At 34.7% G+C, this 288,358-nt stretch overlaps 18 protein-coding genes and 1 long non-coding RNA gene across 22 annotated transcripts; 6 read left to right on the top strand and 13 right to left on the bottom strand.

Annotated features, from left to right (window-relative positions):
* Positions 1–355: 355 nt before the first annotated feature.
* LOC125074347 lies at positions 356–1,525 on the bottom strand. Its single transcript, XM_047685648.1, has 2 exons — positions 1,440–1,525; positions 356–798 (listed from the first exon to the last, which is right to left on the bottom strand). Exons 1-2 carry the CDS (start codon positions 1,482–1,484, stop codon positions 418–420), a joined length of 426 nt encoding a protein of 141 aa, XP_047541604.1. The 5' UTR covers positions 1,485–1,525; the 3' UTR covers positions 356–417.
* Positions 1,526–3,030: 1,505 nt separating this feature from the next.
* LOC125074318 lies at positions 3,031–3,836 on the bottom strand. Its single transcript, XM_047685614.1, has 2 exons — positions 3,761–3,836; positions 3,031–3,691 (listed from the first exon to the last, which is right to left on the bottom strand). Exon 2 carries the CDS (start codon positions 3,681–3,683, stop codon positions 3,081–3,083), a length of 603 nt encoding a protein of 200 aa, XP_047541570.1. The 5' UTR covers positions 3,684–3,691; positions 3,761–3,836; the 3' UTR covers positions 3,031–3,080.
* Positions 3,837–5,333: 1,497 nt separating this feature from the next.
* On the bottom strand, positions 5,334–6,537 carry LOC125074346. The gene is made up of 2 exons (XR_007120101.1): positions 6,484–6,537; positions 5,334–5,693 (listed from the first exon to the last, which is right to left on the bottom strand). It is a non-coding gene; the product is annotated as an uncharacterized LOC125074346 (long non-coding RNA).
* A 449-nt stretch (positions 6,538–6,986) lies between these two features.
* Positions 6,987–10,446, bottom strand: LOC125074212 (protein FAM136A-like). The gene is made up of 4 exons (XM_047685475.1): positions 10,226–10,446; positions 9,542–9,661; positions 8,804–8,902; positions 6,987–8,535 (listed from the first exon to the last, which is right to left on the bottom strand). The coding sequence occupies exons 1-4, from the start codon at positions 10,310–10,312 to the stop codon at positions 8,398–8,400; spliced, it is 444 nt and encodes a 147-aa protein (XP_047541431.1). The 5' UTR covers positions 10,313–10,446; the 3' UTR covers positions 6,987–8,397.
* Positions 10,447–12,153: 1,707 nt separating this feature from the next.
* LOC125074409 lies at positions 12,154–14,399 on the top strand. The gene is made up of 2 exons (XM_047685737.1): positions 12,154–12,309; positions 13,817–14,399. Exons 1-2 carry the CDS (start codon positions 12,208–12,210, stop codon positions 14,345–14,347), a joined length of 633 nt encoding a protein of 210 aa, XP_047541693.1. The 5' UTR covers positions 12,154–12,207; the 3' UTR covers positions 14,348–14,399.
* A 466-nt stretch (positions 14,400–14,865) lies between these two features.
* LOC125074408 lies at positions 14,866–17,976 on the bottom strand. Its single transcript, XM_047685736.1, has 2 exons — positions 17,922–17,976; positions 14,866–16,267 (listed from the first exon to the last, which is right to left on the bottom strand). The coding sequence occupies exons 1-2, from the start codon at positions 17,967–17,969 to the stop codon at positions 14,915–14,917; spliced, it is 1,401 nt and encodes a 466-aa protein (XP_047541692.1). The 5' UTR covers positions 17,970–17,976; the 3' UTR covers positions 14,866–14,914.
* A 2,235-nt stretch (positions 17,977–20,211) lies between these two features.
* LOC125074345 lies at positions 20,212–21,283 on the bottom strand. The gene is made up of 2 exons (XM_047685647.1): positions 21,174–21,283; positions 20,212–21,019 (listed from the first exon to the last, which is right to left on the bottom strand). The coding sequence occupies exons 1-2, from the start codon at positions 21,222–21,224 to the stop codon at positions 20,306–20,308; spliced, it is 765 nt and encodes a 254-aa protein (XP_047541603.1). The 5' UTR covers positions 21,225–21,283; the 3' UTR covers positions 20,212–20,305.
* Positions 21,284–25,303: 4,020 nt separating this feature from the next.
* On the bottom strand, positions 25,304–26,422 carry LOC125074343. Its single transcript, XM_047685643.1, has 2 exons — positions 26,283–26,422; positions 25,304–25,697 (listed from the first exon to the last, which is right to left on the bottom strand). The coding sequence occupies exons 1-2, from the start codon at positions 26,331–26,333 to the stop codon at positions 25,362–25,364; spliced, it is 387 nt and encodes a 128-aa protein (XP_047541599.1). The 5' UTR covers positions 26,334–26,422; the 3' UTR covers positions 25,304–25,361.
* Positions 26,423–31,843: 5,421 nt separating this feature from the next.
* Positions 31,844–34,924, top strand: LOC125074303. The gene is made up of 2 exons (XM_047685596.1): positions 31,844–32,347; positions 33,053–34,924. The coding sequence occupies exons 1-2, from the start codon at positions 32,306–32,308 to the stop codon at positions 34,787–34,789; spliced, it is 1,779 nt and encodes a 592-aa protein (XP_047541552.1). The 5' UTR covers positions 31,844–32,305; the 3' UTR covers positions 34,790–34,924.
* Positions 34,925–36,227: 1,303 nt separating this feature from the next.
* On the bottom strand, positions 36,228–40,345 carry LOC125074257 (probable serine/threonine-protein kinase DDB_G0288147). The gene is made up of 2 exons (XM_047685540.1): positions 40,143–40,345; positions 36,228–38,727 (listed from the first exon to the last, which is right to left on the bottom strand). Exons 1-2 carry the CDS (start codon positions 40,179–40,181, stop codon positions 36,316–36,318), a joined length of 2,451 nt encoding a protein of 816 aa, XP_047541496.1. The 5' UTR covers positions 40,182–40,345; the 3' UTR covers positions 36,228–36,315.
* Positions 40,346–43,392: 3,047 nt separating this feature from the next.
* LOC125074358 lies at positions 43,393–44,927 on the bottom strand. Its single transcript, XM_047685663.1, has 2 exons — positions 44,820–44,927; positions 43,393–43,908 (listed from the first exon to the last, which is right to left on the bottom strand). Exons 1-2 carry the CDS (start codon positions 44,859–44,861, stop codon positions 43,456–43,458), a joined length of 495 nt encoding a protein of 164 aa, XP_047541619.1. The 5' UTR covers positions 44,862–44,927; the 3' UTR covers positions 43,393–43,455.
* A 1,197-nt stretch (positions 44,928–46,124) lies between these two features.
* LOC125074348 lies at positions 46,125–47,333 on the top strand. Its single transcript, XM_047685649.1, has 2 exons — positions 46,125–46,250; positions 46,817–47,333. Exons 1-2 carry the CDS (start codon positions 46,197–46,199, stop codon positions 47,243–47,245), a joined length of 483 nt encoding a protein of 160 aa, XP_047541605.1. The 5' UTR covers positions 46,125–46,196; the 3' UTR covers positions 47,246–47,333.
* Positions 47,334–53,874: 6,541 nt separating this feature from the next.
* LOC125074197 (ITG-like peptide) lies at positions 53,875–78,932 on the top strand. Its single transcript, XM_047685447.1, has 6 exons — positions 53,875–53,900; positions 57,001–57,148; positions 61,501–61,633; positions 72,471–72,578; positions 75,933–76,069; positions 77,586–78,932. The coding sequence occupies exons 2-6, from the start codon at positions 57,008–57,010 to the stop codon at positions 77,703–77,705; spliced, it is 639 nt and encodes a 212-aa protein (XP_047541403.1). The 5' UTR covers positions 53,875–53,900; positions 57,001–57,007; the 3' UTR covers positions 77,706–78,932.
* Positions 78,933–108,168: 29,236 nt separating this feature from the next.
* On the top strand, positions 108,169–175,343 carry LOC125074353. The gene is made up of 10 exons (XM_047685656.1): positions 108,169–108,270; positions 117,019–117,114; positions 160,498–160,593; positions 165,909–166,015; positions 169,317–169,465; positions 169,727–169,807; positions 170,642–170,791; positions 172,016–172,163; positions 172,758–172,896; positions 173,761–175,343. Exons 2-10 carry the CDS (start codon positions 117,021–117,023, stop codon positions 173,964–173,966), a joined length of 1,170 nt encoding a protein of 389 aa, XP_047541612.1. The 5' UTR covers positions 108,169–108,270; positions 117,019–117,020; the 3' UTR covers positions 173,967–175,343.
* A 1,697-nt stretch (positions 175,344–177,040) lies between these two features.
* LOC125074214 lies at positions 177,041–219,082 on the bottom strand. 3 transcript variants are annotated; one of them, XM_047685477.1, is made up of 15 exons: positions 218,880–219,082; positions 195,329–195,441; positions 193,758–193,911; positions 187,378–187,565; positions 187,042–187,113; positions 186,458–186,543; positions 186,125–186,225; positions 185,535–185,679; positions 183,200–183,305; positions 182,643–182,724; positions 182,436–182,532; positions 181,895–182,317; positions 181,304–181,762; positions 180,813–180,888; positions 177,041–180,702 (listed from the first exon to the last, which is right to left on the bottom strand). In XM_047685477.1, exons 2-15 carry the CDS (start codon positions 195,425–195,427, stop codon positions 179,548–179,550), a joined length of 3,243 nt encoding a protein of 1,080 aa, XP_047541433.1. In that variant the 5' UTR covers positions 195,428–195,441; positions 218,880–219,082; the 3' UTR covers positions 177,041–179,547. The 3 variants fall into 3 exon arrangements, with proteins under 3 accessions (XP_047541433.1, XP_047541435.1, XP_047541434.1); XM_047685479.1 differs by having other exon boundaries at positions 187,051–187,113; XM_047685478.1 differs by having other exon boundaries at positions 195,329–195,438.
* Positions 219,083–221,470: 2,388 nt separating this feature from the next.
* LOC125074215 (probable NADH dehydrogenase [ubiquinone] 1 alpha subcomplex subunit 12) lies at positions 221,471–224,214 on the bottom strand. Its single transcript, XM_047685480.1, has 4 exons — positions 224,055–224,214; positions 222,974–223,115; positions 222,666–222,722; positions 221,471–221,777 (listed from the first exon to the last, which is right to left on the bottom strand). The coding sequence occupies exons 1-4, from the start codon at positions 224,159–224,161 to the stop codon at positions 221,640–221,642; spliced, it is 444 nt and encodes a 147-aa protein (XP_047541436.1). The 5' UTR covers positions 224,162–224,214; the 3' UTR covers positions 221,471–221,639.
* A 349-nt stretch (positions 224,215–224,563) lies between these two features.
* On the bottom strand, positions 224,564–226,947 carry LOC125074269 (G patch domain-containing protein 4). The gene is made up of 4 exons (XM_047685557.1): positions 226,797–226,947; positions 226,534–226,685; positions 226,014–226,288; positions 224,564–225,144 (listed from the first exon to the last, which is right to left on the bottom strand). The coding sequence occupies exons 1-4, from the start codon at positions 226,840–226,842 to the stop codon at positions 224,628–224,630; spliced, it is 990 nt and encodes a 329-aa protein (XP_047541513.1). The 5' UTR covers positions 226,843–226,947; the 3' UTR covers positions 224,564–224,627.
* A 2,843-nt stretch (positions 226,948–229,790) lies between these two features.
* On the bottom strand, positions 229,791–232,545 carry LOC125074180 (putative gamma-glutamylcyclotransferase CG2811). 2 transcript variants are annotated; one of them, XM_047685425.1, is made up of 5 exons: positions 232,239–232,545; positions 231,968–232,163; positions 231,052–231,157; positions 230,462–230,593; positions 229,791–229,998 (listed from the first exon to the last, which is right to left on the bottom strand). In XM_047685425.1, exons 1-5 carry the CDS (start codon positions 232,302–232,304, stop codon positions 229,938–229,940), a joined length of 561 nt encoding a protein of 186 aa, XP_047541381.1. In that variant the 5' UTR covers positions 232,305–232,545; the 3' UTR covers positions 229,791–229,937. The 2 variants fall into 2 exon arrangements, with proteins under 2 accessions (XP_047541381.1, XP_047541382.1); XM_047685426.1 differs by having other exon boundaries at positions 230,395–230,593; positions 232,239–232,537.
* Positions 232,546–235,132: 2,587 nt separating this feature from the next.
* On the top strand, positions 235,133–285,237 carry LOC125074179 (pyruvate dehydrogenase (acetyl-transferring) kinase, mitochondrial). The gene is made up of 9 exons (XM_047685424.1): positions 235,133–235,401; positions 274,829–274,886; positions 277,760–277,909; positions 279,281–279,465; positions 280,572–280,766; positions 281,501–281,667; positions 282,520–282,634; positions 283,107–283,216; positions 283,416–285,237. Exons 1-9 carry the CDS (start codon positions 235,299–235,301, stop codon positions 283,566–283,568), a joined length of 1,236 nt encoding a protein of 411 aa, XP_047541380.1. The 5' UTR covers positions 235,133–235,298; the 3' UTR covers positions 283,569–285,237.
* The last annotated feature ends 3,121 nt before the right edge of the window (positions 285,238–288,358 follow it).

Here is a 288,358-nt window from a genome sequence, read left to right as displayed (position 1 = left end):
AACGAGATGAATTGTAAACAAAAATAAGTCCATATATAAAAATTCAAGCTCACATTTTTCGGTTACGATACGTATTGCAACATATAGGCCACGTTGGCCGCTACTGGGGCGAATATTGCATTGGCCCCGTGGTACTTTCTGTAAGTGTAACGTGCATGATCAAGTTCATGATGATCTGTCCAGTAGTTAAGACGGAAAGCAAAACAGATAAACCCCCTTTCGAATTTCATATTAGTTATGATAGCAAACTACTTTCATTTAAGGGATCTCTTTCCAGGTCTGTGAGTTCTCTATTTCAAGCCGATGGTTTTTTATATATATATTGTCTGCTTAAAAGTGACAAATAAAAAAGTCATTGATGTAATAAAATATTTATATTAGTATTAAATTAACGTTATAAATTAACAATAAATTAGATTAAATAAATGGGGGCGGTATCGACAGTCTGTCCAAAAAGTGATTCCTACAATCGCAGCCCGGCAGAGTGGACGAAAGAGCTAGACGTGCAACTCGCGATGCTATCGGCGGGCCCCCGGGCATGTCCGTGCCCGGCATAGCTGTTGTTTTGCCATACACATCTAAAATTGGATCTAAACAACCCAAAGGTGACTTTAAAATATCATCAAAGCACAGATCTGGACACGTTGGCAATTCGGTTATAAATGGTATGACTGGCAGAATAGTATTTGGTACAGCGGCTTCCGCTTTCTTTGGTATAGATGGTTCTGTCGCAGCAAGCGCGTCGGTGTTTGGGTAGACATGTCGCCCACTAGATGGCGCCACTCTTTGTGATTGAACCTGAAAAAGAAATCAAGTATAATTTGTGTTCGATGTGTTTTATTAAAAATATTCTTTTAAAATTATTCCGTTGTTTAATATTGTTATAAATTAGAATTCACATTAAATTGTACATGTTATTGTTTCCATTACGTTTTGTTGCTTATTTTAATTACGCCAATCCGGGTTAATGCGGGTTGGTGGACACCTGGTAGATTTTTTTCCAACTTAGAAGCGCTTGTCTGGGCTTAAGATAGCGGTTTTTGCTTAGAATTCACACATTCTATTCGCTGGAATCTCACAACACTTGTGCTTAATTTGTTTCTTTATTTCATCCCGTGCTTGAGGACAAAAGAAGGCCGTGAGTAGAGCCGTGTCACATACTTTTCCACGTCTTTCACTGAATGACATTGTATTGGCGTGTCGTGTGAGTTTAAGGTGACTAACGCCTAAGATCATATCATATTGCCCAAATATGGACGCAAACATAAAGTGAACCCTCTTACTCTCATATTCCAGTAGGATGACAATTCAACATGATGGAAAAAAATTCAGGTCCATCATCTTTACGTGCTTTCTGAGTCTGAGAAGAATCCAATATTTTCAACGTAACCACTCGACCAAAGCTATAATTAATAATGAGTAGATAGAGATATACTTACACTTATAATTGTTAAAGTTAAGATAAATATACAACTTAACATCATAATATTATTTCGTGGATGGCGCACGTGGCCGGCGGCACCGTCCTTATGTACTGGGTGGTTATCTATTGCAGGCGAAGTTCCGATGTATTTACATAACAAGGTTACTTCATGATTGACATGACATTAAACTATTGTTGTGATATATTTGTCAATAACGTGTCAAGTTCATGTCATACTGACACATTGTGTTAATGTTTAGGGCTCCGTAGGTTATGTACAACATTATTTAATACAATAAGCAATGTCTTGCTTTGAGTAATATTTGTAAGGACTATTTTTTTTTATAAAATGCATACATTTACAAAGGCACTTAGGCCACCGCAGGTAAGTCGGGGTAAATTATGGATTCTCGTTCATTAAAACATGTAAGGAACCCAATTTCAACTAAACTATCAGAATTTGACATTAAATAATAATTTTGTAATATCAAAGTATATTATCTATTGATGTTTGAAATATCGATTTGATTATTTTCTAAAAAGTAACGAAATATTGAACTGGAAGTCTTTAGTTAACAAACTGTTTGAATAAAGTAATTTTGAAATTTCTAATTATTGTAAAAATTACAAAATGGAAATTGGAATGGGAACGAGAACATCATAAAAGAGAAAGTGCAACCAGTGCTTTAACTAATCGTCGTGAACATATAAACAAACACACACGTGGATGAGTGTAGGTAGTTTATTCCAATCCAAAGTTATTTGGTAAGAAATAGCGAGGTATCGAATTCGGTCCAAATAAAACAAATATAATATATCGAGTTGGCACAGATAAACCTTAATAGACAAAATACCACAATGGCGGACGGTGCGCTAACGTCAACAATTCAATTACTGTTTCTGATTGAAGTGCAAAATTGTGTGACAAAAATGTGCCTACATTGCAGTTAACGATTCATTAGAGTAATTTAGATTAATTGTCTCGCTGGTTTAGTGGCTTGTTAATAACCCTGTAGATCTCGAGGTATGGAGTTCAATTCTCATTAGCATACGAGATTTAGTAAGTTTTACTCATGAGACCCCAGTAATTGCCCCAAAGTTGGGGCCGTAAAAATAGTAAGTAAAAAGAGTCTGGAAGTTCGAAGCGTGTACAGGTTCCCGAGCCTTGGGAAGTATGTCAAACGTTGGTCCTTGGTCCTTGGCCGTGCAGTCAGAGGAGGAGTATAAGAGTGACGGAATATAGAGTGCACCTGTGCTTGCGCTCACACTCGTACACTAAAATATATCCTGCGTAGGTGACTGGTCTCCCTTGAGATCGGCCATCGAGGTCAAAATTGGGCAAGATAACATCATATTATCATCATCAACACTCCCAAATTACAGAAATCTTATAAAAACATAGACTAGTTTCTACCGTATCTGATATTTCTTGATTCGTATTAGAACGTCACTCCCATTTCCCAAGGGAGCTCAAAAATATAGTAGATCAATTCCTGAACACACAATTATTCACTGCAGTATCTCCTGCGCAGCTGCAGCTGGTCTCCGTTGTGATCGAAATCGTTCATTAATAAATACACAACTATAATAAAAATAAAACAAAATTATCATAAATAATAATTTATTAAATAACCAATAAATAACTAGCGTCTAATTTTTATAACGTCGGTGGTGGAATGGGTATTTTTCGCAAGAAATGAGATCTGACCTGGCTCGGTATGACTGGTGGGAGCAGATTGGATGTAGGTGGTGCCCAGGCTGAAACTGGTGATGCCGATGGAAGGAAAGGGCTAACTAATGGCGCTGATGCGGAACACGAACAACCGCAACCAGGTTTATTCTGAACTGGTGATGAAACAGGATACGGAATTGGTGCTGTAAAGATCTCTGGAGTAGGTTGAGAGTAAATTGGCATTGGAGGCATTGGCAAACCAACCATGTTATCTAAAGCATTAATAAATTCTGTCCGTATCGGGTATGTTCCTCCCATTTGGCACGGACATTTCGGTTCCACGAGCCTCATGTTAGGCATGCTTATTTCACGCGACATTGCTCGGTACGGCATTGCGGCCGCGACGTCCTGCTGCCATTGGGTTGGCATACGAGACATTGGCATTGCGTTCTCGCGAATTTGCGGTCCGAGTATATTCTGTAAAGCGGCTGCAACTGCGTTCTGGTTGGCCATTCGCTTGTGACATCTTGTAAACACAGTTTGCGTGGAGATTAAAACCAAAGCTACAGATATGTGTAGAAAATTCATTTTGGATCCTGAAATAAATTAAAAGCAATATATTATATGTTCTTTGTATAAATAATGAGAATGTATTAGTTTCCCACCTTAAAGACTCAGATCAAATGTAATTAGCACTTTCACAAGAAACATAAGCTTTTATAAAATAAAGTATCGCAATACGTTTTATAAAAAAATCTGATCTCAGATAAAAATTAAGATAATGAATCATTTCATCAATTTTATCTGTAACTGATCGTTATCAGTGTGTTAGCGTTTAATGATTTTGAAACCGAAATTTATGTTCTCATTCGAGTTCCTTCGTGTTTTTGTTAATAAAATTGGCGAATCGTGGTCTCGCATATTTTTATTTGAAATCATTTAGTGCTATTATTGAACCTAGCGCAATTATTCCTATTTTTGGCTGTTTATTTTAAGTTCGCTGGAGATTTTTTATGGCCTCTCTTACTATTTCAGTGGTTCGATAACTTTTCTTCATTGTTCGTATTAAAATTCTTTAGATATATAAAGGACGAGAAGATGTTTCATTTAAATCAAGCACAGAATAACTAATGAGAAAATAAAAAGTAAAATTTATATAAAACTTAAAACAGACGATTGTAATTTCAGTAGTTCGGGATGGCAAAATAAAATTATGTTGTACCATGATGTTTCAATCTCTCTCTATATTTTTACAATGCCACAATCATCCAATTGTTCTCCTTATGACAGCTCAATCACTTTTAAAATAAGAAATAGTGTTATATGCCAGTATTAAATGTTATAAAATAATATCAACTAAAGTTGTACAAATTATTGATCAATTAATTACAATAATAATTGTAATAATATATAATAATAATAATAATGTGACATTATTAATGATATTATTAATTATGATATCCTATGACGTAGCACCGTATTGGAGGCTAGGGCTAGTCTCGTAACACAATAAAAATAATTGATTAAAAAGTAAAACAAAGCACTTGATATTTCAAAAATACAAAAATCTCCCCGTCGACTTTAGACAGCTGTCTATCTCTTATCATTGACACTGCGGTATAGATTTTCACAATAAAGGAATGAGTATTGGTTTGGTAACCTATTGTCATAATATCATGTTCATTAAAAATCATTCAAATTCAAACGAAATTTCTGATAGAATAGTGTATAGCATGATGGAATTTCAAATCTAAATGTTTCCAAAACAATTTCATTGTTTTAATGACAAATATTTATGTAACACCTGTATTTATTTATTACTCTATAAGATTTTAAATTAACATAGTTATTTAAGTATTTAAAAAGGGATATTTACCATGATTTTTATTTTATTTGGTGTAAAAATAAAAAAAACGTATAAATAGCCCGTTTTAAATACTTGTAGTAATTAAAACTACCTACTCTAATATAAAATAATTGAGATGACGAAATAATAATATATTTTTTAATGATCTTTAATTTAACCACGACGATGTATGTATGTTTGTGTTATATTGTATTGTGTGTTGTGATATAACTTAATATCAACTTAGAAGACGAGTAAGTCATTGCAGCGGTTCCGACATATGACAAGTTGCTTGTATAAAGGATGGATTATTTGTTAGATGGGTGGTTATAAAATATAAATAAATACTTCTACGTATTACTACTATAACTTAATATAAATAACAACAATAGTAAAATTCAAAACGACATTTATTCCAATAAAATTCACAAAAACGGTGGCGGTATAGGTATTTTTTTTAAATACTTCGGACATGGGCAATCTAGAAGTCCACATCCACAAGGCATTGGGCAACCACAGGGTGCATAAAGATCTAGGAAACCAACCGGCAAGTCCAGTACCCCACATCCACACGCGTCTACATTCGGATAGACACCACGGCCACAGCACTCCAGCGCTGGGCTCAATGCCACGTTCACACAAGGCTTATATTCAGTCGTTACGTGTCTGACGTCACAGGGGGAGCACCCACACCCAGGCTGAATCGCCACTGCATAGCCATGTACAGGGGATTGGATCCTGATTACATTAATCTGAAATTATATTCAATACAATAAAATGTCAGCAATAAAACTTACGAGGTCCTGCCATTTATTAGGTAAATTTTTCATTTTCAAATTTTTCAAAAAAAATATTAAAGAAACTTGATCATTCTGTACGTTTTCAAAGTAAAACATTTGCAAATTGAGTGAAAATGGTCTTTCACAAAACGATATGTTTTTAGAATATGATTGCCATCTGAAGGCTTTTTGTTTTTTGGGAAACCTTTGGTTTGCCAAAGGACTTATGATATATGCCACCACTTCTAGGGAACCGTAAGTTATAGGAAAGGTAAAGAACGAAGAAAGAAAGAACGATATGGAACGGGATGGGATATGAGCTACTTATTGTATAATTCTAAACCAACATTTTGAGCCGCGAATATATTATTTTTTTAATTAAGGGCGACGGGATGGCAAATATATCTCCCGATGGACCTTCGCCTATGGACATTGGTGCTGCAAGAAAATTATTCAGCCTTTGTTCTTATTTTTTTTTTTTTTAAATATATTAACCGGGTAGAAGTCCTCTATCAAAACTTATCAACTAAGCAGGTGATAAGTCACTACTATACTATGTCGGGAAAAATATTCTCATCTTAAAGAGAGAGGGGAGTTTATTCAACCGCGCTGCTTCAATGACGATTGGCCACACAAGAGGCTGAATTTCATGCAACTCTTACAGATTTACTCCTCTCGGTGTTTCGAGCACGAGAAGAACAATTATAAACACAAAATATAATAAATGTAATATAATTTATTTATTTTAAAAGTCTTCACTTACAAATCCAAAAAGTAGAACCAGCGACGAGGACCTCATGGTGACACACTTTCTAACCGGTCACCGTCGAACTATTTCTTTATATATATGTCAGTTGGTAATTTTGAAATTAGTTTCATACATATTTGCCCAATTCAACGTTAATAGTATAATATTGTAGATAAGACACCTTTGTGAAATTGTGTCACCTGTTTTGAACTTTCGTTGGCAGTTGCAATCAAATCGGTAACTAGAAAACGTATGTGTGTTACGTCACTAATAAGCGTGGTGGTAAGCCTTTGTTCGGTTCTGGGTAGTTACCACTTATACATCACAATACTTAGAAATATTGTGTTCCGGTTTGAGGGTTCCTAGTTCCCAATGTTGTTGGCACATTGACATAAGGAATGGTTAAGGATAAGGGCGTATAAAATACATGATCAACGGGAAAAATAAATTAATCGAGGACAAAGTTACGGGGAACAGCTAATGTAAAGGATTTTACAATAAAATAAGTTTGATAATGTTAAACCATTTTATTCAGAACAAACTAAACACTACGATTACGCTGTACAAACTAGAATATTCCAACAAGATTCTTATAAAATTTGTTAAAAGACTATACATAAGAAAGATAGTATAACAATAATGACTACAAGTTAATCCGTTTTGTTTAAGTATGTGAAGTGATTAAATATTACATTTACTGAGTTCATCGACACGGTCGTGTAAAGTTCGTTGGTGCGGATATCCGTGTCTCAGTAGGTTCATCTGTTGGAACGTTGAAGAACAAGCGAATAACTTTATATTACAAGTATTTTAAGTCATCATCCATTGTAAAAGCATATTAAAATATGTAAATACACTTATTTGACTCACACTCCAAGCGAGTTGTATTGTAAAGGCCTTAGAGCTATTTTAAAATATGGCATATTATTTATAGAGGTATATTGTATAATTATTTGTGACATTTTAGGGTTGCCAGATGTCCGGACAAAACTAGCTTTTTCGGGCAAATTTGATGGTATTCGGACTCCCGCTTTTTCCATTTGACCAGACACTAAAAAAGTACAAGTGGTAGAATTTCATTTAAAGCGTTTGACCACATTTGACATTTAGTCTTACAGTTCAATTTCAAAGGAAAAATGTAATTTTTTATATACTGGTCAAATTAAAGAAACTTCGTTTTACGTAAGAAAAACACCTCTTTTTTCCGATTAGCTATACGCATTTTTTTATGTAGTGTACTGTGTTATGATTGGACATAATATAAGACGTCATTTGATCAGTAACAATTGATTGACAGATTACAAAAATATACGCATTTTTGTAATCCGTCACATGTTTGTAACACGATTACATGTTTTTGTAAGCAAGATAAAATCGCGGAAAGAGCACACTACGCAAATTAAAAAATACAGTGTGATTTTTATTATAACTCTATTACTGCTATCAAGAGCAGATTCTACAATATTAGAATGGTTTTGGTTGAAACACGATCTTCTGATATAATTATTTCCCTTTTGTACTAGATCAGTAGTATGGTACTTATATTATGTTTAAATTAAATGATATACTTTATTGAAAATAATATAATTCACAAGTTCATAAAACTATCATGTTAAAATTATTTCTTTTTTAAAAGTCCTTTGGATATAAGCCTATATATTCAATTTTGAAATTTATAAAATAAGTAAATGCTTGAAGAGATTTTATTTGAACCGGCAACCACGATTCAAGATACATACAATCAACTTGGCTTTATAAATGCTAATAAATAAATACAAACGGAAATGAAAATATTAAACAATATTGTAAATATTAGAGTAACCATTTTGTTGATTTTTTTTTGTTACATAATTTATGAAACAATAGTACATTGTTGATATATTTTCTTATGGTAATATTCTATGAAATAATGTTCATTCAAATTGTCATTCATTCATTGCTCACTGGAGGTGGTTTGCCACTTGCTAGTACCTTCTTCATCGACTTCATCATCCCAGGAATCAAACCTATGTGCTTGTCCACGCATTTCACTGCACATTTCTCGAATTCTATCGTGCATTTGTCGATCTATAAATAAATAAGCAATTTAAAACACAAGCTTATTTTGGGCGGCTATTTTGAATAAATTACTATATAATATAATATTTAAAATATACTATTCAATTGTTGCCAGAACTAAAATCGTGTGTAAATTTGTCCAAAAATCTAATCTAAAAAATCCTTAATATCAACTACAATTTCATCATTTTCATAGTTTTATAAACACAATATCTTATGTCTTATCGTCTCATTTCAGCAACATGTTTATATATAAGTAGCTAGGAAGTCAACTCACAGTTTCCTGGCTGGGATCGGGGCCCAGTCTATCTCTTACTGAGTCGTTACAGTCCATGACACAGCGCTGGAGTCTATTTTGAAGGTGGTTGATTTCTTTCTACAACAAAAATCAATTAATTTAATTAATTTCATTGTTTAAGCTGAGTTTCCCTAGACAGGGATGGTAAATTAAACTCAAATCATTCAATTGGAGTGATACAGTATACTTTAATTATGATAATACAAATTTACAGCAGATTTTTAGCTAAATGAAAACCTTAATTCTGAGCTTGATTATATATCTTGCTTGAGAAATATCATGAGAGTATAAGCAGAAAAACATATGTGTGTTATGACTGGAGAAGAAATGATAAGATATGATATTTTTTCTGATTAGTTTTCCTTCTTTTCTTTAGTAACTAATACATACTACATATAACAATTCCTTATCATATTAAATGTCAATCTACCACCAGTTTAGAAGGTATATTCTAATAACAAAAAACTGGAAAACAATTCAGTCGTTACTCCACATTTTAATAAATTATGATTTATATATCCTGCATGAAAATCAATAAATTTTAACTCAATACTATTTTCCAGTAGTGTGTAATCTTGCAATGAACTATTTGACTTATAAATTAATTAGTATCCTTTATTATATAATAATTTTCACATAACACAATTTCCTTCTTTAATTTGGAACTGATAAGACAGTGATTTTTATCTAATACAGTTGCTATGTAAAAATGCTTACCTGTACATAGTTATTAGCTTGGTTAAGAGGTGTGGTACAGTTCTCTATGCAGCCATGCACTCTCTCTAAGGACGACTGCTGATCATCACAGCACCTCGATGCACATCTGTGCATGTCACCCTGGAAGAAATATATTTATTTATTAACTTTTAAATCAAGCTCATACTTTGTGCATTTTATTTAAATGTTCTATAAACAATCTATACTGAGATTAAATAATACATTTTGTATGTAAAAATAAATGTTTTATTAATAAAGTATTGTTTGTTATTTAGGTTATTACTGAACATTGCAATAATTAGTTATGATTATAGATATTGTAGGCAAAATATAGGGACAAAATATAAATGACGAAATTTTAATAAGAATGTGTTCAGATTCTATTTTCTAGTTTACTCTCATTATTCTTAGACTATCTATCCTTTAAGTTTATAAAAAAAACTGCTTGATTATTATATATAAGAATTACCTAAGCCTAAAAATTAAGTTGTAATAATTGAATAAATGCATTTTTAGTTAAAATTTATTTTTAGTAATATTCTTTTATTCTATGGACATGATATAGGCATGTGATCATGCATCGAAAGAATAATGTTCATTTTTATGTATAAATGAGACTCTAATTTTTATTTAAACTATTTTGTTGCATAAGTCTCACATGATAAGGCATAACCTTAAACTTACTTGCATTTTTCTTAAATAACTTCTGTCTAACTCATTGACGAGATTTGTCATCTCCTGCTCAAGTCTGTACTTCTGTGCTTCAACCATTTTGTTAATATTAATATTTCGTGTATTTAAAAAATATTGTTTTGCATAAAATTTCAGTCGGCGATTTGATAACCTCAGTTTAATTTGACAACTGTATCACAATCCGTGTGTGACACTGACAAGTGTAATATAGTTGCCAGTAGTATATAAATTAATTTACACACCAAAAAATTAGTTAGTTTTAATTTTGTTTTCTTTTATTTTAATCAAAGCTTGCCGATTTATCAAGCATCACATTCCTTAGGTTTTTTTTTCCAATGTTCGGTAAATGTAAAAAAAAATATATTAACAATTAAATATATATCCAGTGTAAACTCCATGTAACGTCACTAGATTTAACGACAAACTCCCTAAAGCATCGAAATCACTCGACTTTGGATGGTTCAGCTCGTCTTCCATACAATGATACACTCTATATAGCGTTCGACCCACTTTTAATATCGACATATTTAATAATAAAAAAATCTTTTTTAGTCGCCAAAATTAGTCGAAATTGCGCAGATGTGTACGTTCTTTTGGCGCTTTATTATCCTAGCCCGTAATAAGCTGTCGGCATCATACATAAGGAACTTTCTAAGAAATCCTTAGAAAGTTCGCAGGGTCAGGGCTAATCTTCTCTGTATCGTTCCAATTTTAGTATAATAGTACTGCCGAAGCGAGTACATACCTACTTGTATGCCTAATATAGACCCTTCATAACTTAAAACCTCTATAACTTAATATATTTTGTGTTTCTGACTTTAACTTATCGAGGTTCTACAGTGTATAAATATTTTTTGTTATTATATATATAATAAAGTATTTTGTCAAATTGGAATGTTTTATACATTACGTGTCAACTGATTTCATGATAAAAATTGAATAGTTGCTTGATAACAATTTTAAAAGAGTATAGTTTCCTGTTTCGCACTTTGCTGAGCACTCTACCACTCTAACGCGGCTTCCTATTGGCGTAAATATATTTATATCTGTAATTTGTTTATTATTTTATTATACCTGGGTGCTTAGTCATCAGGTTGACTATGTCACCCATTACTGTCTTTACCATTAGGCATATGGGGCATGTGTCTAGGGCCCCTCCACACGTTTGTACTCACGTTGACTGCTATGTATATTTTCGAAAGTGATATATTTATGAGAAATAACTACCATACTCATCAAAAAAGGCTATCAACGATAGTCGATCTTAAAAATAGAAAGGCGTGCTCTTCATTAAAGAAATAGATATACTATAAAATAGCCATAAGATTGTACAACCAATCAGATTCCTACGAAAATACAAAAATGACCGCACCGTTTATTTGAAACTATACTTAAGGCTTGGCTCAAAGCAAATTATTTGTACGTGGTAGTAAATAACTACCAAAAGGGCCCCAAATTCATGGGTGCCCAAGGGCCCCAGCATAGCTTGATACGGCTCTGATGTCACCCCCGTGCAAGCAAAACACAATATCAAACCAACTTAACATCTAATTAACTGAATATTACTTCATTAATATAATAATACCTATATTCATCAATATTCTGTTCTCCTCTTTTTATATAATGTATTATTAAAAACGAACAGGTAAACTTATAATATATTCACACATTTCAAATAATAGCTAAGCTTCTTTTGATGATGGTTCCGCAAGAGAAGCCGCGATAAGTAAAAATATATCAAACACACTGACATGTGCAATTATCTATCACGTTAGGCTATGAGGACTAGTCGTTGAGGCATTTCTTAGCAAGCATCTGTTCCCGTACCATCGAAACTACAATCTTTTCTCGTTATTTCTGCATTGAACATTGCTTGCTCAACGTATTATAACGCTAATTGAAATGTTATCAACGCGTGATTTAGATACGACACGAACTGCAGATAATACAAGAATAAATATATAAGAAATTAAATGATTTCAATAAAACCTTCTTCGTCGAGTGCATTCACATCTATAACGACCGAAATGGAGAAATTGTTTATATTTTTCTGTTTTGCAACATTTCAAATTCCAGTAAGTTAATTTCTATTATCTTTAAATTTATTATAATAAAGTTTAAATTACAGTAAACCTTTTTGATACTCGGAGTTATAATATCACACAATCATTTTTTGAAATTTCAAATATAAATATATAAATAATGAACAAAAACTAACAACAAACATTTTTTTTTTCTGATAATGTAATTCTAATGTTTCAATTGAATTGAGATGTATACGTTCGATCGGTTGCGTAACCATTAAAAAAAAAAAAGAATTTAATGTGCAGCAATGTGGATAAATTTGGTACCCGAAGCCTTAACCTTCGTAATTTACACTTAATCCTAAACAAATAAGATTCGGACGTAAAAGAGTCGGTCTACGGAGCACGAAAAACTTTAATAAATTTATAAATAGCATGAAAATTATACCTTAACCTTTAAATATTGGAGCAAGAGATAATAATAATAAAGGTTGTAAAGAAAAATCGCGGTTTCAGTGTTAGCTACCTTATAAATATTTAATCTGTAGAATTTCTACGTTTTTTTAGATGTTTAAAATTATACTATGGCATAATTAATAAGCCGCCTGCGTAGCACCAGTTCTGCTCAAATTTTCAGCGATATATCGTCGGTGCTGCCAATTCGAATTAAGTTTCTATTCTCTGTCCCATTCACTGTATAAATATTTATCGTTGTATCCGGTACAGATACTAAAATCTACCTTAATGCTCTGGTGTCATCTAAAATATTTTCAATCAAGATACTTCTTCAGAAAATATATATTTCACGTACCACTCAAGGGCTCAAACACCCCAAGAGGACACGTCCTGCTAATTGGTAAACACGACCAAAGATAATTACAACTCTCGTCGACTAATTGCGCAAATTGCCAACAGTGACCTCTTAATATCCGGTGATCCATTTTGCGTAACTTTTATTTTATATTACATGCCTACAGAGTCACTGGCATTTATTAAGCCGACCTGTGCTAACCTCTAAGTAAACCTATTTTAAGATATATTTTAAGCTATTTCCAATATATTAACAAACGAGGACACATTATTTTGTAAAGCCTAAGAGAAAAAAATGACTACACCGATATCCATGAAACATGTAGTCTATTTATTTTTATGAAACATGAATTGCAAATTAATAAATAACATACAGAGAGTTCGGTGACTGCCTGTCAGGTGACCTCCAATAACCTCGGTGCGTACGAATTAGCTGACAATATTATTACCGAGAAATTTTCATATTCTGACGTTCATAATTTACCGACTTACTTCTCGTCGCCTCGTTAAAAACAATATCAGGTTGTGTCTAACGTTGCTCGAGACTGTCAATCATTTTTATATATAAAATATCCTATAAAACAAACCTTTATTAATTTTTAAAAAAGACCAAGATTGTTTCATTTTACTGTATTCGTCCATAATACGTCCTCAGTTATTCTCCTCTCCATTTCTTAAGCAATACGAATATATTTTCGTGGGTCTATGCATTATTTATTTCATTAATGTTTTTTTTTTTTTATTTCAGGATGTCATTTCGCAATGTCTGAACCGCCAACCCCAAAACATCGTATTCAACAGGCAAATGCCAGAAACAATAATCGAAGCACCGCTCAATAACCCTTTATCGTATCAACAAACTCTGATAGAAAATCCTAATATGCCAATATTACCCCAACTCGTATCACCAGCTCCCACCACAATAATTACAGATTGTACGCCATCCGTGTGCCAGAACTTGGTAAATACGCTGCAACTGATGATAGTGAGTAATTTGCTCAAAAATACGAAAGGTGGTTCAGAATTAGCGGCTCAACTGGCATCACCGATTATTGGAGAAGCGCTTTCATCGCCGGCGTTTTCGTGCGGTTGCCCTGAAAGATATTTTCCCAATACTGTTCCTAATATCATTTCGCCTGGTATAAATTTTCCTAATTTATATCCAGGTCTCATAAATTCTAACCTAATACCTGGAACTTCTGTACTTTCAGGCCCAGGTGTTGCTAATGTCAACAATAACGCTTTAATTGGAAATATTCTCGGTATGTTAGGTAATTGATCGTTTTAATATTTAAGTTATTATTATTTAATAAATTATTGAGTATTTTGTATCTTTTTTCCTTTTGTAAATTACCTCGGCCCAAAATTTAAAAGTTTTTATTAACAATCAGTATGGACCTCTCACAGCTCTTATAAATAATATGTAGCCGCTTTGTTATAGTAGTCTTTATATTATTTTAAGTTAAGTTAATCACTTAACTGAACACAGCTCGAGGTGATTAAAGCTGAATTCTTTGTTGACAGAGATTTAATTATTTCGCAAGCTAACTGTGCGTAAGTTAATGTGGATGGAGATGAAGAAAATATGATTATCGTGTATAACTAAAACTAAAATATAACAAAAGACGGAACTGCTGTCAATTATTTTTAGTAATAGCAATTGCATGATATAATCATAAGAAAGTGGTTATTGATATACGTAGGTACATTCCTGAGATATGTCTAAGAAATTAATGTACATATATCAAACATTTGATGTATTTTTTTTGTAGTTGATACTAAATAAAACAATGTGGATTAAATAAAAACAGTTTATTACATAAATGTCTAACAATAATAACAATACTTAATAATAGAAACTTTTTGGGAAGCCGTTGCACCCACAACCACAAGGCTCGAACGGTAACGCTTCCACGTTGAAACTGACACATGGCACAGTTGTCGGCATGTAACCGAAATTACATGTCAATTGAGCTGGAATAGCGGGGGGGATTAGTACCTCAGCAGCTACAGGCGCATATGGCCCAGTTGGGGCAATAATTTCCTTTACGTTACCAAAGTAATTGGGACAATAGGGATTAGCCGTGATAACCTCTGGTATATAACCCGAATTGAAAGGACCAACAGAAGAAATAAATTCTGAGATACCACCAAAGAACGGTGAAAATTGAGATGGAGTAACTACTTCGGTTACTCCACCGAAGCAGCCGGGGTTGAATGAATTGAACGGCGAAATTACTTCTGTAACACCTCCATAATAATTAGGTATGTATGACGTGGGAGTGAGTACTTCAGTTACTCCACTAAAACAGCCTGGTGTGAAGGGCGAGACTATCTCCGTCAGACCTCCATAGAAGTTCGGTGTGCATGGATTTGAATTTATTATTTCAGTCACACCTCCAATACATCCAGGATTAAAGGAGGACACTGGTGTGATGACTTCAGTGAAACGATCACAATAATTATTCGTGAACGGATTTTGTGTAAAAACTTCAGCAACGCCACTATAAAAGTTAGAGCCACATGTCGGTGTAACGACTTCTGTAAAACCACCAAACACATTATTTAACGGGAATTGTTGTACACACGGTGTTGTTGAAATGACTTCAGGTACTCCCCCGTATATATTAGGATTCAGTGTTGCTATATTATTGAAGCCTATATTAGGAGTAATAATTTCTGTGACCCCACAGGGCGTTGTTGCGATTGTCTCAGTGTATCCGTTATAGCAATTTGGAATGAAAGTTTCAGTGACGCCGTAAGTATTCGAGCAGAAAGTTTCAGGGAAGCCACAGAACAGATTAGGTGTTATAGTTTCTGTAATACCTCCATAGCAGGTGGGCGTTATGGTTTCGATTAAAGGAACGCAAGGAGGTATAACTTCGATAGGTGTAGGGCAGGGCGCAACGACATCAACTACGGGAGAACATAATGGGCCAAATCTTTCAAGAATCGGTGCGAATGTGCTCAGTAATGCATTCGGAGCAATCTTCGATAGTCTAGACTCGATGAGGTCGCTCACTATCAATAGCTGTAACGCATTCGCTAAAGCGTTTGACACGGAGTTATCGACTACAGTCGTAGCGACCACTGGTGACGTAATGACTTGCGGTGCAGTTAAATAAGGTCCATTGGTAAGTAGCTGTGGACTTGTCACGACGGTTGTTGGTCCACAGCCCCCACAGTATTGTGAATTAACCTGAAATTATAAAAAGAGATACAATACAATTGAGAATATTTTGTTATTTTCCCCATGGCTACCACCAAATAGCAACCAGGTTAGATTGAACAGTATAGAATTGATGCGCTGTATCTCTATATGTCTAATGACTATTAATCACAGAGCGGGTAGTATAATATGTTATAATTTTTATATTGATCGTAGAAAATATGTAAAAGTCTATATGGGATCTAATTTATCCAAACACCTATTTTAATATACAAGATTATAAAATTCATAGTATCTTATTATTTAGTTTCAATTTAATTTTCTACCATTTAGCGTCCAGTAAAGTTTTAATTTGCTTTGTAAATTTCATGAAATGGTCCAGAGAGCACTTTGAACTTTTCTTCTATTAAAGCTGTGCCCCGGGAATACGCTTTTTATTCAGATAAATGTCTCTTGCAGTTCTCGGAATGAAATGTACATTTTTAAACTTGCTCCCGGAGCTATAATCTCGATTTAAAGTAACATTCATGATAAATACGAACAAACGTAGAAAAATATTTAGAATATGAATCATTTTTTTTCTGAACAACGGACAAGTCCCGTCAATTCGAAAATTTGCTAACTACTTAAATCTAAATAATTTTCGTACAATATTTTATTTCGTACGCATTCCACTTTTAGACGTTTATTTTAAAAAATTATCTATCTATCATTTTCAGTGTCCGCTTTTTCGAAATGCTACAACTGATTACAATTTAACAAAAAGAACCAAAGTAATAAAAATCTTGATGCATTTTACTCTGAATGTCAAGAACCTTAGGCTCCAGGTACATAAGAGTACTTTCCGCCATTTATGTAATTAGAGTAATGAGCCCTCGTGATTTTACCCTCGGTTACTAACGGCCAACGGCGTTCGCTGCTTAACAAACCACGAGACTACATCCGCCAGCTTCCTCACAAGCCATTAACGATTCATTGAGAAATAATATTTAATTCTAACAAAAAACGTCAATGCCATGGAAATAAATTGTAAATAAAATTTGAGTCCAAAAATATTTAATCCCCTTTTTCCCCCTGGGGATGGTATTTTTCCTTCAAATTCAAATGGCCAAATGGAAAGTAAATCTTCTTCAACAAAAAAAACAATTTCTTAAATGAATTAATACATGACGGAAAATGAATTGAGAACCTTCATCTTTTAAAGTTAAAACACTTAACAATTTCATAATGGGTCGACCTTGGATTTGAGCCCCCGAATTTTCATTCATAAGTTTCATTCCAGTTTGTTATTACATACTTTGCTATATTCGACTCTACATAAACGGTTCTACATTACTGAGCATAAACGCTGTCGATATAAATGATTCTTCTACTTAAGATCTTAATAATTTCGTGCAGGTCTACGACAGACCCGATCAAAACCTATCCACAATTATACATTGTTAAAAAATAATGATTTTAGTTGATATTATGTATCCGCTTAATTCAATCGAGATATTTCGACATTAAATCCATGAATTTCATGGATTTAATGTCGAATCAACAAACAAATGGCTGTCCATGTACTGGTTCAGAAAGAGTGTTCAAAATAATAATTTCGCGCATGGCAGAATTTTATTAGATTAAATTATTTACCCGCGCGCAGCCGGGTTTTCGTCTAGTATATAAATAAATACCAACATACCTGACAAAATGTCACGAGGCAGGTGAAAACTAAGATTATGTATTCCATTGTAGTTTTAAAAGTGATACAAATGACACAGTGATACCGTTTATAAAGCTTAAAGTGCGCAACGCCTCGGTACTGGTATTGCATAAACAGACGAATGTGAAATTCGGTTAATATGAAATAAGTTTATTGTTACATTATTTCCACAAATGTTAAAGATTACATTAGTGATATGTTTACTTGGCGGCAGGGCTTTGTGCAAGCCCGTCGAGGATGGGTGTCTATGGGATCGCTGTGTTCCGATTTGAATGACGAGTGCGTGTATCTACCATAGACGGCGCATTGACGTTGTAAGGAATTATTATTATTTCTTACAGTTTCAATTCTGATCAACTGACTGATTATAATTCTCATACCAGTGGTGGTAACCTTTGGACAGAATATTAACTCCTCACAGCCGGAGCAGAGGAAATATTAGCTAATATAAACTTTTATTAACTCTTATATTCGGTAGGTAATAAAATCTACTGTTAATGGACTTCAAACCCCGGGTAGTGAAAATACAAAGTTAAAACAGCATCGATAGCTCTCCGTAAGCAACACTATTGATTACGGCAATACTATCGATATTATCGATAGTGTCGCTAGCTCTGTAAGCAATACTATTGGTAGCAGCGATACTATTGATACTATCGATAGTATCGATAGTTTTGGACTATCGATAGTTTAGGTTAAACGTAATAGTTTTTGCAATACTATCGATAGTATTGCTCATGGGGAGCTATTGATGTTATCGATACTGTCGATAGTATTGACACGTGGCAATACTATCGATAGAATATCCATACTATCGCTAACACCTTAACTATCGTTAGCCTATCGATAGTGGACTATCGATATGCAACATTAAGTTAAAAATTTAAAGTCAAACTGTCAAGATTTTTTCCGTAGAAGCCCGAAGTTTGGAAGCTGTCTGTCTGTATTATATGTTGATACACCCGCGGATTTGCACGTAACATCCCGCGTCTGAAAATCTCGAGTCGGCCGCCTCACTGAACGTGAGAAAATTGAAATTGCAGCTGCACTTACATATATTTGAGCGGTGTGATATCACAGTCGGCTTCACATCATGAGAATAGCTGTGACCGAAATCGGTTAGGAAAATTTATAAAATAAATAGGCGTCTGAAGAGCCGAGATGGTCCAGTGGTTAGAACGCGTGCATCTTAACCGATGATTTCGGGTTCAAACCCAGGCAGGCACCACTGAATTGACATGAGCTTAATTTGTGTTTATAATTCATCTCGTGCTGGGCGGTGAAGGAAAACATCGTAGGGAAACCTGCATGCGTCTAATTTCAACGAAATTCTGCCACATGTGTATCCACCAGCCCGCATTGGAGCAGCGTGGTGGAATATGCTCCAAACCTTCTCCTCAAAGGGACAGCAGGCCTTTAGCCCAGCAGTCAGAAATTTACAGGCTGCTAATGCTGAATGATTACGTAGACAATAATAGTTGCCCGTTAAGCTTACACCCACGACACATATTAGAGATACAATCAAAACGTCACCCGTACAATCCCTTGCTCGACAACGTAAGCTCGCAGACGGACGGCACGTGGTACTCACAGCGGTTTAGAACGCTGTTTTCTCTCTTTCTATCACAATCATTTTATCATTTGAAAGAAGAAGACGAAGAATCGCTTAATGAAATGAAATCGCTCTTTATACGACAATTATACATTTTGATATTTACTCAACATTGGCGATTAAATTTACATAACTTATATTATAAATACGGAAATGAATTTGTTTGTTTGTTACGCTTTAAACCAGTAATCATGTTTTTCTTTGTATAAATACTTTGTCGAGATTACAGAAAAGGGCAAGAACCACCCCCCCCCCCCCCCCCCCAGCGAAGCCGTGGGCGGAATTGTGTGTTACACATTATTTTCTCATTAGTAACGTTAATCATCTGATTTTTGCCAAAGTAAATTAATGTCAGTTTCTTGTACAGAAGATAATTGTAAATCTTGTACGTTTTGTGTCCATTTCTACCATTATTATGGTACATTTATTTTCTACCTTTAATTAAGGTATATACCTTACCACGTAAAAACAAGTAGGAACAGGGAGTTAAATAATCTGTTAATAGAGGCTTGTTCTCGTCTTCAGAAAAATATATTATATTAAGGAATCAGTAATCTTACGCAACATACGAAAATGAGTTTGGACGGAGAAATGAAATTCTGCTTTATTAAAATACGTTTTCAGTACTAAATATAAAATATAAAATAAAATACTTGATAAATTAAACAACAATACTTTAATTAACATTTGAATAACAACATTAAATGCGTTTCAATAAATATTTAAATTATCGACTAGATAACACACAACTTCAAAAGAAATCCATGGAGAATAAGTCTCTATTCAAATCTGCCGCCAATATTGCGGCGTACGGACTTTGGAAATCTTTTTTAGACAAATAGGATGAGGTGATGGCGTCCGACAGCGGAACGCTGTTTGCGATGGCATCGTAAGGTGACATCAGGTTGATACCGGATCTAGAAAACGGTGAAGCTGAGTGCGATCCTAACGAACCTATTCCTATTATTCCCTTAGACATCACATCGTTGCCAAAATTTGAAGAACCTAAAAACTTGGAGTTCGGCATTTGAAATGGTACTTCATGATCTTGGACGTTTAGTTTATTTAAAGGTAGTGCCATTTCCAGCATCGTTTCCGCTAAAGGTATAGCCAGGTGATTCGGTTCAGGGGGCGGGTTGTTTATAATATTGTTAACAATTAAAAGCTGCAAAGCGATAGCTAAATTATTAAGCACGTGAGAGTCCAAGTTTCCCGAACATTTGTTTGGTAATTCTAAATTATTTGGTGCTGGAATAGTCTTGATACTTGTCACGTCTGGTGTTCTCGGTGCATTGACGACTTGCAGTAAAACTGGTTCAGATTTCTTGTACACAGGATGAGCGTAGTTTGGTGGATAGTTTTGGTGGTACGCACGTTCTGTTACGTAAGGCTTTTGCGATATTTGCGGTGATTCTCTTGTGATGTAAGGACTCAGAGAATATGGCAAACCATATGACGCCATAACCTAAAAAAAACCGTTAATGCAATTTGTAAATTGAGCATGAACACAAACATTAATTTGAAAAAAGAACCATTTGGAAATTATTTCAGCAACAGATTATAATATTTCCTAAATTATAAACAAATATAAGATTACTCAATGAAATATGAATCAATACCTTAATAATTAGGAATTGCGTTAGAACAACTTGAAATAGTTGTGTAGTCATATCACTTATTGTCTATGAGAATAATATTAAAATGCTATGATTTGTTAGTACATTAGCTCATATAGATTTTCATTTATCTGAATATCTTATCGAGCACGTCTTGAGATCGTTATATCGGCGTTTGAACGATTCGCGTTATCTCTATCGATATTAAATATTGTTTTATAATAAATTATGCGTAAGCGATTTCGTAACGCACAGACTAAGTATAACGTCATACTCCCAAAAGAAACGTAACTATATTTAATTACTAGCTTTGCCTTCCCTCCTCATAATATGTATAGTAAGAAGTTGTTCTCAATCATTCTTATACTTAAATATCATTTAAAATCCTTCTGCTAGAATTACTTTAACTTCAATAACATTGTACTTTCATGCAAGTTACCATCCCCTGTTTTAACCCAAAGTGGGGGTTGATTTCTAAAGATACATTATTAGTACTCGTAAACACCATCTATAGAGAATACATTTTAAATTTCAAGTCTCTCACTTCAAAAATAGAGGAATTTAATACAAACTTCCAAACCCCGTTTTACCCCCTTAGGAGTGGAGTTTCGTAAAATCCGCTCTCAGTCTACAACGTATAAAGAATCTACCTGCCAATTGCAAATTTCAAGTTTGCAGGTTTTATAGTTTCTGAGATTTAGTGTTTAATCAGTGAGTGGTATTTAGACTATAAATTGTAAGGTTCGATTATTTATTGGACGAGGGTGAGTCGAGCTTGCTCTGGTGGAACGTTTGACGGCAGCGCCGCTAGATGGTGGCAGGTGGATATTGCTAAGGCAACGAATAACAGCCGGCAATGGCGGTGTATGTCACGCGAACGGATCGCCTACGTGTATAATTGGAATCCCAGTTAATTATTCGATTTAACAATTGAAAATTATTGTACGAACGCGTGTCATTATAATTTGACGATACCAACTTTTATTTCCGGAATTAATTACAACATTCCCGCGCCCTCGTGACGACTGAAATAAATCCTATATTAAGTGGCAAAGATGATAACGGCGCTCCTTCCAAAAGAGTGCCTTCATATGTATATAGATTACACAAATGAGAAAGTATAATATTAATAAACATTATGTAATAAACAAGTTGAATAATATTATCAATATAACAACGTGTTTCAATTAAGTAGAGGACTAAATGCTGAATTTGTTGCCCTTTGTCCTCAGCAGTGTCTACATTTCGAACCGGTGACAGCTTACCATTAAATTTAATTGTGTAAAATGATTATTTATGCCTTCTGAGATCCTATTTGAATAAGGAATATTCTGATTTCGTTATATATTTGCTAATTAACATTGAAATATTGAATTAATTCCGTGGGCCGGGGTGTTCCTTTGGTAGTCAAATAGTCAGAACATTTATAACACCAATGCCCCACCAGTCTTGGGAGCTAAGTTGTTGCGTTGCTTTTGCCTGAAGTTACACTGGCTCACTCTACCTTCAACAATACTATCTATTGCTGTTTGACTTTATTAATAAATGGATTAGGATTCAAGCAAAACTTGTCTATAGATATGTCAAACTCCAAGGAATACCCCCTCAATTAGCAATAAAAGAAATCTGCTTTTTTATTGCTAATTGAGATGTTTCCGTTGAGAGCTACTGTGTCCGAAATCGGTCAGTAGGACATCGTTACATAACGTGTATCCAGAGCAATGAAATACAACCCAAACGATACAAAAGACTTCCAGTATCCACGCGAACAAAGCAAAAATAGTAGTTGAAAATATAAATAAAACTCGCAAAACATTTGTACAACACGCTCGCAACGTCGCGACACGTTGGACCCAATATCAGAAGTAATGAAGGTTTCAGGTTGTACAGTTTTGTAAATGCGAGTCGTGTCAAAATATAAAATGAGTACCATTTGGAACGGAACAACTGATTGGTTCCATTAAAGCAACCTATTGGGTGTCTGCAGTTGATATCGACGTTATTTTGCAAAAAATGTAATTTATTACCCGATTATACAGGGTTAATGTCTCGTAGGGGACAATGTATACAATTTTACAGGAGGGTTCCATTCAAAATGTTGTATTAATTAAAAATATTATATTGTATAATTGTAATTATAAAAGAAGCGTGGAGACTATGCTTGTGGAGTATGTTGTCTGAATTTAAAGCGAGTGAAACTGCGAAACACAGCCATTACCAAGACGTTCTCGAAAATGCATCGAAACTTCTGGTATAAGATTTATGAATATTGGTTTAGCAGATTTTTTAGCTTAACATTACAAAATAAATATTGAATGATCCTATTTATTGTATTAAGGGTGTTTGGTTTGACAGGACTTCACCTCAAATAAAAAAGAATATTACTTTTATATAATAATGCAATTTTTTTGTGATAGAGGTAGGCTGACGCGCAAATAAGCCACTTGATGGTGATAAAACTCGAAGCGTCATTGAATATTGATAGACATAGATCCTGGTTTAATATAAGCAGTCATAGGTCAGAATTCTAGAGCCATACGTCCGGTATCGTGGATGAAGGCACCGCACGTCCCGTATGAAAGCAATTTCATTTTGAAGTGGTATCGTCTCGAGCTCGTCAGCTACAGGGAGAAATGTAAAACGTGGAGCGTCCAATCCGGAATGATATTCGAGGGTCAATGGAAGCGACGTGACGCGAATCATCAACGATATCATATTCATATTGTTCTACGTGTACTTTGTTTACTTTCTGCCTCGATGGTCTAGTGCTCTATTTAGCTACAGATCCGGTGTGAGGTTCAAAACCCAATCCTAATAGATTTTTCAGGAAAATTATGATGTGTAGTGCCCATGTAGTGTAAGAGTAGTGTAGAATTTAAGGGAATATAATATCATAGAATTAAATTGAACTCACACGACTAACAAAACTATTCCTGAGTTTTAACCCACAATCTTTCAATAGGATTGAGGAGTATAAGCAAAATTTTTATAGTATATATATATAGTACCAGCAAAGGGGCCACCTGACGGTAAGTGGTCACCGCTGCCCACACTGCACATACAATGGCGCGGTAAGAAACATTAATCATTCCTCACATCGCCAATGCGCCATAAAACTTAAGAACTAAGAGGCTATGCCCCTTGTGCCTGTAGTTGCACTGGCTCAAATCGGAACACACCGATACTGCTGGGTACTTCTGTTTGGCGGTAGAATATCTGATTAGTGGATGGTACCTACCCAGACGGGTTCGCACAAAGCTCAACCACCAAGAAAAGCAAAACAAGTCCTCATTCATAAGTCCTCTTGGCTCATTTAGTTAGATTTTGCTTAAAAAGATATAATTTTACTAAGTATGTATCTAAATAAACGTGACAAAGGTAAGATACTAGGAAAACAAACGGCTTGCTTGAAACTGCTATCATCGGCGTTTTCACAATTGTATTGACATGTACAGACGAACGCAGGCATCAGCGTAATCCATTGTGTAACTCGAACAGCTGATCGAGGCAGGTATTTGGAGCCGATAGCTGAGCTTATAATCTCTGGTTCAATCTAGCTTATGCTGCTTTTAGTCCAAGCCTTAGTTATTGTAGTCAAACGTGAAAAAACAATCACTGGTTTGATAACGATAATACCCTTGGGTCCTTGAATAATAATCTCATATATTTTTTGTTTAATAAGCAACCCTTTGCCCTAAGGCAAGGTGGCTTGGGATCTCAGATATGTTTTTAACCATTATTATAATATCTAGGTTGAAATAAATTGGTTACCGACTTAATAGGTATCAAATAAATGAATAGTTGGTACATAAGAATCTTGGAGATTGTTTTATTGTTTCATACTTTTACGTAAAAAATGTAATGAATATAAAAACTTAAATTTCAAAGTATAGTTTTTATAATGTCATTTAAGTTAACGTTACCGACCATTCAAAATGTAGATTCTACCGAAAAGAACCGGCAAGAACCTCAGTAATTTGTCTCTTTCGACACTTATAGATACTTAAAGACAATTCTACCTAACTTGCATGGAATCAACGAAAGCTAACTCCTCACTATAAATGTATTCTGGCAAAGCTAGAAATTCAATTAGCCAAACTCTCGTCATTAAAAAAAAATATTAAACAAAATACTCTTTATATCAAAATAAATTTATTAACAATAATAAAATAAATATACAATATTAATTAATCAATAAATGTAATTATAAGTGGGCAGCCCCACGAAATCTAAGGGGTAGTTGTCGCAGGGGCCCGGCAGCGTGCTGCTCAGGAGATTACTTACTACCAAAAGCTGCAAGGCATTAGCTAAGCTGTTGGCTACACTGCTGTCTTGGATCACAGTGGGGGCGTATCCAAAGCCCTCCTGTATAATAGGTCCTGGCATAAGAGGCCCAGGATAGAGGGGACCGGGCACAGTCGGTAGGAGGGGTAACCCTTGCTCACGCAGTAATAGCTGGTTCGGGAGGAGACCTTCGACTACAGTTTGTCCACAACCGACTCGATTCACGCATTGACTTAAAGCAATCTGAAATAAAATTGTTTAAGTGAAAGTTAAGAAACAGGCCGTTAAATAAGACTTTGCCATTTCAATGATGTAAAGCGAGGCGAGGTAAATCTATTTAATTACATCATTGTATTTTATTTAAATTAATACAATGAACCTTATTTGAATCGTCAATATTTGAACTCTACTCTTTGTACGCTTTATGCTTCAAACGAAACGAAATAGCAAGAATCTCGCTCAGTTACTGTTTTAATATCAATCAGATTTACAATAAAGTTAGTAATCACAATTGTAACTGTTGATGAGTCCTGCGTTGGAATCCGAGCTTAAATACAAGAATATTTAACCAAAAAGTATTAATGCAATATTAATAATATATAATGATTAATTGTACTTGAATTAATATTTTATTTGTAATGTAGAAACAGTTTAAATAACGACATACACATACTCTTTGTCACGTAGGTATTAAAAAATAACATTACAACTATTTACATGATACCTACAATTCAATAGTTTATACTAATGATATAAATTAATTGAAATAGTTTTATTATATTTAAATATAATTTAATATTTGTAATTTCGTTTAAGACTTGTTTATACCTGCATCACAATCGACGAGATGCCGAGCAGTAAAAGGAGACGAGCGGCCATTTTGTTAAAGACGTGAGCGTTATTACAAATGTCGGAACTTAATGATCGATAAAATGAAATAGAATTATTTATATCTAATTATTATCAGCTATTTTCGCAATGTTTATTTTTTAATTTAAAAAAAAAAAACATTTAGAAATTATAATATCACGTTTTGTTATAATCTATATCGATATACTATTATGAAATATGTTAAATGATAAAAAATGTAATAATTTTGAAATATGTACTGAAAATATATTAAATAATAAATTATTATTATAGATAACTTATTTTAAGATAATCATACTAGTGTTTAATTTTAAACTAATTAATAAAATATTATTTACAGGAAGTCATGAGCTGACGCGTATACCGGGTTATTGGTATTTCGACGTATTCCCGTTAGGAGGTGATAGGGGTGATTATTTGCGATAATTTTAACCCCCATATGCATGATGCTAAAGTAAATCATTTTTGAGTTATAACGTTTTTTAGATTTTTTCAAAATAAGTCAAAAATGCAACTTACGCCGTCTCGCATGTATCATCCGCGGAATATCCCAAAATAAGAATAAATAAAGCGCATCAAATATGATGCGGAATAATTTGAGTTCTAAATTTTATTTTAAACTTGTATTTTAGTTTTATTTACATTGGGTATTGTTTTTAATCAATGTTGTGTGAATTTTAAAGGCATTTTTGTGGAAATATTATATTATATTTTTCCGTCTCGTATTTTTAAATTTGGACCGATAATTATTGTTTTAATATTGACAAATAACCAGTGTTTATTCGTTTTTATAAATCAGAAGAAAAAAATGGATTTTAATTGATACTTTTTTTTAAATACATTTTGAAGTTGCAACTCAAAAATGGTTCACTTTTGCATGATGCATATGGGGGTTAAAATTATCACAAATAATCACCCCTATCACCTCCTAACGGGAATACGTCGAATTACCAATAACCCTGCATATGAAGGGATGAATGTTACTTTATAATTTTATATGTATATTTCATACGAATACATAATGTATTGTTATATATTGACTTGGCGCCGCTTACTCATCATACCACAAAACAGCAAAACTCAGTATTGTTGTGATCCAGTATGATGGGTCAGTTAGCCAGTGTAACTACAACAACAAGGACAATAAAATACAAGGGACATAAAATCTTAGTTCCCAAGGTGTGTATTGGAAATGTTAGGGATGGTCTGATATTTCTTATTGTGTCAATGTCTACGTGCGGTTTGACTACAAGCCATTAAGTGACCCATTTATAAGCCTGCCACCCATATTTCGTTAAAATATATTTATATCGAACAGTAGAATACTCCTTAGTCTTATAAGTGTGTTGTATATCACTACTTAGTACAAAACAAACTCACTTCCAGCAGTCTGTCGGTGCCTGTGTACGCTTAGATCTATAAAACTAGGATTTTAATGCGCATTTTAAGTAATCCAGCATTAATCCTGAACCAATTGGGTACCCTAAATACATTGTGAATTTAATATAAATCAATATGGTCCTTACAGGATGTAATTTAAACAAATATTTTCGATGATATTACAGATTTAAAATGCAACGACATAGTTTTTATTGTCTAAAGACAAAAAAATGTGAACATTGTATATAAAGACATTCTGTAGTATCAGCAACGCACCCGTCCGAAGCCGTGGCGGGTCGATAGTTTAATTATAATGAACATAACTAATATTGTCTATTCTAGTGGCCAGTTATTCGCCATGTTCATTACTTAAAAATTAAGAAAAACATTTTATTATTTACACTAAAATTCGTTAATAGAGACCAAACTAGAAGATTGTTGGCAAATAGAAAATAAAAAGCTACTGAACTGTTTGTTTGAAAGGTACTGATATGGGTTTTATTAGTAATTAATATTAATAAACATTTATTTATGCCCGACCGGTCTATTCAATTCCAAGCGCTGCCATGCGCTCTCGCGTGGGTGTCTAAATAATCATTATTACCGCTTATGTAAGCTCCGAGCCAACAGCAGAGGCGTCGGAGGAGACGATACGTATTTAATCCTAATCCTGAGTAAGAAGAAGCAAAATCCTAAAGATAGTGACTCAATAGTCAAGTTAAAATTTGTCATAAGAAGTCTTAAATTAATAAATACTTATACCATTTGACAACGATTGTGATATCGACTAAAAAAGGCCCTTAAGGATTAGACTATACGATTGTAGATTTGTAATTCTACATGGCTCAGTATTTGACGTGGTAGGTGGTCACTTGTAAAACCTATGACAAATCAAATCAAAATATTATTTATTCAAGTGGGCTCATAAAAGCTTTGGAACGTTACAGTATTGACTTAAATGTGAAGCTTCCACCGGTTCGAAAAGTAGATTGTAAAGAGAAGAACCGACAAAAAACTCAGTAGTTACTGTTTGCCATCATCATTTACTTTACAATCAATATACTACATAGTATATATTTACAATGAATATTTATATACATTGACTAGATATTTTACTTTTTATAATAATATCAAAGCAACGAATTATTTAGTACACGCGCCACGCACATACGAGGGATTAGAGTTCGCCGGTGGAGATCGGACATGACGGCTTTAGAGAGGGTCAGGCGTAAAGCCAACTTGGCTTTACCCAAGGCGCGCTAATTATACAAGTTTCACATCAAAGCCAGTATTTTTCAAGGTAACAAATACCTAAACCATATATACCTTACCTCAGCCAAAATGGCCCAGTGGTTAGAACGCGTGCATCTTAACCGATGATTTCGGGTTCAAATCCAGGCAAGCACCACTGAATTTTCATGTGCTTAATTTGTGTTTATAATTCATCTCGTTCTCGGCGGTGCAGGAAAACATCATGAGGAAACCTACATGTGACTAATTTCAACGAAATTCTGCCACATGTGTATTCCACCAACCCGCATTGGAGCAGCGTGGTGGAATATGCTCCAAACTGTCTCCTCAAAAGGAGAGAAAGCCTTAACCCAGAAGTGGGAAATTTACAGGCTTCTAATAATATACCTAACTTATATAAAACAATTTTGGCCATCTTATGGTCACCAATAGACATTTGCTCCTGTGGGCTCAACGATGATATCGCCCTTTTTCATGTAGTAATACTGACTCACTCACCATTCAAACCGGAAGAAAACAAAACAAAAAATTACTGTTTGACGGTTGAATACAGGAGTTGGTGGTACCTACTCAGACGGGCTTACAGAAAGCCCAAAGTGTCGCCTTAACCCGGAGGATGTAGGACTGGAAGTTGGTTGTCCAGCTCAATCTCCCGTCCGGCTCTATCACCACTTCTCTTATCCATGCTCATAGGACTGCAGAAGCACCGAAGAAGAGTATTTCCCAGTCTTTATATGTCCAACTGTGTAATTTATAGGAACTTGGTTAGAAAATATTTCACACCTTCACTTACAAGAAAAATTTTGCCATCGGTATTGGTAGGAGTACGTTTGACAGTTTTCTTTTGCCTTTAATTCCTTTCCAGTGAATATAGCTGCTGTGGTCCACTTTAGAGCGACTCTTTGGCAATAGTCATTGACAGCCTTTACCTTAAGGGGTATCTTTTTCTCTAGGCAATGTTTTGAAGTCATTTGTGTTTTATTCGTATTTTATGTCTGTGACGTAATTAGGTCATTAACACCCGACACTTCGTGGCCATTGCACCGCATTAGGCTGGCTGTCTGCCGCAGCTCGTGTTTCGCTGACTGGTGCAAACTGACCCGCGCTGCCTCGGCGCCTGTTTACGTTGCCCGATAACGACATACTTACTAAAGCAGCGTTTGTATTGTATTAGTAACATAATTTTTATGTCTAATTCTGCAGATTTAGGTTCCGAAGTCTAAGCCTTATTTTTAACGATTAGTATGACTTTTTCTCATCGACATGATATCTTTGATATTGGTCTTACCTTCATGAGTAAAGATCATAAGTCACCAGTAGTTCGTACAAATAGAAAAATTATAGGACACCCCTGTTTCTACGCGTAATATGGAACTCGGACAACGAATGCGTCATCGAAAGTTATTCTTTTGTTGTAAAAATGTGGCCAAACTATTATCTCTTAACACAATAAAACAAAGCCTTTAGTATCCGTCCATTTGTCGGCAAAAATCTTCTAAACTAAATGTTTCAGTTTTCGTCATTATTTAATTATATATATAATACATTTATCATTACATTGAAATATAATTTATAATTTAATATTTTACACCAAAATTGTTAAAATACAATAGAGGTATAAACATGTATATAACGAAGGATATGTGCAAAAAGCGCTACTTTTGGTAAAAACACTTTCTTAAAATGTTAGGTCTAAAAAAGTTTCTATTTCTGCGTAAAAATAAACATTAAAAAAAAGAAAAACAAATAAACAACCGATCTCAAATTTTACAAAATATTTTTCCATATCGGTTTAGAAATGACATAATAACATGAAAAATACAACTGAGTCGATTACCTCCTCCATTCTTCAAGTTATTTAATAAAAAATATACGTGAGAGAGAAAAAGAGCAATCTGAGTCCATTCTTCTATAAAATTTCTACAAATAAGACCGCCGACGTAAATTCATAAAATAATAAACATTAACAAAATTAAAAATGTAATAAAATATTCTTTAGGACGAAGATTTATATAAATAGATCAATGACTTTACATTATTTTTAAACTTTCTCTAGAAATAATAATTGCCTTTTCAATGTTGTAGTAGGGCAAAGAATTAAAATGTAAAAAAAAACTTCAATTACTAGAAGCCCTATTACGAAATGAGTTTGAGTCATACTGTTGATATCACAATATTTGCGTGCCTCGTCACTGTTGATAAGTTTCGTTTCCGCAAAGTCAGTTCATCCTTTGGGCAAAGCGTTCGCGTCTATAACAATATTCCGCATCAACTTTCCGAAATAATAAATGTTAATCTCATTTTAAATATTATAACTTAAATACTTATAAATAAGGCATCACTCAATCAAATTTAATTTAAATCATAGAGGCGCGTCGATAAAAAAATGGTAGTTATTTAAACATATTTAAGCCAGTAAAACGATGATTTAAAGTGCTCATAAGAGCCACCTTAAATACAGAATGTTATGATCTTGAAAAATGTCACATTTATTTTATTAAAAGCGAAGTGCAGTGAGCCGAGATGGCCCAGTGGCTAGAACGCGTGCATCTTAACCGATGATTTCGGGTTCAAACCCAGGCAGGCACCACTGAATTTTCATGTGCTTAATTTGTGTTTATAATTCATCTCGTACTTGGCGGTGAAGGAAAACATTGTTAGGAAACCTGCATGTGTCTAATTTCAACGAAATTCTGCCACATGTGTATTCCGCCAACCCGCATTGGAGCAGCGTGGTGGAATATGCTCCAAACCTTCTCCTCAAAGGGAGAGGAGGCCTTTATCCCAGCAGTGGGACATTTACGGGCTGCTAATGAAGTGCAGTGCAAATATAATAAATTATGAGTGATTTTACCATAAATATTCCCTATGCAGTATGTATAGCCGAACGTTGATTTATGTATTTAGATCTCGTCCAAATTCAACGCAGGTATATGTTAACGGTCAAGATTACTGTAAAATATTTTTTAGCATTTTTTTCCATTTAAACTATTAACAGACATTTCGCTTTTTTAAGGTTTTAATTAGAATAAATAGTAAGATATAGTAAGCCTGTACAAGCCCACTACTGAGCTAAGGCCTCCTTCCCCTCTCGAAGAGGTTATTGAGCGAGTTGAATTTTAGATACAATCAAAGCACGTGAAAATTCAGTGTTACCTGGAACTGACCGCGCAAACTAGCATTTCTCGTTTACTAGTCCACCTCAGCTTTGTTACAATATATTTATGTAATGTTAACCCGATTACATTTTCATTTGGTAACATTACCCAGTAACGATTTAACAAACGATAGCTCCAGTTCATAATAATCGTTTCAAGTAAATTGTGTCATTTACGCGAGAACTTTCCGATATGTTGTTAGTGGTCGTTTGCTGTTGGCTGTTAATGTGTCAGGTGAATATTGAATACTTTAAATTGTTTTAAACTGAGACCACCAAGTGAAAACAATACGTAATCTTGAAGATTCTCTTAAATCTTGATCAACAGAACTAAAATTTTCAGTTCAATCTCCTCTGAAAGTAAAAATTCAAGGTCGAATTTGAATGCAACGTTTATTACGCATTTTTATAACTTTTTAAGTGTCAATAGTGCAATGGTTTTCGAACCGCCTAGTTATGTAATAAGTATCGATCCTGACCCCTTGGGCTACTGTCATCCCCACTCCTAACACAAGTGATAAGCTTAAAAGGAGGGGTAAATAGGAATATTGGTAATTCCTTTATTAATTTGGGGCATTGCTATTGTTATTTAAAAAAAAGTGCTGAAAAGTGTTGTTAGTGTTTATATTCCGTGGCAAAGATATGATAATGTACATATGAGGTACATTTGAGGTGTATCGTGTATGAAACATTTTCTACGCCAAATAGTTTTACAGCTATTTTGTATGAGCTGAATCCTTAATGAACTTATGACATTAGAAAATATATGAGGAGATTATGTGTAATTATTTGGTTTGATTTGTTATGTGTAAATATATTTTAATATAAATATTTGCAAATCTGTTGATCAGGATAACATATGGATTAAACCAGAGATTATTTTTGTAATCTTTTTTTTTTTATTTGAAGAGTGATATTCAAATACTTAATTTATTTTCAGACCTCATCCGTTCGACCAGATGGAATAACTTTACCCATAACATCTATAGTTTACAAATCGTCGCCGATAGATAAGAAGCCGTTATCTGTATCTTTTACACCAAACGTGTGTAATGAAACGCCAACGAAATACACGTCGGGTTCCAGACCGATTGAATCCGTCAATATACCTACGAAATTACCACAAGAATCTTGTATTGTACAAGAGCCTCAACCTCCGTTTAATACGGTGTCAATATCGACACCTCTGAATCCTGCAATTGATAAACCTTTACAAATACAATCATTTACCGCAAATGCTTTAACACCTAAAACATTAGCGTTTCCTCAAATAGACTTATCATATTTGGAAAGCAGTCATGTTGTTAATAATAAAATGAATGATTGTACACGTGAACCGGTTCCGCCTGTAGTGCAGTACAGTCCTAGTTACGTAATAACTAGTACAGATAACAGTAACAATAAAATAAAAATCCCTTTAGTACCTGTAATGCTCGATAATTTACCAAGCAATATCCATAAAGTAAAAATCGCTGATTCGAAACCAATATTCATCGATTGCAGTAAACCATCCAAAAGTTACCAAATACCTACAAATCTCGCTTCGGTTAATCCTTATGTAATACAAAACGTAGCCAATCCTGTACCGAAATATGAAGTAGTCCAAAATTCGATAGCAGATTGTCGTTTGAATCTAGCAAGAGAAGATTATATGATCTCTCAAGCTTCTGCTGTTTTCGTAGAAAATCCAGTAACATTTTTTAATCCTAATAATAATGTTATGCAACAACAACTTATAAATAAAGCAACAACAGAACCAAAGTCTGCTAACTATATTGAAATATCGGCCTCCTCTGGTAAAGTAGAATATCCTATCAGAAATGTTATATTCAGTTACGGTTCAAATGGTTGCAATCAATTTCAAACAGCAAGCGCTCAGAAAACTCAGCCCTGTTCAATCATTCCACCAAAAGTTACACCAGTAGACAATAAAATAGAATTGACTCAAATTGTCAATGCCATTCCGCCGCAAATCAACAACCATTCACCTGAGAATATGTATTGTTACTGTAATAAAATTAATATAATTCCAAAACCTGAATCTGTATGTTACTGTACGGGATTACCGATATCATCTTCAACATCATGTTTAATTAATCCAGCTTACACCCGAGATAACGAATTACCCACACTTCCTGTGTCTCAGCTACCTAACATCAATACAATCAACAAACCGTCACTACGATGTTCTACTTTACCATGTTCTATACCAACAAGCGCAAGTGGTTATGACGCCACATCAGATACATTTACTTCACAATTGAGTTGCTCGTTGAATAGCATTATTTCTTTATTAACAGCGGGTTTAATATCGACAGTATTTGGAAACACTACTCCTGAACTAATACCAGATATTGTACCAACAGAAATAACATATGAGACTATTAATTTACAGGAACCTGTAATAGATATTCCAACTACTTTTATGAATACAGACACATTAGTATCAAATCCTTCATATTCTTCATGTCCTCCTTCTCTTATAGATATTCCTGTGATTTTGCCAAAGCCTGAAATAGATTTAACTTTGAAAGATTTTGACTCACACGAGTGCTTAAGAACACCTTCGGCTGTATGTACACAAGAAGCTCCAAAATGCAAGCCGTATTTAGCATCTATTACGATAAATATAATGCCAAGTTTAGATACAACGAATGATATTATAATTGTGATTTAAATTTTTGACATGTTTGTTGTTATTGTTGTGGTCGTATGGAATACATTTTATCATCAAAACTTACTACTGTTTCCTGTTGTTATCTAGTTTTACGTAATCTGTTATTTCATTTTATAATAAAGATATTAATTGTAATGGGTGTTTTATTTTCTGTATCAATACTTAACAGGTTTCAATATTTTTTCGTATTATATAATATTACCTAACATGAAACCGTTATATAATATTTGTAAGATCCTTTTATCTAGCACTGAAGTATTATTAAAGTCAAAGAAATAATTTTAAAATAGCCTTTACTGCATACCTAATAAAATTTGCATACATATAGAAATGTTTTGTATGCTTATTATTGCAGTTTATACAAGGGGAAAAGCAATGTAGCCCCGGTACACTACTAGATAAATATCATCTAACTTCTAACAGGAAGTGGCGTACAGCTGTGTAGAATGGAAACTTTGCATTTTCGAAGCCTGTTTCAATTTTTCAGCATTGATAAATACCTATTGATTACTGGAACAGTGTAACTATTTACTTTCTTACCAGTTCCCGTTAGAATCTACATTACAAACCGGTGGTAAGTTTTCATTTAGTGATGTTTCTTTATGTTATTAAAATCCACGTGAAATAAAGTATATTTTAAATAACATAAGCACAATTTTTCGTCTCAAAAATGTACAATAAATAAAAATACTATATGCAGTGTTAAAAAATGCCGAGCCAAGGTTGGCAAACTTCTGACATCGTAAGGAATGGCTCTTACTTTCACGTACCGCTATCGTTGTCTATGGGCAGATTATTTATGCCGTAGTAACAGAACTTACTAAAGCTTTTAGCTGGGAAGATATATTTATATTTTCCCACTTTGTATACTCGTACATGTAGACGGGCTGGCTTGACAAATATATATTATCATTTCAACTTACCATAAAGTCAGATTTCCGGAAAAAGGTTTTATATTCATATATTTAAATTCGTATTGAGAGTTAAATTGGTTAAAAAAAAATACGTCATGATATTTACAGCCTTGTTATCTGGTTTTAAGAGTTGTTCCTAAAATAAACACTTAATAATATGTGGATTATAATTAAATAGATCAGAGATCAATTCCGGATGCCATAATTAAAAATAAATTAGAAGTATTAAATTATTTTTTATCAACCTGTCATTATTTCGATTTCTTGTGTTATCTTGAAATCTGAACTCTCAATGTGCCTAATTTGAGTTTTTCATACAAGGAAACCTGTGGTAGTCATAAACAATTCTGTTTATGACTACCATGTGTTATTTACTACTATGTGGTAAATTATATTAAATATAATCTTCTTAAGAGGATAACAAGATGCATTACCCCATATGCGGGAGATTATCGGACCTTATTATATCATGTTCCAGTTGATTTAATTAATGTTATCACAAAAAATAATGAATACTATTCAAAAAAATTAAAACATTTTTTTATATCAATCGTATATTCGATTTCATCAAGAGACTTCAAGAAATAGTTTTGAGTTGGGTTCATTTGGTGACTAATAATAATCGTCTGGATAACCTAAAGACCTCGCTATTACGACAGTTGTGTCTCCATCTCTTGAAAATAGAATTTTCTCATCGTCATCGATGTTCGTTGGTGCTAAATCGAATAATGCCGTTTCTTTTGTATTCGGTGGAGCGCCGTATTTCACAACCTTCGAATGCGCAAAAACAGTTTCAACTTGATTATCGTGATCATCATCTCTAAACACATCATTCTTGCGTCCATTTTTATTGTGTTCGTATTGTATTCTAGGATCATCTCGATCCTTGTTTACCATTTCAGTTTTAAAATCTGGAAATTCAAGCGGAGGGGGAATACGAAATTTAACTTCTGAAGAAGTCTCTTTATCTTTTGAAGTATCTTTGTGCTGTTGGGTAAACTTTTTGTCTTTAGTATTTTTGATTTTCTGTTTATTATTATGCGCATCGTCGGATTTCCTCATTTTTTTTCCTTTGACGTGTTCATATTTTCGTTTTTCTCGACTAATTTCTGCTTTATTGTCCGAAGCATAATAGTAACGGTCGTGGAAATTATTTGATTCATAATCCTCTTTACTTAAGTATATATTATCTGATGTGAAATCAGGATAATATTCGTCAAATACGTCATTGTCATCGAAAAATGGAATGTCTTCATCACCAATCATTGGAGGATACAAATTTTCGTCTGGGCCTAACACAGGAGCGACATACAAGGTGTCTGCTGAATCATCATTTATGTAAATATTTGAGGGTTTAATAATTTCTGAGGGATGCTTAATTATTTCTGGTAGAGGCTCGATTATTTCTGCTGGAGGCTCATTTACTTCTAGCGGAAGTTCAATTAATTCTGGTGGAGGTTCAATTAATTCTGGTGAGAGCTCAATTATTCTCGGTTTATTATTCTCAATAGGTTCAATAACTCTTATCTCTTTCTCGAAATCTTTTTTTTTAGAATCTTTTACAGTCTTATCTTCATTCCTTTCTACATTTTGCGATGTCTCTTCCGAAATGATTGCTTCATTTATCGGTTCAATTTCTATGAATTGTGGTGTTAATTCTACTACTTTTTCACAATCATCAGATGTTAATTCTTCAACTTGATTTTGATTCGTACATTGCTTTTCATCTTTAGTACTATTATTTGTTTTTTGTTTCTTTTTTCCTTTCTTGCGTTTTTTGTTCGATTCGTTAGATCTTGAGTTAGATTGAGGTGGTATTTGATACAAGTAATTAAAATTGTAAGGGAAATTACCCATTGGATTAAAGTAATTTGTGTTTAATTGTGGCATAGACATTATACTGTTCAAGTAAGAAGCTATATTTGCAGGACAGTCTCTCTGCACGTTCTGCTGATTATTATTGTGATAATTATGATGATGATTATTATTATTGCATTTACGATCATAACAGTTATTACGAGTCCTGCGACTTTCTAGGTCGGCACACTCTTCGTTGATATCAAAGCATACATCGACATCTGCAGTTTTCTTAGTGATTTCGTTTGGGCTAATATTTAAATTAACATCGTCCTGTAGATCTTCTTTTGGTTGAGAATCCATAGATTTTTCCTGAGTAGGTTTAACTTTTTTTTTCTTTTCACTCTTTTTGTTTACTTTATTCGAACTGTCATCACTTTTCCTTCTTTTGGTTTTACTTTCTCTATTTTCTTCTATTTCTTTATCGTTTTTATTTTCTAAAGCTTTTACTTTTGAATGCTGAGTCCTTTGTTTATCTGGCACAACATCATCATCTATGACCTTAGGAGATTCGAGTTCCTCACCCTTATTTTTATTCTTTTTGGAAGATTTTCTTTTATTTTTATTAATTTTACTTCCTTTTCTTTTAGCCTTCTTTTTCGGCACATCATTACTTTGTTTATCACTCGTTGGTTTGTCATTATTGTCGTTATCAATATATGCATGTTTTTCAAAACTATGTTCATTTCTTTTGTTCTTCTTGTGATTCTCTTTTTCTGTATAGTCATTATTTTTTATGTCGTCATCTACTAAACCTTTTTTCTGGTACGGATAAAATACATTTTCATTATGAATACTTTGATTGAGCTTAAAATACTCCGGTGGCACTATTATGTAATTATTAACGACATTAGGCGCAGCTCCGGCTGGATTAGGCACGTATCTTGCAATTTCAATACCATTTTGATCGTAAACACGCGTGTTGACATCAGCAAATGCGTTTACTGTAGGACTTGGCTGGACTTTGTAATACAATCGGCTTATTTGTTCATCGTGTAAATAAGGGATTGTTTGGATTGTAGGTGTTATTTGATTTTGTACCATGAGCTGTTGCTGGTAAGGTTTATAATTCGTTGGTGTTATTAGTGGTCCGTCGAGTTGCCCGTAGTTTTGTACATACTTGACTTGAGGACACGACTGTAGTCCTTGCAGTGGATTAGTTGCCACCTGAAAGTTAACATATATTAAATCATTGAGTTGTTTTACAAATTTTTCTTAGTTTAAAAATTATAAGAAACGAGTTGACAGACTGATAAATCCAAGAAGTTTTGAACAACATCTTGATCAGATTTGAGACGCATCGGTTGCTTGCATAGTTCAGCTATAATTATTGATTGAATTTAAAAAATGATTTTTATTTAAATTGATCGACTTAAGTGGAATCTCTTCAACGTATTAGATAATTTATGATATAATGATATTGATGAAAGTACAGTCAACCAAACAACTGCAATATTATTAAAGCAAAAACTTAAAGCATTCGAACATAGCTTATTAATTATTATTAACATTACATATTAATAAATATAAAAAAAACACCAATGTTACTGAAAATCCAGTAAAATGTCAATGTAACTCAAATTGGACTCGTGATGTATAAAATTATACCGGTCACCTTCGTGTAATGTTATATACAATAAACCAAAGACAGATACAAGTAACTCCATCTCAGAATATACTAGCAACAAGTGTGTGCGCGAAGACAAATTCTCTCTCCTAATCCAATGGGTCGACTAATCCGACGAGACTGAACAACCAACATCCGAAAAAGTAAAAATGACTTAACTTGTGTTAATAATTTATCTTGTATTCAAGATGAAACCTATATATGTATATACATGTTTTAGTAATAAACTCATCAATGTTAAAAAAGCCATTGCCTAACTGTGAAACGCGTTCGTAACGATACCTTACATTTTAACAAAAACAAAAAACCTTTACATATAAATTAATTTAAGAATTGTCAAAATAACAAAAATATAGTAAACTTAACTCAATAATTGTACTAATTAATTTATTTCGTTAAAAATATGACGTTATTATAATTCCAATATGTGATCCCGCGTGATTCAAAACCTGTCCGACGTACGTCAGTTTGAGGAAAGTATTACATCACATATTTTAAGTAAAAATTCAAATTAAATTGATATCTCAATAAATAGCTTGCAACACTATGTTTGTGTAATGTGATTATTTCCTAGACTTAATATTTACTGTATTTACGAAACGTTCAAATGACATAAACGGTTAAATGGAAAACTATAATAAAAAAAAATACAAAAGTTCCACATCTGGGCTAATTCTCCCCCTCCACTTAAGAAAAGCTACGAAGAAAGGAAAAGGTACATAGGACGATATTCACCCGAGACATTTCAATTACGAGATGGATTAAAAACACAAATTAGACACCTGAAAATTGGTGTGGGCAGTGGTACTGCCCGTAAATCACAGCCTAACAAGCAACAGGAACAGACCGTATCATTTCCCAATGTACCAATTTATACGGGCGGTCGTGACCGCAGATATTCCGTTCAGCCGTTTGCTTTCCTATACTAAATTTATAAAAAAAGTGAATCACTCACCAACGTTAAGCACTTCAGGATACATATCAGTTTATACATCATTAATCATCGCTTGATACTTAACCCTCGAAGTAACAAAGATGAAACCACATCAAAATCTCTCAGACTAATACGTGACGGAGATTGCATCTGTCGTCTTATAAGCGGGAGATAACGGTCTCTTTACTATCTGTGATTTGTTATTTTGATAACGATTAAACACGAATGGGTATTCATTGTATAATTAATTAAAAGAACCAATACAAGAACTAAAACCAGCACATGATAAATTACAATGATCGCAATTCGTCTCAACTAAAAGTGAATTTGAAGCAAAACGAGGGTTCAGGTTAAAGGAGGGTTGAGTTCGAGGGTTCAGATGAAGCGAGCTGCGTTTTCATGTGCGTATGATAACGTCATCAGTTCTATGACATTAATTCGTGAACTCACATTCAAGCAGCTTGGTGGAATAAGTTCTAAGCCTTATCTTCACATGGAGAGGGGAAAATTTAAAGATTTTACGCTGAGATGATGCCATAAAAACACAATTTCACGATTACCAAGATACATTTTGGAATAACATAGATGATGAAGTTCTGTCCGATTTCGCCAGCAGCTGCCCGCTGACGCACTTGTGCGGGAAATTATTATGCAAATACAGGGGCACCCCCTCAGTGTAATCTAATCAGACAGTCATCTGACGTGATACCCCTGTCATGTCAGGCGCAGCACGGTAGCGGTAGCTTTTCAGAATCCTTTTCTGTTACTCAAAATGTAAATGTTAAAATGGACTGGTAAAATCAATCCACACCATCTCTGTGTCCGGAAATCGAAAAAAGCGCGATCCTAAGGAATTTACTGCCTCACGCAGCCGCTGTGGAATCAGCTGCCGTTTGCGGTTTTCCGAACCGATATTACTTAGGAATGTTTAAAAATGGCTCACTCCTTCCTTAAAGGAAACGCACCTGCAAGCCCCCGGTGTTGCAGAGCGTGAGCATCATGCCCATTACTCCATTACACAAAAGAAAAGTTCTTACTGGATCGATCTGGTGTTTGAACATAGAACCCCTGGATCTACGGCTTTATGAGCTGCTTTTTGAAGACACAGTGAAATATTTGGAAAGAAGAAGATGTGTTTTTGTGTGGATCTACGTGTCTGTGTGTGTAAATATTTTTCTGCAAATCAATCGTTTGATATAAATACAAATCTTTTTTATTTAATCGCTTCAAAAATAACGGATTAATTGATAATGTTGTCTTAGATTTTCGCGATTATTACACATTGAAATAAAACTAGTTTTTAACGGATTTAATCGCGTATATTAATTATTTTAACATCCCGACGTTTCGAGCACTTTGCTGTGTTCGTGGTCACGGGCAGACGGATTAATTGATTTTTATGATATACCTTATTATATACCATACTTATTTTAACTTTAGAAACTTAATCGAATACTTCAATTTCCATACAAAACGAACTACGCATTTAAAGTTGAGATTGAGATTTAAAGTTATTTCAAAATACCTCTGTCAATTTCGGTTTTTCTTTTTTTTAATAGAATTTTTTTTCCGCTTTACATCGACATCGTATTTATCTAATGTAACTTCGACATTTTCCAAACAATCGATTTTTAATCCCTATAATATTTTGTACATTCAAAAAATTTTAAATGACGTGAATTATAAAAATACAATTAATATATATAAGACAACAGTAATTCAATAGTTTTTCATTATATCTGCAGCCAAACTACAAATTTACTAATAATAATAAACCACATAATGAAATTAAAAAAAAAAATTTACTACAAAAACAAAATATATTCTCGAATGTTATATATGTAAGGAAAATTATTCATGATTTTGTGAGACAGTGTGACACTCATAGCAAAAGGAAATTACTCGACTGCATAGAGTCAGTAACTCTTTTATGAGGCTACATTATACGGTTCTACAACTGGAAAGCGTTCAAATTGCCTCTGTTGCCGAATTTAAAATAATTGTTAAGGAACGCTTGTACGCGAAAGGTTATTATACAATTAGTGAGTTCATGGTTGATAATAACCTTGGGAATAAAACGATCGCCTCCTGGCTATGTGATATTGAATATATGTGAACATACATAGATTCGACAAAAAAAAAAAACAAAAGCCTGCTGAGTTTCTTTCGCCAGTACTCCTCAGGTATAGTATCAGGGGTATTTTCTTTCCAAATCGTTGGTAGTGTTTAATTTGAGAATCAATAAGTAAATGTAAAGCATCTATATTGGATAAAGGCATTAGCATTAGCATTAGCAGCCCGTAAATGTCCCACTGCTGGGATAAAGGCCTCCTCTCCCTTTGAGGAGAAGGTTTGGAGCATATTTCAACACGCTGCTCCAATGCGGGTTGGCGGAAAATTTCGTTGAAATTAGACACATGCAGGTTTCCTCACGATGTTTTCCTTCACCGCCGAGCACGAGATGAATTATAAACACAAATTAAGCACATGAAATTTCAGTGGTGCCTGCCTGGGTTTGAACCCGAAATCATCGATTAAGATGCACGCGTTCTAGCCACTGGGCCATCTCGGCGCATCTTGGATAAAGCAATTAGTTTTTATTTCAAAACGGTTAATTTATAGAATCACAAATGTTGCTAAGTATTAATACTTATAATTCCTTACTTTTTATCACTCAAATTTTTTTTTATTAAGATACCATTTTTTATAACGTAAAAAAAATTTAAGCGCAGACAGCTTAAAAAAATAGTTAAATATATACTTGCAGAGCTAATTTATCGGTCGGCCTTTTTAATATACTATATAATCTACGTTGTATTCATTTAAAACTTGTACAAGAAAAAAAAATAGAGTAGATACTTATTTTGTTTCGTTTATGAGGTACTAAGTGCTTTAAGCAAGAAGCTTTTAGTTGAAACTAGCTTTAATGACGCCATGCACTGTGTAAAAGTTTTATTGGTGAAATTACGTCACAGCTTTAGAAATAAATAGATGTATATATATTATAAAAAGGTCGACGATTGGATAAATGGACAACGGAATGGTAAGTGGTTACCACATTTTTGGAAATTTTTATTATTTCTTACAGCGCCAATGCGATGCCAATCCCGAGGAGTAAGATGTTATGTCGTTTATGCCAGTAGTATCAATGGCACTGCAACTATTCAAGTATTCAGGTAGAAGCTGTGATGAGTGGATGCTACCCGCCCAGACAAAAAGCAAAAAGCCTTACCACCAAGTAATCGACTACACGATAAATAATAAACACAAATAAATATATCAACAATATATTAATTACAACAAAATTAAATACATTACATTAACAACTACACAATTACAACAATAACTTTTCTAACTCAACAACGACGTTCGTTATCAGCTTGATTAAACCCGACAACAGACCGGTTCCGTCCGATAATCCTGTCAGCAGACCTAACACGAGGTTTAGGACCTGCGACACGAGACCCAGCAGCAGGCCCGGAGCCGCCAGGACATTCGACCTGAACAGCGATATTAAAACGCTTATGTACAGAAATAGGACCGAAGCCAGATCTGTCAACGTTGCGTAAAGCAACGGCAGTGTACACCCAAAGTACGGCAAGAGAGCCGGCGTTAAGTTCTGGACGATGTTCGACAAATTATTCAAATTGTTGATTAAATTAATCAAGAACGGTATCAAGAGGCACGCCAGCTGATTGGCGACCGGTAGAACGTTTGATATTTCGTCGAATGCGAGCCGCAGAGCTGATACCGAATAAGCTGGGATCATCGCTTGGCTGCTTTTTACCTGCAAAAGAAACATCCAGTCAGAACAAACCTTATTAATATTTTAGATTATCACTAACATTGAAAATTTTGGTACTGGTTTAAATTTCAACAGATCCGCTGAGTAGCATATGACGCAGTGATATATAAAAGGACATAGACAACTCATAAAACATAAATAGGGACGTATTATAAGCAGGATATTGATACGGCGCGTTGAAGTCGCAAGCGGTTCGAAGTTGTCTGTGAGCGGAAAAGCGAGTATTGGTCTTCAACTGGTGGAAATTATGTAGTTTTAACCCGGCGCGCCCATAGCATGACACAGTTAGTAGCTAGTACAACAAGCAGTATCTTCACTTAGTATGAGATCTTCTGAGTATACAAATTGGTTCATAATAATATCCTTCTTATTGCTCGGTGAGAGCCGAGATGGCCCAGTGGTTAGAACGCGCGCATCTTAATCGATGATTTCGGGTTCAAACCCAGGCAGGCATGCATGTGTCTAATTTCAACGAAATTCTGCCACATGTGTATTCTACCAACCCGGATTGAAGCAGCATGGTGGAGTATGCTGCAAACCTTCTCCTCAAAGGGAGAGGAGGCTTTAGCCCAGCAGTGGGAAATTTACAGGCTGCTAATGATCGCTCGGTAATGGCGGCGGTTATTGTAGAATAGACAATGCACAGGGCTTGTTGTAGTCACAAGTGTGTGCGAACACAGATGAACTCTCATAATCCGTTATCAACGGAAACAGTTCAACCGCAAGAACAATAGTTGTACGTGCGTTCCGAGGCCTGGGAGCGTTAAAACTGTCATCTGCCAAGCTTTGCTCGCTTCGCTTCGTTTGACGACGACCTGTTCGGACCCAATGAGCTCGTGAACTGCTTTACAAGCGAAACACTGGACGTAGTTAACAATAAAATGAATACTAACCAAGCATAATAATGCCAGCGACACTAGAATATGTACACGCATTTTATATAATATACGATATATTATAAAACTAAAGTACACCGGTATTTATCTGTGACTAAATCGATTTGTCTAAAAATTATCACATAAGTTTTATATAAGCGACTTTTATCATAGTTATTATGTAATTAATTTGTACATAATAATTTTTAAATTGAATTTATCTTTAGTATTATGTCATTGGTTAAAAAGAAACGATAATAGGACAAACGAATCGTTGTCGGTAACGCTATTTGTAATCGGAGGAAACAGAGCAGTCGTGAACTTTGAACAATTTCAAATATATTTTTCTTACATTATTTCTAAGTAAAGTATTAATGATGCCTGCCGATCTGTGTCTTCCGTTTGGGAGAGGATAGGAACTTATTCCCTCACACTGTTCCAATGCGGATTGGTATACACACATGGGAAATTTATCTTTCAAATAAAATTTCTCACGACGTCTTCCTTCACCACCGCGAGATGAATTATAAAACACTAATTAAGCATCTGGAAGTTTAGAGGTTCTGTCTTGGTTTCGACATCAGATTCAGATCATAAAATAGACAGTTTTTCCTCCAAAAAATCAGAACTAGTTCGGATATAGAAGGTTTTCTTCAAATTAAAAGGACCCAATGCGGTGTATTCCCACAAAAAAAAAATCTAATACGACTTTCATTGTGATCAGTCAATAGTAGAAGTATATTTATTGCAAAATTCAATTAATATATACGAGTATATGTTTTATCAGAGTTTATCCTGTCAACCAACAACATAGCTTCATAGAATAATTTAGTGTAAAAATATGTTTAGAAAGATTTGGCGGAAATTTGTATTTTTTTAAAAACAGGTTGAGTAAATAGGTCGCCGGATGCCATGAGAATCGAGTCATTAAAATCACGCTACCAATAATTGTCGTTTTTCGATAAGTTTTATCTTTTATTTTTATGAAATAGGCGTGATTACCACCGGCCATAGACATAGCACCCGAAGAAATATCGACCATACTTCGCGAACTAAGACGTTATGTTCCTGATGCCGCGCACTTTTCAAATGCTGTCTGGCGCTAGTATGCGATTAGTGGTACCTATCCCGACGATAAAGTCCTACCATCAAGTCACGTAACAATAAATATAAATCCAATAAATAAACATCAAAAGACCATTGAACACCACTTAAAGAATGGTACGATTCGATGTTGACATACTCGTAATGAGGTAACTGTAGTTCACGATAAGATATCGAACATATAATTATATCGCAATATATACATATATAACGTTCTTACCGATTCACATATTATATAGTCGATAGGTTTGGAGACGTTTTTGTCGGTAAATATATATTTTATATATTAAAATGACGAAGAAATACACTATTGCGCTATTCATTGTTGCTGTTTGCTCTCTAACGGTGAGTTTGGTAGGAGAAATCACGTCACACATTAGAAATAATTAATAACTAAAGTAAGCACTCTCGTGAGAAAATTTAAAGTGAAATAATAGCCTGAATCCCACTGGTGGGCAAAGGTTTCCTCACGACATATTCCTTCCGTCCAGCACGAGATGAATTCTAATCAGGGATTAAACACATTTAAATTAATTTGTGCTGTTTGGATTTCAACTCGCATACTTCGGTTAAGATTCACGCGTTCCAGCCACTGTGCCATATCGCTCACAAAATGAAATTTAGCTTTTCGTTGTTCGAATTAGCATTTGATTACAAACTTGTTCTAATATGAAATAATAGTTTTCGCAATGATATAATGGTCCATGGGGGCTTGTTCAGAAGCCAACATTGGTTTCCTACTTGCAGTTCAAAACGTTACGAGTAACTGATAGTAGTTTCATATTAAGAGCATGAAGTTGATAATATTTTACTATATATAAGAAAAACAATTCGTATTTTTCAAATACTAACTTGTCTTTAGAAGTTTAAAGGTTTTAAATATGATCAACACAACACTGTTATAATTTCAGAGATCAGTATCAGCGACGAACGTGCAGCTACCGGCAGTGTACCCTCTCGTGAACATACTTCTACCCCTTCTAAATAACGTGTACAATCTACTTCTATCTCTTCTATCAATCTTCGATTCCCTACCACCAGCTATAAGCTGCCTCATTCCGGTAGACCTATCAGCTTTAGAGACATCGTTACTCAAGCTGTACTCTCAAGCACTGGCTATCGTGAACTTCTTGAGGTCTTTGCCTGAATATGCTATCGGAGCGAACCCAAAAAGTCCATCAGCTGGTGTCGCCAGTATGCAAGGGCTCCTCACGAGCCTGGTCGCAGCTATCACGGACCTCACAGACGATGTCCTCATTGGTATTGGCGGTGGCCTTCTTCCAGGTCTTCTTCAGCTCGTGGTCTGCGTGGTCCAGGCCTTGCTTAACTTGTTACTTTAATCCAATTCAAATTGGTAATGAGACGTGTTATTTATAGTTATACTCAAATAGTTAAACTAAACTATTTAATAAATTATTGTTAAATGTTTTTTATTTTTTTTATTTTAATGCAATCTTGTCGAAAGTTTTCTTTGTTTCAAACACTACAAGTTAAATTTGCGTAACCTAGTTATGAGGTCAAGCTGGTCTCGTTCAATTACAATCAAACTAATATTTATTCATTTATTATATCTCGGGTTGTGATCTAATGCCATTTCCCCATTCCCAACATGGCGAATAGCAAAATTGTGTTAAATTTCGTAACGTTTTTTTAATAATTTTCTCACTACTGAAAAAACCCTCCACGCATTTAAATTAAATTTCCGTAAAATCCGTTCTTAGCGGATGCTAAGAACGGATTTTACGGAAATTTAAGATAAAGATAAGATTACGGATTAAGCTAAGATTTTACGGAACTCGGGTGGTATCACGGGGGTAAAACGGGGGTTGGAAGTCAGTGTTTTATAAATTTCACGTGGGTAAAGCCACAGGTTTAGCTATTTTATATAAATACTAGTTGTCGCCCATGTCCTTTCCTGCAGTTCAAGTTAGCTTCATACCAATTTTTGTTAAATTCGGTTCATTGTTGTTCATCGTACATTGGCAGTGAAAAAGCGACAGACAGACAGAGTTACTTTCACATGTATAGGTCTATTCAGTAAGTAACTCCTTCATTGGATTTTAAAGAAGTCGTCACAATTATTAACATAACTCCACCACTGTGGGTTTATTGAAAGTACATACATATTTATATTGTGTTACATGACTTCAAGTCTACAAAAATCTTATAACGATCCTAGTATAAAAAATATCCGATTGAAACATTACCTAACTCAATTTAAGTTACAGGCAAAGGTCGCCGGCACAAGATGAAAATAAAAACGTAATAATAACTTCCAAACAACGTTATAGCCATTCACTGGAACAGTATTTTATCGATAGCGCGATAGACCGTGAACCAAAATGGCGGCTGAATGAGTGACGTCAATGGGGGTGGGGTAGTGTCCATTCATCGCTAGGAACGCCATCATAACGTACTTAATAGGAAATCCTTATGAAATATTATTATTTTTTATAACATTTGTTGGTTGAGCAAATGAGCAGACTGATGGTTAGCGGTCACCACTGCTATTAGACATTGACGCAAGATGTTTTAACCATTCCTTAAAACGTCAATGCGCCAACAACACCCTTGTGCCTGAAACTACTGGCACCACCACCTCATTATATATTCCAGTGCCAAGCAGGATTACTTAGTATGGTTGTGTTCCAATTTCAAATGTGAGTAACTACACAAACGGACTAGAAAAAAGTCCTACTGGAAGTAGGACTTTAAGAACTAAGACTGTAAGTAAAGAACTATTTATTGGGGGACTATAAACTATAAAAAATTTAGTTCTCGAAAGAAGTTTAATTCCAAACCGATGATCACTTTAAATTAACATAAATTTTGTAAAATAATTCGTAAGTGCTTGAAAGAGTCTTCTTGAATAAAGTAAGTATATTTTAATTCTATAATCAAATTGATCTTCTAAACTTTTATTTTGTTATATAAACAGTCTGTAATATAGCATGCATATTTAAAGCACATGGCAGCTAAACATTTAAATTAAAAACAAATCGTTAGTTTTTATCTAAAATGTCCACATTAGTCGACCGAATAATGTAAATATTTCTAAACGAGCCATGTGTGACGCAATTAACATAATATTTCAGCGTCATCATTTACGATTTCATTTGTAAATTGACAAATAGTTATTCGTTTAAATTGACGTTTAGTCATTCGTCAATTTTGACGTCGTCTCCGGTTATTCTCGCGTATTCCTTCGGAATTAGTGGTAGTTGCATTTAAGGTTTCGTCTTCTTTTTTAAGAACCAACTTAATTATATAACTCTGCTTATGTCGGAATAATAATGACATTTATGTCGAGCATAACATGCACATGGTGATTTAAAATACTATGTCGTTTAATAGTCGAGATGGCCCAGTGGTTAGAACGAGTGCATCTTAACCGATGAGTGCGGGTTCAAACCCAAGCAAGCACCACTGAATTTTCATTTGCTTAATTTGTGTTTATAATTCATCTCATGCTTGGTGGTGAAGGAAAGAATCGTGAGGAAACCTGCATGTGTCTAATTTCACCGAAATTCTGCTACATGTGTACCCACCAACCCACATTGGAGCAGCGTGGTGGAATATGCCCAAACTTTCTATTTCTAGGCTTTGAATATGAGAAGACATAACACGATAAGCTGCATATTATGATGTCATTTTCACTGATTTCATTCATCGTGGTCTTTCTCAAGTAGCAGTCTGGGATGTATATCGATGTATAGACACTCAGTAGACCCGCTACTGGGTGTGTCTATACACAAACACATTCTCTATTCCCTCAATCGAAACGAATCAAAACCAGGACTAAGGGCTTTGCCGAGACACGGGAGTGTCGAGAATTTAGGACCTCTTTTAGGCTCTGAGTACGTTAAAACAAGCCACTAGATCAACAGGCAGTCAAACAACAAAAAGGAATGAAACAGTTACTGAGCAAATGTCAACTGGTTAATAAATTAATACGGAATCATACTCAACACAAGATTATATAGATGATAAAAAGCGTGGAGTCAGTACTCATACTTGTTGATTTTCAAGCAGGCTGTATAAAATTAACTCTATTTGATTGACAAAAATTTGTTTTTAACACATTGGAAAAGTTTAACTACTGAGTTTCTTGACGGTTCTTCCCGGTTCTACATTCCGAACTGGTGGTAGATTTACGTTTACTATAATCTTGTGCAAATGTGAGTGGGAAAGACATTCAATTCAAAATATTTTGCTTGAAAATTGAGACACGTTTTGTAAGATTAAACGATTACGCTGAAACAGCAGAACGGCGTCACGTATATAGCTCATTCAGAAATCATAACTCTGGAGTTGATCTTAGATTACAAAACAATGAGCAGGTGGATCGCGCGGAACATTAACTTGAAGCATTACAAGCGAATATACGCCGTACGTTCCGTTTTATTAAAACGTCAAAACTGACAACACACTTATGTAACTAACAATTGGTGTATTAAAAAAGACGATCCGTTTCCCACTAAAGTTAACATAAAAGTTACAGAAGGGCTACTTAAGGGTTACTTCGAAAGACTGCTCATTTACAATACATCAATTATTTTAAAATAAGTTCAAATACGTTGCGGTAGGGCATTGTGCAGGCCGTCTTGGTAGGTATGCTTATAACACATACTAATCATAATATCTAATACCAAACAAACAGCAATATTTAATATTATTTACTAAATTAAACTGAAGGCACAAGGGACTCGTGTATCCTTACTGTCCAAGGTTGACGCATTGATGATGTGGAGAATTAATATTTCTTACAGTACCAATGTATGTGGGTACCGGTGACTGGTGAGGTGATATTAACATAAAAAAACTCCTTAAGTGGAGTGGAGATCCACATCATGAGCGGTTATTTTTACAATAATACAGACTCATGGTCACCCCACAGACACTAACTTACCTATAACACATCTCGTATATTAAATAACTTATTGACATATTGTGTCAGTATTAGAAACGAACCATGTGGACTTAAAGCGTCAAAGCCTGAACTATTCGAGCAGGTTTTACAAGCGATTTGATACGCCATTTTACAAAATTAGTTTTTCACTTGGTGGTAAAGCCTTGTAAGCCTGTCAGGGTATCACACACTCATCACATGTTCTGCCGACAAACAGCTGTTGTATTCCGGTTTAAAGGGATTAACTACAGGTACAAGTGACAGAACATCTTAGTTCTCAAGGTTAGTCACCGATTGGTGATGTTAGGGATGATTGATACTTCCCACAGTACCAATATGAGCGGCGGTAACTAGTAACCATCCGGTTGCCATGAGCCATAAAGTTCATTAAGCTATTTTTAATAAAAAGGGGATAAAGCTACCACCAGTTCCGAAGTTATATACAATTAAACTTATATCCTGTACAAAAATTAACCAATAATACTTTTTAACTTGAGCTTTTAGTTTATCGATAAATGTGACACAATGCCATTTGAAACAAAGCTTAAGCTGCAGCCCAGTAGCCAGATCACGTCTTTGATTGAATGATCCAAAGATTGCGGATTCAAACCCAAACAAACAATTAATATTTATCTCGTGCAGTAAAAGATAAAATTGCGAGGAAACCTCCACATATAAAAATCTAAATATATAAAACTTATATCTATGATAATCTGTATATAAGGATAAATGTTAAACTTTTACCACTTTCTCAGTAGAGTCTAAGTTTAAAATGGATGACCTTATATTCAATTTAATCTTACAATAATAACAAGAAAATTGTCAATTTTTGCAGCTACGATCTCCAATATCCTTGTAGGTAGGGTTTCGTGCAAGCCCGTCTGGGTAGGTACCAACCACTCATCAGATATTCTACCGCCAAATAACAGTACTTTGTATTGTTGTGTTCCGGTGAGTAGGGTGAATGCGCCAGTATAATCACAGGCACAAGGGACATAACATCTTAGTTCCCAAAGTTGGTGGCGCATAGGTGATGTAAGGGATTTCTTACAGCACCTTTGTCTATGGGCGGTGGTGGTCGCTTACCATCAGGTGGCCCATATGCTCGTCCGCCAACGAATGCCATAAAAAAATATATATATTCTTAGTCAATAGCACGTAGATACACCAAAGATAGCAAGTTCGAATGTAAACTAACAACACTGGCTTTGAATATGCTAATTGTTGTTTACGATTCATCTCGTGCTCGACGGTAAAGGGTAATCTCGTGAGAAAGCCTACATATGGTGGCCGACATTATGCCACACTTCTGGAGTGGAGAAGCGTGGTGGGAATAAATTTACCAAATCTGTCTTGTGAAACATTTGCGTGTTTTATTTATTTATTATTTTTTATTAATCAATTAATAAACAACATTAATAATAACATATTTCAATAATAAAACAATAATTTAACGCATAATTTATATTACAACTAGACTCGTTTATTTCAACATTAACTAATTATATTTTATTTATACGGGAATTAAATTCAACTCACGGAAATTCTTTTAGAGGTGTTTATTTTACGGGGAAGCTTAAGGCGAGTCCACAAAGCACTATTATTGAACGCGATTACAAAATAAAATCAATAAATTTAGACACACGTGAAACACCTCCATTTACATATACATATAATATACCTGCCTAAAAAAACTGCCTCGTTGGTCTAGTGGCTAGATATGAGGCTGCAAATCAGAGTTCAAATCCCAGGCCGGCATAAAAAGTTTTTCTATATAATTTCTCAGTAACAGCCAGAAGTCTGGAAGTTTGAAGTGTGTACACTTCCATGCCTTTGGTCCTGAACTCTTTCCGCTCGTATCGGGTTTGCCATCCGAGTGAGGGAATAGAAAGTGGACCTGTATTTTCACACACACATGTACATTATAATACGTCCTGCGTAGCTGGTTGGACTCCCGTGGCCATCATCACGTCATACCGATCTGTGTTAATGCCCAACATTATTATCATCGTCCGCTCGGGTCTGTCCTCTTTTAGTTATACCCAAAATACTCAAAACTCCGTCCGATTTATTTTCCAACCACTACGCACCACTTTTCGTACATCATCACTCCACTTAGCCTGGGTATGCCCTGTCTCGCGTTTACCAGAAAATTTGTACTTAAATGCTATCTGCCCCGTTAGTTATTGATTTAGCAGATGTAACTCGACCATTGCGAATTCAGTGTGATATTATGCTTAGTATATATTTTGACCTTTGAAAGAAAATAACATAAAGACAAAAATATTGAAAAGTTATCTATATCTTACTTACGACCTTTATAATCAATCAATAAGCGTTGAAGCGAAGGACGTGGGATGAAAATTAACAGCTTACGAAGGATGTGTCTGATATGTCTCTTTTTTTATGTCAGAGGTGGCAAACGAGCAGGAGGCTCACTTGATGGAAAGTGACTACCACAGCCCATGGACATCTGCATCACCGGGGGGCTTGCAGGTGCGTTGCCGGCCTTTCAGGAAAGAGTACGCTCTTTTCTTGAAGGTTCCCAAGTCGTACCAGTTCGGAAAAACCGCCGGCGAAAGCTGGTTCCACAGAGTGGTTGTGCGAGGCAGAAAATGAAAAATGAAATGTCTTCTTACACAACGCGACCATATATCCCGTTTAGAGCGAGACCGTGAGTGTCCCGCTACCTTCATAAGGCTCTAAAGCACCTATAACAATAAAACTCTATGAGAAAAATAAAGTTCATCCCTACTCGTTCACTCTAACATATCCTGTATCAGAGCAAGAATTCTGCTGAATTAAGTCACTTATCTTGCGTCCAAGTATGTTTACATTCCTAGCTGATTGTAGCTTTATGAATATTTTCGATTTTCATTATATATCACCCTATGACGTATATACGATAAAGATATATAGTGAATATAACCACGATTGTCGTCGAACGTCATCCACCCACATCAACAGCGAAGTCGCATTTTGAACTTTGCCATTATAGCTAGACCCTTACTACCCATGCGCACTGAGCACCCTGGTATAGATCCCCAGTTAAAAGCTGGAGGCCGAGGCGAGCAGACGTCGAACAGGTGAGAAGGCAAATTACATTTCAAAAGATAAAATCAAACACTGTCACTATCGGGATGGAGGGAAGTATGTTTTGTTACGTCGCGTGTAAAATTATTTTCGCGTCCGCAATTTCGTTTTATTTAGGTATTGCGATGTGACGTCACAGTGTTATTTAAAGTATTGTTTCACATTATGAAAACACAATTTCTTTGATTTGAATACGAAACTGATTTTAATTTACATATTTACCGCCCAAGTCTTTTACTCAAAGTAACTTAAAAGTAATTTATACTTTGTAAGTTTGTAACAATTACGACTGAGTTTCTTGCTGGTTGTTTTCAGAAGAATTTACATTTCGAGCCGGTAACTTTACATTTAACAATTCTGTAAAATGAGGATTTAAAAAGTGCTTTAAAGCCTTCTTAAATAGAGTATATTTGGAGTTGATTTCGTACGTCGTAACTTTGATATGGATTTTACAAATTTTACTGTTAAAAAGTATTTTAAAGTTCGTTAATACCACATTGCAGGACTAAAGTCTCCTCTCTTTTGAGGAGAAGGTTTGAAGCTCACCCCACCACGATGCCCTCCATTGTGGACACTAGATATCACTGTTCCAACTCACACATTGTTTACTATAATCATTTTACACATAAACGACAGCAGAGTAGACCCATGATTAAAAATTATATCTATAAGTCGATTATAGAAAACGAAGTTGGCATATTTGCTGCCTTTATTTATATGGTCACTGTGTTATTGAATTATTGTATATAAAACATTTTCGATCATGAAATACAGTATGACGTCACTCGAAATAGAAGATCGATTATATGTTTCAATGGGTCGTCTATGTAGGTATTTGTGAAAAGGTTTTATTTGATATTATATTTACGACTTTCTTCTTATGATGGTAGAATTACGTTTATTACAGGGAGGTTACATTTGAAATATATTACGAATGTGTTTTCAAATAGTTACTTGATTAAACTTTTGAGAAATGTCATTTCTTAAATTTTGAATGACTTTGAAATAGCTTTAGGAAGTCTTACGTCGTTATTATTCCATTTGAGACGAACAACCGACATTCTTTTGTAGCTTTTGTTGATTTCCCAAAGAAACGTTTTTTGTTATTTTATTTTCTTAAAAACACAAATAAAATTATATTCAATAAAAACGAATCGAAACTGAAAAGGTTTCTAAAAGGTTCGAAACGTTTAGATAATGATCGAAGTTAAACGGAAAATTTTCTTTTTGCCTGATTATGTAACGCGCGTTACATATCTAAACGTCAAACCATATAGGAATTCTAAGATTTTTGGCCAATAAATATTTAGAGCACAAATTTAAACGCGACGGCTATATACATAAAGTTGAAAATGAATGCAACACTACTTAAATATTTATGTAATAATTTACGAAAAATCTGGCAATTAGTTGTCAACACTGGAGAGCCAATAAATTAAACATAAACATGGTATTATGAATGGATTAGGAATTTTTGATTGTACAAATAACAAAAATAATTTGCAACAACTTGCACTTGGTTGTGGGGCTTTGTGCAAGTCTGTTAGGTGCCACTCGCTCATCGTATACTCTACCGCCAAACAGCCGTACTCAGTATTGTTGTGTTCGGTTTGAAGTCTGAATGGGTCAGTGCGTGTGACTAAAGAACGCGAGGGAGACAACATACTCGTTCGATAAGTTAGAGACGCATTTGCAATGCAAGGGATGGTTAAAATGTCTAACGTCGCTATTATCTATGAGCAAGGGTGACCACTTGCCACTATTTGCCAATATTGTAAAGAATATCATCGATATATTTGCACAATTATGACTAATATTGAAGATTCAATAATGTATAAACGTTGTTTTTATAGTTATTTTATTTGAATTAAGGAACTACTAATATTCATATTTACCCCCCCCCCCCCCTTTTAAGCTTCTCACTTGTGACAGTAGTGGGGACGTCAATAGCCCTAAGTGTCAGGATCGATCCTTTGACTTTTTACATCGCTAGGCGGCCTGTAAACCGATTGCGCTATTGACGGTTACCACTTTTATATTAGCACTTAAATGTGTTTGTTTTCATTATAACATCGATGAGGACAAATATTCACATTTATCGTCCTTCGTTTATTATTTTGTGAATCCTAATGATAATAAATACGAAAATAAGTTTTGTTGTCTGTTACGTTCACGTCCTAACGACTGAGCAAATCATCACGAAATTGTGCATGTACCTCAGAGACAGTAGAGTACATGGGTTCTCTAACACCTCCCCCCATTACGACGAAGCTGCGAGCAGGAACTAGTATTCAATTACTTTGAAACATTTGGACAATTTACTGACGCAATCCGCATGTAGATAACGTATAATAATTGTGACTTAATTACGTAAAATATTCGAGCGACACTCCAGCGGGAAGTCGTAAAAGGTATTAGTTTCAATGCGAAGTTCCCAGATATTATTACAGGGTATTTTTCTGAAAGTTTGCAATTAATTTAATTTACAAATTAGTTTTATGCAACAGTTGTTTAATTTTAATTGTATTTGTGAAGTTGTTATATTCACTTGGCGGTAGGGCTTTGTGCAAGCACGTCTGGGTACCAACCACTCATCAGATATTCTATAACCAAACAGCAGTACCCGGTATTTTTATGTTCCGGTTTGAAGGGTGAGTGAGTCAGTGTAACTACAGGCACAGGAACATAACACTTTCCCACGGTTGGTGGCGCATTGACGTTGTAAGAAATATTTCTTACAACGCCATTGTCTATGGGCGATGGTGACCACTTACCATCAGGTGGCCCATGTGCTCGTCCGCCAACCTATACCATGAAAACAAATATCGCACATTCCTTTTGGCAAATCTTCATCATCAATGTTAATATCGTTACTCGTTCGCGACATGATTGCTAAATAATTTTTCAAATTACAAGGAACTCCTCATAAAAGGAAGACAACAAAGGGTCGCGCGCAGCGCTCTATTATCTGACGAATTCGATTATCTGCCCTGAGAAACGGTTTTAGGATAACCACGGGTTAAATATATTTTATTACATTATGAAACGATCCGTCTGTGGTGTGTCGTCTAATGAAGAATTATTTGGTTTTAGATTCAAAATGGCTGCTATCGCGTTTCTCCTGATCGCCTGTCTGAGCTCCGCTCACGCCTGGGGCGGACTGTTCAACCGGTTCAGCTCCGACATGCTGGCCAACCTCGGCTACGGGCGGTCACCATACCGTCATTACCCTTATGGACAGGTACGTTATTTATAATAATACCCGACCGAATTTAAGCCATGGGAACCAGATACAAGGAAGCACAGGAAATATGATGACGATATCCTCATGACCAATTACAGACATGACGGTTATTCTCAAGGGAGACTAGATCATGTTATCACGGGTGGACTCTATTTTCTCACTTTCGTAATCCAATGGGACAGCAGATATGAGGTTGAGGTATAGGAGCGACGTATTACGTGCTTCCTGATCCTCAGGAGTGTACACTTCCCCCTTCGAGACTACTGAAATTTTTTGAAAAAGAAACAAATTGTTTTAACGGTCTGATTTGAAGTTTGAACTCCGGATCTTTGGATCTGTGGCCTTTTAGAGATACTATAAAGGTAAGTAGTAAGTAAGTTATTCTCATCAATTAATGGCAATTATCAACAACGTAAATTATTATCTCGAGCATTTATCTGAAGAAATCGAAGCACTCTTTGGTGAGACTGGATACAGCAATGTTAAATTACCATAGTTAAATAATGGTTTAATAGTTACGTGATAGCGGTTTACAGAGAACCTTAGGAGCTAAGTCCACTGCGCTGATCCAATGCGAAATGATAAACACGCGTCTGCCAAATTTTCATTCAACACACGCAGGTGCGTTATAAACAGAAACACATATTAAACGCATTACAATGTGTAAGGTTTGTACCCGCAATCCTCAGCTGACGATGAGATTCACGTCCTCTAACCGCAGGTCACATAGCTCCCTCAGTTAGTACTTACTTAGTAATTATCGAGGACGTTTCTCCGAGTTGAAGACTTGGAGAGCCTAAACTTTTCAGTTTAATTTACGTAAAGGGATTTAGTCAATTGAATAAAGTAACTTGGCAATTTTGCAGACGGATGAAGAGATGCTTCATTTCAACTTCAACACTTAATGCCTATAACTATAAATAGAAATGTTCAGGGATTCAGACTTGAGACGCTGTACTGCACTCTCGAAATTTCTTTAGCATCGTTTTATTTCAAATGATATTACTGTAGTTGGATTCTATTTTAAGTATTTGAAAGCATCATTCAGTTTGGAGTTTATATAGTTAGTTTTATCGAGTTACTGTCTAAACTCATTTAAGGTAGGCAAATGGGCAATCAGGTCGAAAGTGCTCTCTTTTTACGACCTACGCTGAAACTAGAAAATAAACTACTTCCGACTTCAATAGTAACTACGGATGTCTTAATTGTTTTGTAATTACATCGACTTCATCAATCCTAAATAGAGTGAGATGGTGATATGGTTGACCATACCTATGTAAGCAATTTCGGCCAGTCACTACCAGTTGGACCATTAGGTATACCAGTATATTCCTCCGTCAAATTATTGTAAAAAAAATAAATGTTTTTTTCCACGACCTCGATTTGAATCCAATCTACAGACTTTTCAGCCACTGAACCAACGAGGATTATATTGCAGAGCCATAATCAAAACCATATCTAAAATAGCAAGGTCAGCTGAAATAGACGCTCCATCTCGCGTTTATCAAAGGTCGTTTCACATCGACCTAATGGAGCATGCGTGACCTTTGCGTCGGGATGCTCACTGAATCGTTGAAAGGTTGGTCAATTGGAAGATATAGGGAATACTGTTTGGACATTATTATCAGTAAACATTCTAGTTTAATATACGAGGCCTATTTACCCGTGCATCTACCAATTTCATAAAAAAAAACTTGTCGAAAAAAGTAAATTTTTGGTATCGCGATTTCAAGGATTCGAACATAGCAAGTATAACGACGGACATGCATTATTATTTCAGTAAAAATATCCTCCAAATTAAATGAATTTGTTTTGAATTATTAATATTCACAATTGAATCCCTTCAATTCACCCATTTTACAAATTAATAAACGTCGGCTTGACAATCTACACGGTCATCTAAAATATGTGTGCTCGTGACTCGGCGAGGTTCGCGGAGTGGAAGGTTCAACCGCAACACCTTCAAGCCATCATACAGATTTATTAAAAGTTATTTGAAAAAAATATCTTATTTTAAGGATTATTCGTAATTCGACGTATTCCCGTTAGGAGGTGATAGTGGTGACTATTTGCGCTAAATTTGACCCTCATCACATGTTGCAAATCATGCATATGAATCATTTTTGAGTTATCGCGTTTTTTAGCATTTTTTTCAAAATAAGTCAAAAATGCAATTGCAAAAATTTATTTAAAAAAAAGGTACTATATAAATCTAACTTTTTCTTTTGATAATAATTGATGTCGTAAATAAACACATTTTTTGCGCTTACATTGCAAATGCTGGCTCAAACCTACGATATAGATCAAAATAAATTAATACAGTATTGTACACCTTAAAACGGTCTTCAAACCCACCCACAATAGCTAGTTTTTATCCTTTACATTTAACGAGAAATAATGGCTTATTTACGAAGCGATTTTAAGTAATACATTAATCCTTATCCAAATAAGTACCTTAAGTACATTGTGCATTGAATATAGATCAATATGACCCTTTACAGCATGTAATTTAAATAATAATTTTCCAAGATATTACAGATTTAAAACGCAGGGAGTTAGCGCTTTGTATTGTGTAACGACTGAAAAACTGTGAACATTGCACGGGAATGTCGCTAGTTGAAAATAAAGGAATAATCAAAAATATAAAAAGAATAAATAAAGAAAAGCATAAACGATTTTAAAAGAGTATGTTATTTGAATTTGCTATGATGTATCATTCATCTAATTCCGAATCTGATGACTCATTTACCTCCGTTATATATAACTATTTGTTTTTCTTTGCTATTAAAATATACCATATGTTCATCTAGTTAGCTTTTGATATATACATAAATTGACAGCCTGTAAATTTCCTACTGCTGGGCTAAAGGCCTCCTCTCCATTTGAGGAAAAGGTTTTGGAGCATATTCCATTCCACCACGCTGCTCCAATATGGATTGGAGGAACACACATGTGGCGGAATTACGTCGAGACAAATATAGGTTTCCTCACGATGTATTCCTTCACTGCCGAGCACGAGATGAATTATAAACACAAATTAAGCACATGAAATTCACTGGTGCTTGCCTGGATTTGAATCCGAAATCATCGGTTAAGATGCACGAGTTCTGACCACTGGGCCATCTCTTTTTTGATAATGAATTAAACCTAATTAATAATTATTCAGTTAATTTTAATTTCACTTAAACTTGGTAGCATATGAATATTAAAATGGTTAGTACATTAATTTAGTTTTACGACATAGAAAGTGTCTGACACGTCTGACCTTTTCTTGAATATAGCAATCGTACTAAATTCTTTAGTATTTAAGATACTGTATAGTATATAGCAATACACAGGATTGATAATGATCTTTGTCATCGGGAGTCAAAACAAACCCCGTGTTGACAACAAGCCTTGTGCCTAACGGCGTATACGGATGTCCGTGTAACAATATTATATCTATAATAATATCGACGACCTCCGTGGTCGAGTTTGTACACCGGTTTTCATGGGTCCGCTACTCGGAGGTCCCGGGTTCGATTCCCGGCCGAGTCGATGTAGAAAAAGTTCATTAGTTTTCTATGTTGTCTTGGTATGGGTCTGGGTGTTTGTGGTACCGTCGTTACTTCTGATTTTCCATAACGCAAGTGCTTTTGCTACTTACATTGGGATCAGACTAATGTATGTGATGTTGTCCAATATTTATTTCTTTATTATTTAAATGCGAAAGTAACACTGTCCGTATGTCTCTTGCTCTTTCATAGCCAAACCACTGAATCGAATTTGATGAAACTTGGTAATATGCAGCAAGCTTGTTCTCCAAGCCGAGCTTAGATGGCCCAGAGGTTAGAACGCGTGCATCTTAACCGATGATTTCGGGTTCAAACCCAGGCAAGCACTACTGAATTTTCATGTTCTGAATTTGTGCTTATAATTCGTCTCGTGCTGGGCAGTGAAGGAAAACATCGTGAGGAAACCTGCATGTGTCTAATTTCGACGAAATTCTGCCACATGTGTATTCCACCAAACCCTATTGGAACAGAGTGGTGGAATATGCTCCAATCCTTCTCCTCAAAGGGAGAGGAGGCTTTTAGCCCAGCAGTAGGAAATTTACAGGCTGCTAATGTAATTGTTTTTCTCCAAGGACATAGTCTACTTTTTATGGCACATACCCGACGACTAACCTTGAAAAAAGCGAAAAAAGCTGCGATCAACAACTAGTTCATACTCAGAATCAAAGGCATTGTAAAATAAACGGAATAGAACGTAGCGAAGGATTTGAGGATAAAGTATAAGATATATAATAGTATAATACAGTATATATGGTCATTGTTTGCGATATTAATAAACTGCATTCGTCCCTACAGGTTGAGCCTGAAGAGATTTACGCGGAGGCCTTGGAAGGTAATCGCATTGAAGACGCCGAGGACACGCACTGCTACAGCGCGCCGTGCATCACCAACGGGGACTGCTGCCGTGGACTCATGTGCTTGGAGACAGGTAAGAAATATTCGATGCTTGTGATCGGTTCACTAGTTGTCCTGGCAGATTTTGACGTTATTTCCTACCTCAGTTTAAATAATATTATAGTATACAAGAGTAGTGTCGAAGAAACGATGGATGGATTGTGTGAGAGACGATATGGCTGGAAAGAATGTTACTTGTGAGATGACGTCCGACAGAGAAATATGAAGGAACAAGACATACTGCGCCGACCCCAAATAAAATTGGGATGAGGACAGGAGGATGATGATACGCAAGTGTGTGCTGAAACATCACGCACCAACGGCTTAGGAGCCGTTTGGGGCACGAGGGTGTAATCACTGATATTTTCCAGACGTGTGACTGCAAATTTTCGACGTAAAAAAATATTTCAAACAGACGGAGGTTCTTAATACGGTTGTATTTGTCATGTTTGTAACCTCAAAACTTCGTTATTTGTAAACCGATTACGGATGTGTTTTTTATTTTTATTTTGGAGGGTATAATTATTGCTCGGTTACAACTCACGTGTAAATTTAAAGAAAAAATGCCTAAGGGTGTAAAAATACGAGATGGAATTTTTATGGACTCAAATAATATTTATAATTAAATTTATCAAAGTATAACTTCAAAGCGGTCTTTGTTTTGTTATAATCTTATATTAATATTGTTCCGAGTCGGGTTTTAGCCGAGGGCCTCGGTACTGAGTCTTATATCTACTAGCCTAACGAAAATAAATATAACATATTAATTTTATGTACCCTAGTGATTTCCAAGTTTTATCTTAACGATTCGCGCTCGTAGTTTTAGAAATATTACGAGACACGGCGTGTGTCGGCGAAAAGATTGGCTAATATTTACAACTTTAAATGACTATAGTTCGATAATAAATCCTTAAGTACACGGGGAGAGTCGAGACTAGTGTTATATCACTGAATGATCAGCTTACTAACCTTAAATACATTTTGTAACATTAGACAATAGCGCTCTTTGATATCAGTAAGGCGTTTTAATTGACGTAATTCAACATATCGACGAGTTTGCTATTTGTAAATATCAGGCGCTCAACGTCAGTCGTGGGGATTTATTGAAACTTTAACTATGGATACAATTAACAGCTTTTTGGTAAATAGTATTCAAATAACACGTAACCTTAGATTATAATCAATGAGATAGTAAATTGTTTTTATTTCTTATTTAATATTACTAGATAAAACATTGGTTTGCGCAACGGTTTCCTCTTCCTAATAAGGCTTTGTTTTATTCCGTCACGCAACTCCAGCATAGGTTGGTGGAAGAATGCGGCAGATAAAAAGGTCACGTTACGTAATTGATTAATGAAAGAAAACCAGTAAATAAATTACATAGAGTTTCCTTTATAAAATAAACACATTATTCTTATTATTTTAACAATACCAGCTGAACCTGCGGCTTTACCTGCGCGAAATTTATAAAACACAAACTTCCAACTCCCGTTTTATCCCCGTAGGGGTGGAGTTTTGTAAAGTCCGTTCTTATCGGATGCCTACACCTATAAGGTAGTTTCTGAAGTTTCGCTAATAATCATTGAATGGAATTTCGCTTATATATGTATATATAGGAAAGAAGTTTCAATCTACACGCTACGCACATATACACAAAAGGAAGTAGAGAGCGGAGATAAAGAGGCACATGAGGCATAGAAGAGCGTCAAGCCCTTTGCCGTCACTGCAAACGATGCTCGACCCGAGGTTTGCCGCTGGATATTTCAAATCTTGTGGACTCATCGTGTTTCATCGTGAATAATCATATAATATTACACGCCTACACTATCACTGAGCAAAAGATTAATAATAATTACTCATTAAGCGCATTAGAAATCAATGATTCTTGCCGGGATTGGAACCCGCTAGCATCGCACGCGTTCATTGATCAAACCAAATAGCGCGCGCTTCCGGCTTCCTGTTACACACTTCCGTCCCTTTTCACGACATCCCTACCACAGATTGCAGGAGAGATACATAAAAACCTTCAACTTTATTTGTAACTGTTGCTCAGGAAGTGCTATCACTTGTTGTCTTCCAGGCAGAATATATTGTATACACATATAATTGTATTTCATGAATATAACTTTGTCTTTTAAATGTTGGAAATGAGTAACGACTGATTTTCTTGCCGGATCTTCTCGGCAGAATCTACATTTACATTCCAAGCCGGTGGTAGCTTTACTTAATATAATTTTGATAATTCAAAAGCCTTCTTGGATAAAAATATTTTTTATTTTGTTTTTTTTTTTGGTGATCTTACAAACATACTTTTTTCAAACGTCGAATTAATAATATACTAATGAGATAAACCAGAGTTTTATTTATATTAAGGAGATGGCCCAGTGATTAGAACGCGTGCATCTTAACCGATGATTACGGGTTCAAGCCCAGGCAGGCACCACTGAATTTCCATGTGCTTAATTTGTGTTAATAAATCATCTCGTGCTCGGCGGTGAAGGAAAACATCGTGAGGAAACCTGCATGTGTCTAATTTCAACGAAATTCTGCCACATGTCTATCCACCAACCCGCATTGGAGCAGCTTGGTGGAATATGCTCCAAATCTTCTCCTCAAAATGAGAGGAGGCCTTAAACGTAAAAGAAAGGTAGGCTATCAAATGGGCCACCTGATAGAGAGGTGAACACTACACATAGACATTAGTACCGTGAGAAATGTTAATCATTCCTTGTATCATCATTCCGCCACCAGCCTCGGAAACGAAGATGTCAAAGTCAAAGTCAAAAATCTTTATTCAATATAGAAGTGTTTGCACTTGCTTATTGATTGTCAAAAATCTACCACCGGTTCGGAATTTAGCACCTCGGACCTGAGAAGAACCGGCGAAAGAAACTCAGCGGGATATATTTTTTTTTCATTTTTTTTAACCATTTTCCATGTAGGTACAATGATAAGTATATATTAGTTGTTTGAAACAGCCTGGAGGCGATCATTTCATTCCCAAGGTGTGCAGTCAACTAAAAAGTCATTAGTGTTGTAATATCCTTTAGCACACAAACGCTCTTTAACGACTCTTTTGAATTTTATAATTGAATAATTTTGAACGTTTTCTGGGATCCTGTTGTAAAAACGTATACATTGCCCCAAAAAAGAGTTACTAACCCTGTGTAATCGGGTACTTGGAGTAACAAGTTTATTCTTGTTCCTAGTGTTAATAGAATGTACGTCACAATTTCTGGGAAAATCATTTATGTTTTTGCGTACATACATAACATTATCAAAAACAAATTGAGAAGCGACAGTCATTATTTTAATTTCTTTAAATTTACCTCTTAACGAATCTTTTGGGACCAGGTTATAAATTGCACGAATGTTATGTCCCTTGCGCCTGTAATTACACCGACTGACTTATTCATCAAACCGGAATACAACAATACTTAGTATTGACTGTTTGACGGCAGAATATATGACGAACGAGTACTTATCACGGTGGTACCTACACAAATTAACTAAACCAATCACTGAAGGACTTTTATTAGTAATGCGGCTTATACGTATTAATTAACTGCCTCACAACATAATTACATCCTTCGTGAGGCGAGTTATTATAATTCTAATATCTTGATATTTTATTTAATTTTAAATAACTTTAATGCATATACATGAAATCGTATTAAATACTGTACTTATATATAAAGCTTGTATGTTTGTTTGTACGCGCTAGTCTGAGAATTCAGATAGACATATGTATATTCTGCCGCAAGTATTTTGTCGTCAAGTAGTTTTAGGGCCAATAGTTTAAGGGCTGCCTAGCGATGTAAAGAGTCGATCGATCTTGATCTCCTGGGCTATTGTCCTTCCCTCTCCTAATACCAGCTTCAATATTAATTGGAGGGATTAATAAAAATGTTAGTAACTCTTTATAATGGGGCATTGATACTACTCTTTAAAAAAAAGTAACATTACTTAATAAATTGCTATATTCTGGTTTGAAAGGTGAGTGAGCCAGTGTAACTACAGGCACAAGGGACATAACATCCTAGTTCACATGATTAATGGCCCATGACCCACCATCAGGTGACCCCTTCGCCACGCTAACAACTTTTTTTTGTTTCGTAACACTATAGTAATCCTTTGGTAATACTTACTTTCTATGAAACACTTTTATAGCCCTTATAATTATATATTTGCAAGCAAAGTTAGAATAATTATATGTTAATTTAAACCCTGACATTTACAAGAAGTTTAAATACATTTAAAATTGCGTGCGGTTTACTTTTTATTTATCGCAAATATATGATTTTACCGACGAAGCCCACGCCACCCTGTCAGCTTAGAGTTACGAATGGAGTTACAGTTTAATTTGCATAATTATTACTAATACCAACCATATGTATATATTACTACTAAGTATATACACATGACTACATTTTCAAGGTCTTTTTCAAGAAAATAACTTAACTGTTAAACAACTACTCAAGGAAAAGTGGACAATACCTAATTTCTTTGTAGAAAACGTAATTTACTAGTATCGGTTTATAAAATCAAACTCTTTTATTCAATATAGAAGCATTGCACTTACTTAATGATTGTCAAAATAAACACTACTATCGGTTCGGAAGAGGGAATACCCCGACCTGAGAAGAACCGACGAAAGAAAATCATGGGTTTTTTTTTGACAATTTGTGATTATTTACATATATTCATTATCAAAAGAGTAAAAAAACTAGGCGTTCGTTTCATTCCGAAGGTGTGCTATCAACCATGATATCACTAATTTTACCTTTCGCACACACGCGTTTTTTTTACAATTATTTTAAATTTGGCAACAGAGGTATTTTGAACGCTTTGACTCAAGACACCGAGAACTAGGGTAATGAAACCATGAGGAGAATAAAGATTATGACTTTTCTTTTAATTGGATTTCGGTAAAATTTCAAAAGAAAATAATTTGAATTTTGTACCAGGCCTACGTTAAATTATTCTTGAAGTTATTTCTCAAATTGAAACGTTAAAAGCTTCATTACCCCATTTACTGGAAAGCTCTCGTGACTCAGAGAGAGCTTTCAACTTTCAGCGACTTGAAAGCTTTCATAAATGCCGACTCACGTATATCGCTAGAGTTCTGAAATTTATTTTTCCACAAAGTACTGAATATATCAAAACGGTATTTTTTCATTTTAAAATTAAAAAATGTCATCTCGTCTCAGATAATCTGTCTGTCTGTCATCAGACAAACAGATACTCTCGTACTGTGAACCAATTTGCATTTCATTGTGTAATTATGTGCGACTATTACTATTGACAGATATCGCAAACATAGTTTAAAATTACTATCGCAAAAAGTGTGAACGTCATTAAATAAATTACCAATCAAAAGATTGTATGATTTGCGATCCAAATAATACATGAACGGGTTACAATAAATTCGGAAACTTAGAAAGGGCTAAACATTCTGAACTCCACATCAGAAATAAATAAAACCCTTGTCACTTGAACCATTTTAATTATAAATAATAATTCCGTGCAGAATTGAATTTTAGGCAAGTTCCACACAACCGTTTAAGCCGAAACTTTTCGAACACTAAGTGCCGGGGATAACCCACTCTGGTATAGCAATTTGTTTTTATTTTTACAAAAGTATTCTTCATTACAATCATCACCCCACAGTACATTATTTATAGTAAATTTAAAGTAAAGTAAGCTTTAAAGTAATTAAAACTGATATAAGTTGAAATGAAAATCGTACGACAGTATAACTTAGATTAGTTTTTATTTTCCTTTTAGCAGTTAAAGGTAAAAAATATACAAAGAACCAAGTTATAATTAAAGTAGTTCTCGTGCTGAGTTGAGTTTCCAAAGTAATTTCATTCGGATCGGTTAAGTTGGACTGCGAGTTTCTCTCTTTTATTTCCCTCAGTATTTTTATTATAAAGATAATTTAAAATGAATGAAAATCTTTAACCAATGAACCGGATTGTTCTATGAGTCTGCGGTTTGATCGGAACAAAAATAATTGACTATCTCTCATATATTTTTTAAATATCAATAGCAGCTCCGAGCTGATGTTATTTAATTTCGACGTGTCTCAATCCTAACAAACCGAGCTACTGCGTTGTAGGCGAGAAGAAAAACTCGTCTTCTTCCTTCTTCTTTACAGTCTTCCACAAGCATTCTGCGTATACAAAGGTAGACTTCACTGTTGAGTCTACTTTTCAAATAACCGACAATCTTTGACATAGAAACTTGTCTTGCCACTGACCCATCTCAGCTCTAGCCGCGACCACTTCAACTAAGGTTGATTATCATATCGTCGGAAAGAAAGGAAGGCGTACACGCCAGAATGGTACTTTTGAGAAAAGAGGTTTAAAGTTGAGTTAGTAAAGTTCATTTCCCAAAAGTACCATTTTGGCGCTTAAGTTTACCTTCCTTTGTATTGGCGATATATAATATGATTGACAAGTTCTACATTTTTTTTTCGAGTAGCCCAGTTAGCCCAGTTGTTAAAACGCGTGCATCTTAATTGATGATTTGAGGTCCAAACCCAGGCAAGCATCTCGAATTTGCATGTGTTAATGTGTGCTTATGATCATAATTCATCTATTGCTCGTCGGTGATGAAGAACATCGCGAAGAAACCTGCGTGTGTCTAGTTTCAATGAAGTTCGGCCCACATCAAAGCAGCGGTGTGGAATAAGCTCCAAAACCTACTCCTCAAAGGGGAGGCCTTAGTCAAGCAGTGAGACATTTACAGGCTACCAAATAAACAAAGAGAACCACACAAACAGAGGAGAAAATGTTACCAAAACGTAAACTGTGTGTTTCACCAATATATATATACAGTTGTATGAAACGGAAAATTATAGGACTTTGTCAAGAACCAACGAATTTAAGATCATAATATCACAAACGACCGCAAACGAGTTCACAAACTCGGCGAAAAAGTTAAACGTCATCAGAAAATTGGAAGTTATTACTTGGACTCGAATTCATAACTACTTTTCTCATTACGTTATATAAATTGTATTTTAAACATCAAAGAGACTAATTAATGAACTCGTACCGAACTTCATGAAAAAAGGAAGCGCCTCAAACGAGACGCCTCAGGATAGCAACAGATTTCGTTGAATTTAGCACTAATTAGCTTTAGATATTATACTCTGAGGTCGAATCGGGGCGTGATATGTCTATTTAATTAATTAATTTCTGGGAAAATTAAGGATTTTATGGACAGATTAAACGCCTGAAGTCCCAAAATCGAAAAGATGTAGTCTTGTTTTTAAGACAATCTGTAAATCTCACATTCAGAAATAGTCCGTTGAAGGACTTGGAGCCGTGATAATATAATATTTTTTGAAGTGATAACTTCTTATGGTAGGGTTTTACCCTACCGCTTACCCTACCGTTCACCGTTTTGTTACGTAACGCGTCACGGCATCAGTTTATTTATTTATTTATTTATGAATAGGTACACAAACAGAATACAATCAACATACATTAAAATTACGGACTTACACAATTTTGAGCTAGATTACATTCCTAAGCACGTGTACACGGCATGCTCGTAACAATTATATATCAATGCAGTCCGGTGATATTTTTTATAGTAATCAAAAATTAATAAATTACAGTAAATACATTAAAATAAATTGAAATTATGTAACATTAATACTTGAATTATCTAAATAAAATTGAATATTTATTAGTATTAAACTGATAAACTAATAACAATACATCCATCCATTTGAATTATGAGACTAAGATTTAAATTCATAAATCCAGAAATATCTGTCAATATGTAATTAAATACTTACAGTCGCTCATTGAATCGTAGATATAATATTCCTTACAATGTTTGTCTGGCGTCCCTTTCTCTTATACATTCGTAGTTACAATTCTTGAATATGTACATTAGAAGTGTGTATGTGTACATACACTAAGAAAAAAATAGGTATATTTTATAATGAATATTAATAAATGACCTTTCCTTACAGCATCATATTAATAAATATAAAATTTAAGTAATAACCAAAGCTTTTCTCAAGTTTATTTTCCATATTAAATAATTCAACTTCGATTAGTTTAAATGACCACTTCTTTCGGGTGTTCCGAGACTCAGGCGTATTTGTTGGATTTTTATGTGAAACTAAATGGTTTGTACTCGCAAAGTTAAGCGAATATTGTTGGATCATCTCTGCACTTACTTTTAATTCAACTTTTAAACGTAGGGAAACCTTCATGGACAATTTCCTGTGTAGTGTTCATTGAAGCAGCGCATTGGAACAAGATCCGAACATTCTTCAAGATGAGAGGAAATTTAACCCGGCAGTAGTCTACACGCTGATTGTAACTATACACGATTATGTGGCAGAATTCCATCCAGCACGTGCAAGTCCCTAACAATGTCATACTTCGTCGAAACCAACTTAAATTTTCCGACATCTGCGAAAATTACATGATTAATCTTTAAATTGACAAATGTCAATGTACTTATCAGTGCCAAGAACTTCTCCATTGAATAATGATTTCAGTCCATGTCGCTCCTAAGAAAATCCAGTAACATTGAATGCATACCTAAAAATAATCGTGATTAAGTTTTAATCCACGTGTTTTATCTTCAGACTTTTTATTTTAGGAACACACACATACACATTCAGAAAACATCCCGGAAATATTAATATGGCGGCCGAACTCGCACTTGAGCGCTTAAGAGCCGCAAATACTTGCTTTTATATGAATATGAATTTCTGGCGTCGACTCCTGAATCTCGTAGTGCTCAAGTGTATACGTGACACGGTTCTGAAGTTTGATCGTCAGAAATAATATATTGTATCTCGAGACCTTCTCGCTACTTCTTTAATGAGGAGTGGGCGTGGATTTACGGCGGGTAATTTTTTAATTGTTAGGTCTTAGAATACATTGCGTGTTGTAAGGCTAAAAAAGATAATTTATTTCTTTAATTACCAGCAAATTATTTCGCCTTTCGCCGAATATTGTAATCTCAAATCTTGTGATATTGTGTAATTAAAAAATTATTTCTTTGAGTAATTAAATTAGATACGATAAAAGTTATATTATGTATGTACAGAGTTAATTAATTTCATTTGTTATAATTGTACACGTGTTAACAATTTGACTCGAAGCAAGTGATTCGCGGTCTCGTGGCATTTTCATGTACCGAGTAGTTCATCCCCGCCAAACTGCTGTACTTAGAATTGTTGTTTTCCAGTTAGAAGGATGAGTGAGCCAGTATAACAAACAGGCACAAATGATTTTTCATATTAGTTACCAAGGCCGGTGGCGCATTGGCGATGTAGGTTAATATCTGTGGATGATGTTTACCACCAGAAACCCAAGAAAAATTAATGCTCCTACACTTGGTGGTAGGGCTTTATGAAAGCCCGTCTTGGTAGGTCTCACCCACTCATCAGATATTCTACAGCTAATTAATAACAGTACTCTGTATTGTTGTGTTCCGGTTAGAAGGGTGAGTGAGCCAGTGTAATCACAGGCACAAGGGCCATAACATCTTAGTTCCCAAGGTTGGTGGCGCATAGGTTATTTAAGGAATGGTTAATATTTCTTACAGCGCCTTTGTCTATGGGCGGTGGTGACCACTTACCATCAGGTGGCCCATATACCCATAAAAAAAAAACATAAACATTCAGTGATTTGTATTTGAACTCGCAATCATCGTTCATATATTTCCAACCACTGCGCCGCTCGGTTGTGTAATCACCTAATGTAACAATAATGTTTTCACACACAATTTTATATTGAGTTCGTTGACCGCTACGTAAAGCCTGACAGTTCATTACTTAAGCAAAGGTGCGCTAGCCGCTATCTTGATGACTCGTAAAAAAATTGCTTGATGAGACATTGCACTGGAATTAATATCGCTGAAAATATATACAAGCCCTTCCCCTCGACTCAAAGTCAAAGTCAAAAATCTTTATTCAATATAGAAGTGTATACACTTGCTTATTGATTGTCAAAAATCTACCACCGGTTCGGAATTTAGCACCTCGGACCTGAGAAGAACCGGCGAAAGAAACTCAGCGGGATATATTTTTTTATTTTTTTTTAACCATTTTCCATGTACAATGAAAATTATATTTTAGTTATTTGAAACAGCCTGGAGGCGATCCTTTCATTCCCAAGGTGTGCAGTCAACTAAAAAGTCATTAGTGTTGTAATATCCTTTAGCACACAAACGCTCTTTAACGATTTCACTGGGACTCTGGATACGAAGACAAAGTCTCATAGCTACTATTCCATTCCATTCCATGACATGATGGTATACGAGGAATATGACTATAGTAGGTTTGGCTCTGACTCGTTTCCAAGTCAGACAAATTTATACTAGGAGGGGGGAAATAGAATGAGAATTCTTGTAAAAGAAAGGTTTTGTAAATGGAGAATAAAAATATGTTTGGACCGCCTTTTATATGAAATATATAAATCTTATTATTCATTAAAATAATACTTTTTAGGAAAAAACACCTGGATTTAGGCCCCAGTTCCATCATAGGATTGTTTAAATCTGTTTATTTGAAAAGAGCAACTATGCGAGTTTCTTGCCGTTTCTTCTCGCTGACGGCTTCTTTAAGAAACGGTGGTAGTGTTTAAATACTAAACTAAAACGCTTCATTGTGTAGTTCACGTGAATAAAATACATTTAATTTGACAATTGATGTAATAATAAATTATGAGATGACGTCACATTTGTCTGAACTGTCAGGAGGACTATGTGTGTAAATGTAAAGTTCGCTTCAAGCCTTGTCTTCAAAAAGAGGAGCCTACCATTTTATAAAAAATAAAAATGTATTACATAACATTTTGTCGTGGTACTCATAAAGGAATTCGTTACAGAGGACGGAGGGCGTTGTCTGCCAGCGTTTGCTGGTCGGAAGCTTGGCGAGATGTGCAACCGCGAGAACCAATGCGATGCTGGACTGGTCTGCGAAGAAGTCGTCCCAGGTATGCTGTTCACGAATTTGTATGTTCTTACTGCTATTATTAACGAAGACAATTTCAGTCGAAACAGTACCAGACCATAACTGTTCTGAAGCAAAAATGCCATTGCTTGGGGAAGATTAAGACTGGATGCTGTCACGCTGTTCCATTGTGATAAGTTAAATAAAGTTGTATAACTTCATGCGACAAGTAATCTCGTGTCGCGACTCTGCTTGCTTGTTTTATGAATTTTGTTTAATTTGTCCGTAGTAGTATGTTTTTCTTAAATTGGTAAGAATATTTTATATGTTTAGTAACCCGTGCAGATATAAGCGACTTGGTAAATAAATAATGCTTATAATTTTGTTCAAATAAAGATTATTATTATTATAACGAGTAGTCGTGCTCGGCGGTGAAGGAAAACATCGTGAGAAAACCTGCATGTGTCTAATTTCAACGAGATTCTGCCACATGTGTATTCCGCCAACCCGCATTGGAGCAGCGTGGTGGAATATGCTCCAAACCTTCTCCTCAAAGGTAGAGGAGGCCTTTAGCCCAGCAGTGGAAAAATTTACAGGCTGCTAATGCTAAAAAAAAACAAAATTAGTAATTTCATAGATAACCTTGAATATGATCGAGTTAATAAGGCTCAACATGGCGATAACTTTTATACTGTATCAGCCCTAAATAACCTCATATGGTTCGCCTCCTATCCTCTTAAGAAGAGAGTTTAATGTATATTCCTCCGTGCGTCTCAAGTCCAGCTTCCGTCCGGCACGTGTCGGTGTTCATTGTTGCAATTCACAGTCGAGCAAAATATGTATTATATAGTCAAACAAAACTCTCACAAACTTAGTAGTTCTTTCACACATTCGAAAGGCAACTTAAGCTAAGATCCACGTGTAATCTGGAAACCATTGAGGAGCTGAATAAACAAAAGAGTTCCCAAGGATGAGTCAAATAACTTCTACCCAACGTTTAAACAAATATATCTGCTAGTATGACAAAGATACATCATCGTTGACGTTTATGTGATCATGAAAACAGTCCCCAAAGAATTGTCCTTTGATAACAAACATACGTAGATCGTATCGTACGACATACAAAGGTCATTGCCCTCAGCTCTTCGCAATTTTTCTAGTTAGAAATACCTACTTTCATGTGGTTAAAGTAATATATTCTGTAATTAATATTTATTTGAATTTTAAATATAGCGTTTGTTGTTATATAGTCAATAAAGTGATCCCATTGATAGGCTCAGGTCTCCTCTCCTTTTTGAGTAGAAGATTTGGAGCTATTCCACCACGCTGATTTAATACGGGTTGGTAAATATCACCGAGCGTGAGATGAATTATAAACACAAATTAAACACATGAAAATTCAGTGATGCTCGCCTGGGTTTGAACCCATAATCATTGGTTAAGTTGGTTGGTCACGCGTTGCAACTGCTGGTGTATCTCGGCTCTCGTTACGTTATGTAAATATTTATAGACATTTTCCATTGTCGGTTTAATCACCTTACCTCACGTATACTCCACATGGAATGTTAATATACGTGACCGTTTCGACGCGCCGGTAGCTTGGTAACTGAAAACATTTATGATTAAAGAAAACCAATAAATAGCAGTAAAATAAATAAAAACATAAGAGTTTATAAGCCGTATATCTTTTCAATATATTTATTAACATAAGAATTGATAACATTAAGTGCTTAATTATATACAAATATGAATTAAAAATAGGTACTGTATAAATCTTGACCGCGTAGAATGGTGGTAAGATTGCCAGCAGCATTTCCCCGTTAATCGCAATTCCGATCCACTGAGCTAAAAACGAACCCTCCTGTCACCAGTGGAGGCAATAAGGCGAGGTGTTATACTTTTGATATAGCTTTTTGCATCACTACTCCAAGGGCATAAGAGTTTAGTTCATAAGAAAAATTTGTATGAATCCGAAGTGGCGCTGTACTTCATATATGAAGTACAGCGCCACTGACTTATCTGTTAAGACGTACAAAAGGAGAACTAACAACGCCATTTTGAATTGTCATTTCGCTGTCATCATTGTCGAGCGTCCATAGTTCACACTTTAGTTAGATCTATCTTTTAGTGACTTGACCTAAAATGACAAAAAACATTGATAAATAAGGCATACTACTCAATATAAGATTAAATTAAAGATAGAAAAGCGTGGACTTAGTATTTATTGATTTCTATGTCTAAATAAAAATTTAATTATTCTTTACTGACATACTCTGCAATTAAAATGGTTCGGATAATCCATCCAACCAGCCAGATGGAAATGAGCTACCACCAGTTTGGAATGTAGATTCTACCGAGAAGAATCGGCAAGAAACTCAGTGGTTACTCTTTTTCAACATCTAAAACATACATATATAATTGTATTTAATTAAAAATACAGTCATGTTAGTTAAATACAATTATATACGTATGTTATGTCTCCTGCCTGGAAGTCAACATTAGCTCCACGCTTTTTTATCATCTATATAATCTCGTATCGAATAATATGCCTTCTATACCAATGATTTGAATTTATGAAATAATTTGTATATCATGAAATAAAATGACGATCAATTAGTCACATACAATTACGCAGTGACAATGAAAGCGAGAACAGCGATTCTGGAGACACTAATGTGGCATTTGATTCAATTAGTGGCAGTATATCATACCTACTGATTTAAAATATACATATATATTTTAAGCTTATTTATGCACTAATAATGTTACTTATACTATGCAAATTATGAAATATTTATTTAGAACTCGAGCATAAAACTTAGTCACAACACTATATCAAAATTAATAACTGGTAACAAATTAGCACTTCAACGACAGCGACTCCGCCGCCCGACCCGACAAGTCACGAGCGTTATAAAGAGCGGCGCCAGTGTGCGTGACGTTATTATCAATGACGTCATGCCATTTACACGCACGAAATGTCAGCCAGGACGATGTCATTATCATCATATTCGTATTAATTAGTCTCTGACATTGTGTCCAATATTCGATCGGGAAAACGTTGTTTTCGGACTAATATTTACAAATGTATAGATGTGTATTTAAGCGTATTTGTTTTAAAAATAAGCCGAGATCGCCTAGCGGTTAGGATGCGTTGGGTTCAAAGCAAGCACCACTGAATTTTCGTGTGCTTAATTTGTGTTTATAATTCATCTCGTGCTCGGTAGTGAAGGAAAACATCGTGAGAAAACCTGCATGTGTCTACGAAATTATGTCACATGTGTATCCACCAACCCGCATTGGAATATGCTTCAAACCTTCTCCTCGACGGGAGAGGAGGCCTTAGTCAAGTAGTGGGAAATTTACAGGGTGTAAATGTTAAAGCGTATTTGTGTAGGTGAGATGCACGTCTGCCGTCCGCCTTCAGCCGGGCACAAGCAGTACAACGAAGACTGCTCCTCGTCCAGCGAATGTGACATCACCCGTGGTCTTTGCTGCATCATGCAACGTCGTCACCGCCAGAAGCCTAGGAAGGTGAGTTAAGCAACTTTAAAGCTTAAGGAATGGAAGGTTCAATAAGGTTCATTAATTCATCCCCCAAAAGAGGTGGTAGGTGAAAGATTTATCTTCATTAGCTATGCAATTAATTGTTGAGTCTTCCTATCAGTATGAATAGAGTTTCACAGTGTCTTATTGAATAGGCATTTTGAACTTACCAATTTTCCGAGAATTACTGTATTTCTCGTTTCCAACGCTATAAAGACATATTATCCACTTCAGTCTGGCTTAAATGGTGATCATTCAGTGTTGTGACATGCACGAGATCCTGTTGGGCGAGGCATCATCTGTATAAGAAGTGACTTTGTGAAGACACCTGTCATTAGATATTTTTAATAATACTCTTTGAAAGAAATTATGTAGCACCATTAAATATTATTCAATCGAATATAAAGCCGGTTTGTGGTGAAGCTGTATCGATGAGAACCGGCAAGAAACTTATTATTCACTCTTCTTCATCAATCGTATTCTCCTTGCAATAATTTCCATCTACCTTCCTAAAAAAACAATTTATTCTCGAATCTATTGTTAAATAAAGATTGAACATTTTCCGAATCCATGTAAATATAACTTTGTCATTTTCTTCAAGAAGATAATATTTATTAAGATTAGATTACGTTTTTCTTTTAGAGGAAATTCGATTTCCTTTTAAATTTAAAATTACTTTTACCTTTTATCGCTAAAATTTTTAATAATTTGATGATTTTAATGGGGTCGCTTTGTAGTAAAGATATAAAAGAAAAATATTTTTTATTGATTCATTTCCGAAAGACAGACAAACATCTGTGCTACTTGTTTGTTAGTTATCACTTTTAAAATTGGCACTATGACAAATTTAAATCGCTTCTTACCATTAAAAAGTGACAAGGTGTCAAAGTATACTCAGTCTGCAACAGGTACCCTAAATTTTATTTGGCATAGGTGATGTTCTTGTTCTTCGAGATACAGGTGAAGCTGTTTTGATCAGACTATGCGATACACTCGCCTGTGCTTCCGCACACACGCGATTACTAAGATGTCTAATGCGTAGATTTCTCCACGAGTATAGCCAAACATGTAGTCTTTCTCATCCCTAATATCCATCCGATCGTTTCGGATTCTCATGCTACCAAACTATGAGAATCTGGGAAGACGGCACCAGTTTTTATGTAATGACATGTATCACCAATCTTGGACCAAGTTTGGATCTGAGCAGGTATCACCCACTCATCAGATAATTTACTGCCAAATAACAGTACTTGGTATTGTTGGGTGATTGAGCCAGTGCAACTGCAGGCACAAGGGCATAATATCTTAGTTGTCAAGGTTGGTGATGCATTGGCGATGTAAGGAATGGTTAATATTTCTGGGTTGGGTTCAATGTCTATGGGCGGTGGTGATCACTAATCATTACTTGGCATTAGCCCGTCCACCTACACATACCATAAAAAACACTCATATTAAAATAATTCATTACCAAAAGTAGAAACATTATTGTGTGTAATCTTTTCAGAGCTGTGGATACTTCAAGGAGCCCCTGGTGTGCATCGGACCCGTAGCCACCGACCAGATCCGCGAAATCGTTCAGCACACCGCTGGCGAGAAGAGACTCGGCTTGTACAGAATGCATTAAATTAATCTTCAATTTATTGACTTCGAGTAAAATGGCGTCGTCTATGTTCCAATAATTTATAAAGCGGTTTCAAACTTGTTTTTTTTTTACCTATATTTAATTATTTTTTCATTTTACTCGGAGTATTTTTAGGATTTGAATCATTTATAAATTTAAATAATCCTTTTCATTTATAAATGACTTCAATTAAATTGAGAAAATTCTCTAAGTTGATAAGAAGAGCTAATAAAAAAAAACTTATCAAACGAGTTGACAACCAAAAAAACTAAAAATCATTTATAGATTTTTCTCAATAGCAACACTTTTGGAAATATTGCCATTAAAAATTATTGCAATTTTATATTTGTTAAACATGATTTCCTAACACGAGGAATTGACAGAATATTTATTTGCGATGGCAATAATTTCGTTACGTCGATGGCACTATTTCCACCGAAGATTTGAAAATAACCGAAACGAACGCTTCGAAAAACGGTCACCGATTTATTAATTTTCAAGCATAGAATATTAATTAAAAAAATAAAATAAAAAAAAACAACAAAAATTTACGTAGCTGGATAAATTTTAGTTTTCATCAAATGATACCAGTGTGCGTAGAATATATAAATATATTATTATAATTAAATGTTACACTATGGATGTTATTCGTGTTATTAATAGTGAATTTTAAAATGTTTAATCCTTAATATTAATTAGGTTAAAGTCTTCACTATCGAAACTAAAACATATCATACTGGCTGAGGCATTTATAGGTTTAAAAATATTGATGTTAAAATGTAATTAGAGTAATTAAGATTTCGCTTGTTTTATTCTTAAATATATATAAATTAAGGAATTCCATTACGATAGGTGCCTAGGAGACATATCATTGATGTACCTTTATTTAATTATATTCCTATTAATAGTCAAAGTTTAAGATTGTCACAATCAAAGCGTATATTGATAAAATCTAGCATTAAGTCTGACATAAGTATTTTCTGATAAAGTTTAGCGGTGAACAGTAGGAAATATTTTTCTGCCAAAATTATACAGTCTATGTTATCATCGCGTTATCATTTCGATCGTTTTATAATAATTTCCCGATCGCTGGAAACGGCCTAACGCTTCGTTAAAAATAGATCGACTAAAGTTGAAAACATTTAAAAAAAAACTTTTATATATCTGTGTCGTTACGCTATCTGATGTATTTCATATAATATATGTGTTATATTATACAGTCATATCAGCTGTTGACATTTTTATTTCCACCCCTATTTCAAAACTAGAGCGAATACTAAACGGATCATAGATGAGGTGTCTTATACCTGCCCCTCCCCCGTCTGAGGACACCCGGGCAATGTTGCGATATAATTTATTAAACACTAACAACCTACAGATGAGCCGAGATGGCCCAGTGGTTAAAACGCGTGCATCTTAACGTATGATTTCGCGTTCAAACCCAGGCAGGCATCACTGAATTTCATGTGCTTAATTTGTGTCTATAACTCATCTCGTGGTCGGCGGTGAAGGAAAACATCCTGAGAAAACCTGCATGCGTCTAATTTCAACGAAATTCTGCCACATGTATATTCCACCAACCCGCATTGGAGCAGCGTGGTGGAATATGCTCCGAACTTTCTCCTTAAAGGAAGAGGAGGCCTGAGCCCAGCAGTGGGATATTTACAAGCTGCTAATGTAACCTACAGATGATACACACATGACCGCATGATAGCCTTCACGAGCCCGAGATGAGTTATAATCGCAATAATGACTTGAACGTTTGAACAATCTGGTGAGTTCTAACCACTGAGCCGTTTCGATAGTTACAATGATAATAAATTAAATTAAATATTCACACACCCAAGCGGTTTGCTGTCGCTGCAATAAGTGCTATCAAATAACAACAGTGCACTGAGTACTGTAGTATTCTGAGTATACATTTTCAAAAGACGATATCACTGACATGTCACGTAAAGAGTTCCATCTACATCAATATTATAAATGCGAAAGTAACTCTGTCCGTCTGTCTAAGCCACTGAACCGAATTTCATGAATTTTCGTATAAAGCAAGTTTGAACCTCAAGGAAGGTTATTTTTCCACACCTAACAGCTGACTGAGAAGACTTTGTTTGTTTGATCGCGTTAATCTCAGGAAGTTGCAGTCGAATTGCACGTGAGATAGTACGAAAACCTAGTATCGTAAAGAGATTTGTTGTAAGGGATTCAAACTGGAATACCACCAAACTATATGTAGACACTGACCCAGACGGGTCCACACAAAACCCTACCACCAATTAAAATGTATATTTGTATGTTTTAGTGCGTGTTACATTAATGATATACTTGCGCAAGTTAACAGACAGTGTGAGGAAAACACGTGGTGTACGTAAAATGTTTATATTAGACGTATATATAAACAATAAATACGCATTCATAGATGACACTTTATCGCAAAACACAAAATAAAATGCTGTGTTGTTATAAAATTATCTACCAGGCAATTCCAGGAAGAGCAGGACAGGAGGTTCGCATAACAACACGGTTACTCAAACATATATAATTATGAGAATTACATGTGTGTGTATATCTATACGTATCTATACGTACAAATGTTTACAAAATCACGTATCACTAATTACAGTCCGTGAAAGCAAAAAGCAACAAACATAAATAATTTTTAAGTAATTGGGTATTTTCGGTAGTAAAAAATAAATTATGAAATTTGATAATACTTAAAATATATATAGAAATATAATTAAATATTTTTAATTTTTAATCATAAAAACGCATTATTAATTAGTTGTATTAAAATTAAAAGTCGTAATTATTAGTCTGTGTATCACGTGACCTAAAACACGAGCCGCCATGGTGTGACGTCAGACATTCAAAAACTGACATTTCAATATCATCTAGCACTTTGATAAGCAACTTTTCTGGAATTTTAATTGTAGTATTTGTAGATAAGACTCCAGCAATAGCGATTGTAATTTATTATTTTTCCAAAAAACACCAAATATTCATAGCTGTTAACGTTGAATGTGTGCCAGTCACAACTGTGGTTTTATTAGTATGACGTCACCAAAGTGACTGACGTTTTTGCGGGAATAGAAAAGGTTTAAAATTTAATTTAATTTATGAGAAACCGCTTATATTTTGTCAGAATATATTTTTTGTGGCTTTTTATTAGGAAAATCAACATTCAGAAGTACTTTTTCAAACATAGTAGAATACCCTATTCAGAGAACAAAACACTAAACACGATCCTTCAGTTTTGAGTAAAAAACATGGCTTCAATATAGTTTTCAAAACGTACTCATATTTTCAGTTTTAAAACAATTAATTTACAAACATATTGAAATAACAAAATAGAACTTTAATAATAATAAAGTTTGTTTTTATTAATAATAACAATTAATCTATAGAAATTATTAACTATAATAATGAAAGAGTAGGTGTACAAATAAATAATTATAAGTGCATACTTAAAAATACTTTCTTGATCAACCAGTGTAGCGGACGGAATGACGGCATGAAATTCATTGTTTATAAAAAATAAATAAAAACAAAATACTTATATATTTGACCATTATGCTTTATACTAAGGAACTTATGGATTTTAATTATAAGAAAATTATCTTTTTCTCCTGTTCTAGAATGCACACATCACATTAACAGCCTGTAAATTTCCCACTGTCGGGCTTAGACCTCCTCTCCCTTTGAGGAGAAGGCTTAGAGCATAAGGGTTGATGGAATACACATGTGGCAGAGTTTCATTGAAATAAGACAACATGCAGGTTTCCTCACGATGTTATTCTTCACCGCCGAGCACGAAATGAATTATAAACACAAATTAAGTTTTTGTTACACCGCTAGACGTGTTTTTCCAAGTGTACTTCCTTTTTCGATACATAAATAAACAAGAAAATACCTACTAAACCAATATACAACTTTGCCAGTAGATGCGGCGCGTCTCGGAGAAGGTTTTGGTATATAATATTATTATATAAATTAAAAAAAACGTTTGTAAATTATTAAAATAAACCGTGGTTACCCAGTGGACACACACAGTATACAAATTAATATTTATTGTCATACCTTACAAATATACAATTATCTTAAAATAAATACTAAAATTTACATAACAACGGTATTAGAATCTAGGCCAGAAGTGTTAGAAGTCGCAACGTCCGAAGCTTACATCAACCGAAGAACGGTGGGGGTGGAGGCGCGATTATAATCTGTGGGTATGGTCTGTAATATCCGCCGTATCCAAACCCCCCAAATATGCCTGGCGGGGGTGGAGGTGGAGGTGGGGGGTAGCCGAACCTGCCGTACCAGTGGCAGGTAATTATCTGAAAATAGAAATAACTTTGATAGTAACTAGAATCTTAGGTGCACTGGAAATAAAACCTAAAGCACAATACGCCACAATTAGTCAATTCAAAGAAAAAAATAGTAGGTGTAAGATATTATTGGTGATCAGTATTTTTCAATCTGAGTAGTTAAGACGAATCTGGAAACAAAATGCGCGGGACCGAGAAAATGGGCATCTTTGGACTTTGGGTAAAGGACCCAATATCCTACAGAAAGTACTTAGTAAAACTAAATTGTAAAATTAAGATAAAAGGTAAAAGAAATAAAGTAGCTAATAAACAAAAGAAAATTTAAGTATTTAGATATAGCTAAGAGTATTAAAATAGTTAACTTTTAACTTGAAATAATGTGTGAGTTTTTAAAAAGGCTTTTAAAGACAGAATAACAAACACACAAACTCATTTTCGTATTAAAACAATAATTAGGATATACCAGTAAATATATTATTATAACACTTATTTCCAAATAAAACATCTCGTCTCCTATTTTTCATCTTAAATGAAACGAGTTTATAAAGCCTCGCATCCCACGTGTAGGGTAGGTAGCCGCCCCCGGCCGGAGCGTACATGTTTGGAAAATGATTTATTTTCACAAAACCTTCACGTAGTTTAATGATAATTTTCGTTTGAACGGAATTGATTTTCTGATTTGTTTTTAAACTGCTATATTTATTAACTAGTTACGTATCCCGGCTTCATACTAAATATAAAATAAAAGGTACTACATATATATATATATAATCGGACATATAGTCTCGGAGATCAATGTGTGGCATTTCGCTTTAGTAATAACTTGCTGCTCGTAATAACTTCACTCGGCTATACTACATATTATATCAAACATGATTCTGTTTTTATTGGCCTTATAGCCTATAGCCTTCCTCGTTAGATGGGCTATCTAACACTGGAATAATTTTACAAAAAAGTAGTTCCTGATATTAGCGCGTTCAAACAAACAAACTAACTATTCATTTTTATAATAAAAGTAAAATTGTTAATACCGCTAGATTATAATCTATCTCGCGAGATTGCCGTCTGTCGAAAGCACGTGAACCGTAACACGTTGCTCGCAATATAACGAGTTATTTTTCGGTAGATTGATATTGATTTAACTGAAATTCATTCGGTTAAATTATTAAAAAACTCGAACCTAGTGAAATAATTATAAACAATCGAAATATACATGTTATTCTGATTCAATTACAATGAATTCACAATCTTTCAACAGTTTGTAATCTATCGAGATACATAGATTATGATCTAACAAATTATAAATTAATCGTATAATATTATTAACACAATTAAATAGTTACTGTATAAATCATGACCGCGTGGAATGGTGGCAAGAATGCTAGCAGAATTTCATCATCATCATCGATCCTCTGGGCAAAATACGAACCAACCCTCCTGTCACCAGTGGAGGCAATACATACTTTTAAAAAGCTTTTTGCACTATTCCAAGGTCCGACCGAAAGACCTACTTTGCCTAAATTATAGGATGGTATTTTGATTTAATCAAAGACACATGCACAGATGAAATTTAAACACACACATACCTGAATTGTGAGCATAAAAACGAATAATAGTAGCAGAGATTTTACTGAACCCATTTTGATGAGAGAAACTTTAACAGATGACTGTGATTTGTGTTGTTTCGTAACAAAATATTGACAGCAGACATGCACGTCTGTATATAAAGCTAGATAACCAAGATAATTAATAATGAAATACTCCTTCGTATATTATTATTACAATGCAATAAGGTTTAAAATTATCTGTCTTTAATTTTAAGTTATGTTTTTCTAGATTTTGTTTAGCGTGTACGCGATAAGTGACTATTGAACAAACTCCGCTTCATTTAAAATACATAATAGTGCAATGTCCGTTTGTCCATTTGTTACATTATAAACATGGAATACCAGCAACCCGGAACTATTATAGCTGGATAGAGTATTTTTTTAAGAATGTAAACGTCACGCTGCTGGGCTTAGACCTTACATTGAGGAGACGGTATTTAGAACATATTCCACCACGAGCTTCAATGCGATTCGCTGGAAACACATGTAGACTTTCTTCCGATACATGCACGGTGTTTTTATTTTTATCAATATATCAATGCTATATTCAAATCAAATCAAGTAGGCTTTTATAAGCACTTTTGAATCGTCATTTAACAAATGTTTCTATTTAAAGTAAAGCTACCACCGGATCCTTTCTAAAACAGTTAATACAGAAAACTGTTTACAATTCAATGAGTGGCTGACTATTGGAACTCATTAAACTTATATAGAAATGTGTACTTTTTGGCAAAATCATTCAATATAAAAATAAAATTAAGAATGCACATGACAATTGACTTCTTATCTTAACAATAGAATTCAGAGGATTGGCCTGTGCCGAAAATAAATAGCTTTAAGTACTTAGGTTCAGTCATAACAGATCAGGGAGACGTTGAGGCAGACGTGGCTCATAGAGTAAACGTGGCATGGCAAAAATGGAGATCTCTATCCGGTGTTTTGTGTGATGCTCGTATGCCTATCAGAACCAAAGGCAAGATCTACAAGACGGCAGTGAGGCCGGCTATGATGTATGGAGCCGAATGTTGGCCAGTGAAAAAGACGCACGTACAAAAGCTTCACAATGCAGAGATGAAGATGCTGAGATGGTCTGGAGGTGTAACGAGGCTCGACAAAATAAAAAACGAGTATATTCGAGGTAGTTTTAAAGTCGCACCTATATCTGACAAATTAACGGAAAGCCGCCTCCGATGGTATGGTCACGTCATGCAAAGAGACGAGGATCACGTAGTAAGGAAAGCCTTAAAACTGCCCGAACAAAAGAGAGGTAGAGGACGACTTCCCGCTACGTGGTGGACCAGCATGACGAAGCTTTTAACAAAGGAAGAATTGCCTGACCCGACAACCCAGGACAGATTGCCCTGGCGCCATAAAATTAGGAGAGCCGACCCCACATAAAGTGGGAAAGTGCAAGGAAGAAGAAGAAGGCGTTAAAAGAAAAAGGACGTCTGGGATCTCAGTTGGTATGGGGTTCCCTGAATGATCAATTATTGGACCTTTTCTATTCCTTATATACATAAATGACTTGCCCTTTCTTCTTGGGAACAAACATCACATAGTATTTGTTGCTGATGACACCTCCCCGTTTTTGATATTAAATTTTAGAAAACAATGATTTTTCCGAACCGTTGGTAGTGTTTAATCTGACAATCAAAAAGTAAGTGAAATGCTTCTATTTTGTATAAATGAATTTAATTTGATATCAGATATTAATTAAAAAACACATATTAAGCCCATTAATCTGCTATTATTTCTTCTAACTACTGGGTCACCATTCTCTTCGTCATCATGCTAGTTTTACATTTAATAAAGTCTTGTAAATCGTCGATCGGGTCAAAAGTGCTAATTTCATTATCGAATCATGTATTCGATGTAAATTTGTCATGTAATTATTTATCAATCTAGTTATTTGTAGAACGAGCAGTTCGTACCAATGCTAAAGAGGAATCCATGATTCATAGTTTTGCGAAGAAATTGTTTGTAAAATGAAATTTGTTATACGTATTAAACCACTGCACCTCTCGACAAAAATCTAATGTATATTTTTAGAGCCAGAAGTAGGAATTACAAAAAAAAAAACAAATAGGCTAACCTCTACAACAACAATCAATCTACCACAAAAGAAAAAAACATTTAATTTACAACACAAATAACCATCAATAATCACACTACACAGTAATAATAATAATCGCGATCCAATGTGACTGCCACCAATAAAACTCCCGCCTTTTTTTTTTAAATAGTTATTATGTTTATTCCAGCAATATATTTAAAGTAGCTGGGTGAGTGACAAATGGATCACCTATTACCACCACACATTAGTACTTCAGGCCAAATTTGCGCCTTGTACAGTTTAGCCGACGTGAAGTATCATACATCAGTTAGCTTTTAGATACAAATTTGGTTTTACCTTCCAATTGACCACAGAACGATGTTCGAGACATCAATGCCAAGTATCCGATACTGCAGTGGCAGCAAGGGAATGTTCTCAAAGTCTGAAGATACGACAAATCTTGACTTTTGCCAAACATATATCTTTTTAGGAATCAATGTGGATTTCAGTCCCCTTATGTTTCAGAAGTCCACAGCGAGGAGGTGGAGGGGTTACCTTGTGATACCTGCTTCGCTTGAGCACAGTAACGAGCGCTAAATTTCCCCTGAAGAAAATTCGTAGGGCAGCCTGGGCATCCCTGTTCAAGTAGTGTGTATCGGACGAAATGCGGCAGCTCAGCTACCATTTTACTCCAATGTTTAAGGAGAGAGTGGTAAGCATGGTAGTTCTCCGGCAAGCTCGGAGAACCAGAGAGTTCTCGATGCCACCTCGTCCTCGACGTCAAATGTTGTTTATTTGCCGTGTAACCTCTTGTGGTTGGAACAGACTATAAGCGTTAACTCTACTGTTTGTATCGTACAATTATTTGGGGAAAAAATAAGTTAAACAAATAAAAAACAAACAATATTTTCAATTTTTGTAAACAAAGTTAAACAACTCGTGACATGTTAAATCTGATATTAAGGGTCAATGTAAAGCAAGAAATATAGTAACACTATTATCATATACACGTTTATTTACTAATATACATGTATATGATACATGAACCATAAAGACGGACAATGTTTATGAAAAGGTACTTCACCGAGACGCGAGTCATGCACAGCAAATTGTGCTAATTTAAATAATATATATTAAACATACTAATGACTAAAATAAATAATGAAACAGCGCTGTTATGTTTCGTTAACAGTCAGCGAAAATATATGCAAAACAAATATCTGAACACATTCATTGCGTTTAGTCGTATTTGACTTTCGTGGTGTGCGCAGCCATTTGTCTTGAGTTTTAGGCTCGAAAGTGGAATATCTATCTTCAAGTGTAAGCAAAAACAAATACTTGAATTGCCGATATACTTCATGTGTAATTAAATTTACCAACAAAAAAAAATACATTGTAATTATTTTGATATCCACTGAACGGGAATTATTTGGTCGTATTCTCAACCTGGTACCGAATGTACGCCATACGTAACAAATGTATGTTTATATATAAAACATAATATATGTTTACGTTGCCAGATTAAAAATATAATAATAATAATTCGTAATTGAGCCGAGATGGCCCAGTGGTTAGAACGCGTGCATCTTAACCGATGATTTCGGGTTCAAACCCAGGCAGGCACCACTTAATTTTCATGTGTTTATAATTCATCTCGTGCTCGGTGGTGAAGGAAAACATCGTGAGGAAACCTGCATGTGTCTAATTTCAACGAAATTCTGCCACATGTGTATTCCACCAACGCGCATTGGAGCATCGTGGTGGAATATGCTCCCAACCTTCTCCTCAAGGTAGAGGAGGCCTTAGCCCAGCAGTGGGAAATTTACAGTATGCTAATGTATGTAATGTATGTATTCGTAATACGTGTAATATCAAGTATTACCTTCTAATTGAGTTTTACAATTATGAACTACAAACAGTTCTTAATTTATACATCTTTATTTATAATACAACACTTTTCCACATAAGTGCTCCACTTTAACCTAACTTCCAAATATTCCACCACGCTACTCCAAGATGGATATATAACAATTGCTTATTAGTTACTGCAAAATAAATAGCACTAACAAAAAAAAAAGCTCATTTAAAATATCTATTCGTCATTTGTTTCGTTGTGTTTCAGCACAACGCAGAACGAGAGATATATTTTGCACAATTATTTTCAAAGTTTATAAATAGTATGTTAATAAATGCAGATTTTGCCCTTTGTCCTTTGAAAACGCCCGGATTTCCTCGATGCAACACCGCACGGAGCTCCTGTCCGCCTACACGGCCGGTCGTGGCGCTTACTTTGTTTTCATTCAATTCCAAGAGTTGTTTTCGTTCCATAACGTAAAATCATCTTTACTTCAGACATCCCTTTACTAAAGTCGCCCGGGAAATCAATTTCAAAGAGAAACAGATCACAGAATTTAGTAATAGCATTATGACGCAAATAGAATTTCTAAATATTCTATAATGTATTTTATTAAGTACTGATAACGACTGATTGAAGTTGAAATATTTAATAGTCATATTTTCTAAAATATTATTTCATTGATATCACTTGAAGGCAGAGCCGTCTCAAGCTATGCCGGGGCCTTGGGCACCTATAAATTTGGGGTCCTTTGGTGGATATTTACTACCATGTACAAATAATTTGCTTATGGCCAGGCCTTGAGTATAGTTTCAAATAAACGGTGCGGTAATTTTCGTATATTCGTAGGAATCTGATTGGTCGTACAATCTTATGGCTATTTTATAACCTTTTTTGGATAAGTATGTTAATTATTTCTTACAAATATATCACTTTCGAAAAAATACATAGCAGTCAACGTGAGAACAAGCTAGTGAAAGAAATTGTTGGTTCTTCGGGGCGCTCTCAAGATGGGGGCCCTGGGCACTCGCCCCATGTCCCCTATGATAAAGACGGTAATGCTTGGAGGTGGGCCTTTGTAGAGTCCGTCTGGCTAAGTACACACACATCATTATATTCTCAAACAACAATGATTAGTTTTACAATGTTTCGGTTTGAAGGGTGAATGAGACAGAGTTAAACTACAGGCACATGGGACAAAACATTGTTTTTCCCAAGGTTAGTGGCGCATTTGTGATATGAAGAATAATATTTAATTAATATTTCTTAAGGTACTCTAATGTCAATGTCCGCTGGCCTTCCTATTTCGATATAAATATCAAAAGCCTTTGCGATGTCTAAACTGAATGTTAATTATTCTCTTACGGCAGCTGATCATCAAAAATTTAATATGACTTAACCGTCGAATTTATCGATTTCAGGTTGTTTTCGACTTTGTCACAAGTGTCTTTGGAAGATGGTAATTAAAGTCTGTTATGCAGCGACAAAGGCCTAATAATGTTTGAGATGATTAATTATATTATACAAAAAATATTCGAGATATTTTGTAAGAATAATGAATTATTCCCGACGAGAGCAATAAAATAAATAACATTTAAACCCGTTTTTGCTATTTAAAATTAGTAGGCGCTGCGAAACAATATATTTTATCGAAAGTTTTATTGTACTTTAAAACATGTGTTTTCGTTTGTTGTTCTATAAAAGGCAGATTTATATACTTTATGGATTTTCATTATTATATTTTGGAATTAACAAGTTTCAATAGAAATCCAAGTATTTTTCTTCTTCAAAGGTTCATATAACTGCTATAAATACCTAGTATTTTAAACAAACCTAAAGTAGACTCTAATTTACGCGTTGTATAAATCCAAATATAATACCTTCCCACGCTTGCTTCTAAATTGTACGAGCCGTTAGCAAACAATCGAATCCTTAATTTTAATTTTTAGTTAACTTTAAGTATCGGATATTTTATTTCAAAAAAGTATATAGTCCAGTGATTAAATACAAAAGACTGGACTAATATCCATTCTAAATAAATAATTGTATTTATATTACGTTTTTGTATATAATTTATTCGAGTACTCGTTGAAATTCCTCCTCCCTCCTCCCGAGGAGTAATGTTATGGATAAGGGGACCCCTCTTCAAATGCTTGCTTCGTAACAAATTTCAGTCCGTATTTTAATCACGAAACCCTAACAGAGAGATAGACAAACAGACAGACAGACACAGTTACTTACGCGGCTATAATATTAGTACAGATTGACTGCCTTCCTGTATTTGGATATAACCTAAAGGTCTCCGTTTCTTATCTCGATGGATCACTTCGTCCTCGTTAAAGTAATTCATTCAATTTTCGTAAAACAAGATTCCCAAAATAATAGGAATATTCAGAAATCATTTAATTAATTTTGATTAATTTCTGTTACAACGGCTCAACGAAATAAGTGAATCTCTTACAAAGGTCAAACCATTAACTTTTGGTATTATGATTAACTTGTTTTCAGCAGTAAGTTAAGGTAAATACAGTGAACTAGGCGTAGCCTGTAGATCCGCTCGCTTTTAAAAGAATGGTCGTCAGATGTTAAGTATAATTATTTTTATTGTAAACGTACGCAATTGTATTTAACTAACATAACTTTGTTTAAATGTTAGAAAGGAGTAGCTATTGAGTTCTTGCCGGTACTTCTCGGTAGAATGCTTCATTCCGAACAGCAGGTAGCTGCACAGTTGCGAAAAATGACGATTCAACAGTGCTTTTAAAAGTCTACTTGAATAAAGTAGATATAGTATGTTTTGATTTACATTACATTACATTTACATTAGCAGCCTGTAAATTTCCCACTGCTGGGCTAAGGCTTCCTCTCCCTTCGAGGAGAAGGTTTGGAGCATATTCCACCACGCTGCTCCAATGCGGGTTGGTAGAATACACACGTGGCATTATTTCGTTGAAATTAGATACGTGCAGGTTTCCTCACGATGTTTTCCTTCACCGCCGAGCACGAGATTAATTATAAACACAAATTAAGCACATGATAATTCAGTGTTGCTTTCCTTGGTTTGATCCCGAAATCATCGGTTAAGGTGCACGCGTTCTAACCACTGGGCCATCTCGGCTAGTCATCATAGTGTTTTGTAATTATAGAATAAGAAACAACGATGACGATTACCAAGTATTACCTTTGTGTTAAAGGAGAAAGTGGGAATAAAACGCGCCGCAAAGGATAAATATAAAAAAGAAAAAAAAGTAGCCATTTTAATCAACGTCAGCGTTGTCACCCACACATATAAGATTATAATTGCATACGTGTGCATACGTTCTCATGTGTACCAATTTTGTATCGGGGCTTATATAAAGTAACCTTTACCCGGAGCGTTATGTAAATGCCGACTGGGGCTCGATCGACCGCCTGCAACGCTGCAATTGCGCCGTCCTGCCCTAGTGTTGTACTTGCTGAGATATCGATACTCAAGTAAGTTCTACAATTAAAATTTATATTCCTGTATTTACAGAAAACCATTGCATAATTACGTCATGCTAAGCAAAATATTATATAAATTAAAACATGATATACAAATGAAAGTAATATCTTCGAAAATATTCAATTAAATTACACGCTGTAAAGAGCCATATTGATCTATATTAAATGCACAATGTATTTAAGGTACTTAATTGGATAAGGATTAGGGCTTTATTGCTTAAAATCGCATCGAAAATTCATTATTTATCGTAAAAAGTAGAGGATAAAAAATGGCTGTTGTGGGTTATCAATAAGAGATAGATATATAGATGTACAATACTGTAGTACATTATATTGATCTATCTCGTAGGATTCAGCCAGCGTTTGCAAAGTAAGCGCAAAAATATGTGTTTTTTTACGACATCACCTTAGAAACCTCTAAAATTATCAGTGTTTTTCTACTATATAGTGCGTGTATTATACATATTAACCTTACTTTTGAATCTATCTATTAAAAATATCGTATCAAAATCCATTGTGTAATTTTAAAGAACTACGCATACACAGCACAGGACAGGACAGACAGACGGCGATAAGCGACTTTGTTTTATACTGTGTAATAATTGAAAAGAGATTTATTTGAATGTAAAGCTACCACCGCGACACTTCGAATGTACGAACTCAACAGTCACTCTTTTTTCCCCTTAAATTACACAGAAATAAAAAGTAATTTGTTTAAATGTTGTTATATATCGCTTGAGAGAGATATATATAGAATCAAAACAATGATGAAGAGATGCATATGGATTCCAACTTTATTTATTATTTATTTTATCAGAGTATTGCTTGAGGTGGGTATTTTTGAAGTGATATCTTCTTACGGGAGGTTAAACCGCTTCGTTATCCGTCATCCGCCCATCCGTCTGGCTTCCCCTTCTCTTACGCATACGTCAAGCAGGCAATAGTTATACTAATAATGTACATACACATTGTATATATTATATTCAAGAATTGTAACTTATAATAAAAATATATTTAATAATCATTAAAAGATTTTATTAATAAATACCTTTACTTACATTATCATTATTAATATACATAAAATTTAAGTAATAACTTGAGTATTTATCAAGTTAAACAATTTAAATATTAAATAGTTCAACTTCGGTTAGTTTAAGTTATCTTTTCTGTCGGGAGTCCCGAGACGCAGACGTATTTTTTTAAAATTTGATATTGATATTTAGATTATCAAATACTACTCCCGCACCACGTTTTGTCTGTTAGTCTCCTCATATTAGAAACATTCATACCAATGTCCTATACCGGAAAAAGACACACTTGACTTCATGAACGTCCAAAAAACATCGATAGATCATTTTCACATCACTATTCATCCTGATTCCCATTTACGTCACTATCGTACTTGACCCGCTGATATCTATGTTCACCTAATCAGGTCAAGCATTTAAAAATATACCCTATACACATAAAATTAGAGTACAAAATCAAATATAAAATAATGTTTATTCACTAAAATAGAACAGGACCAGAAGCTTCTATTTACACTTAATTTGCGTTCGGAGTAATTGGATTCTAGTGTAACGTAAGAAGTGGATTACGGTTTCTAACTGTTTACTTAATGGTCACTTTATAGGGTTCTATACTTAAAGGGTACTATAAACTAAGGCTACGTCTACAAATGCGAGCAACAGTAAACCATGACAAAAAATACAATAAAAAATCTACGCCATTAAAATACAACTCCTGGAATGGGCAAATTGGCCACATTTTTTTGTCATAGGTGGCAAACTAGCAGGTGGCTCACCTGATGGAAAATGACTAGCACCGCCCATGGACATCTGCAACACTGGGGGGCTTGCAGGTAGGTTTCCGGCCTTTAAGGAAGGAGTACGCTATTTTCTTGAAATTTCCCAAGTTCGGTGCGAAAAAATCGCTGGCGAAAGCTGGTTCCACATAGTGGTTGTGCGAGGCAGAAAATGTCTTGAAAATCGCGCTGTTTAGGATTTTCGGACATCTAGGTGGTGCGGGTGAAACTTGGAATTTTGACGAGATTGTCAAAGGTGAAAATCAGCAGCCAGGATCCATGATGGTAAGTCACCACCGCCCATAAACATAGACGCTGTAAGAAATATTAGCCATTCCTCACATCAAACCAACGCGTCACCAACATTGGGAGCTATGATATCCTCCTCGTCTGTTACACTGGCTCACTCACTGTTTGACCCGAACACAATCATACTGAGCACTTATATTTGGCGGTAGAATATCTGATGAGAGGGTGGTATCTACCCAGACGGGCACGAAGCCTTACCAAGTATAGTTGATGAGTTACAGCACTCTGTACGAGTCTGATATTCTTTGCTGTTCTCGCCTGATACTAATGCTTATGTATTCGATGATAAATCTTCTTCTTCTTCGTCCTGCTTGTCCTAAAATGCTTTCACCGATGTGTAGACTAGCTTCCTCCATACCATTCTGTCCTCGGCTAGTCTCAGGGCAGTCGGAATATTGAGTCCCGTCCCGTCCGAGTCTATGATAATTAATAGACCATTAAACAGTTCTATAATATCTAGATCATATTATACACACGAGAACAATAAAATGCCGTTACACTTAATGGCAGTGCAGACACATATCATATCGATTGGAGGTATATGAGATGTCTGTATAACGCCGCAAAAATGATTGTACAAATCCAGAGGCGTGAGACAGAGGGATGTTATATCTCTGAAACTTTGTACCATCGTATTGGAAGACGTGTTCAAGACTGGATTGAACTGGATATGAAGTCAATACAAAGGGTAATGTACTCGACATTAGACCTTCGATTTGCAAACGATATAGTCGTCATTACAGAGTCACTGGAAATTTTTTATCGAATATATACCTGAGCGGTGGTCGCCGATGAATATATACCTGGGCCGAGACGCAGTAGGAAAACTTCGAGAAAGAAGCCGATCGAAAAAATTCGCTTGGGATGGGCAGCTTTTTGGGACCTTAGTTACGTCCTTGGGTCGCTTAAGCCGCAACGAAAATTTTCAACCAATGTTCTTACTCGCCATGATGACGGTGCCGAAACGTTTTCACTAACTGCGGGACAAGTCCACAAATTCAAGGTCACCCAACGTGGTATGGAACGAGCTACACTATGTCACTTCGGTCAGCAATTGGCATAGCATGATTAGCTGACTGAAGTGACAGTGAAGAGTGGCAGTGACAGTGGTCACAAATATCAGAGCAACAAACGCAGCGTAGGACGCCCCTCCTCCGCTAGTTGGACCGATAATCTGAAAAGGGTGGCTTGAGCCGAGATGAAACGGAAGATGGAAAAGCAAGAGCTTTGATGCATTTTAAGAGAGTCCTAAGTCCAGGGGTGGATCGTGATTGGCTGATGATGGTTGTATTTCAATAAACATCCATTTCGATGTTTTAGTGCCAAGCAACTCTTGATGGCCAGGTTTTATTTTGTTTTACATGAACTTATACTGTATTGGTTCAATTACTTACAGTAAAACACTAATGAACCATCAAAGAGTGTGTCGTAATTTATGTCGAACACAACGTAGTCAATTTTTGTACTTAGTTAAAAATTATTAGTTTTACTTTATTGTGCAAAGTTTTCAATTATAACCAGTTTAATGTTTATTCAGGATTATAAATACATATCATAAATACGTAGATAAACTATTGATAAAATCATTTATATACATACAAAAAGAAAATACAATAAAATTGTCGCTTTTCACTTTTCTTAATAAAACGGGTGAAACTCTGAAACGCGTTGTATGGTCTGGAATAATGTTAATTTATCTTGGCTTAGTAGTTGTTTCAGTCAGGCATTACAAAAAGACACCTCATTATTATTAGTATAGATTATGCGCCTGATTAAAAAGTTTAGCAATTTCTTCAATTTAAAATTTTGCTATTTTCAGACATCAGAAATAATAATAATATTTCCATTAATGATAATAATTCACATAAAAGAATTTTCATCCTCTAGAAAATGTGATATATATTTTGCAAGACAATCGAGTTCAATCAATCCAAAGTTTTTTCAATTTCAAATACGTAGACCCTATGGTATATGTTCACCACCTAAAATTGTTGTGAAGAACTAAAATGTCACAAACCTTATATTTGTAGTTACACTACCTACACAGAATACCTCATTGTAAATATTGTTAAACAAGACACGTATATATACATTCAAATGTAGCATTATAAAACACGTCTTGCTAAATTCAACTTTGGTACATTTCCTCTTAACAGAAAACTCAAATTGTAAGTACAACAAGCACGCTATACATTCTGGCGTTGACACATCTGGCTGTAACACATTCACACAAACAAGCTACGAAAGTCTTTGATTAAATCCATTTCCTGAGTTATTAAGTTCTTTCCTTATGTAAATTGTTATTAAGCTCCCTTTGCATTCTATTTTTGTTGTTGTTTTATTTTGGGATCATTTTATGTTTATACGTTAAATAAATATGACTAAGAAAATATTTTCATGACAAATAAACATTGTTTTACAGGAAATAAAAGGAAGGTCTCAAAGGACGCTCGTTGTGTACGAAGTTGATTTCACTTTAATAAATTAACAACCTTATAATACTTACATAAATTTATTAACATAAGAATTAATAACATTAAGTGCTTAAATATATTCAAATATAAATTAAAAATAGTTACTGTATAAATCTTGACCGCGTGGAATGGTGGCAAGAATGCTAGCAGCATTTCCCCGTTGAATCGCCCTTCCGATCCTCTGGGCTAAAAACGATCCAGCCCGCCTGTCACCAGTGGAGGCAATGAGGCGAGGTGTTGTACTTTTGATGAAGCTTTTTGCAACACTACTCCAAGGGTCAAGTGTTTCGACAGCAAATATGATAAAAAAGTAATTTGACATAAGACACGAATATTTAGATCATTTTTTTGCTTCAGCTTTTACCGCAGCGGCACCGGCTCTTAAAATTGTTTCTCTGATATGAGACGGGGACAACGTGTCAACGCATGCCCGTCCTCGTTCCCAGGGAAACTTTTGAGAATGACAATATTATTTAAACCGTATTATAACGCTTAATGCTTACGTGACTATTTCTGGCAGAGTTCAATTAGGTTGTCCGGCGGCGCGACCGATATCGTTCAGAGGGACATCATTATCCTACTCTTATTAAAGAAAGTCTCGCTAGAGCTAATCTAGCGCTAAACAGCCATACTTATTACTGTGTTCCAGTTTGTTGTACATCGTGCAGGCAAGAAGGACATAACGTCTTCTGAAAGTCCTCACACATTACCTTTGTACGGATTAAATTGTTACTCTAATCAGTATTAAGTATTTATTACAGTGCCTTTGAGTAAGGCAACCTGCATGTCAAAATCAAAATATATTTTACAAGCACTTTTGAATAATTTAACACACGATATTAAGTGAAGCTACCACCGGTTCCGAATGCAGATTATACCGAGAAGAACCGGCAAGAAACTCAGTAGTTAATCTTTTTCAACATTTAAAAATACAAAGTCATGTTAGTTAAATACAGTTACATATGTATATCCTGCCTGGCATTAAACAAGTATTAACTCCACGCTTTTTTATCATCTGTATAATCTTGTATCGAATATTATGCCTTCTTTACCGATGTATTTTTTACAAACGATTTGATTTATGAATCGGCAAAGTATTTATTTTGAGAAATTCTACTTTATGTGTTTATAGTAACTCACAGTTTTGTAGAGAGGTGTAATAATATTCGAGCTTGGTTATAAACATAGGAGTCCTAGGCCTACTTACTGTAGTTTACTTGGTGGTAAGGCTTTGTGCAAGCGCGTCTGTGTAGGTACCACCCACTGATCATATATTCCACCGCCAAACAGGAGTACTTCGTATTGTTGTGTTCCGGTTTGAAGGATGAGTGAGCCAATGTAACTACAGGCACAAGAAAGTATCATCTTAGCTGCCAAGGTCGGTGGCGCATTGCGATGTAAGACTTGGTAATACTTCTCACAGCGTCATGCTTTATGGGCGGTGGCGACCTCTTACCATCCGGTGGTCCATTTACCTATATCATAAAAAAAAATAACCCAGCAGTGGGCACTTCGAAAATATCACAAAGCTGTCAGTCTATCATTTACGATAGTTTACAGTAACGTGTTGATCCGTTCTAACACAATTCATCCCACATCAGTAATCGAAACAGCGTCATCCCAAAAACCAGTTTAGGTCATCGAACTCGACCAAAAGTCACTCAGACGATCGCGAAGACTGATTTTATATACCGTTAAACAAGTCCTGTTCCGATTACAGCGATAACATCAATTATTTATTAAATCGTTCCAATATTACTATTTTACACCAATTAAAGTACATTAGTGTTTTAATTACTCACAATAAATTATATAAACAGCATGGAAATCAACGAATATTACACCGTTTTTATCACACACGTAATCTTTTATTTCGTGATAAGTCGTAATTATCAATGATTTATTAACATGAATTATATTTTACTAGCAAAGATCTACAAATTTCCTACTGTTGAAGAGGATTAAGAAAATGAGGAGGTTTAAGAAGGATGCTTAAAACTTATTTCTCTGTTTGATGGCAGGGCTGAATGCGAGCCTGTCTGGGTACCTCGCCATATATTCTTCCGCCAAACGGCTGTGTTCTGTGTTCCGGTTTGAAAGGATTTAGAGTTAGTGAACCACAGACACAAGGGGTATATGGTTAAGTTCCCAAGGTTGGTGGCGCCAAATGAAATAAAAATAGCCTTTATTTTACCACAAAACATCCTCACAATATATATATATATGTATACAATTTTTTAGATATTCTCTATATATATATATATATACATATATCGGAGCGTGGTTACTTTGGTTGTTCATTTGGATAATTAATTAATCGAGTATTATTGGCAATAATGTTTCATGGCTGATTTACTTTTAAGAGCGGGTCACCCCAAATGGAGTTGTAAGTTTCATGGCAACGCGAGTCGTTATGTTTTGACAGGCGATTCGAATGCGATGGTTGCTTGAAAACCCATTTGCTCTTAATCGAGATGAATTATTGTAATCCTTTGATATTATTGTGGTGTACGATTATTGAATCAATGAATACAATGATTAGACGATATTAAATACGTTTTATTTTGTGAATATCTCCATTGCACGCCCACATAGCCTTCCAAATGTCGGATCAATCCCCGAACCCAACTGTTCGGCATCCTGCTCCTCCGACATATATGTGTTTTTTTATTTTTTTAAAATATTATTATTCCTAAAACATGCAAAGCTAAGCTTTTGTGGAAGTCGCCTCTTTGGCGCAGGCCTCCCCCAATTACGTTTAAAGTTGAGATGTATAAAATTTGTGATGTATTTTTTCCTTTTTTGGTTCTATTTGGGGTTCTGTTAGGGGGCTGCAGTCAACATCCTCAACCGAAGTTCCAGTGACCAGCCGGTTTAGAGGACGCTGTGAGATTGGTGATATAAGGAATGGTTAATATATCTTTCAGTACCAATGTCTATGGGTAATGGTGATACCACTTACGATTACGTTTGATTTACCAGTCCGCCTACCCAAATAATAAAAAAAAAAAACGCTTATCCAATAAATAGAATATCATGAGCACGAATAAAATTAAGGAAAAAAAAATTAATAACCACATGAAAGTTCAGTGGTGCTTGCTCGGGTTTCGGGTAGCTTTGGAAAAACGGTGACGTCACAAAATTGAATTGATAATAGTGATGTGTTCCACAAACGTCTGAAAAAATATATCTATAACTATGTTTTATTAAGAGAAAATATTTTGGTAACTTTTTTTGTTCTATCATTGTTTGTTTTTTTGCTAAAAATAGTTTTGACGACACAGAACCATACTTAACAACAATCAGGTTGCGTCAACAGACGTCCTTACAACATGTTGCCTTAGATAACTTGTAGATAACTTGAATGTATCGTTTCAGGGTTGCCGCTTATTTGTTTACTTTTTATTTTAACTTTGCTTAAGTACAACAAAAGACAATAACAAGTTAATATTGTTTAATAATAACATTCTGTAATTCCGGAATCTTATCACCACTAAGTTGTAACTGGAAAGTTTTTTTTAACAGTAGCTGTTGGGCGTAATGGCCTCACAGCGGTACTGGGCGGGTAGGCGTGTCGTAGAAGAGTCTGTCGGATGTTGGGAGCCCACTGAAAGGCTCAGAGTATGCGCTTCTAAGCGCACCTTCACACGCCAATAACCCCCCATCATACGTCTAAGCGCGGCCGGGTCGTAATAAACGAGGGATTTGAAAAAATCGAAACCCTATATACATCGGGGTGAACCAAACGTTAGCGCGATTCAGAAACTCGTTTCTGCATACAAATTTTATTTTTATTGTTTACGCTTTATAAGTGAGCCGAGCAACATTACGACAATATATCTAAACTAATATAATATATCATCTAGATTTTAACTTCGCAAAGTGCAAACATGCTTCTCGGGATAAGGCATTCGTTTCCACGATAAAGTTCCGCAGATATTTTATAAAACATGGATACTTATGTAACTATAATAACAATAAAAATAAAATAATATCCCATAAAATCCTAGAACGTGTGGACACACTACATTATAATTGTATTTGTATAAAGTTATATTTTATTCAATATATTTGTATATGATTGTGAAAGTTGTATGACGCTTGGTAAATTGTGTTTTCGATTGTATTTGAATGATTAAGTCAAAGTTAATACGTATACAAAACTAGCGTCCCGCCCCGGCTTCGCACGGATGCAATGCTGCCTCTAAATTTACTACAGAATGTCTTACAACGTTCACAGTTTTTCAGACGTTAGACAATACAAACCGCTATGTCCCTGCGTTTTAAATCTGTAATGTGTTCGAAAAAAATCAAGAGCCGAGATGGCCCAGTGGTTAGAACGCGTGCATCTTAACCGATGATTTCGGGTTCAAACCCAGGCAGGCACCACTGAAATTTCATGTGCTTAATTTGTGTTTATAATTCATCTCGTGCTCGGCGGTGAAGGAAAACATCGTGAGGAAACCTGCATGTGTCTAATTTCAACGAAATTCTGCCACATATGTATTCCGCCAACTCGCATTGGAGCAGCGTGGTGGAGTATGCTCCAAACCTTCTCGTCAAAGGGAGAGGAGGCCTTTATCCCAGCAGTGGGACATTTACGGGCTGCTAATGAAAAAAAAAAAAAATGAAATGTTCGAAAAAAATCATTTAAATTACTTGCTCTAAAGGGCCATGTTGATCTATATTAAATGCACAATGAATTTAAGGTACTTAATTGGATAAGGATTAATGCTGTGTTGCTTAAAATCACTTCGAAAATAAGCCATTATTTCTCGTAAAAAGTACAATTACAAAAAAAATCTTATTGTGGGTTATCCCTAAGAGATAGAAATATACCATCGCGGACTTCTTTGAAGGCCTTTTTAAGGTGTACAATACTGTAAAACTTAATTTTCATCTGTCTCGTAGGGTGGAATCAGTATTTGCAATGTAAGCGCTATAATTTATAATCAGTGTTTCTCTACTATATTGTGCAAGTATTATACATATAAACCTTCCTCTTTAATCAATCTCTCTATTAGAAAACACCGCATACTCCGTTGTGTAATTTTAAAGATCTAAGCATACATAAGGTTAAGGACAGACAGCGGTCAGCGACTATGTTTTATAACTAGGTAATGATGATATATAAATGTATGGGTTATTATGGTAATTTCAGACCTGGATATGGATACGGATACGTGAATTATATCTTTATAAGTAAATCCCATTGTTTTGGATACTTTCAGTTACGAATATTAAATTATTTAGACATTGCAAAGGGATAATACTTTGTAAGTAAACAGTTTAGACTTTATTTGTAAGCTATTAGTTTGTGTTAAGTATAATCAAAAACAAATAACCTTAAAAAAACGAGTACTAAGTAAAAAAGTAAGGAATAAATAATTTTACATCGGTTACGATTTCGGATACTGGTATGGAGCTCCGTAACATCCCTGCTGTATTCTAAGTGTAAATACTGCTGTATTATCGTTTCTATGCGAAGCCGGGAGGGATATTTAATAAATTTATATTTATCACATTTATTAGCTGCCTGACAAAAAAACTCTAACATTAATTCACGACCAGTAATTATTTTTGTCATAAAAATATTTACATAAGTAGTGGTCGCCCTAGCGCAAACGTTACTCACGCTTATAGTACAGACTTCAAATCTACGACTCGGATAATATTGACACCTTATCGCGTTTTATTTATTGATACGTGAGTTTCCTTTGTGATCTAGTGTAACTTGCGTATGGGCGCGGTTTTACACGTAAATCGAAATAAAAAGGTGCTTTATTCGCGGAGGCTTTGTTCGACACTTGATGACATGCACCAAAATAAAAAATAAAATACTTTAAACAAGCAGACGTCTACAATAACTTTTTTGAACAATTAATGTTTCGGAGTTTAGATGCTATCATAAGAACCGACAAGAAACTCAGTAGTTACTCTTTTCCAACAATTCTTTAGAGGAACGTGTAAGTCAAAATGTACTTTATTCAAGTAGGCTATTATGATAACCAATTTTGAATCGTCTTTTTAGATAACTGTTTAAACATCATTCTATCTGATGTTTTTTTTTTTTTTTTTAACAAATGATTTCGATATATTAATAGGAAAAGGTGTTCAACACAGTTATGATGCACAGGAGAACTGCCAGCAGGTTCTATTTAAAATTGATCTTTACCTTCACTGGGCCATCTTCGCTGTGAGGAATGAGGACAGTAATGTCCAAAGGGGTCAGAATGTAACCCGCACTTTCACATCGCACGGCGCCCACGAGATCGTTAGGCCATTATAATCTAACAATAATACTAGGCAGACTAAAGAAGTGGCCATTGTCTTAGCAGCTCAATAAACTTGGAAAATATATGTACAAATTAATATATAGTTTTATGGATATTTTTCTTATTGTTTATCTCGTACCGACACTCTACTATTATTTATTTTCTTTAATAGTTTTATTACCAAACAACAACACGATCTAAATTTTAACCTCACTGGCGACAATAATAAACTCAGATTGTAAAACAAAAGGATCGAATCTATATTAATAATTTCGTGTAGGTTTACGATACTTCGATATAACTATATAAGATTCTAAATTGACATGGTTATTTTTATTAACACTGGTTTGTTTGTTTGTTGTTTCAGTGGTAGAGGTAACCAGTGTTTACGCAGCAAACGTACGAGAAAGTAGGTAGTCCGATATGGACAGTTCTAATGCCGTCAACATCTACCCGCAAACGTCAGTCTCGTGAACAAGACATTCGTAGATAATGTCGATATATCGAGCTCCACCAAATAATAATAAAAAACATGGTAAATGTCCCGTTTTAAATACTGTTCGATATAACTTTCCACAATTATAGAGCGTTAAAAAATAATGACTCTTAGTCGATAATATATGTATATCCGTAAAATTCGTACCATCGAGATATTGAATTCATGAAATGACAAATTCTTGACAATAGGCTATTTGACAAAGCGAAAAATAAAGTGTCAATTATTGTAATCAGTATTATGAGGTTAAAAATGTTCATTTATTAACGAAAGTTGAAAATAATAATCAATTTATTCAAAAATCCAAAATTAAAAATGCATTTCTTTAAACGTTTGTCACGTGACACAAAACGCTCCCCATTGGTCGGGTTCATGATGACGTCACTTGCTTGTTGACCTCGTTTGCCTACTGTATGTGGATTATACCTATGTGCCACAGGTTACAATACAGGCAAGTGACGCCATATTGTAAAATTAGCGTTTTAAAGTGGGTTCCTTAACCTCTACTAAATAATATAAAATGGATTTTAAAAATCAGTCAAATAGCCAATTGTAATTCAATGACGTAACAGTTCAACGATCGGCCATGTTTGACAAAAGGACTAACTTTCCGAATAATCACAACTTTTGAGTGTTATGTTAATTGAAATGCCAAAAATAGTAAAATTTCCTTCATTTTTTCACCATTTGTTTAGTTTCATTTATTTAACCTGAGCCAAGCCGGGTTTTCCTGTAGTAATGAATAATTAAACTGACAGCACTTTTGACGTATTAACAAAAAGACGTGTCGTTTCGCAATGTGTGTCGAGAATTTGTATTAACTTTTGTTGCTTCACGGTGATGTTTCGCGCGCTCCGTTTGTCTTTTGTTTTAAAATCTTAGACTGTACAGATTTAAATTGGACTCAAATGTTGTCTCAAGATGTAAGACGTAAGTATGTCCTGGGGGTCAATTTTTCTAATTTATAATGGCAATGACGACCTCCGTGGTCGAGTAGTACACCGGTTTTCATGGGTACGCCACTCCGAGGTCGATTCCCGGCCGAGTCGATGTAGAAAAAGTTCATTAGTTTTCTATGTTGTCTTGAACACCCAGACCGGTGTTGGTGATACCGTCGTTACTTCTGATTTTCCATAACACAAGCTACTTACATTGGGATCAGAGTAATGTATGTGATGTTGTCCAATATTTATTTATTATTTTAATTATACGTTCTCGATTCTGTTCAGAATCAACTTCGATTATTTTTCACAAAAAATAACCTCATTTTAATCGTCATTAGGCTGGTCCCTAATGACTTAACTATTTATGAATATCGCTTACGATGCGATCCCTATATTTTCCCATCCAAACGTGACGGAAGCGCGTTTATAGAATAGAAAAACATGAACGGCTACGATTACGTTTCGATTCTACTATAAACTGTCGACAAATTGACGATTTGTTACTTAAATTGACACTACCAGAAAGAGTCTAACTTCACGTGCTATCCGAGGCACGGGGGCGAGGCGCACAACATTCCTATTTTTCGACGCAGGGCTGTTATTGAGAATTTTTCCACACAAAAATCCAATATTGTTCAACAGGGGTTTGAATGAAGATCGCGGAATCTGCGCCCTTTAATCGCACCATTAGACCAACGTCAGTCAACCTTTGTCCTGTAATATGACATTTGCAGCTTTCTACAACAACAGTCGTGATCGAAATAGAAGACAACATTATCAACATTATAAATACATTTTTAAATGAAATACAAATGATACATTCATTGACATATAATTAGTGCCACATACATATATATCAAATTTCATACTTTATTCGAGTAGGCTTTTACAAGCACTTATGAGTCGTCATTTAACAAACTATATTAAGTGAAGCTACCACCGGATCGGAATGTAGATTCTACCGAGAAGAGTCGACAAGAAACTTATATATCTTACATAGGCCAAACAAAGAGAAGTATCGGTACTAGGGTCAAGGAACATATAGGAGATGTCAAAAATAGGCGTTCTTCAAAGTCTGCAGTCTGTGAACATGCTCTGGATAAACCTAACCATTTTATTCGATTTGATAAACCACAGATCCTCGCTAGAGAACACAGATTCATTCCTAGAATGATACGCGAGGCTATTGAAATTCAAAAACATCCGAACTTCAATAGAGAAGATGGTAGGAGACTTTCTAACACTTGGGATCCACTTATTAAAAATTTAAAATCCCAAATCCAACAGACTGCAAGACCTAAAGATACAGTTAGTGCCTTCTGCGTGCAACCGGAACGCTACCCAAGATACCAATTAAGAAATCGTTGGCGGTAGTTGTAAATAATATTTCTTTTTAATTCGAACAGACAAATGTCACCTTAGTCTGCCCGTGACCACGAACACTGCAAAGTGCTCGAAACGTCGGTATGTTAAAATAATTAATATACGCGATTAAATCCGTTAAAAACTAGTTTTATTTCAAGGTTACATTTTTATACAAAAAAAAATCTCCCAAAAATGATATCTCCCTGAAAACTAGTGGTGAAAGACTGATCATCATCACTTGAAAAACAAATCGAGTTCTTACCTCGGCCGGATGAATTCGAGATTTTTTTTTTCTTATTTGTTAATTTTTTTTACAACCATTTACTTTTCTGATGTCGTGTGTTCATAACACGATGCTCTAAATAAATCGTTTCTTAATATTTCTTCTTATTCATAAAATACTTCAATAACTGAGTCGAGATGGACCAGTGGATAGAACGCGTGCATCTTAACCGATGATTGCGTTGTCAAACCCAGGCAAGCACCACTGAATTTTCATGTATTTAATTTGTGTTTATAATTCATCTCGTGCTTGGCGATGAAGGAATACATCGCGAGGAAACCTCACGATGCATTCCTGTGCATGTGTCTAATTTCAACGAAATTCTGCCACATGTGTATTCCACCAACCCGCATTAGAGCAGCGTGGTGGAATATGCTCCAAACCTTCTCCTCAAAGGGAAAGAAGGCCTTAGCCCAGCAGTGTGAAATTTACAGGCTGTTAATTTAAAATGCTTAATAACTGTCTTTTAAAGTTTCATCTCAGTGACGTGAAGCCTAAAAATAGAATTTGTAAAAACCTTAAAAATTTTGTGCCTGGACATAGTATCGGAGTGACCTAATCTTGTTATATTTGAGCAATTATCCACTTAAAGTACATGTAATTAAAGTTCAATATTAAATGAAATCATATGGACTTACGGCATTTTATTATCGTAGCGTAAGTCAACGCAGCCTTCGGGCCCACTCTCATAATGTTAGCTTTGAAGTGTAAAGCCTTAGACACACTGATTAAAGGTAATTAATTTATTCATAAGACTTATAAATGTATGATAAGCTGATATGAAACCTTTTTATTTTGAGATCTCATATTTTATACATGTGAAGTTATTGTATCTGTATGTTCGTATGACGTCATCAGACCAGACTGAGGTAAGAAGTAAAAACGCTAGCTAGTCCAGTGAATAGCACGAGTAGATATTAATAATTCCCGGGTTCTAATCGAGGTGAGAACCGATTATTTTGTTCTTCTTACACATCTTACACAGGATACAAAATAAACATAATTTATTATACTAAAATAAAAAGTAGGGGGTATCTGGGACTCACTGACGCTGTGTGCACCGGAATACTAAAAACAAGCAGTACCCACTCTGTCTCTTCGAGGGGCATCACGGGATCACTTAACACATGGTTTTCTAATTGTTCTAACACAAGTACTTTCATTTCATTATTATTTCATGAAAGTTTTGAGCCTCATCTGGGCACACTTTTATATAACTCTAACTTAAATCAAGTTGTTCACAAGTTAAAGTTATTTTTAAACAGTTTTAATTTGCACTTCTGTCTGAGATAACATTTCCACACGCAAACCAACCAACCAACCAACGTTATATTGCATTTTTTATCGACAACTGCCTTGATTAAACAGTGTATTCTATTTTTAAACTTTATGTTTAAAGGACTCGATGACATGCACATCACAGACTGACTCTTGATCTTAATCTAGAAATTAATTATAGAATTCGACCCAATAAGCTATGTACACCCGGGCAAGTACTGCTAAGTTGTAAGGAGCCCTGCACACTGCTTAAAGTATAACACCTCTTTCGTCCATTGCTGACGGATGGGCTTCATTTTTTGCCCAGAGGATCGAAATTACTATTCAACGGGGAAATGCTGCTAGCATTCTTATCGCCGTTTCACGCAGTCACGGTCTTTGCAACTATATTTAAATTTGTATTTGTATATAATTAAGATATTAATGTAAATAATTCTTAAATTAAAGGGGAGTATCTTAGTGAAGTTGTTGAACATTTACCAGCTGTTAGTTAACTTTTAATCAAGCGAATCAAGTGATCGAATAAATCTATTTACTGCACGCGACCCGGTGCTCCACTCAGCCATTGCTCAGCAGGATATCCTGGCTTTGAACAAATCTAGGTCCTCTTTTTCAAGTTTTTTTTTTTTTTTTACTCCAGATATGTTGCTCGGATTATAAAAAGGATTGTTTTATAAAAACTATGAGAAATGTATCCGTCTATTATTTTGTTACGTATGATAAACGATGAGCCGAGATGGCCCAGTGGTGAGAACGCGTGCATCTTAATCGATGATTTCGGGTTCAAACCCAGGCAGGCATCACTGAAATTCCATGTGATTAATTTGTTTGCTGCTTTCTTGCTCTGTTTCCTTGTTGCTTCTAACTAACTAATATTTTAAATGCATATACGTTTTAGTTCATTTATACGAGTATTGTTTTGTATATACATAGTATATTTAAAAGAATACCATTGATAACATAGTTTCATATACATATATTTGATTTTTTTTGTTTTATAAACTAGGAGAGTAAAATAGAATCTGATTAAAACCTTATAAATGATGATCCTTGCCTTTTGATACAAATTTCAGTGACGAAACTTTGATATATTTAAGCGATTATTTACGTAAAATACATATAATTAAAGTTCAGTTTTGAATGGAATGGTTTGTCTTTCACGCAAGAGAGCCTTTTTTTGTTTTATGTATACAAAAAATACTTTACGGATCTGAATGTCATGTATTACATGCTGATTCGTAATACGGGGATTTGATTCATCATTTTGAATTACAATTAGTTACGATAATAGATAGTTGACTTCCGGACAGCTTACTTGAAATTAAGTTATTTCAAAACAATATAACTAGCAAGTGATTTGAAATACAACGCTAACAGGTTCAAACGAATATTTAATTATGTCTAATTATATTGTTATGATATAATTTTAGAGTTTTTTTTTTAATTTGTTGCTGTACTACATAAGACATCAACGCGCTCCAAACTAAACGAAATCTTATAAAATAATATGTCTTGATGCTTCTTCTTTAATTCTATTCCACTTGTTCAGTAGTGAGATGACATATGAATAAATTAATTCGTTGCAAACTTATATTACTTAGCTCAATATAAAATTAACGGGAGATAAAATCACTTTTAAACAAAACAAATAAATTAACTTCAATTGCCTCGTAACTACTAAAACATGAAAAAAAATCATATAAAAATATCAAAACACTATATTGAAATGTAATGTATAATAATAATATAAAGGTAAATAAAAAAAAACAATGAAAATTACTTACCGTATTCGAGTCTTGCTAATTTTAAAGGATAATGTTTTACAAGCATTAACATCTTTATTGAACGTCGGTTAAAGTGCATGGCATCACTAAGAACACAGCCTTACACGATCACGTATTCAAGGCAACGCACCAGTCGCTCCGACGCACGCGCACGCGACGCGCGTCGTGACCACACTCGCAATAAAACGAATTTAACTCCGCCATTTTGTTTATTCAGCTGTCAAAGTTTTGTGGTAAGTGTTTTTTTTTTAAATCTGTGAAGTGTTGTGTATGGTGTTACTTAATATGTTGGGATTCTTTGATGACTCATTCGTAGCTTGATACGGATCGGTGGTACCACCCGTACCATGGGTTAACCATATTCGGTGATGATTGGTTCATGTGGGTGTGAAGGACGAATGAGCTAATTGCAAACGTAATGCAGTACGAGGTGTTACGATGTCAGTCCTGCCTTTTTGATCTCTCCACTGGCATACAGTGTGTTTCTGAACACATACGCAATCCAAAATAATATTAATAAATAGAATTAAAAACTCCGTAGAATACGACTTCTCTTATAAGAATAATTATTATTAATAAAAATACTGTACAGAAGACGACTTCTCGTGCAGATGCTTATATTAAAAGATATATACTGAATACAGCAAACGACCAAATAAATAACATATATGCCGTAGAACTTCAATTGTGATGCTGTCTGCTATCAAAACATTAGTGTTCCTGACACTTAAATGAAAAATTTACGAAACCCACGAACTTGTTTGCCGAAATTCTAATATAACAAAAACTTAACTTAGAATTGTATATATATGTGATCTATACATTGTAACTGTACATAATGATTACATATATTGATTGATTGATGGAAAACAATTACTGGGTAGCTTGGAATCTTAAGATTCTTCACGTGATGGTCAGAAACATAAAACTAAAAACTTTGGTCGGTAAAAAGTGGTTTTTATTGAAGCTCAACTAAAGTAGATAGAGTCCAAAGGCTGCTCTTCAAAATAAACTAACCAGTCAACAATATGGATTTTTGGACAATTTCTTCATGGTTTACGGGTCGCCTAGCGATGTAAAAAGTCGCAGGATCGATCCTGACCCCTTGGGCTAATGTCGTCCCCACGCCTAACCCAAACGATAAGCTTAAAAGGAGGGGTAAATAGGAATAGCACTAATTCCTTACTACTTTATGAATTTGGTCCATTGCTACTATTCTTTATTTAAATAAAATTGTAGTATAAAACGATTATCATGAACTTACGTTCCCTGTTAACATTTCTATCGCGAGAAAAAAAACCCAGCGTCAGAAACCACGCATCAACACCGTCTCATTCACCAACACGTCAGACGTACAAAAACATTCCTACTTATGTTTTCGTAACATGACTTAATATTTTCGCAGTCGAATATTTGAATTTAATATTTTAATAAAAATAAATCTAATGTTAAATTACACAACACGAGAATATATCGAGACAAAAACGTAGAGTATCGTATACGTTGGTTCTGTGAACATTTAAATATAATTGCAGAATCTTGAATCATTAAAAAAAAAAGAGTAACTACTTACTTTTTTACCGAGTTTTAGTGGAATAAACTTTTAACTGATGGAAGCCTTGAAGTTGTAAGAGCCTATACATTTAAGATAACGTTCATTTTGAAATAAACAAAAGTTATTAATATACGTTAACATATTATTATGCATTTAATACATATATAATTAGCTTTTTAAATTCCCCGTTTAAAGATATCATACAGCCAAAAGAATTCTGTAAATACTTAATACATACACTTAATTAGGTACATTTCTCGTAAGAATAAGCTCGGAATTATTCCATCGATAGACAAAGAACGTATTTTTATGTAGTTTATTCAAAATCAAAATATACTTTATTAAAGGAGGCTTTTACAAGCACTTTTCAATCGTGATTTAACAAACTATTTAAAGTGAAGCTACCACCGGTTCGGAATGTAGATTCTACCAAGAATAACCGGCAAGAAACTCAGTAGTTACTCTTTCAACATCTAAAAATACAGTCATATTCCACGGCACTCCATTGTAAGTTGATGAATATGTGTCAGGATATCATTCGACACAGGTTCAGGTATCTGGTTACCAATTCCACAAGCAAATTGATAGTTTATTGCAATCGAACCGAAACATGATCGTCAATGTTGAATCGTCATAAAATCGGGATCGTATCGTAACCGAAAAGAATAAGTAATAGTCAGTTACGATTTAATTGAGGTTAATTTTTGTGAGGAATACTCAAAGTTGGATCGCAATGGATGTCTGCTGTGAATTATAACAAATTAAACAAATCAATTTAATGATTGTCCAGATGTCAACGCATAATCATCCCTTGAGATCTGTGCTACTAGTAAGATATTAATTTAAAAAAATATACATTAAACATAGAAATTCGTAACTCAATTTCAATTCTGATATCCGTCCTCACCATGTTAGGTAATAATAGTTTCCTTAACGCCACGACAGAGGCTGCTCCGTCGATTTTCTTTTGGGATATTGCCTCTGTTAAGTATACGTCATAAAATATACTGCACGTAAACTCTGCGCGGCTTCGACCACCGGGAACTTTATTGAGGGGGCTCGCGTTAGACATTTACGGTTACATTCTTAAAACTATAAGCTGACATTATTATCTGTATATAAAACCATTGAATGCAAGAGATTCGTTTATGGTCGGATGAGTTAATATACTTCAAAACCATAAACCAAGATTTATAACTACGGAACCTCAGTTCCGTTATAAATCTCATAATCTCATAATAAAAGCGTAATTATTCATCTCAATGAATAATTACGCTTTTATTATGAGAAGCTAGTTTGTATGTATGGATGTATGTATGTATGTATGTATGTATGTATGTATGTATGTAAATCTACCACTGTAAACAACCAATTGCTTAAAGATTCTTCTACTCATGAGTTAAATTGGAGCTCCCACTTGGATCTGATGGTTTCCTGGCGATATTGTCCTACTTAAGCACATGTAAATTTTTGGGTTAATTCTTGGTAAGAGCCGAGATGTCCCCGTGGTTAGAACGCGTCCATCTTAACCGATGATTGCGACCACTGAATTTTCATGTGCTTAATTTGTGTTTATAATTCATCTCGTGCTCGGCGGTGAAGGAAAACATCGTGAGGAAACCTGCATGTGTCTAATTTCAACGAAATTCTGCCACATGTGTATTCCGCCAACCCGCATTGGAGCCGCGTGGTTTAATATGCTCCAAACCTTCTCCTCAAAAAGGAGAGGAGGCCTTAGCCCAGCAGTGGGAAATTTACAGGCTGTTGATGCAAGTTTTTGGGCTGTTTACTTTGGACACGCAATATTCGTTTAATATTCAGCTTTTAAACGAATACCCTAAATTTAAGAAAATATAAACTAATAGATTCTTACATTAATACAAAAATTAAACAAACTCCACCTGATTATTTCTTCATTATAATGAAATTGTAAACATATTTGGATTTAGGTCAACTTTACTTTTTAGGTTTTATTTACTTTATGTTAAGTCAGTGTAATGCATTAATTTTAAGTTGAGGAGTCCTTGTGCCTAATATTCCAGGGCATGAAGCTAAATTAAAAAAAACAGGAACTCGAAACAGAAGACGACTATAAATAATTTTCACATATACACCGCGCTGTTCGACGTACTGAATACATTCTTTCCGCAGTCATCGGAATTTACTTCAGCTAGAGTTAAAAAGTAACTCAACTGTTGCTTATATACGAGTATTTATGAAAACAAGTAAGTAAAATAGATAAATTCATACAGTAACAAAATAAAGTATCTGTTTTATGACTAATACACACGCAGTAAATTTTACGATATTTAAAATCTACATACCGAACCGGTGGCTTTACATTTAATACAATTGATACAAACATTCTTATAAAGGACTACTTGAAATAAGTATTTTGATATGTTTCATGCATGACGACAATTAAATTTTTCCTAGCATTCAATTTAAATCCCTCGAGCAAACCGTGACGATCGACTTTGATACGTTTTCTGCTCAATTTTTAATAACATCTAAGATGTTACGTCGAACGTAAACGAAATTCTAAATTAATAATACGTCTAACGTATTTACTACCAGTAACAGTCAAATCTCATTATTTCCTTAACATCACACTTAAAGTCACAACTAAATTTAAACCGTAAAGTTGTCAGCCGACGAACGATACTAACACGTCAGTATTGCGCAATAGGACCCGGCACTGGAGACACTAACACTTTGGTAGTTCAGCTTATGAGCTGACGTTTAGGTTTCGAAGTTAACGTAAAGATTAAGGGAATTTGAGATTTATTGTGATGGTTTTTCGCGCTTTAGAGATTAAGTTCTTAATATCCGTTAAAGGATATTACGAAAGTAACGACCTTCGGAATTAAATGAATGTTTGTTTGTCCTATTCTTATGAAGAGGAAATCTCATTACACCACGCGACTCTGACGAATTATTAAACACCTTATTGTGAGACGTGTTTACTGTCAAACACTTCCATACTTGTGGCGGGATTTAATTAAACGCGCGCTTCCTGATAAAGTCTTCAGTCGCCGGTTAATCATAATCCCATCAAAAACATAAATGTAAAAATGAGAGCCAAGTCCAATATTATGATATATAACTTGGTTGTTGACTTCAACGACAAAAGAAGTGAGATCTCGATGAGTGCCAAGTTCAATGGTCCTTCCTGAAATTTATTTATAACTACATAAAATATAATTTCTTCTTATAACTTAGGATAATATATTGTTGCCTAAGGTCTGTCTTGGCTAGTTGTTATATGTTCATAAACACAAATTATAGTTTGTGTTTATAATAATAAATTATAACTCAGAACATCTAAGAAGAATGGAGGACAGCTCAGTATTGCTTAGTTAGTATTAACGTATATTAAGAGCTGCGATGGTCCAGTCACTAGAAAACATGATTCTAAACCAGATATTGCGAGTTCATATCCCGACAAGTCCCATTGAATTTTTGCGTGCTTAATTTGTGTTTATAATTCATTTGTAACAGGCTTAGAACTTGCGAAGGCTATAATATAATTCGTATATGAATACTCATAAGTACTAAAACGAAAATATTCAAGTGAAGACCTTAAAATCCACATTAAGACCGGCTATCATAATTTTTGATTGCTGGTTCTTACATCATTTTTTTTTTACAGTTCTTCCAGGAACTAAGTAGGTATATAAGTGTTCCTAATAGACCCAATAAAATGAAAAATTATAATAAAATGATAAAAATTTACCAGTTATAGATTTTTCCTTTGCATTGGCCTAATTATCTACCTGCATGCCAAATTTGAACATTCTAGGTCACCTGGAGGTAGGTTATAATTTTGATTTAGAGGTCAGTCAGTGATAAAAATTTCGATTTTTAGTCGTTAATATCTAAATAACCGTTTGAGATGCGTTTATGAAATTTGGAACACATATGTCTCTTGCAAGTCTCAATATATGAGATAAATTTGACACGTTTATGTCAAACAAGTTTTGAGTTATGAGGACGTCAAAAGTGGCTCCAAATGGTTCGTGTAATATTACACACGGTGCTGCTCGCCAGTTCTGTTACTTGAACTTGGCTGACACGCTACCGCGTGTCTAGATTAATAAACAATGTAATCATCATGAAAACTCAGTCGCGCTTTGCACGTGTTTGAACCAACAATTTTCGCTTAAGATTCACGTGTCTACCCGCTGGGCCGTTGCGGGTATACATTCATAAATTATATAGCCTTTTATTTGATACCTTCCGCTCATCAGATATTCTACCGCTAAAGAACAGTACTCAGTATCGTTGTGTTCCGGTTTGAAGGGTGAGTGAGTCAGTGAAACTACAGGCACAAGGGACGTAACATCTTAGTTCTCAAGGTTGGTGGCGCATAGGCGATGTAAGGTATGGTTATAATTCTTACAGCGCCATTGTCTATGGGCGGTGGTGACCACTTACCATCAGATGGCCCATATGCTCGTCCACCAACCTGTGCCATAAAAAAGCCTGTTACAATGCAAGGAGGATATTTAATATATTTGTGTTATTAAAATTATCGGGAACGTGATTAAGAAATACTTTTAAGCTTTTAATTTATGTACATGTTTTTGGAGTTAATTCTTATTTTATTTTTCCTCTTTATAATTAAATAAATGGTGTCGGATCTCCTATTCCTTAATCCGTATCCCACCCCCAGGGGTGGAATTTACTGTTCAAATTTAAATGGAACCTTCAAAGTCTATACAATAATAAAATAAGATAACGACGCAGATATCGCGTGTCGTACAAATAAAAAAACAAATAAGTGCGAGTCGGACTTACGTACTTAGGGTTCCGTAAAAAAACTTTACTTTACTTACGGTGTTCGGATTTTTTCCTATACATTTGCTAAAAAAAAATTTAATGGTTTTAAGTCAACAGATTCCTTTTGTGAATGTATGAGAAACGCAAAACAAACAGACGTATCCGACGATTACATAGACTTAGAGGTTTATTTATTTCACAGCTCCATGGAAGAGATCTTATAAGGTTTCCTTCTTCCCTTTAGAAGCACGGAACCCTAAAAATGAAGCCCTTTAGCGACTATTTTATTGAAATCAGTTAAATACTTCACTGAGGCGTATTTACAGTGCACAGATAATAAAAGTTGGCTATTTGCGATGTGACGTTAAACTCCTGTCCTAAATTAATAGTTACTGTTTGACAATTACATATATTCGTTAACGACACATCAGTACTATGTTAGTATTACTTACTGCCAACTTAACTGTTGTTTGCTTTAGTAAGTTTTGTATTATATTCACATAAAAAGAAGGTATTCTTAATTTTAAAGAGCCGAGATTGCCCAGTGGTTAGAACGCGTGCATCTTAACCGATGATTTCGGGTTCAAACCCGAGCAGGCACCACTGAATTCTCATGTGCTTAATTTGTGTTTATACTTCATCTCGTGCTCGGCGGTGAAGGAAAACATCGTGAGGAAACCTGCATATGTCTAATTTCAACGAAATTCCGCCACATGTGTATTCCACCAACCCGCATTGGAGCAGCGTGGTGGAATTTGCTCCATACCTTCTCCTCAAAGGGAGAGGAGGCCTTTAGCCCAGCAGTGGGTAATTTACAGACTGTTTATGTATGTAATTTTAAGTTACTAATTTATATTTGTTTTCTACTGCTACGTGTATTTTTTTCACTTTTTATCTTAATTGTATTTAAATTATTATTTAGTGCATGCTGTGGTCTGCTATAACTGAAGGACACACAAAACAACTTGTAACCCTTATATTGTTTAGTTTTAAGAATATGTATTTAGTGTGTATCTTTTGTTGGAGACTCGTGAATTAAATAAAATAAAATACGCGCAGTACAGTACATATGATCAATGTTAATATTCTAAATGCGAAAGTAACTCTGTCTGTCTGTCTGTCTGTTGTTCTTTCACGGCCGAACTATTTAACCGAACTTAATGATATGTGGTATGAAGCTAACTTGAGCCCCAAGAGTCACAAAAGGCTACCTTATTGATGACGGTCTCCATGGTCGAGTAGTGTGTACAACGGTTTTCATGGGTACGCCACTCCGAGGTCCCGGGTTCGATTCCTGGCCGAGTCGATGTAGAAAAAGTTCATTAGTTTTCTATGTTGTCTTGGGTCTGGGTGTTTGTGGTACCGTCGTTACATCTGATTTTCCATAACACAAGTGCTTTAGCCACTTACATTGGGATCAGAGTAATGTATGTGATGTTGTCCAATATTTATAAACGGACATAAGATCTTGGTATCCAAGGTTGGTGGCGCATTGGCGATGTGAGGGGTTGTTAAAATTACTTACAGTGATATCATTAGATTGTCAATTGTCCGTCTGTCAGTTGAACATAGTTTATATTATAACTTAAAGGTCCGCTTAAAACATTAACTTGAATAATTTAAGTAACATTGTATAAAGTTGAACTCTTATAAGTAATCATTGCTTCGTCACTAGAAAAACACAAGTTCCCGGCCAACGCATCCAGCGTAATAACGTAACAAAAGCTCCCAGATTTATTAGCACGACACAACGTCATAAATTCGCCTTAACGAACGTTAACTTATTGTATCTTTTTAGTTTATTAACCGCTAACGTTCGTCCGTTAAAGTTTTTATACATCATAAAGAGAACACTTCCTAGTTCTGACAGCGATTATTTTAATTAATGGCGACTGCGCCGGGAATCCAATGGACACGGTCCGCCAGTGATCGCTCGACCGGCACGCAACACTTTATTACGCATTCGTAATTATTTTAGCTCTGTAATGTGATAGCTTACTTTAGATATAATGTGCAGGCTACCTTTACACGGAAGGGTTGTAGTAGCTGTACTTGGTATTGTTGAGTTACGGTTTGAGTGAGGAAGTAGAACTACAGACACAAGGGGCATATCTTAGGTAATTCTAGGTATGGTTAGCACCCAATACCTCCAGATATGGCCCATTGGTTAGAACGCGTGCATCTTAACCGAAGTTCAAACCCAGGCAGGCACCACTGAATTTTCATGTGCTTAATTTGTGTTTATAATTCATCTCGTGCTCGGCGGTGAAGGAAAACATCGTGAGGAAACCTGCATGTATGTAATTTCAACGAAATCTGCCACATGTGTATTCCACCAACACGCATTGGAGCAGCGTGGTGGAATATGCTACAAAACCTTCTCCTCAAAGGGAGAGGAGGCCAGGCCAGCAGTGGGAAATTTACAGGCTGCTAATGTATGTAATGTAACCCACAGATAGGTACCAAATGTTTTTTGGGTGGGCAATTGTTTACGTTTACCCAATACAAAATAAGTCTTTAACATAATTCTCATATCGAATGCTGCTACGGGGGTAGCATTTCACGTAATCTTGTATAATGACGGTTTAAACGCGTCAAGAGCCAAAATAAATACTTATTGATTTAGATTTTTCTTTTGTTACAGATATGAGTGTTCCGTGTGAAGAGTGCTTTAACATCAAGATGGTGGTTTTAAAACTGGTGTTGTGTCTTGTCTCTGTGCACATGGTGGTAGCTAAAGGTGAGCCAGTTTTTTTTAAGTAGTTTAAATAATAAGTTTAAATGAAGCGAATTTATTTAATATCGACCGAATCAACATTCGAGAGATCCCATATTAAGGGCGTCATTTGGAGCCCTTACAGTGGCTCCGTAAAGGCTAATTGCATTTCACAATCAAAATATGTTTAAAATCAACATATATTTTTTCGCTGGAAATTTTCCTTCAATATGTTACTAACGTATAAATAGGTTGCAACAAAAAAGTTTACATATAATCCGCAAAGTGACGTCACAAAGAGGAAAACCGCGTGCGTTGGTAAAATAACACTCTGCTATTACATATCAACGTGTATCTGAATTAATGGACCTACCGGTACCGTAGCGTTTGTGGTCGACTGTTGGTCATAGGAGCACTTTAAGGCGGATAACTTACATCGACATAAACATCATCAACCGATCGCAATCCACTACTTGATATGGACCTCTTCCAAATGAATACTACGCCTTTGACCTAAGATTTAAATTAATCTTAGAAATGTACCATAGATTAATCGGCGTTCCAATATCACACTAAAAACTACAATTATCAATTTATATTTGTGTGTGTGCAATTCACACTGAAGTGACACTTAGTTTGACTTTTCGTTGCGATGCATTTTCATCTCATCGAGTTTCAAATTATCGTATATTTATTTATTTATGAAGGGCTGATTGAAATATTCAGAACAGTATATATCTACTCTATGCCAACCATAACAGGAGAAAAGCCAAATAAACAACATTTGACCGCAAATTGACGCGATATCATTGGTCGAGAGCTTGGTTAATCTATGATATTCACTACGGATTTGCGAAAAAATGGAGCTTTGAACGTCGACGAAAATGTTTTCGGAATTTTGGAAGTAAAATTAAAGTGGATATAAGAAGTTAAGTGCAATAGTGTAGTTTATAAATAAAGATATATTAATCATAAACTCTCAGCAGTGCACAACATAGCTGAGTTATTAGCAAATCGCAAGAAATACGTAAATCTAAGGTTTGTTTATCTTTTTTCCTACTTCCATTGGAATAGGCTATATATGATGTGCCTTCGTAACTAACGTAACGTCTTCTATGGAATGAATTATTTTCTAATTCGTCTTTGTATGATAGTTTTATAATTAAAATATTCTTTACTTTAGTTTCTTATCAGTATATTATAGAATCAAGTTTAATACAATTTTACCGCCAAAAACAGCCAAGAATCAATCCACTTAAAATATTTCTTAAGATATAAAGAAAATCTTTATTAAATGTAACATGTTTAAGATCAAGAAATAAATTATATATCTCCGAATATACGAGTAGGTATAATATTTATGCAGTTACATTGCTTCGCTCCAGTAAAATAAATAAAACTAAACAAATACGCTTTATTATATATAAATAATTTATTCCGGATAAGTTCCAATTGAGTTTACCGTACCGATGCATGAAATTAATATTTGAGACACAATCACTGAACGCGCCCGTAAACGTCAAACATGGCCGCCCGTTGAACTGTCATGTCATTGAATTATATGGATTTATTATCGAAATATCTCGATTATACGAATTGTGCGGATATATGTTGTCGACTAAAAAATCATTATTTTTAACGATCTATTATTGTAGATAAGTTTCGATCGGATCTATCGTAGACCTGCATGAAATTATTAATATAGAAATTTAATAAACTCATATTTTGTAAATGTATCGATTTCAGAACGTCATTCGTATGGCTTTAAGGATTAATCCAAAATGATTTCCCGCGTAAAATAAGAAATAAAAATGACCCTCACCGATTTAATGGAGGTCCATAAATGGAAGATATTTGTTAATTTTGATTTTATTTCAACCTCAAGGTTATAAGAAAATCAAAAAAATAAATTACAGTGTACTGGTGTATTTATCAAACCTATTGATCTAAATATCAATTGAGTATTTCAGATTGTCTTTTCAGTCAGTGTGTCAACAAGTGCGTATTGAGAGCGTGAAATTTAATCGATTCGTTACGCCGAGCAATACACGAATTTTATTAATACTTTCTATGATGTTCTGTTGACCGATTTTTTTTTTCTATAATTGGTAGACCGACTTGCAAATGTAACTCGACGTTAAGTGGTCACCATCGCCCATAGACACTGGGCGCTATAAGGAATATTTAACCATTCCTTACATCACCAATACGCTACCAGCTTTGGGAATTAAGATATTATCTTCCTTGTGCCTGTAGTTACACCGGGACTCAGCCTTCAAACTGGCACGCAACAATACTGAGTTCATTTGGTGGTAGGGCTTTGTGCAAGCCCGTCTGGGTAGGTACCAACCACACATCAGATATTCTACCACCAAATAACAGTACTCTATATTGTTGTGTTCCGGTTAGAAGGGCTGAGGGAGCCAGTGTAATCACAGGACAAGGGACATAACATCTTAGTGCCCAAGGTTGGTGGCGCATAATTGGTGTAAGGAATGGTTAATATGTCTTACAGCGCCTTTTTTATGGGCGGTGGTGACCACTTACCATCAGGTGGCCCATATGCTCGTCCGCCAACCAATGCCACAAAAAAAACTAAGTATCGCTTTGGCGGTAGAATATATGATGAGTGAGTGGTACCCAAACGAGCTTATACAAAAACCCTACTACCAAGTATAAATTTAAGTCACACTTAACATAAATGTTATAAAATTTATAAGAGATAATTATTTTTGAATCGTATCATAATAATATAATCAATCATGAAATATATTTAAGAATCTACATAAACATATTAAAATATATAAAATATAAACAGGAATTCAGCGCCCAGCTGTCATTGATAGAAGCATCAGGAGGCTTTTAAATATTTTCTTTCTTTTCGTTAAGCTGCGGTCAGAACCGTTTGAATCAAGCGAACTAGTCAAATCAATTAAAAATATACTTTATTCAAGTAGGCTTTTACAAGCGCACTTTTGAATCATCATTTAACAAACTATTTAAAGAAAAGCTACCATCAATTCGATTGTAGATTCTACCGAAAAGAACCGGCAAGATACTCAGTAGTTACTCTTTTTCAACATTAAAATAATATAGTAATAATATGATATAATAATAATAGTAATTAAATCAACTTATATTTGTAGCCAATCTTTATTTCGTTGTTTTCATTTAGTCGTTAGTTTGTAGTCTGCCTGTCCGTATTCATTGAAAAAGTGAATTCTTTACGATAAATAAATCAGGCTTTCCGACGACTTTACGTACCAAATTATTATTATTTTTTTTATTTCCCGACCGAGGATTAAACTAGGACCTCGCTTATAGACCGAAGCGGCTCAAAAACAACTTAATAGATTAGTAGTTCCGGAAACATTTACTTGGTAGGGATCTGTGCAAGCCCGTCTGTGTAAGTGCAACAAACTCATCATAATTCTACCGCTAAACAGCAGTACTCAGTATTGTTGTGTTCCGGTTTGAAGGATGATTGCCCAGGCAAAGGGGACATGACATCTTAGTTTCCAAGGTCGGTGGCGCATTGGCGATGTAAGGAATGGTTAATATTTCTTACAGCGACATTGTCTTTGGGCAGTCTTACCATCAGGTGGACCGATTGCTCGTCCGCCTACCATATACATATATTTTATAGGTATAAGAATATATTTACTAATAAAATTTAATTTACTTAGCGTCTTTTAACGATAGAATCCAAAATTAAATATATTAAGCTTCAACTCTGTCTCTCTGTTGTCTTTGTGGCGTAGACGATTCTGATTCGCTTGTTTGCGCAGATGTGGACGCCCACTTATACTTAAAGCTGTTTTCTTAAATATTTGAAGCGCAATCCGGATTAAATGCGCGATGGTTTGTCACTGTCGCCTTCGTAATCGAGGCTGGATGAGTGGGGATTAATTTCATAGGCCTCTGGAAAAAATATTAAAGAACCGATTTATGTTTTATATATATATATGTTCATATAAATAGAATCTTATATATGTACTAGCTGTGCCCGCGATTTCGTGCGGGTTTGAATTTAACAAAACAGTTTTTGTTGTAGCCTAAGTTATTCCTTATTACTGAAGCTATCAAGTGAAATTACCGTCAAAATATGTCCAGCCGTTCCAGAGATTAGCCGAAACAAACAGACAGACAAACAAAAATAAAAAAAATGCCATTTTATGTACCGTGTATACATATGCATTTAGTAAAAAACGGTTATTTTAATATTACAAACAGACACTCCAATTTTATTATATATATAAATTTACTAAGATCTCTTTGGATATGTTTTGTATTTTTTTCTGGAACGTGAAGTGTTAATAACTTATATTTTTTCATTGAGGCACGTCAACTGAACCGTTTAACTTATCGTAAAGGTATGTATAACATACAAGCGAGAACAAATACCAACTAAATCAAAGTATAGATTATTCAAGTAGGCTTTTATAAGCACTTCTGAATTGTCATTATACATAGCCGCATTATACGTAAAGCTAACACCGGTCCGAAATGTAGATTATATCGAGAACCGAAAAAAAACTCTGTATGTACTATCGAACATTTTAAATACAAAGTGATGTCAGTTAAATAGAATCGTATATAACATATCCTGCTTGAACCTTAACCAGTGTAAGCACGATTATTAATATATTATTTATAAAAACCTCTGATAAGTTGATAACCCCATTGGAAAACAACTTCTTTAGTTTTATAAAAATAGCACACAGATACAGATGCAACAAGGAGTCCTAGATGGCCTGAGCCGAGATGGCCCAGTGGTTAGAACGCGTCCATCTTAACCGATGATTTCGGGTGCAAAACCAGGCAGGCACCACTGAAATTTCATGTGCTTAATTTGTGTTTATAATTCATCTCGTGCTCGGCGGTGAAGGAAAACATCGTGAGGAAACCTGCATATGTCTAATTTCAACGAAATTCTGCCACATGTGTATTCCGCCAACCCGCATTGGAGCAGCGTGGTGGAATATGCTCCAAACCTTCTCCTCAAAGGGAGAGGAGGCCTTTATCCCAGCAGTGGGACATTTAGCATTAGCAGCCGCTAATGCTAAATGCTAAAAGGAGTCCTAGTGTGATATTAAATAGTGTTTCAGTTTTGGTTGAAAATCCTTTAAAGATCTTGCATAAGTACTACCCTTCATAGCTAACTTTACCCCCTTGAGTGTCTTAAAAAGAAGCCAATGCCTTGGGGTTAAACTTCTTTCGTGCTAAATTGCATCAAAATCTGTTTAGTGGTTTAAGCGTGAAACAAACAGGCATAGTTCACGCTTTGATAATATTAATATAGATAAACTTCGAAATGAAATCTCCAAACTGTTAAAGATTCTTGCTCATATAAATAAAAGCAGATATAACCCAGTCGATAGAAAATGTAGAACCTAACCAAAGATAATAGGTTCAAAATTGTTCTTCTAGCTCTAAACCAACTAACTTTATAAGTAACTTCGCGGAATCTATTGAATAATAATTGTTTAGTATAGTTTTGTGGAAACTATCGTAACATTGGTTTAGTGTTCGCGGCCGCATTAAATATTCCACATACAAAATGGCGTCGTGCGTATGCAAATATAATCAATATTAACTAGGAACGTGTCTCGCAAATAAATTTGTATTCTGAACGAGGCTTGAAACAGTTTCGATAAAACAATGAAAAATATTTAACAATTAATCTTAGTCTGATACAAAGTATCGTTGAATACCTTTACATGTGGAAGTTCGAAGCTTTTAGTGCGTTTCTAAAGGCCATTTTAATATAATAATGAGTATTACAGACCATGAATGTCTGCTGGACACAGACCTTAACATCCTTAAAGGGAAGTTTTTGAACGTAATCCACACTACTGCAAAAATTCTTGAAGAAAATTATTTTCATAGTACCTATTTCATCCCATACAAAATAACTCAGGATAATTTCATAGCGTCGTTCACGAGATTAATTATAACAAGGAACCTCAATGGTACATACGCTGTTTTATAACTACGACCATTAGTCCACGCGTTTCTCCACAAAGCCACCAAGTCCCTTTCAAACCACATAAATTCAATTATAAAATCATTACAATAATAAAAAAAGTAACCAAAAAGTTTTTAATTAAGAATAATTCTCATCCGATATGATTCATATCATCCCACATGAGAGAACGGCCTTACGCCGTAAAAGGCTAACTTTATAAAGCACAAGTACACCATTAAAAAACCGACCTTAATGCAATGTCATTAAAGTCAAAATTCAAATGCATTCTTTGACGTAATTACGTGACAAATATAAACACAGATTCGGTTGAAAAAAATGTATAAATCAGCCTTATGTTAAAGCAATAAGGTTGATTTTTTAAATATAAACTTAAAGAACAAACGTAACATTCAAATATCGACCTTAATAACGTCAGTTAAAAGTCAATATTCCAATGAATCGAAACTCAAATACCTGACAAATATCAATACTAATTCGGTTAAAAATGTATAAAACAGTCTTATGTTAATGTAATAAGGTTGATATTAGAATGATAATCTCTTTTTTCAATGTAATTGTAATCCCACACAAGCCTTCACGCCCACGCAATGAGTTATAAACATTTCAAAGCTTGTATAATATGAATTTAAATAATATTTTCGTAACGAGAGATAACGGATTAAGGGATGGGATACGGTAAAAAGGCTGTTTCCAGTTGTCATACTGTAAACAGCACAGTGCAGTACGAACAATCAACCTCAAACAAATAGTAAACTGTGAGGGTTTACTATTTGTGTGTTTTATAAGAAGTAAAGATTGACAAACGAAACATTGGCAAGACGACCTCAAACGAGGTGCCGGCCCAGAATGGCTCAGAATTGCAAGATGTAGATGGAACTCTTTGGAGGAGGCCTTTGTCGAAGGACTCGCGTTGGAAAATCGATTGTCAGTAATGAATTCAATTAAGTCATGTATTGTAAATGATAGTGATACAGCAATAAAGGTTTATTTTATTTTATAAGGCATTAAATATTTAACTGGCTGGTTGTCGTGTACTTGTAACACTAAGCTTTCGACTTCACAAAGTTAGTACATCCCTTCTCAGGCTGGACATATTCCATGTGCCTATATTTAAAATTTAAAGTCGTGTTATAAAAAATGACTATTCGTTAAGACTTATTATACTGTAAAAGGTTATATAAATTATTGAAAATGTAGGTGTTTGTATTCGTAACATTGACATTATATTTAATATTTTTTGATTGGAAAAGAGTAACTATAGATTTTCTTGTCGGTTCTTACCATAGAATAAACATTTTGGTGGTAGTTCGATATTAAAATTAACCTTGTATAAAGCCTACTGATTTAGTCATGACGATCTTCTGAACGGTATAGAATTTCATGTTTACCGTGTCAGTGTCGAAGTCTTAAATATCAACGATACGATTATAAATTTTGTCAAAGCCCTTCATGGTGGGTCATACCTCATATTCTCCCCTATCACCTCATACCCACTCATTCTACCGCCAAAACAACAATACTTGTAATATTGTGTAAGGTTCGAAGGGCAGATAAGCCAATGTATTTACAATCACAAGGGAGGTAACATTTTAGTAACCAAGGTTACACGTTGGCTATGTAAGGGATGTTCAATGTAACAGTGACAGTGTCTATGAGCGATGGTGATCATTTACCATCAGCCCAGACCGACAGTTAAAATTTGAATTATAATCACTAATACCACAATTATATTGGGATTATACCTTAACAAGAATTCCAAAATATGAGAAAACTCACACAAGACACGGTCATTTAAGTAAAGAATAACGCTATGTGACGTCACACTAAATTCAATATGGCGGACTCTCGATTACACAAAGTCCTGTATAACTAGATGTAAACCGTTTTTAAAAGTGGATGTTAGTCGTTAATACGCTACAGTCGTGAATCGCAAACAATTTAGAATTAATAACATCGCCTTGCTAACGATTGTGAACGCCAATGACCCGAACAGTACAGTTAGCTTGATTCATCTGCAAAAAAATTATACCTAATTGAGAGATAGTGGGCGTTTAATACATCACGCTATATTACTTCGAAGACATAAAGACACGTGGGATGGTTACTGGTACGGCACTCTTGGAGGTCTACGCCCTTTTTAATAATTTCGTTAAGTTTAATATGTTTAGATGAGTTTAACTTAAAGATCAAATGGTAGCTCAGAAGATCCTTTCTGTTACATTATATAATAATTTGTAATTATCGTTGTCGTCCGCGGCTTCGCTCGCGTTTTAGGGATCGTCGGGTGTTAGATATTAAAAAGGACATATCTATAATCCAAGCTTTAAAATTTCAAGCTTGCCTCATACCAAATTTATCAAACTCGGTCCGTTCGTTTGGCTCAGAAAGAGCGATAGACAGACAGATTAATACTCTCGCATTTATAATATTAGTGTATATTAATATATTTATCAAGCAATAAGAATTAAGGAAGTCTATATCACCAATACATTTTCTTACTATTTTATTATATTTTTATCGAAATAAGACAGAAAACACGTAGAGTTTAAAAAAAAAATATCTGTCTTAATCTCCAACGCCGGGCTAAGGGCTCCTCTCCCTTTTAACAGAAGGTTTGGACCTTTAGATACACGTGTGGAAGAATTCCTTTCAAATTAGAAACATGTAGGTTTCCTGCCTCACCAAATCCCCGTGGAGCCAGTAGAAGGCGGTTTATTCGAATCGATACGACTAGAGAACCTTCAAGAAAGAGTTTAGACATTTCTCAAAATCCGGCAACGCACCTCCAAGTGCAGTGTTGCAGATGACAGGCGGTGATAGTCACCTTCTATCAGGTGAGCATCCTGCTAATCCACCTATAGCATAAAAGTCTTTACAATATTTTCCTTTACCGCTTTAGACACACAAATTAAACAGGTGAAAATACATTAGTGCTTGGCGTAAAACCGTAAACGTCGATTGAGGTGTACGCTTTCTAACCACTGGGATATCTTGGCGACAGAAAAAGACACCGGGTTCCTACCAACTCCGTTACCAACACAAATCCCACGTCACACGCGGCAGTAACTGGCGCCTTTATAAGTTTAATAAATGGTAATATTATAATAATGTTAATAGTAAATACTTAATGACTCTGCGTGACGTTGTTTATTGCGTTTTTTCCAATCAGCTCGTTGCAACGGTTTTATTCGATTAATGTTTTTGTTGTTAATTAAGTTCAGTTCATGAGAGAGTTACGTGCTGGATTGTAAGTTTGAGTGTATATTTTTAAATGGTGATTTGTCAATTCTTCTGGTTTGTCCGCGCAAACTTTAAAACTTCAGGTTTTATTTCGACAGGAAACTCTCCGTTGTTCACCACTAGACCTTCCTTGAACTGATTTCAAGTGTTCAAAGATCATCGATTCCCTTCGCCAGAATTTCTATAGCCGAGGTATTTTTAGGTAGGCAGTTTTGCAAGGCTTATATATTCTATCACCAAGAAGCAATATTTATAATTGTTGCGTTCAGATTTCTGGGGTGAGTGTGCCAGTGTACCTACAGGCAGGAGGGATGGAACATCTTTGTCCTCGAGGTTGGTGTCGTATTGGTGATGTTAGGAATGCCCAATATTACATACATCGCCAATGTCTAAAGGCAACGACCTCTCACCTAAGTCCATGATATTTAAAAAAAAAAGTTTTATTAAAATGTATCACCAACCACCTATATTACTATTATATTACTGTATAATCCTTCTGAATATATCTTTGGACAACGTTAAAAAATAGCCGCTTTTGGTCTGGGTGACCATTCTCAGTAAAAAAACAGTCAGCTATGCAAGACATCACATAGTTTAATTATCTCACGAAATAAATCAATTTGATAACAAACTAGCAATCGCTTCAGACCATAACAGCAAAACGTTTAATTCTGAATTAAAACTTACGAAAATTCTTTAAAATGTATATCGATATAAAACGAATACAAAATCGATATTAGCAATGAGCGAGTCGTCGCCGATGTATCGATATATCAAGATAGCGCTTCGTGGTAACACTGTGGACGTGCAGCGCGGACTCGGCGTTCTGTCGAACTAAACGGAATGTTAGAAAGGGACGCAGACAATAATCTATACTATAGTGAATAGGATAAAAGTTTTAAATACTAAACTTCAGCTAAGAACATAAATAAGGCGATTTTTTATATACCATACTGGCTGTTACTCTTGGCTGGACATGAAATATAAAAAGATTGAACGGAATTAAAAAAATATATAAGATTTTAAATTAACACGGTTATTTTTATTACTCATCACCATTATCAGTATTTAAAACAGGATATTTAACTTATTTTTATTTGGTGCAGCTCGATATTTCGACATTATCTACGGATGTCTCGTGAACAAGACAAAACATGTTAAATATCCCGTTTTAAATACTGATAGTAATAAAAAAAAAATAGTTTAGAACCGAAGACGATTAGTAAGTATCACGTGATAAACGCACAAAGAGAAAACATTCAACAATACAATTCATAGGCTCTTAAAACACTTTTGAATCGTCATGTTTTCAATTCAAATAAATTTATGTAACTTCACTACATCTAGTTTTTGATAGTGAAAGTGAAAACTACGACAATAAAAACTCAGGCATTTTTTGTAATTGTTTACAATACATATAACAAATAAATAGCTAAGAGGTGATATTTTTACAATAATAATAAATTCAATGTTAAACTACCACCAGTTCTGAATGTAGATTTTGACCGGTAAGAAGCTTAGTAAAGACTCTTTTTTTTTCATTTGAAGTAATAATCCTCGTTATTAATATATTTATTAGATAAACCACGTACGTACTGGTTTATAATACAATGTTATTAATTTAATTAAATGTATATTTAAAAGTGTAACATAATATCGTGTACACGTTTCACAGACCACACTACGTCTAGACATAACTGGTAACGGATGCAGGTTGGCGGGAAAAAAGCAAAATTGACACGAGTTTAAAAATAGAACGCGTTCCCGCCGATGGTTTAGGTTTTTTTTAAAGCGACATTAATATTTCTTCGCGAAGCTGCCAACGTTTTTTTTTTTACTTTTAAAATTCCTCGTATAAAAAAGACCGTTTATAAGATAATGAATAGCTAGCCTTAAACGCATTGTGAATGGTATAGCTTTATAACTGGTTACGTCCCGTGTTTTTACTTGTTTTAATAAATAAATATATATATATATACTTTTCGAAAACGATTTCGTTATTATTATTTATTATATATATGCGGACTAACAAATGGGCAACCTAATGATAAGTGGTCACCACCGACCATAGCCATCGGCGTAAGAAATATTAACCATTCCTTACATCGCTGACGTGCACAAACTTGGGCACTAAGAAATTATGTCTAAGCATAAATCAAAAAAAAAAAAAACGACACGTACTTAAAGAATTTGGTGGAATTTCATTTATTAAATCAAAGTATAAATATAAGTTTACATATTTTACTAAAGATCTATTTCATATTTTACAAATATCATCTAGTTTGTAATTTTTCTGCTGTCTTTTCGCTAAGATGTCTCGCTAACACTAAGACATGCTTTAGGTCCGAGAGGCACTCATGCATCGATCATTTAAAGTGGAGGGGCGCGGCTTTATGAGTGAACAGAACTACACTACCTCTAAATCTGGTATATACTACCTTTGTCTAATGGTGACAAGACATCCAAACGCATTTGAAGTCGAGACTCACTCGAAGCGAACTCATTTCGTATATTTGTGGTAGGGCTTTGTGCAAGTCTGTCTGGATAGGTAACGCCCCACTTATCAGATATTTTACCTTGGTTTGAAGGGTGAGTGCCAGAGCCAGTGTACAAGAGACATATAAATGCATCTCAATCTCTAGTCATAACCGTACGGGTCCCCCTCAGGCCATCAGCCGAGAATTTCAATTCTCCGGCAAAAACTAGAATTTTTTTTTTATTTATTCTTCAATGTTAAAGTTGTATAAATACTTCAAGAAACTTCAAGAGAAATGACAATATTGCAACATACACATACTATTAACGACTGGGACCCAGACGAGTTAATACTCGTGTGTTTGTTCGTCCACGTTTCTCGGTAACCATTGTTTGTTTAGTACACGTGACTGTGCACTGTTTAACAATACACTGTAACTCGACTCGGGTCCGACTAATTAAAACACGCGGCGCCGCGCGTTTCACGAATATATATCAAACTGCGACTTTGCTCGTGTTTTAGGGGTTGGACGTCAGTTGTAAGGCATAAAAACGTATCAAACGTCCTTTCATGGAGTTCAAGCTTGCTTCGTAATTCATACGGTTCTACAACAGGATCCCAGAAAGCGTTCAAAATGCTTCTATTGGCAAATTAAAAAAAAATGTTAAGGAACGCTTGTGTGCGAAAGGTTACTATAGAATTAGTGAGTTTATGATTGATAGCACACCTCGGGAATGAAACGATCGCCTCCTGGCTATTTCCATTCATATTCGATATATGTATTTAATTAGTTTGACAAAAAAAAGACCCGCTGAGTTTCTTTCGCCGGTTCTTCTCATGTCAGGGTGTTTTCTTTCCCGAATTGGTAGTGTTTAATTTGACTATAAATAAGTAACTGTAATGCTTCTATATTAAATAAAGGAATTTGAGTTTGTCTTTGAAACATTAGATAGACAGACACAGTTACTTTCTTTATTTAATATTAATATAGATTATTATAGATTACAATTTCTAATATTTCATCTTTAATATATTTAAGCGGTTACACTGGCCCACCCATCTAAACGGATCCTGATATTAAGTATTTCCGTTTAGAGGCAAAATACACTACACCTTCCATCAGGTGAGATGGAAAACAAACGCCTATTCCATTACAACTATTAAAAAAAAGAAAAATACAACCCTCATCACGTATTCAACTGGCAAACAGCAGTCCTTTATGTTGCGCGAACCAATAACTAAAGCCACAAGGGACGTAATAACTCAGTTCCCAATGGATATGTTGCATACGCGTTTAAGGTTTGGTCAATATTTTTTATACATTTTCTAAGGTTGATCTGGTGATCGTTTACCAATTCCAAACCATCTTCCAATGTAAGTAGGAAAAGAGATAAACAAACCTTAGATTTATGTATTCCATGCGATTTGCTAATAACTCGGCTATATTGTGCACTGCTAAGAGTTTATGATTAATATATCTTTATTTATAAACTACACTATTGCACTTAACTTCTTATTTCCACTTTAATTTACTTCAAAAGTTCCGATAACAGTTTCGTCGACGTTCAAAACTCATTTTTTTCGCAAATCCATAATTAATATAATAGTTGATCAAGCTCTCGACCAATGATATCGTGTCAATTTGCTGTCAAATGTTGTTTATGTAGATTTTCTCCTGTCGTGGTTGGAATTGAATACACGTAATAAAAAATTAACTAAAACGGAAAGTATGTCTAAAAATAATATCTAATATTCCACGATTTTATTATCACGTAACCACGCACGGTTGCAGATCATTATTAAGAAAATGATATGATAATTATTTTGTTTATACCCTTTATCGATCAGAAATAATTTAGCTTTCTAACAGGGAAATCTTTTTAGGATTGGATCATTAGTTTCTGAGATTACCTCCTACACACACAGAAAACCTCTTCCCAGTATTAGGATATAGGTATGATAATGTATTCTTGTACTGTATAACGGGCTATACGTATTAATGTGTTTGTTTAACATAAGCTTTAAATTTACTTTCTACTTTACTGAAATAAAGATTTAATTAGTTGATTTTTGACGGTAGAACAAATTCGAGTCAATAGTTTTAAAGGCCAAAATAAGTGTAAGTAAATGATAATCATTTATAATATATAATATATAATTAAGAATATATTTATGTCTACTGAAATCCAACTTTAGTTTTATTAAGTAACTCTTGACCCAACTTAAGATTTTATTATCTGTGGAAAAATGATAGGTACTTAAAACATTAAATGAAAAGATGGCGGGTTATTCTAACTTATCACACAGATAATGATTCATAAATTGATGACATAATAACGAAGTGTAACTTTTTAATAAATAATGACTGTAATTTAAACTATAGAAAAGAGTATTATCACAAAAGGATGACAGATAGTAAGAAATTCTCGTTTATCTAATGACCCGATAAATCTATTTATAAATAAAGTCGTAAAGTACTAAAAATAGCCTCTTAAAATCCCAAAACAAGTCACTTACCATCAAACTTGGTCTATCTCTAGCTATTAAATAAACTCAGCCCAAAGAACACACCGCACGTGATGTCATCAATTCAAAATGGCGGCCGTCGTATCGCGAAAACGACTTCGAATATAAATCTACGAGTTTTAAGACATTGTAGAAAAATCTTCGGCCATTATTCCCTTCGTTAGGACTAAATTCAATTGCATTTTATGGTATTTTATGCTACGTCGTGCAATTAACTCGGTTTAATTACCAATTATTTATCGGTCTTTTTTTATTTAGACTCTGTGGTTGCAGTATATTGTATTACAATATGCTTCTATAAAACTTTATTTAAGCAATAACGGGGATATAACTCAGTGGATTTAACGTCAATTTTAAACGAAGACCGCGGCTTAAAAGTCGCTTTTTATAAAATCAATTTGTATTAAGTTTTATAGAGTAAAATATCATGATAATATTAGGTTACTTGATATTCTATCACATTTATATTCAGAATAGTGCAAGACTTCCTTCCCTTTAAGAGATTTACATTATATTACCAATGCGCCACTAACCTTGTGATCTGAGATGTTACATCCCTAGTATATGTACTATACTATTTTAGTACTGCTTTTTGGCAGTAGAATATCTTTTTTTTTGTCTCGCCGGTACTCAAGACGTCTAATGCGCCCTATACCGGAATATCCACTAAAATTCCAACGATTGCATCCTTGCACAAAACCCTACCATCAAGTAAAATTTACGGGCTGTGTAGAACTTTTTTTAATATGAGATTTTTGAAAGAGGCCTTTTTTAAATTTACCATTTTAATTGTGATGGTGATGTCGCACAACAAAGGAACTAAAATGGGCCAAATCTGTTATTTTGGTTTACGTGACAGCTTGGCTTGACACCCGCCGAGAGTCATACTACTTTACAACGGCGCGTGCGCTTAGTTCAACTGTTATACCCTGTTAAAATAGCTTGATCTTTTTGACAGACGGACTAGTGATGAGAAACAGAAAATATAACATTAACAGTCGATGGAATGATTGAATGCGTAATTCAAATTAGAATTCAATTTTTTTAAACTTATTTTTCTAAAAAGAGTTATACCAGCTAAAGAGACCCCAACCACTAGCCAAAGAGACCCAACCAATAGGACCCCCGTTCGTAACAATAACTTAACAATTATCTTTAATAAGGATTTTTGTAATTGATATTTGTAGCAATAAATTAAGAAAATAATGTGTTCGTCAATGCAAAATTATGTCGATCAGAAAAATTTACATCTGTCAAAAAATTGAAATAAAACTAGTTTTTAACGGATTTAATCGCGTATATTAATTATTTTAACATCCCGACGTTTCGAGCACTTTGCAGTGTTCGTGGTCACGGGCAGACACGGCGAATTTTATTTGATGTTTCCAGTCCGTACTGGTTCACATAATGTTGTTGTCGTCTCGAACACTGCAAAGTGCTCGAAACGTCGGGATATTAAAATAATTAATATACGCGATTAAATCCGTTAAAAACTAGTTTTATTTCAATGTGTAATAATCGCGAAAATCTAAGACAACATTATCCGTCAAAAAGATCAAGCTACCTTGTATAGGGTACAGCTACTATTTGTTTCGATGCATTTTCAGCGTTGACAATCTATCTAGACAAATAACTATTGGCTGCGCATGCGTAGCGCCATATGTTGAGTTATGTCGGAACTAGATTTGACAACTAACCGTCACTGTCAAAATCTATCGGAGCGTCGTATGGATGGTTAGCGCAGACATAATGGCGGCATTCAACTGGGAAGAGAAACCGTCATCGTAAACGCACCACAAATACGACGAATTGCTTTTGTTCCGTGTAATCTACGATAGTTTTTGCTAATTTCGATTCATTTGTGATATAAAGTGATTATTGAGACTTTTGATTTTAATTATATTTGAAGAAGTAAATTGATTACCTATACAATTGATTTTGACGTTTTATCTTGTTATCCGATTGCATCCACAAGTCATAAACCATGGCTAATCCTGACAAAGGTGATCTCCCGCCTTACATTTATATATAATTGTTAGAGATATCGTTTCCTTTTCTACGTACTTCTTTCGACCAATTTCTATTATACTCACTTTAATAGTAGCACTAAGCATTCTACCTAAAAACTCAATTTCTCTGATCGCTATAACAATTCCTCTCCAGATAAACCTAATAACTGCATTCAAACTCAGGAGCTCATGAGGTTGTGACCTGGTATGAGATAGCCAGTAGACAAACGCGGCGTTACCAGCTAAGAACCAGATGATTGTTATCAGCTACCAGACAATATAAAAAATATCCCACACTATCGTCACGCTGTAATTACACATGTAAGTTATTAGCGTTCGTTATATTTTTAATTGGTTAATATCTATATGGGTTTTTATCTCAAGATCAAATTGCATTTTTTCTCATGCCGTAGAATAATTGGAATACACAGGAGTGACTATTGAAAATCCGTGAAGGCGCTTACGCAGTTTTTGAACTGCATTATACATTACATTAACAGCCTGTAAATTTCCCACTGCTGGGCTAAGGCCACCTCTCCCTTTGAGGAGAAGGTTGCAGCATATTCCACCACGCTTTACCTTCACCAATTTGCAAAGGCCCGAGATATCGGCGAATAGTTATGTAGCCGTCCGATTTAACCGATAGTTTTTAAAAAATAAATCAAGAATCCGTATATATCGTATACCTTGCTTGTAATTACAAAGACAGTACATCCAGCGTGAAGGTGACATTAACGGTTATGATCTTAAATGACCAAGATTCTTCATCTAAATCATCTGTTCTGTATGTAACCGAACTGCTCTTAAAAGTTTGGACTGATTTCGATGACATTTTTAGTGTGTATTTCAGTGGATGGTTTAGCTTGGACCCGAAATGTGGCATTGCAATTTCTTATTAGAAGTTACAAAGTTGGGACAGAACATTATCTTGTGAAAAGAAATCTTTATGAAAGTACAATTTCATTTAGGTATCAAATTAAACGATAGAATCTCACTCAGATGTGAAAACGAGATACCACACAGCGTGGGACGATATCAAAACTGAACTTTCTCGTCGTACTTATCTATATTAAGCAGAAAGTTGCTTTTACTAGATGGTGCTAACTTAAGTGAACTTCTAAACGTGATATTTATGTTTAACAAGCCTGTTTTCACCAATATCTTAACTAACTTTATGGGGCTCTAACCCAAAAAAATAACCCCCTTGCCTATTAGAGAATCTGTGGCATCAATATTCCTCGCTGTCCTTGTAAAATATGATATACGGTAAATACATGTGTGTGGAAATTTTAGATATATTTTTTTTGTATTTCGCTTAAATCAGGTGCCCCATGCAAACATTGGTTACATCGGCATAACCTTATCACTGACTTCTGCATGGACAGCACACAAGGGCCGATAGATGTGCTCATTATTAAAACGCGTATTACCTGGTAGCCGAAATTCGACCATAATCATTATTTCAGGAAAAAAATGCCTAATTATACAAAAATCTTTAGGACTCAATGAGTCCTAAGCATCAATTAAAGTGTCATTTAAAATCTGAAGTATAATTTACTCGTGTAATCTTTGAGAAGAGCTTTTGAATTGTCAGGTTACAGTATCAAATAAAAAGTTATTATCATATTTCCTTCACCGGAAGCGAGACATAAGTAAGCAGTAGGTGAGAAGAATAACAGTGCGCAACCGATAATGATACAATTTGTAACCTAACACGATAGCAGGCGATTGTCCAAAAACGACTCATATTACCGGCGTTCGCTCTTCAGTGACGCAGCACTGTAACGTATAGCTCAAGATCGAACCCTGCATTACATTACAGGCAAGTTTTGGGGGTCTGGAGGTCTTAGAGGACCACCACAAAACTTCCAGGAAATATAGTTTCTACCGAGAAGAATCGGCACCAAAACAGTTTGGATTTTTTCAACAATTACAAACGTGTAATCATGAAATACATTGTTATTTTAAAAATACATAATTAATATACTGTGTGGAATACGAATACGCAGTCAATGCTTTTTTAATCGTCTATAAAATCATACTAAAAACATTCTTTATCCAAGCTGGCTCATAAAAGACCTTTGATTCGTCATATTACAATATTGAATTAAATTTAAAGCTACTACCCGTTCGGAAAGTAGATTCTACCGAGAATTATTTATTATGCATGGCGTTATATGTAGCAAGCTTATGGTGATAAGCGACTGAACTGTTATACGACATTCACCGTGCATTCAAGAATTAATCTTAATAGAACTGTCTATTAATCTAGCTTGACAAAAATATGTATTGTTCAAAGATTCCAAGGCGATGGGAAAATGCGACAATTGCTATATTTGTGTCAACGTACTGGATGTGCAGTTGACATTAAAATTACGATTCTGTTTTTATGGGAATGTTAGCGGGAGACATCGTTACCGTATTTTTCATATTAATCACTGACAAATCAAGAGCTCGGAGGTAAAATAACGATCCAAGATTGTTTACGTCTTCCATAGACTTGATACTTATTGAGGCTTGGAGATTCTTCCTGTTCATAGTACTATTGAGTACTCTTACTTATATTTATTTGAAGCACACTAGCAGGTCAACATAATACGCGTTGTTCTAGCTGTTAGTTTTGGGCTAAGAGTTTGGGGATTTCTATCAAGAAATTCTAGCAACCGAAGTTTGGAAATTGCCAATAACAGCATTTCCATCCCCATGCATGCATGGTTTACGGGTCAAGTCTGGAACCACAGTTGAAGTGAACACAGGTGGCCTCTTAAAAACTATTTTTGGTGGGGGGACATCCCCAGAACACTAGAGGCTTCTGCGCGGTTGTTGTATAGAAAAAAATCATAACTGCAGCTTCCTCTATTTGTCAGTATACTTATGAACTAAAAACTTGGATACCAACCACAGATACAGCTATATCCATTTACATTGATTTGAAATCGTTTTATCGTAATTATTTGTAATAATGTGATAATTATTTATACGAAGTGACCCGCTGCTAAGCGCGCGTGGAATTGATACACGTTTGATAAGAGAATGGCAATGAATGCTTGGTGCTAGGCCTCACACCTGCTGTATCTCGCGAGCTGATGGCGTTGATATAAGATAAATAAAACCAACCCATTTATAAATGTTACTAGCAGTATTCCTCGTGGGATTCCCCATCGACAACATCTGAGGAACTGTACGAATCTTCTCGGTGATCAGTTTGGATTATGCCATATTTTTTAACCATTTTGTTGCGGTAGTTCTTTGTAAGCATTTACACTAAATTAATTTAAGTGTCTTACTTTAATAGAACAATTTCCTTTAACATAAGTAAGTTATTAATGGCCAAAGGTCTATTCATCTCTGAAGATTTTTTTTTTGTTTTTACCACGCTGCTGCTCTAAAGGCGGTTGGTAATTTTATTGCGCATAATATGTTTGTTGGTAATACTTTCCTTCACTGTTACTGTTGCTCTACGAATGTATAGATCACTAATTACCACAATCTTTGGTTAAGATTCTCGAAGAAGAAGAAGTCTTATTTCAAACAACCTAATCACCAATTTGAAAATTACTAATTTATATAATTTTGGGAATACCATTGAGAGAAGTACCTTTACAGATTGGAGTGTACAAGTAACTAGCATTAGCAGCCCGTAAATGTCCCACTGCTGGGATAAAGGCCTCCTCTCCTTTGAGGAGAAGGTTTGGAGCATATTCCACCACGCTGCTCCAATGCGAGTTGGCGGAATACACATGTGGCAGGATTTCGATTAGACACATGCAGGTTTCCTCGCGATGTTTTCCTTCACCGCCGAGCACGAGATGAATTATAAACACAAATTAAGCACATGAAATTTCAGTGGTGCCTGCCTGAGTTTGAACCCGAAATCATCGGTTAAGATACACGCGTTCTAAACACTGGGCCATCTCGACTCTTAACTAGAAAGTATTGAATATAGAAATATCAGATCAGTCAACAGTGTATTTTTTTCCATCGAAGAAATAATTATTTGTCGTTATAAATGCAGAATCGTCGTTAGAAAATATTAAAACCGTTTCGAAGAAAACCTCAAGTTGTAAATGTGACTTCAAGGAAAGGCATCGTCGAAACACGCGTCAGTAACAATGCCTGTGGTCACAGCTCGTACCGTTAGCAGAAAAAACGACACCTACAAAAAAATACAGCGATACGAATTTTTGGTATTTGGCGGATAATAAAATTGATAGTGGTAAATCCTACTAATTCAGTACCACTAAGTCCAGTAAGTGCCGCAAAATAGTTTTTTAATGAAATACAATTAAATGATTTTATTTATCCGGCATCAAATCCGCGAATACAAACTCCTTGATTTTTTAACATCTAAATAGTATTTTATAGAGAACTAAGTGGTATTAATTAGCATTATCATACTATAGAACATTATAGAAATTGTTCTGCCGTCGGTACCACATCCTTAGGTAATAGTCACGCTCCACCGCAGGGCACGCCTAATGTTAAACCTATTACAATGTTAGGATAACTTATCAAAATGGCGGATGACTATTTATACCGAGATAAGATACGACGAGACTGACGTTGTGGTCACTGAACCCAGTAGCGATTCGCAGCGGAACCTCATATGCGTACCTGGAAGGTTTTAATTTAACCTGGAATGAAACAGATCGACAGAACTGCAAGTTCGTTTTCATACAGTAAGGTTTTGCAGTGTTTACTATTTGGCGGTTACGTTTGTTTAAGCCCGTCTAAGTAGGTTACCAGTAACCAGCAATAGTTGGATTTGTAGGGTGAGGCCAGTAACTACAGGCACAAGGGATTATTAGTTCCCAAGGTTGGTTGTCAATGTCTATCGGCGGTGGTGATCACTCACCATAAAAGTTTACATTACACATTACAGTTTACATTACACGAAACATGGGGTTTCGTAAAATGCGTTGATAATATGACTAAACTCTTCAGATCTTTTCGGTAGAATCTACATTCCGAACCGGTGGTAGCTTTACTGTAAGTTTGTTAAATGACGATTCAAAAGTGCTTGTTAAAGCCTACTTGAATAAAGTATATTTTGATTTTGATTTTGTATCAAAGTGCTGTGTTTACGCTATACTCATAAATACTAGTACAGCTTCTAACTAGTCTCGATTGAGAATAGCCGAAATCAATCAGATGGATATCATCACCACAAAGTGAGTGAGGACCGCAGCCTAGACAATACTACTTGTACCGTGACTGACTTGACTTGTATAAAAATTTCGACGAAATGTATAAAAATTTCGTGTCCGTTTACATTTATAAATTGGAAAATAGATTGTCATTAAATAAGAACGAGTTTTAATTGTTATTTAGTGGCCTTAAATATCCACTTCATACTTTACTAATTGAACAATTACTCGCGGATCATATTATTACAAAGTATTTTTAAGAATATTTTCGTAATATATTCTTATGCAATACAAATATCTAACAAAAAAAAAACCTTGGATAACTCCCGGTGAAAATGAATTATAAATACATTTCGACCCTTAAAATAATTTCATCCCTTTCACACTTAGGAAGTATAATCTCCGTAACAAAAAAATTATGTTCCAAATCGGTTCAAATTCTGCCTAACAATCATAATTAATTTTATTGAGAACATCCGTCTTTTTTGTAAATCTGTTAAAAATACGTCAAGTGCCATTGTACTGATTGTCATTATTCAAGTAGGTTTATAAAAGCAATTTGTTTGGTCATGTTACATATTGAATTAAATGTAAAGTTACAAATGGAAAGATTCTACCGAGAAGAACTGACAAGAAACTCAGTAGTAGCTATTATTACTCAATAACTAGTAGTTATTAATATAATGAAGTGTAGAGTACACACAAAATTGGAGTTGCTTAATCATTCTTAAAAAAAATTAGAGAACTTTTACCACTTTACTCGTGTAGTGAAAAAACGTTTGTTACACACGTATCCAAATTCCAGCCAAAAGATACCCAAACCCGAGCACAGGTTGAACCATGAACAGAAACGAAACTCCAGAAAACCCAGCGGTTCTCGTATTTGAACTGACGATTAATGACTACAAACGATGTCCACTGGTCATCGCCGAGTGTGCTCATGGGCCATCAATAACTCAATCCTTGTCACATTTGTCGGTTCAATATAGAGGAAATCAAGGTAAAACTTGTTTAAAACGTGTCAATGGGACGGACGGAGTTACATTACCGGTGCGTGTTCACATTGACATGACCCGGAATCACCTGTTTACCTATCTAGGTGTTACGGAAACATACGGACCAGTCTATTACAGCTATACCGAGACATTTTAATGGAAATCTCTCAACAACTATTCATATAGCAACTTAAGTTCACTCATTACTAAATTTTATACTTTGGTTAAAAAAAAAAATCTATGCCTATACAAGATTAAATAGCCCACTGCTGGACGAACGCCTTCTCTCTCTTTGAGGAGAAGGTTTGGAGCTTACTCTACCACGCTACTCAGAATATACTCTGGCTGGGAACCGATATTGTCAGTTAATATGCACGCGTTTTAACTACTGGGCTATCTCTAAGAGAAAATCAGTTTTACGGAATTGACGCCACGATTATCAGGTAAGATATATGTTCTAACCACTGACCTATTTCGGCTGTTTTATCTTCATTTAAAAACAATTAAACAATATGATTATAATATGAATGTAATAATACCCTGTACATACAAGGTAACACATTATCATGAAGTAATATGATCTGTGTTCAAGATTAACTACTGAATTTCTTACCGGTTCTAGATAGAACTTACATTCTGAACGGTTCACCTTTAATTTAATCTTGTAAGAGTTAATTTAATAAAGTATATATAACAATTAAAGTCTCTCGACTTTAATTGTTATATATGGCCCAGTGGCTAGAACGCGTGCATCTTAACCGATGATTTCGGGTTCAAACCCAGGCAGGCACCACTGAAATATCATGTGCTTAATTTGTGTTTATAATTCATCTCGTGCTCGGCGGTGAAGGAAAACATCGTGAGGAAACCTGCATGTGTCTAATTTCAACGAAATTCTGCCACATGTGTATTCCGCCAACCCGCATTGGAGCAGCGTGGTGGAATATGCTCCAAACCTTCTCCTCAAAGGGAGAGGAGGTCTTTATTCCAGCAGTGGGACATTTATGGGCTGCTTATGCTAACAATTAAAATCTATATTGCCCACTATTGGGCAAAACTCTCATATATCTTCGATCAAAGCAAATATTTTTACATTTTCTTACCTCAGAAATATTGTATGCAACGAGCATCATTATTATTACTCAATAATATAATTGCAAGTATTTAATTAGAATTATGTTTTGTCTTTAATATAGTTGTATACTTGACTAAATTTAACATAAAAGTACGTCCTCTGCTAGCTTGGAACATTTATTTGCAATTGTTATATAAGATCCAAATAAAAATGTAAGATTGTTTCGTCTTAACAAAATTAAATATACACGAGAGAAAATAAAGTTCGTTATTTTATAAAGTAATTTTGTATTTTATCGTTGTTACTGCGTAGGCATTGTATTAGGAATTGTTTTTCTGTAATAAAATAAGATTAGCACACATTTTTGTCGACAGAATTGTACAGAGGATAAAGCGCTTTTGTTAGAAGAGTGTGGAATCAAACTTCGACAAATACTATTAAGTTTTCAGTTGCTTTTTTATTGCTCTTGTTTTGCGATGAACATCGTGAGGATACCTGCATGAGTCGGATGTAAATACGTATGTAACCGACTTTAGATATTTAGATTTTGATCCATTGTTTAATAAAGCGGAACTATACAATACTTTAATAAATCACAATCAATATCCTTCAAATAATTTAGTATTTCAATTGATTATTTGCGTTTAGATTTAAATATTTATTTGATTAATAATATGGTTTTTATTTTGACTAGTAATAAAGCTTATTATTAAAGTCGGACAACCAGTCATTCGTTTGACTAGATACGAACAAGAAAGGTGACAAATAAATACCTACTATTATAAAAATAATAAGTATTTTTAATTATAATTAATATCCTAACGTCGAAAAGTAAAGTTTAATAGTGAAAAATAAAGTTTACAACCCTTGTGCCTGTAGTTTACTTACTCACTCATGATTCGTACCAGAACACAACATTCCTGAGTATGGCTGTTTGGCAGTAGAATATCCGATGAGTGATGTGCTTGTACGAAGTCCTATCACTTAAAAAGCGCACTGGTATAAACTCCAAACATTCTCCTTAAAAGGAAAGGGGTTAACAGTGCGCAGTAACTTTTAACTTCTTGGTTTATCCGAGAGAATTTCGAAATAGATAAATTACACGCACTATAAATAAATCTTGTTTATTTATTTTATCATTACACTAATGTTACTTAACTGTTGTAATGTTTAACTGCCTCATTAATCTAATCCAACGCTAAAGCAGATTCCAAAGGTTCTATGTGCTGTCACTTGTGAATAGAACTTGATCGAGACTTGAGATAATTTATGGAATTCATAAAAAATACGTTTTGAATACGTTATGACTTATATTAAAGTATTTAGGTGGAATTTTATTATTTTTATTATTGTTTAAACGAGATCATGTTAAAATAATGCATATTTCAAGATTTTTTGATGACAAGAATCACAAAGGTCGTTTAAGAGGTTTTGTAATAGATATAGTGGACAACATCACATACATTACTCTGATCCCAATGTTATGGAAAATCAGAAGTAACGACGGTACCACAAACACCCAGACCCAAGATAACATAGAAAACTAATGAACTTTTTCTACATCGACTCGGCCGGGAATCGAACCCGCGACGTCGGAGTGGCGTACCCATGAAAACTACACACTACTCGACCACGGAGGTCATCCATAGATGTTGAGTATATTCGATTGCTTTCAAAATTATCATATTTAAAAAGCTTTTAGTAAACTGGAATATGTACATGTAAGATTTATTTATCTTGACTTCTGCCAATGGAGTAGTCGGCTAGTGTTTTAAAAGGGTAGTTAGTCGAGTCATTATAACTGGCATTTCATACAATCAAAATTAAATTTCAATAGTGCGTTATGCATTTGTAATACTTACGCACACGAAGGCACAGTTGACGTACACAGTTTGTGTAGTGATTATTCGTTTGTTTCGTATAAAATATATCAAGAGGCCGGGTTACAAGTTCTGTCTTGACCTCTCAGGCTGTTGTTCACACCTCTTAGCTGATGTTAACACGCTTGGAACGGAACATTATTAATGTTTGGGAAACATACATCCACTATATAATATATATATATATATATATATTATTGCAAATATTTAATTAGAATTATGTTTGTCTTTAATATAGTTGTATACTTGACTATATTGAATATAAAAATTAAAAGTACGTCCTCTGCTAGCTTGTACGTAATATTTGTACATTGATTTTTTAAAGTTAAACTTTTTTAATCGTCGTGAATATTCAATTGTTTTTTCTTTTATATTGTTACGTTTGTTACGTCATGTTTAATATAATTTTATTAACATTTAGATACGGACAACAGATGCGTCTATTCATAATTGTCACACAGTAATATTATGTTTTAATTATATGCAATTATTATTCATATATCCTGCATGACCATCAGCGACTACATTATAAATTCAAACATATATTTATTCAAGTAGACTCTGATGTCGTTAAGTTACTGGATTTAATGTAAAGTTTCCGACCTGAACCGAGATGGCCCAGTGGTTAGGACACGTGCATCGTAACCGATGATTGCGAGTTCAAACACAGGCAAGCAATATTGAAACAAAACAGCCTTGAAAGAATCGTTCTCCTCATGGAGACTTCTGAGCTTATAATATTAATTCATTCGAGAAGTAATTGCTCATTTACACAAAATAAATTGTAATATAATCAATTGTATGTATCATAACATTTCGTAATTGCACTGGACCAGTGATTTGAGAGTTATTACGAGAGATTTGAATAAACTCACGAGAATACGACGTGAGGCGGAAAATGTAAGCAAACATTTCCAGTAGGCCTTCACGAACACTTTTACGGGATCGATTAAACGGTACCAACTGTTCGAAATGGAGTTTGATTCGGTTGCTAACTTTTATATTCAATTTATTAAGAAGCAAATCTAAATATTTCAATTCACGGTAGGTATTCTGATAGATGGACCACACGATGGTAAGGTACTACCATAGACATAGGTACTGTAAGAAATATTAAGCATTCCTCATATCACCAATGCCTTACCAACCTTGGTAACTATACTATGTCTTTTGCCTGAAGTTACACTGGCTCAATCCCCCGTCAAAGCGTAACACAACGAGATTATCTGATGAGTGGAAAATACCTTTCGAGAGTGGCTTGCACTAAGCCATGTCGGTAAATCAATAGGAGATCAGACAAATACACAGAACATATTATAGTTCACAAATGTGTGCTCAGGAGTATTCTTGCACTCTTGGTGCACTCTTCCCTCTTCCCCCCCCCCTTCCCTCACTGTGACTGCAATGGGATGACAGTTCTACACGATCAGAAAGAGTTAAGAGCCAGGAGGAACGACTTTAGGTGCTTTTGGACGTACACCAAGTTGCTATTGAGTTTTTTTCTCTCACAGACTTTTAACTAGCTCGACCTGGGCTTCGAACCCAGAACCACGGGATCTGTAGTGTTATATCTAGATATACCTTTGCATCTTGTATGCATAGCTGTATCAATAAGGGATGTGTTAGTTGTCGTGTTCCGAGTAATCTCCTCTCGGATATAAGTATCCGAGAGCGCTTCGTAATTGAAATTTTTTATTGCCTCGTTGGTTTAATAGCTAGCTTGTGCTGCAAAATTTAAGCTCACAAATTCAAAGTCCAGACCAGATAAACTCATTCTTCAAACGTCTGAATGTTAGTGATGAATGAAAAGGCTCACGAACTAAACGCACATACAAAATCCTGTACAATTGTTTTTAATTATCATATATTATAGCCGTTAAGACCAGTGGCTTCAGAGATACTGCGAGTGAACACAAGAGAAAAACACGCGAGGCGGAAAATGTATTCATACTCGTAGTATATTTAAGCAGCCACAAGTAATTTACAAGCACCTTTGGTTTGCCATTTTGCGGTTTTTAGGATAAAACGGACACTATTACTGAGACTTTGCTGTCCCTCCGTCTGTTTGTCCGTCTTTCACTAGATTGAAACTCATGAACCGTTTTAGACAGACAGAAATTTTGACAGATGATGTATTTCTGTTGCCGCCATAATAACTAATACTAAAAAAAAAATATGTAGGGTGGGAGCCCTACATATTTTTACATATTTCTACATACAACAGAAATATTTTTTTGCCGTTTTTATAGATAATGATACGAAATCCTTCGTGCGCAAGTCCTACTTGTACTTGACCGGTTTTTATTAAACTGACAGCTCCTCGTTTCAGATTCAGGTTTTGTTGACAGGTTTTGGGCATAAAAAGTAGCTGATCCTTGGTGTTCAAGTTTGCTTCAAACAAAATTTTCATCTAATTCTATTTAGTAATTTGGCCCAAAAACAGTATGAAATATACTGTTTTTTGCATTTATAAATAACGGAGAAGAACTGGAAAATCGTTTCTCATTTAAATCTTACATCTTGCAAAATTCCGAATCCATAGCTTTCAACACTAAGATAACACAATAAATATATTTTATCTCGACAGTGCAACGGTTTCCCGAGGGATACTTAAATGACTCCCCTGTTTATAATCATGAAGTTACTGGTTGACCAGCTCCGGATTCCTCAAAGTCCGGTTCACTTCGGGCGTCCTCACAATGCCCTTTCACACGATCGACACAATTGGTCTCAGTCGGTCAACGGTAGACTTTCCTACCTCAGAACTGGAACTGCAGGAAAGGCCACGCGCATGACGTGCAGATATAATATATATCATCATTCAACGCCGATAAAGAAAGATTTATAAAAGTACAGACAGCAAAACAAATACTTTCCAACAATAGTAGCTAGGTAGAACTTCATTTCAGAGTTTAATTTCAACGGAAGATTGCGCATACTCAGGACTTGGCTACAAAATCATCTCGTGTACAGAAACACTGATAAAAGTGTAACAAAATCTCCTCTTTAATGGGGAGCACGTCGCCCAGTGGAATATTTACTTATTATTGAAATAAATTATTCATAAAATATTCGGTCTATATGTATCTTTGGATTCAAATATTTTCTAACATTCAATCAAAGCTATCACCCAAATCTTTTCCTTTCTAACGCGAAACTAATTAAACTATTTCGATACTCCTCGTCGCTGCCATTAATGCTTACGTTTAATAAAACATTTTTATTAAAAGTAAAGTTTGCAACAATGACGCGAATAGTGAGGTGAGACGCGGACGCCATTTATAAACCTTACCTTTATTGATTCGGTATAACGTATGTTTGTATGTTACAATTTTACTTGGGTACATTCTATTCGCTCACTCGGATATACATAATTAAAAAGACCTATTGCCACACAAACCCCCATCCCCCCCCCCCCCCAATTACATAGATTTTAATTGCATGCAAATATTTTTCATTCAAGTAGGCTCATAAAAGCACTTTTGGATCGTCTCGTTTCAGCGTTGAATTCGTCGGAAAATAGATTCTACCGCGAAGAGCCGGCAAAAAACTTAGTAGTTACTCTATTCCACCATTTTCTTTACAGAGTTGTCAGTAAAGAACAATTAAATTTTTAGATATTCTGCCTAGAAATCAATAAATACTAAGTCCACGCTTTTATCATTAATATAATCTTTGAGTAATATGCCTTTTTAATCAATGTTTTTGTTCTTATCTGAGCTTTGTAACTTCTCAATGGACCAAGTTAAAAATAGCTGCAATATATAGAAATTAATAACGCGCCCCGGGAAGGACGTATTAACTTTGCGAAGTCGGAAACTGGGTGTTATCAATTTACAATGATTTTCACGGTTTCTTTCGAAAATATATCTAAGTATTATTGTGAATATACATAATATTATTATACAAACATATTAAAAAATCATTAGCTTAACATATATTATTTTGTAATTTATAATTCATTAATCATACAAAAATTTAAATTACAAATAAATGCCTTATTTATAAATGATTTTCTTTTTAACAATCGACTGCGAACTGCGGACTTTTTATAGAAACGAATACCTTACCCGGGGTCAGGTTTGTTAATATCGCGGAGTCGGTAACTAGAACTGACCCAATTCCAAGGTAACATTCATCTCACATCTTCACAGCACTTCGACCAATCAATTGTAAGTAAAAGGTGAACCTCTGGCGGACATTACCTAGTTTCAGATCCACCTAGATAGCATATAAGTGGCCGAGATAACCTATATCAATAAAACGAGTTTCAATGCATGATATGTCATTTAAAAAAAATGAGGTGAGTCGTGGGATGCCCGGTTAGAAAGATATAGCTTTTTCTATATATAATGAATGAAATAACAGACACTATGAAACAAATTAGCGACGTTTGCGAATATTGAAATTACAAATCGTTTGAATTAAAACAATAACAAACACAAATCAAATCAATTTTATTCAAGTAAACTTCACAATTAAGCGTTTTTGAATCGTCAATTTTAAAATATTACCCCCGTTTCGGAAAGCAGCCTCCAGCGAAAAGAAACGGCAAGAAACTCGCATAGTTGCTCTTTTCAAATAAACAGATTTACAATGCTGTTTTTTACAATAATTAGTGTCCTGTGATGGAACCCGAGCCTAAATCCGGGCGTTTTTTCTAAAAAGTACTCTTTTAATGAATAATAAGATTTATTTATTAAATTAGTCTTAATAAACTTTTTAAATTTCATAAATGGTAAATTGGTTACATTTCCCGGTATCTTATTATGTATGCGTATACCATTGCCCAAAAACGTTCTCTGTACCGTATGCAAACGGAAAGTAGGGGTAACAAGTTTATTCTTATTTCTTGTGTTAAATATATAATATCAAATTACACGATTTGAACGAGTAGTGTGTACACCGGTTTTCATGGGTACGCCACTCCGAGGTCCCGGGGTCGAATCCCGGCCGAGTCGATGTAGAAAAAGTTCATTAGTTTTCTATATTGTCTTGGATCTGGGTGTTTGACGTTCGTTACTTCTGATTTTCCATAACACGAGTGCTATATAGTTACTCACATTGGGATCAGAGTAATGTATGTGATATTGTCCAATATTTATAAAAAAAAATATATAATTATAATTTATTTCTGATATGTATTAAAAATATAAATAAAACATAATCAATGATTAGAGATGAGAATTATAATAATTTTATAAACTGTTATAAAGAAAGACAAATTAAATTAAAAAGAGACAGAGAAACAAAGGAAAACGTCACCTGGAAGCGGTATTCTGGCAGCTCGAAATAATTACGAACGAACTGATAACTATATATCGAAGTCTTAGTCGTGTCGTCGGTGCGTAGTCGTCAATATATTCGAATATAAACATTATGTAGTTGTTTTCAATATATCTGGCACTATATATCTACACGAGCGGCCATTAAATAACAACATTATTCCAAGATAACATTCGCTGTTATGATATCACTTCAATAGATATTACTTCTCGTGTAATTTACAGTCTTTAGTGTCTCTTATTGTGAAGCAATTAACACATTCGTAGTTCTTATAAAGCATTATTAATAACGTTAATACTGAATTACTGTGTGTAAACGACTTCCTGTATTTTATATGTAAAGTCCGGCTTAGGCCCCTCGACTAGAACATGACTCTATCGAAACAAGTGCTGACTTTTCATCTGTTTTTTTTACATCTACTACATTAGCAGCCTCCGTTTGAGGAGAAGGTTTGGAGCGTATTCCACCACGCTACTCCAATGCGGGTTGGTGGAATACATATGTGGCAGAATTTCGTTAAAATTAGACACATGCAAGTTTCCTCACGATGTTTTCCTTCACCGCCGAGCACGAGATTAATTATAAACACAAATTAAGCACATGAAAATTCAGTGGTGCTTGCCCGCGTCCTAACCACTGGGCCATCTCGGCTCTGATTATTTTTTGTTTAATTATTTATATTCCACAATTATTTTAAACTAGGCCAATTAAACAATACAAATCTCATATCAATTAAACTAAAAATATTCTTCATTCAAGTGGGCTCATAAAAGCACTTTTGAATCAAGAATTAAATGTAAAACAACCACTGGTTCAAAAAGTATATTCTATCGAGAAGTACCGACAAGAAACTCACTAGTTACTCTTATCGTATGTATAGTATGTCACTAAAGTACAATAAACACTAAATGCACGATAAAAATCTTTAATATAATCTTGTATTGAGTAATAGGCCTTGTTTATCACTGTTTTTTTTGACATGAGCTTTAAATTTATTAATAATTCCACCGAAACCCTCGCAACATTATTCCAAGTTATTAAATATTCATAATATAATGTCATGTGGTAGATTGTACCAAGTTTCAAGTTATCCCGAGTGCTTTTAAAGTCTAAACTTAGAACGCTTATAAAGAAATGTTCGTTTTTATAACTTATTATACAAAAATAGACCACGAGTATCGGCTATCTTGTTAAATGTCGCCCATAAGTTACGGGAGCGGCAGCGGTAGCGAGGATTGTTACTTTATCGATATATTCTATCGACTTTAATTGAATGAAATCATTTTCATTATTACAATCGATGATAGATACTTATTATATATGTATATATAGATATATCGATATAAAAGTTATATAATTAGTATATATTTAGCAATTAACTATATAAGAGTATATGTATATTTATATGTGTTCTAAAATGTGTTAAACCTAAAATTAAATTAGTATTATTTGATTATTATATGTATAAGATCTAAGCTCGGTATCTCGGAAAAGGACGATGTTGCTTTAAAAAACATTTAGCATTAAGTATATTTGTTATTTTGCTTTTGAGTCAAAAACGTCTTGAGTATTAAGTTACACGGCCATCTTGATAGAATCTACATTAAAACCGGTGGCAACTTTACGTAGCTATACATAGTAAATGTCACATACAGGCTCGTCGGTACTGTATTTAAAATTGAAAAAAATGTATCGTTATTGGTTACAACAATAGCAAGAGATTTAAAGAACATAAACCTTAAAAACTATAAATTTTAATAGAAAAGAACATCTTTAAAAAATGACACTTCCAACCGGAGAGAGTAGGAACTTGCGTCTATGTCCGGGCTATGAGAGTATCGAAACTGATCTGATGTCTTTACAGAAAAACTCAACTCAACTCAACAATTCGGTAATTGTAGCCTAATAAGCTACCAAGAAGTCAGTCAATAGCATACAACCCTTAAATTTGCCATATGCTAGCTCTATATAAAATATTTTATCGATAAAAAATAGACTATCGATAATTGCAAATCCAACACTACGTAACATTTACCTCCTGAGCCACTTTTTAGCCGTCATAAAAAGGGCGTATAAATAAGTACGCTAGTTCTTTCTCGTAACAGGTCTTAGCTGAACTCGTCTTACTGTTAATTTAATAGGGATGGGCTTGCCGTATGAGATATTTTTACATCGACTAATCGGTACTATTATCGTTGATAACTGTGTGTATGGCGTATGGGGCCGCTTATCTCATTACTGATGGGAGATAGTGAAATTATTTTTTTTTGTGATTTATAAGCAATTTTATGAGCGAAGGCCCAGTGGTTAGAACTTGCATCTTAACCGATGACTGTGAGCTCAAACCCATGCCTACCACTGAAGTTTTATGTGCTTAATTTGTGTTTATAATTCATCTCGTGCTCGGTTTTGAAGGGAAATATCCTGAGGAAACATGCATGTGTCTAATTTCAACGAAATTCTGCCACTTGTGTATCTACCAATCCACATTGGAGCAGCGTGGTAGGATAAGCTCCAATCCTTCTCCTCAAAGGAGAAGAGGCCTGAGCCCAGCAGTGGGAAATTTACAGGCTGTTAATGTTATGTAATACATGCATATATGCGCTGAGTATGTTCTGAGCGTATTAATAAATTTTATGTTTTAAGACTATACAAGGCACAATTTCGGCCACACATGAAGTACTGCTCTCACCTCTGGGTGCTCCCCAGTACCAGCTCCTTCCATTTGACCGTATCCAACGTGGAGCGGCTCAAATTATCGACGATCATGCCCTTTCCGATCTGCTTGATCCTTTGGTTTTGCGTAGTGATGGGAATGTTCCGAGGAATTGTTCGGATTAATCCCGGCTGCTTAATTTCACCTTCGGACAACTCGTCAAAATTCCAAATATCACCCGCACCACCTATATGTCCGAAAATCCACAACAGCGCGACTTTTAAGACATTTTCTGCCTCGCACGACCAGTCTGTGGAACCAGCTTACGCCGGCGTATTCATCTTTAAATGAGTTTCTTTACATGAAAAAACATTATCATTACATTTTAACGCGCCTAAGTTGTATATAACTTATGACACGAGCCCACGTGACGTGAAAACTACTCAATGAAGTAGCTTAACCGACAGTTAACTGTCAAGTCGCTCGAACTAGATTTTTTAAGAACAGAAGCAATGCATTATGAGGGATTAATAATATTCCTATTTACCCCTCCATATAAGCTTATCACTTGTTGTTAAGGATCAGCGCGGGACGGGGGAGATGAGCGCCCCACCGCGGTCGACAGACGAGCTAGCTCATTAGCATTACCGGAGTCACCGTGTGTAGTATACATATGTACATCATTTTTGTTGTTGTTAGGAGTGCGGTCAGGATCTTGCGACTTTTTACATCTCTAGGCGACCCTTATACCATTGCGCTATTGACCCTTGATATCATCTCTTGATATTTTATTTATTTATTTATATTTATAATACATATCATTACAGGACATGGTTGTTTTAATTCTATATTATAGCACGCTTAACAATATTTAAAATAAGTCTACGTTATATATGATATAGTCCAAGTGGCTATAGTTATGAGTTCACTCAGGCTGCAATAAAACAAATCTACGCTGTCGGCTATGACGTTGAGGGTACGTAACGTGCGCGTCAGTGGCGCCTCCTTGAGCAGCTTGGTTCATCCGTTGGGCACCGCTAGCAACGACGGTCGATGTCTCCGCCACACTTATCTATCTGGGGCTCACAGACTCAACTGTCTTAATACCTTAGCGTTATGGACTATACTTTAAATACATAGATAAATCTTTTTTTACAAAGCTGAGAGTATACATATATATATGTATGTAACCGTTATAAGTAAAAACATTACCACCAAGAAACAGTTTCAACACATCAATAATTATTCAAAGAAATTATACGGTGACGTCCGGCGCGTGCGCAGACTGTTAACTTCGCGTAATTATTATGTACGGTATTACGGTTCGGGGAGAACTGAAGAATGCGTAATTGTGTTAGATGGTGCCACCACCACCACTATGCTATCTGATATGTTAATGTGTGAACAGACATCCTTTGACCTGCCGCCCGGCGACTGTAGCCGTTTGACCGCGATGGTTCAGTAGATAATATCTCTCTTAAATATGTGTATGCTTGTAATATCATATATGACCCGCACAACGTCTATATTTTTTCAAGAAACCTTCACGCAAGTGCCAACAACAACTCTACATAGACAAGTATAGACGACGTACGACGCGCAAGCGCATCCAATATAAACAAAACGAGCGTTATACGTGTTTTCATATTTGTCTAGTTCAAATTTTAACCTCCACTACTAAAAGATTATCTGTATATCTATGTCATTGTACTTGTTAAGCGTATGAACTGATTTAGATTCTTAAGCATATGAAATTGTTCTTGGCTATGATTAACTATTTGAAAATATGTATAGACTAACCTTCTAGTCTGATCTATTCAAAATATATATCCTTTACCGGATGCTGCAGCAGCGTACCCAACTCCTGCACCACCAACACGTGTATTATTATTAACATCATTAGCAGCCCGTAAATGTCCCACTGCTGGGATAAAGGCCTCCTCTTCCTTTTGAGGAGAAGGTTTGGAGCATATTCCACCACGTTGCTCCAATGCGGGTAGGAGGAATACACATGTGGCAGAATTTCGTTGAAATTAGACACATGCAGGTTTCCTCACGATGTTTTCCTTCACCGCCGAGCACGAGATGAATTATAAACACAAATTAAGCACATGAAATTTCAGTGGTGCCTGCCTGGGTTTGAACCCGAAATCATCGATTAAGATGCACGCGTTCTAACCACTGGGCCATCTCGGCTCAACACGTGTATATATTAGAGATTTTATTAAAATTTTTAATTTTATTTTAACTCTACATTGTATAAGACGTAGTCGTATCAATCCGTACGCTTAAATATTTTGAACTAAACAACGGATTTTAGTCTGGTTTTTATTAATTAACAGAATAAATCAATAAGAAGGTTTATATGTACATGTAATACATGTATATTCTAGCAGAGATAAGCTGAAAATTTCAAATTTTATAGCCGAAAATACGTTTTCTTTTGACGTATGTTCTTCAATATAAAGGTTGTATTTAGACCCTTATTTAACTAGTATATTAATGTATGAGAAGTCCTTAGAATGTATATATGTATACATTATATATTTCACCAACATATATAATGTAATGTACAATCAGCGACAACCCACGGTCTAGGACGAGTCTCAAACGTAAATTCCAACGAGCAAGGGTACAGGTTTTCTAGATAAAGGTGACGTGCGAACAAACAGCCAGCTATTTTATCTAACCCCAATCAATTGAAACTTTGCTAATGAAAATAAACATTCATAAATAACGTTGCATGCGAAAATTCCTACCGGGAATCGAATCTGATACCATCTCGCGATTAATCTCTATGCTAATGGGACTTTTTTTAAGTCTTGTATGCGTTTTATTTAACTCACGACTGGGTTCAAGTGAAATTACAGTTTTAAAATGTTTATGTATGTCCTTGGTAGGCCTTATTGCTAGCCCGTCTGGGTAGGTACCACCCACTCATCAGATATTCTACCGCCAAACAGCAGTACTCAGTATTGTTGTGTTCCGGTTTGACTACCGGTACAAAGGAAATCTTAGTTCCCAAGGTTGGTGGCGCATTGGTGATGTAAGGAATGGTTAATATTTCTTACAATGCCATTGTCTTTGGGCGGTGGTGACCGCTTACCATCAGGTGTCTCATTTGCTCCTCCGCATACTTACATACACATATACGGGCAGCTAGTTATAATATTAAATCTAATGTACTACTCTACGGTTTCGGATAGATTTTTATTTCGGATATCCGATAGTGTACGGAGCTTAATAACATCCGCGGTAGGAACGGCTACTATCCCAGAGTTCATATTACGAAACAATGTCAAGACCTCTTTGTAGCGGAGCAGATTTTGTAAACGTCACAGGAAATTATATCTCCATACGAAACACGGTACTAAGTATTCCTATTTCCTTTTGGCACAAGCAGGGTTCCTCACGATGTATAATTTCACCGAAATGAATTATAAATATATCACATGAAAATTCCGAGTTTCTGTCGGTTTGAACCCGCGATCTTTGCTTAGAGTCACTTGTTCTAACGACTGGACACAGCACTTTTCAATTAATGCAATTATTAAAACTTAATTACCATCTAAGCAGTGTACGTGGTCGAGCAAGACAATTAATATAAATCACACAGTGCTGCCAACGTAATGTTCAAAGCTTTGTTAGTAACAGAGCGATGCTCTGATAACATCTGGTTCCGTATACTGACTTATCTGATCTTAAGAGATAATGAGCGTATACAGGATGTTTATGTTTATAAACTTTAATAATAATTTAAAATTTAAATATTCCACTTCGGTATTAATACTTAATTAAAAAATTTACATATCTATAATTTATGTTTTTTTGTTATTATCGTGTTAATTTATAAAGTCTACTCTATGGAACATTTATTTCTGTCTAAATACTGTTTAGTTAATGTATAATGTGCTTGGTGTGGACTATAAATCAAATCAAATCGAGTTTATTCAAGTAAACTTCACAACGAAGCGTTTTTAAATCGTCAATATTAAATTACTACCACCGTTTCGGAAACTCGCATAGTTGCTCTTATCAAATAAACAGATTTACAATGATGTTTTTTTACAATAATTAGTGTCCTGTGATGGAAACCGAGCCTAAGTCCAAGCGTTTTTTTTTTCTAAAAAGTACTCTTTTAATGAATAATAAGATTAATTTAGTCTTAATTTATTTTATAATTGGAGAACATACATTTCAAACATTGTTGCACGATGTTATATTGTCGTAGATGTGTATCCTTTGTTGGAGATCCTTAATAAATAAATGAAGGCTACTTGCCTTTAATTATTGGAAAAAATTTAATACTACGTTTATTGATAGTTTACGCTCTGGACATTCAAACCGGTGAAAGCTTTATATTAAATTCTGCAAAAGATTATCCGACCTATTTATTATCTTGTAGATAGAGACTCCGGGACGCTTCTGACAAAGTAAGATCGTACAATTGCGTCACAATATATTTACAACAATATTTGTATTTTCACACTAACATTGATCGCTTTGATAGAATCAGTGATAAAATCATTGTATGAGCACGAGACGTAAGGATAAGCTTATAACGCCAAATAGACTGAGAGCCAGTGATCGGCAGACTTACGGTATAGTAGCAAACTCTTTATTACTGCCAGGTATACTGCTTCAACTGCTGTTGGTGAAATGGACGTTCACTATTCCCATCGGATGCTTTTCGTCTCCATGGCACGCTCAAAGGAACCCTAAGATACCATGAACCGGTGCTATCTTTACATTTAAACAATTCTGTAAAACGACGTTTCAAAAGTACACGTGAAAGCTTACTTGAGTAAAGTATGTTTTAATTTTGATGTTTTTTTGATTATTACATTAAACATACATATATTTCGTATACAGTCGAAGCATATTAACTCGTAAGACCTAAATATATATAAAAAATCGGTCGGTGTATTAAAAATGGATGGACACAGAATGGATTTCAATGAGTCTCCAGATAATGACAACGAACATCCTGACAGGATGCGGTATATTTTTTATAACTAATAATAAAACAGTTGTAACGTATCTATATATATATAGGTAATCTATTTACATTGTAAGGAATATTATATCTACGATTCAATGAGCGACTGAAAATACTTAATAACTTATTGACTGATATTTCTGAATTTATGAATTAAAATCATTGTCTCATCATTCAAATGGATGAATGTATTGTTATTAGTTTAATACTAATAAATATTCAATGTTATTTAGATAATTTAATTATTAATGTTACATAATTTTAATTTATTTCAATGTATTTACTATAATTTATTAATTTTTGATTATTATATAAAGTAGCACCGGACTGCATTGATACATAATTGTTACGAGCATGCCGTGTACACATGCTTAGGAATGTAATCTAGCTCAAAATTGAGTAAGTCCGTAATTTTAATGTATGTTCTGATTGTATTCTGTTTGTGTACCTATTAATAAATAAATAAAAATAAATTTAATGTTAATAAACCTGTCTCATTTAATTGTAATCGAAATAATGGTATAAACTTAATAGATTCCTGGTATCGCTAGTTGTCTGACCCGACTTCGTACGGATGTAAATGATAATTTGGTACATTACTAGTTTACTATTATTTATTTTAAAATATATTCTGAGATTACAGCGCCATCTATTGGGTCCAATCTAAATTAATAAGTAAACAAATTAAAATGAAAACTGATTATATGCATAAAAAAAAGAAATTTGATTTATTTTTATCAAATAAAGGCTTTTTTAATTGTAAATACTATCAAATAAAATTTCACAGTTGCAGACATCCCCCGTCAACCACTTTTATTTTAATCTAGATTACCGAGGCAGGTCAAAATGTCCCCCTCTCTTCATAACATATTACTCAAATGCGGGTCGGAGGATTCACATGTGGCAGAATTTCGTTGAAATTAGACACATGCAGGTTTCCTCACGATGTTCTCCTTCAGCGTCGAGCACGAGATGAATTATAAACACGGATTAAGCACATGAGAATTCAGTGGTGCTTGTCTGGGTTTGAACCCGCAATCATCGGTTAAGATGTACGCGTTCTAACCACTGGGCCATCTTGGCTTAAATGTCCTAACGCATATTACAACTGAAAATGTGTGTTTGCTAATTTGTTACGCTTTCGAGTCCCAACCGATCAACCGATCAGTTACAACCGCTAGTTGTTTATAAAACAGACAGGGCAAATGGGCAAGCTGATGGCCAGTGGTCACCACCGCCCAATAACACCTCGGAACAAAATCTTTATTTTACCCGTACGAAGTTTACGTTACACTACTAAAATACTAAAATATCATAAAACACAAAAAGTTATAAAAAAATACAATAATAAAACTACCACTGCGTTCCGAAATAAAGACTATTTCACACGCTATTTACCGCGGCGGAGCGGAACGGGCATCGAACCTGCTACCTCGGACTTACGACCTTAGTATGTAATTATAGTGAAATTATATAAAAAAAAATATCTTATAACGATCATCGTCTGTTTGTACGTCGTCTTAAATTGTGTCGCCGTATTTATTTTTTAAATTCATCTGTTCTTTCTCTTGTATAATCAACTAGCTGCCTGCCCCGACTTCCCACACAAAATATTTCATCGAAATCCAACCGTTTGAGAAATTATTTACATTCATACGAACAGGGGATGTTCAATGGCGATATAGTCCAGTAGCTAGAACACATAACTTTAGCTGAATATATCGGATTCAAACCCAAAAAACACTTACTTTTTCATGTAAGCACATGAAAAAGTAAGTGTTTTTTGGGTTTATAATTGATTTTGTGTTCGTCAAAAAATCATGAGGAAACCTGCATGTGTCAAAAATCTTCGACACGTGTATCTAGCACGTATTAGAGCAGCGCGTAGATCAAATCTCAAAACGAGATGACGCATTTTCCCAAGATCAAGTTCCAAGTGTTTCAACTCCAAGTATTATAAAGTAAGGGAAAAAGCTTGGAAACATAATGAGCCGTTAGTCATGAACTAAAATTGATTTTTATTGAAATTATTTATTACTAGCTGAATCTGCGGCTTTACGACGACACAACCCCGACACAAAAATCCCCCCCCCCCCCCATGACAATTGTGATTTTACAAAAGTGGCCAATATATCCTCCTTGAAACTCAAGCTATCTATGAAATTTTATCTAAATTGTCGGCTTAAGCGTAAAGAGGTAACAGAGAGAGTTACTTTCGCGTTTATAATATTAAGGGTGTTAGCGAGTATCTCTAGCCTCCAATACGGTGTTACGTCATTTGATGTCATAATTAATTACATCACATTATTATATATAATGATTATAATCGAAACTATTTATTTTACATCATTATGTACAGTAAGAAAACCTTTGTCAGCACTACTTAGTTTTTACGTGAAAGAGTAACAAACATCCATCCACACCTCAGAGAAATCCAGATCCATACACACAAACTTTCGCGTTTATCATATTAGTAGGAAGAAGGATTACTACAATGCGCTCCCTTTTATAAGAGACAAGACAATGTCCTAATCTCCGATGTTACACGAGCATTCACGAAGGGATGTGAGGTTTCGTGAAAAGTTGGTAATTATCATACCGATTGACGGCTTGTTCTTATTACTATTATACTTTTATAATGACATTGTGACGCAATACGTCAAGCTCAATCGGTAAAGCAGATTATCGCTCATACTGAGCACACGAAAATAGATCTTAAGGTGACGAACCTTTTCTCACCCCGACTGTACTTATAAAATTATTATTAGAATTAGTTATTTAATCATTTGTTAAACTTTATTTAATACTATTTTATTTGGCACAGTATTTAAGACTGGCACAAATACATATACACACTTCTTATTATTTAAAAGATTGATCGTCAAGAGAAATAATGAGATGATTGCGAAGTTATTGAAAAATATATTTGTTGGAGAATTATTATAAGACGTGATTTTATTTCGTCATCTTAAACTACTGAAATTACAACAGACTAAAACAAAGCGTTATATGTTAAAGTAAAGTAAAGTAATATACACGCACTCAACGAGTCCGACTTACTCCGAAATCGCATCATATATTTAGCATTAAAATTTATTAATTTTATCCGCTGACAACATTATTATTAATAACAAGCTGTGCCCGCAACTTCGTGCGCGTTGTTTGAAATTGTAGCGTGATTTTATTTTTATTATATATATAATTCTAAAATAAAAGTAGCCTTAGTTACTCCTTATTACATCCGCTATCTGCCAGTGAAAGTCCCGTCGGAATCGGTTCAGCCGTTCCAGAAATTAGCGAAACAAACAGACAGACAGACAAAAATTGTAAAGAATGCTATTTTGGTATATGTACCGTATATACATACATATGCATTTTGTAAAAATGGGTTATTTTAATATTACAAACATACATTCCCATTATTTGTTATATGTATAGATAATAATTTTAACATTAATACATCCGTTATATTTTGAACAACAATCAAGTAAAACTCGTCTGACCTTTGCAACGAGTGACATCATCCACATCTCTCGTTATCCGCGAATAAGGTAATCTTTTAAATTATAGAAAACCTGAGTTCATATAAACATTTTAATACTATTGCTTTCCGGCACATTGAATTTAAAATCTCCTCGGTAACGTTCACGACACTAGCCGAGTTGGCCCAGTGGTTAGAACGCGTGCATCTTAACCGATGATTGCGGATTCAAACCCAGACAGGCACCACTGAAATTTCATGTGCTTAATTTGTGTCTATAACTCATCTCGTGCTCGGTGGTGAAGGAAAACATCGTGAGGTAACCTGCATGTGTCTAATTTCAACGAAACGCAACATGTGTATTCTACCAACCCGCATTGGAGCGGTGTGGTGGAATATGCTCCAAACTTTCTCCTCAAATGAAGTTAAAGAAGGCATATTATTCGATACAAGATTATAAATGTTGTTGATAAAAAAACGTGGAGCTAATACTTGTTGACTTCAAGCAGGATGTATGCATATATAATGGTATTTAACTAAGATAACTTTGTATATTGTTTGTTGAAAAAGAGTATCTACTGAGTTTCTTGCCGGTTCTTCTTGGCAGAATCTGCATTCCCAACCGGTCGTAGCTTGACTTAATATAGTTTGTTAAATGACGATTCAAAAGTTCTTGTAAAAGCCTACTTGAATAAAGTATATTTTGATTTTGGTAAAATGCGGGATTTTGTATGGAAATTCGACATTTCTGATATTAGAAATATGGTAATCGGTGTTTACGATTATGTTTAGGAAAAATGACATATATTACAACATCATTAAGACACATCCCCCAATAGGATGAAAATGGGGAATGATAATTTAAGAGACATACAAACATATAAATCTGAGTATAAACTAGTTATTTTAACGAAGTTAAAATTTAAACTTTTAAAATTAAAAGATAATATAATTTTGTTAAAAAAAATTGTTACAATGTTTTTAAAATTCACCTTAACAAAGTATACAATTTGGTATGAGAACGGCTGTGGAAGTCCATTTTTGATGTTAGAAACCTAAAAATTTGTGTTAAGACCTCTGCTTATAAATAAAATACTGTTTATAATGTTTTCGTTGAGGTAGCTTTACATTGAATTCAACACTAACATGACGATTCGAAAGTGTTCCTATGAGCCTACTTGAATAAAGACTATCTTGATTTTGGTATCAGCCTCGAACGCGTGGAATTCGAATCTAGGGCCTCATTTCCTCTCACCTTCCTGCTTCAGTGCAGGCTACTATCAATATTTTCCTTGGACGAGGTATAATATATCGGATTATACAATACGTCTGAAAACTCAAGAGTGGTTTTCAGATCTTCTATATATTAAAAGACAGAGACAAAACAGTACAGACTGTACTTTACTGACTTTTCCTCTGCTTGTCAAACGATTTTCATTTTTTTTTTGTAGCTATTACGAGCTTTAGTGCTATCAGTAAAAAGATGAGAAAAAAAATCTATTCGAAAATTGCAAATCTATATACAACACTAAATAATAAAACAGAATCGGTGGTTGAATTTCGATAGCCAATAACTAATTGTAATGATTTTATATTGAATGAATATTTTTGACTTTTGATTTTGACTTTGAATGTTCATTTGTTTCAGGATCTGAAGCACAGATCGAGTGCACGCCAGAGTACATGCGGGTGATTGTTCCTATGGATGGAGACAGGAAGGTCTCCTACCTCGACCAGTTGAAAGGTGAGCTTGATATTATCCTACACATTAACGAATTACCATTTTCAGTAGAAAACAATATATTTTAAAGATAATTATTTATTTAACTGATAGGCTTAAAATGTCCCACTGTTCGAAGGCTCCTCTTGTCGTTAGAAGTTTGGACCTCCAAGCAGCTCCAATGCGCCTCAAATCAAAATTCATCGTTTACAGGAGATGAACGATAAACCCAAATTAAAGACATTAAGTGCAGTGGTACTTGTAGGACTTCGTAGCCACTTGGTGGTAGTCCAGCCCAGGTCTGGAATCTAGCATTGCTTGTGTTCCAATTTGAAGGCTGAGTAAGCTAATGTAACTACAGGCACAAAAGACTTATCATCTTAGTACCCGAGGTCAGCCTACATATATCTTAAAAAAGGTCAAAAGGTAAAGTTTCACCCGCACCACCTAGATGTCTATAAATCCACAGTGCGATTTTTAAGCGAACGCCTTGGAAACCTTCGAGAATAGAGTGTACTTATTCCTTAAAGGCCGGCAAAGCACATGCAAGCCCCCCGGTTTTGCATATGTCCATGGACATTCCATAAGGTGACCCTCCTGCTTGTTTGCCACCTATAACATGAAAAAGCTGTCCTCAATCTACGTTTAAGATCCACTCGTTCTGTTCACTGCGTCTGATCTTGATTAAACATGTCTAGCTGCTTCGTGTGGGTTCACACGCGTTAAAACTCACTGCTCCTTCTCCGTGGATCGTAACTTGATGTGTAATGTAAACTGTAAGGAAAGTGAACTTGTTCACACGTTTTCATAAATGCCACTGAATTGTTTTCGTGGGAAAGTTAGATTGAAATCGTCTGAGCTATACGAAACTAGTTTATGAGTTATCAAATCTACGAAACTATTAGAAAACGTGGCCGCGTCTGTGTGACTTCGATGATGTCGTTTGGATCGTATTCCACATATATTTGATCATCAAGGTTTACTATGTTATTTTTTAATATATAATGAAGGCCGTTTAGATCTTATGGTCTACGTGCAGTGGTCACACATAGTCAATGATAGTTTAAGAATCACCATGAAGAACCTCTAATTATATTTTCAATCATCTACCAAACCTAATAGTTATGACCCTTTTACCTGTAAATAAATAAAGCAGATAAGATGACCCAGTTAAAACGGGTGCACCTAAACGATGATCGCGGGTTCAAACCCAGACAAGCACCTCTGAATTACTATGTGCCTAATTTGTGTTTATATTTTTGTAGAGGAAAATATCGAAAGGAAACGTGCATGTGTACAATTTCATTCAATTTCATAAAATTCTGCCGTATCATATCTACAAAACCCGCATTGAAAATATCCTCAACGAGAGAGGAAGCCTTAGCTCAGCAGTATCTTCACTTTTAGCCTTTTAAAATACTGGCTTACTCACCATGCAAGCCAAAACCCAGCATGGTAGGTTTAACTTACTCATGCCTTACACAAGCCCTTAAAGTAAAACGATAAAAGTTCCTTACCTTGAGGATTGTAGCTTGTTCCATGCAATGCTTTTGTATGCTAAAGTACAAATTATTCGTAAAACTGAAATTGGTTTCCAATATGATAATGTCCGTTGGCTGATATTGGTCATGGAAGTTATTTTAATGCACAGGAGATACTTGAAAACAAGTGTATACGCAACGCACAGGAGCACCCTGAATTCCCTCTTTTTTTTGATTTTTTTTTTTTTTTTTAAATATTGGACAATATCATACATTACTCTGACCCCATTGTAAGTAGCTAAAGCACTTGTGTTATGGAAATCAGAAGTAACGACCGTACCACAAATACCCAGACCCAAGACAACATAGAAAACTAATGAACTTTTTCTACATCGACTCGGCCGGGAATCGAACCCGGGACCTCGGAGTGGCGTACCCATGAAAACCGGTGTACACGCTACTCGACCACGGAGGTCGTCAAATTCCCTCACTCTCATGATCCAATAAGCCGGTACTCTGACACGACTAGGTACAGTTCGTGATAAAAACCAAATTGCTACGTGCATTACGAAACACAGCCAACGTCCAATGTCCAAAGGCCAATTACCAACTTCCAAATTTAGTTACAAAGCTTTTTTATCTACAACTTAGAGTCTGACAGACATTTACTAGAGCAAAAAGACATAGATAAATATATACGGGTCACATGATACTTAGGGAATGTAGAAAAACCTCTGGTTTAACTTGTAGTAGATACATCCGTTTGTTCCGTATTAGTCAATAAACAAAGAACTAGAAATCTATTGAAGGGAAACCAAGACATGAAGTGTTATGTCACACAATAGATTGCACCATATTTGTATTTAATATCTATGTGATAATGTCGCGGCTAGATCTGCGTTAAAATCGCGCGCCAACCTACACCTGCTGGTTGTAGAGAACTCCTTTTATCTGTGCTATTACTCAAGAGTTTGTATTGGCCTTGACCAGGTTCGAATCCTTGAAAGGTTGAAAGCTTAGAATAGAATTTTCTGTAGGCGAAAGTATATTTTAACAAGTTATTTTTTTTTAATATTTGTCAATAAGCACTTTACGTTCTTGGTAACAAATCTTGGTAAGGTTTTGATCTTTTCAAAAATTATATTAAGACCGTTTCAACAGTTTTTTTTAATTGTAAACATATATATTCATGGACTTTTTTTAATTACAAATGATTTTAGTAATTTATTTAGTGTGGTATTCCTCAACCTCGTCTGGATACCCACTATATTGACTACCAAGGTTAGCGGTGCATTTATTTTTAAGTAAAATGTCAATCGGAGATGCGACCGCGGCATGTGAGCTGTTTTTACCATAAATCTGTTATGGCATTGCGCTAACATAATGCGTGTCTTTACCCATAAATGAAAACTATTGTTTTTTCATTAATCGCGATTATCTTTTCCCACAGACGGTACTTTAATGATTTCTTAAAATCGTTCGATATGTTTTCTCATGACGTTTAATTAAATCTCTACAAATATTTAACGCGGTTTATTTTAACATCTTAATCTAAAGAACAATCACCGTTTGTGACATGACCATCATGCACGAGGAAATTTGTCAATTTTTTTTGGTCGCATCGCCAAAAAATTAAATTCTCCAGGACACTTGTTCCCCATGTTCTTATAAGTTAGGTTAAAAGAGTCCTTGCCAGCATAACGAGGGCGGCCAGTGCAATTCATTCTCCCTTACTGTACTGGCCGCCTGGCCGAGGTGGAGCGGAGTCCAAACGCTAACCTAGTAAATATTAAAAAAAACTACCGAAAGGATATTTTGAAGATATGGCGTTTCGATAATATAATTGATAGGTTGAAAATAATTAAGTGACCTTATGCAACACGAACTCCCCTAAATATCGGATTGTCCTGGAAAAAGGAGTACAGCAACGCCATCTAATGGCGTCTGGCAGTGTACAGAACAAAAAAATCAATGAAAAAAACACGTATATATGCCAACTCTATTATCTCAAATAGACATACTAACATACATTATATATAGATTACTCGCACAGACTTGTCGCAGACACTATTAAAGTTTTCTCGTGCTTTTTTTTTAAACTTAGTGATATTATAAAACAATCAGTCCAGCTCTGAGCGATTTTACAACTCCAACTGCCCGACCCGACTTCGCACGGTTTTGTCCCGAGTTTTTTTTCAATCGTCCGTACTTTGCTAATGCATGCACAATGTATCTCGTATTATTTCACTCTTTCTTGGAAATAGAGCGATATTAATAATAAACAATTGAATTGGAATCAGCGAATGGCAATTAGCAAGTTTTTGGGTATCTCTTATAGTTTTGGGAGTGTTCACTTCAGAAGCGTCTGGAAGGTTTTCTTGCGACTACGTTTAGGCTTGTAATCTATAAATCTACAACATATTATCACACTGAAACTATAAAAATCATTAAAATAAGCTTGTACTTTTCCGAAACTGGGTAAAAACTAATGTATTTAAATTTTATAAAGCAAAATCTTTCGTTTCGTGTCGAGTAGTGTGTACCGGTTTTCACTGGTACGCCACTCCGAGGCCCCGGGTTCGATTCCCGGCCGAGTCGATGTAAAAAAGTTCATTAATTTTCCATATTGTCTTGGGTCTGGATGTTTGTGGTACCGTCTTTACTTCTGATTTTCCATAACACAAGTTCTTTAGCTACTTACATTGGGATCAGAGTAATGCATGTTGTGTTGTTTATTTATTTATATTATTTGTGAAAATTTTAAAGACAACCTTACAACTATTAATAGTAAATACAATTCAGAAACAAATTCGACCAACCAGCCACCGAGCCATTGCTGAATCAAATAAATTATCTGAATGTGTGATACACGCGTTATGTCCCGCCTATTCAAGTGTCGATCAGCGCGAAGCTCCTAAAATAAATGTCCTAAGTGGGCGGAACTTATCTCGAGTGATCTTCGTTCCACAGATACTAAAAGCGGAAAGATATCTCCCATCGATGTGGCAATTCTATTGATAACCGATATACAATACGCATTGTGTATTCGGCTTTGTTCGTGTGTATTTAATTTGGTTTTTCGGACACCATTTGCAAGATCTCAACTTTGTTGGTGTTCTGTGGAAGGGCTGTGAACGCATCTTCATCTAGACCACCAATTATTTTAAACAATGACTATCTTCCCTGATCTACCTATACAAATTTAAGGCGTTTTTAGGAATGCTTATCTGAAAATGGTATTAAACTGTACATGAAACTGACACTAGAAGATATAGCGCGTTTTGAATAACAACAGAACCATTCAGAATGAAGAATGAAGTAAAAAAAGTCGTACTGCTCTATTTGTTTGTCTAGTAAATATTCTGATAGTTAATTTTAATCGTGTTCGTGTGAGAGAATTAAGTCTTAACGATTTTTATGTTAGCAAGAAGAAAGTTAAGTAATCAAAACAGCCTTCGAAAAAGTATATTTACTGAATAAATGTCCTCTACTTTTAAGAAGGAGACTGTCACAGTCAGATTTCATTGCATTGTTTTCTTTATGAGATAAATTGTAAACATTCATTAAATACTTAGACTATTTATATATATACATAGATAGAGTATCGAACTACAAAAATATTTGCAACAAGTGAGCCAACTTTATTATCTTGGTGATATATGCTATCTATTAGATAGTAGCCAACAGTTGGCTACATTTTTTTTCGACGCGTTCTCAGCTTTTACAGTCTATCTAAGTATATAAATAATTAAAAATAAGTACGTAATTGTAGTATTAAGTTTCGAACGCCAATCTTTGTTGAAATTCATATTCTCTAGATACACCAATCAGGTAATAATAATACTTATATTGTTACAGAATACACGCCCTGCGAGCCTACTTATGAAGGAAACGCTTTAACCTTCGTCTTGGATCTTCTCGACTACCAAAAGTGCGCCGTCACAAGAGTCCTGAACACTCTGACAGTAAGTTAGGCAAACTAAAAAACGTTTGCTTATATAAATAAATAATATAATCCAAACGATTCGAGAAAGTAATGAGGTTTTGATGGTGTTTGGTACACTTAACTTTTCTTTCTAATGAACAACAATGGTCGCTTTAGACAGACTGAGAGATGATCCAGCTGTCAGTCCGTTCGGATGTCAAATGTTCACCATCGCCATGCACATTGGTCTGTAAGAAATAGTGACCATTCCTTACATCGCCAATGCGACACCGACCTTGGAGACTAAGATGTCCCTTGTGCATATAATGACACTGGCACACTCACCCGGCGATATAATAAGTAATATGTGGGTAACACATACCCAAGTACCTATGCACAAATGTCACCATGAAACATAATTTTTTTCCAACACCAAACAAATCTTCGATAAAAAATAAACCAATTCCTCGTTATATAAACACTCTTAAAGGTTGTAACCGTTACAAGAGTTCGAAACGAATTTTCTCCCTCATTTTCCTTTACTTCCTGTTCTAACATTAACTCGCTAACAAAAACGGACCCGTCCAGAGTTCACATACTCAATAGAGTCAGCTGCGATACAAGTTTTTGTATGCGAATCCGTTCGCATCGACTTCCTAGTTTTTTGTTCCGGCGTACTGTACTGCGCGTTGATATGCTCACCTGCGACGATTTTACTTCACTATGAAAATACGTATTCTTAAATGTCGAACTGCTGATCTAATGGACCTTTTGAGGAGATGGAGCTTTTTTGTGAAACAGTGGTCACACGTGTGGCGGTCACGTGTTCCATGAGAATCTAATATCGCCAAAGATTTTCAGACGATGTTCTCCTTAAACTCAAGACGAGTTACAAAAGATGAGCACCCAAAATATTCTTAAGATTCACGTTTTTCAACCACTTTTTCAAAATCAAATTCTATGTTCGGAATATACCACAGACCCGAGAAGAGCCGGCAAAAGAAACTCCTCCAGGTTTTTGTTTATCAGAAATTTGTATTTACAACTATAAATGATTTAATTTTGAAACGGGATGGAGGCGATCGTTTTATTCCCAAGGCGTGCTATTATCTATGAAGTCGTTAATGTTATAATAACCTTTAGCGCACAAATGTTCTTTAACGGTATTTTTGAACCCTACAACAGACTGAACCTTACAGCCTGACTTGAACCTGGTCAGCAACATAGAAAATATTACATAGATAATATCCCACTGCTGGACATTCGTTTTGAAGAAGAAGAAGAATTTGCATGCTTACTGTGACACGAATTAAATCAAATAAAGCATCGTAAAAGCACTTTTGAATCGTCATTCTAGAGAGAATTAAATGTAAAGCTATGGGTTCAGAAAGTAGATTCTACCGAGAAGAACTGGCAAGAAACTTTTTTGCACCATTTTAATTACAAATACGAGTCGGCATTTGGCTATCGTCAGACACATGAAGGGTTCTTGGCGATGTTCTCCTTCCTTGTTGAGTATGAGATGCATTATAAACACAAATTAAGATATATTTGCACGGCATTTAACGTATAACATCTACTGAGCATGTCAGCTATTTTTAGAATATTTTTATTACGTTTAAAAAAAAGACATTCGACGTTCGTTCGAAATAAAAATTGCTTTAAAACGTCACGTATTCGTCTGGTGTTTTTTACTCTCAGAGTATTTCTGACACAGCGGGACGTTTTGGATTGTTTTCTTCATCACAGCGGGACTATTACACTCAAAACGAGACTGATCGTTTTACTACGTTTTATTACAGTTTTTAAGTGAAAAAAAAATAATTCCAAGTTACTACTACGATATAAAGAAAGTTTGGGTATTTAATACGTTTTGGTTGCCCTAAAGCGTCTTTCTGTTAAAACTCAAATGAAATGTTAACATTAACAGTATTATATGTATATGGAAATGTAACCAATTTACCATTTACGAAATTAAAAAAGTTTATTAAGACTAAATTAATAAATAAGTCTTATTATTCATTAAAAGAGTACTTTTTAGAAAAAAACGCCTGGACTTAGGCTCGGTTTCCATCACAAGACACTAATTATTGTAAAAAAACAGCAATGTAAATCTGTTTATTTGAAAAGAGCAACTTTGCGAGTTTCTTGCCGTTTCTTCTCGCTGGAGGCTGCTTTCCGAAACGGCGGTAATATTTTAATATTGACGATTCAAAAACGCTTCGTTGTGAAGTTTACTTGAATAAACTTGATTTGATTTGATTTATGTACTATAATATCACATCGACGTTATGTGAGAGACAATCGGAGGAAGAATTGTAAGAACAGAATAGCATTATAGATATTATTGTTATTGTTGTAATTGGTGGTAGGACTCTGTGCCATCGACACAGCTAGTCAAGTTTCGGGAGCTTAAATTAGACTTTTTAAAAATATTAAAATTTATTTAAAAATTAAATTGAATTTAAACAGAAATTTTAACTTAAATATAAAATGAATACACGTGACGGAATTGTTACGCTTAAAACTATACAATATTAAATTTTAAGGAATCAGCAAGTTACTGGAAACTCACTGAAGGTCTGGTTCCCAGAGATTCCTTAGTTGGAAGAAACTGTGTACTGCGCAACATAACTAGCTACCACTAATCTAATCTGTGTATAATGTATTTATTTCTTTATACTTTAATGCTTTCCAATAAACAATATATAGGTCGGAGGAGCAGGAAGCCGAACAGTTGGGTTCGGGGATTGATCCGACATTTGGAAGGCTATGTGGGCGTGCAATGGAGATATTCACAAAATAAAACGTATTTAATATCTTCTTATCATTGTATTCATTGATTCAACAATCGTACACCACAGTAATATCAAAGGATTACAATAATTCATCTCGATTAAGAGCAATTGGGTTTGCAAGCAACCATCGCATTCGAATCGCCTGACGCCTGTCAAAACATAACGACTCGCGTTGCCATGACACTTACAACTCCATTCGGGGTGACCCGCTCTTAAAAGTAAATCAGCCATCAAACATTATTGCCAACTACTCGATTCATTAATTATCCAAATCAACAACCAAAGTAACCCCGCTCCGATATATACATAACATGGGAACAAAATAAATACTTACCTAAACAATGTTGCATGAGGTAAAATAGACGCCATTATTCCTAAAGTGATTACTCTCAGGCAACCTTTCGGCAGAAGATTGATTGTAAAATATTTGGTGCTTGCCTGGGTTTGAACCCGGAATCATCGGTTAAGATGCACGTGTTCTAACCACTGGTCAATCTCGGCTCAAACAATTTTATGAATGTATGTAATATTTGTCTTTTAAAGGGAAAACGCACGTATTACCATAAAATCGTGATTGAAGACTCGTCGGGTGGTAGCGAGACGGTGACCGTTCGGTGTGTGGTGACTGGCGAGAAGCACGCGATCGCTCGCCGCGCTGTGGAACCATTCCCGCTGGATTTCAATGAACCGGAGTGAGTTAACAATCCCTATTGAGATTTGAACATGACCGACATTAGGCATTTTCTCAAAAAGCTGAAACCGTGCAAACGTCGGCATTAGAAGGGCCAAATTAGGGATTTGTTTTGGAAAGCCGTAGATAATTGAAACTTAAGTTTTTAAGGCGTACAAAGTTAGAATTAGTCATGTGTAAGTTTAAGCACATGGCTTATAATAAAATATTTACAAGTATTATAAGAAAATTGATTTATAAAAAAATGTCATACATTTTACAGCGTTCTAAACATCACGCGATATATGGAGAGTCGCGCGCCCGAACCAGTTCTGGGAGCAGTTGTCAAGCAGAATGGAAAACAGTTAGTATTAAAACTTGAATTATTACGTGATTAAATAAGTATACACAGGTCGAAATTAATCGCAATTATGATTATCTGGGCGCATGTCGCTGGAAACACGCTTTATGCGGTTCCTCTACATGATGGATGTATGTAGACGGTGCCCAGGGCACCAAAGCTCCCTAGTACATCGGAATACTCACTAAAAACATACATACATTAACAGCCTGTAAGTTTCCCTCTGCTGGGCTAAGGCCTCCTCTCCCTTTAAGAAGAAGGTTTGGAGCATATTCCACCACGCTGCTCCAATGCGGGTTGGTGGAATAGATATGTGGTAGAATTTCGTTGAAATTAAACACGTGCAGATTTCCTCACGATGTTTTCCTTCACCGCCGAGCACGTGATGAGTTATAAACACAAATTAAGCACATGAAAATTCAGTAGTGTTTGCCTGGGTTTGAACCCGCAATCATGGGTTGAGATACACGTGTTCTAACCACTGGACCACCTCAGCCTTTGTGTTATATTTGTTATATATATAGAAAGTTCTGTCAGCAGGATTTCGATAAATAAATAATCCCATGGATGTCAGATAATCACTTAGGATTGGTTGTGTAATTACAATTTAAAATTTAAACATGAGATCTCATTGTTTCTGTCTGAATAATTCGTCACCAAATTCATTTGATGTGACGGTCCAACGTCGGCTATCGTTTACGTCTACCATCTGCTAATTGCATATTCGACATATTATATATTTATTTAAAAAAGTAAAATCCATCAAATCTCTATTAAAGTTTTCGAAAAACAATTAAAGTATCGTAAATATTTTAAAATTTACTTGTATAATTTCAGAGTGTCCGGCGAAATCTCCGTGAGTCCTGGAACTCCGCTGTCCATGGAGATATTCCTGGACAACAGGTCGATGCCCGTGTACGGCCTCCTCGTGAACTACATGCACGTCACGGACACTGGGAAACAACAGGAAACCATCATATTTAACGGGTTTGTATCTCGTTCGTAAAGTTTTACCACCAAGCACGTTGTTGAACACTAAAGCTGCTACACCAGTGACTGCAATTTGCTCTACTAACACTGTTTTATTCAATTTGATATCAGATATTGACATCAGCTATAATTTGACGACCTCCGTGGTCGAGTAGTGTGTACACCGGTTTTCATGGGTACGCCACTCCGAGGTCGATTCCCAGCCGAGTCGATGTAGAAAAAGTTCATTAGTTTTCTGTTGTCTTGGGTCTGGGTGTTTGTGGTACCGTCGTTACTTCTGATTTTTATAACACAAGTGCTTTAGCTACTTACACTGTGATCAGCGTAATGTCTCTGATGTTGTCCAATATTTATTTATTTATTCGTTGCTCTTCAACCATAGCGTCCGTGTTTTTGTTTAATCTTTATTTTGTTTTGATTGAGTTTAATTTGTACGGTCATAAAGCATCACAATATCAATTTTAGGATTACTTACCTCAATGAACAATCGTCGTCTTCTGATGTAACTTTTTTATCTGTTGTGATTGAGACATCTCAGGCGATATAAATTCAAACAAACATACATAGATAAATAAATACGCAACAACATCATCTATTTATCCCTTCCTTTTAAATATATCTATCTCCCTCTCTCTGTTACCTACTGTCCTCGAGCATCATATCTCTTGCATATACCACAAACATTTTTTAATTTCCTCATGTCTTAATGCCATTTAGTGTCTTATCTCATGCTCTTCTTGTAATATAACATTCACCTCTTCGCATGACATGTTCACATGAAGATAACCGGTTTCCGGTTTTACATTGTTTTTATAATTCATCTCGTGCTCGGCGGTGAAGGAAAACATCGTGAGGAAACCTGCATGTGTCTAATTTTAACGAAATTCTGTCACATGTGTATCGTTAGCAGCGTGGTGGAATATGCTCCAAACCTTCTCCTCAAAGGGAGAGGAGGCCTTTAGCCCAGCAGTGGGAAAATTTACAGGCTGCTAATGCTAATGCTTTCAACATTCTTTACTTCTCCCTTCTGTATTACATCAGGTTAAACTTGAATTTAGGATTGAGCAAGTGAAACTACCGAAGATTGGCATTGGCCATGTGAGTCATGCTCAATATTTCATTGAGTTCCAATGTTTATGAGTCGTGGTCATCACTTCCTATCAGATGGCCCATTTATTCATAACCTAACAATTTATAATTTAAAAAAAAATTGAATTCCAGCTGTTCCGTGGATCCCTATCTATTCGACAACTTCCTCACTACCGACGGTAAGAACTTGACGGCTAAGTTCAGAGCGTTCAAGTTCCCGGACACCACGTACGTGCAGTTCAAGGGCACCGTCACGGTCTGTCTGGATAAATGTCAAGGCGTAAGTTGCTTATAAAAACCGTACCATTTAATGTACCGTAATTAGTAATGAATCGTGTATTTTTATGAAGAATTAGCGAATCATAAGCTATGATATTTAGGGCCAATATTGCCGATAGTTGGGCAAGGAATGCAGATTTTATAAGCAAATCATTGTTGTTAGTACCATACTGCTAAGTCTATAGTAGCTTTAAGATATAGGAGCGTTAGTGTGCTTTAGATGTTAAAGTGAGTAAATCGTAATCGACGTGCGTTAGTGCGTTAAAATATGTCTTAGTGTGAGTGAGACGATTAAGAGTAATGACAGCAAAAAAAATACAAATTAACTTTAATTTTTGTTAAGTTTATTTTACATATATTGTGATGACGTATAAAAATGGCGTCGGTACCAGGGTGCCAATGCTAGCAGCAATTGTCATTTGGTCGCAATCGAATCCAAACGGTATCGTTGCCGTTCAGCCGTTTTCCTATTCAACAAACGCAATAATCCAGTTGCGTTTCCGTCGAAGTTGAATCGGATACAATCGTATCATCATCGATATGTGTTAGTAGAATTGCCCCTTGTTATTATGTCTGTGTGTGTTCTTGTGTGTAGGTGCAGTGCGCGAGCGGCGCTACGGCTTACGGCCGCCGTCGGCGCGCGATAGCGACGACCGCGGACGCCAACAAAGTGTACGAGGTGTCTCTCACCACCATCATACGGGTGGACTGGGCTGACGGGAATCGGGAAGAAGGTAAGTCAATACTACATTTAATTTAATTGTATTGTACATCAACTTAAGTGAGCCGAGATGGCCCAGTGGTTTGAACGCGTTCATCTTAACCGATGATTTCGAGTTCAAACCCAGGCAGGCACCACTGAATTTTCATGTGCTTAATTTGGGTTTATAATTCATCTCGTGCTCAGCGGTGGAGGAAAACATCGTGAAATTCTGCTACATGTGTTTTCCCCCAACCCGCATTGGAGCAGCGTGGTGGAATATGCTCCAAACCTTCTCCTCAAAGGGAGAGGAGGCCTTTAACCCAGCAGTGGGAAAATTTACAGGCTGCTAATGCTAATGTACATCAACTTTTAATTTTACAACAATTGACACACAACGCATTTACTAAGCCGATTTGCTTAGCAGATGAAATTTTGCACAAGATTTTTTTTTGAACATAGATAAGTATGAAAATTATTTTTCTGAGACCGTTAAATAAGGGATTAAAGTTTGAATAGAAATTTCCGATGTTAGACATATGGAAATCTATATTTAAGCTTCCAATTATGAATTAAACGCAGCTTTTCTGAAATTGCATCACCCAACTTGGAGATTGGGTACATAAGTTTGTATAAAGCTTTCTAAAATTGTCTTTTTCCAATATTTGATACATAAAAGGGCTTTTATTTATGATTTAAAGATAGATAATATATAGTGTTTTTAAAAAATCATCCCTTAAGTTGATAAAATTGAAATTGGACAGCGGTATTTAGGCTTTTGCTTATGTGAAAAAGACTGTTCTTATCCAATTTTTAAACAAAAATGTTCAGTTCAGATTTAATGTATGTATCTATACGCAATATCTCTTAATAACTTATCCCAACTTATCTTTCGCAGAGGATGTCCTGACGTTATTGAAGAATTTGAAAGTCGGTAATCAACTCCTCGGTGACAAAGAAGGTTCACCAGCGACCGTCTCCGAGCAGACACAGGACACCAAACTAGTATACACAGAAGAACTAGTTTCCAATCTCGGCACTAACATGCAGACATACAGCTGTTTGTTGCTTATAATTAGTGTAATAATGAATTTCTACAAGTAGTACTGTGCGGTCTATTAGACCAGTGAAGGTCGGTAAGGTATTTTCGGGTTAACCATAGATATTTTCGCTATTTTTCTTAGTTTATACTCTTTTAACATGGTCTTACTTATAAATATTATGTAGCGGGTGTTTAAGTACTGTATATTCTGTAAGAAGGAACTCAAAATTAATGCACAAGACGAACGTAAATCTCAGAATGATATGCGACATTGATAATTATAAAATTGAAAGTATTCGCGTATCAAAATGGCGTATCATCGTAAGTCGGTTGTCAATATTTCACGTACGAGATACGAAGTGAGCTCTTACAGAATCGCACTCCTGATCGATCTCTCTGTTCCATAGATTTGATGGCATTATTTTGTCTTGACCCCGTAAACTAAATTTATAGTTAAGCCCTTCATGTATTGATTGAAATTATGTAATTATTTGGTAACGTGTAGGTAATCTTATTTTTTTATTTCGAGACAAAATTTAGTTTGTAAGTAAAGTGATTTTAATTAATCTAAAGTAAGTGCCTTTTTAACTTAGTATAGTAATGCTAACGCATTTAAGTCCACTAGTCTTTAATAATATGTTTATAATAATAAAGAAAAATAGTGTGAATAAATTCTACCATTTTTATTAGTTTTCGCAGACGATTTAATTCGTAGAATGTTTAGATTGAAAAATCTTACAAAAAAATAACAAAAGTGTCTTTAGTTTTTTTAATGTAATTCAAGGAACTTTATTACCAATAAAAATAAGTATTTTTACACAATATTACGCAGCTAAATAACGGATATCGTTTTATCCTTCCACTCAGCAACACAAGTTTATGTCATATTCCTGACGCCAATGTTATTTTATCTGTGGTTACCGTCACACGCTTCACAAGTATACTAACTAATGACATTTCACTTACAAGGTTGTAGAGAAATATACTATCACCTCTTTTTGGCGAGTGCTTTCATGAGTGTAGAATATATTTTCAATCTCTATCACGCAAAATAAAAACAAATAACCTAATATGTTATAATACTGCCGAGTGCCGAATACTCTAGGTTGAATACATTCTACATTAACCTCCAAATTAACGATTTTAAGAGATCATATATATTTCTCAATTGTGGAGTTAATAACTGTTAATCATGTCAAATTACTTCAAGTATTGTTTTCTTGTTTTCTTTTAAGGCAAAGATATTTATTGTCGAATATTTATTTTTATCGAAATCTATTATGAGTTGACGTTTATTTTGTGGGAACGTGACTACAGATAATATTCAATTAAATGACATTTTTTTTTTTATAAATTCAATCATTACCAAACTATGTATTTATTTTTATTTCACATATATAAAATGTTTTAAATAATGATCAACGAACAAAAAATAAAATTATATCTAACATAATAAAATACTAAGTGTTCATTTTAATTCCGTGGTGCTTCAATAACTTTCACATTTGTGGAAAAATAACTATTTTAATAGAATTACATTTTAAGATTAATAAAAAACTTAAATCTACTAATTGAAGTTTTATTTTCAACATTTTGATAAAAAAAAAACATAATTTCATTTTTAAAATAGTTGTAAATTACTAGTAAAATAATAGTTGATTCAGATATATTTATTTGTGTTATATAGTTTAAACACAATTCAGAAAGATATTTGAAAATTGATTTTCAGTCCCGTTATGTAACTGAAACTTGAGGTCTTTACAACAGATCTATAATAAGTTTGTACCAACCATGCGTTTTAGTATCATAATTGGTACTCTTGTATACTTCTCCTATTACGCTATACACGTAATACTACTAGTCAAAGACAAAAGAATCCCATAGACAATACCTGTAAACTAACCATACATTGTCTGATGTAGACGTTGCTGTGGTGATTTTACGACATTCTAAACATCCAAAAAATATCATCTAATTAAATGGTAGGCTTAACCGAACGAAAAGTAAAATAAGAACATGTCATTGAATATAGAAATCTGTTATAATTTATTTATAAGTTTCTCATTGGGCTTTTTATAGTCGAAGAGCATACTTGAATAAAGCATATTCGAGTACAAATCTAATCTAGCACTCAGACTAAGTAAGCTATAGCTAAAATAAGAGCGGGATAAATAACAAAAAGAATTCAGAAGATTTCAGTCTTTTAATAGAACCATTATAGATAAATCTAACAATATAAGAAACTAACACTGAAAATTACAATTACGGAGAAAAGAATCACATCACAAAGTTGTTTAATCTCAATTCCTAAGTATAAAACTGGACAGACGTGAATAGGATCAGCATTTCATGGACATCTTAGCATAATCATTAAAAAAAAACTGTCAAAAAGAGCTGTCAAATATTGACAGATTATTTATTTAAATGTCAACCGTTTTGGTAATTAACCTTCTGATTTAAAAATTCATATTACTTTTACGTTTAATTCATTTTTTTTTAAATGCCCAATAATTATTGATTTTAGTAAAATGTCCATTACGTACCTATTATTTAAAATATCTAAATGTCTTAGAGTAATTACAAAAAATATACAATTACATATTTAAATAAAGATAAATTAATTAAACGGTAAAGTTTAATGAGTAATGATCAAATAATAAATGTCATTATTAATCTGTTTCCTAAAAAAAAAACCACCAGGTCGCGCCTGTCTAAGTCATTGCGCATCGTAGTATTGGTGAGAGGCGTCATTATATTTATATTTATTTACACAGGTCTGGACCAAACGTTACAACTGAAATTTAAGCCAATTCCTCATAATCGATTAAGTTGAATTTTTCGCACATTTTTAATACTGATATTTATTAAATACAATCGAATAAATTTAGTATTTTAAGTATAACATAACTTAAGTATTAACTTAACAACTTAGTCAATTCAGTTCAATATTTAAATGGTTTTTTATTAAGTTTGGTACCAACAACTACAGGGCCGGACCGTAAGTTTAAGGGCCCTTGGCTAACACTACTTAGGGTTTCACCTAAGACATATCTGAACGTAGACTTGAATTAAACTAATTGAATGGGTTTGTTTAATTACAGGACTCGCTGGGCTGCAAACCATACAATCTGTTTAATTTGGTAAAGTTATGTTTTCTTTTGCATTATAGTCTATTTTTGAATTTGACTTGACTTAGCTGGGGCCTCCTTGAATCCATGGAGCTGAATAACTATATACTTGTAAGCACCAATAGTGTGCGCAAATTTTCAGATCGATCTCTGTGTGGAACTGGCTTAAATTTCAATTGCAATATTTAACTTGTGTAGTCGGTAGCGATAGCAAAAAAAGTTCGTGAAAAGATACAAGAATAAAAAGTTTCCTAGCAATTATTACTTTCTGAGAAAATGTTTTCAAGATACCTAAGGGAGTTGTTTTGATTGCATTGAACAAGGAAAAATATTAAAATTTACAACAATTAAACTGCTATACAATAATTACTTTGCAAATATATTGCCAATTGAAGAATTACTTTTAAATATTTACTTAATTTTTCTAAAATAAATGTAATGGTAGAATTTTTACAACTAAAATCCTTTCGCTGAGAGAATGCGTCCGTCAGTTGGTCACGACATAACCTTGTAACAGCTCTGTGTGATTAAAAAATAATTTAGTTTCAGTTAAAATAAATCCATTCATTGTAAGCTTTAAACTGCATAGAGTCTGTAACACTTTTGTGGATTTACCAAATTATAACTAAACAGTTAGCAATAGTCTGAGTAATAATATTGAACAACCCCCCTCCCCCACTCTAGGGCGAAACCTCTGACGTAACTATTCTTCTGACAGGAACGCGTTCTCTCAACGGGCGGACATTAAATAAGAATGAATTCCAGTTCGCGTACAGCTTTCATTCATACATCTAATATTAAAACATAAACCAGTTCAGATTCACTTTGTGCGCCAAATCAAGGAACTTTAGTATTCATATACAAATTGATACTTAAAGTAATACAGATTAAATAAAGTCAGTGTTGCAATGCATAAAAAAATAATGTTGCTATTTAAATATATAACATGGAACATTATCGATTATAATTGAGTGAGATGAGTTGGAGAATATTTCACCACGCGTAAATGGAGGTTGGTGATACGAATTAATTTAAAAAAAAAAACTTGTTGATGTTATTCGAATTTGTTTTGAACCCCTGATGTATCCAATGTGCTCTCTATATCCGAACTGATTTCTCTAGAGGGTCTAACAAACCGCTAATACTTAAAAGATTAATATTTACAAAGAATATTGCTCTATTGGAAGTCAATAGTTGCGAGAACGTAAAGGCAAGAGATTTTTGATCCGCAGAGCTGATGCCAAGTCTGCTGCGGACGAAGGAAGAATATTTCTAGTTTCTCTATTAATCTGTGGTTTTTAAAACTATTGAACTCGAGATGTCAATAGAATGACTCGGTTTTGTTCTGTATGTAAAAGGTCGTATGTACAGTTATAAACTGGATATGTCAATTTGATTGTATATCTAGTAAATCAGTTTTTTGTCGGTTGTTCTCATTAGAATCTATATTCGGAAATAACGATTCAGCGTTATAAGAGCCTAGTTGAATTAAGTAATTTTTGATCGCAATTTTCGACTTGGATTTTGATGTCGATGATTATCGTGTCGATATCGACAACGATTACGATTCGATTATTAAATCGATTTTGTGTTCTTTTCTATCAATTATTTAATTAATTTAATTCTTTGATATTTCTATACTAACGTCAAAACTAACGTAACATACTATTTATAAAAAACACACCAAGAGGATGATTGTATGAGTTATTTTAACAGTGTTACATACGACCTTTTGCAATAACGATAATATTTTAAAGCAGATGTCAAACTCGGCAAATCTCTAAACGTTTAAGAGATGAATATTTACAAAATATTAAAATTTTCAAAGGCAAGAAGTTGTGAAATTAAAACATCTTAATTAAATAAGAGTATTATTTCGATGACTCATTGATTATAAACTCGATCGATTATCGATCCGATCGAATGATTCCGTTCGATTTCACATTTAGATATCGATTTTTGTTATAAAATCTTAAATTATACAATTCGAAATTCATAAAAGGAATGAATACATTCCTTTATTATAAATTTGGTCGTAATTTTTACAAACTCGTTAATTGGCACATGCTTTACTCATTGTTGAAAGAAAATTTTGTTTTCTTTACAGATTGAACGAGGGACCTGTCCCGTTTCAGTCAAATTATAATAGGTGGCTTTCTCGGTGGTCGGGTACCACATACCCTGCGTTCCTCGAGATTAAGTAACAACACTGAGTCTAGAAGTCGGCAGAGTTTATCTCGTGTCTCGGATAGCACCCTGGCCCTGCTGCTCTACGCTTGCTGTTAGAGTTGTATACTTCGGGACCGACGCATAAATTCGTAACTAGCGGCCGAAATTGATTTAATTTTGTGGCAATCAATATAAACAATTGTATGTCGCGGACATGCGGTGGATAAGCGACTCCTGAGTTTTGAAAAGATGTAAAGTGTTCGCAATGTATTCGACTCGTAAATAAATAAAAGAGGTTAGATTGCAACAGAATAATCACGAAGGCCGTTCTTCGGCCGCGCGGCGGTCAGTCCGTGACCTGCCGCTCGGAGCCGCTCTGCCAGCCGGAGTCCATGGTGTTGGTGTCGCTGTAGCAGCGGTGGTGGTTCAGCTCGAGCTCGTCCTTGCCGTCCCGGACCGGCTCGTACTGCGAGTCCGGCGCCAGGCGCTCCGGCTCCGGCTCGTTGGAGTACACGGTCTCCGGCCGGCGCTCGTCCTCGTCCGACACGAGCGACTCCTCGGTGGCGGGCGACAGCGGCGACGGCGCGGGGGCGCAGTCCTTGGGCTTCGGGCTCGTGCGCGGGCGGCAGGGCGCCGGCGCCGGCCCGCGCCGCTCGCTCGCGCGCTCCCCGAGGCGCTCCAGCCGACACTCGTTCGGGCGCTCCCTCTCGCTCGGGCCCCGAGGCTCGCTCGGCCGATCTCGGGCTTCGGTCGTTCTGTCCAGCCTCGGGTCGGGCATCCGATCGGCGTCGTTGAGGCGATCCCTTTCGGTCATTCTTTCGACTCTCTCGTTGAGCCTGTCCCTCGATTCTCTCGACTCTCGCGACTCAATCGTTCGATCGATTCGAGACTCGTTCAACCGGTCTCTGGAATCGATCATCCTGTCGCTCATCCTGATGTCCGCCATGCGCTCGCTGAATCTGGAATCGTTCATTCTGTCGCTGACCCTGGAGTCATTCATTCGCTCGATGACTCTGGTGTCGTTCATTCTTTCGCTGATTCGTGAGTCGGTCATCCGGTCACTGACTCGCGAGTCGTTCATCCGGTCACTGAATCTGGAGTCGGTCATCCGGTCACTTACTCTAGAGTCGTTCATCCGGTCACTGACTCTAGAGTCGTTCATCCGGTCACTGACTCTGGAGTCGTTCATCCGGTCGCTGACTCGGGAATCGTTGATCCGCTCACTGACCCGGGAGTCGTTCATCCGCTCGATGCGCATGGAGCCGTTCAAGTGCTCCATCTGCTGCTCGGTGAGGCGCAGCGAGCCGCCGAAGTCCTGGCGCAGCTTGTCGAGCTTGGCGAGCTTGTCGGGGCGCGGCCGGCGCTTGGCGGAGCCCGGGGGCTGCGGGCGCGGCGGCCGGCTCGGCGTGAGCGAGCCCGAGTCGGACTCCGACGTGGACTCGGGCTGCGCCTCGATCGTGCCCACCAGCGCCGACACCGGCGGGTTGGCGCAGCAGTCCGCCTGCAGCGACATATTGTGTTACTCGTGTGTTTTTATTGTGGTTACTTTTATATCGTGGTGGTGTGGCCGTTTAAATAATGCATATTTATCGGGTGCGTGTCGGTACTCACGTTACAGCAGCTGGACACGTCCGCGAAGTACACCTCCGACTCCGCGGGGTGCGACACGCACGCAGACAGCGACGACCTGGAATCATCAGCACTGTGAGTTCTCTAACGTTGAAGTTAATTGACCGAGAACTTAAAATAAAAGACGTGACCACCTGGCGGTCGAGCTTTGTGTAAGCCCGTCGGTGGGTACCACTCACTCGTCAGAAATTCTACCGCCAAACAGTACTCAGTATCGTTGTGATCCGGTTTGAAGGGTGAGAGAGTCAGTGTGACTACAGGCTCGAGGGATATAATATCTTAGTTTTCAGGGTTGGTGGAAAATTGATAGACCAGTCCAGGCCAAATTCAAAGATCAATCGATTGATCTTTGAATTTGGCCTGGCCTTGGAGATTGCTCCACACGAAATTTCTATTTCAAGCACGAGTTCGGCGAACCGGTTCCAGCGCGCAGGATCGAACCCGAAACGTCGACGCGAAGTCGCCACACGTACCTCATCGGCGAATGTTTGTCGTTTTGGAAGCCCAAGTTCTCCTTCCCTCGCTTCGGACACGAGTCGCCGCTCTGATCTGAAACGGGAACGGGAGGGCGCCCGGACTCCCCTCCGCTCAGCGAGCGGGCGGCGGCACCTGGTGCGGCGGCGCCTCGCTGCGGGTGGCGGCAGGCGGCGCCGGCGGCCAGCGACCTCGACCGCGACCTCGCGCAGCCGTACGCCTCGAGCTGCCCGCGCAGCGAGCTGAACCGCTCCAGCTCGAGCGCCCGCTCGCCCGGCTCCGGCCGGCCCGGCTCCGGGTTCGGCCGCGCCGGCTCGCCGCCGGGCAGGTAGCTCCGGGAGCACGAGTGCGCCTGCAGCGGCAGCGAGTGCTCGTGCAGCGGCATCGAGCTCCGGTGCTCCATGTGGTGGTGGTGCAGCAGCGTGGTCGCCGCGGGGTCCTGGTGGTGGAGGTGGTGTCTGGAACGTGAGCTAGTGTCACTGCTAGATCGCTTTATTGAGACGCAGGGATTTAACCGATGTCTCTCGATATCGATTCAACCGTATTTGCGTATAGAGATGGAGGACCGACGTTGAAAATTGGAAGCGTACCTGCTGGCCGTCCTCCCCTGCGGGCTGTAGGGGGGCGGCGGACCCCACACGCCGGTCTGCGCGTCGAAGCTGCCGCTCGCCTCTCCGAAGCCCTCCTGGAAACCTCCCGGTGGGAAACTCGTCCCCTGCACGAAGTTGGACGCTTGCGGGTATGGGCCTTGGAAGTTCGATACGTTCTGGGAGAAGTTTCCAGAACTCTGTACAAAGTTGACGGAAGTTTGAGGGAAGTTTGCCGAATTCGGAGGGAAATTCGTGGAGTTCTGAGAGAAGTTTGACGGATTCTGGGATCGTTGAAATTGATCGAAATTATTCGGGTAGGTGCGTTCGTCGTAGGACTGTCCCGGGTTCTGGTTCTGTTCGGTCTCGCAGAAGCCGTACGCACTGTCCCCCGACTGCGGGACGCCACTCATTCTGCAGCGAGACCTGAAAATATATTAACGCTGGTTATAAATTATTGCAGACCGCATTAGTTTAAAACTCTTTCGATATAGGTGACCACGAGTTGATAGTAGAGTCAGTTAGTTAGTAAGTGTAGCCTCACGTTTGCTGCGTACGTGTCCAGGGCAGCCAGCTCCATGGCGACGCCTTGCGACCAGCTCCGGAGCCAGGAGTGGGAGAGTACAGGTTGCCGACGCGACCTGCAATAAATGGATTTTAATATATGAAGGTTTTCCTGAGAATAACTTCTGAGTTTAAAACCAAATCAATAAACTATACTCTGGTAACGTTGAAGAGTAATCCCACTCACCGGGCGCCCAAAACCTGTGCTGCAGGCTGAAGTCCCAGGCCGCCTGCGTCGGGTGACACTGCGTGCAGCAGCTGCAGGAGTTCTGGAACATCGACACGCGTGAGAGTTAATGTTGCTGTCATTATGATTGATTGATTCAAATGTAATTTCCCTAAGCTGTATTATATTGCATTAAATAAATCACATGCTCAGGAAGACACGCCCCATAACGGTGAATTAATTAATTTTTACTGAAACAAATTAAATAAAAATAATCTAATATGTTTTTTTTTTGCTGTCTGTACCCTTAGCCCAACCACACTACGACATCTTGTAACCACGAGTGTCACTCACTTATAAACGTATATATTTTAACCTTATTGGACACCTTCGTGAATGAATAGATCTATACCAAGGGGGTTACTAATTTCTCTATCCCTTCCAATTAACTAAATAGAGTTAGGGGTTAAATAGTCCAGGGGGTGGCCGCTCAAACGACGATATTAGGAGATTTACAAATATTCGCCTTTAAAATTACGTATGATGGGTATTTTAAGTCTACAGTCATATGAAAGTACCTGTACAGGTCTTCCAGCTGCAACAGCTGGCTGTCCACTGGGAGGTCGATACAGAGACCTGCATCTTAATTCCAGCTGCTCCCAGTACATCTTCTTTCGTTCGTGGCTGTAATACATGGAAATTTATTATTCGAGAGGAAATACTGAAAGAAACCACTTGAGGAATCCGTCAGAGAAAGGAAGGAATGTGTCAGATGAAATTCTATCACATTTTTCTACCAACCCTCATCGGAGTATAGTGATGGCAGAGGCTCTAAGCCTTCTCCTCAAGAAGGGCCTCAGTTCAACGGTTCGACATTTTTATTAAGTTTATTGAAAATATAAAAACTTTGGACTACAATTATAGAATAAATCAACTCTGATTTTTTGTGTACCCAATATTTTCATGATTATTCTCGTGCTCGGCGGTTAAGGTCACCGTGTGGTTTTTAAATTATTTAATCATTTTCAAATTTAATTATTTAATATTATCTATACGAACGTATAATTGTTTGATAAGTGTTATTATATGTCATCTTTTATATGGTCTACAAAGGCCACTCCGATTCAATTCCAAGCCAAATTAAACCATCAATGATATTAAATCGCCCTAGACACAGGTCACGAGGTCACAACATTTCGACTCGCCAAATGGCATTGACACAAAAAGCCTATATACGGTTACCGTGGCAACCTCACTTGTTGACTTGAAACTACAATAGTCAATAAAAAAGCACACGTAACCGAATATAACCCTTATCGTCCAGGACATAAAAGTCAAATTCGTTTTAATTAACTTCATAGACAAACAACGTCAAAATCGGTGTCATTGAGACTTGACGTGGAAATTTTAGATATTTTACGAGAAACTCGGTTTTTATTTTACAATAATGTCGTATTTACAACCGCACGGACACAGGAGCAGTGTGAGCCAGCATTCGCGGTCCAGCTGCCACTTCGCGAACTACATCGAAGAAGTAACCGACGCGGAACTGATCAAGCAAGTGAACGATTTGAAACAGCACATCAGGGTCCTCACGTTGGAAAATGAAATCATAGAGAGGACCATCATGAAACTCGAACCGTCTCTGATGCATGGAATCCAACAAGCATTGGAATACGCTTTGAAAATCCACAGCAACTCCTCGCTGAACGTTGGAAGTTTCATCAAATCCCAAACTTCGAAATTCGGAATGGAATCGCTGGTAAGTCCGTCCCGAATGCTCGCCAGCCCGTCGAAGGTGTCGACGAGACGCGTCGACTCCTCGGCTAAGGTCAGCGGAACCGTCATATTCGGTACCGGACCGAGGATCAACGTGTTGGAGCGTTCGGAACTAGTGTCAACCGAAATGGAAACTTTGATAAATAATCTTGAAAAATCCAGAAAGAAAGCTCAAAAGCAACAAGCGTTACTGAGAGCCCAGCTGGAGGAAATCGCTTTGAGGGAAACGGAAATTAAAAAAGCGAGCGAAATGTTTGAGAAGGAGGTGATAGTCGAGGGCTGGGACAAAATAGCTCAACGTATTCCAGCGGAAGTCTGGATCAGATACATGACCGAGTGGGTTAAGATAACCGACAGTTACATCGGCAAACTGAGACTCAGAACCAGCACGTTAAACACTCAATATTCAAAGTTTAAAGGTCAAATAAAAGTCAAATCAGAACTGAGCGAGAGTCTGAGGGCGGTTGACTTTGATAAATTGAAAATCGAAAACAAGGAATGTTTGGAAATCATCGACTACAAGCTCCAGCAACTCGGTGAGCTGAAGAAAATGACCGGCGACGCAAATTTAAACCTAACGATACACAAGAAGGCGATGATCGAGCAAAACAATTACCTAATGAACATTTTAAAATTAATCAAGGAGAAAAAGAAGCAAACCGTCGACTTGGATAAGGAGCGAGCCGTCATTCAGGTGCAAGCTGATGGGCTGGCTCAGAAACTCGACGGTGTGAGGAAATTGAAAATGGCGTACGAGGTACCGGACATAATCGACTACGTCAGCGTCAAGTCCGAGGTGACGGATCTGAAGCACAGTGTCAAGTTGCTGGAAAACAGAGTGCACATCCAACAGATCGCTTTGACCTCCTTGAACAGGAAGTTGAAATCTATTTTAACTGAGTAACGGAAATTGTGCGTTCTGTCGTGGACGGTTTGTGTGATTTCAGAGTATTACTTACAGCAACTGTACGTTCCCTATGCTGAATTACAGAATATTTGTTTCCAAAAATATTTTGTTGATTTATTTTGACTCTTACAAAAAAATTCTTTTTAATCAAACTAATAGATTCTTATTGGATTAAGTTTAAATCGAACGGATCTCAGAGGGAGCTACGTAAACCAATATAACCTGACCTGAGCAGCTGGTAGGCGAGCATGCAGCTGAAGATGCAGACGAGCACGGCGCTGACGGAGAGCGCGAACACGCCGCGCAGGCACCAGTACAGCGCGCCGTGCACCACGCCGCAGTCCGACACGCCCTCGAACACGCAGCGCGCGCCTGCGCAACGCCAGCTACACCACCGCACACCGGCCCACCGGCCCACCGGCCCACCGGCCCCCGGCCCGCCTCGTGCCGACTCCGCGTACTCAATATACCAGGAATATATCTTCCATGCGATACACGAGCACCAACTTGTAACTGACTAACTAACGGGGTGTCCCACAAGGAACTGCATTAGGTCACATTCAATTTAATACTCACATCAGTGATAACATTACGATTGGAAGTACGAAATATTTTAAAAATATCGTGAGAAAATCTCCATACCTTCGAAATTAATTTAAATCAGCCTAATGTAGTATATTAGTTAAAGTAAATATTAATTCAATAACTAAAGCTAAAGTGATCGACGTAAAAAGTGACATGACGTGTATCATCCAAATATTTTTTTATAAAATTGTATATTATCTCTCCGTTATGGTCTAAATTATTATATAGTTACCATCATCGTCAGAGCTACTGTGCTGAACATCTGGAGACATGGAGAAACACGTACAGGTCCTCGTCAACTTGGTGTACTCGCAGAATTTAAGAGTTTGCAATCTGAAACAGAAATACATACATATTATTGCTTTAGTTAGAAGCAGTTTAACAATTTATATGACTAGCTTTGACCTGGAATTAAATCTTTAGTATAGCTTTTGAGAGTTAAATAGTTATCCTATAAATGGAACAATGAGCTGGAATCAGTTCCAGGACTTCAGTTAGGAGACGTGGTTTTGTCCAGGCTATTCCCGTATCTTCGTTTATGTCGCTTAGCTATGAATACACTTACTTGTTCATGTGTATGACGGTCGTTGTGATGGTCACCAGCACACACGTCAGCGCGCACACGAGACAGCACGCTCCGACCACTTTGATCTGGGAATATCAGTTTGTTTCTCATCAGTAGCTTTCCTTTCTCCTAATCATACGTTGTGACGTCACAGTTAAGTTAAAACTAATTACACTTAACGGTAAAAATGTATGTATATATTTTATAATGACAGATTGAAATTCCATTGTTTTCGTTATTTTTACCACCTCTAAAACGGCTATTGAATCTGAAAGGGACCTATGCTTGCTAAAAGTAATTGTATTATATCCGTTGATTCCCGCTCCTGAACTATAACTTCTTATGGTTTTCAGGAGCGAGAATCAACGGAGTTCGACGCGGAGATTGCTTGCAAACCAGATACTAATAATATTATAGGTAATGTGATCAACGATACGGTTGACTTTTGATTCGTGCCATCGAATTATAATAATATTGAATCAAATTCAAAATATCGAGCGCTTCAACTTCGGCCTGGTTACAATCGAAGTTTACAAAGGGCTAAGTGACACTAAAGCATGCTTAAAATTCTCTGTCGGACATACTTTTCTTACCATATAGCTGTATCGGTTTCTTCGTCGAGCGAGACTCATTATACAGACTCCTGTCAGGACCAGCTGCAAAATACATTTGAGGAAAATTTAAACCTTATAATATAAAAACCTTTTTTTCAACGTCGAGCCCTATCAGGAATTATTTCGTGATATTTTTAGTACAATCCAGATTTACTAGGTAATTTTTGGGCTCGAAAAACGGTAAATTTTAAGAGAGTTTTAGTTTAGTAGACTCAAGCTTAGCCTTAGCTAATGCAAAATCTATTTTCAATATAAGAAGCAATTAAGTCGATGAAATGCTAGAGAAAGCAGCAAGAGTCGGCTCACCATGGCGGCGGGCACGGCGGCCGGCACGGTCTCCAGGTGGTGCGGCGAGGCGGTGTAGGCGCGCAGCAGGATGTGCTGCGCCGCCAGCAGCCCGCCCAGCGCCGCCGCCAGCGCGCCGCACCCGCAGCACCACCACGCGTACTTGCGCCGCCGGCATGACGTCTCGTTGCCGTTACACCCCACGGACGCTTTAACATTAAAAGACAGACTAAAATTAAAACTAACACCAAAATAGTTTTTTTTTTGTTTTATTACATAAGCCCAGATGATTGTCAATCACCCGGTGTGGTAAGTGGTCACCACTGCCTATAGATATCCAACCATTCAAACCTTACACCTTGCAATGCGCCACCAGTTTTGAGAACTAAGATGTTATGTCCCTCGTGCCGCTAGTTACACTGGCTCACTTGCGGTACGGAATATATTGTATAGCGGGTGGCACACACCCGTATATACTTTATAAAAGGTTCGAAGCTTATTCTACAGGCTATTCCAATGACAGGAGTGCAGATGGTCGAATTATGGAATCGTGAATAATGGGTTTTTCAATATCAACGAATTTGTTATCCTGTTATCTAAAGCAAATACCCCCCTATATACCCCTATTCTATAAATGGAAAATGTATTAGCTGATTATCATTCTGGTTCCTTATTGAACTAATAATTAAAACTCTAATTAAACTTGATAATTTTACTTGGTGGTAGGGCTTTGTACTAGCCCGTCTGGGTAGGTACCACCCGCTCATCAGATATTCTACCGTCAAATAACAGTCAGAGTATTGTGTGAGTATTCTTCCGGTTAAAAGGGTGAGTGAGCCCGTATAATCACAGGCACAAGGGACATACCATCTTAGTTCCCAAGGTTGGTGGCGCATAGGTGATGTAAGGAATGGTTAATATTTCTTACAGCGCCATTGTCTATTGGCGGTGGTGACCACTTACCATCAGGTGGCCCATATGCTCGTCCGTCAACCAATACCATAAATAAAAAAAAGAAAAGAAAAAAAACTAGTTAGTTGCGACAAATACATTTATTTACATTTTTACATTAACAGCCTGTAAATTTTCCACTGCTGGGCTGAGGCCTCCTCCCTTTGAGGAGAACAAACCTTCTCCTAACTCCTATATAGCATATTTCACCACGCTGCTCCAATGCGGATTGGTGGAATACACATGCGGCATAATTTCTTTGAAATTAGACACATGCAGGTTTCCTCACGTTGTTTTCCTTCACCGCTGAGCATCAGATAAATTATAAACACAAATTAAGCACATGAAAATTCAGTGGTGCCTGCCTGGGTTTGAACCCGAAATCATCGGTTAAGATGTACGCGTTTGAACCACTGCCACATGTGTATTCCACCAACCCGCTTTGGAGCAGCGTGTTGGAATATGCTCAAACCTTCTCCTCAAAGGGAGAGGAGGCCTTTATCCCAGCAGTGGGACATTTACGGGTTGCTAATGCTAATTCTATACAATCTATTGGACTTTGCTTTGGCTAAAATACGTTTAAACATATATTTTTTTATTTCGTTCGTTAACCTGATAACAGTTAAATACCAGATAAAAAATTAAATTGAAATTGAAAACAAAGATAATTATTATTTAAGGCATACTCGTGGTGTTGCCAATTTAATTAACATTATTTATTATTTTTTTAATACTTATTTTTAAACAGTTATTAAAAATATGTATAAAATATAAATAAATAACATTGATTAAGTTGTGTTAACGTTCGAATATTAATTGGAATGTGTCCAAACCGGTGGTAACAGTACGCGATTCAAAAGTATATTTTAAAAAAAGAAAAATTATTGAAGTCCGTATACTCTGGCGTATTTCTTCTTAAAAGAAGTAACTCGAAGCCAAATATTGATTTTTTTAAACCTAAATGTTATCAATCAATCAAAATATACTTTATTCAAGTAGGCTTTTACAAGCACTTTTGAATCGTCATTTAACAAACTATATTTAGTTAAGCTACCACCGGTACGGAATACATATTCTACCGAGAATAACCGACAAGAAACTCAGTAGTTACTCTTTTTCGACATCTAAAAATACGCTCATGTTAGTTAAATGCAATTATATATGTATGCTATATATCCTGCCTGGAAGTCGACAAGCATTAACTCTACACTTTTTTATCATCTATATAATCTGTATCGAATAATATGCCTTCTTTACCAATGTATTAAATATACAAAATAAACCTTTATTATTGACAATTATTATTCTTAGACGGCTTATTTTATTTTACAAGATCAAATTAAATCATTTGACCGGATTATAGATTCTAACGAAAAATATAAAAGACAGGTAATTTATTATTTTTCTGTACGAAAATCAACGAATACAAGGTCCACGTTTATGTGGTATACTAAATAATAATATCTTATAACAATAAAATATATTTATTAATCTTTTTAACAAAAGTCAGAAATATTGACAGGCCAAGTTAATCAGCTAGTCGCAAAAAAATCAATTAGTGATTATTTATTTACCAAAATAAGGTGGTGGTGGTACGTAATGCTGGGCGACGTCCGTGGCGATGGTCGGCTGTGGTGTCGACACTTGGTATTGTAAAACTTGCATTAGATCACAGGATTGCATGTCAAGGTAATCACTTCACAAAGAACCGTGTACAAAACTATCAGTGTTTATAATTTTAATTATTTTCGTTACTGTCACTTAAATAAATATTTATTTAATAACATTTTATATTACGAACACAATAAAATAACAACGATGATGTTTTGTTTTATTTTCGCGCTTAAAAAAACAAATGTCACTTGAAATTGCGCGCCATTTCTGCGAATCGATATTTACACACGCAAACACAGAACAATGACCCTCGTAACAACAACACTATTTACCTTCATAACTGACAGAATAAACGCCCGATTTAAATGAAATGTAATACTATAATAATCATTTAATTATAATCTTTCAACTATAAAGCACCCAGTTAAATTACAACAGGATATAATTGCATTTTTACACTCCGTTACATTTTATTTGAATGTAAAAAAAAAAACACTCGTATATTTTTCACTTCACAGATAATTAATAAAAATAGAAAATAAGTTTTTTATTTTGAACATTGCAGGTTTATTTAGCGAAACATTTTGATTTATCTACATATTTGATGGAGTTCTTATAGTGAACTAGGTTATGTCGTTATGTTACAAAGGCCGTGATTCGCGCAGAAGCAGTGGGTTCCTTATGGTGTACAGGTAAAAAGGTCCTATATAATGGAATGTGCTAATATGAGATTTTCGTTCAAGGAATACGTATTATTAACATCGTTTGTTACATTGTATATAATGTAGTTTATTTAGTGTTGCTATACTCATTAATTTATGACAATTTTATATTATTTAAAAAAAATACCTTAGCAAAATGTTAACGAAAACTTGAATTAATTTTGAGGGATTGAAATCGTCTTTGCATTGCTTATTTTTTTTTTCAACAAAAAAAAAATAAGCAGGTGAATTCGTATCTCGTTGGTAACTTTGAATGAATTTATTACCTAAGATTTCTACCTGTTATTCAGACAGGTAGTTAATACTTTTGTTAAAACGTTAGGGATGGAGCTTTTGTCGATATTCCATTGTCGGTTTTGTTACGTGAGAACGTTTTGCAAAATTTCTGGACATATTATATAGAACAGTTCTATTATTCCATACAATTTAAAAGTTATATATGTACCTTTTGACCATGTTTTTTTTTTAAATATTTTTATTGAATTAGATTGAAAGGCATACATTATACTAACTATATTTATCAAACATATCATTATATGCCTTAGTGTGGGTGGAACAATTACATCGAACTATAAGTATATTTGACCCATTAAAGTAAAAACCATTGGTTCTAAAAATATAATTATATTCTTATAAAAACATTATATATTAGTAAAAACAGTAAATAACTTACTTAATATTTTTAATATTTAATCGCGAATATCAAAATCCATACCCGACATAGTTACGATATATAGAGTAGAATATATTTGATATGATATGATACAATACGTTTAAAAAATTTAAATTAAATAAATTTTATATACAAGCAGTTTTATCGCCACGAGAGCGATCTTTTCCAGACAACCTCTGGATAGAGGATTGATAATGACGTTGGTTAAATATTTCAAATTTCTGAAGGCTTTTTGTTAGTTGTCTAGCTAGAGCAACGTTTTTATAAAATCCTCCCCCTTCATCGACGACGTGCTTAACCGAAAATCCCCACACACCTTCCAAACGTGTGTGTGCGTATTCAGAGGCCTTAAGTGGACTTAAGTGACGTATATACTATTAATACCAATAAAACTATGGACTAGTTACAGTACCTTAGTTCATGTGGGTTCTTTTACAACTGGATCTTTCAGAGATCATCCAGAGAACGTTCAATAATATTCAATTTCAATTTGAATACAAATAACTGTACAAATTATATCTTTTTTATTTTTTTATGATATCGGTATGCGGACGAGCAAATGGGCCAGTTGATGGTAAGTGGTCACCACCGCCCGCAGACAATGGCGTTGTAAGAAATATTAACCACTCCTTACATCACCAATGCGCCACCAACCTTGGTAACTAAGATGTTACGTCCCTTGTGCCTGTAGTTACACTGGCTCAATCACCCTTCAAACCGGAGCACAACAATACTGAGTACTGCTGTTTGGCGACAGAATATATAAAGATGTGGGTGGTCCCTACCCAGACGGGCTTGCACAAAGCCCTACCACCAAGTGAAATCCAATAATTGCTTCTTAGATAACATGCCGTGGGAATCGATCGTATATAATAATGATCTCCTCCAGATCATTCCGAATACAAATATACATACAAATATACATACATATTATATATATATATATATATATAGGATGCCGAACAGTTGGGTTCGGGGATTGATCCGACATTTGTAAGACTATGTGGACGTGCAATGGAGATATTCACAAAATAAAACGTATTTAATATCGTCTAATCACTGTATTAATTGATTCAATAATCGTATGTACACCACAATAATATCAAAGGTTAACAATAATTCTTCTCGATTAAGAGCAATTGGGTTTGCAAGCAACCATCGCATTCGAATCGCCTGTCAAAACTTAACGACTCGCGTTGCCATGACACTTACACTTACTCCATTCGGGGTGACCCGTTCTTATAAGTAAATCAGCCATCAGACATTATTGCCAACTATTCGATTCATTAATTATCCAAATCAACAACTAAAGTAACCACGCTCCGATATATATATGTAAAGGCGAAATACCACTCATTTATATTTATATTAATCACGAAATCTCAGAAACTATCGATAAGTACCTTATAGGGCGTAGACATCCGCTACGAACGGGGCTTGGAAGTTTGTGTATTATAAAGTTCGCGAAGGTAAAGCCGCCGGATCACCTAGTCTACCATAAAATCGTTTGACCCGATAATCTTGATTTGTATGTTCCAACTCAAAAACCAGTTTGGTTTTTGGTTGACTAAAAACAGTTTAAATGCGTTAAAGTTAAAAACGGTGATAATTCTATAATTATGATCCCACTTTATTATGGGATATTTTTATTTAATGGTGGCCAGATATCTATCAATATAGAAATCAAAATAAAAACATGTACGTAAAGATAAATAGTATAACACTTAATATTAAATGTCTAGACCACACTGTTCAGACCCCACATCTCAAGGGTACTCAATCACACTATAATTAAGCAAGAATCGATGATATGAACCTTATGGCTAAAGCAATAACATTCAAAGTCGTACTAGCTTAAAAATTTTCTCCCTTCAAAACTGTCGTGTATCTCAAATTATATTTATATATAGATATATAATGTAGGGTTAGTTCTGTGGGGAGAGATGTGTGGTGGTTTTTAAGTTAAATAATCTCAAGTGTTTACGAAGTACTATCGGGGGGAGGGGGGTATCAAATAGGGAACGGTATAAAGGAAATCAAAATTTCTTATATAAGTTAGGTCTATGTTAAACTAGTTAATAAAATAGTAATTGTCTATGGAGTCATCACAATGTCCTTAGTATCTATGTCATATAACCTCCAGTAATATATGTAGATTAAGATACATACGAGACTAGAAGCTTACGTCACACAAATCTAAATCAAGATATACTTTATTCAAGTATAAATTTTGAATCATTTTACAGAATTTTATTGATTATAAAGAAATCATCGGTTCGGAATGTAGATTCTACCAAAAACCGGCAAGAAACTCAGTAGTCACTCTTTGCCAACATTGATATATATATATAAATGCAAAGTTTAATATGTCAGTTAAGTACAATTATATATAATACATATATCCTGTCCGAATGTCAACGAGTATAAGCAAATAAACCTACCATTATTTCTTCGATTGGTGGCAGCGAGCACGCTAGTGGGGGGTCGCGGTGGCAGCGCTGGTGGGGTGTCAGTCTTGGCTGGGGCTGGCGGGCCGGGATCGTCCGCGCATGCGTATTGCGCCGATGCCGGTTTACAAGTGCATGCCACTTGATACTGGGAGAAACACAAATAAATTAAAATATATTTTATTGAAAAAAATCTACGTGTATATCTACGACTTAATCATTGAATCCATTCCAATGAACTCAAACACGATACTTCCGCTGTTGGTGCGGTGTTGGGGATCCTGCTGATTTCAGTAATGCTGCAGTATCAGGTCGGGGTAACCATGTGATAAATAAATAAATAAATATAAATATTGGACAATATCACATACATTACTCTGATCCCAATGTAAGTAACTAAAGCACTTGTGTTATGGAAAATCAGAAGTAAAGACCACAAACACCCAGACCCAAGACTCGGAGTGGCGTACCCATGAAAGCCATACACACTACTCGACCACGGAGGTCGTCAATGATGTATGTATGTAAGGATAGTATTAAAGTCACGGGATACCTAATTATGAATCGATCAGAACAGTGAGATGCATGAATTTAAAAATAAAATAGATAAGAATAATAAATAAGAAAGGACATAGGTTACTTTTAAGAGTTCCGTACCCTAAGGTTTAAATGGGACCCTATTACTAAGAATCCGCTGTATGTCTATCCGTATGTCCGGCTGTTACCAGGCCGTATCTCATGAACCGTTATAGTAAGACACTTGAAACCTTTACAAATAATGTATTTATGTTGCCGGTAGCACAACAAATACAATAAACAAATAAAACAGAATAGAATAAATATTTACGTGGCTATCCCACACAACAAACATTATTGCCATTTTTATAAATAATGGTACCGAACCCTTCGTTCGCGAGTCCGACTCGCACTTGGTAAAGTCACAGGTTTAGCTAATAATATTCCCACTTGCCATAAGGCGTGCCAATAATATCAACATATATATATATATTGCTTAAGGACTCTACTAAGCAACAATACTTGCGATGAATACTTAAAACTTTGAAGTTGAAGTATAAAGTGGAAGGGGACCGTGTGGTGTGTGAAACTTTACACTTAATTGGAGGGGATAGAGAAACTTTAGTAATTGAAGTGAGATAATATTTTAGTGAAAGATCCTGGTTAAAATTGAGGTTGAGTTAAAGGTCTTGCCAAATGCCGGTCAAGTGAAGTTTTGGACTAAATCGACCAAAATAATTTCGGACAATACATTAATTGGTATGTTCTGTAAATATATATACATATAATTATTCAAGTAGGCGTTAACAAGCACTTTTGTATCGTCATTCTACAAACTATATTAAGTGAAGCTACCACCGGTTCTGAATGTAGATTTTACCGAGAAGAACCAGCAATAAACTCAGTAGTTACTCTTTTTCAACATTGAAAATACAAAGCTATACATAGTCAAATACATTTATATATACATTAGTTAAGAAAAACTTAGTAAGAAAACCTGTCTCGTTTTGTATGTCCTCTGTTTAGTGTTAGTATTACAGAAAACTAACCTTATGCAAGTCTGATGTGACGGAGGCGCCGGTGTCGCACTCCGGGCAGGCGTCGGGCGCGGGGGAGCTGCGCGCTGACCGCACGTCCGCCAGCGACATCTCGTGGTCAGCTACTGGAATATATCAGAATACATTAATATCACACACCAATGTGTAAACATTATAACAAATAGGTGACGGAAACAAAATTAAATTCAAATTTCTGGAAAAGACTTGACGATAGAGCTTTGTGCAAGCCCATCTAGGTAGGTACCACCCAGTCATAAGATATTCTACCGCCATACAGCAGAACTCAGTATTGTTATTGGTGAGTGAGCCAGTGTATCTATGTGCCTGACATATGGTCATAACAGCTTAGTTCCCAAAGTTGGTGGCACATTGGTGATGTAAGGAATGGTTAATACTTCTTACAGCGCCATTGTCTATGGGCGATGGTGACCACTTACCATCAGATGGCCCATACGCTCGTCCACCTACCTAATAAAAAAAAAGGATCTACCCAGAGTTCAGACCTAGTTAAAACCGTGGAAAGAAATACAGCGTCAAATTTCATAATCAAGAATTTATAATATGAAAGGAATATCAAGACGAAGATTGTTTAAACCCTAAGGGTTGCTATCATTCATGTACTCACTAATTGCGTTGCTAAGATGAAATTATTTACATGAGAATTATTAACATTAAGGTCTGAGCCACATAAATAAGAATTAAAATGTATAAATCGTGAACGCGTGGAATGTTGGTACAAATGCACCATTTCCCGCAATCGCCAATCAGTTCCTCTGGGTGGTTCAATTTATGAATTGAACCACCCTGTCACCAGTGGAGCGTAAGGCGAGGTGTTAAACTTTTAATAAAGAAAGTAGTAACTATGTATTATTTGAGTAATAACTTTTTGCACAAAAACTTTTCTTTACTATTTATTTTAAAGGAGCGACAGAGATAGTACGATATTAAAAGAGGATGACATTATACATTTCTATTTAAATACTACTAGTAATAATAGTAATCGTATCGATTTAAAAACTCTAAGTGTAAGTATAGGTCTTACAAGTCAATTCAAGTAATACTATCGACTACTAAACGATTTAATTCAAAACTTCATGAAAATCTAATCTAGATTTAACTAAATCTAATTAATCGGATTTATATCAAAACTCAGAGTGAAATTAAGTCATGGTGTTTAAGTTATATCTAGGCTTAAATTTAAAACTAGCACGGGTTCCAACGGTATATTCCACTTAGAAGGGATGAAAAATTACTTCCAAGAATATGAAATACGAGCTCGTCACGTCAAATCTAAATTGAATTGAAGCCTAGGTATATATTGTACATTATATAATACACTAAAACCTTCTTGGAAGTTTTAGTAACTCTTTAAGTTTTATGTATAATGAATTCGTAGATAATTCCTACATAGATGATAAAAAAGCTTGGAGTTAATGCTTGTTGACTTCCAGGCAGGAGACATAGCATACATATATAGTCGTATTTAACTAACATGACTGTATTTTTAGATGTTAAAAAAGTGTAAGTACTTAGTTTCTTGCCGGTTCTTCTCGGTGAAATCTACATTCCGAACCGGTGGTAGCTTTACTTTAAATGGTTTGTTAAATGACGATTCAAAAGTGCTTGTAGGCTTTTACAACTTGAATAAATTTTAGTTTTGTAGTTATTTTCAGTTACACATTAAAAAATAAGGTTTCGTATTTATTTCCGTCGGCGGTATTACTCGTGTTTTAGGGGTTGGTCGTCAAGCGTAGACTTCCTTGGAGTTCAAGCTTGCTTCATAACTAATTACATGAAATTCGATACAGTTGTTGGGTCGTGAAAGAGCAACAAACAGACAGACAGAGTAACATTCCCATTTATAATATTAGTATGCATTATCGATACTCAACGTCGCATATAACCTTTTAACTTTTCACGATTGTATCCGTATAGTATCAAGTATACACAAATAGCGAGTAAAAAGACAAGAAAACGCATCCTTCTAACTCGAACGAGTCGCCATTGCTCGTGTTATTAATGTCATAATAATTACTCGCACAGGCACGTCATTTCCTGTCAAATGCGTAAAAAAACTCCCGATAGAATGTTCCGCGTGACTCAGAAACTACGTTGAAGCCATGTACACTACCTTTTGTAAGGCTGCGTTTCATTAAAACGATTTAAAGCTCAGGTCAAAACAACATTGATAAATAAAACATATTACTCAATACATGATTATATTAATGATAAAAAAGCGTAAACTTAGTATTTATTAATTTCTAGACAGGATGTATAAAAATTTAATTGTACTTTACTGGATTACTTTACATAATTGAAATGGAAAAGAGTAACTACTGAGTTTCTTGTCGCTTCTTCTAGCAGAGTCTACTTCAATAAATCATAGTTTGAATTTGATATGACAATTTATCTTTTAAAGTAGAGAAGAAACTTTATCATAAAATGGCAACATTTGCATTGTTATAAGTACAAAGATTCAATCATCGATGAGCCAAAAATCTGATCGAAGATGTTACGTCTCATGAGCCTGTAATTGACACATTGACAAAATATAGTATCGCTGTTTGCCTGAAGCATAATCGGTACTTAATATGGAATTACGAATGTAATTATTCTAGACTTTATTGAACAAAAGACTGGCTTTATGCTGAAAGCATTATTTACCAGCAAAGGATCTACTGGAAACGTTCTTGAAGGTGAACAAAAGAAATTAAACGACTATGACAAAGAGTTCTAGTCTACTCTAGACTCTACGTGACTTCACTTTTAATATTATTTTTTTATATTTTTAAAAGACGATTAAAAGAATTTAATTGAGGGATAAATAAACAAATAAGTTTAATCTAGAATTAACATGACATAAAATAATCATCGTATTCATAGGTTATAGGTTTGAAACAAAAATTCCGTTTCGAATGTCGACGTTGTTTTCGAAACTGATGAAATAAAATTCGAATAGACATAAATAATAATAAATAAATAAATATTGGACAACATCACATACATTACTCTGATACCAATGTAAGTAGCTAAAGCACTTGTGTTATGGAAAATCAGATGTAACGACGGTACCACATACAACCAGACCCAAGACAACATAGAAAATTAATGAAATTTTTCTACATCGACTCGGCCGGGAATCGAACCAGGCGTACCCATGAAAACCGGTGTACACACTACTCGACCACGGAGGTCTGAAATGGCTCAGTATTATAAATAAAGATATATTAGTCAAGTTGTTTATAACATAATATGGCAGAACTAATACCGAATCATAACATAATATGCCACGTACTAAATTTTTTAACTGTATATAAAGCCATTAAACGACTTTCTATATGATTAAATGACTTTATATATACATATACTAAACATAAAATGACACGATCAACAGCTGATGTCAAGGTATATAGATAGTTTACTGTTATATATGTTTTATTATACTTCTTATCCTTTCTAATCGCATATGTAAGCAAGAAATAGCAATAGATTGGACTAGTACAGCCTAAACTCAATGAGATATTCAAATGTAGTCTCATTAATGTTTAATCATAAGATTAAACATTAATTTAATGTTCTTACGGTACTGACATCATAATTATGTTTTATTTTTGCTAAATGTAATTGTATCTTCATCATTCAAGGTTTCCTGTTTTGAAACCTGAAAAAATTACTTTTTGAACTTCGACGAAACTGTTATCGGAATTTTGGAAGTAAAATGAAAGTGTATAAATTGTATTTAAGTGTAACAGTGTTGTTTTATATATCAATATATGTTAATAATAAACTATATATATTATTAATAAAAAAACTCTTAGTAGTGCACGATATAGCTTATTAGGAGTTATTAGCAAATCGCATGGAAAACGTCAATGTAAGGTTTATTTAACTTTATTCCTACTTCGATTGGAATAGTCTAAATATATTATTAGTAATAAGTTAATTAAACACAGATTAAAAAGATTTTTGAATTCTATTTTCAAAGGCAATAATTGTTTAAAATAAAAACGTCAATGCAAGGCAATTATTATTTGTCCATCGTAATCAGGGCTTTAGTCTTAGAATAAATAAAAAAAAAAAAATAACGAATTCAATAAACCGGCCGCGTCCTGTCAGCTGTGTTACGCAAACATGGCGGCCGTGGTATATCGAGAGACTGAATTTGATTTCGTTCGTTGCACGCGTTTTTGTGCTTTAAACATCTGCCAATTTCGCGAAATTTTGTTTTATGGAATCACCTGGGGACATTTCGGCAGCTATTCATTTCAAATACGATAATTATGAATACTTTTTTTATGTAATAGGCGAACGGACAAATGTTCCACCATATGGAGAAATTTTAATTATTTTTTGCATCTCCAATGCGTCACCAACTTTGGGAACTAAATTATTATGTCCCATGTTCCTGTTTACAATGGCTCACTCCTTTAAATCGGAATACAACAACACAAAGTTTAGCTGCTTGGTGATAGAATATATGATGAGCGAGATATTAATTCAGATAATTAAACTATAATCCATCTTTACATAATAACATGCCTTAGATACATTTAATTAAGCCCTTCGTCGGATAATTATTTTATATCAAATAGCTCCATTTTTTCACTCTGAGAATAACAATTACAATTAAAAAAAAACCTTGAAGCAAAACAAAAAGGTTTCGGTGGTGAAAAAATTTTTTGATTTCCATTTAGAAATGTATCTATTTAAGATTACTAAAATTACAATCTGATCTGTAATAAAATTATTCATTACTATTTTATGATTGCAATTTAAAATGATTTAATAACCACAGATAATAAATGCACAGTAACAATTAATAGTCGTAGGTAATTGCGCGTTCAAGCGAGTGTAGTCACGGCATTATTACGCAAGACAAAATGAATAAAATCGTTTTAGTGAATCTTGTCTCACTGATTGAATGATTACGGACGTTGACCTCCGCAAGCTGTCAACATACAGCTTTGTTTCGTCCGTGGGAGTCGTTGCTGACATTAATTAATTAATTACGTTTGTAAATATATGAAATTATTTTAAAATTCGATGAACGAGTAAACTCGGCGACTGGAACGCGAATTAATGCGAATGATTTTTATGTAAATGTCAATCGTAATAATCAGAATATATATTTTTTATAAATATTATTCATAGTAATCAATTTAAGAATACTTTAACTATACACCATTTTTTATCTATGATTTAATGAGATTACAAAGGAAGAAACTATCGTTACAAACGACTTCATTTTTACGTTCAATAATTTTTAATTCAAAACGAATGCATACATAAAATTAAAACATGGGATTACAAAGCAGTTATTAAAGTTAACTAGAATTATGAGAGATGAATACTAATAAAGTGGTATTCCAATCGAAGGAATACGATAAACTCACATATACAAATTCCATGCGATCTGGTTATGTCTCTGCTATATTATGCACTATCAAAAGCAGAGCTATACTGTAAAAAGAAACTCGAAACTCATTTCAGAACAAGAGCGTGAAGTGTCAAATGTCGCATCATTGACTATAATTATTAAAAAAAAAACGCACGGATCGAAATGACGTATCACCGTAAGTCGGTTGTCAACATTTCACAAGTTAGATACGAATTGAATTCTTAAAGAATCTCACTTATCTATCGCTATTCCATACTTAATATAATAAATTATTTACGTTCGACCAATGATATCGCGCCAATTCAAGGTCAAACATTGGAACAGGCTATACGATATATATATATATATATATGAGGAGCTCTAGGCTCTTGTCTTGTCATTGTCACTTTTAATGTAAGCTTATTACAAGGCTTAGGAATACCTATTTACGGTTCTTACTTTAAATCATTACTACTACGAGGCTTGAAGGGGGGTGTTGACAATAATCACGAAATATCACAGGGGGAGGGGGTTGTAGTAAGATATCACGTGAATTTATTTTTTTATAAATCGGAAAAAAGGTAAATCGAAAAGCGAAAAAATTCTAAAAAAAAGATCACGTGATTAATTGACGGTAATTTCAGGCATATTCCTCTCTTTTTTTTTAATTATAAAGGTAGGCGGATGGATAAATTGACCACCTAATAGTAAGTGGTCACCACAGCGCGTAGACAAATAATTAAGAAACATTAACTATTCCTTATATCGCCAATGCGCAACCAACCTTGGGACCAAGTTATATTCCCTTGTGTCTATTTACACTGACTCACTCACCCTTCATACCGGAACACAGCAATAGTTTGTATTGCTGTTTGGCGGTAAAATCTGATGAGTGGGTGGTACCTACACAGGTGGGCCAAAAAATCAATTCTCAATTTTTCAATTTCAATTATGGTCGAATTTCGACCTTTAGCCGATCAATAGTAATTATTAAACCAAACCAGAATGTAAGGATTGTCCAGAGTTGTATTCTAAAGGTTGGTAACACTTCCTTGCAATAAATTATCTACACTAAAACCGTAGAGGGACAAAAGCTGACTTCACAAATAAAAAATATTTGTCGTCTCGTATTACACAATGGCCGTTTTGTACTCATGATTTGTAGATGCGAAATTTACACAAAAGATTTGAAATACTTTAAACTTTTACTTGGATTGTATAAAAATCTACCTATGTATTTATATTTTTTATTTATTTATCTGCGTGCAAAGGTAGCATTTGTTACGCACTTCACCAAAGAGTTTGCATTATGCTTTCTTTTAGAGTATTTCTATTCGTAATCAATGAGAAATATAATATAACACATAAATATACACTATTCCAACCATAACAGGAGTAAAGCCAAATAAACAACATTTGACAGCAAATTGACGCGATATCATTGGTCGAGAGCTTGATTGATCTATGATATTCACTACGGATTTGTGAAAAAATGAACGTTTGAACATCAACGAAACTATTATAGAATTTTTTTAAGTAAAATTACAGTGGAAATAAGTGGTTAAGTGTAACAGTGTTGTATTATAAATAAAGATATATTAATCATAAACTCTTAGCAGTGCACAATATAGCCGAGTTATTAAGAAATCGCATGAAATACGTAAATCTAAGGTTTGTTTATCTTTTTTTCCTACTTCCATTAAAATAGGCTATAGACTAATATTATGAAGAGGTTATTTTTTTTATCTGTAGTAGGGGGTAATATCCGGAAGTTACGATCAAATTCAAAATTTTTTCACTGGTAGAAAACTACATAAAACCTAAATGTGATATCATATTTTCTTTATTAATAATTGGACCCGTGCAAAGCCGGGGGGATTTATAGTCTACATGAAATTCACGCTTGTCAAGACAATAGTCTTATTTGAAACTGCGAAGCGCTACTACTTATATAATACATAATATTATATACCAAAACCTTCGAAACGCAATGCATCTTTTGGTATAAAATATATATACACGTGGGTTAAGTAGTTTTTCAGTTAGTAGTTTGGTTGGTAGGGATTTGTGCAAGCCCGTCTGGGTAGATAACTCACGTCATCAGATATTCTGCCGCAAAATGGCAATATTAAGTTTTACTATGTTCCTATTTAGGATGAATGAGCCAGTGTTACTACTAAGGGACGTAACATCTTAGTTCCCAAGGTTGGTGGCGCATTGGCGGTGTAAGGAAAGACTATTTCCTATAGAACCATTGTCTATGAGCAGTAGTGACTACTTACCATCAGGTGGGCCAATATCTTCTTTTGTATTAGTACATATATAATAGTTATCAATTTATGTAGCAACATTTTTAGCTCAATATATTAAGACACGAAACAAGATACTCAATTTCACATGAAATCAACAAAACATTTCGAATGACGCTCATAACGCCTTTTCCCACGTGTGTATATGTTGCAAATATAATCGTTTCAAAATATTAAGAACACTTAATTAAGCGCTGCAAAGCGCTTCTGTAACCAAGGCTAAACTGGAAACTCAACGGAGGAAACGATCGTGGAATATCAGAATTTAACAGCCGACGTATTACTTGGTGGTAGATCGTCCACCACCATTCAATACCACACATTCATCAGCTATTCTTCCGCCGAACAGCAACACTAAATATTGTTCTGTTCTGGTTTGAACTGTAAGCACAAGACATAACTCAGTTCCCCTTTCAACGCCAGTCCGCCTTCCAATATCATAAAAATGAAAAAAATCAAAGGAATATTTGATTTGGTTTAAGTTCACATCGCAAGGAAACTTGCATGTGTTTAATTTCAATGAAATTCTGACACGTATGTATCCACCAACCCTTTGGAAAAGGCTGTAAAACCTTCTCATCGAGGGGAGAGGATCTAGCTCAGCAGTTGGACATAAACAGGCTGTTTTAACAACTATTTAAATATAGTAAAAAGTGTAAATAAATAATCTTTAAAAACATATGTCATGTCTTTTAAATCAAATTTAAACAGAATAACGGCGAATAGCAAGTTACTACAAAGATTTTGATGATGGATAGACGGTCATTGAAGTGATAAAAAAATAAGTACCTGCTTTATAATATAAGGTCAACCCACACGTAACAATGCAACGCTCAACAATAACCAGCTCGTGATACCCCACAGATATATGTAGGTATGCTTAGAAAGTTTTGCGGGCAGGTAGATGAATCTTCAAAAACCTTGCTCATATTTGCAACTGGATGTGCCCCGTGAGAACGTCTGCACTTTCGTAATAAGTATGCCTATGTTCTCATCAGACTAAATGTCTTTCATTGCGAATGATGAAGAAAAACACTAATATTATAATTGCAATGTTAATCTGTATTTATATGTGTCCGTTACGTTTTCACGGCTAAACTGAGTCGAATTTGATAGAATTTGTTATGAAGCAAGCTTGAAGCAATACGCCATGAGCGAAGCCGCAAGGAAAGCTAGTTGATAAATAAGGTGACTCGATGACAGACTACACAAATGATACAAAAGAGTTATTAATTCTTATGCAAGTGAATAATAGTTTAATTATTGTTTTTAATTAACCTAAATGCTAAAATAAATTTCAGTTCCTAAAATGTATGTTACGTAATTTAAGTGTTGACAATTATAAATCAGTAACGACGGAATTATTGCCGGCTCTGATTTGCTTTTTTTTTGCAATTCGGAACGCAGGTTTCGTATGGCGGTAGCTTTACATTCGACACGACATAAAAGTTCTTAAATAAGCGAACGCGAACTGAAAATGTTATAAGCTATTTTATTCTTTTATATATTTTTTTATGATGTCGGTAGGCGGACGAGCAAATGGGCCACCTGATGGTAAGTGGTAACCATTGCCCATAAACAATGGCGCTGTAAGAAATATTAACCATTCCATACAACACCAATGCGCCACCAACCTTGGGAACTAAGATTTTACGTCCCTTGTGCTTGTTACACTGGCTCACTCACCCTTCAAACCGGAACACTACTTTAATGAGTACTGCTGTTTGGCGGTAGAATATCTGATGAGTGGGTGGTCCCTACTCGGACGGGCTTGCACAAAGCCACTACCATCCAGTAAATATTAATTTATTTTCAAACAAATCAAAAATCTTTTTAATATATTGAACATTACTACTAACTTATTGATTGTCAAAAAACTACGACCGGTTCTTAGTTTAACTTAAGATAAATAATTGTTTTGACGACTATAAGCGGTCACTGACCAATTAAGAGGGTCTATAATCTAGATCCCGCTAATTTATACTGGTCATATCCGTATAAAATAACAATATTCCTATGGCCTCCACTGGTGACAGGAGGGCCGGTTCGTTTTTTGCCCAGAGGATCGGAATTGCGATTCAACGGGGAAATGCTGCTAGCATTCTTAAAACATTCCACGCTGTCATGATTTCTACAGTAACTGTTTTAAATTTACATTTATAGATGTTTAGGGCCTTCGTGTAAATAAATCTTTATTCATTTAATCCATTTTTATTACTTCAAATTCGATTGGAATGAAAGTCGCTATTAAAGATCGTTTGAAAGAGCAATGTCTGCTCAACATTTTTGAAAAATTTAGAAATTATTCATATACTGTATAAATATTTATTTACAGAAAGCTTAAAAAGGTTTATACAATTGATTTTACGAAAAACAATCGAAAGATTGTCTGTTATACATCGTTAAAACGTACAAATTGACAATGGTATTAGTGATGCACCTCAACGGTTTACACATATCGATGAACGCCTATTCACCGATTTAATTTATTTCGGCTATAAATATAAATCGGGGAGAAACTCCGGGAAAATATCAATACAAATTTAATTGATTTTTTAAGGTTATTAAAATTAGATATACACTTTCAAAACCCAGACACAAAATCTTTGTTACGATATTTCATTATTTGAATTATGAAACGAATATTAGTTTCTTTGTATAGCCTATTTCAATGTAAGTAGGAATAAAGATAAACAAACCCTAGATTTATGTATTTCATGCGATTTGCTAATAACTCAGCTATACTGTGCACTACTAAGGGTTTATGATTTGAACTTCTTATTTCCACTTTAATTTTACTTCAAAAATTCCGATAACAGTTTCGTCGACGTTCAAAACGCCATTTTTTCGCAAATAAATTGTGAATATCATAGATTAACCAAGCTCTCGACCAATGATATCGCGTCAATTTGCCGTCAAATGTTGTTTATTTGGGTTTTCTCCTGTTATGGTTGGAATAGAACATATGATAAAACGTTTAATTAGAAGATTCGTTAAGAGAATTTAGTTGATATTCAGTCATTTACATTCCAGGTTCATTTCTATTGACAAATCGTCAGTTCGCAATCAAATCGGAACGCAATTGTTCTTGTTTAAACGTTTTCTATTTCTACTAACACATCGATCCAGCTGCGATAGAATCTCAATCTGTATCTACTGTAATCGTTACAAATTAACTGCTGTTCTGTGAAAACTCACTTCGTATTTCACGATTGAAATGTTGAAGCCGGGTTTTAATGATATATTGATGTTTGTATCCATAAAGTGCAATATATTAGTAATCAATGTCGCTTATAACATAACTGTACGACATTTCACGATATTTTTTCCTAGTTCTTCCAAAAAATCTGTAGCCTGAGCCTGTAAATGTCTCACATCAGGGATAAGTTATAAATTCAGATAAATTAAGATAAATTAAGCAATTGAAAATTGAGCAAATTTAGTGGTTCTTGCCTAAGTTTGATAGGATCTCGGCTCGTCAATTAAATAAAATATACACTTTCCAAACAAAAGAGATGTCTCATGGGCCACCCTGTTGTCAAAAATACTGGGTACTGCTGTTTGGGGGTAGATTATATGATGAGTGAGTGGTACCTACACAGGCAGGCTAGCACAAGCTCTAACATAGCCTTCTGTCAAATCTTTACTGATATTATAAATACGAAAATGTCTCTGTTTTTTTGTTTGTTTGTTGCTCTTTCACAGCGAAACATCGAACCGAATTTGCTAAAGTTTATTATTGGCCCTTTTATGCTCAACCCTTGAAAACCAACCCCTAAAACGCCAGCGAAACCGCGAACAATAAATAGTATTGTACCTACTAATCAAAGACCATGATATTTCGACGTTTTTGCTCATAGTTATCCTAACAAGTGATTCAATATACAACAAAAACGTCAATAAAACAATTCTAATCGTAAGCAAAACGAGTCGTTCCCTCAATATAGTAAGCGAGCTTAGAGCTACACTTAAATATTACAAAACCAAATCGTTGTATCGTGACCAAAATGTTTTCCAAGAGAAAGTACGTTCTAGAAAAGTAACAACAATTCTTTTCCCACAATAGTTATGATTCACATCCTGTCGCGGTGTTAATTTGAAATTAATTTCTCCTCGAATGATGTTTACCTGTTCCTGTTATATTGTAAGCGAATCTTACTCCAATGTTAAAGAGTCTTAGTCGAAATAATTACTGTCTATGTATATGCTTTAATACTAATATTATAATTGGGAAGTAATTCTGTCTGTCTGTTGCTCTCTCGCGACTAAACTAATGCACAGGACTGGGGCTTTGTGCAAGCCTGTCTGGGTATTTACCACCCACTCATCAGATATACTACCGCCAAACAACAGTACTTAGTATTGTTGTGTTCCGGTTTGAAAGGTGACTGAGCCAGTGTAACTACACGCACAAGGGACGTAACATCTTAGTTTCCAAGGTTGGTAGCGCATTGGCGATGTAAGAAATGGTTAATATTTCTTACAGCGCCATTGTCTATGGGCGGTGGTACCATCAGGTGGCCCATATGCTCGTCCACCAACACATACCATAATAAAGCAAGCTTGAACTCAAAAAAATGACATAATGTTTTTAATGTATCTCACGTTAAATATTTTATCATTTATCACAAAACCACAATACATTTTTAAGTATATTTAAATTGATTTATAAATATCAAGACGTTCAGACAATAAACGTAATTTTTAAACGACAGCAATAAATGAGGTTCTAATGATTATTGCAATCAGGAATCAATTGGTACTGAACCAATCTATACTAACATTATAAACAAGCTGCGCCCGCGACTTCGTGCGCGTTTGGATTTAACAAAAAACTTATTTTTGTAGCCTAAGTTACTCCTTATTACATCAGCCGGCGAAAGTCCCGTCCCGTCGGTCCAGCCGTTCCAGAGATTAGCTAAAAAAATGTTACTTTGATATATGTACCGTGTATATGCATTTAGTAAAAAGCGGTTATTTTAATATTACAGACAGACACTCCTATTTTATTATTATGTATATGTATAGATGTAAAAGTAACTCTCTGTTACTTTTTCAAGCGTAGACTGTTGAACGATATAGATGAAATTTGTTATAAATTTCAAAAAAATATGGCTTACGTTCTGCCCTAATTTTATTGCAAATTTGTTGATTACTTTAAATCTGTAATCAATCAGACAATTAAAAGTATTTTCTTCTATATTAATAAGGTTGTTCATTCCGCTAATAGATAAAACTAGAACACGACGCTCGGTGTTGCGTGTACTTGGCTAAGATCTTAGCTGACCTTTAAAGCCAGGTCAATTAAACGAGATGGCGTCAATTGGCGGCAACATGTCACACACATAACGACCAATGGTGAATATATCTTATAAGCTCGTTTATCTTTAAATATATAAATCATCTGTGCGTGTGTGTGTTATGTAACTGAACTCGATTAAATTGTTTAAGTCCTTAGATAGGTCAAATTGATTTACGTATTCCACGAGATTTTCTAATAATTTCTGTACTATTCACTAAATAGATCTTGATTTATATATCTTTGTTTATAATACAATACTTCCCACTTAACTACTTAGGTATATCAACTTTAATTTTGCTTCCAAAGTTCCGGTAATACCTTCGTTGACGTTTAAAACGCCATTAATTCGCGAATCCATAATGAATATCATAGATAATTTTAAATCAAATCAAATCTAGTTTATTCAAGTAAACTTCACAACGAAGTTTTTTTAATACTACCACCGCTTCGGAAAGCAGCCTCCAGCGAGAAGAAACGGCAAGAAACTCGCATAGTTGCTCTTTTCAAATAAACAGACTTACAATGCTGTTTTTTTACAATAATGACTGTTCTGTGATGGAACCCGAGCCTAAATCCAGGCGTTTTTATCTAAAAAGAAATGAATAATAAGACTTATTTATTAATTTATTCTTAATAAACTTTTTAAATTTCATAAATGGTAAATTGGTTACAATTCCCGGTATCTTATTATATATGCGTATACCATTGCCCAAAAACGTTCTCTGTACCGTATGCAAACGGAAAGTAGGGGTTACAAGTTTATTCTTATTTCTTGTATTAATAGTGTGTATATCAGCTTTTATGGAATACTTTTGTATATTCTTCTGTATAAACATTATATTATCACAAATATATTGTGAAGCAGCCGTTAATACACCTATTTCTTTAAATTTTTCGCGTAATGATGTCCTGGAGCTAATATTGTAAATAGTTCGGATAGCTGTTTTTAGTTGTTCTTATTTAAGGTAGTCTTATTTAAGCTCTCAATTATGTCAATGGGTGTTACGTGTTGTTTATTTATGTGTTCTGATCTTATTTGTTTAAAAAAAACTCTAGGGGAGTACGACCTACCATATAGAGTCACATTTAACTGAGTTGCTTTTGTGTCAATTTTGACAAAATGATCAAAAGAAACCGCAAAAAACATATTGTTGTAATCAGGGACCAAATCTCTACCACGCACAACAGTTTGTTTCGTGAACAAGGAACTCTAAACCCAACCTTTTTTTTTTGCTGCGTTAGTGCGTAAGTACCGAATAGTTATATATGTAGAATTCGTTTAATATTTTACAATTTATAACATATATAAAAGAGAATACTACTAACTAATCACGAAATATCACAAACTTTATACCTACAAACTTGAAATTTGGCAGGCCTTATAAGTGTAGACATCCGTTAAGTTGGAAGTTGGTATTTTAATTCCGCGCGGGTAAAGCCGCAGGTTCAGCTAGTACATTATAATTTTCAATCCAACGTGATACCATATAAAAATCAATAAAATGTAACTTATTTTTTCTTTATTTTATTATCTGTGTTATCGTCTAGAATAATAAAATCCTAATTATTTTATGTACGTTTGTCCTTAAACATTTAAGCTAGTCACTTCTGAACAAGGAACTCGCTGAACGTACAAAACGAGGCCGTGGGTCAATTTAGCGCAATTCCTTTAAGTATGACCCTAACGAACAGCCACAGTACTGTCTGGTGTGAATTAAACGTTACTCCGGCGCTCGGCACTCGTATTGCATTGAACAACACATTCTTACATTCCTAACTCTATAAAACATTTATTTGATAAAAAATAATATTGCTTTAAAACAGTGACCGGGACATTTTTCGTATTTAAAGCAAAGCCCCCCCCGCCCGGCGTCGGAACCGATTAGACGTGTTTAAGTGCGCTCTGTATTCAAAAATTGTTTTTATTGTTAAATCAGTATTTTATACAGTGAACTAATCACTAAAGTTGTAAATATTACATCCTAAAAGTGAATTATACCACAAATGAGTGAACTTTGTCTGGAATCAGGAAAAAAAAAAAAAAAAATTGACTTAGAAACTTCATAAAACAGTGTCCGTTAAAAGTGCAAATGCAAGTGCAGTGACTCAGTGACCTTGTATATTACTTAGCGGTCACAAGCTTATTTCTCTATGCAAAATAAATTACAATCAGGAACTTATTTTCACTATCTTGTACAACAAGACACCGGCGTAGTGGTTCGCCACATCAACTTAAGAGTGGAAACAGCCGACAGTGCGTGTGTTCGATCCCCAGTGCAGTCGAAGTACACCGTGCTTTTTTCTTTTATTTTTATTTTTTTCTGGTTTTTTTTTTTTTTTTTTTAACTTCCGGAGCCATCTAAAGGATTCTAAAGATGTCTGAACCACTAAAGACACCTCCATCTATGTTTTATGGATCAGACTCGGCCTTAAATAAGTCATCCAACAATGATACAAGTGAGCATCTATTAAATGTCACTAAGCGTCACAAACGTACTTTTAATGAGTTTTCGGAAAACCCGTATCATTGTATGACCGAAATTAAAAAGATGTTTTCTGAGCTCAAAGCTCAACAAGAACAAAAATTCGAATCCTTAAATATAGACGTACATACCTTATTAAACCAAAATCAAGAGATACAAAAAACAGTTGAGTTTATGTCCGGTCAATATGATGATATAATCAAGAAAATTAATTTGTTGGAAGAGGAGAACAGGGAATATAGAAAACGAGTTAAAGTTTTAGAAGATAGGATAGAGTCAATAGAAAGAAATACATGCAAATCTGCTATCGAAATACGCAATATACCTAAACAAGATAATGAGAACAAACAAACAATAATTAATGTAGTAAAAACCATCGGAACAACCCTAAATCTTGAAACACCAATACAGGATATGGAATTTAAGGACATCTATCGAACAAAATCAGATACTATTATAGTTGATTTCACAAACATTGGAAAGAAAGAATCAATTATCCGAACATATAGGCAATTCAACAAAACCAAACGTTTAAACAAAGAACAACAGCTGAACACCCAACACGTCAATTTGCCTGGTAAACCACGTACGGTGTATATTTCGGAGCTATTAACAAACAAAGCTAAACGTCTTTCGTACGTCGCTAGAGACCTCGTGAGACACAAAAAAATTGTCGCTACATGGACATCATTTGGCAAAGTATATATCAAGAAGGAGGAGGGTCAATCACCGATACTTATAGAACATGAAGCCGACTTACACAAGCTTGTTTTGTGACTAATACCTTCTCTATGCATGCTTATTTTATTATTTTTATATTGTCATTATTTACTTTTTAGAATACTGTTGTTAATAAAAAATATCCCCCATCACAAATACACATCAACACACACAAAATTGTTTAAAAATTCATTCAAAACTTTTCAAATATCTACATATCTTATATACTTTGGGACTGCAGTGCCCATCATACTCATAATTTATAATTCAACTTATCTATTCATCATTAAGCCGTGCCTTTTGTCTCCTTTGCTTAAAATTCGATAGTACAAGTGTCAAATCTATGTCTCAAAATCTTGATTCATTCTCAGTGTCAAAAGTAATTAATTGTGATATAGACAATGTCGATTCTTACATTCATAATAAAAATACAAATTTAAAAATCATCTGTCAAAATATACGAAGTATAAGGTGTAATATAGTCAACTTTAACATTTTTATAACTAGATCTAAGATAGATTGGGATGTAATTGTTTTAACGGAGTGTTGGCTCTCTTCTACGCAATATGTTCCAGACCTCCACCAATATAACAGCTTTTCTACTACCTCTCATAAAACCCAAAACGAAGGCGTTGTAATATATTATAAAGTAGGTTGTAAAGTTATGGCGGAGGAACCACATTTAGATGATGCCAATTGTCTGTTACTAAAATTAAATGCAAATACCTGTATAATTGGTATATACCGTCCTCCGAGCCATCACAACACAAATAATTTTGTTTCGTCTTTAAATAGGCTTCTTGAAAAATTATCGATTTACAAAAATATCATTATTTGTGGAGACATAAATATTGATATAACAAAAAACACTTCTGACAGTCGCTCTCATGAATATTTGAATATGTTAGCTGGACACTGTTTTTTACCTGGTTATGACATCCCTACTCATGGGCATACTTGCCTAGATCATATTATGATAAAATCTAAATATGTGGCTAACTGTTTTGTCTTTGAATCTACTGTCACTGACCATGAAAGCGTCGCTGTCGTTATTGAATTAAAGTCTAGGATTGATTACTTAACCCACACAGTAAGGCGTATTAATTATGAAGCTTTGGATACTGCTATAAATAATTTGAACTACAATCTTATACTAAAAAGTAATGATGCCAACGCGGCTACTAGTCTCCTGTTCTCATTAATTACTAACGCGATTACTGAGAATACAAAAATTATTAAAGTATCTAATAGGAAAAGAACATGTAAGCCATGGATTACTGAAGGTATTTTACGTTGTATGAGGAATAGAGACAACCTTTATAAAAAGCTAAAAAAGAACCCAGAAGATGATATCCTCAAAATTACATATAAACGCTACAGAAACTTTTGTAAAGCATTGATTAAAAAACAGAAAAGAATTCACGATAAGCAAGAAATAGAAAGAGCAAAACAGAATAATAAAAGTCTATGGAATGTTTTAAAAAATATTTGTTTTCCTTCGAAGTCCATAGATTATTCTTCACACCTTATGGCGACAGATAATCCAAAACTCAGCGTGAATGAAGTAAATAGGTATTTTGCCACAGTAGGAGAAAAACTAGCTTGTGAAATTGACACTACTCTTGTCAACCATGAACATAGTTCACTTTTAAAATTATATGTAGTACCTCTGGATTCACTCGTTATGCTTCCTACTGACGAAACTGAAGTTGAACATCTGATCTTAGGAATGCGCGACAATGTTTCAGCAGGAGAGGATCAAATAACAAGCGAAATCGTAAAACGCTACATTCATAAACTGGTTCCACCTTTAACACACATATGTAACCTCTCCATCTCTACAGGTGTCTTTCCTGAAGCCTTTAAAGTTGCACTTGTAAAACCAATTTACAAAAGCGGTGATAAAGAGTGCGTAAATAATTACAGGCCAATATCTCTTCTGCCAATTATGTCCAAAATTCTGGAACGTATCATGAACAAACGCCTCATTAACTTCTTAGAAAATAATAAACTCCTCTCACCATCTCAATTTGGCTTTAGACCTAGAAAGTCGACAAGTGAAGCTGTTCATGAACTTACAGACCTAATTGTGAAAGGCCTCGATGATAAATGGAAGTGTCTTACTATATTTGTTGATTTATCGAAGGCATTTGACACAGTATCAATCCCTTTGCTTTTACGCAAATTGGAAAGAATTGGCGTAAGAGGCATGCCTTTAAAGTTGTTTTCAGATTATCTGAATAATAGGAAACAAAAGGTAAGAATAGGTAACTGGATAAGCAGTGAACTTCCAATTCAATACGGTGTACGGGTAGTATATTGGGTCCTACGCTCTTCCTGATCTACATAAATGATCTTTGCCGTCTCCAGCTCCATAATGCCTCTATACTCTCTTTTGCCGATGACACAGCTCTCTTCTTTAGAGGGAAAACATGGGAAGAAACCTTCCATAGTGCGCAGAACGGATTTGATGAAGTCTGTCATTGGTTAAGATGTAACAAACTGACCCTTAATGTTAATAAAACCAGGTACGTTGCTTTTGCTCCGAAAAGAAACTTACTTCCTCCAACTACATTTTCTATTACAGCCCATTCATGTAATATATTAGCAAAATCATCAGTAACTTGTTCTTGCTCTACTCTTGAACGAAGTGAAACCGTAAGATATTTGGGTGTATTTGTAGATCAAACTCTTACATTCAAGCCTCACGTTGAAATGCTCGTAGCCAGACTTCGGAAATTAATATATATTTTTAAAAATTTAAAGCAAGTAGCAGATCGACGTATAATCAAAATTGTGTATTATGCTGTCGCCCATTCATTAATAAGTTACTGCATTACATCATGGGGTGGCGCAGCTAAGAGTCACCTTATTGAGGCAGAAAGAGCGCAAAGATGTCTTTTAAAGGTTGCTGCTGGACTTCCATTTCTTTTTTCAACAAAAAATTTATATAAAACCTGGGACATTTTGACTATTAGACAAACTTTTATAATGAACATAATTCTTAAAAAACATTCACAAACAATTTATCAACCAAAATTAGAAAAGGATAAACGTAGGAAAGGCAATGTCTGTCGAACTGAAATCTTCCACTTAAAGCTTTCCAATAGATTTTATTGCTTTCTGGGTAGTGTTCTTTATAATAAATTAAATAAAGATTTACGAATATATTCTCTAAATAAGTCGGCTTGCAAACGAAAAGTAGATGAATGGCTAAAAACATTAGACTATGATGACACCGAAAATCTCTTAATTTTTGATTTATAACCTTATTCTACTACAGTGAAGGACTATCACAAACTCTCACACACACACACACACACACACTCTAACACACACTAACAATCTCTCCAATATACATACAACAATTTAATGTACTGAGCACACCTTGTTAATAAGGCGGTGTGGGGACCTGGAGACCTGTAATACAGGTATTCTTATACCCATCACGGGCTCCAGTCTCTCACAAATGTCTTCTTATGTAAGAGTTCTAATATGTATGTCTATTATGTATGTAAGATGAGAGAAAATAAATGACTTATTATTATTATTATTATTAAAGCTAATTTAGATTGGCCAAAACTAATAATTGTTTTTTTTTTTTTACATTTGGCAGATTATTTTCTATCATATTCAGTAATGGAAGTTTAAAAACAAATATATAGTCTTTATGGTAGGACTTTGTGCGAGTCCGTCTGGGTACCTCTCATGACATGTTACACCGCAAATAGATTAAATAAGTTAAATACAGTGATTAATAAGCAACGCGGGAAATTCCTCGATTAAGTGATTTTGTATCACTTAATAGTGTATTTTTCACACATAATGTATAATATATCCCAAAGCCGAAGCGTCTGCAATAATCACAGCATAGCATAGCATGCATAAAAAAAAAATCAATTTAACTTATATTTAAATCAAATACAAGAATCGAGCGTTAAGCCGTTCTTAGCATTATCGATCTGCAATTATTCGCAAACAATTACAGTATAAGTGCTAATTCCGTCCTCTTTAACAATGGCCATAAGTAAACACTAATTTCAATTTCAAAACGTTAACCAAGTGACATAAACAGAATATTTAGCGGCCATTGTAACCAAAACAGTAGTGATGCGTAAAAAGTAACATCGATAATCGATAATAATCCATCACGTTTTCAAAGCACGCTGCGTGCCAACGACCGAGCAATTAGTTCCACGCTAAGTAACAAACCTTTACACGATAACTGTGGGAGAAATTCTTCAGTAAACGGTTGACTTTATATTGTATCAATCATTTCGCGTGATGACATGTTGCTCGTGCGGTCGAGTTACGTTGTTTATGCACTTGAATTGTTTAATTTTCAATAACGATCACTCGAAAGTCCAGTAGACTAGCAGTGCTCTCCACGTTTCCAAGTTTAGTCAACCCCAATTATGTTTATGTTTCACTAAGCGTGTTAGTATATATTATACTGGAATGAATTGTTTGGTCTTTTTTAGGGTTCCATACCCAAAGAGTAAAACGGGACCCTTACTCCGTTGTTCGTTTGTCAACAGGCTGTATCTCACGAACCGTGATAATAAGATAGTTTAAATTTTCACAGATAATATATTTCTGTTGCCGCTATAACAACAAATACTAAAAAATAGAATAAAATAAATACTTATTTAGTGTGTAATAATTATTAACAATTTCACGCAATATTTTATCTGTTTGGATAATTGTCATCGGGTGACTTACCCTAAGTATGGGGGTGGTATAAAGGAATTTAAAGAAATGAATCAAAAGGATAATAATCTTGTACAGCCATTACCGATGGGCAATAAACTTCCTAAAATAAAAACAAACGTGACGACACTTCACCCAATGAAGACTAACAGTAGTTAAAACGAGAGCGCTGAGATTTCAATCTAATGTACCGTATCATTGTTTGTTATTTAAAGTTTCACTTAATTACACTTTAGGAAACGTACAGCGGATCTAAGTTTTCTAGAGAACATGTATGAGGAAAACTTTACGCTTCTACGACTATTTATTGATGATCACATGATTTTAACTGTATTAGAAAATGTTTGTATATAAGTGTTTAGGAAGACTATGCTAAGGTTATTAACCAAATTATAATTAACCTTTCCAAGTTGCAGAAGGTTTGCTAAAGGCAGAAAGCGTTAGATTAGACTTATGTCAAGAAACACACTAAATTGAGATATTATAATATAATGATAGACCACAGTGGCGTGCATTTGGAGAGGCCTATGTCCAGCAGTGGACGAATCTGTTAACCTAAACTGATTTAGATGATATTTGATATGAAGCTTGAACCCACCGCCGTTTTTTAAACACAAAACATACGACCACCCCCTCCCTAACAAGTGAGCGTAACTGCGGGTAATAACTAGTATTCAATTAAGGCAAATTTGGACGATAAATGTGTGTTAAGGATAAACGACTTTTTAATTTGATATGTTTCTATATAAATAAGAATATTTTTTCTGCAATACCTAAGTTTGGTTGCTAGGGAAAGATTTTAGCATTAAACCCGCCTTGTACGATACAAGTATAGAATTACTCGCTGTGATCGTTTCTGTTGTAATCCAAGTGAGTCCACGCTTGCCATATGTTACGATTCTTGAAGAATTATGAGATGCCATCGAAAAATGGTGGGAAAATTAATAATACTGAATATGAAATTGTACTTTAACATTATAAAAAAAAACAACATGATTTTGACAATAGAAATCGTAAATGAGATTAAGAAAAACTTAATCTTACAAATGAACATTACACTTAATATTAAAATATTAATTTTCTGTACTAATCATTGAACGAACTTTTATGTGATGCCTAGCTGAAAATCCTACTAAACCAATGTAAATGAACCTTATGTCAGAAGATACAGTGCGTATCGGAGAATCTTTTAGTACATAATATTATTATATAATAAGTTTAGTTAACTTGCTTTAATAATTAAGTCCGTTTACGAAACAAGCGCGAATTTCATCTTCCTGTGGTTTTAAATGTGTATATATCATTTACATAATAACAATCTACTAATAAGTACTTTTCTAACTAATAAGTATTTTGTTTTGAGAGAGGTTGGCGATGGTAAATGGTCACCGCCCATAGACAGTGGTGCTGCAAGAAATATTAACTACTTTTAACATCGCCAATGCGCCACCAACTTTGGTAACTAAGTTGTTATGTTCTGTAGCCTGTATTTGCACTGGCTCACTCACCCTTTGAACCGGAACACAAGAATACTAAATACTACCGTTTGGCAATATATATAAGTAAATTTGAACTACATATTTAGAAACAGATAAATATTAGGTAATAATTATACAGACGTAAAAATATAACGCAGTAATATGACTGCACTAATTTGACAGAACCAACAAACTGTGCTATCTCTTTCTCGTGTTTACTACTAACGAGGACTGCGACTTTGTTTGATTTGATTTACGATTTACTATCATCTCCTGTCAAATCAAATCAGATTAAATCAAAAATATACTTTATTCAAGTAGGCTTTTATAAGCACTTTTGAATCGTCATTTAACAAACTATTTAAAGTAAAGCTACCAGCAAATAAATACGTGTGCCGACTTTCATGCTAACCTTCTTCTCAGGTTACTTGAATGAGTATAATGCAGTCTCTAAATTTAATGACGATCACAAACTTCTTTAAAGACGTATGTCCTACCTTAGAATAATCTACGACTATTAGGACAAAATTGGATATTTTGTTAAACTAAATTATAGGTCACTTAATAACATATTTGAGTAACCTAAACTTCAACATGGTTGGTACCATCAATAGTGGTTTGCAAACGTAGAGAATAAGGTGAAAGGGTCGTCGGTCGTCAATATAAGGTTAATACTTGTCTCCTCGGTGAATACCGATGAGATGGTTGCTGTAACTTTTGAGGTCAGGGATTTAATACATTGTTTTAATATACGCATAATTAAAATGAAATAAATAATAATAAAATATCTAGAGTAAAAACTTATACAGGAAGGTACTATTTGTAAACAGTCTGGAATATTATTGAAAGTATAATTTTATCTTTTGTGTAAGTCTAGACAATAGCGATAGAATACATCTGTTAAATGTAAAGGTCACTTCGAACTAACATTCCATGCCGCTTATCGATACATCGATACATAACTATAAAGTTCGATTTACATAAGCAAAATACAAATTTAAGTTAAGAAAAAATATCGACATCCAGCCCATCACTATTATTTGCCGCCCACGCTAACTTTTTTTCAAAACTCTGAATCTCTATGTTGATAACGAATAAAATTGAAAGGCCGCGCTTTGTTCCAACTATTATCTAACAACAAGAATAAATTTAATTTAACATACCATATAATTCGTACCGAATCCTGTTTCGATTATAGCATCATTTTGCACAAAACTATTCGTAACTTTAACTGTGACGTCACTAAAACCAGATTAAAATGATAATTAAATATTTATAACTCCATATTGTAAACTGTCACTTAAATTCGTTCATTTCGATTGAGTTTAAAAGTTTTTAAAGTATTTCAAACGCAGAGATGCGTTTAACGTACGCGCCGCGTTTTGACTGGAGTCAACTCCGCTCTAAGATATTTTTACCTGTCAGAGAAAAAAAGTTTTGTTCGTAGAACAACTAAATCGAACAACCGACTTTGAATCTTATTTATATGTTTTAAAGAGCTAATTGCTTTAAAGTTTGAAAATGCATTAGTGTAGCCATATTGAAATAATATTGCAATGCAATTTAGACTTTATTTTGATTACAAATATGGTTGAAAATTTATTGTCAATGATTGTAAAAGCTTAAGCCACCATTTCTGAGCTTGTACGTATATTGTGGGCAGTTGTTCCAAGTCGAAGCTTCTCAAACTTAGACATTTACTGTTGGCCTGTTTATAAGATTAATGAATTATTTTCGTTCGTTTTATTTCCTTTCATCTGACAAACTAAACGTATTTATTTCGAGATTTATTTGGATGTTGAATTAGACACGCTTGGTAGATAACGAAATAGTCCTAGAACGTTAATTAATATTTATTTACACGTGGCTTTGGAACTAGAAACGTTTTTTTAAAATGTTTTTTCCTAAAAAAACATTTTAATATTTAGTATAGTGATAGTTTATTTTTAATTGTTTTGTAACTAAACTTCTGTTTTAAAAATACTTATATTAAACAAATACATTTTCGCTCTGCGTTCTCTTTAGATATTTTTGTCGTTATATTTTTGTAATCACCCAGTAATTAACATATTAAAATGTTAATAGGTGTATAACAGCACGCTTAAATAATATGATACACATGTGAAGTTTGGGCACCACTGTCCAGGACCCGTAGTCCCAAACCTGTTTGTACTGAGAAATAAAATAACAGGCCCCAATTTGATATGAATTAACTCATTTCGATTGTTATCTAGTCGAAGTTTCGGATGAATCTTGTTAACAGTAAAAAAAATAATTGGCAGTACAAAGTTTGCCTTTTACAATAAAAGGAATTAATAGTGTTTCAAAAATGGAACACGGTTTTTGTTTCAATTTTTTTTAGTTAACTGAGCGAAAGTCTTAATGCGAAACGCCTCATCCAGAAAAAAATACAGAAAGTGATGCCATTTTCAAAATCTTTTTAAATCATGCTGTCTCTAGTAAAAATATACCTACTATAATTTATTTTAGTGGTAACCAAATTAACGTTTAGAAAAAATATGCATAATTATGATACAGCCGAGTTTCTTGCACCTGCTCTTCGGTGAGATATTTCTTTTGGAGCAACTCGGAGATTTTTGACAATCAATAAGGAGAGTTAATTATAATTTAACTAGTATTAAAAGGGTTAAAAATTTAAGAGTTTGTTTGCCCGCGATAATCTAAGATTCTACCATTCGGAAATTTAGGCCGCGTAGGTCCAGGACTGCATAGGGAAGTTAGTGTATAAAAATCTCGCAATAAATAAATAAAGTACCAAATTTAATTAATATATGTCATCTCAAGAGCGGACATCTTACATTGCCCGAAGCCACCCAATGCATCAATTTCGCCCCCGCCCTACGACTCAAGCACCAGAGCAGGTTCAGTTCGCAAGACCCTGAGACAGCTACTCTTAGATCTTGACTTTCATATTAAGTCTGTCGGTGTAGTTTCCGTTTTTCAATTGAAACAAGAAACTTGCTCCAAACAAACACACTTTTAAATTGATTAATCGGATACTAATTCAAACGTTTTATAAATATGTAGGTAGACGCGGCCGATCGAAGCGACGAAAAAATTGCTCGCTGCTCTCTGAACATAAAGGTTTTTTTTTGCATATTTGCCACGCATGAGCCATGTGGTTTAGTCACATCTGTACGTTAATATTTTAAATTAAAATGTGTTTCTAGCCAAACTTTCCGTTGGGTTTCACAAAGAACCCAACATTTGGAACTTGGCCAGTCCATTCTTTGAATAAAAACTAGTATCCACCCGCGGCTTCACTGATGTCCACATGGGCAAGTGGTAGGTACCCCATGCCCCACCATACTTCTAACATAGTGTTTGCAAAATTTAATGGTTATCAGCTGACTAGGTAACACGTGAAAGCTTTACCAACAATTTTGATATTCGTTTTTAGTTAGGACTAGGGTCGGAGATGACATATTGCGTAAATGTTCAGTTAGCCCAAACACCTCAATCCCATTTACGACGTTCCTAAAAGCCCCACGTACTGTAAATGTTTAACTTTAGAGTTTTATTAATTTTGGTCAATAATACATTTTTCATTGGTACAATGGTTATAAATTGAAGGCTGATGGAGTAGCAGAACTATAATTCGAACTCCCGGATCGTGTTAAAACGTCAAAAGTGCTGTCAGCTGTCACTTCAAACTTCAAATTATTGACGTTTCGACGTAATAATAAATGGTTAATCTGTGTGTCTAACACTAATTATATTAAATAAAATAGCGGTTTTAAATAATATGCTTTATTTCATTTTCTACTTAAAGCTAAGCTATTAAAACGAAAATGTACACTCGGCTTTACATTAGATTATAAATTAGCGCCGATTTTTTTAAAGTTTTTTTTATCTGTTCAATTTCAACGTGTATGGAAAGATTTTATAATTAATATATAATTTTATACACTGGTCTTAGGTTTGGGCTGCCAGGCCTCGACCTTGGGTCTGGTCGTGCTGTATGGAACATACTGGCCGGTCGTGCCTGACATGTTCTCTGTGAAATTCGCCATCCATTTGTATTTGGGTCTGCTCGGGTCCTGAAAATAAATAATCTCTTACATTATTTATATTTTTACATAGTACATATATTTAAGTACACAATTTTCTGTCAGCGGACTTTACAACTAAATTTTAAACCAAAGTTCCACACAAACTATTGAACTTATATTGTGGTGCTTTGAACAGCTCCACTTTGAGCACAGCACAGCAACAAACGCCCAAGAAGTGTTCTAGCGGTGGCCCCTCCTCCAGAAACGTATTTATACACCTCCTGAGGCGCCTGACCATGGTCCGAGACTTGAACATAATCAGAAAGGCGATCCCAACACGCGGCGTCCGTTTTATTTGCAAACTGCACCCTACATTAAGATGGGCCTGTTTCTGAAGTCAGCAAGGTGCCTCGAATGTCAGGAGTAAATTCACATACCGTAACTGGTCGAGGTTTAAATAATTTATAGTATTCATAGTGGATTTCCGAAACATGCCCGTCTAAATTTCGACGAATTTATGATAGCAACAATGGAAGAAAAATTAACGTTGATATAAGTTGTTAAGTGGAAGAAATTATAAGAATGATAAAAAGAAAAAAAAAATCGTATAATGATTCCCCAATATCAAAAATACTAAAACAACATTTAATTAACAAAATTATATAACAAATTTTACAACAAGTATAAGTAAATTAAATGCTGGTATAAGTAACATGCTTTTTCAATGAAAGTATGTAAAATATTAGTATCCAGATGGGGGGGGGCTTCACCTGCGTGAGGCGTGAGAGTGTAGGTGTTACGCAAATTTCTTCTGAATAAAAACCAATGTGCGTGATTAAGTAACAAAAATCTATCAATCCAAACTTTCGCATTTATAGTATCCGAAACACAAATAGAATCAAAGTTTGTTATAACTTGTTAATAACTTTAATTTACCTGGTGAGGTGGGAGATCAGTTTTGTAATGCAGCCATCCGAACCATTCAGCTGTGACCTGGATTAAATTATTTCTATTATAAAACACAAAGTTCCAAATAAGAAATATAGACCACGACTCATCATCAGCAAAAATAATTAAAAAAATAACTATATGATCACATTTAATAGCCAAATATATTATATGTAATAATAAACACGTAATCTTGTTACAACAAAATATATGAAAAATTATTTACTAAAAATTTCTCTGGATCACTCTGCTATAAGTTTTATGTGTATTGGTTTAGTAGTTAAAATATATCTTACTTGACTACCATCATAATTCATGTTGAATTTATCCGAGTATTCAACCCATCGGTTCCTACTGTAGAAGTAGCGAGGGTTCTCATAGTACTTGTTGCCAAACTCATCCTCACCGACAAGGCGGCCATCTTTTAATTCATCCTGTCTGCAATATTATAGTTAAAACTTTAATGTAATATTATTATAGATTAAAGATTATATGCATTTAAAATTAAATAAAACAATATTTGCAGTACTTTTGAACTTGTTCAGTAGACTACCATTTCTTTTGAATTTAATACAATTTATAACATTGTGAAAACCTCATTAAATAATAATAAGAGTTTTCCTATTGTATATATATTCTATGTCACAAGAACTAAAATACTTTTGCCATAAGTTTAAGGTAGCATCAGATGTCTTGTGTATAAAAATTTACATAATATCTTGCCTTCCACGGTCAGTGGTCAAAAATGTTACATGTTAAAGAAAATAAAATTTAAATAAATGTATTATTTCCTCAGCGATGCAGACTACAAGAGATTTCGAGAAAGGATTAATTAGATCCTCAACAATAGCAGTCAAAATAGAATGAGTACTGCCTCTCAGTGTTTGAATGAACCTCTTCTTGCTCTGAGGATGGCAAAGATGTCAGGGATTCTTGCAGTAGCCAACATGGCTTTAGCACTGCTGAAACACTTCATTAGAAAGCGGAAAACGTTATTACGTTACAGCTGCGTTTGGTAAACCTTATCCAAAACTGACAGGTGTAAAAACACTGGTAAAAACTAAATATAGCATATTATAGTAGATATTATATGTTTATATTATATAATATGTTATATTCTGATAATAATTTAATTAATCATGTTGATGTGTTGTTTTAAATATATAAAATGTTATGTTAAACTTCAAAATTTGCGCTCTATTCGTCTCCTACATCTTTTCTCTAACATACGTGACATTGTCATAATATTATGCATTTGATTAAAACAGATATTCGAAAGAAGAAAATATATTTTTTAAGTAAAGAATCATCATTAAACACGTAAAAAGTGACAAAATAACCAAGAAATTACATAATACAAAATAGTCTCACATTTACCTGTAAAGTTTATACATAGATGCTCTAATGCCACCATTTTGTTTTATAATTCTGAAAATTGTCGCCAATTTATCCAGGGCCAAGAATTTGGCGATGGGATTCGACATTTTTATAAAAAAATAAAGCTTTCGTTCAGACGATATCAAAATAATTATTTGACAGTGACATATGACAATGACATCTCTTAATTTATTTTTAATGATTTACCTTCAATCAAAAATCTTACACCACACAGCCTTATCTTAATATATATTTTTTTTCTTACAAATAACATGAACAACTAGTTACAAATTTCAATTATAAATCATCCATCGTGACATAACTTCTTTGTAGCATATATTACATATATACGCTACAAAGAAGTACAAAATATGAAGGCAGCAGGGTCTTAAGTTTTTGATGTACTTATTATTTAAAGGTTCATTAAGTTTTTTGTATTAATATGATAATGTAAGACTCTCAATAAATAAATAAGGTATAGTTTCCAACAATAAAAAAAAACATTTCATACATAACAATGTATTCAAATAATAGATATACAAAATTCTTCAAAAAAATACAATTATGCTAATCTCACTTATTGCGTTTTTTTTTCTTTTTAGATAAACTACTTTCTGTTTCTTCTATTTCTAGATCGATTTCCGGTTCATCTTCATTTAAGGCACTATTGTTTGTACTTAGTTTACGCTTTTTCTTAGATAATTTGACATCGGAATCTTCAACAATATCTTCACATAATTTTTTCTTTGACTTTTTGGATTTCTTTTTTAAAATTTGCTCCTCTGTATCTTCTTTTCCATCAACTGTATCATGATTTATTCTTTCGTCAGGCTCTTTATCAGAAGCTTCTATAATAACATTATTAGTACATTCATTCTCATTGCTCTTGCAACGTTTTCTCTTTTTCTTTTTCTTCTTGTTTGGTTTAACTTCTTCATTTAAACTTGTGTCTTCGATGACTTGAGTGTCGTCAGTACTATTGGTTTTCTTGGCAAGAAATGTATTATATTTCGTTTGTTGTAATAGTAGTTGTTCCTGTTGCTCTATTCTTGCTAGTTTGCCCAACGCTCTAAGACCATGCCGTGCACCTCTAAAATGTAAATAAAGTAAATGGGTTAAAAACAATATTTTTTAGCATTAGCAGCCCGTAAATGTCCCACTGCTGGGATAAAGGCCTCCTCTCCCTTTGAGGAGAAGGTTTGGAGCATATTCCACCACGCTGCTCCAATGCGGGTTGGCGGAATACACATGTGGCAGAATTTCGTTGAAATTAGACACATGCAGGTTTCCTCACGATGTTTTCCTTCACCGCCGAGCACGAGATGAATTATAAACATAAATTAAGCACATGAAATTTCAGTGGTGCATGCCTGGGTTTGAACCCGAAATCATCGGTGAAGATGCATGCGTTCTAACCACTGAGCCATCTCGGCTCAATAATATATCAGAATATTTACCTATAAGAACATAATATGTACATATTTAAATAAGTTAAAGTTTTGTTATGCATTGTTGACATATTTTAATTAGTTTGATTTAACATGTTTGTTTTAGGTGTTTATAATGAGTTTTAAAATTTTACAAGTATTGTTTAAGCTTCGTTACAATTTAGCATACAAAATTTGTAACTTATAAAATTTAAATCTTAAACAGATGTCAATTTAATTCCATTTTGTCTATCTATTTCATGATTTCCCGATTGCAAAGACTGGGAAAGTATTGAATGACAATATTATAATTTACTGGCATCTATGTTAATTGATCAAGGGCCTACAAGGTGGATGGTGAAACTCTTTAATGGCTCCTAATTGACTTGTCAATTTAGGTTTCCTTGAACAAATCTCATCATTATTAAGTCTATTGAACAAAAAATATATTTTTGCTTTTTAGTGGTCAGTTTTAGACTGCCTTGGTGGTGTAAAATAAAGTATTTGTATTTTATTGTATAGAAGTTCGTACTTATGTGCTGTCCTGCCCTGGCAAGCCGCAAACAATTCTTCATCAGTCAATTTCACATCTTTAGCACTGGACTCCTCATCTGAATCAGACTCATTGACTTTCGTAGTCTTTGACCCACCACTACCTAATACAGCTTTCTTAACAAAGAAGTCAGAATATTCCTCTGTGTCATTATGATTGTTTTTCTTCTTCAATCGCCAAGTGCTGTTTGTGATTACGAATTCTTTGTCTTCTATTCTTTTCATCTTCTTTGTTTTACCATTTTCCTCTTCAACCTAAAACCGTCAAGCATATATAAAGCAGTCAATTAAAATACAATTATTATTTGATTTTTTGTTGTTCTTGCCGTTTGTGTATGTTTCTGTTATTCTTATTAAGTTTAAGTTTGTTTCGTCTGCATGTTTTTATTTTCAGCTTACAACACAATCGACACTTCGGGATTACAATTTTTGATATCTCCTGTATCTTGAATAAGATTTTAAGTAACAAATATGAATAAATAAATAACGATAGTTAATACCTGATAATTGCTAGCTGCCTTATCATACAAGGCGCTCCACCAGTGTTCCGTGAAGTCTGCGGCGGCATCGTATCCTATACCAGCTACACTTCGCTTTAACTTAGGTTTTAACGGTTCGGATATACCATTTTCCTTTTTTCCAAGACCTTTGCCTGAAAAATAGCAATTGAATTGAAAAGTTACAATGAGTTGTTTAAAATTTTTACATTATTACATTTACGATATTTTTTTATAGACTCGTAAATATTTTATAAGTGTTTTACCATCTGTCCAGCCGTATTTTTCTAGTTGCTTTCGAGCAAAATCCATAACATGTGTATAAAAAACTGATATAACAATAATAATTAATGAATTAGAACATAATATTATACATAATTTTTTTCTATCTAACCTAAAATAAACACGTTGAAATGACAGCTGACAAATTTCATGACAACTGACAATCGGGCCTCAGGGCTGCCAGAAGAGAAAATTTATTTAAATTATACAGAATTAAATCTTATTATATAAAACATGTTTTTTGTTCGGTATTCTATTAAATGTCAAACTATCGATCTAGCAGCTTACGATTTGTTTTTAAGCAAAATTGATATATGAACTATTATTATTGTATTCTAATTATATAAGATAACCGATAAGCCTGCTAAAAGATGATACATAAGGAATAAACATACCAGTAGCTTGCAGTTTGCACTGCAACACGCCAGCTTCAATTTATTAAGTGTATTCCAGTCGAAGAACCAGTAAAGATAAATAAACCTTAAATTTCCATATTCTTTGCGATTTGCTGATAGCTTTACTGTCTTATACACAAATTACAATTCTTGATTGATATAACTTGTTGTACAGTACAATACACAATTCCGCTTATATGCGATAATTTACGTGAAGCGCCTTCGTGAGTGAACAAATCTATATCACAATTTATTTCCACTTTATTTTTCATATAATGTTTCAAAAACTGCTTCAGTCTTCGTCCACACTCAAAACAAAATCTTTTCGCTGTCAATGAAGCTTGTTAAAGCAAGTTTCATAAAGCCGCTAATGATACTGCTGAGCCAGTTTATTTTAGTAATTTTCATAGTCTTTCATAGTTTAGGATAATGCCGCAGGTCACGTAGGTGTGGCAATTGTACTTATTCTGCAGAAAAGCTTTCTCGGGACTATTAATAATATTCGTTCTAGGATATCCTTACGCGAAAATTTTGAAGAAATAGGTATATTTATGATAGGTATTATTCTTATATATAGTTGCGGTGTCATGAGTGACGAACTAATCAGAGTCCATAAATTTGCAGGTAGTTGGACATGACCCCAGTCTCTTGGTATGAAACGTCAATTGATGACTTCAGTTCGTTGTTACCCACCATTACTTACGGACTACCCTGTACTTATTATTTGTGAAGATTTACGTGCATTTTCTGTAAATGTTTCGTGATTTAATAACTAAACTTGATTTGGTTGTAACATTGACAGTATTATTAAAGATATTAAATTTTTATTTAATAACATTAAGTAAATAATATATTAAGATAAAAAACTAAAGGAATTATGTGCTAAGTATTGTTATAATATTAAGAAGAAATGAGAAATTGCTCATTGTAAGGAGGTGTTTAAAAAAAATTACAGTGAGTGGTTGGACTCCAACAAATTTTATGGGAGCTCTCGTGGACACTGGCACTGGAATCAGCACCCAGAACATCGACACAATTTATGACTTCTTCTCCGGTGAAAGCATCTGTTGGTTCTTATTACGCACTACAGAATGAAAAATTTAAATGCTATCCCCCCTAAGCTGCTATTACAGTAAGAGATACAATGGCTAAAATATAATATGCAATAGACGGGTCATACAGAGAAATGACCCTGATTATTAAATAGGGTGGTGACGGAGCTTCCAATCAAGCCAACTATAATCAAAAAAAGCCTGTGTGTGACTGACACACATACAGGTGATTGTGATGACTTTAGTGTTTTAATGGGTAATGGTTTAGTGTTTTAAACTGTAGTATAAATTATACATATAGATTATTATATATTGAATGTAGTATATATATGTTTACTATGTATATATATAATTTCGTATAAGTATGTTTTCTCTCATATATGTACACCTGAAACGTTTAATTACTGTTTACTATGTCCTACGTAACATGGTTGCCTGGCAGAGATCGCTGTTTAGCGATAAGGCCGCCAATTGTACATATAGATCAAATTTTGCAATTACTGTATAATTTATTTATTCTTTGGTGTACAATAAAGAATACTTACTTACTTACTTAAACCAGATTCTGGTGATCAACATGTTTGGGAAAACGATTCCCCTAACTCTGCGTATTGATGTCGCCCAAACCTTTTCAAATTTCTAAAGGAAAACCAATTTAGCATTTTACAAGAAGATAATACAATCAAGGCATAGCCGGCATCAGAGTTGGACTAATGAATTTATTTAAATTTTATTTTATTTATTTATAATTTAATATATTTGATGTCTATGTGTATGTGGTAGTGTTTAATTTGACTATCAATAAGAAAGTGTAATGCTTCTATATTGAATAAAGGAATTTGAGTTTGAGTCTGTACCTATATTTTTGACTATGGTTTTGATTGATTGCCTAAAATAAAAAATAAGTGAGAGATAGTGACATAATTGTTTTTCATACGACACATTTTTTTCCGTATTTAATAATGAATAGATCATAGATTATTAAATTATTATACAACATCTCTTCAAGATTTTATAATAAAAAAAAATATAAGATTTTAAATTAACACGGTCACTTTTGTTACTACAAGTATTTAAAACTGGATATTTACCAAGTTTTCATTTTTATTTGGCGAAGCTCAATATTTCGACATAATCTCGTGAACAAGATATTCGTAGATAATATCGAAAAATAGAGCTCCGCCAAATAAAAAGCAAGTATCCCGTTTTAAATACTTGTAATAATAATAAATTAAATTCACAAAGTAAGAAGAATTAACAATAAATTTCGATGTATCCATTAATAATTCGCAAAACATATTTATAGCACCTTATATTCATTTTTCATTCAATAACTTACTGCGTAAACCCGTATTCCTCTAAAGACTATTCAGTGGAGTATATATAATCCTCCCAGTTCCTATTCTATGCCGTATGAAATGCCGTATTGAAATAAAACAACTTTGTATTCTATTTTTTATTAAAAACATGTTTACTAATTATATTAATGTTCAAACAATTTAGGGAATGTGAAAATCACATAAATAATATGTATATCTTGTTAATCTTTAATTTTCTATAAGTAATTATATACAAAATAAAGAAATCTTTCGTAACTATATTTATATGACAGTAAATAATGTTGCCAGTGTCATAATATATTTAGGGCCCATTTTAAATACGATTGCAATTTGTTTTATTATGATATTTTATCACTTTGCAGCATATCGTCGAGATCATCTATTGTTGATTCGTTGTTGCTGTAAGAAAAAAAATTATATTAAAAATTCTATAAAATTCTAAGTCCTATTTTTGGTTACCATAGGGTCGAATTTGCTTATTAAATACATGCATCATTAATATACACCTCGCAAAATTTAAATTTAATTTCAAACTACCGCCGATTCGCGTAGTTTCTACCAAGATGCAGTTCAAGATAATTAACACTTTTACGAACAGTTTGCTACATACAAAAGCTAGTATTTATTTTTATGACATTTATAAGAGTTTGCTGTTGCAGTGTTTATTATTGTTTGAAAAATAGCATAGTCTATCAATGAAGGATTTGATTCAGTTGGTAGCAGATGTTTTTACAATCAACCTGTATAAACATCTCAATGAATTCAACACTAGCTACGCTTTCTGAATACGCTTACCAAACTAATTCATTCTGATTATCGTTTAACTTCTGGATAATAATTATCATTAGGATCTCGTTTGGACCTTTCCATGTAAGGCAGGCCGTGTGAACCTTCGGACGAGTAGTTCTCTAGCTGGGGCTTGGTTAGCAACTCTCGTCGGAAGTTCTTCAGGAAATATATCCAACATTTTACTGTTTCCTCTTCTGAAGAACCACTGTGACAAGAATTTCATTTTATATATCTATTGTTCTAGGTTGGAAAATTATTGAAAGTTTAGTGTATTCAAGAACCGAGATGGCCTAGTAGCTAGAATGTGTGCATTGTGTGTAATGATTGCTAGTTCCTGTGCTTGGTAATGAAGGATATGGCTTGAGAAAACCTGCATGTAACTAATTTCAATGAAATTCTGCCACCATGTTACCCCAAACATGCATCGGAGCAGAGTAGCATACTATCTCCTCAAAAGGAAGGGAGGCATTAGCCCAGTGGGCCATATACAGACTGTTATATTACTTTTACTGTATTCAATAACAACCTGAATGTATCGTGCTAGGCTCATACCCGAGAGCAACTTATGTTTAACAAAAAATTACTCCCTACCTTTATTCTATTATGTACTTGTATTACTGTATATTAATTCTAATTATCATTTATATAAATATGTAAACTTACTTTTTCTGCACAATAACATCATCAATTTCTCGAATGTAATAGTTGGGATGATCTTCTAGGATGTCTAATTTACCTAACATTGTGTCATCTACTTCATAGACTTCCCCTGGAAATAATTAAAATAGTTGTTGTCATATAGACAGAAGGACAAGCAAATGACCCAGCTCATAAGCGTCAGATGGGCAACACCACCCTCCCCCAATAGACTTTTGTCACTGTGAGAAATATTTACCATTCCTTATGTGGCCAGCCTTAAGAACAAAGATGTTATGTCCCTTGTGCCTGTTGTTACACTGGGCTAACTCACAGTTAAAACCAGAAAATAACGACACTAACTATTACTTTATTTAATTAAAAATTATTATTAAAAAGTTTTTATATATTTTTCTTTTGCAAGAACAAGCAAAAATTAATTCAATGTCACTAATAAGAGATGTTAAATTAAAGTTTATAAAATATAAGCGTTATTCCATATTGAACAAACTTGTCAGATTTAATCAATGTTCATACAGTAACAAAACTTAAAAATATAATTTGATATATAGATAAGAGTAAATGATTCTTGATCAAGTTTCTAGTTTGAAACAAATTAGATTTTACATTAATTGTATCTTGTAAATGACAATTCAAAGGTGCAAATCAAAGCCTACTTGAATAAAGTTTATTTTTTTTTATGTACTCAAAAATGGATGACATCAAAACTATGTAATTCTAGCTTAAATACTAAAAACACACAATATATTATATTATCTATGAGTAATTTACGAAATAAATGTAGTTTCCTTGCACCGATGAAGGATATAGGTATCCTATTCTCATTTTGAGTTGCCCTTGAAAGATTATTGTGTGGACCATATCCGTTAGGTTCTTTTATTCAACATTATACATTATTCAACGTATTAAAAAAATATGATACCTTTAACATTATGTCCATCACCTGGACTGTGTAATAGGAAAGGTATATTATACTTTGTTCCTATTATAAGAGGATATTTTGTTTTTGTCCTTCCCTCACTTATAAATTGTCCAACACCGTGATCTGGATTTGTGAGCCAATGGTGATTCGGCTCATTGCGTTTCAGTGTTCCATACACAAATACTTTATGAGACATCTAGAAAAGTATTTTTTTATTAAATTTTATACCCAATTGCAATTTTAATAAAATTTGCAACAAATTACTACTTACGGTTCTGTAAAATTGAAAAAAAAGTTCTTTAGGTTTTAAGAATAACAACTTAAATGGTTCTAGCATTTAAAACAACACATTTATTATTTTAAAAATATTAATCGAGATTAAAATACTAGTTCAGCTTTACAATTGTTTATTTAACAATAGTGTATTATTATTATTATGGTTTATCTTTAAGGCCAATAAAATATAAACAAAGAGTTTAAAATCACTACGTGTACGCAATGATAAAATTATTAAATGTCAATTTCAAATGTAAATAAAAATATTTATAAATCTCGAAGTCGAATCTCGATAATGTTACATTTGGCGTTTCGTCCAAAAGTCATTTATAAATTATTCCTAGTTGTTAGTACTAGAAGAGACTTTCTTAAATAGCACCTAGATTTAAAAAAAGAAAAACTAAATTATTATTACTTTTAGAAAAATGTATATAAAAAAATATATAAATATTATAATTTTATAAAAGTAAAAATTTGTTATAATTACTCTTCAAAGTTAATTTATAGAGAATTAAAAAAGGAGTCGTTAGGAGGAGGGTTAAAATAATTATTTAAATTTATTTTACGACGTTTTACATATTTCAATTTTGCACCTTAAATGCGACTCAATGACTATACTATTATACGTATATATTGTTACGTACTTTTAAGCTTTTATTCTATTATATTATTTTATTTTATTTAAAATAATAATAATAGGATGCCCTTAGGTAGAACTTGACACAATTTTATATTATTTAAATTATTACTACATTTTATTTTCATTGTACTTTCAGAAATACACCCTATCTTATTAATTATTGGAGTTTTTAGTAACCTGCATATCATATACGTTCTTCTTCTAATTCTGTCAGGGAGTTAAGCCCATACCTACTATTATTAAGAAAAAGATATGTGCAATGAATCAACTATGATATTCCATAGAATACCTACCCTCATTTTGATATCAAATAAGGATATAAAGATGTCATTTAGTAAACACATGTTTGCAAGGTCTGGGAAGAGTCACAGGATGCCTTAGGGATATTTTGTGATTTTTTTAAGGCCTTTGATTTTGTGCAACACGAAATTTTGGTCAAGAAACTATGTCATTATGGCATAGGGACACCGCATTCAATCTTCTTATATCAACACTCCGGATTCAGAGTGTTGATATGAATGGAATGAGATCTCCTGGGTCTCCGGTTACTGTGGGGTCCCTCAAGGATCAATTCTCGGTCCATTTCTCTAAAATATCTCTAAATGATCTGACACATCAATATATAACAATGTGAATTATGCTCTTTCTGAATAGTATATAATACAGTACATTGATTCAGTGTTCATAACTTACTGTTATATATGTAGTAAGAAGATAAAATGTATTAAATTCAATAACCTTAACGTAAGATGTGACAAAACGAATAGAATTTTAAATAAGGAAGCATAAGATGGTTTATAAACAAAAGAGTTCTTTGATATCACAATAGCTCAAGCTACAATGGTCTTCATATAAATAGATACCTAGTCTATTAAAGTTAATTCAAAAAAATATACATACCATTAATACTAAGAACAAGAATAAACTTGTTACTTCATGCCATATTACAAAGGTTTAGAAACTCTTTTTTGGGACAATGTGTACATTTCTACAAAATAATCCCAGAAAACGTTAAAAATATTAAAAAATACCATTTTAAAATATCACTAAACAGCGTCTGTAGGCTAAAGGGTATTATGGAGATTACACCGAACTGGTGGTAGATTTTTGACTATCAATAAGCAAGTGTGAATTTAATTAAAAAAATTAGGAACTTCCATACAATGTGTCATTCCCAATTTATCTACTTAAGTGATGAATTTTCAAAAACACTGTATTAATTGTATCTTACTTATAACCAGAAGCCTAAGTAGTAAAATTTCCGAATTTCAAATATAAACTTTTATTCTACTTTAACCTCAATAGATGATAATTATTAAAAAATATTTAAATCATTAATTTAAACCGTTATATTGATTTCCATATATCTAATATTAGCAATAAAAATTACTATATACACTTTCGTCCCCCAATTAACCCCACAATGTGATTAATTTTGAAAAGAGAATCCCATTTAGCCTACGGGATATAAGGGATTCCTGTTAAAAATGTTACCAAAGTTCGCAATATAGCAATAAGCAGTAAATATATATGATGACATTAAACATGAAAAAAAACATGGATGGATTGTCGGATGGATGAACAATCGGATGACGGATAATTGAGGAGAATAGAAAGAAAATATAAGTTTTGATGACATTAAATACGGCAGAAATGATTGATAAAAAAATACCTTATATTTCTTCCTATTACTTACTTATTCTTCATTCTACTTAATATAAAATTAAAATTAAATTAACAATCAGGTACTGATTATTTGTTATTATCATTGGACTTTCTTTAAAAGTCATTTAGTTTAGAAACATATAACTTTAAAAAATTTAAGAAAAACGAAATATTATTATACAAATTAAATACTCTTATTAAGTACCTTCGTAATACGTCCTTAAATTACACCTACATAATTATTACAGTCAGTGATCTGTATTCTGTGGTAAGTTGTAGATATTGTAAGCCGATAGTATGTTTATGTTTTATCATAGTACTTACTACCCTACTACTCAATCAAATCAAATTCCTTTATTCAATATAGAATCATTACACTTACTTATTGTTTGTAAAATTAAACATATATATACTAATATTACAACTTTTTTTATTTGAATGTTACGTCGACACCAAACTTCGATAATAATCGAGTTGTTCGAGTTTATATATTCAAACGAGTTGTACCTATTATTCCGAGTTATCGAGTAACGAATACGAATAGCAGTAAATAGCAAAGCGAGTCAGTTGAATTTTTTGCGCGGTGATTGCTGGTTCGCGTCAAATCAAAACAATTTTGTGATTATTATTTTGTTGTCGAATTTAATTAACACTATGTGCGTCATTAATATCCAGTGAAAATATAATTTTTGGTGAACGTATTCTCAATATTCCTTGTGTCATAAAATCTGTAAAAAAAAATAAACAAAAATGAGGCTGGCGGGCGCAATTTTCAGCAATGTTACAAAAATGTTGGACTTTTATTCGCAGTTCAACCCATCTCCACTTTCAATAAAGCAGTTTATTGATTTTGGTAAGTTTTAATTATAATATATGATAATTTACAGTTAAAAACAATATTATTGATTTCCGATCTCATCAGTTTCGTCTATCTTGAAGGTCGAAAGGGTATGATTTTTATTTATCCTACGTTCAGAACTTACGCAATTATAATAAATTTATAACGAATATGATAATTGCGATGTATCATATAAGAAATCTAAGTCAAGGTTAGTTAACTTGGTGATATTTTTGCAAATAAATTGATTCTACAAGCTTAGGTAAAAGTTGTATTCATTTAAATATCTTTGATCTTATTATATTGATTATAAATTTTATTTTATTAGTACTGTGACAGCTTTTTAATAAAAATCTACATCATATATATCTATTTTATTATTACATTAACATATTACATAATCAAAGTTACTTAGTAAAGTTTAAATGATAACATAAACATGATTTTCATAAAAAATATTGTAGTGTCAGATATATTGAAAATATAAATTAATAACTTTTCAATATTTTTTTTATATCAAATATTTTAAGTGTTTTTTAACGAAATTAATTTCTTTTAAAATAAACTAATTTTTATATTTAATTATTATGGGTAGCTTTTATTTCGCTCACTTGTTTAATGTCTTTGTAAAATTTTTCAACCAAACTTTAAACCAGTTTTACTCAACTACACAAAGCTGTAACAATGAATAGTTCATTAAATATATGTATACATATTTCTAATCAGAATCATAAAATATTATTTATCGAACCATAAAAATGTAACGTAATAAGTATATTATCCCTAACATTTATCATATCAATTTAACAAAACATAATTATACAACTACAAAGTCAGGAATGTGAATAAATAGTTTTATAATAATAATATAAATAACAATACATCCAATTTGAAATTAAAGCTACTAATTAATAATTAATTATATATTACTAATTACTTATAATAAAAAAACTACTATATATACTTTATTCAAGTACCTATTTGTCATACAGTATTAAATTAAAAGTTAACACCAGTTCAGCAGCAGCAGTGTGTAGCTTCTATAGTGAAGAACTGCCAAAAACTTCATAGTTTCTATTTTCTGACCCATTATTATGTTATGTTAATTAAATGCATGTGTGCATCAATTTATTATTCATCCTTCGGACTATATGAGGATGGGTACATATTTCAGCTATATTTGCATATAATTATCTATTATATATTATGAAGCATATATGAAGTCTAAAGTCACCTTAAGCAAGGTCGTTTTGAACATACTCTGTGGCAATTATTGATGCATAATTTTACTGGTAGAGCTCCATATAGGTCTATGATGTATGTAGGAATGGAAAATATTGTTTTATTAATATCAAGGATAGTAAAATAAATATTTTTACTATAAGTATTGACCTAATGTTGCTTTTATTTATGCAATGCTTCAGAAAGAGGAAAAGCAGTGGTTGTCTGAACACCAGCTAAACAAAGTATATAAATGTAGAAGGCATTGAGTATTTCATGGTTGTTATCCATATGGACAAAAGTGATAACGTGAGAGAAATCGATACACGCGGAATAATATGGTAAATTTTAAAAATCTCTGGAGTTTTTCCAAAAACAACTTCAAAACAAATTTAAAATATAAATATGTATATTTTTCGAGGTTTTTAAATATTTACATTAATCTTTTGTTAATTAGAAAAAGTTGTATCAATGCCAAACATTGAAAATGAAAAAAAAAAACACTGATTTACTGTAAAACTCTTATACTTTGGCATTTGATTAGGTGATACACAATTATTATTATTAACATGCGTTCATATTTTTTTCTTTTTAAAAATATCTGCCTTTTTCTTTTAATAAAGGTAACAAATTTTCCATTTACGAAATTTAAAAAGTTTATTAATAGTAAATTAATAAATAAGTCTTATTATTCATAAAAAGAGTACTTTTAATATATAAATACTTTTAATAATAATAAAAAACGCCTGGATTTAGGCTCGGATTTCCATCACAGGACAATAATTATTGTATAAAAACAGCATTGTAAATCTGTATATTTGAAAAGAGCAACTATGCAAGTTTCTTGCCGTTTATTCTCGCTGGAGGCTGCTTTCTGAAACAGTGGTAGTTTTTTAATATTGACGATTCAAAATCGCTTCTTTTTCAATATGAGAATTGAATTGAGAATTGTTATTTCTGTCATAGAATTTTTCCCAAAAACAAAAAGCTTTATTTAACTTTTGATCTCATTGGATTATTTCTAAAATACCTGTGCAGAATGTGGAAAAGTCAGTGAATTTGTAAGTCACTAATGCTTTACAACCATTTGTAAATGTATAATTCCTATCAAAAGTCATTCAGTGTGAAAGTAAGGAAAAATGATTTTATCAGTACAAAAGCTTAGGAATGGTACAAAAAAAAATGTTACCAGATGCTTAATATTGTGTAAGAAATTGTATGTGAATGCTTTATTAACCATATATGATGTTAAAGTCAATCGCAAGTAATCTAAACACTGGGTTAATTGTTAATGTTACATTGCTAAGTTAATAAGTTAATTTTTTTTATTTGTGTCCATTCAATTATGTAATTTTTTTATATATACAATGAAAAAGCGTCAATGGATTTTTGAGTAAAATGTAAAACCATAATATGTTAGCATTCGGCAAATTATTTGAAATATATTAAATGGTTTGTAAAACAACTAAAATTATTGATTCTGTTCTGATTATCAAAAGTAAGGTTCGTGACATTAGGTCTCTTAGAAACAACCACAGAATTACAATTGATAATAGTGGATAACTTAAATTTTGTGTTGCATAAAGCATTCAAAGTTCTTTTGTTTAATTTGAAGTAAAAATTAGTGTAGAATGTTCCCGATTTTAGTATATCTAGATACTCTTATAGTTTAATTGCCGCCAATGTTATCTAATGTTTAATTCTATTAGATTAAGTCATAAGAATTTTGTATTCAGTTATTAATTGGTTCCGTACTTGTGTGTATAATTATAATAATAATATTGATGCAAAATTTATTGCGCTTAAGTGCAACAAGCTACACTACAATTCCTAATAATCTGTCTTCCACACCATAAAACTCATTAAGTCTGGCTGAAGATTACTCGCAAATGATCTTAATGAGACTCTTATCATTCTATACATAAACAGCGTTATTAAGTATTATTGCATTCTGGTTCAAAGGGTTAGTGAGACAGTGTAACTGCATAAGGGACATAATATCTTAGTTCCCAAGGTTAGTGATGTTGAAAAATGGTTATCATTTCTTATAATGCTTGTAGGCAGTGGTGACCACAGCCTTAGGTGGGATCATTCGGTAGCCCTCTTTCCAAATGCATATAAAACAATTTACATAATTAAATGTAAACGAAATATAAATCTAATCTTAATAACTTTAAAATATCTTATTAACCTTCAATTGTTGCTTATTATTAATTGACATATTTTTTACATAAAAGGACACTAATGGCTAATTAAATAAATAATTAACATTTATATCCATTATGTACAAAGTCAGGGTTAAGATCTAGGTATTGTTTATGTACAAAATATTAAATTACACATTACACATTGTGTTGTACAATGAAAACAACTTACCTCCTACATATAGTATGTTATTTGATATTGTTTGTGTTGGGAATGTTATATTTCAGATGAATTGACTCAAGTGTGCTCGGTTGCTCTGTTTCCTCTACTTGAATATTGTCTCGAATTTGTAATGATATAATATTCTTATTGTGTAAATGCCGGTCATTGGAATTAATTGAGAAGAACTCTTGAAATTTCAAGAGAGCACTATTTTAAGACATTTTTGATGCTGCTATCTATATAAAATAATACCCAGAGATGAAACAGTTCAGTTCCATTTTCTCGTTTTTTTTTTTGGTTGGAGCTTTGGTACTGTGAAGTAAATATTTTGGGATATTTGGGAGGGGAAAAAATCGTAACATGAAAACTTGTTTGTGTATGTTTTTCATTAATGATTACAGTCGATCTTCGACAAATGGTTCAATAATAGTTTTAATAATTCATCGTTGTTATAAAAATAGCATATGACGTTAAGTGGTAGGATAAATGTTAACACTGCCAATTAGCAGACTGCTAGACGGGATGCTACTGAGAATTTATGCATGGAAAACCCTGTAACTTTTTATTGGCCGACCCGAGGTTTGAGCCTAGGACCTCGGGATATACAGCCACATAAGCTCCTAGGCCAACGAGTCTGTTTAAGAGTACAATTCCAATTCAAAGTATTCAGTCCAAAGTGGAGCGTCGTAGTGGAATTAATAAAGAATTGTTCTCTTTGATCAGCTATGGGACTTTTGTCCAGCTATGGGACCTTTACGCGGTGTTGCCTTATTTCAAACGATAGTCGTGCGCACGAAGAAAATATTTAATTAAAAAAGTAGGTACGTGTTTCTGCTGTAGGGATGCATTATTATATTTTAGATATATCATCAAGCTATGACCTTCACGGTTAAACGCGAGAAAACCGCACGAAGCGGGTGGCTTCCTATAAGGGTTGTAGTTTGTAATGAATATTTCAACAGCTTACTGTTTTTATTTCAATTTGAAAATCATGTCACGGACTCAGTAGACCTTGAAACTTTAGCGTCCCGTCCAATGCGCACTGCCAATTAAGCTTTTCATTCGTTCCGCGTCGGTTTTCGATGCATCTATTTAAATTGTACTGATTTAATGTTCTTGTATTAAACTTTCGTGTTGTACGTGTGTCGTGTTGACGAAAGAAATATGTTTCGATGTAAAATTCTGGATTCAAATCCCTGGTCGGTGGTAAACTTATTGGTTTTTCCGTCAAGGTCAAATTCTCGGTAGTAACCAAGAGTTGATAAGTTGGGAGTCATACACTCCCGTGCCTAGGAAAACTCAACGCAATCGATGCAAAATAGCCTATAATAAAAACCTTTTTAAAAAGTCAAAAAAATATTAATATGTCGGTACATGTTTTTTTTCACGAGGGTTATTTTGTTTTAAATAACACCAATCTCGTCCTTAGACGTCGAGGAGCAAATTAGAGCGTTGGGAAAAGAGGTGTCTAGTTAGATTTTTTTACCGTAAACATACTCTGTCACTGATGTCGTTGTAAAGGTCATTTTGTTTTGCGTATTCTGTTAATCAGTGTGACTTCAGAACAAGACTATTCGTTGTGTACCTATTTGACTTACACGGATTATTTTCATCGGGTCAGTTGCTACACTGTTACTGTACTAATCTAATAAATGCTTAAGTTTGGATCTGTATGACAATATCAAAACATTATCTATACAAGTAGGCTCGTTAAAGGACTTTGAACGTGACAATTGGCACAGCGATAGATTGCAGTTTAGAATTGGTTATTTTAGTTCTATCATGTATAATGTATAAAATAGCTTTTTATCCCTAAGACCTGCAACTGCCCTCACCCACTTCCTCAAACGGATGAGATCGCGGGCGGAAACTAACGAGCATATAATTATCGTCTTAGTAATGTATTGGCACTAAACCATACTATTTATATTTTATTATAGCACACATATTATGTAGATGTCATAGTGATACTATGAGGTAATATTTAAAATTGATGTGTTTATTATTTATTCTTATGTTATTGTGATGAATCTTTACCATTTGTTGCGGGTTCAAGCCAGCCAGGTACCAGAATTTTCATGTGATTTATTTGTGTTTAAAATTAATCTTGAGCTCGGTGACAAAGGAATACATCATGATGCAGGTACCCGCATATGTTGGATGGAAATCTGCTTCGTGTATATCCATCACGCATCAGAGCAGCTTGGTCGAATAAACACCAAACTCGATACCAAATTAGGCCTTAGCCCACCAATGGACCATTTATATAACTCGGAAGATATTTAGCAAGGTTTTTTTTTCCGACAATCATCATCATGTTTTCCAGACGTGTGCAAAGCCCTACCGCCACGTATTATCTATCGTAAAGGTTTATCCTAGATCCTTATAATATTGGTCACTAATATATCCAAGCAAATTATTTCAAGGCTCTAGTGATAATGGTATCTTCACACGTGACGAGAAGGCTGACACTGTCTTGTCAGTGTGTGAATGACTTGAGTCTTTGTAAACAATGAGTTCTTTCCTCACAAATAGGTAGTATAATTCATTATAATAAAAGATTACTCGATTAATTCTAGACGTAAACAAGCGTGTTAGCGCGTTGGGTATTCTTCAAGGTAATACGGGCTATTTCAAATTCATAATGTATGGTATAAATTCACACATCTAACTACGATCGATTTGTAGACTTAAGCGACTCCATCATTCTGAAGAGTAATAGGAACATACTCCTGATACCAATTTTTGCAGATCTGTTTTGATAGAAACCACCCACATATTAATAGTTGTGTTTTTAGTCTGGTTGGGAGGGTAGTAAGCAAGAGTATAGGTAAGGGATTCAACATCCGAAATCCCAGCGTACTGTGGGCACTTTGCTGGCGAAGATGACGGCTGAAGAAGTAAACTTGACAATGAGATAAATATTGTGTTTTAATTAAAGGTCACGTTCTGATTGGTACATTTTCTAAGTTTTTAAATTTATAAGGCAACAAAATGTTTGTTGGGGCCGAGATGGCCCAGTGGTTAGAACGCGTGCATCTTAACCGATGATTTCGGGTTCAAACCCAGGCAGGCACCACTGAATTTTCATGTGCTTAATTTGTGTTTATAATTCATCTCGTGCTCGGCGGTGAAGGAAAACATCGTGAGGAAACCTGCATGTGTCTTAATTTCAACGAAATTCTGCCACATGTGTATTCCGCCAACCCGCATTGGAGCAGCGTGGTGGAATATGCTCCAAACCTTCTCCTCAAAGGAGAGGAGGCCTTTATCCCAGCAGTAGGAAAATTTACAGACTGCTAATGCTAATGCTAAAAAAAAATGTTTAAAAATGTTTCATCTGTTATAAATAAATTGTCATCTCCATCAAGTCTGATAACTTGGGTAATGTGATGAGTGGGTGGTGCCTCGTGGTGATATATCACCGAACAGCATTACTTAGTAGCCAGTGTCGGATGTGTAGTATTGAGTGAGCTAGTGTAACAACTGGCACAAGGGTCATATTAGTTCCCACGGTTGGTGGAAAGGAATGGCTAAAATGTGTAGATAGTGGTGACAACTTACCATCAGTTTGTCTAATCAACCGTCCGCCAACCAACGTAAAAATAAATAATTAAATTAAATCGCCTTTAGCGTTAAAAATCGCGACATCTTATCACTCGATCAGCAACGGCTCGTTCGTCGTAGTAATTCAAAGTGCGGCGTGTACTTCATGCATTGCATATAATGCATAAACATAATGACAAACGACGATGCGTTTTATTATCCTGTGAAATCATTTAAGGACGTGACGATAAAGAAAAAAAAATTATGAACGTGTGCATTTGGCGAAGATTCGTGTATTTTGGTAATTCGAAAAATTTGGACATGACCCGGAAATTTGTCCTAAAGTTCAGTTGCACTAGTAATAATCTTTCTAATTTTCTGTAGTGTTTTTATATATAACTTATACTAATATTATAAATATGAAGAGTTCGTTTGATTGAACGCGCGAATCTCAGGATCTAGATCTGAATTAAAGAAATCTTTGATTGTTAGATAGCACAATTGTCGAGGAAGGCTGCATTTTAAGTACTATCTATCACGTCACGCACGACCAATAGGAACGAAATCATGTATGAGAGAATCTTTAATAAAGCCGAGTAAAGTCGGTCTATGATTAAAAGCCAATTTGTCTTAATTTTGTAAAATATATTTCATTGAAAAAACTTTAATATGTTCGGCATAATCAGAAATATTGGGAATGTGTGTACATATCACATGTCAATCAAAGATCAAGTATCAAGATCTGTTAGTTAGCGCATAATATAGCTGAGCTTTAAGCGAATCGCATAAACCTAAGCGTTATCTTAACTCGTACTTCGATTGGAATATCCTATAGAAATGACAAGGGTATTTGTCATTTAATTTGGCCAAATATACACATGTTAAAATTATACTATGTTTTTAATATGTATTTTTAATATATTCTGCGAAATAATTTCAACTTAAGTCTATCCTCGAATCGAATGCATTTGTCAAAGTCTACTTTTGAAATATATAAAACAATTGAAATGATGTTTTTACTGAGATATATATTCAATTAGTTTTAATTTACGGTACATAGCATGCTATTTTTCTGTAGCAACAGTGGAACATTGAATAACTGTATTGGAAAATTTCCTTCTGCCAAAGTTTCCTCCTGGCTCATCGCCATGCATGCTCTAGGTCAATGTCAACTTAGCAAATCTAAATAAAGACAGGTAGTTTTGAACAGTATCGGCACAAAACCACTCCAAAATATTATTTACTGGTTTTTGTATGCGTGTTTGGGTGTTAGGTACCTTGCCCTTTCTCGTAGCTCTGACAAAGAATATCCAGATGCGTTTGCCACCTTTATAAATTTAAAAAAAAATGCAAAATTTCACGACGATCGATTGAGCAGCTATGTCCTGAAAGCGTTCTAGGTAAACCCACCCATGGTATTTTCATGTAAGTAATTTTGTTGTGTGAATTTTATAAGTACGAAGTCGAGATATCACCTAGTTAATATTAACAAAAACTTATCGCAGTTCATGAATAATTTTAAATGTATTTTTTTTTATTTAAATTAAATCTTCATGGTACGTAATATTAAGTATTATAAATATAATTGAAATTTACTTTAAAATTATTTACGGTCCTCTAATCTCAGCGTAAACAAGTTGGAGCGATTTTTTTTTATGTTTTCCAGCGTCACGTTGGCATGTTGTTTAGGAAAACACGTTACTTTTTTAATTTAAATTGTCTATCTATGGAGTGGCTTTAAATCTATTGAGCAATAATTGCTTAAAACGAAATCTGTAATTAACTATTAACAAACATTATCGTGTTTAAACTTTTAGAATACCTTTCTGTAGACTCTTAGAATACGTAAAGATACAACGCAAAAGTTATAAAACTGCAATAGTTTGCGCGAAAAGCTTAGTCCATATAAACAGTAGTGTGTGGTTTTGTTATCGTGGACTTTGGACACGAAAACACATTTCCTGTACTGGTAGAAGAGCAAATGGGTTGATGGTCAATGGTTTTTTCTTTGTTCATAAACATTGTCACTGTAAGAAGAATCTTAGTTTTTTTTCTATTCTACTCTACGTTGGGCTAATTTTGGTGGTATAATAGAATATTAATTTGATTAGACACATAACACCTAGATGTCCGAAAATCCACAACAGTGCTATTTTTAAGACATTTTCTGCCTCTCACAACCACTCTGTGGATGGTTCCACGTTCGGAAAAACGGGTTTTCCGAACCGATACGACTTGGGAACCTTTAAAAAAAAGAGCGTACTCCTTCCTAAAAGGCCAGCAACGCACCTGCAACCCCCCTGGTGTTGCAGATGTCCATGGGCGGTGGTAATCACTTTCTATCAGGTGAGCCTCCTGCACGTTTGCCCCCTATAGCAAAAAAAATAATCTTAAAAGATGATTGCGGGCTCAAACTCTGGCAAGCTTTACTGAATTTCCATGTCGTCAGATAAGAGAAGGAACTTTAAAAAACGTCTACTTTTGGCAAATGAACTTAACTTTAAATGTTATTTACAAAAAACACCTTTTTGATGCTTGAGCCTTTCTTCCTATTCACTGACGTTGTGATTAGTTCATTTTTATAATTCATTCATCTTGTGCTCAGCGGAAATATCTTGAGGAAACTTGGTGTTGCTTGTTTTGGATGTATTTTGTATCCACTACCCGCATAAGGTAAGCGTGTTGGAATCTTCAAATCAAAATGAATGAGTCTATCTGAAATGTTTAGGTAAGCGTGTTGGAATCTTCAAATCAAGATGAATGAATCTATCTGAAATGTATAAAAACCTCCGTGGTCGAGAAGTGTATACACCGGTATTCATGGGTATGCCACTCCGAGGTCCCGGGTTCGATTCCCGGTCGAGCCGATGTAGAAAAAGTTCATTAGTTCTCTCTATGTTGTCTTGGCTGGCTGTTTGTGGTACCGTCGTTACTTCTGATTTTCCATAACACAAGTGTTTTAGCTACTAACATTTGGATCAGAGTAATGTATGTGACGTTGTCCAATATTTATATATTTCAATAAAAAACTAATAATATTATACACCGATGTATCTTAGCTCACAAGAACTTCTAGAAGATTCTAATATTAGTACGAACGTTACATCTTCATCCTCAATTATCACGAACGTGATATGAACGTAACGAAGATACAGTGCATCATGCGACGTCAAGTGTTGCGTACAATACAATATCGGACGATTTCCTGCAGTTTATTTATAGCATTTAACGGGAAGATGATGAGATTAAATTATTTGATGATATACTTTGTCTATTTTTATTTTTAATCTGTAAATGTGACATCAAACCGGTGGTTTGCAACTATTTATACATCCAATAGGTAGAGCTGTGGTTCACTTATTCTGTAGGCCCAAAAGTTTACAAGACGATTTGTTTTGTTAAGACGATTTCATTAAATCATGAATCATGAATACAATTTGAAAAATTGTCTTTTGTTTTTTAAGGAAATTGAATTGTGGTGGTAGTTTTTTGTGCCCTTGTACGGACCTATGAATAGGTTATTTTTTATAGGCATCTCACGCACACTAAGACAAGTAGACTCTTATAAGTACGAGCGTAACATACAAATGCACGCCGATCATTTAGCTTGGAGGGGCGCGGCTTTGTGAGTATTAATATGTATAGTACTTTCAAAACAATTGAAGAAACTCCAATTTACAATAAAATACTCGGTGGTAAAACTGTGCAACCCCTTTTGGGTACTGTGTTTAGAATTGTTGTGTTCCGGCTTGAAGGGTGAGCCAGTGTAACTACAGGTACAAGGGACGTGACAATGGTATGGTAAATATTATTGCCAATGGCAATGTGCAGATGGCAGAAACTTCATACGAATGAACTATTAAAAAAAAATATGTTTCGTTAAAAGTTTAACCTTGAGAAAAGATTATACTTCTCGTCGCAGTTTTTAGTTTTGTTTCATTGTTTTGTGAAACGCTTTTAGTAGCATGTTTTACAAAAGACTTTAAAATAAACTTGTTATGGAGCTTAAAATTGTACCCTTTTGTGATGTAGACTTATTCTATATAATATCAAAACAGTTGGTCCATTTTTAATGTCGTTTGTTTAAAATAACTTTCTTGAAGTATTTCTTTTGTATTCAATTCAATTATTGTATTGTTGATATCCAGGCAAGTATATGGTATACTGATATACGATGATGATAATGGTGATGAAATAATTACTGTTTATTTGTATGTATACTGTTGCATAAGCGTGATGCTACAATATAATAATATTTATTAATGTACGAACGAGTTGAGCTATTGGTAGTATAATTTATTGTGTGTTTAGCTCTCGTTGAAAGTTCGCAGCCACCCGGGCCACTACCTCGTAGGTAGCTCCGGCTACCCCGTTATTAGTTTTGACCTGAAATGTCTGGGTCATGTGATAGGTTAGGTTAGGTTAGGTTATCGAGGCGATGATTCACAGCTATTCATAGATCCGATAGTGGTAGTTCACGTACTTCTAGCTGATACATTTTGCGTTGCTTATATTTTCGGGGACGAAGTTGCGACATGGTTTGCTAGTTTTCTTTTGTTTTACGATGACCTTTCGTATTTTGTTTATAAGGTATTTTTAGTGAAATAAATTTTGAAGAGAGAATATAATGCAAGTTTCCATTACAGAGCTCGAAATTACGTAAGTACAAATTAAGCACATGAAAATTCAGTAGTGGTTACCTGGATTTAAACCCATCATATTTGTTAATATTCACGTTTTCTCACTGAGGACTGATCTTAGCTCATTGACAGTTAAATTAGTTTTAAAAAGAGTGTTGTTTTCTTAAACATAATGTGTAAAATAGTCGTTGCCCTCTTTGTTTAAGCAAATAGCTGTACTCATACTAGCTGTTCCCACGATTCTGTCCGCGATTTTTTTTCTATAAATCTTTATGCTTGCAAACAATAACAACAGCAACAAACATAAAAAAAGTCCTTGCTATTTTGAGGTTGAGTTGGGGCGGTTAGGAAAGTTGAAATTTTCGGCTTTTCTCTTACTAAAATATGCTTATATTATACATATAAACATTCCTCTTGAATCGCTCGTTTGAATTGATGAAAACCGCATTAAAATCCATTGCGTAGTTTTCAAAGATCTAAGCGTACAGACGGCGGGAAGTGACTTCGTTTTATACTATGTAGAGATGAGTATGTATAATGTTTTTTTCTTATGTATGCAGCAAATGTCAGAACTATTAGTCTGATTTTGAACAATTAAAATGTTATTATGTATTTAGTATGTTATCTATAGGCTGGTAAACGGTCTCGACAATTTTTAAATATATGCATACATATGTTACCAGCATGTAAGGTTAATTTAAAAACAAGGTATTTCTTTGTTTTAAATTCTTTTATGTAAAGTATTTCAGAGATAAGGGCTGTCCAGCTCGGATATTTTCCCGAGCCTAAAAAATATCTTACATTTACTAGTGGTTGAGGGAACAAAGTTACTCTAAACATTTGGTAAAAAGAAAATGGAATTAAACTCCTTAATTCTTTAAAATCTGCACAACACTGCTCAAAGTCAACAATTACTTCGTCTGTGTACGTTAAGTGTCCAAAAAGCTGTATCCTTTATTATCGCACAAATATGAGCTGATATAGATTTTATATAAAACATTGGAAATAAAAAAAAAAAAAAAAACAAAAATAATTTAGCTCCTTGCTTATGTGATAAAAAAAAAGAATATTAAAATTAAGACTCACTACAGTGACCTATTGATTTAAATTTGGAATAACTTAATTCCAACGATCGGAATGTGCTACGTTGGTTTGTATATATAATATGTTTATCAAATAAAAACAATAGTGATTGAAACCACTATGACATACACGTGTTATCGCTCCTTAACATAGTAGGTAGGTCCAAAGTGCAGAGTGACGTCACTTTTCTGCTATCAATACAATATCTACATATAATGTTACTATTTCTATTATTTATTTGTACTTCATTGTATGTTGCGAGATTTTGACGTTGATCATTCTCAAGAGCTATCCACGCGACGAAAATTCTCGAGAGAGACTAGTCGCTACTTCGATGCTTTAGTTTCTTAAAACAAAGGACATTGCCTTTTGTTTATCCTGATGGACGTATCAACGTTTATACAAAAATAAGACACTTGAAATATGTACACAAACGAACCGAGAATATCGATGGCTTTGTAAGCATTATATTTTTATCAATGATGTGTTTATCTTACTTGTAAAGTATACGAATACATATCTACCTAAGTATTCATTATTGGACTAATCGCAGTTTACTGCGGGACAATCGCTGCCTTTTTTTACCCAGGCCTGGAGGAGGGAAATGGGTTATGAGGAGGCTTACCCCCCTAAAACCACTTGGATGGTCGTCTTCGGTAGGGATTAGAGGATACGCTGCGGCTGAGCTGATCGTATCGATGTAAAGCATCCGCGTGTAAATGCTTTGTCCTGCTTATTGGTATTATATAGGTAGAACTATCTTCACGGGACGAAATTGATACATATCGTATATCGTAAAGGAACGATATTATCGGTTGTTACCCTTAGCTCCAAAAGAATCGGTTACTGATGTATATAACTGTAAAAGCCTTCTTGTCCTCGTATAACTCAATTGCTAGAAAGTTTCGAGTATACATTTTATTTACTTCCAATAAAAATTGATAAAACGTATTCATTCTTGTCATCGTGTTGTTATGGCCATTATGCTTTAGTCTCATGAATAAGTCTAATATGAAAGATAAAATTTATAGCAAGTGCTTTGTTCCGCAATAAGGCGTACTTGTCCCAGACCTTCCTTCGCACTTCGATATCGATAAGGATAACAGTTTAAACAAACAAGCGAGGTCAATGAAAAGGTTGTTTACACGATTTTTGTCAAGGATATTCTGAGAAATATGCACTCAATATAAATATTAGAAATAAATTAAGGATTTCTTTATTTGTTCCAAGTGTGCACGCCAGTCTAAGTTGGTTGGTTTGATTTAAGGCTAAGCGAGAAGTATCATATCATCCGTCTCTAGAGCGTATTCCAATCGAAAATGGAGTAAAGATGATAAAACCTTACATTTACAGAACCGATAATGAATATCGCAGATTAATTAAGATTTAATGACATCGCGCCAATTGATTGAAATTAGTTACAGATAAAACTAATTGAAAAAAAGTTTTATTGTGATTGGAGATGTATAAAATGTTCTGCACTTTCTCCAAATTTTCCAAGGATTCTTTTTGTAATGCTCCTTTGAGCAACAATTGTATTATAAATAAGAAAAAAAATATATTTAAAAATAATTGGTTTTTGGCGAATTTGGATTCCGCCAGCCTTAAGATTATATCCACGCGTTCTATCTACACGGCCATCTAGAAGCCTGAAGCGAGATATTTTTTCCCTCACATCTCAGATTACTTATGACTAATTTAATCAAGGTCGAAGTACAAAATATTTAACTTGATGGTAGGGCTTTGAGCTTTCTCCTCTCAGTAGGTAGAACTCCTCGCATATTCTATCACCAAGCAGCTCCGTTAATACTGTTCCGTTTCGAAGGGTAAGTGAGCCAATGTATCTACAGGACATAAAATCTTAGTTCCAAGTTTGATGGCCTATTGACGTTGTGAAGAATGGTTAATATTTCGACTTGCCCTTCCAGTTTGCCTACCTATTTAAAAGAAGTTATGAATTGATTCGCAAGTGATTTAAACGTATCGATCCGAATTAAATTAATCCTTCTGTGCCATCTATGAAGTGGAATGTTTTAAATGTCTCGGTAATTTAAAATAAAAGAATATTTAAATACTTAGAATTTTTCAATGTTTACCTGGTGAAAACAATTCTTAAGAAATTCGTAATGATGACTAAATAAACACATTAAAATGTGTCATCTCTGTTCGACTTCAAAGAAGGTTATGTCTTGCACGCTTATTTTATTATGAACCTATTAGTCTATTTTGCTAGATCTCCAGGTGGTTCCGTAATTATTTGACTTATACCACGCCGATTATCGACTAGTTCACTTCCTGATAACAATAATTTAAATTATAAGACGCATCGTATTGATCCGTATCAAAATTAATAATATATTAATTGTATTGTTAATATCTTGTAAAAGATAAAAAAGCCGTTTACACTATATTTTTTTTTAAGAACGCATTACAATGTGCAGTATTTTTTTTAACAGTTAAGAATAAATATAGGTATCTTCGAGAGGAAAACATCTTACAATAATAAATTATAAGGAAAATAATACATTGTTTTTTATTTCTATAATATATTATATCAATATGTAATAATCTAGACCTTGGATTGTGTATCTATAATTTTCGCAAGATACAGATAGTAAAAATCGTTCCTCGAGGCTGTTGATAAGAATGTATTGTATAAAATTACATAATTACGATTAGGCCTCCAACAAGGTCTGATAAGTGTCTTCGGTAGATACAGTACTTGGAATTTAAAAATAATATGACATATACATATATCACTTGTTAAAACGATATATTTAATTAAATAGTTATGGCTTTTTATTAATCGTCCATTGCCGGTTTTTTATTAAAAAGTGAATTGGACTATTAAATTAAATGTCAAGATAAAATACATATTATATCGAACATTTTTTTTGTTTACAATTTATGAACACACATTTACAGTAGGTACGTTATAAATCATAATAAAAATTTTGGCGGATTGATTATGGGCTGTAGGCACAGTACTAAATAGTCTTTTAAAAAAAAGTGCCAATTTCAATGTCGTTAAATAAATTCTTTATTGGAAAGTCAATTTATTTACCGTAACAATACAAAAAAATGTAAAGATCTTCCGTTAGTTGCGTATAGTATTTACAATATTTATGAAATTGTGATATTTTATGAAATTGTGGAATCATAATAACCCAGCTTTTGTAAATGTACTTCTTACCGTTTAAATACTCTGGAGTTTTGCTATTATTATTATTTTAATTGCATATTGCTGTGCCCCTGTTAGCCTTGACTCCACCGGCTGGGGGACCGAGTACTGCAGCTGAAAAAGAGACTCCAAATATACTGGTTTTATACCCATTGTTCGTAGTATTATTATTAACAATGGCACCAACGGTATATTTATGGTCCGAATCCTCTAGAAGCTTTAAAAAAACGAAAGGGGTTAGAACAATTGCTTTAACTATATGTTATGGATATCAGACACAATAAAATAAATATCAAGTATGTTGAAAATATGTAATTAAATAACACAATTTTTAATTAACATCCTATGTGAATTAAAACGATAACAAAAAAAGTTTGTATATCATATAAAACCGTATGGATTAGAAAGAGATAGAGACATAGATAAAGAGGGAAAGGTTACGTGACGATGTCTGTTAGATCCCTCTTCCTCGCCCTAGAAGATCTTCGTTCCATAAAATATTGAGATTCGTAAGTGTTAGATTCGAAAAGTCTTAAGTGTAATACTTCTAATTTTCTCTTCTAACTCTACGTAACGTTTGAATATCTGTTAAAAGATATTATAATTGATGTAAATATGTTTGATTGATTGTGTTTGTGATCGCGTTCAACGATTACATAGCGGTCAAATTATAGACACAAGTCACACACACAAGTCAAATGGAAAAACTAAATTGACATATTTAAGGTTTATTTGTTTTGTTGATGCGATAGTTAGGAGTTATGCTAGGTGACGCTGCAGTATGTCGTTGAACTCCTAAACGATGTTTTTTTGTGTGTTTCAATGTCCACTCAAACTGTGCGATGTTTCAGGTTATTTTTCAACTGTACACGGTCGGGACAGGAAATCAGTTAATTTATTAAATATAGACTTAAAAGTCTTTAATCAAATCAATCAAAATCATAAAAGCCATTCAAATTCATCATTATCATCATCCTCCTGCCCTTATCCCAATTTTATTTGGGGTCGGTCTGTGTCTTCCTCTTCCATACCTCTCTGTCGGACGTCATCTCACAAGTAACATTCTTTCTAACCATATCGTCTTTCACACAATCCATCCATCGTTTCTTTGGTCGTCCCCCACCTCTATATCCATCCACATCCATACTCAAAATCTTAAGACCTACCTATAAGTCACCAATTAATAAATAAATTTGTCTTAGTAGTCGTATATAGTAAATTAATCCCAAATCACATTAAAGTTAGTAGGTACACTCTATTCCAAACACAACAGGAAAAAATCCAAATAAACAACATTTGACGGCAAATTGACGCGATATCATTGGTCGAGAGATTGATTAATCTATGATATTCACTACGGATTTCCGAAAAATAGCGTTATGAGCGTCAACAAACCTGTTACGGAATTTTGGAAGTAAAATTAAAGTGGAAATAAGTAGTTAATTGTATTATAAATAAAGATATATTAATCATAAACTCTTAGTAGCTGAGTTATTAGCGAATCGCATGATATACGTAAATCTAAGGTTTGTTTATCTTTTTTCCTACTTCCATTGAAATAGGCTATCGGTATAAATGACTGCGATTAACGTGTTTTCTAATTGACTAATATCGAAATAATTACAATAACAATGACTTATTTGTATGTACGTGTGTCGTATATGTGTTACACTGTGAATGGGTAATTAAAAATGATAATGACTGTAATGTTGTTCACACTACCCTTTACAATCGGTTGTAATCTCAATCATTAGTTTCACTTGAAAATATAATTGCGCGACTTAGACTGCGTATGCGACAAGGGGGGGGGGATACTGTGTTAGTTATTATATGACCTTCACTCGCTTATGAAATTTCGTTACGATCGCTTGGGTATTGAAGACGTGAAAGCGGAAGCTAACGGGCATGGTGGCTGATCGTGATGACCACATGATGGTTAGTAGTCTCGTCTGCTCATAAACATTGGCGCCGTATGCAAATGCGCCACCAGCCTTGTGACTGAGGTTTTATGTCATCAACCCGGAACACAATAATACTTAGTATTACTGCTTGGCAGTAGAATATATGGTAAATGGGTCGTGTTTACCCAGATGCCATTGCGCGAAGCCCTAATATCAAGTGAGATGTTGACAACATACAATAATACGCCATTTTGATTCGCGTGTTTTTTTATGTTAACGGTAGGCGGACGAGCAAATGGGCCACCTGATAGTAAGTGGTCACGACCGCCCATAGACAATGGCGCTGTAAGAAATATTAACCATTCCTTACATCACCAATGCGCCACCAACCTTGGAAACTAATATGTTACGTCCCTTGTGCCTGTAGTTCACACAACCGGAACACAACAATACTAACTACTGCTGTTAGGCGGTAGAATATCTGATGAGTGGGTGGTACCTACCTAGACGGGCTTGCACAAAGCTCTGCCACCAAGTGAAACTGTCTGAAGCCATTATCGGAAATCAAATCTGACATGTGGCGCTCGTGTTCTGCTGTCGAATCTTCTTACTGAATCACTCTACAGGAGTTACAGATAATGTTAAAATAACAAGAAATGTTTCTCTTTGTTTTTTTTTTAGGAAATATTTTTATTGAAATCGGTGACTAAGCCGTTACCGTGGCTTTAGTTCATTGAATCGTTAATGTAAACTGGTTTACACGTACGGAATATATTCGTGTAACGTAAACACAAGACGATAACAAATATTTTACTCGACCAAGGCTGTCGATGTAGTTGAATACGTTGCGGGGACTTTTTTTTTATAACATATATTAGATCTGCACTACACTGCCTCACTCACCCTTTAAACTGGAACACAATAATACTGACGTTATTGAGTGTTGCTATTTGATGGTGGAACAGTGGAGCACAAAGCCCTACTATAAAAATTATATAACTATTCCTTATCTTGTGCGTGTTAAATAGGACAGCATGTGAAACCAAAACAAATCGAATATATAGTTTGGAAAAAATTGTTTTTTTTTTAATTTAAAATAGGTTGGCACCTGATAAGTCACTACACATAAAGATTGACGCTCTTAGATAATACCTTTCTCACATGACTCTTCTCGGTGGTAGGGTATTGCGCAAGCCCATTTGGGTAGGTACCGTTCACTCACCACGTCTCTCAAACACCAATCAGTATTGTTGTGTTAGAAGGGTTAGTGATATGTAACTATAGGCCATGAACCATAGAACATATCTTCGTTAACAAGGTTACTTGTGCCTGTAGTTACAATGATACAGGTTTTAAAAAATGCACATGTCTGTTGTTAAAATAATAGTCCCGTTATTGGTTAAGAGATTGTGTTAAAGTGATTGACACATAATTGATTAATTGAGGTCTTAAAAACATTGATACGTCGTGACAGTGACTCGTGACATTTTAAAGAGAAAGTAAGCACCAAGTTTTCTTGGACGTAATTCGTGTTTATTGGAAACGTGAGGAAAACTCTTTTGTTCCGCATTGTGAATTTCTTCAACATTTTTAGATCGCGGGACTGACTGGAGTAGTGTTGTGTAATAATCAAGTCTGCCATAAGTTTAAAGGCCGATTATTATTATTGTCCTTATTTGATGAAATTTTAGTTTTTTTCTAAAAATACGTGAAATATATAATTGGTATTTCTTGCCTTATCTGTGGTAGCCCTATCACTGATTACGTACGAGTGACTCAATTCGACCTGCTTCTGCACATGGTCGCTGAAGCGAGTTTATGCGCGTGCAATTGTTTTCGTATTCAATGCAAATTAACAGCACAATACACTTAATGTTTAAATTAATATTAAAAAACACTGTAAAAATGATTTTAATTATAAGAAATTAAACGATTTATTTTATGTTCTCTAATATAATTTAAAATAATATTAAATGTTTTAGTCGGTGTGCACTGAGGAATTCAAAAGATGAAAGAATGAAATATCCAAGTGAATCAATTTTCCCGCCATGACGAGTATCTGTCAATGCTAATGTTGCCAGATTAAAAATATAATATTGTAATGATTTTAATATACAAAGTGACAGATACTAGTCTGTAATATTTAGATAATAATTCGTTTTATGTTTAATATTAAGTTTTTACATTAACAGCCTGTAAATTTCCCACTGCTGGGCCAAGGCCTCCTCTCCCTTCGATGAGAAGGTATGGAGCATATTCTACCACGCTGCTCCAATACGGGTTGGCGGAATACACATGTGGCAGAATTTCGTTGAAATTAGACACATGCAGGTTTCCTCACGATGTTTTCCTTCACCGCCGAGCACGAGATGAATTATAAACACAAATTAAGCACATGAAAGTTCAGTGATGCTTGCCTAGGCTTGAACCCGAAATCATCGGTTAAGATGCAAGTGTTCTAACTACTGAGCCATCTCGGCTCAATAATAATAATATTAAGTATTACATTCTAATTCTAACGTGTCTATGCTGTCGACGGTTGAGAAGTTCCTGGGTTAGTTCTGGATGTAGAATCAGGTCATGCTGAGCATAATAATGCATTGTCTGATCAAACTAATAAATATTGCAGTAATTTTAAAATTCTATCCTAAATATAATATAAATATAATTCCTTACTAATATTATAAATGTGAAAGATTATATTTATGGATGTTTGTTAGTCTTTTACGTAAAAACAACTGAATGGATTTTAATGAAACTTTACACCAGAATAACGTATAGGTTATTATTTATAAAGATTGTGTGAATTATACCTCACAACCAACCCCTAAAACGAGTGAAGGGAAATGGGGTAGGTATAATAAGACACGTCTGCACTGTTTGACAATGTTTTTAATAATGAATATTAAATAATCAAGTAAAGCTGTTCGTTGATTGAATGAGTGGTGAGCGAAAGTGAATGAGTGAAAGATTGAATAATATAATGAAAGAGAAATCTATTATGTATAGAGGCTTGAATTTTTGTATATTCCAACAGTCCCCCTCAAAAATACAAGTTAATATAATATAACAATACCATAACATAATTTCTTTCATTACTCATTTTTACAAATAAAATACTAACTATTTAGTTACATAAACCATAGTTTTATTTATTAAATAAACTCATTCCTTCATTTACTTGATTAACACAAAACATGAATTATTTTTCAAAACAAATTTAAATTCTTTCTTAATTCTATAAATCTCTTGGAAGGTATCGCTTTTGTGAACATGTCAGCTAGTTGATTTCCTGTGGAAATAGGTTCTAGCTTTATTATTTGATTAGCGATTTGTTCCCTAATAAAATGATATTTTATATCTATGTGCTTAGATTTTTTGTGATTTGTGGGGTTATTGGCAATACATATACAACTATTATTGTCTTCAAATATTACAATAGGCTCTGTTATTTGTATAGAAATACTATTTAACAATGACCTTATCCAGACTGCTTCTCTCACAGCCTCAAAGAGAGCCATGTATTCAGCTTCCGTTGAAGAGACGGCGACAGTATTTTGTTTTCGTGTGGTCCACGAAATTGTACAATTATTAAAGGCCTTAAACAAATAGCCAGTTGTACTTTTTCTGTCGTTCTCGTCACCTCCCCAGTCGGAATCTGCATACCCACTTATTATCTCTTTATATTCAGATTTTTTATAAACCAATTTTAAATTAATTGTACCTTTAATGTATCGTAAGAGATGTTTTAAATATTTCCACAACTCTTCGTTATTTTTAGATTGATATCTACTTAATATATTAATACAAGCACAAATATCTGGCCTTGTGCAAAGCATTGCATACATAAGGCATCCTATAACATTTTTACAAGGTGCATCATAGTGAGTGTCTGAATTTAAAGCTACAAAATTGATTTTAGAAGGAAAAGGTGAATTCGATGGATTACAATCTTTCATAGAAAATTTATTTAGAACATTTTGCAAATATGTTGTTTGATCTAAAGAAATTGTATTAGTTGTTCTTTGAATTCTAATACCAAGAAATAGTTTTAAGTCCTTCAAATCAGTCATTTGAAATTTTTGCATTAAACTGTTTTTAAACGCTTGTAATAAATTACTATTTTTAGTAGTAATAATTAAATCATCAACGTACAGAACTATATACACGTTTTTATCTATACAATTTTTGTCTAATATGTACAGACAAGGATCTAATTCAGAGTTCTTAAAACCCATTTCCTTGAGAATGAGATCGAACCGTGCATACCAACACCTGGACGACTGCTTTAGGCCATATAATGTTTTATTCAATTTACAAACCTGGTTATTACTTGCTAAAATACCTTCCGGTACTTCCATATAAATATTTTCTTTCAATATACCATTTAGAAACGCGGTTTTAACGTCCATGTGGTGTAAATGTAAATCAAACTGATTTGCCAGTGCTAATATAAATCTAAAAGTAGTTATCCGAGCCACTGGTGCGAACGTTTCGTGATAGTCTTGTAAATACTCTTGAGTGAAACCTCGAGCAACCAACCGAGCTTTATAACGTGTAGGTTCACCAAATTCATTATTTTTAATTGTAAATACCCACTTGCAACTTATAATATTAACATTTTTCGGTCTAATAACTAATGTCCACGTTTGGTTGCTTCGAAGCGACTCAATTTCATCGTGTATAGCGTTCAACCACTTATCAGAATCGTGCCTATCGAAGATATTCTTATATGATGTAGGTAAAGATTGCGTATCATTAAAAAGAGATAAAAATAAATCAGGATCGTGCATTTGCTTATAATTCTTTGGGGGTAATTCTCGAATTCTTTCGCTACGTCTTAAATTAGTGGTATTCGATGAACCGTCCAACGAATTGTCATTAAAAGAATCTTGTTGTTGATCTATTTTTAGCTTTGCCGAATCAATTTCGGGCTTACTAAATTTTGAAAGGGTTTCAATGTTGTCACTACTGCTACGTGTAGGGCGTGATTTTTCAAAGTTTAACTCGTCAAAAATAACATCGCGAGCTATAAAAACTTGATTATTTTCGATATTGAATAATCTATAACCGTTTGCATCGTAACCGATCAATATTGACTTGAAAGATTTCTCATCAAATTTAGTTTTTCTAGCTTTGTTATGAACGTATGCAGTAGATCCAAACATTTTTAAATGATTTATTTTCGGCCTTTTACCATGCCACATTTCGTATGGTGTTTTATTTATCAGAGTTTTAGTGGGTAGTATGTTAATTAAATAAGTAGCTGTTAAAACAGCTTCACCCCAAAATATTTTATTTAATTTCGCACTTGTAACCAATGTTCGAGCCATTTCGGTTAATGTACGATTCATTCTTTCTGATAAACCATTTTGCTGTGGGGTGTAAGGAACCGTTAAATGATACATTATCCCTTTGTCAACACAAAATTCTTTGAATTCGTTTGAAAGATACTCTCGGCCATTATCGCAATATAAATTAACAACTTTAGAATTAAATAAATTTTCACATTTTGTTACGTAGTCTTTCATACATTTATATGCTTCAGATTTAGAATGCATCAAATACGTTACTGTATAATGAGTAAAATCGTCAATAAAAGTAATAAAATAATTTTTATCATCAAATGTAGGTGGTGTAATAGGACCACAAATATCGGAATGAACTATAAAAAGTGGCCTATTTCTGACTGATTTATCTTTTGATTTTGCAAAGGGCAACCGCGACTGTTTACCAAGTATGCAAGACTCACATAATGTATCATTAGGCATAATATCATTAATTAGGTAACTATCATCAATTAAGTTTTTTAGAATGTTAAATTTATTTTTGTTTAAGTGACCTAGACGCTTATGCCATAGTTCGTAAGATGTAGAAGTTTGAGACAAATTTAAATTATGTTGAGATCGCGTATGCACTTGAAAAACTAATTTAAATAAATTATTACTGATAACACTCGATACTAAACACTTGATACTATTGTTAATATAAACACTGTTATTTTTAAATATAACAACCATACCTCCTTGTTGAATACGATATACAGATATTAAATTACATGGCACGTCCGGCGCATATAATACATTATTAATCGCCCCTTGAAAACCTAAATTAGTAGTGACATTTATTGTACCTTTACCAAACGCTTGAATGCTTTCATTGTTCTTAGCTATACCAATTTTAATCGGTATTGTGAAGTCTGAGTAGGAAGAAAATAATTCCTTACTATTTACAACGTGGTCAGTTGCACCCGAATCTAAAATGAAAACAATATTATTAATATGATATTTATAAGAATTTGACAACTTACACGTTGAAAACATAAATGCGAAACTGTCCTCGTTATCGTTTCTGATTTGCAAAGCGCTCGCAGCTGCTGTTTTACTGCCGCTACTACCTCCATTTTGTTGTAACTTTTTGAAAAATCGACAATCCTTCTTCATATGATTTCGTCGTCCACAATAATCACAATATAATTTTGAAATTTTATATGATGAATTTCCGGCGTATGACTTCTTTTTACAATAATTATATGATTTCCTTTTATCGAATCCAATTTTGTTCTGCGATTTGAATTTATTCGTTGATGTATGTAAAACTTTGAGTTCTGTCGTCGTGGTATTCTTTAGTTTGACTTCGTGATCTAGAAGACGAGTTTTTACAAAAGATAGATGCAATTGTTCCTCTCCAAGTGTTTCCAGTGCCGTTATAACACCATCGTATGATGTGGGTAGAGTTAAAAGTAAATGTGATATTTTATCCATCTCATCCAATTTTGCACCAGCCGATATTAATTCAGTAATGATATTATCGAAATTGTTAAAATGTTCGAATAGTGTCACATCTGGCTGTAGTTTCATATTAAGTAACTGTTTACGTAAAGCCAATTGAGTCGCTAAGCTCCTCCGCTCATATACTTTGTCTAGTTCGGCCATTATGGATTTTGCAGTAGAAGAACCTCTTGCAAAGCTTAAAAATGTGTCACCCAAGTAATCTACAATCGTACCTTTTGCTAGCATATTCTTCTTAATCCACTCATTATCTGGTATTGGTGGTGGTTCTTCGTCAATAACAGGCAATAACTGCATTTCTTCTAGTAGTGACCTTATACGAAACTTCCAAGTACTATAGCGATCACCGTTAAATTGTTGTATATTTCTTTTACTTCGCGAATCCATTTTGAGTAACACTTTTACTATTAATTTTAATTATTTAAACAACTTTAAACATGACCTGGGCCCATAACCTGAAGGGAAATGGGGTAGGTATAATAAGACACGTCTGCACTGTTTGACAATGTTTTTAATAATGAATATTAAATAATCAAGTAAAGCTGTTCGTTGATTGAATGAGTGGTGAGCGAAAGTGAATGAGTGAAAGATTGAATAATATAATGAAAGAGAAATCTATTATGTATAGAGGCTTGAATTTTTGTATATTCCAACAACGAGCGAAACCGCCGGCGAAAACTAGTGAAAAATAAAATTAAGTAAAATTTCGACATGTTAAACCGGTCCCTTCCTTAAAAGTATCGTTATATCACAATGTGTGGGGTCACGTGCGCAGGCGTCTATCTGCTAACTCGCACGTATCGTTTTGCGTTCAATTTCAAAGCAAATCCATATAGAATTTATTTCCAGGTGGGTGTTCTACGTACTCTCATATCATCATATTTCAGGATTCAATTGAATGTAAAAGTCACCTTTGGTTTAAAAACCACAATAATGATTGCCACCCCGTCACATGCTGAAAAAGTCGCGGGTTGATACTAGTCGTATGTAACCTGGAAATGAAACTACGCTTTTTAAAAAAAATGAATCATGTAAATATATAACCCTTATGTTTTGTTTTAAATATGACAATCAAATTATATTGAAATAGAGTTTTTTAACTTACTTGAAATACTTGTATAGGTGCTAAGTTCTTTTACAGACCCAAAATACCCTTACAAAGTTAACTGATTGAATAGTCGATTCCAATGGTAGGCGGAGCAAAAATGAATAAACTACTTTGACCTTGAACTGACGTGATCGAGATCTAAAACGGTTAAAAGTTCAATATATATTTATGAAAATATGACGTTTTGATTATTGGCGATGTGTTATTTAATTGGATATAAGTATTTAAATGGAATGGTGATGTATTAATTATGAATTAAGATATATTATTCAATTGCTTGTTCACAATAGCTTTTAACAAATCTCAAGGTAATAAATTAATAATACTAAAAATACGTAAGTACATTGAGGGTTTGTTTACTTTAGCTCGTCCTGCCACTGGAATTAAGTCTACCGAAAACATTGACAGCGTCATGATTTGACAAATAATTCTTTATTTTTTTTTACTAATTAGAGATAAAAAATGACGAGTACTCAACGATAAGACGTAACGTGTTTTGCTTGACAATATTGTTATTGTAACGACAGAGTAATCAGAAAACCCGTTTATAATACACGTAATAATATAAACTTCGTTCAAATAACAACTAAGTAAGTCAGTTTGTAAATAGATCTTCTATTGTGACCTAATTCTAATTGAATCGTGTGACGTCACAACGTACATACATATATTAGGTGTAGTAACTGTGCCCCCCGTATCAATTGAATATGCGTATAAATTAAATTGTCATAATTATTCATAGATTCGACCGATGTTTACAACTATTATTTGCATGTGTAATTTTTAGCCGTTTTGAAGATTATTTCGGACAGATGGACGGACTGAAATACAAAATAAAGGTTGTAGTAATAGGCTTAATATCTTTGTAGGAGGTAGTTATTTTGAAAATAGACTTTAATTTTTTTATTACATAGATTGAAATTATAATATTATTAACAAAACAAATTTACTTTTAATAAATTTATTACATGAATATAAAATAATAATTAATCAATAACAAAATACTTTAATCAATTTCTGGTTTGCTTATATTATTACAAAAACAGTTTAACAGTCGCCTGACCGTATATCGCACTGCTTCCCGCTAAAAAGCAAATGAATTAAAAATACGTCTGACATCTTGACGCATGACGTTCGGAAACTCACACTAATTCTCCTATTCATATTATAATATCATGATTCGGTGCCATGGATTCAGGAGGTTGATAATCGTATACTTCAATAGCTGCTGCCTATAAATCCTTTATGTTATGCTTGTTTGTTTGTTTTTGTAGTCCAATAGGACTAATAGAGTAATAACTCTTACTTAAATAGTCTTTAGAGTATAATTTATTATTATTTCGTCATTACGAGTAATCTTGTTTATTTTAAATAGGAAGTCGGCAAATGCGAACATCCATAATGAAAATAGATTTTAATATTGAATGTTACTTTAATATGTCACCGTTTTCAAGTCTGCTGTTTCCGTAAAACGTAAACGCCCCTAATTTGATAAACAAACAGATTGACATACAAACATTATGACGTAGTTAAACATTATTTATTTATTAAATATATTATTACACATAGCATAAATATTTTACAAAAAGCAGACTTAATAGTCGTGCAGTGCTTATTTAATGTATATCTAGATAAAGTGTGCACTACAAAAGGATTAAGACAAAAGAGCCAATTTTATTATCATGGTGTGCGTGACAGTTACACTTAACACTCGCCAATCGTCGTACTACTTTACTAGTGTGCGTGTACTTAGTGACCAGCAGTTGGCCAGTAAGTAAAACCAAAAGTGGATTTCGGCATTCAAATTTTTTATGTCATAAGTAGGCGGACTCAAATGGGCCAGCAACGTTGGTACTGTAAGAAATATTACTCATTCCTCATATCACCAATGCGCCACCAACCTTGGGAACTAGGATGTCATAACCCTTGTGCCTGTTACACTGGATTTACTTGGGCTTTGTGCAAGCCCGTCTGGGTAGGTATCACCCACTCATCAGATATTCTACCGCCAAATAACAGTACTCTGTATTGTTGTGTTCCGGTTAGAAGGGTGAGTGAGCCAGTGTAATCACAAGCACAAGCGACATAACATCTTAGTTCCCAAGGTTGGTGGCGCATAGGTGATGTAAGGAATGGTTAATATTTCTTACAGCGCCTTTGTCTGTGGGTGGTGGTGACCACTTCCCATAAAGTGGCCCATACGCTCGTCCGCCAATAAAAGCCATAAAAAAACCCTCCAAACCGAAACAATACTAAGAATTGCTGTTTGATGTTAGATAAGATAGTAATTGTTGCCGTGTATCGTAACGTATTGTTTTTAACGCTGGTCTTGTCCACAACAATACCCAAATTTATAGATAAAATGAAAAAAAGTCGTAAACAAGATTATAAATTAAATACCGATTATACTTTCAATAAATATTATTAATAATTAATAATATATGAGATATCTTATTTCCTACAAGATAATATTTGTTTGATAATCAATTAGCAAGTGTAACGCTTCTATTTTGAAAAGACTTAATTTGCATAGAATAGTTATTCCAAACCAAAATTTAATATAGACTTAAAATACCGAAGACGAGGATATTATATGGTTTCGGAATTTGACAACGGATCTCTATAAATTAGTCGTGAAGTAGATATCCTAAGTACACACTTAAGCAAGATTAACATAATCTAATATAACATTTACGTAGCGTAGTATATCTTTATAACTTAGCTATATATATAATAATAAATGACGACGCTTGCGTGACGCTGAAGTCTCACCAGGGAATTATACCACTATGGAATTAGTCTGCGTTCGACCTTTTGAGTTCATATCTTAACAATATAATTAAAAGAAAAAATCTCCGCTGAGTTCTCAATTAGTATGGGAGTCCTTCAAGGATCAATTCTTGGTCATTTTCTATTCCTCATATACATAAATGACTTGTTCTACCCTATGAGTGACAAAGGCGAGATAGTGTTGTTTGCTGATAATAAATCACTTAAATAAAACAGGTTCCGAATGTTGATGGAAACATCATTGTACATGGAAAAAGGTTAAAAAAATAAAATATATATCCCGCTGAGTTTCTTTCGCGGGTTCTTCTCAGGTCCGAGGTGCTAAATTCCGAACCGGTGGTAGATTTTTGACAATCAATAAGCAAGTGTAAACACTTCTTTATTCTATTTTTGACTTTGACTTTGACTTTGACAACGCTATCTATGAGACAGTATTATTGGTTAGGTGTAAGTAATCTAATGTTGACTGGATTGAAACTTGTTACGGCTATCGCTCGATTTCGTGTAGGTTTCTGATATGGTACCAACTGGCAACTGCTGGACAAATACATATATTTTAATTTCAAGGCCATCTCATGCATAGCAGATAGGTAGTAGTTAAAGTGATTTGTCACAGATAAGAATCGATACCAAGATCGTAACACAAAAATATACAGTATCTAACGCTACAGTAATCGGTTGTCTATCAAACAAAAAAATGATGGAGAGATTTCTATCTATATAGATCATCTGAAGTTCTGAAGTGTTATTGAAATAATATCTTGTATATGTTTGAGGATTAGATGAATATTTTCTTGTAAATATTGTTTGTGATTTATTATAATTTAAAAAAGAAAAACAGCGCCCGAAATGGATCATGAAAATATATCTCAAATTAAATAATACTAATAATTCATTAATAGATAGATTCAATTATATCGTTATGTTAAAATTTTAAGTATTAAGTAATTTTAAAGGTTAAGAGCCGAGATGCCCCAATTTAAATGTCATCCCGGGTCTTCTCGGTGGAATCGTACGATTGTTTCGGAAATAAACTACTTTTTAACTAAAATTTCTTTATTTTGGAATATGTATGCGAGTTCATTATCAGCCTATAACTTTCCCACTGCTGGGCTAAGGCCTCCTCTCCCTTAGAGGAGAAGGTTTGGAGTATATTCCACAAGTATTGACTTTGGACGCAAGATCACAGTAAAATGGTTGTTTTTGAACTATAATTTCTTTATTTTGGAATATGTATTCGAATTCATTAACAGCCTGTAAATTTACCACTGCTGGGCTAAGGCCTCCTGTCTCTTTGAGGAAAAGGTTTGGAGTATATTCCACCAAGATGCTCCAATACGGGTTGGTGGATACACATGTGACAGAATTTTGTTGAAATTAGACATATGCAGGTTTCCTCAGGTTTTCCTTCACCGCCGGTGATTGCCTGTGCTTGAACCCGCAATCATTGGTTAAGATGCACGCGTTCTAACCACTGGGCCATCTTCCGCCAATTATTATTCATCTTACGCCAATATATCATCATATAATTTTTTTATATACAATTTGTATTAAGCTTTCCTACATGACTAAAGGTCAACCGCTAGTCAATATAACTGTTCATTGAAGGCTCAGATCACTCAACCGATAACCTTGGACAGATAAAAACAATACAGCAATGAAAATTATCTCAAGTTCAACTCGAATCAATCGAATATATATTTGCACGCAAATAGAATCATTATCGCGGGTAATCCTCTATCAATATCGAACAAATACTACGATGTTGGGATGATAAACACTTGAAATGATTTGACTTGATGGAACGGCTTTATCCCACTCATATTCTACCGCCATATTGTGTCTTTGGGCATAAGGCACATAATATATTAGTTCCCAAGGTTGGTGGGGCATTGAAATAGATAACATTTCTTGCAACGCCAATATCCTACCAAAATAGCCAATTGCCTGTCCGCTTAGGTATATCATTTAAAATCACAGCCGGTACGTAATTATTATTAAATTTGATTTTTCGTTGATTGAGATAGGCCTTAGGCTATACTAAGTTAAACTGTAATGGAGAAGTACCCTTAAATTCCCATTATGACAAAGGACATACCAGAAAAGACTAAAAAAAAAATTGTCTGAAGTCTACGTCTTCTTATAGAGTAAGATACTTATGAATATATAATATCTATATATGAATCATACTTCGAAAAAAAATAATAAAAAAATCCTCAAATTTAAATCGCTATGCTGGCTGGTAATAAAATATGCAGATACAATACAATTTTTTGTTTATTTTATTTTTATAGAATGGCCCTAGTCGCTTTTGATATTGTAGTTTAATTGTCACTTATTTTGTTAATTATTTATTTGAATTGTAATTTACACTTCTTTTTCTTCATTTGTTAGCATTACTGTGTATAGTTTACTTTTGGAAACTGTATTGGTAAATGTTTTGTCTTTTGATTTTGATTAAATCTGTTACTTTGTACTGTTTGTTTCCTTAACAAAATAAAATAAAAAAACACAAGGAAACTGTCTCTAAAGAAATAACAATAAAATCAAAGTATCCGTAATTATGGAAAAATCTTGCAAAATCTATAACACAGAATCATATAGCACAAATTGAGCAAAAATGAAACTTCTGTACACAAATACTCAAAGATGAAATATAACCACGCCCATTAAATAGCATGTTCTTTGTCTCTCTTCTCGTTTCCCCTAGAGCGTCCCCCGTTTCCTTTTCACCAGTTTTCCCCCCTCATTACATCCGCGAACCTATTACAATGCACATCTGTGTTATAAAGTGAAGTAGAAAAGAGTTCTCGGTAGAATCTTTCCGAACCAGTGGTAGCTTTGTGTTTGATTCAATTCTGTAACATGATTAAAAGTTCTTTTAAGAGCGTACTGGAAATATGTAATCTGAAACAGATGTATATGAAACAACAACAGATTCCAATGTGCTTTAAATGGTAAATTATTTTGATAATGAAAGAAAAACTCGCTAAACATTACAACAGACACAGGACATCCTCATCCCGACAGTATGTTTACGCTCCATTAGCCTTGTATTACATTGAATTTAAAACAATAAACACACTTATTAGTGTATTGTAATACTTTTGTGTATAAAATTGTGGTACATGTGCCAGATGAAAGTCACAAGTGTATCCAACAAAGTGGGTTGCATTGGAATCACATAATGAAGTAAACTTCAGACCGTCTCTAAAAGATGGAAGGAGGCGTTTGGCCTACAGTGGGACTTTTCCAAGTTGTTTTTTATAAATCCGAATATATCGATAATCCGAACTCATTGTTTCTTTGTTCGTTTATTACTCTTTCACGGCTAAACTGTTCAAGCGATCATTATTAAATTTCTCCCTCACAGAAAAAGACATAGGATACTTAACACCTGTCCTGATCCTCAGAGACGCCAACGAAACTTATGATACAAATATCTAAGCAACAATTGACGTCCGTCTGTAGCATCATTGTTGTGTGACAAAAGGAGAAATGAACAATTTAGGCAATTGAAATATTAATAGCAATAACGTCAGTGTCTCATTCCGCAATAAAAGGAGACAAAATAAATGGGGACAATAGCAAAATAAATTAATAAATGAAAACGTTCAACCGAATTTGTATTCGACATCTTTGTTCACAAGTATCAAGACTATTTATAAACTCTCAAATGTATTTATAGCTAAACATATATAATCGTGCTAATTAATGTTCACGATGTGTTTCGTGATAGAATCGTGATAGCCGTCATCACAGCTCCCCGCATCGCATCACGCCCCTTATCATATATAAACGATCAAATATTATTAACAAACAGAGATGCAATTTCATGGAAAATATTTTGAACATAAAAATAATTTATGTTATGATGTCGGTAAATTGTGTTCATGCTGAAAATTCGTCACTGGCAAAACTTAGTTGGGGTTTTTTTGGTAGTACTGGCCCCTGGGAACTTACATTTACAATCTCAAAGTTGTAGGAATCAGCCCTAGGCCTACGTCAGCCAAGATATCAAATCTATCGACTAACCAACAGTCCAAGAGATATCGTTTTGTTCAATTCTGTGCTCACCACAGATACTTTCTTTAGGCCTTGGTCTTATCATCTGATACGACGATAGACAACATTGCCGAATTCTGGATTCCCTTGGACTGGACTTTTTATTGGCTGGCTATTTAAAACCAGCATTGGATCTACGGATTCCGTGCGATTTTCTAATAGCACAAGCTATGCTACTAATAAAGACATACTAAGGAAGGTAGTAGACCTTCATTAGTATTACTTTATTTATAATACAACACTATTACACTTAACTACTTATATCCACTTTAATTTTACTTCCAAAGATCCGATAACAGTTTAGTTTTTGTCCCCTTGTAGTTGGAACTGACTGAGGACAGGCGACGCATCGGTCTTAACGTAACAAAAACATTCACGAAGGTCATTAGTCTTAGACAGTTTGATCAGAATAATAATTTTATTTAATCTTGCAACTACGCAATAAACGAATATTTGTTTCTTTTCCAAACAAATTGTTATATTAATTTGGCTCCGTGTCAACCTCAACAGGATTTAAATTATAGTGTCGCGTTTTTTTCATTATGTCTTATACTGGTTGTCAGCCGCGGCTTCGCTTGCGTTTTAGGGCTTGGTCAAGCGTCATCTATCCTTCCATGGAGTTCAAGATTGCTTCGTACCGAATTTCGTCGAAATCAGTTTATAGTTTGGCCGTGAAAGTACAGACAGGCAGGGATACTATTACAGCAATGCATTTTAGCATTAGCAGCCTGTAAATTTCCCACTGCTGGGCTACAGGCCTCCTCTCCCTTGAGAAGAAGGTTTGGAGCATATTCCACCACGCTGCTCCAATGCGGGTTGGTGGAATACACATGTGGCAGAATTTCGTTGAAATTAGACACACGCAGGTTTCCTCACGATGTTTTCCTTCACCGCCGAGCACGAGATGAATTATAAACACAAATTAAGCACATGAAAATTCAGTGGTGCCTGCCTGGGTTTGAACCCGAAATCATCGGTTAAGATGAACGCGTTCTAACCACTGGGCCATCTCGGCTACACCAATGGCCCACATGATAAGATGTTTACCACAGCCCAAAGCCATTGACTCCTTAAGGGATATTAAACAGCCCTTTCGTTTACAATGCGCTTTAAATCTATTCTTGCACGAGTATTGAGCGTCGTTCGTGTTTACAAGAAGTCTTAGTGTGTGTGAGACGATTACACAAGACTAAAGCCGGCAAAAAATACAAATTAAATTATATGATTACCTTTGTTTTTAAGTTTTACGCGTAGTTTGACGTGGACGCCTTCGTGGGTGAAAAGAACTATGTGCCTCATGTCTATTAGACTGATTAACTCAGTCTTTAAACCGGAACACAATAATTTAAGTATTGCTTTTTGGCGGTAGAATATATGCTTACTGAGTGGTATTTACTCTGACGAGCAGAAGTAAAATTATTGTATTAGCATTAGCAGCCTGTAAATTTTTCCACTACTGGGCTAAAGGCCTTCTCTCCCTTTGAGGAGAAGGTTTGGAGCATATTCCACCACGGTGCTCCAATGCGGGTTGGCGGAATACACATGTGGCAGAATTTCGTTGAGATTAGACAGATGCAGGTTTTCTCACGATGTTTTCCTTCACCGCCGAGCACGAGACGAATTATAAACACAAATTAAGTACATGAAAATTCAGTGGTGCCTGCCTGGGTTTGAACCCGAAATCATCGGTTAAGATGCACGCGTTCTAAATACTGGGCCATCTCGGCTTTTTAAAAAAAATATTGTATGATATATTCAAATGGATCACTGTCCTGTGGGTCCCGTCAGAGTGTCTATTTCATATGGCCGCATGTTAGGACTAGCTTCAAATCCCAGTTCAGAACAATAAATGAAATTGAAAATTCATCCTGGTAGAATAAGCGTTTGGTACGGTTGGGTAGTTTTATATTAAAATAAACGTATAAACTAAAATTACGAATCAAAATTGCTTCTACGATTTTGGAAATTTTTTGAGTTATTTTTTCAAGAATTTCTCAGTGCCAGATAAATGGGGATTGGTTACGCTACCGTGCTTCGGAGAACACGTAACGCTTGCTCGTGCGCCTAAGTATTATTTGAAATGTTAGTCCAAAGGTTCGAAGAAATTGCCAAATTTGTATTTAGGCGAAGGACTTCATAAATAAACGTATGTATTTCGTTGTAAATATTCGTCTACACGCCAAGGGCAAACATGTTTATAAATAACATTTTATAAATAAACAAAGCGGTTCCGAAGTCCACCTGTGTCATAGTCCACTGCGGATGGCACAGAGATGTTTTAAAAATAGACGGATGTAAACATTACAGACTGATGCTGTGAACATGTGCATGTCCCACTGATGGGAGGCTAGCCATTATTCGTCTCTTTGATCAATTTTCGCAGATATTTTTAACTTTGCCGTTTCATAAATTCAAATCATTTGTAAAAAATACATTGGTAAAGAAGTCATAATATTCAATACAAGATTATATAGATGATAAAGAAGAAGCTTTTTGACATTCAGGCAGGATTTTATTTAATTGACATAACTTAGTGTTGGAAAAGAGTATCTACTGAGTTTCCTGCTGATTCTTCTCGGTATAACCAACATTCCGAACCGTCTAATACAATTCTGAAAAATGCCAATTAAAAAGTACTTGTAAATACAGATTTACAAGTACTTTTTCGAACGAGATTCACGTGTTCTAACCATTGGATCAAAGCCGAGATATCAAAATCAAAAGCAATATACAGATATTGCTTTTGATTTTGATTATCAATACGACGAATCTGTGAAACTGTGACCTTATAAATGTCCACAGCTGGGCTAAACTCTCCTTTCCTTTTTGAGTTAAAGGTTCGACCTAATTCAAGGTCGATGCATGTTGGGTGGTACACACGTGGCAGATTTTCGTCCGAGAGTTTTAAACAACAAATTAAGCGCATGAATTTTTCATTCAACTCGCAATCGAACGAGATTCACGTGTTCTAACCATTGGATCAAAGCCGAGATATCAAAATGATTCGAAATTAGGCCATGATGTCGCGATGCACGAGAGCAGGTATAATGTATTCTCACAGTAAAACGTAGATTCTGAATGTCAATCGATCGCTCTAAAAATGGTTGAAACAAACGTATAAGCCACTTACGACCCGATCGAGTCAAGTGAGGTCGCTGGCTGAGCGTGGAAAATAAAACGTATCGGATATAACTTAAGAGAAATTAGCAATTTTCGTGTTGATAAAGTTCCTATTTTATTAAGGGATTACAAAAGAGGAGGAGTGTTTTAATAAGTCTGCACATCTGTGTATATTTTGTCTTGTTTGATGATTTTCTTTGCATTGGGTTCACTATACTTTGAGGTGATCACATCTCAATGACATTTTTATCGGTAATTGTTAATATTTTTTTTAAAGCGTCCGTATGAGGAAATTCTCGAAGTTTTATTTTAGATTTAAATTATTTGAATTAAAGTTAATTTACAATAAAAATATTGCAATATATTGATAAAAATCATACACATTCAATCAAACGGATCAATGTCACTGTCGAAGTTATTAAAAGTTCAACCGCAGTGCCAAGTGTCTGGTGCTAAATCACACAAACGACGTATCTTAATACAAGAGATGGTATATTTTTTTAAATTAATATAAGGAAGTTTTTTAGAGTTAACAGTGGTTTTGCTTCCGTGGCTCAAAAATTCCTAAAGCCTTCGTCTTACGTCTTAACTCTCTGGTTGTGTCGTGTTGAAGTCCAATCGGATTATGAGCATTTTCTAATATCGTCAAGCAAGGCTTTTATACTAAAATCAGTCAAGATGATATCTTCACAGCCTTAAGAATCTATTATTTGAGTTATTTATCTATAATTATTGGAGAAATTAGTTCATAAAAAGTTTAGAATTATCTTATGACCATTTTACCTAATTTTTTTGATAGTTGTATCATTTTCCGCTTCACTGATTGATTTATTATTGAACCGAGAAATATAATTCTATTAATACTAGATGAGAGTAATGCGATTATAATTCTAAATTCAAACGTGTTAGGAAACCATTACACGCGATGAATAATAATAACCGGTCTAGGCGGAGCATAATAATAAACGCAAAGAGGAAAGTCCGCTCTAAAAAATACTAATTGACAACACGTCTACCGTCAAGGACGAACTTGTTTATAAATACGAGTCCAAAGTCCGACGAGCGTTTGTTCGACTAACGGATTGACGATTCGTTTGGACGTTTTTTGACATTTCGATGCACCTAATTAGTTTTGCGGATTGGAGATGGTCCAGTGAGTTTTTATGTGCTTATAATTGCTTGTATTGGAAACAAACTTGTCATATGAGGGGCCGGATTTAGGGTAGGGCTACCGGGGCAACTGCCCTGGGGTTAGAGGTAATAGAGGTTCCAACGAGTTAAGAATTTAATAGTAAAAAAATAATAAAAAATTTAAAAGTAAATAGTAATACTATAGTATTGCTGTTATAAAAGTAACTGTTAGAGTAAGTAAATTATAAGTAAGCCTTACTGACAGAAATGAAATTCTTAAAATTAATTTATAAATAAATTTTACTTTTGAAGGTCGAAATCAAACGACCTTAAATTATCCGAAGGTTTATTGTCAATTTAGCGTATATAACTCAGAACGTATCAGATTTCCGCACCGCTGATTTGGAAAATAGTCTTATCGACAGCTGTTTGGTAAATTGAATAATCGAAGAGCCGATCGTATTTCGTAAAGGAGTGTTGGCGTGTGATAAGCGATTATCTAAATTGAAGCCTTCTTTGTACGCTTTCAAATTTGACGATGTCTGACTATTTTCTTTGAATATTTGAAAATGTTGTTAGACGTCATATCCTGCCTGCTTATATATATATGAAGAACCCAAAGAGTTGCGCTCATCAGATATATTATACATCAGATATAACAGATACATTTCACCTTCGGACATCTCGTCAAAATTCCCAATATCACCCGCACCACCTAGATGTCCGAAAATCCACAACAGCGCGATTTTTAAGACATTTTCTGCCTCGCACAACCACTTTGTGGAACCAGCTTTCGCCGGCGGTTTTTCCGAACCGATACGACTTGGGAACCTTCAAGAAAAGAGCGTACTCTTTCCTGAAAGGCCGGAAACGCACCTGCAAGCCCCCCGGTGTTGCAGATGTCCATGGGCGGTGGTAGTCACTTTCCATCACGTGAGCCTCCTCCTCAGGTGTAATGCCACCTCTGACATAAAATATATATATATATATATATATCGGAGCGTGGTTACTTTGGTTGTTGATTTGGATAATTAATGAATCGAGTAGTTGGCAATAATGTTTGATGGCTGATTTACTTCTAAGAGCGGGTCACCCCGAATGGAGTTGTAAGTGTCATGGCAACGCGAGTCGTTATGTTTTGACAAGCTTCTCGAATGCGATGGTTGCTTGCAAACTCATTTGCTCTTAATCGAGATGAATTATTGTAATCCTTTGATATTATTGTGGTGTACGATTATTGAATCAATGAATACAGTGATTAGACGATATTAAATACGTTTTATTTTGTGAATATCTCCATTGCACGCCCACATAGTCTTACAAATGTCGGATCAATCCCCGAACCCAACTGTTCGGCATCCTGCTTCTCCGACATATATATATATATATAACCTCCTCATGCATCTCGTTGGGACAGGGAATAACACGCCAGACAGTAATCATCTTTAATGATTGAAAGACTTTACTTATCACAAATATTCACACAAAACAATCGGACGGAATGTGTGTGAATTTTTTGTCATGATCGGTTGACCGATACAGCAGTTGCGGCAATAAATGGTGCGATACAAATAAATGTATCGTACAAAATCGTTTATAGTGCACGAGTGTGTGCTCACTCTCATAAGGCGATGGGACGGCAAATCCGATACAACCGAAAAGAGTTCAGACGCTGTACCAACGGTTTTACGTGCTTTCCGAAGCCTCTCAAGGCTTGTTATAACAATTGCTTGACAGAAAAACCCGATAATTCATATTCAGGTTGACCGAGGATCTCGAAAACTGTGGTGGTCTACTAGATTAACGATACGATGAACTAATAATAATAATCTTTATTTTAATATTATTATTATAATTGTATTTAAATAACGTGACCGTATTAAATTTTGAGTTTCTTGCCGGATTTGAAAAACCCGATGATTCTATTCGGGTCGACATAGGATCTCGGGAACTGTAGTCTTACTACTAGACCAACGAGACAGTCAACGAACATTATAATTGATTTAAATGTGTAACTATAATACCTGGTCTCTAGTTGACGTCATTGCGGTGTACTTGACACCCGACACCTCGATGTCAAGCTCTTGATAGGCACCTGATTGACCGCGGTGTTGTATTACGTTAGTCAACTTACTGAGTAATTGTTCTTCCTCGTGACGTCGTCACGTCGAATCGATATACATATCGTCATACCGATAAACTTTTTAACAATATTACTTTCCCGTATATAAGTTACATTAAGAAATTTAAAGCTCATGTCAAAAAAACATTGATAATTAAAATCAAAATATACTTTATTCAAGTAGGCTTCTTCAAGCACTTTTGGATCGTCATTTAACAAACTATATTAAGTGAAGCTACCACCATTTAAGGCATATACTCAATACAATATTATGTTTAAGATAAAAGCGTGGTCTTAGTGTTTATTAATTTCTAGGCAGGATATTATCTGTATCTGTTTTTGTGGATGGCACTAAACATGTTTCCTCTCTTTCCAGGGCTGAACGCGTGCGAGAGGAAATCATTTCTCTTCCTAAGGAAGGAGCTGCCAGTGAGGTTAGTTTATTTATTACCTACTAGCTGAATCTGCGGCTTTACCTGCGTGGCTTTTATAAAACTTCACACACTTAAATTCCCAATATCAGGTCAGCGAGAGGTGAATCAAAAAAAGGAACCTGTGCCCAAGTTACGACAATATCGGTTCAGTGGCGTAACTGACAGACATGGTTACTTTCGCGTTTATAAATAATAAATAAATAATAAACATTGGACAACATCACATATATTACTCTGATCACAATGTAAGTAGCACTTGTGTTAAGGAAAATCAGAAATAACGACAGTACCACAAACACCCAACCCAAGACAACATAGAAATGTCATGAACTTTTTTACTTCGACTCGGCCGGAAATCGAATCCGGGACCTCGGTGGCGTACCCATGAAAACCGGTGTACACACTACTCGACCGCGGAGGTCGTCAATGGTGTTGACTGTCTTCGTCAGATATGTTCATATCTTTACACGTATAGGGTTGTAGAGTTTTTTTTATTGATACGCCTAATATTGATACGATACTACGCGTAGTACGAAATAAAAATATTATAAACGACACCGATAAATGTTATTAACATTGAATTACGTCACAAGGACATGTGTTTCGAGTATAAAACAGTTTAAAAGCAAGTGTCATTGCTCCCATCGCGACAAAAAGATCCGAAACGTCACGCCGTTGAAGAACATCGAACTTTCCAGACGTGCAGACGCTTTGAAAATGTTAATGTAGATTTTATCTTGTATTAAAAAAGTAGGTTGGTATATCTTAAGATTTATTTACTTCGATACCGTAGTACTGATCACATAGTATGATGAGGATGACGAAGTCGTCCGGCCGATTTCGATAACGGTGGTCAATCTAATGGGTGACCACACGACTGCGCAGGACATATCATAGTACACAAGTGTGTGTACAAACACAGGTGGACTCTATTCCCTCTCAAAATCTAAAGCTTCATCTTGAAACTCGGATACAGAGTATGCAATATACAATTAAATTCAAATATATCCTGTCTAGTAATCAAAATATACAACGTTTTTTTCTTGAATATAGTCTTGTATTGAGTAAAATGCCTTACTTATCAATGAACTTTAAATTGCTCTTATAATTAGCATTTATTTTCCAATTTACAACATTTTGAGCAGACTAAGCTTTCCTTTGGTCATCTAAATACTTTATTTAAAAAAAAAAATTAAGTTTCAAGAACCATCCTTAGAATTTTTTGGTGGGACGTATAACAGTTTGTAGCTGATCTAATTATAAAAATAGCCTCGATAATGTTGTGTGCATCAATCAACGAGTATTAACAGACGTCTTAAGCTTCAAGTAATATCTTCTAGCATTATTTTTTTACCATTAACAGCCTGTAAATTTTCCCACTGCTGGGCTAAAAGCCTCCTCTCCCTTTGAGAAGAAATTTTGGAGCATATTCCACCACGCTGCTCCAATGCGGGTTGGCGGAATACATATGAATACACATGTGGCAGAATTTCGTTGAAATTAGACACATGCAGGTTTCCTCACGATGTTTTCCTTCACCGCCGAGCATGAGATGAATTATAAACACAAATTAAGCACATGAAAATTCAGTGGTGCCTGCCTGGATTTGAACCCGAAATCGTCGGTTAAGATGCACGCGTTCTAACCACTGGGTCATCTCGGCTCTTATTAATATCTAACGTTTCATTATGACATACATCCTGTAATCCGTCAAAATGAAATTTCTTTATGTCTTCCTGACTAGTATTGTTGATCGGGCTTCAATGTCTTAACTACTCACTGATCATGAAGTTTTGAATACCCGCCAGTAGCCGGGGTACAGTAAAGAACAAAGCCTACCTAACGCGGTGCTTTTCTAAGGTAGTAGTGTTAATTTTACAATCAATAAGCAAGTAATGCTTCTACATTGTATAAAAGCATTTGATTTGATTTTTTTATGAGTGCAGAGAATCCATGTCGATTTTAATTTATGACACCAGTTTAAGCATCTATTTGTGTTTAAATTTTATCGTAATTGATGCTTGATGGCATTCTATTGGTGTCATGTCTTCATCTTAATATTAATTGTAATTAACTGCCTCGCAAGTCGCAACATTGTTTCGTAATTCGTTTGATCGTAAGACTAAACAAAACTTTAAACTTTATTTGTGTAGGGCTTTGTGCAAACCCGTCTGGGTAGATACCACCCACTCATCAGATATTCTACCGCCAAATAGCAGTACTCAGTTTTGTTGTGTTCCGGTTTGAAGGGCGAGTGAGCCAGTGTAACAACAGGCACAAGGGACGTAACATCTTAGTTCCCAAGGTTGGTGGCGCATAGGTGATGTAAGGGATAGTTAATATTTCTTACAACGCCATTGTCTATTGCCGGTGGTGACCACTTACCATCAGGTGGCCAATTTGCTCAAAAAACTCGGGTATCACCGATCATCACAAATTCTACCAGCAAACAGCAATACTTAATATATGTGTAGTGAGCCAGTGTAACTACAGGCAAACGAGGATTTATTTGTAAATGTCCCACTGTTGGATTAGGGCCTACTTTCCCTTCGAGGAGAAGGGTTTTGAGAAATTCTACCACACTGCTCTAATACGAGTTGTGGCAGGATATATTAGACACATGCAGGTTTCCTCACGATGTTTTCCTTCACCGCCGAGCATGAGATTAATTATAAACACAAATTAAGCACATGAAAATTCACTGGTGCTTGCCTGGGATTGAATCAAAATCGTCGGTGTAGATGCGTGTACTAAGCACTGAGATATTTCGATTGCCTTCTTCTGAATCTAATAATAAATCACCGAGCTGATGAAGAAACAAGATACCTATTTTATATACTTCTCTAAAGTGCTTATTTTCATTTTTATTTCAGGTTAGCGAATATAATGAAAGAGATAGCATTACTCCCGGAGAATTTGCTGCGTATGCCTTCCGTGGGCCTTGTCAACCAGTGGTACGAGAGGTCGTTCGAAGAGATCATCGAGTTTGAGAAGAAGGAACCCGAACCGCCAGTACTGTCTCAGTGAGTATTATTTTTTTGGATTTATGTGTAGGAATTCTTTGGACGTTTGAAATAAAAGTCGACGGACCATAAAAAATCCACAAACCTAAAACGTACGCTTAAAACCCCTAATTGCCTTTCCTTTAGAACCAGAGGTTTCCCACTGTCCTCTTCAGTTCCACCTGGTGACTGGAATGTTCACTTTAATTTGACTTCCAGTTCCGATCAGTATAGTCAATATTCAAAACGCCATTTTTTTTCTAAATCTATAATGAATGTCATAGATTATTCGAGCTCTCGATCATTGTTGTCGCTTCAGTTCGATGTCAAATGTTGTTTATTTATTTCCGTTCATAGAATAAGGGAACTTGCTTTAAATGTCCCTTTTTTTTAATCTAACCTAACCTAACCTATCTCAATATATCCGCGATATTATAAATAGTTTGTATTTAACCAAAAATAATTATATTTACACCTAAACTATAAATATTTTTATTTACATGAAAATCAGTCAAAGAAAAAAATGGAAGATGTAGTGCCCGGTGTCATTGAGGCTACTGGTTGAACGGCGCCCTTTAGTAAAGTGTCTAGGCGGTTAGTTAAAGGACTAATTTAACCAGTTGACTGCGACATATATATACTAAAACATTCATAGTCTACGTCTATACTGTCTACGTCAACGCGCGTGTCAAACTTAAAAACAAAAAATGTATTTATGATATTTCCTTCTGTTCTTTATTTAATAAAGACAAAACATCCGTCCAGCTGAGCCTCGTTAATAACTAGAAAATTATATAACAAGATAAAACCCGGCCAAGTGCGAGACGCGCACGAAGTGTTCCGTATCATTATCTGTAATAATAATATAACGCAATATCCTGTTAATATTTTAAGCGTCTACCTGTTGCCGTTATCAATATCGAGCAAAAAATCACATCTGTTGTATGGAAGCAACCTGGAATATTTATTGTGTTCAGTTTTTTAGTATTTGTTGTTATAGCGGCAACAAAAATACATACATCAGTAGCCTGTAAATTTCCCACTGCTGGGCTAAAGGCCTCCTCTCCCTTTGAGGAGAAGGTTTAGACCATATTCCACCACGCTGCTCCAATGCGATGAATTATAAACACAAATTACTCACATGAAAATTCAGTGGTTCCTGCCTGGGTCTGAAGCCGAAAACATCGGTTAAGATGCACGTCATGGCCATCTCGGCTCAGAAATACGTCATCTATGAAAATATCCTTGGAATTGTAAACAAAGTATTTTACACTTCTATAATGTCGATTGTATTTTTTTTAGTAATTAATTCTGACCAATGGGAGCACAGCAGTGATATTAATTATCCAAACAAATACATTAACTCACATGTTATACAAACTTCTTCCCCAGGTTTTGCGAGCGTCTCGTCATGATACGCAACCGTCACGCGGACGTCGTGCAGACAATGGCGCAGGGCGTCCTCGAGCTGAAGGAGTCCCACGAAGTCGAACCGGGCATCGAGAACTCCATCCAGTACTTCCTCGACAGATTCTACATGAGCCGGATATCCATACGGATGCTCATCAATCAGCACAGTGAGGATTTTTTACTTTTATAATTATGGTTGATCATGAAAATGTGCCAGATGACGTAAGAAATATTAACTGTTCCGATGAGATAAGATGGAATGTTCTTTGTGCCTATAGTGATGGCTTTAAACCGGAACACAACAGTACTAAGTACTGCTGTTTGGTGGTAGAATGTATGATTAGTGAGAGGTACCTACCCAGAAGGGCTTGCACAAAGCTCTACCACTAAGAAAAAAGTAGTATTACAATAGATTGACAGAACTGCATACACTTTATATTTGTAAATATAAATGTATATATTGTATACAAAAAAATTATTTAGAAATATATAACATTAATATATACTATGTAATACACAGATAGTGTGCTGACAGTGGGATCACGTATTTTGAGATAAAAAAAGAAATCTTGTTTTTGTTATTTAATTGATAAAACTGTAATTATCGTATCGGCCATGTTTTATTATTGGAATTCAGTTTATTTGTACTTTTTATTTACTAGTATATAACTGGAATTCGTTGTAATGCCTCTTTGAATGATTTCGCAGTCATTCGATACGACGCGCTATCTGATGTAAGTCTACAAATACTTAATAGGATGAACGACGTTTGTACGCGTAAAGTACAAACAAAAAAGTAGTATTTTTTTTTATATATATGTATGCAGTTCTGTCAATCTATATTGGTCGTAAATGTTTACAGAATTTAATGAAATTTGGTAGAAAACAAATTTGAACTCCAAATCAGGACATTGACTGCTTTTTTATACTCAGCATTTTACGACCAACCCCTAAAATGCGAGTGAAGCGAATCTTAATTTCATTAATTCGAAAATCATATCAAAGTACTTAAAGAAACAGCTCGTATCCTCGAGCCACGTGGTGAAATGGAAAATTTAGATTTTCCTCGACTTATCATCAGAAGGAGAGAAGGCCTAATCGTTAGAACGGTTACGGGTAATTACTTCACTTGCAAGTCAATATCACACTATTACGAAATAATACCAAATATTTGCTGTTTTTCGGTGTAATAAGCGCATTCCATCTTAGAGGAAAAAGTGTTACCAAAGAATATCTCAGCATGACCACTAATCGAGGCCCTGTGTTCGTCCAGCGCTGCTGTTCGGCGAGCAGCTGGGCGCGCGGCAGGCGTCCGTGAACGGCATGGGCAACGGCGGCCGCCACGTCGGGTCCATCGACCCCGCGTGCGACGTGGCGGCCGTGGTGCGCGACGCCTACGAGAACGCGCGCTTCCTCTGCGACCGCTACTACCTCGCCTCGCCCGAGCTGGAGCTGCTGGAGGACGGCAGTGAGTGCCCTTACAACTTGAGTACAAATGTATTCACAAAAGATATATCCGATGGTACCCCCTCTGGGTATCCCTAATCAAAATCAAATCTATTTTATTCAAGTAAACTTCACAACGAAGCGTTTTTGAATCGTCGATATTAAAATACTACCACCGTTTCGGAAAGCAGCCTCCAGCGAGAAGAAACGGCAAGAAATTCGCATAGTTGCTCTTTTCAAATGAACAGACTTACAGTGCTGTTTTTTACAATAATTAGTATCCTGGATCGTGTTTCCTATTAACAAACATTCGACCCGCAAATAATGTGTTAGATACAGGTAACGTTACAAGATTTCCAAATTATAATCAAAAAACACGACCAAAAGTTCTTATCAGTCTCGGAGCAAAATGGGTCTTCGGTTGAATTAGAATCTGAGGACGCGAGCCAGGAATAGATGTTCTCACCGATAATTCAAAACTGCTAACAATACTTAGATATACGTTAAGCTTGCACACTCAATAATAAAATAGAGACAGAAATTTTGCTTTAGAATACGGTGGCGACAATACCGAAAAAGTTTTTGGGTTTTCCTGACAAGTGGTCAGTGAGTTATAGGCTGGTATTAGGAAGTTTGCTTATAGTCCCAGGTTTTGGAAAGCACGGAAATCCGTTAGTCCTACGTCGTAGAGTGTCTAGTAATGGACGCAGTTTCCGAAATCGTTTTAGAAGACATTATCTTTATATCAAATTTCAGCTCCAATCGATCGTCCGATGCCGATAGTATACGTACCGTCGCATCTCTACCACATGCTGTTCGAGCTGTTCAAGAACGCGATGCGTGCTGTCATGGAGACTCACGAGAACTGCCCACCCCCTATACAGGTTAATCTTGTTCGGGGAAGGGAGGACGTGTCCGTTAAGGTTGGTCGAGTGTGCCTTATTTCTTTCTGATACCTAAGTATACTTAATTCAAGTGAAGAGTCAGTTTTCTAGATTATATTAAATGGAAAGCTATCACCGGTTCGGAATGTAGATTCTACCGATAAGAACCGGCAACAAATTCTGTGTTAGAGTTGTCTCAGAACCATGAATGGTTTAAAAAAAAAATCAGTTTTAAAGAAACTATTATAAGAAATATTCAGATTCTATGTTCTCAAGTTACAAATGTTTCAGAAGATTTTTTTTGGAATTGCAATTTAAATTTGTTTTCTAAGCGGCGCGAGATGCACGGCTGTCAATACAATGAATGCCTCGTTTCTCTGGTTAATAAATAAAAAAACTATTTGTGACACACTGCTACAGAAAAATATATGAAAAAAAAACACATTATGTTATAATAATAACATATCTTGTGTTGTTGGCTGTTCTCAAATGAGATTGGCCGTATAGTGGTATAGGTTGGTAGACGAGCATAGGGGCAACCTGATGGTAATCGGTCACCACCGCCCATAGACATTGATAAAAAATATTAACCACTCCTTACATCGCCAATGCGCTACCAACCTTGGATCTAAGAGGTTATGTCCCCTGTAGTTACACTGGCTCATTCAGCCTTCAAACCGGAACACAACAATACTGAGTACTGTTGTTGGGCGGTAGAATATCTGATGAGTGGGTGGTACCTAAACAGATGGGCTTGCATAAATCCCTACAACCAAGTAGATTTGCTGATGGTGTTATTCCTCATCTCACTTGTTGAAGCTGATTCTTCTGATGAACAGAAAGGCGTCTTCAATATCCGTTCAGTATGAGCAACAAAATTACCTTTTCCAGATGTCAGATAAAGGTGGCGGTATACCTCGCAGCGTCTCCGACCTGCTCTTCAAGTACATGTACAGCACGGCTCCCCAGCCGTCCAAGTCGGATTCCCACACCGTGCCGTTGGCTGGTGAGTGTTGCTCTTTCACACTCTACTGTTAGAAAAGGAGAGCACTATTGGTATAAAATATTGTCGATTATTCAATCATCATCTTTAGTTATGGAAAATACAATTTAAACAATATCAAAGAATAAATAAATGAGTATTTCATGAAGCAGTCAAACTGATTCTTATGATTGGAACACGTGTATCTTAACCGACGGTTGTGGGTTGAAACCCCATTTACCACCCATAACCCACTAGAATACCATGCGCTCAATAGGTGTTTATAATTCATCTCATTGTATCTTCGGTGGTGAAGGAAAACATCGTGCGGAGAACTGCCTTGGTCTGATAAAAATCATCCAGCAACTCGCATGGGGACTGCGTGATGCAATAAACTTCAAAACTTTCCTTTGCTACTTCTATTACTTCTTACTTTTACTTTAATCGAAGATTACGATTACGATTAAGAAGATACATTTTTACATTTACATTCCAGGTTATGGTTACGGGCTACCCATATCTAGATTATACGCCAGGTATTTCCACGGTGACTTGGTCCTCATGTCGTGTGAAGGGTTCGGCACAGACGCAGTTATATATTTGAAGGTCAGTTATATGTTCTATATTCGAATGTCCGGCTCGAAGGACCAATATTTTTACACATATTTTAATTCATTTGTTATTGGATTCAATATATTTTTGTTTTTGCCGTAATAAGCTAATTTTATATTCCATAAAGTATTTTCGTATATCGGTATTTAAAAAATAAATTATATAAAATGTTATTTTTTTAATTTATTTTCAGGCTCTATCGAACGAAGCAAACGAGTTACTACCGATATTCAACAGGACGTCTTCGAAGTTCTACCGCACGACGCCCGCGCCCGCCGACTGGTCGGCGCCCGTGCCCACGCAGGCCTGCCGGAAGGACAAGCCGTCGCTCTCCTACAAGGCGTAGGGGCCCGGGGGACACTGACTGCATACTTGTGTTGTGTTGTGAAGTATAACTGAGTGACTTCAGTAAGTGTAGTGCATTGATTGTGTGAAAGAGGCAGGAACGCGTTAGAAGAGGTGAGATGTAGTCTTAAGTGTAATGATCGACCAATTATACAGTGGTTAGGTATGAAACTTAATGACGGTGTAATTAGAGGCACGAGGAACGGTGTGTCTGTTGGCAGTGCGAGGAGGTTTTAATACTTACATTGCCGATTTTAGGCCAAGTAGACCAAATATCATAAGGTTACCCCTTTGATCGTAGACCTCCTGAAAGTTCTCGTCAATAAGTACCACCCTAGTTGGACCACTATTACAATTGTAGTCTATTCCAATCGAAATAGGAATGCGATTTGCTAACATCTCAGCTATATTGTGCACTACTAAGAGTTTTTGATTAATATATCTTAATTTATAATACAACACTATTACTTAACTGCTTATATCCACATTAATTTTACTTCCAAAGTTCCGATAATAGTTTCATCGACTTTATTTTTGGCAAAACCATAATTAATATACATTAATCAAGCTCTCGACCAATGATATCGCATAAATTTGATGTCAAATGTTCATTTGGCTTTTGACCTCTTGTGTTTGGAATAGACTATACATATTAAATATTTAATCTCAACATATAAATCCAGTATATAATAGAATTATACATATTTCAATTTCAATCCATCACAACCTAACCTCAAATAATGTCTCTTCCACACATTGATGAATTACTGTAAGAGTGAGATTTGTGATTCGGCTTGTACGTTAACATTATTTATGTGACAGAATAATATAATCTGTGGTAAAAAAAAGTATACGTCTAAACCTATTTTAATTAATGTAAACGAGGCAAAATATGTATATATTTGACAAATCAAATATGTATAAAATGTTAGTTATATAACTTATTTTTTTAATTATATTGAGATGTGAATGAGAGGTGGTATATAAATACTCTACAAATTCAAGCACAATTTAATACAATATTTGATTGAATAGAATTCTGAAATTTTAATCTTTGTCAAATAAACGTATACTATCTGATTGCTCATTGGTCGATCATAACCTATGACGTAATAGACGACCAATGAGCGTACAATATTAAACGTATACAACCAATAAGCTTTATGCCCCAAAAAAAAACTGAACTCTGAACTTTTAGAACTTTAAATAATCCTTTACTAATATACGTTTTGGGCGCATATGTGTTAACTCTGACATTGATCAGTATTTCAGAACGGAATTATGTGGTTTAAAAAAATTGAAAATTTATATCTAATCAGGATTTCAACTTCCATTATAGTCCTGTAGTATTTTTTTCAAATGTAAATAAAATCATATATATTATTTTGTATATATTTAATTCATGTGATACTCAGTTTTAAACACTTTGCTTGCGAGGATAATGCCCTAGTAACACCATTGCTCTTTGAAGCCGGTTGATTTTAATCAATCAATAAGGAGTATTCAAAGTCATTCTTATCAAGTGTGAATTTGATATCTTAGCTTACATAGGTCTATGGAAGATTGCTGTTCTTCTAATTCCAAGTAAGAGAGATCACGAAAAACTAAGTGATGAATAAGATTTCAATCAGATTTTGTTTTTTTTTTGTTAATTTATTCAGTATGTTTAATTTGGTAAAGCAGTTTTAATATTAAAATAACCTAAAATTTATATTCGTTAAGAAATTATAAACATCAGTATCTTGTATAAAATGTAAATAATTATGCATCTCAAATTATTTTTGATTCAAACAGAATGTGATGTATAATTATTGTCAAAAATGAATATTGTGTACCTTCTCTTATGGTTTATAATTTAAAAAAAAGAACAAGTGACATTAAATAAATGATTTTGTGTGATTTACTATTGTAAGTAAATTAAAATGTATAATTATGAATTTTCAAATCTCTCTGTGTTTATTTATAAATTTAATCAATTTAATTATTTCTATAGAATAATAATCTCTGTGTTAAAATAAATTAGATTCACAATGAAGCTTTGGTGTTACTAGAAAATATGCTTCATATGTGATTAACGATGAAACGCTGTAAAAAGTACTCTAGTTACTAAACAAGTTTAGTATTAGCAGAATATATCATAGAGTTAAGAATAACTAATTGTGTATAGAAAATGTAATTTTTTATCAACAATTCTACTACATTAACAAAGATGCTGGTTTTTCATTCATGACGATTAATGCCTGGTTCGTATTAAATGAATTGTTATTTTACATCGCTAACCGATTGTTCTTGGATTAACAAGGAGTTTTAAGGTTTAACTATAAGATCCATACATGCGACTCTGGAATTTATGCTTTGTTTTTTTTTCCTATTCGGATGCTTTTGAACTACGCCTCGTCATCAAATTTACCAACTGAATTGAATCGAAAACAAAATGACTGTATTGAATATAGTATCCAAATATTAGCAGAAACATTCTTAACAGAGATAAAAATATAAATGGCTCGGTTAATAATGGAATTGTTTTTAAAAGATTTTTGAGGACAGATTATAATTTTATAGAATTAAATATAAGTGTCAAAATATTTTAACTAAAAAATATGCAAATATAACAATTGTTTGAATCGATGTTAGTACGTAAAAGAAACAATTAGATTGTTTTAGATATAATATTTATTTATTACTGTATATTTTACTTAAAATATATTGTAAGCACGTCGTTAGTGTTAGTTTTAAACTTTAAATCACTTAAAAAATGTTCTTAATATATCTTTGTATGAATCTTAATTAACCAATAACATCGGGATTTAGTCGAGACATAGTTATTCGGAATTAATAATTTAATAAATAAACAGTTACATATTTTTTTAATCATTTGTATTAGGAATGAAGTACAATTTTTGAATTGCAGTGCGATTCTGTAAGAATTCACTATCACTTCATGTCTCAACCGTAAGATGTTGACAACCGACTCACGGTGATCGTCGTTTTGATACGTGTATCCTATAAATTAATATATCATACGTACGTATATCATATCATACGTATATCACATTTTATTCTGCGTGAGTTTCGTGTTTTTTCTTACAGAATACCTCTACTGGCACAAAGTAACACTCTTTTGACATCTTAATTTTTGAAATGCCGCGAGCGAATTGTCAAATAGTAGAAACGTTATTCTGACGTTTTTATATTTTGAATATAAGGCTGCTGCTCTACATGTATAAAATTGACAGTCGTGGCTGAACAATATTGTGCTCATAACCAGAAACTAAAAAAAAATGTAAACAAATGTTGCATTGTATTATTATACTCTTTATTATTGTGTTGTTTTAGGTTATGGATTAACAAAGATTCTACTACTATTATGCCTTCAAAATTAAATTAAGCCTGTAATCTCGACCTTGCCGTTCAATCTCCATCGCACGTGACAACGTGGCGAAATAATCTGTGCCCTCACGGCACAAATAAAGGCCAAATTAAAAAAATAAATAAATATTATACTCTGCCAACTTATATTTTAAATTGAGTTTCCAGCTAGTTCTCAGGGATACAGAATACTTAAAACAACATTACTTCACTGAAAAAAGGTTGTGATCATATCGATTTGACAATTCGCTTCCCGGTTGATATTTGACATTTTCTGAACTCACTGCATTTTCTTTTACTTCTTTTAGTTGTAAGCGTTATTCCAAAATTTTATGTTATTTAAATAAGGGTAGAAAATATTTAGAAAAAGAAATGTTTAATTTTTATGAATAAAATTTAATGAAATGTGATTATTATTTGTTTATTTTTATATCCTATTTTATAATCTGAATTGCATCATAATAATTACGAAAAAACTTTTTGACTAATTGTTAAATTAAAGCTACAACCGGTTCGGAAAGAAGACTACCGAGATCAACCGACAACTCTTTGCCACCATTTTAATTACAGAGGATGTAGAAGTCAATAAAAAATAAGACCGCGATTCTTTATCTTTAATATTACCTTGTTTTGAGTAATGTAGGTATATTACCCAAAACAATTTTTTGTCAATGTTTTTCAAAGTTTTTGTCAATTATTTTTTGATATGAGATATATATATATATAGCTGTGGAATTTTATTATGAATTTTAGAATGAAATATCATGCTCCGGGAAGGATGTATTAACTTTGCGTAGTCGGAAACTAGGTGTTATTAGTTTAACTTTCCTCCTCGTGTCCATGCGATGATTGTCACCATTTCTTTCGAAAAGATATCTATTATCCATAATATACATAATGTTGCTGTAATCGTATTGTGAAGCAACTGTAAGTATACCCACTATGAAAAGATCCCGAAGAGAGTCTCTCCGAGATTAAGAATAGACCTAACAGCTCTTTTTTGCAATATGAAAACAGTTTTAATATCTGAAGTATTCCCCAAAGCAAAATGCCGTAAGACATAATGCTATAAAAGTATTGAAATAAAACTAGTTTTTAACGGATTTAATCGCGTATATTAATTATTTTAACATCCCGACGTTTCGAGCACTTTGCAGTGTTCGTGGTCACGGGCAGACTAAGGTGACATTTGTCTGTTCGAATTAAAAAGAAATATTATTTACAACTACCGCCAACGATTTCTTAATTGGTATCTTGGGTAGCGTTTCGGTTGCACGCAGAAGGCACTAACTGTATCTTTAGGTCTTGCAGTCTGTTGGATTTGGGATTTGGGATTTAAAATCCCAAATCCCAAATCGATGTTAAAATAATTAATATACGCGATTAAATCCGTTAAAAACTAGTTTTATTTCAATGTGTAAT

This window comes from Vanessa atalanta, chromosome 27 (assembly GCF_905147765.1).
Source record: "Vanessa atalanta chromosome 27, ilVanAtal1.2, whole genome shotgun sequence".
Lineage (NCBI taxonomy): Eukaryota > Metazoa > Arthropoda > Insecta > Lepidoptera > Nymphalidae > Vanessa > Vanessa atalanta.
Note: the sequence above shows the minus strand (reverse complement) of the source record. Positions and strands in the feature narration are given on the sequence as shown.

Excerpts from the sequence above, each read along its gene's own strand:
- LOC125074347 (XM_047685648.1), bottom strand. The coding sequence starts at position 1,484 with ATGATGTTAAGTTGTATATTTATCTTAACTTTAACAATTATAAGT. Across the intron at positions 799-1,439 it reads TAACTTTAACAATTATAAGT|GTTCAATCACAAAGAGTGGC; the intron begins GTAAGTATATCT and ends TTTCTTTTTCAG.
- LOC125074318 (XM_047685614.1), bottom strand. The coding sequence starts at position 3,683 with ATGAATTTTCTACACATATCTGTAGCTTTGGTTTTAATCTCCACGCAA.
- LOC125074212 (XM_047685475.1), bottom strand. The coding sequence starts at position 10,312 with ATGGTTGAAGCACAGAAGTACAGACTTGAGCAGGAGATGACAAATCTC. Across the intron at positions 9,662-10,225 it reads GTTATTTAAGAAAAATGCAA|GGTGACATGCACAGATGTGC; the intron begins GTAAGTTTAAGG and ends TATTTCTTCCAG. Across the intron at positions 8,903-9,541 it reads AAGCTAATAACTATGTACAG|AAAGAAATCAACCACCTTCA; the intron begins GTAAGCATTTTT and ends TTTTTGTTGTAG.
- LOC125074409 (XM_047685737.1), top strand. The coding sequence starts at position 12,208 with ATGATTTCAATAAAACCTTCTTCGTCGAGTGCATTCACATCTATAACG. Across the intron at positions 12,310-13,816 it reads TTGCAACATTTCAAATTCCA|GATGTCATTTCGCAATGTCT; the intron begins GTAAGTTAATTT and ends TTTTTATTTCAG.
- LOC125074408 (XM_047685736.1), bottom strand. The coding sequence starts at position 17,969 with ATGGAATACATAATCTTAGTTTTCACCTGCCTCGTGACATTTTGTCAG. Across the intron at positions 16,268-17,921 it reads GCCTCGTGACATTTTGTCAG|GTTAATTCACAATACTGTGG; the intron begins GTATGTTGGTAT and ends TTATAATTTCAG.
- LOC125074345 (XM_047685647.1), bottom strand. The coding sequence starts at position 21,224 with ATGACTACACAACTATTTCAAGTTGTTCTAACGCAATTCCTAATTATT. Across the intron at positions 21,020-21,173 it reads CGCAATTCCTAATTATTAAG|GTTATGGCGTCATATGGTTT; the intron begins GTATTGATTCAT and ends GGTTTTTTTTAG.
- LOC125074343 (XM_047685643.1), bottom strand. The coding sequence starts at position 26,333 with ATGGCCGCTCGTCTCCTTTTACTGCTCGGCATCTCGTCGATTGTGATG. Across the intron at positions 25,698-26,282 it reads TCTCGTCGATTGTGATGCAG|ATTGCTTTAAGTCAATGCGT; the intron begins GTATAAACAAGT and ends ATTTTATTTCAG.
- LOC125074303 (XM_047685596.1), top strand. The coding sequence starts at position 32,306 with ATGTTGTTAGTGGTCGTTTGCTGTTGGCTGTTAATGTGTCAG. Across the intron at positions 32,348-33,052 it reads GTTGGCTGTTAATGTGTCAG|ACCTCATCCGTTCGACCAGA; the intron begins GTGAATATTGAA and ends ATTTATTTTCAG.
- LOC125074257 (XM_047685540.1), bottom strand. The coding sequence starts at position 40,181 with ATGTATAAACTGATATGTATCCTGAAGTGCTTAACGTTG. Across the intron at positions 38,728-40,142 it reads TCCTGAAGTGCTTAACGTTG|GTGGCAACTAATCCACTGCA; the intron begins GTGAGTGATTCA and ends GTTAACTTTCAG.
- LOC125074358 (XM_047685663.1), bottom strand. The coding sequence starts at position 44,861 with ATGCGTGTACATATTCTAGTGTCGCTGGCATTATTATGCTTG. Across the intron at positions 43,909-44,819 it reads CGCTGGCATTATTATGCTTG|GTAAAAAGCAGCCAAGCGAT; the intron begins GTTAGTATTCAT and ends TTTCTTTTGCAG.
- LOC125074348 (XM_047685649.1), top strand. The coding sequence starts at position 46,197 with ATGACGAAGAAATACACTATTGCGCTATTCATTGTTGCTGTTTGCTCT. Across the intron at positions 46,251-46,816 it reads TTGCTGTTTGCTCTCTAACG|AGATCAGTATCAGCGACGAA; the intron begins GTGAGTTTGGTA and ends TTATAATTTCAG.
- LOC125074197 (XM_047685447.1), top strand. The coding sequence starts at position 57,008 with ATGGCTGCTATCGCGTTTCTCCTGATCGCCTGTCTGAGCTCCGCTCAC. Across the intron at positions 61,634-72,470 it reads ACTCATGTGCTTGGAGACAG|AGGACGGAGGGCGTTGTCTG; the intron begins GTAAGAAATATT and ends AATTCGTTACAG. Across the intron at positions 76,070-77,585 it reads ACCGCCAGAAGCCTAGGAAG|AGCTGTGGATACTTCAAGGA; the intron begins GTGAGTTAAGCA and ends TAATCTTTTCAG.
- LOC125074353 (XM_047685656.1), top strand. The coding sequence starts at position 117,021 with ATGAGTGTTCCGTGTGAAGAGTGCTTTAACATCAAGATGGTGGTTTTA. Across the intron at positions 169,466-169,726 it reads CTGGATTTCAATGAACCGGA|CGTTCTAAACATCACGCGAT; the intron begins GTGAGTTAACAA and ends TACATTTTACAG. Across the intron at positions 172,164-172,757 it reads GTCTGGATAAATGTCAAGGC|GTGCAGTGCGCGAGCGGCGC; the intron begins GTAAGTTGCTTA and ends TCTTGTGTGTAG.
- LOC125074214 (XM_047685477.1), bottom strand. The coding sequence starts at position 195,427 with ATGTCGCTGGCGGACGTGCGGTCAGCGCGCAGCTCCCCCGCGCCCGAC. Across the intron at positions 193,912-195,328 it reads TCACATCAGACTTGCATAAG|TATCAAGTGGCATGCACTTG; the intron begins GTTAGTTTTCTG and ends TGTTTCTCCCAG. Across the intron at positions 181,763-181,894 it reads CAGGGGAGGACGGCCAGCAG|ACACCACCTCCACCACCAGG; the intron begins GTACGCTTCCAA and ends CTCACGTTCCAG.
- LOC125074215 (XM_047685480.1), bottom strand. The coding sequence starts at position 224,161 with ATGTCGAATCCCATCGCCAAATTCTTGGCCCTGGATAAATTGGCGACA. Across the intron at positions 223,116-224,054 it reads TCTATGTATAAACTTTACAG|ACAGGATGAATTAAAAGATG; the intron begins GTAAATGTGAGA and ends ATAATATTGCAG. Across the intron at positions 222,723-222,973 it reads TGAATTATGATGGTAGTCAA|GTCACAGCTGAATGGTTCGG; the intron begins GTAAGATATATT and ends AATTTAATCCAG.
- LOC125074269 (XM_047685557.1), bottom strand. The coding sequence starts at position 226,842 with ATGGATTTTGCTCGAAAGCAACTAGAAAAATACGGCTGGACAGATG. Across the intron at positions 226,686-226,796 it reads AAAATACGGCTGGACAGATG|GCAAAGGTCTTGGAAAAAAG; the intron begins GTAAAACACTTA and ends GCTATTTTTCAG. Across the intron at positions 226,289-226,533 it reads AGGCAGCTAGCAATTATCAG|GTTGAAGAGGAAAATGGTAA; the intron begins GTATTAACTATC and ends TGACGGTTTTAG.
- LOC125074180 (XM_047685425.1), bottom strand. The coding sequence starts at position 232,304 with ATGCTAGAACCATTTAAGTTGTTATTCTTAAAACCTAAAGAACTTTTT. Across the intron at positions 231,158-231,967 it reads TGATGGACATAATGTTAAAG|GGGAAGTCTATGAAGTAGAT; the intron begins GTATCATATTTT and ends AATTATTTCCAG. Across the intron at positions 229,999-230,461 it reads GGCCTGCCTTACATGGAAAG|CAACAACGAATCAACAATAG; the intron begins GTCCAAACGAGA and ends TTTTTCTTACAG.
- LOC125074179 (XM_047685424.1), top strand. The coding sequence starts at position 235,299 with ATGAGGCTGGCGGGCGCAATTTTCAGCAATGTTACAAAAATGTTGGAC. Across the intron at positions 277,910-279,280 it reads GAACCGCCAGTACTGTCTCA|GTTTTGCGAGCGTCTCGTCA; the intron begins GTGAGTATTATT and ends CTTCTTCCCCAG. Across the intron at positions 283,217-283,415 it reads ACGCAGTTATATATTTGAAG|GCTCTATCGAACGAAGCAAA; the intron begins GTCAGTTATATG and ends ATTTATTTTCAG.